Here is a 284,295-nt window from a genome sequence, read left to right on the forward strand (position 1 = left end):
TATCGGGTATTGTGTATAGATTGATGAAGAAACCGTTTTTAATACATTTTGGAATAAGGCTGTAACATAACAAATGTGGAAAAAGTCAAGGGGTATGAACACTTTCTGAAGGCACTGTATATCTGTTGATGTATATTTTTAAATCTCACAATAGACCCAGACTCTGCAAGACTGCACTGGTTGCCATAGTTATGGGAAGGCAGTGGAAAAAACACAGCTGAATGAAGAAATTATTAATAAATGAATAAGACAATGCTTCTGCACAGAGCGATTCCATGCACATGTTCTGCAGAGTATGCTAATAACATCCCTGCCTGTGTAAAGACAATAGACAATGGCTTCACAATTGCACAGCTCAATTTAATACAACAGTTGATTTGTTGTTCTGGATGCAGTCCATTTCATGCTTAATTGAAAGATCAGTGTGTTTTTGGATGCAGAGATGGTATATTTGCTGGAAAGGGAAGAACTCAAATTACCTCTTTTCTTCACTGAAACATTTTGACCATCGCATGACTACTCAACCAGTGTCAAACGCCTCTTTTATTCCAGGAGTTTGTTGAAAACCGATAACCATGCTGCATGAAAGAAAAGCACATTGTTTCCTTTGGAATCTGACAGAGAATTCAGCAACCCACTCCAAAATATATGAACCGCTGATCCTCTGGTTGACAGATGCAACACTGCCATTAAAAGGGAGAGGCAGCCATACAGAACAAACGGACATAGTATGAATGTAGACTTAAGCCCTAAGCCTTTGTTTATAACGTTTGTGTGGGTGTATGTGTGAATGTACAGATCTCTGTTACCATGTGTGAGAATGCAGGTTAATAAATTAGCAGGGTTTTTAACATGTTGGTTCACACTCCACAGTAAACAACCCAGATGAGGTGATTTTATTGTTTTACACTGTTCCATTGTGATCCATGAAGCCTGTTTATCGACACGTCTCCGTAGTCAATCTGTACCCACAGACACCTAAGGCACTAATGCTCAATGGCCTCCGTATAGTCAATTTGGCTGCTGTCTCAGTGTTTCTAATCAAGTGTTTGCAGCTGCCATAGAGCTCCCCAAAGTATCCATATTCCATGATGACATCCTCAGTTCATGAGAGCCCTTAAGTCAATCCAAATAATGAAGTGGCCACTAAAACAAGACCATAGATTAGGTCCTCATGAGGCCTGCAGAGATGATGGTGAGGATGATGATGATTGGGGGAACTTGACTACTGCCCTCCTGATCCCACTCCCCTTTATGTACACCACACAATCAGGAAATTCATCAACACTGCCCTGGCAACGGCTGACGTGTGTAAGGTCAGTAGTGCACGGTGGCGTGGGTCGGGAAATGCCGTGGTATGCTAGGTGGAGGGGATGATGATTATAATGGTCAGGTGGGGGTAGGGTGTGTAAAGGCTCTTCATCACTCTTCAGAGTGATTACTCAGTTTAGACCACACCATTACATAAGCCAGCTCTCAGGTCCTATAGCAGCCAGCCCTAGTCTGCAGTTCCAAATCAACATACCTGGGTAGAGGTAGAGTAGGATTACATTCTTGTAGATAATCTTGTTTTTATTGGCCAAGGGCATAATTGTAGGTTGCGGCTGAAGATTGTCTGTTGCACAAATACATATTTGCTCTTTACATAACTAATGTCAGCAAATAAGTTAGAGTAAATTGTTGTAAAAAAATATGTTTTTTCATTATGAGCAAACTGGGATAATTGCTTTTTAATTGCAACCATTAATACTCCCAATGCCAATCTGTAGTGATTGATGATTAGGGATTACACTGGACACTGATTTAATATACAAGTATTTGCCCCCTTTCTAATTTTCTCAACTTTTGCATATGTTTGATATTGAATGCTATTAGATAAAGATAACCTGAGTGAACAAATAACACAAAAATTACATACTTTTTCACACAGTGGCATTGGATGTTGCATAACTTTATGAAATAAATGAAATTAGTAATTGCCATTTACACTCAATAACTGGTTGTGCCGCCTTTACCTGCAATGACTCAAACCCAGCGCTGCTTGTACAGTGTTTGGTTTTCGACAGGCATGAGCATAATGGGACCCATGTCATCCAAAAAGTTATACTTTCGACTTATCAGTCCATCGAACATTCTTCTAAGAGTCTTGATGATCATCCAGGTGCTTTTAAGCAAACTTAAATCAACTTTTTGGATGAGATGGGTCCCATTATGTCTGGCGAAAACCAAACACTGCATTCCACAGCAAGAACCTGATAGAAAATGGTCAAGCATGGTGGTGGTAGTGTGATGGTTTGGGTATGCTTTGCTACTTCAGGTCCTGGGCGACTGGCCTTAATAGAAGAAACTGATTTATGCTCCGTATCAGAGAATTCTACAGGAGAATGTCAGCTCATCCATCTGTGAGCTGAAGCGCTGCTGGGTCATGCAGCAAGACAATAATCCAAAACACAATCAAATCTACATGAAAATGGTTAAAAAGCTACAAATTTGAAGTTTTGGAATGGCCTAGTCAAAGTGCAGACCTAATCCCAATTGAGATGTTGTGGCAGGACTTGAAACGAGCATTTCACGTTTGAAAACCCACAAATGTCACTGAGTTAAAGTTCTGCATGCAAGACTTTTCCCACACAGTTGGGTGTTGCATAACTTGGTTAATTAACTAAATAAAATAAGAATACATTTTGTTTTGTTATTTGCAAACTCAGGTTCCCTTTATCAAATATTAAGTTTTGGTTGAATATCTAACATTCTGTGTCAAAAATATGCAAAAATAGAGTATCAGAAAGGGGGCAAATATTTTTACAAGGCACTATACCTCCTACTGTATGTCAAGGTCCTATGATTAGGCAGGGAGTTGTGTATTCCTGTATTTATTTATTATTTGTGACCAACCTTTATTTAGTTCTGTCTTTTTTTCAGAGGGGGAGGTTACAGGTACAAAAACATTTTTGCCTGCCATCAGTAATCTTCTGATTATTGATTTAGAGATTCAAGGAGCTATAATCGTTAAGTAGCATAGTAGATGTAGTCCCGTATTTCTTCAAGGAAAACATGTCCTACTTAGGTGCTCCTCTCATTTCAATATTTATTTGGGACTCCCCTACATCAATTGCGCAACGTTGTTTCGAATATGGCAGTCCTGTTTTCTTATCCTCATCCAAAATCAAATCAAATTTATTGGTCACATACACATGGTTAGCAGATATTAATGCAAGTGTAGCGAAATGCTTGTGCTTCAAATGTAAGGGGGTGCGTACTGACGGCAGAGAAGTCAGATGCAGGAGAGCAAAAACTGTGTTTCCAAACGGCACAGTTTAACAACAAAAAAACTCACCGGGAAACAGAACAATCAAATAATGTGTACATAACCCGACGCACACCAGAACAGACGTGCACAAGTACTTACAACAAACTATCACCAACAAGGACATGAGGGGGAACAGAGGGTTAAATACACAACATGTAATGGATGGGATAGGATAGGAAGCAGGTGTGATGGAAGACAAGACAAAACCAAAGGAAAATGAAAAGAAGATCAGTGTGTCACGTTCTGACCTTAGTTCTTTTATTTAGGTCTTTGTTTTAGTATGGTCAGGGCGTGAGTTGGGTGGGTTGTCTATGTTCGTTTTTCTATGTTGGTTTTTGAGTTTGGCCTGGTATGGTTCTCAATCAGAGGCAGGTGTCGTTAGTTGTCTCTGATTGAGAATCATACTTTTCCACCTGTGTTTCATGGGTGTTTATTTTCTGTTCTGTGTTTTGTTGCACCGTTCAGGACTGTTCGTTTGTCGTGTTTTGTTTTTGTTTCAGTATTCATTCTTTATCAAATTACAATGAATACTTACCACGCTGCACCTTGGTCCTCTCTTTCTCCCGACGACAACCGTTACACAGTGATGGCTAGAAGGTCGGTGACTTCGATCTCCGAACGCCGCCCAAACAAGGAGAGGGACGGAAGTCGTGACATCTAGTTCTGACCATGCAGTAATATCTAACAAGTAATCAAATAATTTCACAACAACAAAGGAATGAATAAGAATATGTACATCTAAATATATGGATGAGCGATGGCCGAACGGCATAGGCAAGATGCAGTAGATGGTATAGAGTACAGTGTATATACATATGAGATGAGTAATGTAGGGTATGTAAACATTATTTAAAGTGGCATTGTTAAGTGACTAGTGATACATTTATTACATCTAACTTTTAATTATTAAAGCGGCTAGAGATTTGAGTCAGTACGTTGGCAGCAGCCACTCAATGTTAGTGATGGCTGTTTAACAGTCTGATTGAAGCTGTTTTTCAGTCTCTCGGTCCCAGCTTTGATGCACCTGTACTGACCTCGCCTTCTGGATGATAGCGGGGTGAGTGGGCAGTGGCTCGGGTGGTTGTTGTACTTGATGATCTTTTTGGCCTTCCTGTGACATTGGGTGGTGTAGGTGTTCTGGAGGGCAGGTAGTTTACCCCCGGTGATGCGTTGTACAGACCTCACTACCCTCTGGAGAGCCTTACGGTTGTGGGCGGAGAAGTTGCCGTACCAGGCGGTGATACAGCCTGACAGGATGCTCTCGATTGTGCGTCTGTAAAAGTTTGAGAGTTATTGGTGAAAAGCCAAATTTCTTCAGCCTCCTGAAGTTGAAGAGGTGCTGTTGCACCTTCTTCACCACGCTGTCTGTGTGGGTGGACCATTTCAGTTTGTCCGTGATGTGTACACAGAGGAACTTAAAATTTTCCACCTTCTCCACTACTGTCCCGTCGATGTGGATAGGGGGGTGCTCCCTCTGCTGTTTCCTGAAGTCCACGATCATCTCCTTTGTTTTGTTGATGTTGTGTGTGAGGTTATTTTCTTGACATCACACTCCGAGGGCCTTCACCTCCTCCCTGTAGGTCGTCTCGTCGTTGTTGGTAATCAAGCCCACCACTAGTGTCGTCTGCAAACTTGATGATTGAGTTGGAGGCGTGCATGGCCAAGCAGGCATGGGTGAACAGGGAGTACAGGAGAGGGATGAGAATGCTCCTTTGTGGGGCCCCAGTGTTGAGGTTCAGCGGGGCGGAGATGTTTCCTACCCTCACCACCTGGGGGCGTCCCGTCAAAGTCCAGGACCCAGTTGCACAGGTCGGGGTCGAGTGCCTTTTAATCTGCATATGTACTGTACTCAAGACTTCTCCCAATGGAACTCCTATACACATTTACACAAGATATTGATGGACCTAAAATATTGTTTGATGTGTTTTAACTTAATTTCAATTACCTTCCATATCAAAATCAAACGATTTGATTAGCACATTCTGACATTCTGCATAAATGCAAACACATATTTATTTGAAATGCAGCTGGGAATTGTGCCTTTGTGTTTCATATTTAGAGTTAGATCTAAAAATAGCCTTACAAATGTTCAGAGGACCAGTAATGTAGTCAGTTGCTTTCTGAACCTCAGCTTTTCCTGCAGCAGGCCGTTCCAATGCCAGGTCAGGGTGGCTTGTCCAGTTAGAGTATCCCCTCCACCTTATTCCCGGGAGGTACTCCCACTTCCCCATTAACATGAAACAATTCTACAGCTGCACCAATGAGAGCATCTTGACTGGTTGCATCACCGCTTGCTATGGCAGCTGCTCGTCGCTACAGACGGTAGTGCATACGGCCCAGTACATCACTGGGGCCGAGCTCCCTGCTGTCCAGGACCTCTAGACCAGGTGGTGTCTGAGGAAGGCCCTAAAAATAGTCAAAGACTCAAGTCATAGACTGTTCTCTCTGCTACCGCATGGCAAGTGGTACCGGAGCGCCATGTCTGGAACCAAAAGGCTCCTTAACAGCTGCTACCCCCAAGCCATTAGACTGCTGAACAGTTAATCAAATGGCTACCTGGACTATTTGCATTGACTCCCTTGTTTTTGTGCACTGACTCTCTTGTACTGGCTTTATGCACACTCACTGGACTCTACTCACACATATTATTACACTGACACTCCAACACACACACACTACATAGGCTCACCCACTCACACACACAAAACACACACACATGCATATTGATGCCACACACAGACACACTCACACAGACACACTTTCCCACACTTCACATACGCTGCTGCTACTCTGTTTATTATTTATCCTGATTGCCTAGTGACTTTTACCCCTAACTACATATTACCTTATTAACTACCTTGTACCCCTGCACATTGGCTCGGTACCGGTATACCTTGTATACCCGGTATACCTTATACCTCATTATTGTTATTTTCTAGTGTTGTTATTTCCTTTTTTTAATTGAGCAAAATTGGTCTTACTTTTTAAATCTGCATTGTTGGAAAGGGCTCGTTAGTAAGCATTTCCCTGTAAAGTCTACACCTGTTTTATTCGGCGCATGCGACAAATAAAATTTGATTTGAATGAGCTGAATAATTCATTTACGCAATTTTGCTCTGGGTAAGGAGCACTTTGGTGTTAGCTTCATCCTCAGGCCATACCCTATGACATTCCCATTCCCAGCTCTTAATGCTGATGAAAGGTGTTGCTGGGTGGGAATGATGGCTCCAACAGCGGAGGACCCAATGGGGACAGGGCATAGTACGTTACTGCACGAATAGGTTTGTGGAACTCACTTCCCATGCTCAAGACAACGGCGAAGCTATTAGAAAACATTGACTTGACATGTGTGATTTTCTTTTAATTTATCAGGAGCAATCCAAGATGCATCTCATTCTTGTTGGTCTTTTAATGTGTTTGTCTCCTTGACATTCAATTATTACTTTTCATGTACAATTTTCTGATATAACAGTGTGATAAGTAGATGCAATATGCTAGATTCATCAATCTCATACATCATGTGTAATCTTCATAACACAGCTGCAAGTCCTACTAGCAGTTGTTGTGTTTCAAACGTGAACCATGGGGAACCTGCTGTATCCTTGTAGTGCCTACAACTATTTAGTTGTTTTTCAATTTGTTCTACTTGTGCAAAATGCGCAAGTTGAACAAACATAACATAAGCCTACATAACATAAACATTTGAGAAAAAAAGGTGTGATTTTGCCTGGAGTTGAGATTGTCCAAGCACACACAATATATCCCTTCATGCTGAACCTAATCCATTATTCACAAAATGTATTCCTCACAGAAGCCAGAGCAGCAGCATTTTGATCTGGTTTTCGGGAGAAAATTCCTTCACACCAAGACAATCAAAATAGCTAGTGCTTCCTACAACTAGAAAACAAATGCCTATTTCCAAATGTAACTAAACTATGTTGCAATGTAGAAATAAAGACGTATATTGTATGTTGAACCAAATTCTTGCATCGCTTTTGGCAACCTACACATCCTCATTACAAAAACAGCAGTTACCTTGGCAACAAGCGCACCACAATAAGGGCATGTTGGGAGACAAACGGATCGTGCTGTGAGGTGGAGGCTGGATCCATGTAATAGATTTACGTAATCAAGGCCATTTTACTGTACAGCTACTTCTACTGAGATCTTGGGTGAAATCTCCACAGCAACACCCATGGAGACCATTCTGTCACATGGACATTGCAGTTCTTTCTTTCTCACACTTACTATCACTGAAGAGGAGGTGGGATTCTCACATGCAGCAGCCAAGTTGCTCAGTCCTGGTTTGAAACGGTGCCAGATGGCACTCTGGTACCTCACGAAGGAGGAAAACCTCAGTCCGTCTATACAGTATGTTTGGTGTATGCTTGATGAGTTGATGCCAAAATGGTTGGCAGGCAGTATCTCTCAACCTTATTGGATCTGAATTTCACCCAGCCACTGCTGCTGATAACATTTCACACACTTCAACTGCTTGGCCCATTTCAGTTAGGCACTGAACAAAGAATGATTCCTCTGGGGGAGGTTTTATATTGCTGCTGCTTGTAATGCTGAAGGCTCCAGAGGCATCTCATTATGTCACTTGACTGAATTATTGTTAGGAATAGATTCTGTCTAGATGTGACTTTTCCATGTGGGCCTTTTGCCAAGCAACACCAGGTAGCTCAGCTTCACACCTAGACTGCAGCTCATGGAATACCGGAGCATGGATGGCTTCATTAGGGCCCTGTCGTATGATGGGCCACCATGTGTGCTCATGCCCAAACACAGCCGCTAACAAGGAAGTCATGACAGTAGAATCGCACCAGAGCGACAGCCTTGGATAATTGTACTAAGACCTACATTCTGTTCGCCTGGAGGAACTGCACCCATCCAAAATTGAATTACCGCCTACCTTGCTATTCTGGCAAGGGAAATGTGGCAAACATGATTTGGTCTGCATACACACTCAATCACTGATGAAGTTCATCTGGAGCTCGATTATCATGTCCCTGCCCTGAGCAGGAGCCAGGGTTTGTTTGTTTGGTTGTTTTTACAGAAATAATGTTGATCTTCAGTTATGAAATGCAGAATTGTTGGAAGACATACCCATGATATGTTTTCTCAGCCATGAACTCAAGATCAGAAAAGTCAAAGTTACAACATTAAAAAGCCACTTCTGGAATAAGTAAGTAATTTATGTGGGACATTGTGCAAAAGAAGTGGTGTATTTAAATGAAAACAAGCAGGATTACACAGACAACATTGAATATATTGTAATACTGAATCAAATCTAATTTTATTTGTCACATGCGCTGAATATAACAGGTTTATACCTTACAGTGAAATGCTTATTTACCCAATTCAAACTGCTGCTACGTTTGAATTCAAAACTGTGGATTCGTACAATCATGCGCAATGTTCATGAGCAACATGGGACACAGCTTCAGTTCAAAGAAAAGATTGCTCATGAAGGAAGTTGGATTGCCTGTTTCCACACCAGTTTCAAGTCCTGTGACACACACATTGAATTTACAGGAATGATTTGAGGGATTCCGTTTTCTTATTTAGAAGACATTCTTGCTATTTCCTCATATTTGAGGATGATAAGCGGGCAATCAGCTGTCTACTTGCATGAATATTTGTAATGACCGGTATAAACCCACATTTCTGTTGTTGGGGTACACCCACACCATTCCAACACAGAAAAACTGCTTTTTAACATACTTAATAAAACATTTTGGGAAGGAAAACGATTTAATTTCGACTTTGGTCAAAATGTTTAAAATAATGTCTTTAAACTGTATAACTGATCGACGCACCATCATACCAGGTTATTTCATGCTTAAAAACAAAAATGAAATGGATGAATAAGATACCGTGTTTGGCTACAGAAGTGCCGTTTTTTTTTACCAATCTCTACAACTTCTGTCCAAAGACAAATCCTGTGGAATGACGTCAACGCATACTGAAGGAGTTACTGGCTAGCTACAAATGGCTAACTTAGCTAACAAACTAGCTACGTCATGGCGTGCATGGTCAGAATGACACATTGATGAACCATCAAATGCACATTTTGCTGTTGCTAATGACGTGTTAATATGCTATCCTCCCAAATATTCAACTTTAAAAATGTTAATTTAAATACATTCTTTATTTGATTTTATTGTATTTGACTATTTAAAATACATACAGAAGCCACACCAGGCAACCAATACATGTACCAAAACTGCCGAAGATTATACACACAAAAAGACAAAGACTTGTTTCCATTGTGGTCCTCTATTGGGGAGACGAATCGACTCCTGCTTGTTTTACGTTTGTACGCACAGGGCATGATGATGTCCACTCTTTAACGAAACAAATGCACTATCTTGAGTTCATATGCATGACACATTGATAAAATACTATGCATATTATGCATAAATCTGACTAAATTTTATCATCATGGGTATGGTGTATATGGGGTATTCCTTCAGTTTCCATGAAATTACCTCTTCCTAAATATTTGGTCACATGATAAAAAAAATTGTATGGTTTCCTAGAAGCAAGGGATGGCCCAACTAACCTTTTGGCTCAACTTACCCCACTCTTCCCTACTGCTGGAGTGTGTGAAATGTGAAGGAATGACCAAGAGAAAAAAAATATATATATATATTTAGTCAGCCACCAATTGTGCAAGTTCACCCACTTAAAAAGATGAGAGAGGCCTGTAATTTTCATCATATCACATGAGGGGAAAAAATCCAGAAAATCACATTGTAGGATTTTTTATGAATTTATTTGCAAATTATGGTGGAAAATAAGTATTTGGTCAATAACAAAAGTTTATCTAAATACTTTGTTATATACCCTTTGTTGGCAATGACAGAGGTAAAATGTTTTCTGTAAGTCTTCACAAGGTTTTCACACACTGTTGCTGGTATTTTGGCCCATTCCTCCATGCAGATCTCATCTAGAGCAGTGATGTTTTGGGGCTGTTGCTGGGCAACACAGACTTTCAACTCCCTCCAAAGATTTTGTTTGGGGTTGAGATCTGGAGACTGGCTAGGCCACTCCAGGACCTTGAAATGCTTCTTACGAAGCCACTCATTCTTTGTCCTCCAAACACGACGAGTTGAGTTTTTACCAAAAAGTTATATTTTGGTTTCATCTGACCATATGACATTCTCCCAATCTTCTTCTGGATCATCCAAATGCTCGCTAGCAAACTTCAGACGGGCCTGGACATGTACTGACATGTCATTTATGAACTTTTGAACATCTTGGCCATGTTCTATTATAATCTCCACCCGGCACCCTTAAAGAACATGCCCCACTTAACATGCCCCACTGTATGTCTCAGCCTCCAGTAGTTATGCTGCAGTAGTTTATGTGTTGGGGGGCTAGGGTCAGTTTGATATATCTGGAGTACTTCTCCTGTCCTATTCGGTGTCCTGTGTGAATTTCAGAGGGCTCTCTCTAATTCTCTCTTTCTCTCTTTCTTTCTCTCTCGGAGGACCTGAGTCCTAGGACCATGCCTCAGGACTACCTGACACGATGACTCCTTGCTGTCCCCAGTCCACCTGGCCGTGCTGCTGCTCCAGTTTCAACTGTTCTGCCTTATTATTATTTGACCATGCTGGTCATTTATGAACATTTGAACATCTTGGCCATGTTCTGTTATAATCTCCACCCGGCAAAGACAGAAGAGGACTGGCCACCCCACATAGCCTGGTTCCTCTCTAGGTTTCTTCCTAGGTTTTGGCCTTTCTAGGGAGTTTTTCCTAGCCATCGTGCTTCTTCACCTGCATTGCTTGCTGTTTGGGGTTTTAGGCTGGGTTTCTGTACAGCACTTTGAGATATCAGCTGATGTACGAAGGGCTATATAAATACATTTGATTTGATTTGATGTGATTTTTTGCCCCACTGTATGTCACAGATCCAAGTAGGCAAGATGAGTTGCACTAGAAGAGACAGAGTACCTTGTGAGTGATGTCAGGCCCCAGATGCCTGAGGGACAGCCCGGGACCCACTGGTCTTTGTACAGAGACAAATCCTGGGATGGTTACTATAGCTCCATGTGCTCTGATATGATAGGCAAGTCTCACTGTCCAAAACAGCCTTCAACACAATACTGGCCAACGCTTTCCATCTGTTCATCTTGGAAGGTTTTCAAAAGACCACATTGTCATCAGCATACCCAAATGTCACTGTTTTGATATAATTTCTTTACATAACAACATTGTGGTAAAACTCAACTGTGTTATATCTGAAACCAATTTATTGGAATAAGGTGCATTGGTCTGGAAATATCTGACATGAGAAACTGGTAGAGAATTATACATGATGTATGATTTCCTTGCATTGTTCATAGTCTCTCTAGTCTATAAGTATAATAGGAAATGTTGAAATATCCAATTATTCCAAATTTAAATAAAACAAATCCAAACATCCTCATTGTAATCTGATGCAAATACAACATTTAGCACCAGTTTGATGTTGTATAACACAATTCCTTATAATCTCCTTAACTCAGACATTTTCCTTCGCTAGTATCTTTTGTCACCCTTGAAATATATTGGCAGACACTTTATTTGCATTAATTAGTCAATTTGAGGAGAAAATAGTTCATTCTTTTCAGGTGAACATTATATTGTATGGTGTTTATTCAGGTGGTATCATGGCAATGCTTTTTTTGGTCAATAATGGCTCTCAAAAGCTCACAGATATCATAGAGAAAATATGACCAAACAATCTTTTTTGAGAATTATTTATCAATTCCATAACAGCTGCCTTCAGAAAGGCCTAATGACCGAGTCTCATTATACAGTATGTTCCATCCCAAATATTGCTTGCACTTAACCAAACAGAGGAAATGTATTATTTAAAATAATATCATAAACAAGCCATGGGTTCTATGGCATTTAATGGGTCAGCATTATTAAGACAAAAACAAAACTGTAAGATGTTTAAAATGTCACTTCAGAGTAGACTTTCACTTCCAGGAAGCATACTGTATTCTAGTACTATCTAACTCATGCCAAAAGCACACATATTTGCAGTGAACCAATATCTGTCAAAAATGTGTATAAGTCCCAGATAATCGCTTCACTTTGCTAATACAAAATGACTCCGCATTTTGTATTAGCAGCACAAATGCTCAACAACTATCGACACAACTCCACTTTACTCAGATCTGGGGCAGTGAAGGAAAAAAACAAATCTCAAATCCAGGAAAAGAAAAAGGGAAAATCTGGGATAGCAGTGAGTTGCTGAAGGCATGCCTGAGCTCCAATCGCTCTCTCCTTTTCCTGTGTGTGATTAGCAGGAGTCTGAGATGAGGTGAGAACATTTGGAGAGAGGTGTCACTGGGTCCAGAAATAGGGTAGAGTAAGAGAGGCTCATTAGAACAACAATGTAGCAAGACACCACCCAAGGGACAGAGAACCACTGGCATGATGTATCTTTCTCCATCTCTCAGATGATACTGCCTGGTTTTAATTGGCAGTCACATATTGGCAGTCACATACTTCACCACGCCATTGTGGTAATATGGTATTGATTATAATTCACAAGGTGTTTTGAACCCACCGTCAACCTATTACATGTCGTATAAATGAATTCTCAATCAAATAACAATTAAGTTGTGTCAAGGCAAGAGGGTAATGTCAGGTTACAATATGTGTGGCTTGTCTGGAAGAAACCCCATTATAATGTACAACTAACTGGAATGGCCAAACATGTCCTTATCGTGTACTCTCTTGCTGTATTTAACAAGCTGTATCTGTCAGTGGAATGTGACGCGTTCTCAGGACTGGGAGGCAATATTTCAACAAGTTATTATTCATTATAACATGATTGATCTTTTCTGAGGGGTTCGAATATTTACTGTAACAAAAGGGCAAGCTCCTCAATGTGCATACCCTGAGTATACTACTGATGAAATCACTGTGACACAATGCCCTACTATAACCTCAACCCACTGTGCTGGCATTTCCATAATTACAAAAAATCCAATCAAATATACTGTAACTGTAACCGTACAGCTTACTTACTGCACAAGCTCTTTCCCAATAATGCAGAGTTAAATAAGAAAATAAAAACACATGAGAAATAAACACACAAGAATGAATCTATATACAAGGAGTACCAATACCATATCAATGTGCAGGGTTGTGAGGTAGTTGAGGTAGATATTTCACGTAAACAGGGGTAAAGTGACTAGGCATCAAGATAGATAATGATAACAGTAAAAAAAAAGTTGCAGCAGCGTGTCTGTGTATGTAGGTGTGTGTCTGTGTGTGTGTGAGAGTGTCCGTGTAAGTGTGTGGCTAGAGACCTGTGAGTGTGCATAAAGTCAGTGCAGATTGTCCAGGCAGCCATTGACCAGCTATTTAACAGTCTTATTGCTTGCAGACAGAAGCTGTCATAGAGCCTGTTGGTCCGAGACCTGATGCTCCGGTATGACTTGTAGTACGATATCAGAAAGAACAGTCCGTATCTTGGGCAATTTTATGGGCCTTCCTCTGACACCACCTGGTATAAAGGTCCTGGATGACAGGGAGCTCAGCCTCTGTAATGTACTGGACCATACACAGTACCCTCTGAAGTTGTCATGCTATATTTGGCTTCTCTTATTGTTTCATTGACCACAGACAGCAATCAGAGAAAGGTCATACCATGTTTTTTGTTCGTAGGAAATTCTACTTGAGAACAAGAACATGAGATCGGTTGTTATCAAGAGCTGTGTCTGTAGCGTACATATTGCAACTGTAGCGTACATGAACGCCCATCTGCGGCCCGCTAACCGTTAGCTGTCTTACCGGCTGCTATCTATAGACAATCGGACAATTTATTTATTTTTATTATTATTATGTTTTCTTCTCGGGCCTCTATAACTATATCTATTGTTCTTATTTTTGTTGTTGTTGTGTGATTTGGATTAATCCCCTCTACCACACGGAACCCCACTAATCTACTGACCGAACGCAAGAGGTGGCTAACAACAGACCTCCATCCTATGCTAGCTTGCTACCGATGGCCTGGGTAGCTGTCTAAATCGCCGTGACCCTCAACCAACCTCTCCACTCACTGGACCCTTTTGATCACTTGACTAAGCATGCCTCTCCTTAATGTCAATATGTCTTGTCCATTGCTGTTCTGGTTAGTGTTTATTGGCTTATTTCACTGTAGAGCCTCTAGTCCTGCTCACTATACCTTATCCAACCTATTAGTTCCACCACCCACACATGCAATGACATCTCCTGGTTTCAATGATGTTTCTAGAGACAATATCTCTCTTTTCATCACTCAATACCTAGGTTTACCTCCACTGTATTCACATCCTACCTTACCTTTGTCTGTACATTGTACCTTGATGCTATTTTATCGCCCCCAGAAACCTCCTTTTACTCTCTGTTCCAGACGTTCTAGACGACCAATTCTTATTGCTTTTAGCCGCACCCTTATTCTACTCCTCCTATGTTCCTCTGGCGATGTAGAGGTGAATCCAGGCCCTGCAGTGCCTAGCTCCACTCCTATTCCCCAGGCGCTCTCTTTTGACGACTTCTGTAACCGTAATAGCCTTGGTTTCATGCATGTTAACATTAGAAGCCTCCTCCCTAAGTTTGTTCTATTCACTGCTTTAGCACACTCTGCCAACCCAGATGTTCTAGCTGTGTCTGAATCCTGGCTTAGGAAGACCACCAAAAATTCAGACATTTTAATTCCAAACTACAACATTTTCAGACAAGATAGAACTGCCAAAGGGGGCGGTGTTGCAATCTACTGCAAAGATAGCCTGCAGAGTTCTGTCCTACTATCCAGGTCTGTACCCAAACAATTTGAACTTCTACTTTTAAAAATCCACCTCTCTAAAAACAAGTCTCTCACCGTTGCCGCCTGCTATAGACCACCCTCTGCCCCCAGCTGTGCTCTGGACACCATATGTGAACTGATTGCCCCCCATCTATCTTCAGAGCTCGTGCTGCTAGGCGACCTAAACTGGAACATGCTTAACACCCCAGCCATCCTACAATCTAAACTTGATGCCCTCAATCTCACACAAATTATCAATGAACCTACCAGGTACCTCCCCAAAGCCTTAAACACGGGCACCCTCATAGATATCATCCTAACCAACTTCCCCTCTAAATACACCTCTGCTGTCTTCAACCAAGATCTCAGCGATCACTGCCTCATTGCCTGCATCCGTAATGGGTCAGCGGTCAAACGACCTCCTCTCATCACTGTAAAACGCTCCCTGAAACACTTCAGTGAGCAGGCCTTTCTAATCGACCTGGCCGGGGAATCCTGGAAGGATATTGACCTCATCCCGCCAGTAGAGGATGCCTGGATATTTTTAAAAAATGCCTTCCTAACCATCTTAAATAAACATGCCCCATTCAAGAAATTTAGAACCAGGAACAGATATAGCCCTTGGTTCTCCCCAGACCTGACTGCCCTTAACCAACACAAAAACATCCTATGGCGTTCTGCATTAGCATCGAACAGCCCCCTGATATGCAGCTGTTCAGGGAAGCTAGAAACCATTATACACAGGCAGTTAGAAAAGCCAAGGCTAGCTTTTTCAAGCAGAAATTTGCTTCTTGCAACACTAACTCAAAAAAGTTCTGGGACACTGTAAAGTCCATGGAGAATAAGAACACCTCCTCCCAGCTGCCCACTGCACTGAAGATAGGAAACACTGTCACCACTGATAAATCCACCATAATTGAAAATTTCAATAAGCATTTTTCTACTGCTGGCCATGCTTTCCACCTGGCTACTCCTACCCCTGTCAACAGCACTGCACCCCCAACAGCAACTCGCCCAAGCCTTCCCCATTTCTCCTTCTCCCAAATCCATTCAGCTGATGTTCTGAAAGAGCTGCAAAATCTGGACCCCTACAAATCAGCCGGGCTAGACAATCTGGACCCTTTCTTTCTAAAATTATCTGCCGAAATTGTTGCCACCCTTATTACTAGCCTGCTCAACCTCTCTTTCGTGTCGTCTGAGATTCCCAAAGATTGGAAAGCAGCTGCGGTCATCCCCCTCTTCAAAGGGGGGGACACTCTTGACCCAAACTGCTACAGACCTATATCTATCCTACCATGCCTTTCTAAGGTCTTCGAAAGCCAAGTCAACAAACAGATTACCGACCATTTCGAATCTCACCATAACTTCTCTGCTATGCAATCTGGTTTCAGAGCTGGTCATGGGTGCACCTCAGCCACGCTCAAGGTCCTAAACGATATCTTAACCGCCATCGATAAGAAACATTACTGTGCAGCCATATTCATTGATCTGGCCAAGGCTTTCGACTCTGTCAATCACCACATCCTCATCGGCAGACTCAACAGCCTTGGTTTCTCAAATGATTGCCTCGCCTGGTTCACCAACTACTTCTCTGATAGAGTTCAGTGTGTCAAATCAGTTCAGTCTGTTGTCCGGACCTCTGGCAGTCTCTATGGGGGTGCCACAGGGTTCAATTCTTGGACCGACTCTCTTCTCTGTATACATCAATGAGGTCGCTCTTGCTGCTGGTGAGTCTCTGATCCATCTCTACGCAGACGACACCATTCTGTATACTTTCGGCCCTTCTTTGGACACTGTGTTAACAACCCTCCAGGCAAGCTTCAATGCCATACAACTCTCCTTCCGTGGCCTCCAATTGCTCTTAAATACAAGTAAAACTAAATGCATGCTCTTCAACCGATCGCTACCTGCACCTACCCGCCTATCCAACATCACTACTCTGGACGGCTCTGACTTAGAATACGTGGACAACTACAAATACTTAGGTGTCTGGTTAGACTGTAAACTCTCCTTCCAGACCCATATCAAACATCTCCAATCCAAAGTTAAATCTAGAATTGGCTTCCTATTTCGCAACAAAGCATCCGTCACTTATGCTGCCAAACATACCCTTGTAAAACTGACCATCCTACCAATCCTCGACTTTGGCGATGTCATTTACAAAATAGCCTCCAATACCCTACTCAACAAATTGGATGCAGTCTATCACAGTGCAATCCGTTTTGTCACCAAAGCCCCATATACTTCCCACCATTGCGACCTGTACGCTCTCGTTGGCTGGCCCTCGCTTCATACTCGTCGCCAAACCCACTGGCTCCATGTCATCTACAAGACCCTGCTAGGTAAAGTCCCCCCTTATCTCAGCTCGCTGGTCACCATAGCATCTCCCACCTGTAGCACACGCTCCAGCAGGTATATCTCTCTAGTCACCCCCAAAAAAATTATTTATTTGGCCGCCTCTCTTTCCAGTTCTCTGCTGCCAATGACTGGAACAAACTACAAAAATCTCTGAAACTGGAAACACTTATCTCCCTCACTAGCATTAAGCACCAACTGTCAGAGCAGCTCACAGATTACTGCACCTGTACATAGCCCACCTATAATTTAGCCCAAACAACTACCTCTTTCCCAACTGTATTTAATTTATTTATTTATTTTGCTCCTTTGCACCCCATTATTTTTATTTCTACTTTGCACATTCTTCCATTGCAAAACTACCATTCCAGTGTTTTACTTGCTATATTGTATTTACCTTGCCACCATGGCCTTTTTTGCCTGTATATAGACTTGTTTATACTGTATTATTGACTGTATGTTTTGTTTTACTCCATGTGTAACTCTGTGTCATTGTATCTGTCGAACTGCTTTGCTTTATCTTGGCCAGGTCGCAATTGTAAATGAGAACTTGTTCTCAACTTGCCTACCTGGTTAAATAAAGGTAAATTAAATAAAAATAAATAAATATTGCAATGACCACCTTAGCTATTCCTATGTTATTGAATCATTGTGAATTCAGCTGGCAGGGGTGTGCTCTGCAGTCCTACCCCTGCTGTCATTTCAATGTTGTAATTAAGTATCATGTTAACTGCCATTGCTGGGGTTGTGGAGTTGCAGGTTTTCATTAGCTCCTGGGACAAGTACTTATTTCTTAAGGGGAGGAAGCCAAATCAAATCTAATCATTATTATGCGCTGAATACATGCGCTGAATACATGTGCTGAATCCTTACAGTGAAACGCTTACTTACAAGCCCCTAACCAAAAATGTAGTTTAAAAAAATATGAATAAGAACAAGAAATAAAATAAACAAGTAATTAAAGAGCAGCAGTAAAATAACAAAAGCAAGACTATATACAGGGGGTACCAATACAGAGTCAATGTGCAGGGGCACCGGTTAGTCGAGGTAATTGAGGTAATATGTATGTAACGGCAGATTTCCTCTTCGTCTGAAGAGGAGTAAGGGTCGGACCAAGATGCAGAGTGGTGAGAGTTCATGACGATTTATTAAAAACGAACTGAACACTGAAATACACAACAATAAACGATGTGATGAAAACGAAAACCGAAACAGTACCGTGTGGCGACAAACACTCACATGGAAACAAACACCCACAAACCAACAGTGAAACCCAGGCTACCTAAGTATGATTCTCAATCGGAGACAACTAACTATAGGGCAGGGTCTGGGTGGGCGTCTGTCCGCGGTGGCGGCTCTGGCGCGGGACGTGGACTCCACTTCACCATAGTTTTAGTGCGCCTCTTAGCCCGCCTTCGTGGCCTCTTTAGAGCGGCGACCCTCGCCGCCGACCTTGGACTAGGGACCCACACCACGGGTCCGGAATGGACGGGAGACTCCGGCAGCGCCGGACAGGCGGGAGACTTCAGCAGCGACGGACAGGCGGGAGACTCCGGCAGCGCAGGACAGGCGGGAGTGAAGGGCGATTCCGGCATCGCCGACGTGACAGGCGGCTCTGGCAGCTCCTGGCTGGCTGGCGGCTCTGGCAGCTCCTGGCTGGCTGACGGCTCTGGCAGCTCCTGGCTGGTTGACGGCTCTGGCAGCTCCTGGCTGGCTGACGGCTCTGGCAGCTCCTTGCTGACTGACGGCTCTGGCAGCTCCTGGCTGACTGACGGCTCTGGCAGCTCTTGGCTGACTGACGGCTCTGGCAGCTCCTGGCTGACTGGTGGCTCTAGCAGCTCAGGACAGACGGGAGACTCTAGCAGCTCAGGACAAACGGGAGACTCTAGCAGCTCAGGACAGACAGGAGACTCTAGCAACTCAGGACTGACGGGAGACTCTAGCAGCTCAGGACAGGGGGAAGGCTCTGGCAGCACTGGACAGGCGGGAGCACCTGTAGGCAGAAGACGGAGAGACAGCCTGGTGCAGGGGGCTGCCACTGGAGGGCTGGTGCGTGGAGGTGGCACTGGATAGACCGGACCGTGCAGGCACACTGGAGCTCTTGAGCATCGAGCCTGCCCAACCTTACCTGGTTGAATGCTCCCGGTAGCCAGGCCAGTGCGGCAAGGTGGAATAGCCCGCACTGGGCTGTGCTGGCGAACCGGGGACACCATGCGTAAGGCTGGTGCCATGTACGCCGTCCCGAGGAGACGCACTGGAGACCAGATGCGTAAAGCCGGCTTCATGGCACCTGGCTCGATGCCCACTCTAGCCCGGCCGATACGAGGAGCTGGAATGTACCGCACCGGGCTATGCACACGCACTGGGGAGACTGTGCGCTCCACCGCAAAACATGGTGCCTGCCCGGTCCCTCTCTCTCTCTCTCCGGTAAGCACGGGAAGTTAGCGCAGGTCTCCCACCTGGCTTCACCCCACTCCCCGTGTGCCACCCCCCCCCCAAGAAAATTTTGGGGCTGCTTCTCGGGCTTCCAGCCGCGCTGCCGTGCTGCCTCCTCATACCAGCGCCTCTCTGCCTTCGCTGCCTCCAGCTCTGCCTTGGGACGGCGATATTCCCCTGGCTGTGCCCAGGGTCCTTTACCGTCCATAATCTCCTCCCAAGTCCAGGAATCTTGTGTTCGCTGCTGCTGCTGCCCGTTACCACGCCGCTTGGTCTTTTTGTGGTGGATGTTTCTGTAATGGCAGATTTCCACTTCGTCTGAAGAGGAGCAAGGATGGGACCAAGATGCAGCGTGGTAAGTGTTCATGACGATTTAATAAAAACAAACTGAACACTGAAATACAAAATGGTGTAACTGAGTCAGGTTTGTAGGCCTCCTTGCTCGCACACGCTTTTTCAGTTCAGCCCAAAAATGTTCTATAGGATTGAGGTCAGGGCTTTGTGAAGTCAATACCTTGACTTTGTTGTCCTTAGGCCATTTTGCCACAACTTTGGAAGTATGCTTGGGGTCATTGTCCATTTGGAAGACCCATTTGTGACCAAGTTTTAACTTCCTGATTTGAGATGTCTTCAGATGTTGCTTCAATATATCCACATAATTTTCCTCTCATGATGCCCTCTATTTTGTATAGTGCACCAGTCCCTCCTGCAGCAAAGCATCCCCACAGCATGATGCTGCCACCCCCGTGCTTCACGGTTGGGATGGTGTTCTTCGGCTTGCAAGCCTTCCCCTTTTTCCTCCAAACATAACGATGGTCATTATGGCCAAACAGTTCTATTTTTGAGTTTCATCAGACCAGAGGACGTTTCTCCAAAAGGTACGATCTTTGTCCCCATGTGTAGTTGCAAACTGTAGTCTGGATTTTTTATGGCGGTTTTGTAGCAGTGGCTTCTTCCTTGCTGAGTGGCCTTTCAGGTTATATCGAGAGAGGACTCGTTTTACTGTGGATATAGATACTTTTGTACCTGTTTCCTCCTGCATCTTCACAAGGTCCTTTGCTGTTCTTCTGGGATTGATTTGCAATTTTCGCACCAAAGTACGTTCATCTCTAGGAGACTGAACGCGTCTCCTTCCTGAGCGGTATGACAGCTGCGTGGTCCCATGGTGTTTATACTTGCGTACTATTGTTTGTACAGATGAACGTGGTACCTTCAGGTGTTTGGAAATTGCTCGCAAGGATGAACCAGATTTGTGGATTTTTCTGAGGTCTTGGCTGATTTCTTTTGATTTTCCCATGATGTCAAGCAAAGAGGCACTGACTTTGAAGATAGGCCTTGAAATACATCCACAGGTACACCTCCAATTGACTCAAATTATGTCAATTAGCCTATCAGAAGCTTCTAAAGCCATGACATCATTTTCTGGAATTTTCCAAGCTGTTTAAAGACACAGTCAACTTAGTGTATGTAAACTTCTGACCCACTGGATTTGTGATTATAAATGAAATTATAAGTGAAATAATCTGTGAATAATAAGTGCAATAATCTGTCTGTTGTTGGAAAAATTCATTTGTAACATGCACAAAGTAGATGTCCTATCCAACTTGCCAAAACTATAGTTTGTTAACACGAAGTTTGTGGAGTGATTGAAAAAGGAGTTTTAATGACTCCAACCTAAGTGTATGTAAACTTTCGACAACTGTAATAACAGAGAGTAGCAGCGGCGTAAAATATGCGTTGGGGGGGGCAATGCAAATAGTCTGGGTAGCCCTTTTGTTAGATGTTCAAGAGTCTTATGGCTTGCTGGTAGAAGCTGTTTAGAAGCCTCTTGGACCTAGACTTGGCGCTCCGGTACCGCTTGCCTTGCAAAGGCAGAGAGAACGGTCTATGACTAGGGTGGCTGGAGTCTTTGACAATTGTTAGGGCCTTCCTCTGACACCGCCTGGTATAGAGGTCCTGGATGGCAGGAAGCTTGGCCCCAGTGATGTACTGGGCCGTATTCACTACCCTCTCTAGTGCCTTGCGGTCGGAGGCCGAGCAGTTTCCGTACCAGGCAGTGATGCAACTAGTCAGGATGCTCTCGATAGTGTAGCTGTAGAACCTTTTGAGGACCAATGCCAAATCTTTTCAGTCTCCTGAGGGGGAATAGGTTTTGTCGTGCCCTCGTCATGGGAGGACCATCTCTGTGTAACACTGGATCATAATTATACTCTGTTTTTTACAGGGACGTGGGAGGGCCATGGTTGCACCAGAAGTCAGATGAGACAGATTGGAGGTTTACATGTGCATACTATAATATGTGATCCAGATTCTTGTAACTATGTCCCCAGCTGTGGTTTCCATTGTCAATAGGAAATCATATACAGTATATCACATGTACAGTATATCACAAAGTACACCACTCACATTTTTGTAAATATTTGAGTATATCTTTTCATGTGACAACACTGAAGAAATGACATTTTGCTACAATGTAAAGTAGTGAGTGTACAGCTTTTATAACAGTGTACATTTGCTGTCCCGTCAAAATAACTCAACACACAGCCATTAATGTCTAAACCACTGGCAACAAAAGTGAGTACACCCCTAAGTGAAAATGTCCAAATTGGGCCCAATTAGCCATTTTCCCTCCCCGGTGTCATGTGACTCATTAGTGTTAAAAGGTCTCAGGTGTGAATGGGGAGCAGGTGTGTTAAATATACATAAATGTGAGGGGTGTACTCACTTTTGTGATATACTATATATATATAATGTTTTGGCAGCTCAACAGCAAGATACAATCCTATTTTTGAATAATAAAACCGACATTTCTACAAATGTTTCCGTTTGACTGGTCTGGCCCTGGTGAGAGCTATTAACCAGAGGTAACAACACATAGGGGCTTGCCTGCTTGTGTTCACTGGAGTCAGTGTGGCAGAGGGAGAATGGTAATTTGCCAGGTGTTGCTCCGGGACAGTTCGTAACCTCTGGGTGTGACTGTAGCATGCCCAGTGAACTTAGCATGGCATCGTACAGTACAGCAGGATTTCTGGAGCCAATGGCAACACAAGAACCACCAGAATATCTGACATGTTGTTGTCTAATTCTACCTCTGTCATTCTGTCATCTTTCAACCATCATTTGTCATCAGTGTCTTGCTATATCATTCTCTTTTTGTTTCTTCTCTTTCAAAGATGGAATCATACGCTGGCAAACATAATTGAGGAACAGCATTTTTTGTGAGGTTTTGTGTTTTGTGACTGTTTTAAAATCCCTGGGTATAAGTCAGCTTTAGGATAAAACATTTATTGAAGGCATATTTAGCCATTTATTTTTGTTTATGAAGTTGTTGACTTCTTAGATGCATATTTAATGGTTGTGAATATAAGTTATTCCAATAAAGGGCCATCCAAAGATTTGTATTCCCAGGTCAAATAGATTTACATATTATAATATGCAAATATACACACACACACGCAACTCTACTCAACTCTAACCCCAACACCAATCAAAACTTTAAAGCTATTACTGACACATCATCAAGATAACAACTGCAATTTAATAGGGAACACATCAAGAATGAACCTGGTTAACAATACTGTACACATTTTGAAGTAAACACATATAATTTTAAGGACTTGTAATAATAAAGGGAAAGAAGAGGACTGTTTGAATGCCTTATGTAACGGTCACCTAAATAGCTCTGACACTCCACAGATGTGTCAGGAGAGGTAGGCAGCCGTTCCAACACTATTTCAACGTAACAGCGGTAAGAGCTCTTATCCCTCTCTGCAAGCCCACACTCGGAAAGGGGCTGAGGCACTTGGCAAGCACGAGCAACAGCAAGACCAGATACCATAATTAAAAATGGATGTAATAGTTATAGTGTCCAGAAATTTTTTATTTTTTAGCGATTTGACTTATTTTTGATAAACTTACCCCAGCGTTGATTTTCTCATCCTCGTTCTTCAGTATGGGGGCTAAAATAAAAAATATACAAAAGCTCCAAAACATACAAATAAGTCATTTTAGAAATGGACAGTATAGTGACGTAGGTCTTTGGATGTTGTACACATGAAATTATATTCCAATTTCTTTCCTATACAGAGCTGTAAAAAAGTTTTTGTATATATATACATGTAACTCCCAATGTTTATTGACTTAATTATTCCTGTCATTCTTAGTTTAGCTAAATGGTATAGTCGTTGTAGAGCTCAACACCTGTTAAATATGTCCGGTGTCAGTAAACGTCGGCAAAAAAGCATAATTAAATTGTTGCCAGCAGCACAGTTACAGTCACCAACGCTTTGGATAACATGAAAACTGTCTAACCAGCTCTGCTAGAATGAGTAAAATGGTCAGAGTGGTCTCATTTGTGTCTGGAAGTAGCTAGCAAGCTAGCCAACGTTAGCGTTGGTGCTTGACTGCCGTTGTAAGGTCAGAAAGCTCAAATCAACCCTACTCCTCGGCCCGAGTGTCCAGTGTGCACTCCGAGAGCGAAACGCTCTGAATTTACAAACGGACAATCTGACAACGCGCTGAATTTACGAGCACACTCTGTTACTCCAGATTGAATTTAAGAACACACCCGAAGTCGTATAATATCTAACTAGTAATTTATGCTAACTAGCTAGCAAGAGGTTGCATAGCAACAGCATCAACTTCTGGTAGACAGGTGAAGAGCTAGTACACTCAACTGAAATTATAGTGTTTGTTTACAGTATACTAAAATTAGCTAATAGTATGTATTATAAATTGGGTGGTTTGAGCCCTGAATGCTTATTGGCTGACAACTGAGGTATATCAAGGGTATGTGTCACGGTTTTCTGTATGGGAAAGAGAATCGGACCAAAATGCTGCGTGGTAAGTGTCCATGGTAAATCTTTAATAAAGAAAGTACTGACACTGCATACAAAACAATAAACAAATGACGACCATGAAGCTACAAATTAGACCTGTGCTGACACAAGCCACTAACATAGACAATCACCCACAAACAAACAGTGCAACCCAGGCTACCTAAGTATGATTCTCAATCAGAGACAACTAATGACACCTGCCTCTGATTGAGAACCATACTAGGCCGAAACATAGAAATAGACAAACTAGACATGTAACATAGAATGCCCACCCAGCTCACACCCTGACCAACCAAAACATAGAAACATACAAAGCAAACTATGGTCAGGGTGTGACAGTATGACAAAACATTTATTTTTACTGCTGTAAATATATTGATAACCAGTTTATAATAGCAATAAAACACCTCAGGAGTTTGTGATATATAGCCAATATACCAAGGGCTGTGTCCAGGCACTCTGAGTTAAGAAGAGAACAGCCCTTAGCCGTGATATATTGGCCATATACCACACATCCTCGGGCCTTATTGCTTAAGTATATACTCATTAAGTGTGTAGTAAACAGTATGTTAGTATGGGTATTCGAACACAGCTATGGTCTCTTTGTATTTTTTTTTGAGTAAGGCAGCTTCAAAATGAAGGTGTTTTAGCCTAGCTCAGTGCTTTTTGTAGTCGTGGGGCAGACAGAGGAAAATACTGAGCGTAGGGTTTGGTAATGTTCTCTAATTGTGCCGTGATTGGCTCAGTGTCCTCACTCATGGGGATACTATGTCACCGCCAAATCTAAGGGTAGAGCTTGAAAATTCAAGCCCCTTGGATGCTGCCATGGAGTTACATTAGAAGTGACGATCCAAAAAGGCTCAAGGTCATTGGCCACAGATAAATTTACGTCAAATCATGTTATATCTACATTAGCTTTGATTGGACTGATCATGTCAACATCATACTTTCAACATCTTAACTAGCAGTCATCATCATGACTCAAGTCGACAATCTACTGCCAAATCCTTTTTAATCATTGTCATATGAAGAGAAATAATGAAGAACATTGGACATAAACATTTCTTAACAAGTTGGAAATCGCAAATTCAACAATGAGTGGTTTGGAAGGAATCAGTGGCTAACTGCAAGCATTGCAAAGCAATCACTAGCCCGCTATTCAGTGGAGTGGCTGTGTGGTCCCAAGTCTGGGTTTAACCCTTGAGTCGTCTTAATATTCTGTAAAAAATGACCCGCCTTCACTAAACCCTTAAAATAAAGCAGCTTAATTGAATTTTAAACCCCAAATCTATTTTGCATGAAGAAACAACCTGTCATTAATCACAAACTTTGTGAATATCTTGGTTTTCCCTCTTCACAATGCAGAAAGACGGCATTTAATCAGTGGACACCATTAATTTTTATTACAACACACCTGTCATCATTTTTTTTTTATAAAGTAGAGGTTTATTATTGTTTTTATTGCTAAAGGTACTACATAGGTGTAAACATACCTTTTTAGCAAGAGATAGCACTTGTATAGTCTAAGAAAGTAGCAGAAATGTGCAAAGTAGTTTTGAATGCATTTTATTGAGGGGAAACAATAACAGTCTTGACATTTTTGGGCAACATAGTGATATATTCTTATATACTGTACAATGAGGAATTCAACTACAAAATACACGTCTTCTCCCATGTTTTGAACCATTGCCCCCACCCACAAGGTTTATAAACAACAACAATAAATAAGAATAAAATAAGATACAAAAAATAGATACAAAACAAAAACGTGAAGAACATAAATCAATCAACTCTAATTAGCACCTATGGGACAGTATGCAAGTGTGTGTGCATGGACTTTGCAGATGTATTTCTCACATGTGCAGCACATAGTATTTGTTTTACAGTCCTTCTTTGGGGGGCAGAATTGGCATCGCCTCCTCTTACCTGCCCCAGCTGCAACCAAAGGTGGATCAGGACAACATTCAGCCCCCTGGACAGCTTTCACAAGCGCTGCAGAGGCTGCTGTGTAGGGGTGGCACTCCCTTCATTGAATGTGTTTGGTTACAAGAGCCTTTCCCAGCTGCTCCAGGAACACCCTCCTCTTGTTCCGCTTATCAGGCATCCAGGTAGGGTTGATCTTGTTCCATATCACAAAGGCTTCGTACGAGGACACATCAATGATGTTATGGAAGATGACCAGGGGCTAGCGGGCAGTCATCCTCCTGCGGCTGAAAGTTCCAATCACCTTTTCCAGGTTGTTCATGCCTCCTTTGTTGTGGTTGTAGTCCAGGATGATGGCTGGGTTCCTGTCCTCACGATCACTGATCTCAGCCATTTTGTGCAGTGTTCTCAGGAGGACCATTATTCTTGTTCCTCTTTGGGAGGTAAGAAACTAAAGTGGTGGTGAGGGTGAAGGCAAACTTTGATGAGAAGGCCTCTCTCCCCCTTGTTGTGAGGAGTGCAGGGGGAAGCTCAGGCTTGTTCTTTCTAACTGTGCCAACCATGGTGAACTTCCTCTTCCTGTGTGTGTGTGTGTTTGTGGTTTTTGTGGTGTGTAAATTATTTTATATCTGCCGGGTCAAAAAATGACCCTAAGACAATCTTTGTACCCTGGTGGTGTACAGCTTTCATTGAAATATGAACAAAGGCGATGTTTCACTTGTTCTAAGGTTGGAGACACTCTAGGAAAAGTCATCAAATTTCAAGTAGAAAAAATATAATTTAGGGGGTTTTCTCTGCTGTTAAACACATTTTTTTACCCTTAAAACAACACAAGGGTTAAGGGTCTCTATTCCAAGCTTAAAATTATAAACATTCAAAATTGGCCATGCTGTCAATCCAGCATGATTTCTGCCGCGCTTTAAACTGAGTTCAAGGCAACTGGGATGTTGGGAAAAAACGAGCTCCGTCTGGGAAATACGTTTTGAACGGTCATCAAACTCAGAATTGTACATCGGGAACTCATCATCACTGACGTCATCATGATTTGACCTTGTTTTTTTCCAGTTGTCTTGAAAGCACCATAAATCCAGAGAATTCCAGACTTTAATTACAAAGTTTGATGACAACATTTGCCCACAGAGGATCGCTTCCTGTTCAAGTGAGCACAGCACAACAAGGTGGATCCAAAAATGTCTTGTATGTGGCTGCATAAATGATGTAATATAACAGGGAGATATGTATACTGTAGCTAAGAAAGCAATACTAAGTGGATGTTGTGTTGTAAGCTGTTAGTAGCCCACGTGCCTCACCCTAATCATTTGGTCTATTTTCCACTCTTAATGTTGCCTACTGTTCTAACTTGGTGGTGCACATGTAGCCTATAACCTGTTTTAGAGAAATGTAATCATTGAATATTGTAAGAGCATTCATTGTCTGCTTATATGCCACCTTTATTTATCATACGGTTCTGATTTAGTGTACAGGGAGACCACTGTAAGAACAGCCCATGTTCTGAATTATGTCGCTGTACATTTCAAAAGTGCTGAACAAATAGTTATATTAACCACATTCGTCCTAGCTCGCTCATAAATGTCTGAATTGAAATTACGGATTGCCTCTTATGCGCTTTTCTTCCCCTTATGCCATAGTTTGTCTCAATTGTCAGTAGAAACCACATTGGTTTAAGCAAGTCAGCCATATCAGCTATGTTTAAAAAAAAAAAATGCAAGACAAGGCACTGCTGATAGCCAGGTGCAGCAGGGGTAGGGTGTTGGGACTGCTGTTGGGACAGCTTTATGTAGGCCCTAACATTTTGTGGGCACCGTTTGTCACCGTTATAGTGCAGTTACTGTATTGTTTAGTGTTGTGTAGTGGTTTTGCTGGCATGCATCCCCAAAATGTTTTTGTTTGACCCACCAAGATTTACATGCTTAAATCACCACTGTGTACAACATATAAAGACCTTCATCATTATACTGAGAGCATGTCCATTTCTAAAAGTATTATTATTCATTTTTTCATACTGCAGAATGAGGATAAGACATTCAATCGCTTGTTGGGATAAATTGCTCAAAAACAAGTGAAATCGCAAACACTTCTGTAGCATGCCATTTACATCCAAAATATAGATTTGGTTGTAAGAAAGTATACTTTCCTTTAAAGAGACAGTCCAGTCCCTTGGGAACATCCACATGATTGACGTTTTTTTTTATTCCATAATAAATGTCTCAACTTGAAATTATACAGTACTTCCAAAATCAATCCAGTCTATATATGGTTATAATGTCTCTCCTGTATTTTATGGTGCAATGTATGCCATTTTTTTGTATTTTACTAGGGATCCAAATTACCTAAGGCAGCAACTACTATTCCTGGGGTCCAAACACATTAAGGCACTTACATTACACATAAAACTAAATCTAAAACAGTACATCATATACAGTGGCTTGCGAAAGTATTCACCCACCTTGACGTTTTTCCTATTTTGTTGCCTTACAACCTGGAATTAAAATTGATTTTTGGGGATTTGTATTATTTGATTTACACAACATTATGACCACTTTGAAAATGCAAAGACTGTTTTACAAACAATAAATAATACAAAAAGACTGAACTTGAGCGTGCATAACTATTCAAACCCCCCCCCCCCCCCCCCCCCCCCCACCACCACCACCTTTTCAGACACCTTTTGCAGCAATTACAGCTGCAAGTCTCTTGGAGCATGTCTCTATAAGCTCGACACATCTAGTCAATGAGATTTTTGCGCCCATTCTTCTAGGCAAAACTGCTCCAGCTCCTTCAAGTTGGTTGAGTTCCACGTGTGTACAGCAATCTTTAAGTCATACCACAGATTCTCAATTGGATTGAGGTCTGGGCTTTGACTAGGCCATTCCAAGACATTTAAATGTTTCCCCTTAAACCACTCAAGTGTTTCTTTAGCAGCATGCTTAGGGTCAATGTCCTGCTGGAAGGTGAACATCCGCCCCAGTCTCAAATCTCTGAAAGACTGGAACAGGTTTCCCTCAAGAATTTCCCTCTATTTAGCGCCATCCATCATTCCTTCAATTCTGACCAGTTTCCCAGTCCCTGCCGATGAAAAACATCCCCGCAGCATGATACTGCCACCACCATGCTTGACTGTGGGGATGATATTTTCGGGGTGAGGTGAGGTGTTGGGTTTGCGCCAGACATAGCATTTTCCTTGATTGCCAAAAAGGTACCAGAGTACCTTCTTCCATATGTTTGGGGAGTCTCCCACATGCCTTTTGGCAAACACCAAACGTGTTCGCTTATTTTTTTCTGGCCACTCTTCCATAAAGTACAGCTCTGTGGAGTGTATGGCTTAAAGTGGTCCTATGGACAGATACTCCAATCTCTGCTGTGAGAGCTTTGCAGCTCCTTCAGGGTTATCATTGGTCTCTTTGTTGCCTCTCTGATTAACACCCTCCTTGCCTGGTCCTTGAGTTTTGGTGGGCGGCCCTCTCTTGGCAGGTTTGTGGTGGTGCCATATTCTTTACATTTTTTATGGATTTAATGGTGCTCTCTGGGATGTTCAAAGTTTCTGATATTTTTTTACAACCCAACCCTGATCTGACCTTTTCCACAACTTTGTCCCTGACCTGTTTGGAGAGTTCCTTGGTCTTCATGGTGCCGCTTGCATGGTGGTGCCCCTTGCTTGATGGTGTTGCAGACTCTGGGGCCTTTCAGAACAGGTACTGAGATCATGTGACAGATCATGTGACACTTAGATTGCACACAGGTGGATTTGATTTAACTAATTATGTGACTTCTGTAGGTAATTGGTTGCACCAGATGTAATTTACGGGCTTCATAGCAAAGGGTACATATGCACGCACCACTTTTCCGTTTTGAATTTTTTTGAATTTTTGGAAAAAAGTTATCACCAACTTGGACTATTTTGTGTATGTCCATTACATGAAATCCAAATAAAAATACATTTAAATTACAAGTTGTAATGCAACAAAATAGGAAAAACGCTAAGAGGGATAATACTTTTGCAAGGCACTGTAACACTGTCACACCACCACATATCCAAAACACAAAATGTGTGATACCACCACACAACAATATTACAATGTGTGTAAAGTGCATGTGCTAGTAGTTTAAACAAAAATCTCGGTACATTCAGTTTGTCAACACTTCTTACAAAAACAAGTAGTGATGCAGGAAATCTCTCCTCCACTTTGAGCCATGAGAGATTGACATGCATCTCATTAATGTTAGCTCTCCATGTACATTTAAGGACCAGCTGTGCTACCCTGTTCTGAGCCAATTGTAATTCTCCTAAATCACTCTATGAATTTGAAGGGAAAGGAACGTTCTGGCCTCGTCAAAGGGTGTACAGGAGAGAACAGTTTTTATTCAGCAGACTCTTTTGGTGTTTGTCTCTGTCTCTCTCTCTCTCTTACTCTGAAATGCCGACACACAAGTTCTTTTGATTACAGAAAAACATCTGAAACCTTGAGCAGTGCTGACTGGCTTTACTTTTCCACAGATATTTCCACAGGCGCAGGCCTCTAAAGGATAAAAAACAAGCCAGTGCCTCAAACAAATATACTCATACGCCTCTGAAACAATCAAGTCTTACTGGCTGAATACATTTGAATTCCATTCTTGCATTTTTCCCTGAGGTCATTCTGATTCACTGTAATAAGATGGAGGTTCATGCTAAGGCTGACTGTCTACATGCAATTTCTGTAACAAACCCTGACCTCCAGCACAGCAGATGAGTATCTGCTACTCAACATAATCCATTAGCAAATACTCTTGTTGGCACTGAGGTGATGTGAGGATAATGTGGATGTTGTTGCAAATCTGTTCGCCTACTGAAACCATTTCTTGTGAGATGGGGAGTGGTTGACTTATCACAGGAGAACCCTATCACATGCAGTACCGTGATAAAGTCTAATTTTGCACAGGTATTTTCAAAAACTGGATTGTAATTATAGGGCTTGTTCAGTAGCTGGTTTCAGCTGCCATTTTATTCAACTCTTATCATCCCTTGTGTGCACAAGTTTGCATATAAGAGCTTAGAATCCCTATGTGATAATTGTAGAACAAAATTATTGAAAGATAATCGGATGAGCACAGGGACAACATTTTTACACATGTTAGCTACATGTTTTCTGGCTCAGTTCGTGTGAAGCACAGGCAGTCTCACGGTGCTATTGCGAGATAATTTACTCTGGGGTGATTCAGTCCTGTTGTTGGACAAACAAACACCACCCTTTAGGTCACTGTGAAGCCAATGAGATGGTGAGTGACTAAGTGTTTGCCATTGTAAATCGTTCTTCCAGTTCCCCAAACAGTTACATGCTGAACTGCTCGCTTGGGGGTTTATTGTACTTTAGCATGGACGGTAAGCGGTGTCAGTAATTATTAATAAAACAGGCTTTTCATGACATAAAGAGCTGCACGGCCATATCATAAACAAGATACAGTGTACATTATAAAGATTGTATGGATTGGGACGAAGGGGCAGACTGAACAAGGTGGTCAGTTTGACCTGTCCTTGACTCCATTCGAACACATGTGTAGCAAGGTTATTATAGTAAACTGAAAATGAAAACTAATCATGATAAAAAAAAATGTAGTAAACTGAAATAAAATAATTAACAAACCTGTTTGAAAAACAAAAACTGCACTGAAACTATTATCTTTGAAAACTATTATCTCCAAAACAAACAAAAATATAATGAAAACCATCATGAATTATGTTCAGTTTTAGTTTTGGGGGGGCAAAATGTAATGGTGTTTTCAAGTATTTTTTTCTAATGGTGTTTTCAAGTATTTTTTTCTAATGGTGTTTTCAAGTATTTTTTTCTAATGGTGTTTTCAAGTATTTTTTTCTAATGGTGTTTTCAAGTATTTTTTTCTAATGGTGTTTTCAAGTATTTTTTTCTAATGGTGTTTTCAAGCTTTGAATCTGGCGGTGCACATTTACCTTTAAATGATCAAATAAATCTCGACTCAGCATGATGTTGCCACAAGCATCACCGCAGATATCGGGAGCATTTGAGTGGTAAGGCTAAAGCAACCGACTGTAGACAACAGTCGAGGAGTGAAGTCGGGGAAAGTGCATCAGCGACAGCCGAAAGTCTGTTTTCTAACAGCAAGGCTCAGATCAACATGGCAGTGTTGCCATTGTTTATAAACATATTTTTTACCCAGAGAAGAAGGAAGTAGGGGTGCGGGTATGTGGCAGCAGGGGGTGCTGCCGCATAACCGCACCCCTACTTCCTCCGCACACTCACTAGACTATATAGAGTATACACACCATATACACACTCACTCACACACACTAAATTGACACTCCCACACAAAATCCACACACATGAACATACACTAGATATGCATACACACAGTGCCTCCAGAAAGTATTCACACCTCTTTTTCCACATTTTGTGGTTTTACAGCCTGAATTTAAAATGGATACAATTTAGATTTTTTTGTTACTGGCTGTCACAACTTCCGCCGAAGTCGGTCGACAAATAAATGAGCTTAACAAGTCACATAATAAGTTGCATGGACTCACTCTGTGTACAATGATAGTGTAGGCATGATTTTTGCATCCTGATTGCGACAATGCACTAAGGTAATACTGCAAAAAAATGTGGCAATGCAATTAACTTCTTATCCTGAATACAAAGTGCTATGTAGGGCAAATCCAGTACAACACGTTACTTAGTGACACTCTCCATATTTTCAAGCATAGTGGAGGCCGCATCATGTTATGGGTGTGCTTGTAGATTAAAAAACATGAGCTGGCGCACACCCAGACACATTTGCTTGTGTGGAGGCGCTGACTAACGGTGAATAAACTATAAACTATCAAAATAAAGAAAGTCGCACACTCCATACCAGCAATTTAATGCGTATTTACCAACATCACTGTGCCTTCTTCAGGGTAATGTCATGATTACTTGAACCAGGTTATATAGACAAACAGTGCAATTAGTGCAACCAATGACAATGGTGAGGGGTGTGTCATAATGATTAAGTTAATTAAAATGAATTAGTGCAAATGTTAATTTACATTTTTTTTATGGCATATTAAATGTATTACGCTATTATCATTTAGAAACAATTGAATATTGTACAGTATTGTTTAATTCAATATCACATAATTGTTTCGTATTTCATTTCATATTTGTTACATGTAATCTTTTGGTTTAACCTTAATATACAATGAGCATTATCAACAGGGGGAACATATTAGATGTACGCTAATAAGCGTACAAGAATATATCAATTTCTAAGACTTGTTCATAAAAGAAAGATTTGTTCATAAGAAGGGCTGAGATCAAAGTCAATATTTAGACCACTAGGGGTCAATGTTTTTAGATAGGATCTCCAGTAAGCCTCCCTTTGTAGTAGTAGGATCTCGATGTTACCTCCTCTCCTTGGTAGAGCAATATGCTCAATGCCTGTGTATTTGAGGGAGGAGATTGGATGGTTAGCGTCAACAAAGTGAGCTGCTACTGGATAGTCAATGTTCTTACACGTGTTTGAGCTGCGGTGTTCAGCGATGCGTTGTTTTAATTGTCTTTTAGTTTGTCCTATGTAGGCTTTTCCACATGAACAGGTGATGAGATTGGTTACTCCCTTGGTCTTGCATGAGATGGTACCCCTAACAGGGATCTTTCGACCTGTATGCGGGTGTCTGAAGAAAGACGTTTTATAGTGCTGTTGCACTGTGCGCATGAGCCACATTTGTAGTTCCCATTTGGGATAGGTGTCAAGAGTGTCTGAGTGGGCTCAGGGGGCAGGTCAGATCTCACCAAGCTGTCTCCAATATTAAGACCACGCTTATAGACTACCAGTGAGGGTTGCTTGAAGAGGTGTGCAATATTTATTTATTTTTTTGTCTGATTGCAGTATATGCCAGTGCTTTATCAGGATTGCTTTCATTTTCTCCGAACCCTTGGTGTACTTAGTGCAAAGGACGGTTGCGTTGTTTTTATTCTTTGGTTGAGTTTTTAGTAATTCCTCTCTTGGTTTTTCAGATATGTTCATCATTGCAGCATCAAGAGTTTTGTCCTGCATAATTGGCTATATGGTAGACCATTCTTGAGGGGAAGGGGATGCATACTATCCTCACATAGCAAGGTGTTGAGATCTTTGGGCTTTGTATATAAGACTGTGTGTAATGCATCATTCTCTTTAATAATCCATAAATCCAGGTAGTTTTTTCTCTCATCAGTCTGCATGGTGAATTTCAGAGCTCTCGTTCAGTAGAGTTTGTAATTAATTTAGTTCCTGCTGACTTCCTTCCCAGAGCACAAAGACATCTATGTATCTCTTCCATAGGAGTATTTTAGAAAGTAAGGGGTGTGTCTCTGTTTTATGAAGGAATGCTTTTTCAAATTGTCCCACATACAGGTTTGCATAGTTGGGGGGGAAAGGGGGAGCCCATGGCTACACCCCAAATCTGAAGGAAAAAGTCTGACTCAAAGACAAAGTAGTTATTGGATAATACCAGTTCAGTCATTTGTACGATGCAAATCATTGGATGGAGCAAAGGAAGAATCTCTCTGCTGAAGGAAGTGTTGCAGCGCCTGCAAGCCTCCAGTGTGTGGGGTGTTAGTGTACAAGCTCTCCACATAAAAAGTGGCCAGCAAGGTATGCTTGTAATCATTAAGGATTGGAGAGAATTTTCACAATAAAAAATGAAAGGAATGGAGCTAAGCACAGGCGAAATCCTAGAGGAAAACCTGGTTGTCTGCTTTCCACCAGACACTGAGAAATTAATTCACCTTTCAGCAGGACAATAACCTAAAACACAAGCCCAAATCTACACTGGAGTTTCCTTCCAAGAGGACAGGGAATGTTCCTGAGTGGTCGAGTTAGTTTTGACATAAATCTGCTTGGTTGTACCAGAGCGGTACCGGAGCACCAAGTCTTCTATATATCGACATAACCTGAAAGGCCGCTCAGCAACGAAGAAGCCACAGCTCCAAAACCGCCAAAATAATTTTCCACCATAATTTGCAAATAAATTCAGTAAAAATCCTACAATGTGATTTTCTGGATTTTTTTTCTCATTTTGTCTGTCATAGTTGAAGTGTACCTATGATGAAAATTACAGGCCTCTCTCATCTTTTTAAGTGGGAGAACTTGCACAATTGGTGTCTGACTAAATACTTTTTTGCCCCACTGTAGATCTGGTACTGGTACTCCCTGTATATAGCTCCCTTCTTGTGTATTCTATTTTATTCCTCTAGTGTTACTATTTTAAACTCTGCATCATTGGAAAAGGCTCCTAAGCAAGCATTTCATGGTAAAGTCTACACCAGTTGTATTCACCACATATGACAAATAAGATTTGGTTTGGGATCATGACGCGCGCAGACAGCAGTGGACACATAAATCAATTCAGAATACAAGTGTGCCTAATGAAATTGCAGAATGTCATTACATTTTCAGTGTTCTAAGATGAATGGCAGATGCACAGTGCACTGTTTTAGATGCTGGGATCAATATAAAGGTGATTGAACGTGCGCAGGTAGCCTACTTTTTGAAGTGATTTGTTTGACAATCAGATAAAAACATCATGCCTCGTTTTGTTCATGCCAAAAGTGAATAGATTTTTTTTTACAGTTAAATGACGTCTTTACTATTATGCACAATGGAGGTCCCGCACCCCCTTTGAAAAAATCATGTTCTAACCCCCATATCACATACTCACAAACTGAAAGCATAATATAATATTGTGTACACATTGTACAATCAATTAGTGAGAGAACCTCATATCACATTCATTAGTATATATAAACTGTACACAAATCACAGCCAATTGGTTCCTGTTTCAGTCATGTCTTTGGTCACGTTCACGTGAGTCAAACAAAAACACCCTAATGATTGGTTGACAATAGAGCCTCCCACAATGCAGGTGATGGCAGCAGGATGAAGTTGGTGAAGAGCAACTGCAGAAACTTGCAGTCAAAACTTCATGAGCTTTGGTTGTATTTAAACCCTTCTCTTACAGTGAGTCAGACACTGCAGTGTTTTAAACACAAACCCATGTTCTTTCTTAAACACTACTACTTGAGGTGAGAATGGGCCTGAGGATTTACTGCTGTCCAGGGATAAAGTTTGCTAAAGACTGATGTCAGCAAGAAATCATTAGCCCTGCTCCTCCATCTTCGATTGGGACATACCATGAAGTCCCAGGCCAAGACCATTTGAGGGTTGAAAAGAGGAGGAAAATGCTAGACTCTGACTAGTATTGTTGGAGGACAGATGGGTCAGGACCACTGAGAGACCTTATGTTTAAGGAAAATATATGGTACTTCTTCAGAATGCATCAGACAAGTTGTATTACCATAATCAATCATTTACTTGGGAGAGACGGCATTAATCATTGATTTGTCTGTGCCTGCTTTTAGGATTCCAATTTCCTAATCCACTAACTGTAATGAGCAGGATTACAGAGGTAATCAATTTGGAAAATGAAAACTACTTTCAAAATCTGAGACAAAATATATTTTGGAACTATGCAAACACTAAGCAAACAGTGTCTTTCCATTCACCAAAACCATACAGTTTATGGGTTTTTCACCTGGAGTGCAGCATTTCAAAGACAATATGTATATTCCTAAAGCTCTAGGTGCCAAACAATATTGTATTACGCTATTATCATTTAGAAACAATTGAATATTGTACAGTATTGTTTAATTCAATATCACATAATTGTTTCGTATTTCATTTCATATTTGTTACATGTAATCTTTTGGTTTAACCTTAATATACAATGAGCATTATCAACAGGGGGAACATATTAGATGTACGCTAATAAGCGTACAAGAATATATCAATTTCTAAGACTTGTTCATAAAAGAAAGATTTGTTCATAAGAAGGGCTGAGATCAAAGTCAATATTTAGACCACTAGGGGTCAATGTTTTTAGATAGGATCTCCAGTAAGCCTCCCTTTGTAGTAGTAGGATCTCGATGTTACCTCCTCTCCTTGGTAGAGCAATATGCTCAATGCCTGTGTATTTGAGGGAGGAGATTGGATGGTTAGCGTCAACAAAGTGAGCTGCTACTGGATAGTCAATGTTCTTACACGTGTTTGAGCTGCGGTGTTCAGCGATGCGTTGTTTTAATTGTCTTTTAGTTTGTCCTATGTAGGCTTTTCCACATGAACAGGTGATGAGATTGGTTACTCCCTTGGTCTTGCATGAGATGGTACCCCTAACAGGGATCTTTCGACCTGTATGCGGGTGTCTGAAGAAAGACGTTTTATAGTGCTGTTGCACTGTGCGCATGAGCCACATTTGTAGTTCCCATTTGGGATAGGTGTCAAGAGTGTCTGAGTGGGCTCAGGGGGCAGGTCAGATCTCACCAAGCTGTCTCCAATATTAAGACCACGCTTATAGACTACCAGTGAGGGTTGCTTGAAGAGGTGTGCAATATTTATTTATTTTTTTGTCTGATTGCAGTATATGCCAGTGCTTTATCAGGATTGCTTTCATTTTCTCCGAACCCTTGGTGTACTTAGTGCAAAGGACGGTTGCGTTGTTTTTATTCTTTGGTTGAGTTTTTAGTAATTCCTCTCTTGGTTTTTCAGATATGTTCATCATTGCAGCATCAAGAGTTTTGTCCTGCATAATTGGCTATATGGTAGACCATTCTTGAGGGGAAGGGGATGCATACTATCCTCACATAGCAAGGTGTTGCGATCTTTGGGCTTTGTATATAAGACTGTGTGTAATGCATCATTCTCTTTAATAATCCATAAATCCAGGTAGTTTTTTCTCTCATCAGTCTGCATGGTGAATTTCAGAGCTCTCGTTCAGTAGAGTTTGTAATTAATTTAGTTCCTGCTGACTTCCTTCCCAGAGCACAAAGACATCTATGTATCTCTTCCATAGGAGTATTTTAGAAAGTAAGGGGTGTGTCTCTGTTTTATGAAGGAATGCTTTTTCAAATTGTCCCACATACAGGTTTGCATAGTTGGGGGGGAAAGGGGGAGCCCATGGCTACACCCCAAATCTGAAGGAAAAAGTCTGACTCAAAGACAAAGTAGTTATTGGATAATACCAGTTCAGTCATTTGTACGATGCAAATCATTGGATGGAGCAAAGGAAGAATCTCTCTGCTGAAGGAAGTGTTGCAGCGCCTGCAAGCCTCCAGTGTGTGGGGTGTTAGTGTACAAGCTCTCCACATAAAAAGTGGCCAGCAAGGTATGCTTGTAATCATTAAGGATTGGAGAGAATTTTCACAATAAAAAATGAAAGGAATGGAGCTAAGCACAGGCGAAATCCTAGAGGAAAACCTGGTTGTCTGCTTTCCACCAGACACTGAGAAATTAATTCACCTTTCAGCAGGACAATAACCTAAAACACAAGCCCAAATCTACACTGGAGTTTCCTTCCAAGAGGACAGGGAATGTTCCTGAGTGGTCGAGTTAGTTTTGACATAAATCTGCTTGGTTGTACCAGAGCGGTACCGGAGCACCAAGTCTTCTATATATCAACATAACCTGAAAGGCCGCTCAGCAACGAAGAAGCCACAGCTCCAAAACCGCCAAAATAATTTTCCACCATAATTTGCAAATAAATTCAGTAAAAATCCTACAATGTGATTTTCTGGATTTTTTTTCTCATTTTGTCTGTCATAGTTGAAGTGTACCTATGATGAAAATTACAGGCCTCTCTCATCTTTTTAAGTGGGAGAACTTGCACAATTGGTGTCTGACTAAATACTTTTTTGCCCCACTGTAGATCTGGTACTGGTACTCCCTGTATATAGCTCCCTTCTTGTGTATTCTATTTTATTCCTCTAGTGTTACTATTTTAAACTCTGCATCATTGGAAAAGGCTCCTAAGCAAGCATTTCATGGTAAAGTCTACACCAGTTGTATTCACCACATATGACAAATAAGATTTGGTTTGGGATCATGACGCGCGCAGACAGCAGTGGACACATAAATCAATTCAGAATACAAGTGTGCCTAATGAAATTGCAGAATGTCATTACATTTTCAGTGTTCTAAGATGAATGGCAGATGCACAGTGCACTGTTTTAGATGCTGGGATCAATATAAAGGTGATTGAACGTGCGCAGGTAGCCTACTTTTTGAAGTGATTTGTTTGACAATCAGATAAAAACATCATGCCTCGTTTTGTTCATGCCAAAAGTGAATAGATTTTTTTTTACAGTTAAATGACGTCTTTACTATTATGCACAATGGAGGTCCCGCACCCCCTTTGAAAAAATCATGTTCTAACCCCCATATCACATACTCACAAACTGAAAGCATAATATAATATTGTGTACACATTGTACAATCAATTAGTGAGAGAACCTCATATCACATTCATTAGTATATATAAACTGTACACAAATCACAGCCAATTGGTTCCTGTTTCAGTCATGTCTTTGGTCACGTTCACGTGAGTCAAACAAAAACACCCTAATGATTGGTTGACAATAGAGCCTCCCACAATGCAGGTGATGGCAGCAGGATGAAGTTGGTGAAGAGCAACTGCAGAAACTTGCAGTCAAAACTTCATGAGCTTTGGTTGTATTTAAACCCTTCTCTTACAGTGAGTCAGACACTGCAGTGTTTTAAACACAAACCCATGTTCTTTCTTAAACACTACTACTTGAGGTGAGAATGGGCCTGAGGATTTACTGCTGTCTAGGGATAAAGTTTGCTAAAGACTGATGTCAGCAAGAAATCATTAGCCCTGCTCCTCCATCTTCGATTGGGACATACCATGAAGTCCCAGGCCAAGACCATTTGAGGGTTGAAAAGAGGAGGAAAATGCTAGACTCTGACTAGTATTGTTGGAGGACAGATGGGTCAGGACCACTGAGAGACCTTATGTTTAAGGAAAATATATGGTACTTCTTCAGAATGCATCAGACAAGTTGTATTACCATAATCAATCATTTACTTGGGAGAGACGGCATTAATCATTGATTTGTCTGTGCCTGCTTTTAGGATTCCAATTTCCTAATCCACTAACTGTAATGAGCAGGATTACAGAGGTAATCAATTTGGAAAATGAAAACTACTTTCAAAATCTGAGACAAAATATATTTTGGAACTATGCAAACACTAAGCAAACAGTGTCTTTCCATTCACCAAAACCATACAGTTTATGGGTTTTTCACCTGGAGTGCAGCATTTCAAAGACAATATGTATATTCCTAAAGCTCTAGGTGCCAAACAATATTCCTAATCGGATTCTTTACACTTAATTGTTTTTACATCTCTTCTCTCTCAATCCATGCAAAGTGTTTCCAAATAAATTAACAATAAGATTTATTGACCTCTTGCTGCAAATAATTCAGACATGTTGCTGTGAAATCAATAGCTTTTAACATCACCATATTTCAAACCCATCTTCCCGGACCCTGGACCAATATCGGCTTGTCAGAATGAATCTCCTCTCTGCTGTCAACACGGTCTGGAGAGAAAAGGTTAGATTTTTTTGCTCCACTTTCAAAAAATGTGTAAATTATTCATGGCTTGTATTAAAGATGCAGACTGGATCTCTCTGGGGAGTAAAGACTTCTTCCAGATGAAGAACTGACGTAGTCCTAACAGTGTGCATTCTTCTCATCTGCTCTGTTGAGCTCAAGCCCCAATCAGCAGAACTAGGCAGGCTCTGTCAGAGGCCTATACACTACTGATGGACGGCTGGATCAACACTGTCAGTCACTCACCATACCTCTTACATTACTGAATTATATTCTGACACATTGCTTTGTGTCGCAAGAAAATAACCTTGTTTTACCAGCAACTGGCCAAACGCATTGATAATGTGGAATTATTGTTACAAAATCAGCTAGCCAGCCTTCTGAAATGTCTACTCTTGCTGTGTCTAGGGTTCTAGGCATAACTTACTGAACCTATCTGAATGTGTGCATTTAAAACGTTAAAGTAAGAGTCCGGGGACAGGGTGTTGGATGCATGTGTCTAGCCAACAGCTTACTCACCAGGGTCCAGGGACAGCTCTGTCCGGACTCCAACAGTCGGGAAACCCAAGCAGGTTATGTTCAGTTGGGTGACAATAAAACAATATTGGGCTTCCGAGTGGCGCTGCCGTCTAAGGCACTGCATCTCAGTGCTAGAGGCGCCACTACAGACCCTGGTTCGATTCCAGGCTGTATCACAACCGGCCATGATTGGGAGTCCCATAGGGCGGCTCCCACAATTAGCCCAGCATCGTCCGAGTTTTGTAATTGAGAATTTGTTCTTAACTGACTTGCCTAGTTAAATGAAGGTTAAATAAAATTAAAATTAAATAATGAACAAAAAGATGGCATTCTGACACTGAAGATATAAACAAAGCCAAAATCCAGATGCTACTCTTCAGCCTCACTGCTCTGCATTCACCTAACACTCCCAAATCACCCGCACGGTGCGTAATTATTCACTTATCACGGGTAGCTGCTGGCTGCTGACTCCTAGATGTGGGTTGTGGAAGGGTACCTTTTACCTGTGCACCTAAGCACTTACTTACCTCCATTCCTGACAGTGATTACACTGATTACACTAGCTTACGCTATAATCATACCGCAGTGCATGATACTATGTCTATGGCATTTGTTGAATCATTAAAGGTATTGTACAAACTATAGTTTCAGATGAGAATGCACTTGAATGAACATGTATTGAATGTGTTTTGCCTGTACATGGCGAGAAGAATCCCTCTATAATAAGAGACCCAACATTGAACCGACAGAGGTTCTTGGTCAGATAAAGATGAAAAGGAGAAGCATGCAGGTTGAGATGTGGGTTGCAACACACTGGCTCAGATTGTCGTGAAATAGACACATATTACTTATTTGTGACAGGCACAAGATTTTCTTCATAATGCATTCGTGTCCAGTGCACGATTTTCGTGTCCACCACACGATTTTCTTCATAACACATTCCATTTTTTTTATAGCTAACACGTTAGCTAAAGGCTAATGTTAGCTCGACCAGGGGGTTAAGGTTAGGGGTTAATGTTAGGGTAAGGGTTAGCTAACATGTAGTTGCAAAGTTGCTAAATAGCTAAAATCCTAAAGTTGTCGATCATGTGATTCAACGGTTGGATTACTACTTTAGATCTTAGCCTTTTACGCCCACCCATCCTCCCTGACCAACCTCCCTCCTATCGTTTCTGTCTTAAGTAACCTACTTCTTTAACCCTTCTCTTGTGTTCGTTTCATGTTAATTCATTCTGTGTTCCCGGTCCAAAATTACTGCCGTATTATAGCTGATTATAAATCCATAATAATACATATAATATCACCTAATGTTGTCTTAGATCTTTTTATCAACTTAAGTTCTTGTGAACATTACACGTTTTGAACTTCTATTTGCTATTTATGGCCTGTAGGCCACATTGACCTGAGCTCATACAACTCATTTTTGAGTAAAAAAAAGCAGAATGTATGAATTATTTTGACCATCCATCGATAAAAGACAGTACTGTGCAGCTGTCTTCATCGACCTGGCCAAGGCTTTCAACTCTGCCAATCAACGTATTCTTATCGGCAGACTCAATAGCCTTGGTTTCTCTAATGACTGCCTCGCCTGGTTCACCAACTACTTCGCAGACAGAGTTCAGTGTGTCAAATCGGAGGGCCTGTTGTCCGGACCTTTGGCAGTCTCTATGGGGGTACCACAGGGTTCAATTCTCGGGCCGACTCTTTTCTCTGTATATATCAACGATGTCGCTCTTGCTGCGTGATTCCCTGATCCACCTCTACGCAGACGACACCATTCTGTATACATCTGGCCCTTCTTTGGACACTGTGTTAACTAACCTCCAAATGAGCTTCAATGCCATACAACACTCCTTCTGTGGCCTCCAACTGCTCTTAAACGCTAGCAAAACCAAATGCATTCTTTTCAACCGTTCGCTTCCCGCACCCGCCCGCCCGACTAGCATCACTACTCTGGGGGTTCTGACCAAGAATACGTGGACAACTACAAATACCTATGTGTCTGGCTAGACTGTAAACTCTCCTTCCAGACTCATATCAAACATCTCCAATCCAAAATCAAATCTAGAATTGGCTTTCTATTTTGCAACAAAGCCTCCTTCACTCACGCCGCCAAACTTACCCTTGTAAAACTGACTATCCTACCGATCCTCGACTTTGGCGATGTCATCTACAAAATAGCTTCCAATACTCTACTCAGCAAATTGGATGCAGTCTATCACAGTGCCATCCGTTTTGTTACCAAAGCGCCTTATACCACCCACCACTGCGACCTGTATGCTCTAGTCGGCTGGCCCTCGCTACATATTCATCGCCAGAACCACTGGCTCCAGGTCATCTATAAGTCTATGCTAGGTAAAGCTCCGCCTTATCTCAGCTCACTGGTCACGATAACAACACCCACCCGTAGCACGCGCTCCAGCAGGTGTATCTCACTGGTCATCCGCAAAGCCAGCACCTCCTTTGGCTGCCTTTCCTGACAGTTTTCTGCTGCCAGTGACTGGAACGAATTGCAAAAATCGCTGAAGCTGGAGACTTACATTTCCCTCACTAACCTTAAACATCAGCTATCTGAGCAGCTAACCGATCGCTGCAGCTGTACATAGTCCATCTGTAAATAGCCACCCAATCTACCTACCTCATCCCTATATTGTTTTTATTTATTTTTGCTGCTCTTTTGCACACCAGTATCACTACTTACACACCATCATCTGCTCATCATCATCTGCTCATCTATCACTCCAGTGTTAATCGGCTAAATTGTAATTATTTGCTACTATGGCCTATTTATTGCCTTACCTATATATCATTGAAACAATGTTGCGATTGTTGGTAAGTGTGTGTGTGTGTGTGTGTGCGTGCGTGCGTGCGTGTGTGTGTGCTCAAACACACATGTATGTGGGGGTCTGGGAGAGGAAGTGTGTCCATCTGATGAATGGGCATGTGCCTGAATTCAATTGTATACATTAATTGTCGTCTCACCCATTCATTTCTAATGACCGGTCATTTTTGACCGGGAACACCACAGGTGTTAGTACAATAGTACAATAGTTAAGAAAACACCCAAAATGTAATGAAAATCATAATCATGTATTTTGTGTGTTCAGATGCCCTGTATGGACAAAGTTATGGAACCATATAACAATCAGATAAAAATAACAACATTTTTCAGAGCGAAAATTCAACTGGATTGCAGCATGTTTAGTTTAGTTTATTAGGATCCCCATTAGCTACTGCACATGCAGCAGCTACTCTTCCTTGGGTCCACATAAAATGTACAAATACATGACAAAGTACAGAACAGTTATAGGCAAGAACACCACAAGATATTAAATTAAATTAAAAATTAACAATAGACAGTTATATAGTGTAAAGACACCAAGAGACATCCAAAATACTTGTTACACACTATTCATGTATACATATTAATGTTCTTACACAGTGCTTTCAGAAAGTATTCAGACTCCACTTTGTTACGTTACAGCCTTATTCTAAAATGTATTAAATTGTTTTTTTCCCTCATCAATCTATACAATAAGCCATAATGACAAAGCTAACTTTTTTTTGTTGAAATTGTTGCTAGTTTATTAAAAATAAAAAACTTAAATATCACATTTACACAAGTATTCAGACCCTTTACTCAGTACTTTGTTGAAGGACCTTTGGCAGAGATTACAGCCTCGAGTCTCCTTGGGTATGACGCTACAAGCTTGACACACCTATATTTGGAATAGTCTCCCAGTCTCTGCCGCTGTAAAACATCCCCACAGCATGATGCCGTCACCACCATGCTTCACCGTAGGGATGAAGCATTCTGATGCTTGGCATTCTGGCCAAATAATTCAATCTTGGTTTCATCAGACCAGAGAACCTTGCTTATCATGGTCTGAAAGTCTTTAGGTGTCTTTTGGCAAACTCCAAGCGAGCTGTCATGTGCCTTTTACTGAGGATTGGCTTTCGTATGGCCACTACTAAGGCCTGATCGGTGGAGTGCTGCAAAGATGGTTGTCCTTCTGGAAGGTTCTCCCATCTCCACAGAGGAACTCTGGAGCTCTGTCAGAGTGACCATCGGGTTCTTGGTCACCTCCCTGACCAAGGCCCTTCTGCACCGATTTCTCAATTTGGCCAGCTGCCCAGGTCTAGGAAGGGTCTTGGTGGATCCAAACGTTTTCCATTTAAGAATGATTGAGGCCACTGTGTACATGCGGACCTTCAATGCGACAGAAACGTTTTGGTACCCTTCCCCAGATCTGTGCCTCAATACTACAGACAATTCCTTCAACCTCCTGGCTTGTTTCTTTTGTTGACATGTACTGTCAGCTGTTGGACCTTATATAGACAGGTGTGTGCCTTTCCAAATCATGTCCAATCAATTGAATTTACCACAGGTGGACTCTAATGAAGTTGTAGAAACTGTTTTTGGTTTGGGTACCATGAAGAAACCCATAGTGGCATGTCTGGTGGGGTATGTATGTCTGTTTGAAGTGTATGCAATTGGATTATACAAGTAGTTAGGCATTTTTAACACTCAAATGTTTCTTAACCTTTTACTGCAGTGGGCTAAATCAGGGTCACACAGAGTGATTAAACAAATCTACTTTGAAACAAAAGTATGCACCTCACACACATGGTTAACAAAAAGAAGACACCTGTTCTACGACAGAGTTTGCACCCCAATATTACACTTGATATACATCACAGAAGAAGAGAAATATAACAAAACCATTTGACATCAACACCAGATTGTTTTTGGGGGGGATAATCTGTATTAATTATGAAACTATGAAAAATATGAATAACATTCCACCCATGAGGCCATTGACTGCAGGAACGGGCTACAAAGACTATAAGATAAGTACATTTCTCCTCAACCATGAAAGACTATTATGCATGCTGTTGATGTTAGTTCTGTGTGTGCAGTTAAGGGCAAGGCGTGCTGTTTTGTTTTGAGCCAGCTGCAACATTGCTAGGTCTTTCTTTGCAGCACCTGACCATATTACTGGACTGTAATCGAGATTGGACAAGATCAAAGCCTGAATCAAAGTTGATCTTTGTGTCAAAAACACAGAACGTCTTTTTTATAACAGACATACCTCTCCCCATCTTCACTACAACTTTGGCCATATGACTTGACCATGATAACTGACCATCCAATATCACTCCTAGGATCCGATGTTCAATGGTTACACCCTTTACGCACAACTCAAGTTGAGGTTTAAGTCTAAGAGAATGCTTTGAATCAAATACAATGCTTTTGGTTTTAGATGTATTTAAGACCCATTTATTATTATTACCCATTCTGACACTGACTGTAACTCTTCGCACGCACGCACACAGGCAGGCAGGCAGGCAGTGCGGTGAGAGAAAGAGCAGGCTCTTCATCCCCTCCTTCTGTAAAACCCAGGGTTCTGCCCTCCCCGGTACCCAGACACATTTTTTGACGATGTGCGTTTCTCTCAGAACGAATCAAAGTCTCCGCCATCTGGGAATTCACTTTTGTTCTTTGGTAGCTTGGAAATAAAGAAAAACTTTATGTTTATTTCCCTCTGGTTTTATTTGTCTTTTATTATTTTTGTGTGCAAGAAGCAGGATTATTGTGACTTCTTTTTCAACTTTGCTGCTATTTTCCACAGAAAGTCAGCTCGTCTTTGGATGAGTGTTTTATGGTTGTTCTTCCCATTTATTCATTACAAAAACAACTCATGAGCTACTGACCACTGTGTGCAGTCTTAAAGATAGATAGATATGCAATTTGAGAGTAAGGAAAGGATGTTATGCATATGGAAAGTACACCAATACATGTTTTTCAATGAGATGTCTCCATTTTACTTTATGGTGTTCAGAACATGTGATTTACATATTAAAGTGCTGTGTTTTCACCATAGTTCTCCAGTGTTCTAGTAAAACACTGGCCTCTAGTGGAAGTCTTGCTCAATGACAGTACTGATGGACAACTCATGAGGGTTTGCCAGTGATGGTTTACACAAGTCTCATTTGTATCTGTTACTGTAAGTGTACAGTAACAATGGATGAAGCCACCACATGGGAAGAAGCTCATGTTAAAAAAGAAATACTACTTAAATGACAAATGAAGAATCTAGAATAAATATGGCAATTTATTACACTATCTAAAACACATTGTGCACGTGTAAAGGTGCAATTCAATTGTTACATTCCTGAATAAAATGGGTATTCCGCCACCTCCTGGTAGATTAGTGTGTTTACATTGTCTAATACACTCAGCGATAAAGGCATGGGATTCTGGTTAATCCACAGTAGATTTATGGATAATTTCTATGAGTGAGTTGAAAATGGAATGGTCCCGGGATAGAAATGTAATAAATTGACATTACATCATAAAATCCAGATTTTACATCGTACATTAGCAATTTATGTTATTAGTAACTACTATTGTTGGCTTCGCATTAAATAAACCACTCTATATTTGTTATTTGCGGAATCTCAGTTTTCAGAATTTAAGCAAGCTAAAATTCCCACTTTGACATTGGTAGCTAACTCGAAAATGCATCTTCTTTAGGAGTGATATTTATATCTTGTAGATTACTGACCATTCATCCATACTGTGTGTATCCCATCATTGCAGGTCACTCATGAGCATCAGCCAGTTTAATAGCCTGGTTTTGTTAGTTTAGGAAAAGATGTGGCACATTCTAGGTATATTATATTCCTTCACCACAAATGTGACAATTTGTTCAGGTTAAGTTTATATATTTTTGGATACTAAAATGGATGATAGTTTATTGTGATGTTGTAAATATGAGATTACACATGGAAACAATGTATTTATTTTATTATAGTTAGGAATTAGGAATTTTTAGAAATTGTTAAATCCACCATACGATCACAATGACTTTGATAGACATTTCAATTATTATTTTTTTTTTTGTATATTACACAGCAGATTTATGAAGAATTGCTGTGGGAGTTCTATTTATATCCCGTCGACTACTGACCATTCATCCATACTGTGTGTGTCACATCATTGCAGCTTTGGAAATAAATGAACTATCCATCCATTGCTCCTTCCTGTGTTGACTCACTGACTTGAGGGACGGGACCAGGAAGGTCACACATTAAATAAAAGTAACAATAACAGGTCACTGTTAAAACGTTAGGGTCCATTTTGTTTTGTAAAAGTATGATCCAAATGATACAGTATAATTACTTTATCTCAAAAACAATTAAGAGAAAACATATGGACATTACATCCACTCTTATAATACAAAAAACTTTGCCAGGTAGTATACTATAATGTGAATGGGGGAAGAACTTTCAAGTCCCTTAGACTTTGTGCATTGCAACTGCTTCCTATCGACACTATGTAGTAAAAGATAATCAACAATCTTTAGTTAGACTTTTTGAGGTCCTTGTGCTCATAGCACCAAACCATACTACATGTACCTGTCCTGGTGTGACATCAGGACACTGAGCGTGTGTCTTCAGTGTCTGAGGAATCACACTCGTCTGCGGACTCAGTGAGGGCGGGATAGGGGCGTGGCTGGTCCAGGTTGACATAGGTGACCTTGAGGTTGATGTAGTGCTCCCCCTCCAGGCCAGACAGGATGGTCAGGACAGCAGACACCAGCGTGGCAAAGCTGGGCCTCACTTCTGGGTCTGGGTCCCAACACTGCAGCATGATGGCATACCTGGAGAGAGTTACATACAGCACTTAAATCAAATCAAATGTAGTGCCTTGGACCGCACTTACAGTTTTACTCAATCGCGTACAAGCATTTTTGGATCTGTGTTGAAATGTAACTATACAACTGACATTAAATTGCTTGTTACTGGGTAAGTACTTAGTAAATATGTGTATATCCATTGCAACAACATTGTAATTACAGAGTTGGTTGTTAAAGATTGTTATATTGTAAGTACAATGCAACTAAAAGGGATTAAACTAATGTTCTCCTGTCCCTTTCTCCTAGTAATCTTATTGTCATTCTAACTACATAGTAATTATAAAGGTTATACCCTACTGGGTTTCACTTTACATTGTAAGTTGTTAGCTCCTGGGTTGGTACATGAAAATTACAAGTATATCTTATGTAACTACATTGTTCTTACATTTCACTTTATTCAGTATACCCTTTGAGCCGGGTATGTATTGTAAGTAAATACATGTATTATTAAGTAAATACATTTATATTTAAATATGTACATGTATTGATCTACTGGGATTTTAAAAAGAGAGACTAACTTTCTGTTTAGTCTGCTTGGACTCTAAATAAGTATGGTTGCGTTAATCTTTTTGTAGACAGTTTCTTTTGATTATACGAAAATTGTCACGTTCTGACCTCTATTTCCTTTGTTTTGTATTTATTTAGTATGGTCAGGGCGTGAGTTGGGTGGGCAGTCTATGTTTGTTTTTCTATGTTTTGGGGCAGTTCTATGTTTTCGGCCTAGTATGGTTCTCAATCAGAGGCAGGTGTCATTAGTTGTCTCTGATTGAGAATCATACTTAGGTAGCCTGGGTTTCACTGTGTGTTTGTGGGTGATTGTTCCTGTCTTTGTACCAGATAGGGCTGTTTTGAGTTCTCACGGTTCTTGTTTTCGTTAGTTTGTTCATGTATCGTGTCTTCATTAAAATACAATGAACAACCACCACGCTGCTTTTTGGTCCGCTTCTACTTCACAACAAGAGAACCGTTACAGAATCACCCACCACAACAGGACCAAGCGGTGTGGTAATGGGCAACGGAAAAAGCAGCAGCAGGAGCAGCGCGAGGAGGTATGGACATGGGAGGAGGAATTAGACGGAAGAGGACCCTGGGCCCAGCCAGGAGAATATCGCCGTCCCAAAGAAGAACTGGAGGCGGCGAAAGCGGAGAGGCGCTGGTATGAGGAGGCAGCGCGGCGTCGTGGATGGAAGCCCGGTAGTTAGCCCCAAAAATTTCTTGGGGGGGGGCTAACAGGGAGTATGGCTACGCCAGGTAGGAGACCTGAGCCAACTTCCTGTGGTTACCGGGGGGCTAGAGAGACCGGGCAGGCACCGTGTTATGCTGTGGAGCGCACGGTGTCCCCAGTGCGGGTGCACAGCCCGGTGCGGTACATTCCAGCTCCGCGTATCGGCCGGGCTAGAGTGGGCATCGAGCCAAGTGCCATGAAGCCGGCTCTACGCATCTGGTCTCCAGTGCGTCTCCTTGGGCCGGCTTACATGGCACCAGCCTTGCGCACAGTGTCCCCGGTTCGCCTGCATAGCCCAGTGCGGGCTATTCCACCTCGCCGCACTGGCAGGGCGACCGGGACCATTCAACCGGGTAAGGTTGGGCAGGCTCGGTGCTCAAGAGCTCCAGTGCGCCTGCACGGCCCGGTCTATCCGTCACCACCTCCACGCACCAGCCCTCCGGTGGCAGCTCCCCGTACCAGGCTGCCTCTCCGGCCCATCCTTGCAGGGGCTCCCTCCTCTCCAGCGCTGCCGGAGTCTCCCGCCTGTTCGGCGCTAGGAGAGCTACTCAGCCCAGCGTTGCCGGAGCTTCCCGTCTGCCCAGCGCCATCTGAGCTTCCCGTCTGCCCAGCGCCAGCGCCGCCCGTCTTCCCAACGCCGCCAGCGCCGCCCGTCTGCCCAGCGCCGCCAGCGCCGCCCGTCTGCCCAGCGCCGCCCGTCTGCCCAGCGCCGCCCGTCTGCCCAGCGCCGCCAGCGCCGCCCGTCTGCCCAGCGCCGCCAGCGCCGCCCGTCTGCCCAGCGCCGCCAGCGCCGCCCGTCTGCCCAGCGCCGCCAGCGCCGCCCGTCTGCCCAGCGCCGCCAGCGCCGCCCGTCTGCCCAGCGCCGCCAGTGCCGCCCGTCAGCCAGGGGCCGCCAGTGCCGCCCGTCAGCCAGGGGCCGCCAGTGCCGCCCGTCAGCCAGGGGCCGCCAGTGCCGCCCGTCAGCCAGGGGCCGCCAGTGCCGCCCGTCAGCCACGGGCCGCCAGTGCCGCCCGTCAGCCAGGGGCCGCCAGTGCCGCCAGTCAGCCAGGGGCCGCCAGTCAACCAGGGGCCGCCAGTGCTGCCAGTCAGCCCAGCGCCAGCGCCGCCAGTCAACCAGGGGCCGCCAGTGCCGCCAGTCAGCCAGGGGCCGCCAGTCAGCCAGGGGCCGCCAGTGCCGCCAGTCAGCCAGGGGCCGCTAGAGCCCCTCCGCCCGGAGCAGCTGCCCCTCCGCCCGGAGCAGCTGCCCCTCCGCCCGGAGCAGCGCTGCCCCTCCGCCCGGAGCAGCTGCCCCTCCGCCCGGAGCAGCTGCCCCTCCGTCCCGAGCAGCTGTCCCTCTGTCCCGAGCAGCTGTCCCTCTGTCCCAAGCAGCCCCTCTGTCCAGTGGGGTCATTGAGAGGGGTGGGCATGGTGAGTAAGCCACGGAGGCGGACAATAAGGCGGACTAAGACAATGGCGAAGTGGGGTCCGCGTCCCGCGCCAGAGCCGCCACCGCGGACAGACGCCCACCCAGACCCTCCCCTATAGGTCAGGTTTTGCGGCCGGAGTCCGCACCTTTGGGGGGGGGGTACTGTCACGTTCTGACCTCTATTTCCTTTGTTTTGTATTTATTTAGTATGGTCAGGGCGTGAGTTGGGTGGGCAGTCTATGTTTGTTTTTCTATGTTTTGGGGCAGTTCTATGTTTTCGGCCTAGTATGGTTCTCAATCAGAGGCAGGTGTCATTAGTTGTCTCTGATTGAGAATCATACTTAGGTAGCCTGGGTTTCACTGTGTTTGTGGGTGATTGTTCCTGTCTTTGTGTTTGCACCAGATAGGGCTGTTTTGAGTTCTCACGTTTCTTGTTTTCGTTAGTTTGTTCATGTATCGTGTCTTCATTAAAATACAATGAACAACCACCACGCTGCTTTTTGGTCCGCTTCTACTTCACAACAAGAGAACCGTTACAAAAATCAACAACATTGTCTTGAGAAAAACTGTTAGGTGGTGCTTTCTTATAGCAATAGGAGTATAATTCCTACAAAATGCTTAACTTAAATAAAATAGTATTGTACTAGCTATGTCCTCATTGAAATTTACAGACCGAAATGATTAAGCAAAAGCGATAGGGAGGTGATTTATGGCTTTTACATATTTGAGATATTGAGACCCATGTTTGTTCCCACATGGAAAAGTCAGCCATTATGTTGTGTTCTTCTTCTCTACAGTTTTTTTCTCAATCGTTAATCTGTCTTTCAACACTTCCTATTTATCACGGTGTGTGCACGTGCGCATGTGAGGATATCTTTGAAGTGAAGCATAGTGGTGATCATTAACTCTCAGACTACATTGCTTAACCATATTCGGATATGACTGTGGTGGACATTTACGAGTTTAACACTGCAGGTTGACCTTTCCAACATCCTTTAATTACTGGCTAGACTTTCCTGTTCCGCTTTGCTGCAACTGAAGAGGTGGGAAATTCATACTCCATAACTGTCTGATTTGTTTTAAGCCTCTCTGTTACAGTATAACAATATTTACTATAGACATATTTATTTACTTTGAACAGGGCATTTCTTCTTCTTTTGAGTTCTAATATGAGGAACAAAAAATTTTTTAAAAAAATTTAAATGAAATGTCACTAGACTATCATTACCACTACTTACAAAGGGTCAGGACAGAACTGTGGTTGGGGGAGTCTCCTGCCCTTCAGTAGATAATGTGTGATGTCATAGGGGTCCACCTCTGGGTAGGGGCTTGCTCCTCTCGTTAACATCTCCCACATCAACACCCCAAATGACCACTGCAGGGGTGGGCATGATGAGAAACTTAGCTTGGTGAGAAAGGATTTGGGGGTAATATAAAGTTGCTCTTATTACTATGTATGAACACTATAATTATTCAAGTAACAACATAGTCCGTTCTAATTCCACAAATGCTGCCTAATTCTTATTGTGTTATCAGAAAGTAATTCCTTCACTTACTACATCTGACTTGGCAGTGAATTTCTGTGTCTGGAGGCTCTCGATGGCCATCCACTTGACTGGTAACTTAGCCTTCCTGTGGTCCTGAATGCTGTAGTACTCCTTATCAAACACATCCCTGGCCATGCCGAAGTCTGCCACCTTCACGGTGTACGACTCATCCAGCCTGCACAAACAATAACAAGGGCAAACAGAAGGGCCCCAGATTGGTGATCTGTGAAAGCAAGCCTGCAACTATCATACAGCAGCATTACTAAGTAAAATATCATCTGTTTGCTTATGTCAGGTCTAATGTATAGTTTAAATTGGCGACTAGCCCCAGTTACAGAGAACTGAACTGATTGCTTAACCCTGACTTACATGCAGTTGCGTGCTGCAAGGTCCCTGTGCAAAAACTTCATGTGTGCTAAGTACTCCATCCCCTTGGCAACCTGAAGCCCAAAGCCAATCAGGTCCTTCACTGTGGGGTTCTACAGGAAGAATCAATACCACACAAGAATAATGTCTGTCACATAAGCCTTGAGACACACTGTATCATTGAGGTGTTAAGGGAATCCCTTGTATGCTGATGAAAGTGAACAGATGGTAGTTATTGTTTTGTCACTTCCTTACCCTTTTCTCACAGCGTATGAAGTGGCGGAGGTCCCCGTGTTTCATATAAGGTAGTACCACCAGGGGTAGCCCTTCCTGAGGCAACAGGATGCCCAGCAGAGAGAGAACGTTGGTGTGATGGAACCCCTTCATCAGGATGCCCTCCTTCAGAAACTGCTCTACCTCCTCTACATCTGTGATCCCTGATATGACACACACACACATGCATGTACGTACGCAGGGCATACACACATATATTAACGTAAAAACTGCTTATGAACAGCCAACATTTACAGATAAAGCCTAAAAACCCTAAACAAACCACATTTAACCGAGTTTGCATGTTCAATTATCCCCACACACTAGCAGGGTTGTTCCATATTTACCCAGTTGGTCACATGTACAGGTGACTAATACTCAGTCCACCTGGTTCAGCTCTAGAACATTGTGAAGGAGATACTCACTGTTCAATGACTTGACAGCACAATGGATTTCTCTGTTGTTGTGGTCTGTGAAGTAGCCATGATAAACTGTGCCAAAGTGACCTGAGGGAGATAAGAGAACATTATAATTGGAATGAGATGGGTTTAAGTCCCTATTATAAAAAATGGCCAATTTGATATATATGGTATAATAACAGAGACTAAAAGGTATGGGAGTAGTAGCCTATGTGCATTTGATTGTTGTCTAAAAACACGCAATTAAAAAGCATTCTATGTAGAGTGCTGTACACACTATAATGAGACTGACCCTTGCCAATGATCTGGCAATGCTGGACAATGAGCATGTCTGCTGGGATCAGCACATCCTTCACCTCTTCCAGGAGCTCTGGTCTGAAGCTGGAGATGGAGATCTTCTCAGGGGGTAGGAGGGGGGTGAGTGTGGGGTCCATTCTGCCTGCAGGGTAGGCCAGACTGGGGAACACCACTGGGCTTCCCAGAGCCGAACTTGGCCTCTGAGGCAGGACTACTAGAGTGGAAAAGGGCAAGGTCAGTAGATTTCCTTCAGTATGTGTCGATAATGCACATACATCAGTATGTGTCGATAATGCACATACATCAGTATGTGTAGATAATGCACATACATCAGTATGTGTAGATAATGCACATACATCAGTATGTGTAGATAAAGAATCAGTATGTGTAGACTTCAACCACTGTTGTTGAAACCTAAGAACAGAAACTGATCGAGACACAATATATATTAGCCAATTAGAGTCTCACCTCTTCTGTAGTCAGTTACAGATGACAGTTCCAGACTACTGCTGTTGGAGCGGTTGTGGTTTTGGGCCAAACGGGTCTCCACCTGAGAGTCTGGAAATGTCACCAGAGTTTTCAATCGTAAACCACGGGAGAAGGAAAATGCATCAAAAGTCAGCAAGACAATGCTAGCTACCACTGTCACTGTGCATGGCTGTAGATGTCCTACGTTAAACCAGTTGCATTAGACATCCTCATTACCAGTCATGGGGTTGTGTAAGATGGCCTGATCAAAGTCCAGACGGACAGGGAACCCCACCTTTCTTCTGCTTCCTCAGGTGCTTCATGACTACGAAGGCCAGCACAGCCCCCGCCACCAGGGCCCCCAGTATCCCCAGTACGATGCCCACCATGTAGTGATTACTGACCAGGACCACAGCCCCAACGTTGTGAACCTGCCCATTGATGGAGATCTGGGGAAGGAAAGACAGTGGGTGGGTCTTGATTGATTGATTTTACTTCCTAGTTTTAAAAAAACACATTCACATATAGATACAGACATATTTTTTTTGTCAGCTTTTGACATTCTTTTTAAACTAAGTTATGGTCGGCATGGTCACACACTACTGCCAGAGACTGCTGTCTTGTTTTCCTGTAATTTCACCACACATGTAGGGAAAACAACCAAGTACAGACCAATAGTAGGATGTTTATTGTTAACATATCCTAATGTTGAATGCACAACATAGTGTCCAGTAATCAACAAACCTTCACAGGCAGTCCTTCACTTATGGTTACGTTTCTGGGGATCCTGCAGGTGATTTCATTGTCCAGGACTTTCGCGTCACAATCCACTCCTCCCACTGTCATAGTGATTGTCATGCAGGAACTCACAAGGTTCAGTTTCTGGTGCTGTGATGGGGAAGAAAAAGAGACTTCTGAGTTTTCCTTCTTGAAAATGTTTAAACAATACATAAGCAATATAAAACTATATTCCTACTCCTTCTGACAGTAAGTAGCAGTCAAATAGACATTAATAAGGTGTGTTGTTATGGCACTGTTGCACTTACATGCAGTGACACTTCATCTTGCCCATGGTACAGCCTAAGTACATGGCCCTCAGTTTCAAAGGGTATGGGCTCGCCATAGGGGTGGTAGGAGAACTCTCCATTCCACAGTCCAACAGCTCCATCCATATCAAAGGAGAGCTCCCCTTCCTCTGTTTCTTCCCGGAGGAGAGCAGGAGTTATGCACTCCATCCGTGTAGGCAAAGACTTGCCTTTGCACACCTGGAGGGAATTATAAAAGAGTTGTATGCATCTGATTACATGAAAAAAAAATGTTTTATCTCTATCATGTATACAGTATGTGGTTGTATAATATTTTATTGGCCCGTACTCTGATGACAGGCTTCAGGTGTCCCTCGTTGGGCTTAAAGCGAATGATGGTCCTGTAAACAGAGTCCAAGTTCTTCCCTTCAATGATTATCTTTGACCCCCTGGAGTCGACAGAGAAAAACAATGGAGTGAAGCGAGTGACAATAACAGATTCTACTGAAACCCACCAGCAGGGCTTAGATCTATCCACCTTTTATTTTGGTAGAGATGGTGACAGATTGTAAAGGCTTGGCCTACCTGTCGAAACTGCAGTCTGGGAGGACAGCTGTGACCTCTGGGTTTTCTTTGTAGTAGAAGACTTTGGTGGTGAGGACAGGTGACTTGTCTATGAACACAGTGAGGGGGACGTCCCTCACCTCCGCGATGGGCTGAGACAGACAGATGATGGAGGACATGTTCCCTCTGGGCGCTGTGACACTGGAGGCAGGTGAAGTAGGGAGGAAGTCCAGGGTTAGTATACTCCTACAGGTAGGACTTATGGTCACCTCACTCCACATGTGGCTTTATGTGTTTATCACCCCACAACATGAAAATGACTACTTAGAAGATATGTATATTTTGAAAAGAAATAAAAGGATACACCACACTGAGTTAGTCATCACAACTACTAGTTTTTCATTCACTCCCTGTAATTGAACGGTACACAGTCAGATTGCGATCAGTTTGCGATTACTATACACACACACATGCTGGGACAAGCATGGGGCACACACAGGTAAATAGTCGATAGTAAATGATGTCATACAGGCAGGTATTTTAGAAGTACAGGTTAGAGGAAACAGGCTTTGGGTGAAAACATCACAGGAGAGCCATAATGACATAACCAGTAACTGGATCGTTCCACGAAATGAGTGCCTTTGCATCCTTTGATATTTTAATTAGACATTTTGCACCAAAATTGAAATTGAAATTAAAAGCCAGTTATATTCAACTAAGTGGCCTTTAACATAGACCACATGGAAAATTGAATAAATGTGTTTACTTTTAATAAAGACTTGATAACGGGCCAAAATCATAATTGTAAAGCCTTAGTTATTTTGTTTCTTTGACAAAGTCATTTCTGAAGATTATTATTTCTTTCATGTGATTAATGATTCATTTGATTAGGGATTCGTCCCATTTTTTAAGGTCAACCATGTTGACGTGAATTGAACTCTCGTTTTAATATGGTTAAACAATTCCATTTAAATATTATTTTCAAAAGAAACATTGAACATCTAATAGTCAAATCATAGTGTAAAAGCAGGTGAGCTGATCTGTCAATTTTCTGATGTTTTGTGATGGAAAACATAGTGGGCAAAGCATAACAAGTCAACCCTGTTACCCATAGTCATTTTGTTATTCAACCTCTTGAGATGGAAAAACTTGTTTTTTATTCAGTTGAACATGCGCTTTATGACAATGTCACATTTTTTTGAAATCAACAGTTTTTTTTCACCAAGTTACACATCTCAAAATGCACCGAATTGGTGGAATGACCCAACTTCATCCACCTGGTGATTGGGCAGGGATCTCCATTCAGAGTGACCCTCCTGTTCTTCCCAGCGTCCAGGTGAGGCCCAGTCACAGTAATCAGAGTTCCCCCAACACGAGGCCCGTAGTTGGGCTGGATGTCTGTGATGTTGGGAATCTGCCAAAGGGAGCAAAATGTCACCAATTTAATCCTAAAGCCATTCATAAAGTACCCCTGAAAGAGTGATGGTGACTTTGTATGTACAACAGAGGATACTTCAAAACTCACTTTGATATTTACAGTATGTCTCTGTTACATGCAATAATACATATTATTATTAACAGAGACATAATCAAATGAGTCACCCAACTGAAAATAGGTAGTGCAATCAATTGTAGATTCAAATTACCACAAAGGTAAATCCTGGCATTTCTGATTTTCCATCGATGGAGTAGCGACCCTCTATCTTCTCCTCATGCACCTCCACAGTGATGTTAACTGATTTGGACAGCTCAATGGGCCCAGAGTGGATCTTACACACCAGGCTAAGGAGCGGCACAACAACAGTGTCAAAGTAACATAAAAGGTAAAAAAATATGAAGCAGAAATCACCATGAGACGTTTCAGTTGAGTTAACATCTACAGTATGTTTCCTTAATGGCCCATACTAGTTGAGTAAAACCTACCCACTGTACATACAATAAACCTATATGTCAATATGACTAATATGATCCACTGTGCATCTCAAATCAAATAAAATCTTTCACATGCGCCGAACACAACAGGTGTAGACTTAACCGTGAAACGCTTACTTACAATCCCTTTCCCAACGATGCAGAGTTAAAAAGTAAGAAAAATGTGCACCAAATCAAAAGGAAATAGTAACACAATAAAATAACAATAGCAAGACTATATACAAGGTGCACCGGTACTGAGTCAATGTGCAGGGGTACGAGGGAGTTGAGGTAATATGTACATGTAGGTAGGGATAAAAGTCACTAGGCAATCTGGATAGATAATAAACAGAGTAGCAGCAGCGTATGTTAAGAGTGTGAAAGTGTGTCTATGTGTGAGTGTGTGTGTGGTGTCCATAAGCATGCATGTGTGTGTGTGTGTGTGTGTGTGTGTGTGTGTGTGTGTGTGTGTGTGTGTGTGTGTGTGTGTGTGTGTGTGTGTGTGTGTGTGTGTGTGTGTGTGTGCATGCGTCCGTGCGTGTGTGTTGGCGTCTCAGTGTTGTATGTGTGAGTGTGTGGTTAGAGTCCGGGGAGTGTGCATACAGCCGGTGCAAGAGTTAGTGCAAATAAAAAGGTAGTCAATGCAAATAGTCCGGGTAGCCATTTGATTAACCATTCAGCAGTCTTGGCACTCTGGTACCACTTGCCGTTGAGTAGCAGAGAGAACAGTCTAAAAAAAAAAAAAACTGCCTTCTGTAGCGCCTTACGGTCGGATGCCAAGCAGTTGCAATAGCAAGCGGAGATGCTCTCAATGGTGCAGCTGTATAAGTTTGAGAATCTGAGGGCCCATGCCAAATCTTTTCAGCCTCCTTAGGGGGGAAAAGTGTTGTCGTACCCTCTTCATGACTGTGTTGGTGTGTTTGGAACATGAGCGGTCCTTAGTGATGTGGACACCAAGGAACTTGAAGCTCTCGACCCGCTCTACCACAGCCCCATCGATGTGAATAGGGGCGTGCTCTGCCCTCCATTTCCTGTAGTCTACAATCAGCTCCTTTGTCTTGCTGACGTTAAGGAAGAGGTTGTTGTCCTGGCACCACACTGCCAGGTTTCTGACCTCCTCCCCATAGGCTGTCTTATCATCGTCTGTGATCAGCTAACTTAATGACAGTGTTGGAGATGTGCGCGGCCACGCAGTCGTGGGTGAACAGAGAGTATAGGAGGGGACTAAGCATGCACCCCTGAGGGGCCCCCGTGTTGAGGGTCAGCGTGGTGGATGTGTTGTTGCCGACCCTCTATCATTGTGAGTGGTACTCACTGTGTGTTGTTGCTCTTCAGTGGCAGCACGGCGCAGGCTGTCTGTCCCAGTCTCACCAGGTGGGTTCTGGAGCTGATGGCAGGCCTCAGGGGAGACTGAAACTCCCAGCCACACAGAGTCAGCTCTGATTGACCATCAGGGGGAGCTGTCTTAGGGAAGAACTAGGCCAAACAGGAACAAACAGATTCAGCATATGAACTTTCAATCACAACCTATCATTATCACAACATACAAATACTATACAAAGTTATGGTCACGTTATGGTTATGCCCAGGTAATCTGTGACTATGGACAATCTCAAACATATCTTTATGATAACCATAAAGATATGTTTGGCATTTCTTTGAATTCATCAACACATTATTACACATAGAACCTAGCCAGCAGTAAGATCCATTGTATGGTAGGGTAGCTAATTGCTGCAATCCAAACCTCCCTGCACTAAACAAACACATTCCTCTCCCCAGTTCTTCTCACCTCTGTAATACCAGGGGGGCAAGACTCGTTCCTCCAGTGGCCACTGCACTCCTCCTCCCAGGAACACTCTCCAGAGCACCAGCCACAGACCATAAACTCAGGGGCTGTCAGGCACATGGCACAGGTCATGAAGTGCTGGCAGCCTGGCCCCCTCTGAGGCACCTGGATCACCTGCCAGCCAAAGAGAGCTATTTGATTAACTTTGATTCAATCAAAGAGTCACTTTGATTGCTGTTTTTGCTAACTGTAACTGATTTTGAACTGGCTTTTCCAAACCTTGTCTCCAACCACAAACAGTAGAGATTCTGACGAGTACACAGCAGCAATTGGGGAGACCCTCTGGTTCTCTACCAAGGTGTAATTGGCAAAGATAATAGGGCTTGATCTTCTCAAAACAAGCTGCCAAAAAGACAGAGCAGATCGTTAATAATCTATCGAAGAAGAGAAGAACTATAGTATGTTCACATTTTTCATTTAACTCTATCTTGGATTAGATCATCTTGGATCAGGATCACACTCTGTTGTGAGCTGTCCCCCTCCATACCTGGAGGAGCCGTCCAGTGGAGGTGCCAATGTGTGCCACGGTCTTGTTCTCTATGGTGGTGACAAGCAGGGAGGTGAGCAGGATGTCATTCATCTGCCTGTTGAAGAGGTCCACTCTGTAATAGGGCTTAGACACCATGGTGGGGTGGTCCCTGCAGGTGGCGTTGTTCTCCATGCTCTGGTCACAGGGAGATGGGGCATAGTAAATAGGGAGATGTACGTTCTGAGTAGGGCCAGGAGTTTTTTCTGGTCACGAGCCTAGAGCGGGAAAATAATTGGGCCCTAGCTCCCAGAGTTTTTTCTGGTCAAGATGAATCAGAATAATTATGGGCTGCAAACCAAGGACTCATAGGGGCATGTGTTATTAAATCTACTTGTGCTATTCAAATAACATATTCAAAACTACTTACACAATACTTAGATAATACTTTTTCAGCTTTTGGTAATTTAGTGTTATCTTGATCCATGTACAATGTGTTCACATGTTGTAAAAAAAGAAATATTACAAAAGCTCTCTATCTACAACCTGTTAAAGTGCAATAGTAAATGTAGGGTATTATATCTGGTACTTGACATCAGGCCTTGAGGCACTAAAGCCTACTGCTGTTGTTTCGTGAACAGATGTTCTCGGAACAAGGAACTGGGTGAGCAGCTTACCTGATGCCAAGTGAAAAAGGAAGAAAAGGTTTTAAAGCAAATGCACCCTAGCTTGTGTAATGCTTTAGAAGGGAACACTTTGAGAACACACTGACCAATGAGTTCCTCCACAGCTCTGATAGTATTATATCAGCTATAGACTGTGCAACTGTATTGACTGGTTTTGCCCACCTTCCTCATGGGACCAGAAACTTTCCTGAATGAACCACAATGGCGTCTGACCTCAGATGACAAAGACCCATGGTGATTCATAGCTCTCGCTACTATATTATATTTATCATACTGACTTGGTGCAAAGAAACTCCATCTAAAGAGGTACAAATAACATGTTAAAAAAAACATAATCAATTGTCTCAGATCTCAAGTTCCAACTGTCATTGTCATGAATATGCACAAAAACTAGAAGAACAGGGATATAACCAAGGAACAGTATGTAATTATTAGTTCAGGTTCAACAGAACTGTTGGTGCTATTTGGGAATCAGAATTTGTACTACTGATACAGATGCCAAAATGGAATATGCCTTATCAGTGTATTTTTCTGACACTCTGTATGTATATGTTTTCTCCCACAATACTGTACTAGAAAAAGGTTGGCGAAGGAGGATTTGTTTCCATGGCTTCATAACATCTGGGCATGCTGGAGGTAGACAGTGTGGCAAAGACCAGACAACAATAAGCACTCAATGCCAGGAGCCAGTAAAAGTACACATAAATAGGCTTCAAATTATATAATAATTATATAGACAATGACACTCATGGGAGGTGTAGTTGTTCTTGTGAGAAGCAGGGTTATTGGTAGCAGCTGTGAGCTAACGTTGGAGAGGGAGGGACCCGGATTTCAGATTCCTGTAAATTCCAGCTGGCAGGCCACTCCTGTCCTGAATTGTGAAAACACAATGAAACAGCCAAGTACTGTGAAACTGCAGTTACGTTGGTCGTACTGGGGTACGGATGTAAAAATCCCTCAAAATCTGCTGTTGATTCAAATTAGCCCCCCTAAAGAATTTCAGAGCCAGAGATCTGTAGAGGTCGGGGAATATTTGGGGAGTCAAATGTGATCTCATAGTGGTAACACTCACTCACTGGCACGTTTTCAGCTATTTGCTGAGTAAATAAAAAAATGTAAAAAGAACAGTCAAAAATGTAAATGGTCATTATGGCAGACACGCAGTTCAATTTCACAGTATTAAAACATGTTCATTCCCAGATAAATGAGGCATACAATTCATTTGACTGACAATAAAACATTGCCAAAGGCACCGTTCCATGAGAGATTTATTCAAAGACGCATATCCGGAAACAAGTTTAAAAGCTAACTAACTCCCAAATACGTTGGCCTCTGTCCAAAATCATGTTCTTTTTCAGCTATTTGTGTTGCTATCTTGTGTTGGCTGTTGTCTTTTGTTGGCAAACTGTTGTGTCCTTTTTCCATGAAGCAGTTTTCCATCCCACAAAAAAAAGCTTCCAAACAAATGGATTGCTCTCTAGAGGAGTCAAGAGCCAGTGAATGCTATTGGTTGCTACACGAATCATGTTACAACTGTGTCATGGCCTTGTCTATCCTGAACCTGATAAAAAGGATAACAGCCTATTTAGATTTCAAAGACACTGTTTGGCTTACTGCTAAATATACATGTAAACTGACAACTAAAGAATTTTGATTAAGCCTAAATCACAGTTTCCTTTTTATGGATATGTCATCTGGATCATGTGAGACGTAGAGGATGTGTGCATAGTGGATCGACTACCCAAGGCAGAGAAGAAAAATAACTTGAACACACTATCAAGTCTCTGCTTTGGACTGGGCAATACAGAAACATTTTGTGGAGCAATTGCATTATGACCTCAATGGATTTCTCTCTGTGCCTAGATAGCTGTTTGCACATGAAAATAGAGATAAAGGATTTTTTGTTGTTGTGATTAGTGATCGCTGTCGGAATCAAAATAACTCCTTCCTTTCAACCCTCATCTGCTCCTGTGTAAACCAAATTTAGCAGGTTGAGACAACCTATTGCGTGATTAAATACAGAACATTAAACTCTGACATGCCTGCTTTTGTTTAACATCCTTGGCATGTCCATGCACTTACTGTAAGAGAAAACATCATCCTTTCCTTACCACCCACAAGAAATTCCATTGGCTCTTACTATACCTAGCCTACAGTGGCGGTCGGTGTCATTTAAGATGAGGGAGGACGATTATTTTTTGGGAGCATGGCCTTCTTTCTATTACAGCATACTGGATGACTGTCATTCAAACTCCATTCACCCAGTTCAATGTAACATTGATAAGTTTAGGCTACTACATGCTACTCAAATATTGCCTATACCCATCATGAGATTGTGACAAACGAGCCTAAGAATTAAAGTTTTCAGTGTAGGTGCACAGGTTGAGAGAAATTTGAGTAATCAAGGGGACAGACATTGACACATTCAATACTGCCTGGCACAATCCTGCCTGCATCTAGCTGATCTAGGATGTAATCATTAGTCCAACAGTTGCAAACAAGAGTTTCTATTGGACAAATTCACGTATGTTTATCCCCGTTTCATTCCGTTTGCTTCCGTTTAAGAAACTTTTTTTCCAACAGAATTGGCAGAGTGATCACACACAAACACAGTTCACTTTCATAGCAGCCACATACAAATAGCATGATTCCTTTTATAATTGGGATAATTCCTTCTCACATCTACACGCTCTCCTCCTCTCACCTATTCCCGTCGCTTGTGGACTTCAGTGCACAACACATCAGCTGTCTGTGACATGGCAAAAAAAACTTTCCAAGCCAAACCTTCCAAACCTCTAACCCCTACACACAGCCTACATCGTTGTCACCATATTAGCTAACATAGCTACTAGAACTAATGTGTTAGTAAAGCCGCTACATTCATATAGTACAGTGTACAGTTTGCAAGCAATTTAGCAGTTACAATACATCGGCGGGCCCCAGTGACAATACATTAAAGTTAAGCTTAACTTGACTTGGAAGAATTCCAGTGTTGGATAGCCATAGCCAGCTAGGTAGCATAGCATCCCTCTCTGTTTGAGCCAGGTGTTTGAGTAGGCTAAACAAGCTAGCTGCATTTGCTAGCTAAGAAAGTGAATATACAAAATACAGCTAGATCTCTCTCTCTCTCTCTCGCTTCTCCTTAATTTTTGAAGAAATTAATTTGTTCAAAACTGTTCAACTATTGTCTTTCTCTCTCTTTGAGTCAACTGCTCACAACATGTTATGCACTGCAGTGCTAGCTGGCTGTAGCTTATGTTTTCTGTACTATATTAATTATCTGATCCTTTCATGGGTGGGCAAGAGCTCTGATAGGTTTGATGACGTCCTCCGGAAGTTGTTATCACTACTGTGTAAGTTTATGGAAGGCGAAGAGAACCACGAGTCTCCTAGGTTTTGTATTGAAGCCAGTGTACACAGAGGAGGATGGAAACTAGCTGTCCTCTGGCTACACCATGGTGCTACCCTACAGAGTGCTATTGAGGCTACTGTATACCACCATTGCAAAACAGTGTGTTTTAATCAATTATATGGTGACATGAGTATATTTAGGATATCTAAAAAGGACATATTTTTTAATGTTTCACTAGTTTAATTGTCATGAAATTCACTGAGGAGCCTGGTCCTCCCATTCCTCCTCTGAGCAGCCTTCACTGATACACAGGAATGAGAGTCATTGAAATAATCTGTTTTTCTGCCGAAAGAGTAGTACAGGATGTTCCATTACTCCTCTGGAGAGTCCACTTCTTCCTGGTTGGAAAATAGCTCACACTTTTGTACAGTTGTTTTTTTTATTTTATCACTGGATCACCCACTCTCGCTGACTCCACAGACATCCAAGTCTCCATTTTACCAGTCCAGCCAGACATGTACGTAACGCATCTAGGCTCAGGGCCGGTCCGTCCTAGTCAAGACAAATAAATTGCCGTCCCTACTAGAATAGTCCCAGTAAGCAAAATGACGTTGAAAAGATATCTAAAATACATATTTTCCAGATATCAAAGTTGGGTTCACTTTAGGTTCTGAATGAATGTGAAAATATGTGTTTTCCAGATGTTGAAATCAGGTTCATTTTCAGTTCAGAATGAAAGTTGAAAAAATGTATTTTCCCTACATTGAAAATATGTATTTTCCGGGCATTGAGATCAGATTCAATGAAAGTTGAAAATACCTATTTTTCGGACATTGAAAATACGTATTTTCCGGATGTTGAAATCAGGTTCATTTTCGGTTCTCAATTAAAGCTGAAAATACGCTGTTTATAAACATTTATGTTTGGGCCAAATCAAGGCTGGTCCAGACGGACAAAATCTGAACGTCCGTGGACGTGGAAATCAAGGCCGGTCCGGACTGCACCAAAAAAGGATGTTCAAAAGTATTTTAGGAATGCCGATCTATGTGGTAAGCCTACCATATGTGACCGACCGTCTAGATTCGGTCTTATGTAGTGAACTTTTAAAGGGTGTTGACTGACTAAATAAAAGCAGGGCATCCTACTGGAGAATTTTAGAACTTGGACACTGTCTCATTGACCTAACGTTATATCCTAATTTGACTTTGATGCAGGTCATGTTGTTCTTCACATTACCTTCTATGGTAAACACACACTATATCAACTACAATCTAAGTGTATTTGTCACATGCACAGGACACAGAAGGTGTAAACGGTACAGTGAAATGGTTACTTGCATAGTGGAGTCTTTTGTTTAGACATGGAGCTAGCTAGCTAGCTTAACAATGAACCATAATCCCAACTCATAACATTACTACCCTGTATGAATCTACTGGTAGCTAAAGCTAACCAACTAGCTAGGTTGAACGTGAGCTAGCTAGCTAGCTAACATTAGGCTATAACTAGAAATGCAAATGTCTCTGAGATAAGAATAATATTAGTACACAGATCATACACGTAACATTAGCTAGCGAGCCAGCAAGCTAACATTAGCTAGCTAGCTAACAGTACGCTTTAACTAACAATGAAAACGACTTTCTGACTAAATTAGAAACATATAATATCTGATAATATAGCTTTTTTTTTACCCGTATACATGGATGAACACTTCTCCCTCTCTGTCATGGATGCTATGGTGGCCCTTAGTTTGAAGATGTCATCCGGAGACAGGTGTTTTATACAACAGCCTTCTTCTGTGTGTTCTCTTTTCGACTCCCTCCGCAAATTCATAGCGGCAGATATGAGACCCTTCTCTGTGGTAGAGAATGCGGGGTTCAGAAAAATGTTTAAAGTGGTCGAGCCACACTTCACTACTCCTTCCCGTACACATTTTGCCCAGACATTAATACCTGCCTTACACAAACAAACAAAAATGACAACTTGAGAGCGAGTTGTCAGAAACGTGGTCTGTTGCTCTAACCACAGACAGTTGGACATCTAGAGCTACCTTCCTGTAACGGCTAATTTCATTATGGCAGAGTGGGAGATAAAAAGCCATATCCTTCAAACAGGTCCCCTTAAGAGTAGTCACACCAGTGTAAACTTAGGGGAAGAGCTAAGGGAAGTAGTTGCAGTGTGGAAGTTGGAGAGGGATAATGTAATGATTCCTGTGACCACTGATAACACTAGAAATATTGTAAATGCAGTTGCGCTACCTGGATTAGGGCCACAGATAGGATGCTTTGCTCACGTTATTCATCTAGCATCTCAAAAAGCAATGTCAGTGAATCCAATCTCTCGCCTCTTAGCAAAGATCAGGAAGGTGGTATCCTTCTTTCATAAAACCACAACTGTTGCACATGTTTTCAAGACAAAACAGGAGATGCTGGAGCTGCCAAACCACAAACTAATCCAAGATGTCCCTACTAGATGGAATTCAAGCCATTACATGTTTGAGAGATACCTTGAGCAGAAAGTTGCGGTGTATTCTACACTGACTGATCAAGCTGTGAGGAACAATGTCAAAGATATTGTGACTTTGTCTGAAAATGACATAAGACTAGCAGAGGAAGTAATCAAAGTGTGCAAACCTCTCAAAACAGTGCATTCCATCAGTTTCCATGGTCCTGCCTATGAAAACAATGATCCTGAAATCAATGATGGCATCTGATAAAGATGAACCCGTAGTAAGGGATGTCAAGACTGCTATCAGAGTTAACCTGGAGCCTAGTATGCTGACCCTGGTGTCCAAGACTTCTGACACAAGAGCACCGCTTTGGACCCCCGGTACAAGTCCCTGCTGCACCTGGATGCTGCTGCTCGTCTGAGAGTCTACAATGAACTCACAGCAGGGATTGTGACCAATATACAACAGGTATTGTAATTATTTTGTTACATTTATTTTATTAATTAGTGTTTTAACAATTCATTATAAAGCAATAATTGTAATTGTCATAATAGCGTCTGATATATATATTTCTAACAACAAATCATATTTTTAAAGCCACTTCAGAGATTGTCATCTAATTTAATTCTGCCAGGTCAAGCCACAGATACCACAGGAGCCAATCCCTCTCCAGAGACGGCAGACGACAGGGGTTCTCCTCCAGAAAATAAGTCTGCCATAGCTGAGCGTTTTGGGGAGTTGCTCACGACCCAGGAGTAGGGAACCAAGTCAAAGGTCAAGGTCGTAGAGGAGGTGACCTCATACAGGGAAGTGGACCTTATTCCTCTGGATGCTGATCCACTTACATGGTGGAAGACCAAAGAGTTAATATACCCTCATGTTACCATGTTAGCAAGGCGCTACCTGGCTGTGTCTGGGACCTCTGTCCCTAGCGAGAGGGTATTCTCCACAGCTACCCGGCTGTGTCTGGGACCTCTGTCCCTAGCGAGAGGGTATTCTCCACAGCTACCCGGCTGTGTCTGGGACCTCTGTCCCTAGCGAGAGGGTATTCTCCACAGCTACCTGGCTGTGTCTGGGACCTCTGTCCCTAGCGAGAAGGTATTCTCCACAGCTACCCGGCTGTGTCTGGGACCTCTGTCCCTAGCGAGAGGGTATTCTCCACAGCTACCTGGCTGTGTCTGGGACCTCTGTCCCTAGCGAGAGGGTATTCTCCACAGCTACCTGGCTGTGTCTGGGACCTCTGTCCCTAGTGAGAGGGTATTCTCCACAGCTACCTGGCTGTGTCTGGGACCTCTGTCCCTAGTGAGAGGGTATTCTCCACAGCTACCTGGCTGTGTCTGGGACCTCTGTCCCTAGCGAGAGGGTATTCTCCACAGCGGCTGACATTGTCACAGTAAGCCGATCTGTGCTCACTATTGATAATGTGGATAGACTAATCTTCTGAAATAAAAACTAGAAAATCGGATTATTATTTTTTTATTTTTTATTTTTTAAGTAACCAATCTCAAGTGGTCCTATTTTGTTTAAAGCACTGCTATGTGACTTAATTTTGATATATGCTGCTGGACTAAACACTTGTTGAAGTTCTGTTTTAAATGACTATATTATTTCATGTTATAAGGCAGGCACTGCTGATTTTTGTTGTCCCTTTGTTTCCATATCCTCCTGAGAATTCAAGCTACCCATGTTTACTATTATAATAAATGGAAAATCTAAATACAAATGACATATTTCTGAGGCATTTATTTTGTCGATGTATCGAAACCGTACCGAACCGTGACACCACAGTACAGTATCGTACCGAACCATGAGTTTTGTGAATCGTTTCACCCCTATTTGGTAGCCAAACTAACTAACGTTTACCCAGTCTGTCACAAATATTACAGTGAAGTGAGGGAATAACTCTCATGCTATCTATGCATTGTGAAGACAACCTAAACAGACTGTGTACGCATAATGTATATAACACAATTTACCAACACCTCTCTGGATCAACCTGCGTGAGTGAGTGTTGAGTTGGTGGGCTCACCTCATGAGGACAGCTCTCGCAGGCCTGGAAGTGGCAAAGTCCCCGGGACAGCTGCTCTGGGCCAGACTTACAGCAGTCATCCACCCCATCATCAATGGCCTTGTTCACATTGTCCATTGGAAAGGCACAGAGGGCTGAGTCGTGCTCTGTGACCCTATTGTCATCTGTGACGGCGAACACTCCATACAGGATGTCATCCTCTTCCTCTGCTCCAAGTTCATCCGCCAGCTCACTGCCTGCCTTCCCAAAGTGGGCGGCCTGCACCATGTTGTACACCACATCCTTAAAGGCCTCACTCCCGCTTACCGTGTTTCTTCTCCTCCGTTTGGGTTCAAACCGGCACTCCAGAACCACCTCCCGGTACCTCCTCATCTCCCACTCATTCCTCGGCAGGCGGCCCAGCCGTGTCTGAAACGGGGAGAACTCTTGGTCAGGGCTCTCTCTCTGGACGGACAGGAAGTAGACAAACTCCTGGGTGAAGAAGCTGTAGACATACTCAATGTTGTAGGTCCTGCGCAGGCTAGGCAGAACGGTCAGTCCCCGCACGTCATTGTAAAAACCGTCTTCTGATGCCAATGGTCGGCGCACTGATATGGACTTCCTGTCATATCTCTGTGTCATGCTATCATTTACAGTGGAAGCCACAAAAAAGTATACAGTCTGTCCCTCCTCCACCATGGTGACTTTGGTGCCCAGCGGGCTGGCAAGGCAGTCAGGACAATAGGCAGCAGAGTTAGATTCTTTTCTGAATAAACATTTAGATGAATTCTTATTGGGTGGTTGTCCATCTGTCTTAAGTTGGTGGAAATGGCATACACCATATTGAGAACTCCCACAAGAGTATAAATACATAAAGAATGTATCCAACAATAATACCTCATTGTCAGTGTTCTCTAGGAAGTTGGGATCCTTGTCAACGTCACACAAATCACAAATCTTACACTCAGGGCCGCCCACTGGGCCTGTAGGAAGCTCCCACACCTTCTCCAAACTCATGTTCACAGCCTCGATCACATTCTGAGATGCCACATACACTTCCTGGTACATTGAGTTGGTCACTATGTTTTGGATGGGGCTCTTTGTTTGGAAGAAGGGCATGGTGTAGACCACAGAGAAGTTGACAGGGCTAGGGGTTGTGGAGGGGCAGGTGTCCAATGTGGAGGTCAAGACAGTCTGGAGCCAGACACATGTCAACCACTGTGTGGCCCAGTGGACCATCTCCACTCTCAGATGCAGAGAGAAGGGGGGGGGGGATGGGGGACGTCCTTGCGTTACCTCCAGGTCTGATTGTTGGACAATGTCATCCTTATTGAGACCAGCTGCAGATCTCTGAGGAAAATAAAACATGATAAATGATTAAAGTGGTCCTGACTGTCCACAAGATTGCAAATAATATGATTCCTAAGCTATAAACATAATGGGATTCTATCTAAAATAACGTAGAGTATAGTACTTTCTGGTCGAGACAAGTATGAGAGAGACAGTGATGAAGAAATGTGGTCATAAGGAAGCAATGTTAAAAGCTTCCGCTGTCTCATAGTAGACAACAGCCTAATAGGAAATGTTTAGATACCGGTAGCCAAAAAGAGCTGTGTTGGTATTACACAGTATGTGTAATGTGAAACCTCTTCCATCATGACATACAAAAGCCTTTTTTTAATTAACAATCTGAAGTATTTCAAAGTGCCTGAAAAGGTCATGCTCTGTCCTTTGAGCTTGAAAATGCCTTGCTAAAGCACAACCTAATAACGTAAAAAGCCCAGGTAGTGTCGAAGCATCTACCCCAAATTGTGCCATGTTCTCATACAAAGCAGGTAAAAGTCATTCCAACCCTCTGTCTTTCCAGTGCAATACAGATCAATTATCCAGACATCTTCTAATGCAAGAGAATAGCGATTTCCCTAGAAGCTTTAATTTCCCTAGAGGTCTTTACGTTCGAATGATGAATGGGTTAAACACATTCTAATTGCTAATCAATACTGAGCCATGACATGACATACATGTAGTTGACCAGAGCACTTCATTTTCCCGGGTAGTTGACCAGAGCACTCCATGTCCCGGACATTGCGCATTTGCATTGAGCCACATCCCCTGGGTTGATGATTAACCGGACATATCACAGCCAGGTCACAGGTAGCACTCAGGAACCTGGGCCTCTCTACTTTGCATTCCTGTCACAACCACTACATGCCTTTCTGGGAAAAAGATGCACACGGACTGATGGCCATACAATACGTGCCTCTTAAGTCCCACATGGAAAGCGGGAATTTCAACAACAGAAGCATTATAATGTGGTTATATAACAGTCTTCAAGATACAAAACAATACCTATTATAAAGTTATTAGCCTTTAGACTTGATGAAATGTTGGAAATCTTAATTTATATAAATATATATATACAGTATATCAATAATTCATAGAATAGCATTGGCATACATGTTACATTTTAACACCTTTAACTTCATGTGAAACAAACAGAGGTTTAGTGTTTAAAAGCAGCAGGGACATGGGTGTAAGGACTGAGTGACTTTCTTCATGCTCATGGTTAATAAACCAAAGGTTTGACATTTAGTTTCCATTCGTTGCCATTTACAGGTAGGCATGCAACGCATTGCAATCTGGTCTTGGTCATTGAAAAGTCACAAATAGCATTATCTTCATTCAGGTGCTTTCTGCAAAGGTCATTTGAAGAGTAGAGCATTTCAATATGTATCAATGAATAGAGTGGAGTTCAGTAGTTCTGAGAAACCCATGATTTGTCTCTGCAACTTGGTCTACTGTCTGAGCTTGTGAACATGTCCAATAGCGCTAATACATGTTTTAGCTATTCAACTCTACAGAGACGTGATTAATAGGTTTATAATTCCCACAGACACCCTGTTAAACATGGAATAACGCAATATGAGTTTATCTGGCTTGCAGGAAATGCCATGTGTATATCATATTGAAACAGTTATGATAAGGTACACAATTCCTCATAAATCCGGGTCGACACATACGGTCGTAATCAATACACTGATAATATATAATTTTGGGATTTCAGCAACTATCAATCAAATTCAAAGACTGACAAAAACAACAAACCGAATAAATGTTCTGTCATTCAAGTGGAGTAGATATAAACAGAATATAGAATACCATATAAACAGAAAGAATGGAGTTGACACGTTAGAAGCACCCCATGTAGGAAATGTTTCAGATTATTAAATCAATCAGTGTTCACAATATACATTTTAATTCACTATAAAGTTGAATATATTCGATAATGTTGTCTAAAAATCATAATATACATTTTTGGGTGAGAACCACAAAGAACGAATAAACTCAGAACTCTCTGCAAAATTATGTAACGCATGTTACTAAACCATAACTTTTCGCTACTTACCTGTTTGAGGTAATGCACGAACGTCACGAATCTCAGAGTTGTCCTCTTGACAGCATAACTGACAATTCCTTGACCACGCGCGGACTTCGAAAAGTTTTCCCTTCACCAATATTTATTTTCATGGAGAATGTGCTGTATGCGTAGCCTACGCTATTTTCAAACAATGAAAACAGTTTTTATTTCCAGGCGAAAGGTGAATCATAGACTGCAGTGCACCAGACGGTTTGCTGTACTCCTCAACTGAGCGCACGCATTCACCTCCTCTTCGCGCATAATACAGCGTGACAACTTCCAAGTGCATAAAATGACGGTGAGGTAGATAATGCAGCTTGCCACTTCACTTAAAACATTTATTTCCAATTTCATTATTCTAAAATAGTCATTGTCATTTTTGCCAGTTCCTGTTGGATATATTCGGACATTTTGGTTGAACATAAATGGTTATAAGCCTACTGTACTTTGTTTCGGTCTTGTTCTTGGAATAATGAAAATCTTACAAAAAAAGAAACAAAATCTATACGATCTCTTTTTATTTTACATAATAGTTTGTTACACTCCAGATACAAACGAACAACAATTTTCAGACACACAAAAAATGACTACATCTCATCTGGCCGGACACGCATGCTTACATGCGTTGGTGGTTGACATGGTGCCATGAGATCGCCTAGGGCTAGGCTGAGAGCTCTTGTAAAAAATAAAATTGTAAAACTTTCAAATCCATAATTTTTTCGTTGCTAAATCTCTTTTTTTGTAGAATATTAAAACATACAATCTACTTGCAGTGAAGACACTCAACATTTACATTACATTCAGTAATCTAAAAGACTCCCATCCAGTGCGACCCACAGAAGCATCCAGGGTCAACGTCCTGCTCAAGGGTACGTCGACAGATCTCCCACAAGATCAAAAACGAGGGCCGAACCAGCGACCTATCAGCCACAGGCCAAAGCTCCCAACCACCAGCCCCCCCCCCCCCTATCTGACAGACTGACTTGCTCCATGGCTCTAATGTTGGCTTACCATCGATGCACCCTCTGCTCAAGCCATACTGACTTTTCCAAACTGCCTCAACTCCATTCGTTTTCTATGTTTAATTCGTTGTTCATTGAGGGATGATGTAGTTTGTTAACAAGAGGACCACAATGGAAATACGTTTCAACACTTTTTTTGTGTTATATTCAATGTTTTTTACATACATTGTATCCACATGTGTGGTTGAAATGTGTCTTTATTTATGTTTCTAATAAATCAAATATATACACATACATATATCCTATACACCCCCGTCACTAGTGCCTGTATTATTGTTTGCCACCTGGCCTTAAATTGTACCAATTACTTTTCCTTGGGCACTCATGCTATTTCAATAATAAATCATTAGATTTTACATTGTGTCAATGATGGCGGATTGATTGACTTCCAAGTTTTTTGTAAAAGTTTTTTCAAGATGTGTGATGAGAAGAAAATTGTCCAGCCCATTGGGTATCTCACTACACCCCCATATGCCATGTCTTGAAATATGCATTGTAATACCACAGACAGAAGGGGTAACCCAGACGGGTCACATGGCTATAAAGCTGAACCATCCGTTTAGAACGTTTTCTCGTTATCCTGTGAGAGCTTTTGTTCCGAAGATACTACAGTGTTTTAGGTGCCATTCTTATGTTCATGTTGCAGCAGTGTGCAGGTGGGAGGTTACTAGATGTGAGAAATGTGCGGGAGGGCATGAGATTAAGGAACGTGTAGTATTGGTGGAGAAAGTTGTGTGTCTGTAAGCTGTGGGGGTACCCATGGGGCTGGAGATCAGAGGTGTCCGGTCAGGGAAAGGTAGGTTGAGGTTGCCAGGGTCAGAGTAATACAGAAAGTGTCATATGCTGAAACAGTGAAGAGAGTGGTAGAGGAAGATGGGTACAGGGTAAGGGATCCTGAGAATATTCCTGTGAGTAGTCAGAGACCAATAGAGAGGGATGGGAATAATATTTGCTTCGGTCAGGTGGGTTTCTTAGCATTCATAGCCATGATTGTCAACAGTACTGCAGAAATGGAACGTAGGTCACAGAAAATAGAGGTTGTGGTGGCAGCTACAGACAATTACTTGGGATTGCAAGGTTTTACTGCAGAAGATTTGTTGGGGGTGTTAAGTGGTAGTGTTCTGTACTTGCAGAACATTGGCCTGGAAGGCCTGGAATAGGATTAGATAGGGCTAAATAGTGGAATGGGGTCCAATCCCAAAGAAGAAGAAGAAACATTTTTTCTCACCATCAAATATGGTAGTGAGAGGAAGTCCAGTCCCAGGTAATGGGAGAGGATGGATTTTTGTGAAACTGGGACAACATTCTGCAAATCTTCTGATCAATGAAACATCTGATCTCAATAAATGTTTCTGCTTCCAAAACTAGAAACTGTTACAAACACAGTGCACTAAGTTTTATAGACTTGACTAAGTTTTATAGGCACAAACAAAAGTGAAACAAAAGTGTTGTTTAGAAGGAGTGCAAGGTTGAATTAAGTTTGTGCACATGCACACTTCACTGAGGAGGCATTCCCTAATGGAAATATGCAATTCATGCTACAACACGCCAATTGGATCTCAGAAGCTCGTGATTGGCTTTGCCCACCTCCTTGTTGTTCTGCTCACTATGCTTCTCCCACAGTAAATGACATAGGTGAACTATCTTAGGTTAGCGATAAATATCTTTGGTTATACTTCTGACAGCCAACGTCCTAGCTCCACCCACAACTTCCAGACTTTAGCATTCCCAGAAAGCTTGGATTATTGAGTCATTATTGGTTTTACACTTAAGACATTACTACTAGTGTGCTGTAGAATTTGTGAATGTTGTCTCTTGTATAATACATTCTATACATTAGTTTATACTGGATAACATGTTCCAACTTTCCCTCCATCATGTGCCAACAACAGTTCTTTTTAAGTCTTGGTTCTAATAGTTTATATATTTGTTCTAAGATATTGTCAGTTGGATATGCTCTCTGCAAGATTTTATATATCTTCCCTGTCATATGAACATCCTTTTCTGACTCAAATAAGATTTCAAAGACACTTTTGGCTTGCTGCCAAATATAAGGTGACAACTAAATAATTGTTGATGAATCCTAAATCATCCTTTTATGGATATGTAATCTGGATCATGTGAGATATAAATAAAAGTGTGCATATGGGATCAACTACCCCCAAGCAGATAAGAAAAAGAACTTGAACACACAATAATGTCTCTGCTTTGGACTGGGCAATACATGTATCACCAGGCCAGAAAAAATGTTGTGGAGCTTGCATTATGTGGTCAATGGATTTATCTGTCTAGATACCCGTTTGCACATGAAAACACAGTTAAAGGATATATTTAGTGATAAGTGATTATTGTATGTTGGAATCAAAATAAACCCTACTCTAGCTTCTGTGTAAACCAAATTGAGCAGCTTGAGACAAACCATTGCTTGATTAAATACAGACCCTTAAACTCTGACACCCTGGTTTTGTCTGACATCCTAGTCAAGTCCATACACTTACTGTAAGAGAAAACATAATCCTAGACTTACCACCACCATGAAATTCAACTGACTCTTAATATACCTAGCCTACTCCCTGAGTCAGCAAGGGAATGGATGACACCCAAAAACAGTTCAATTGCATGCCTTTCATGCACTTGAGTATGATGCCAATCTTGACCCATTTAATAGATCACACTGTACATCATGAAAAATACCATCTAAAAATCATCACATATAGAATATACATTATCTTATACTGTATCTTCATATACACAGGAATGAGAATCATTAAAATAATCTGCATTCCTGCCAAGAGTAGTACAGGAAGTCCCATTGCTCCTCTGGAGAGTCCCTCAAGGTTGCTCTGTTGTCCAAAATACTTCAAATCAAAATATTATGATATGTAACTTTTAAGTTGCGTGTACAATATTTGAAACTATTGGTCAGTCCAAAACGTATTTTTAATTCTGTCATGTTACCAAGTCATTTACGGATTCTATGCCTTTAGTCTTCAATGTGGACCAATGTATTGGGGAATTCTGAAAAGCTCTCCAAGGATTGCTCCATAAGGTTTTGTTTTCAGGGTGTTATATTGGCTCTTGAGAATACGTTTCATTTTCTTCCATGTTCTTATAGTGTTCTTCACTATGAAGTTGTTAATGTTCTTAGCTTTATCGTTTATCCACATAAAAAGACCCTGGAGATGAGCATGCGCATCTTCAATATGTACCCATTACTCCTCTTTAGTGCATTTAACTATATGTCGCAAGTAGAAGCCTTGGGTGGCAAGTTGATACCATTCCAAGTCTGGAAGGTTACAACCACTATCAGACTTAAGAAGATGTAAAACTTTACTTTTTATTAAAATAATTTTATTTGCCCATATGAAGTCTATATTGTCTCTTGTAAGTAGCCTATGTGGTTAAAGTGGCAACAGCAGATGAAACAATAAGTGTCCCCTGCCACTGCTTCGCTAAAAGCCTGAGGAGAGAAATGTAACCACTATCACATTTCTAGACAGAGCTATGGATACAAGGACTGACCATCCATGATATCAACATTATAGTTTTAACCATGTTTTGAAGCGATATAGTGTTTGTTTACATTTACTTTGTGTCACGCCCTGGTCTTAGTATTTTGTGTTTTCTTTATTATTTTGGTTAGGCCAGGGTGTGACATGGGTTTATTATGTGGTGTGTTTTGTCTTGGGGTTTTTGTAGGTATTGGGATTGTGGTATAGTGGGGTTGTCTAGAATAGTCTATGGCTGTCTGGAGTGGTTCTCAATCAGAGGCAGGTGTTTATCGTTGTCTCTGATTGGGAACCATATTTAGGCAGCCATATTCTTTGAGTGTGTTGTGGGTGATTGTTCCTGTCTCTGTGTTAGTTTGCACCAAAATAGGCTGTTTAGGTTTTCACGGTATGTTTATTGTTTTGTATTGTTCATGTTTATATTTTATTAAACATGTATCGAAATAACCACGCTGCATTTTGGTCCGCCTCTCCTTCGACAAAAGAAAACCTTAACACTTTGTTTAGAAACATTGGAGTAAAACAAGCTTATAGTTTGTGTTCAGATTGAATACGACAGTTGAACTAAGCTCATGGGGCATTTATAAATTAAATCCTTTAAGAATCAATGGGTACATATCATTCATATTACAAGTCCAAAAATGGATGTAGCTACTGCAGATTGCTAGCCTGACAACTCACACTAAAATCTTCCGCTGCTCTGTCGTTTGCTACATACTTTAGTCTGAGACTGCCATCATTGAAGTCGTTTGTGGTGACGAAGGGAGTTGTACAAAAAAAAATTATCAGCGATTGGATCGTCTCTAACCAATCAGAGTGTCAAAGCCAATGAAGAATTTTCAAACCAACACTTTACCCACGTGTGTTCTGGCTTTGGCCCAACCCATCAGTTTCTGGAGCAATCAGATGGCCCAGAACGTGTTCGCATTCGGTGAAGGGTTGGAGAGGTACTCAGATCCAGGCTCATTGCGTAGAAAAAAATAACGTCTCTGGGCGTAGCCTAGCGTTTGGCCGGAGCAAGGAGTCTGGGTAGCCAGGCAAGCAGATTGGTTTTTATTTAGTAACTATTTAAGCGGCAAAGGTCATATCTGATGCCAGTTGTCTTATGATAGCCTACAGACAAAATCCTCACACTGTGTTGTATTCAGATATTAACACTTGTCCAATGAACTTGTCCAAATGAAATCCTTTGCCTGCTTTTTAAAGCTACTTTTACTATTAATTTGCTTGATCTCCAAGGGAAGGCTATTCCACAGACATACCTGTATGGAAAAAAAATGCTCCTCGCAGTACTGTTTACTCTTGGGATTTTACAAGACAAAACACTAGGGCTGGTATTGTGACTGTGTTGGTTATAGACCATATCAATGTGGTTTTTCATGTAACCTGGGGCACAATCATTTAAGATGTCAAACATATGATTCAGTTTAAGTTGGTCCACTCTGGACTCCAAAGGCAACAAGTCCACCTCCCGGAACTCCTGCATCCCTATGTGGGTCCTAGGGGGGACATTCAGCATATACCTGATAACATTATTTTGCATGACCTGCATGCTCTCATTCAGCTTTAGCCCACTATACCACAAGATACTTTCCCAAGCAGATCACCTTTGACAGTGAAATCCTTCATCCAAAACCCAAGCAACAAATAAAGACACAAATAATAATTAAAATAACTCATCTGAGCAACACAACTGTAATCATGGGAGACTTTTCCCCTTGGAGTATGCAGATAAACAAAAGAGTGGAATTAATAGAAGTATGTGTTTAAAGTAGGTGCATATACAGTACTGTAAGTAGAGTGCATGGGGCTAACTGCATTACAGTCAGAAAGTGAGATTAATCTTTCTTGGTTTCATCAATTAATGGGCTAACCATTACGGACTCTTTTGACAATAGAAGGCATGTTTCCATTGACCCACGTGTATTTGACAAAAGCAAGTCGCAAAAAACAACAACATTAGGACGTGTAATGGAAACGGCAACTATAAGAGAACTGTTCTAAACAGCGTCATTTTTATCTGCTCAACGGGTGGATTCTTATTTTGTCTGGCTTTCTTAATTTGTCACGACTTCCGCTGAAGTTGGTGCCTCTCCTTGTTCGGGCGACGTTCGGTGGTTGTCGTCACCGGCTTTCTAGCTGCCACCGATCCATGTTTATTTTTCCATTTGTTATGTCTTGAGTGTACACACCTGGTTCCCATTAAGTTATTATTATTTCCCTATTTAACCCTCTGGTTCCCATTATATTTTATGCGTGACTATCCCTGCGTGGATTATGTTGGCTGATATATTTTACTTTTTTAAAGTACGTTATTTTACTCAATTCTGTGTCCTGCGCTTGACTCCGTCATCACCTCTGCACAACTGACATAATTGCAACAAATGATGGAAACTGTTTTTCGAATAAATTATGATTGCTGAATCATTTTGAAGGTACCCGGGCACGTTGTGATCACGTAACTATAGCTAAAGCTCCACTCCACATTTAAGTATAAATCCCTACTGCTTGCTTAATCTTTTTTCTCAACTATACACATTGTTTCTTCCAGGACAAGGATTGTCCTGACTTTCAATAATGCCTGAATTGCTTCACCTTGTTTTTCTGGTTGGCTGGCTCACCTGGATAAAACGTTCACTATGCAATTATTTCAAATCTACAGGAGCGCACGTTTTACCATGGCACGGACCGTGGCGATACGTTGGCAGGGCACATTATAATTATTAACATATGGCAAATTAACGACAGGTCTATTACAGTTTCAAATAATCATCATCTTATAGCAATTGGGACACCCATCACAGATTTCAGCATTGTTATTAATAGAAATGTCTACTGCATATCTCTCAATTCCCAATAAGTCAACCACCAATTAAAATCATGAAATTCCGTTTGATAAAACATAGCTTTACCCTCATTGTGATTACCTAATTTTACCCCCTGATGACCATAGACTGAAGAATCTGCAAAGAGCAAACAGACTGCATATGCACAAAAGTGATGCATGATGATTTGTTGGCATTACATCCATGACCTACAATAGTGTCCATCCGTCTTCAAGGTCACGAGGCAGCAGGTTTAGAGGGCCAGGGTTTCTTAGTGCTGTAGCTAGGTCAGCTGTGGGCTCAGTATGTCAGGGAACTGAGGACAAAGAGGCAGTCCTCCTCCCTCTTGATCCACTCCAGCAGCTTATTAACAGCGGCCACGGCCTTGGTTCCCAGGGGACTGAAACAGCGGTAGAGCTCAATGCCACTTGTCACCTGACGGAGAGGTAGGGTAATGGAAGAGGGTTTAGAGGAGAGATTAATAACCATGGTATTACAGATATCCCCTGAAGAGAGCCACATGGACAAACATCTTCCTTCTACACTACAAGACTGTGCATTTCAAGATCAGCTGCAATGGTATAAAACCAGTGTACTATGCTTACCCAGGCCAGCATGTTCTCAGTCTCTCCACAGCGGTAGATGGAGCGCAGGGGGCGTGTCGGGTGGTGCAAGTGGCTTTGGAGGTACTGGTACAATCCCATCAGCCTCTCCTGCTCCTCTACAGATTGGTATAGCAGGGGCAGCTCAGGGCTGGTGGAAGACACAGAAACAGAATGGGGGAAAAAATAGGTAAGACGGGTATCAAGGACTATAAACCGTATAAGCCGTGATGGTGTACACCAGTGGCTCCCAAACTGTGGTTCCCCAACCAGTGGCTTCCAAACTGTGGTTCCCCAAAAAATTATATTATTGTTTATTTTTTAAAGGAACTCAGTCCGGCTTTCAACTTACTCTTGAAAGTTTTCATAGTAGAATGCACAAGGAGCAATTTAAAAATTGAGTAGTGTTTTCCTCTTGTCATGTCAGTCATGCATACCATAGAGAGCTATTTATAACTTTTCAGAAATGTCCACATCAACTAGTCCATGTCAGCTAACATTTTCAGCTAGGTTGTTTAGCCCATAGAATTTGTTGTAATGTTTGAGTCACTTAAATATCACACATTAGACATGGCAAAATGTATAGAATTGCAAGAAAATTAGCTTTAAAACTGCTACATTTGCTCTGCACCCCATGACAAGATGTGTAGAATTGCAGGAAAGCTTTAAAGCTGAAAAATATATATTCAGCAACATGAGGGGTGTGAACAGTTTGTACCATGAAAAGTGCTTGTGCCAATAGAAATAGACATGGCATGCATGGGGGGGCGTGTGATGTTCCCCAATACTTGTAAGGAGGGCCTGAGTGAAAAACTTTGGGAACCCCTGTTGTACATTACATAAATCGTCCATACTCACCTTGTGTAGATTCCAGAGCTCTTGGACTTGTACAGAAAGTGCCTGAGCTCTGGGATGTCGACCTGGCTTGACAGAGTAGCTGGGGCACTTCAGCGCCTCCTTCAAGGCCTTGTAGGCAGTGCATTGGCTCAGCCGCTCCAGGAAGCGGTGCTTGCAATCAGAAAGGTAAAAAAATTCCTCCCGGTCGGCGGACACCAGGATGAAGCAAAGGTCAGAGGCCAGCTCCAGGTAAGAGATGTGGGTGTGGAAGAAGCCAGCAGTGCTGAACTTAGGGTGGCAGATGGGCGTCCAGCCTTCACCCTCGCGGAAATATGACGCCCACCAGGTTGAAGAGCAGGTGCAGGTTCATATGGTGCAGGTACTGGTCCTTCTTGCGTACCAGAGAGACCAGGCAGTCCCCAGCCAGGAGGATGGAGAAGACCAGGTTCTTGGTCTTGGCAGCCGGGAGGAGACCAAGTCGCTGGTGGAGCTGGCAAGGGGGAGGCAAGTGACAGTGCTGACGAGCAGGCCCGGGTCACGGTCCAACAGACGCAGCAGGTTGTCCGTGAGATGCTCGGAGCCTGTCAGTAGGCGGCCCAGGTCATAGTTCTGCTTGTGCTGGAAGATGTGGTTGAGCTGGGTGAGGTTGAGCAGGCTGACGATCTGGTAGTAGATGTACTGCAGCTCACGCGTCAGCTCTCTATCTGACTGACAGGTACGGGATACGCCCACTAGGACCAGAGGAGTTTCGCGAAGGAACACCACTTTGTAACTGTCTTGAACAGAAGATTTGAATGAGAGGGCAATGACACATCTACAGTACAGACAGATCGTTTTTTTGCAATATGGCATATCTTACTGACTGCGATTTGAATTGCATAGCCTACTTTATAGTTGTTCACTATGTTTCACTGACAAAAACTATGGCAAAGCTACTTTACCCTCTAACTCTAATTTTCCACTCCACAGAGATACTCCCCAAATCTTCTACTCACCTGTGTGAATGGAGCAAATGATACTGTTGTCTGCCTTCACGACGAAGACCAGGCACCATCATGACCCCCATGGTGTTGGAGAGGGCCTCCTTTGTGCCGTAGCGTGAGTAGATGGGCTTGCCTGCCTCGCTCAGTACAAACATGTTTCCTGTGGCTACGACAGGCTTCACTGCACACATCCTCTTCCTTAATCCTGCTTTCTGGGCACACCTCCTCCTCTACCTCCACCTTATGCTGCTGCTCCTTCTGGGTCTCCTCCTCAGCCCCCAGACACAGAGCCTCCTCCTTTACAGACGGTCTTGACTCCCAAAGCACAGAGTCTCTTTCAGTTTCGATCTCAGTAGTCACCTCACTGTCAGCAGTCAGGTCCTCAAAGGACTGTACATGAACAAACACTCTCCTGGCCAGCACCTGTGAAGATGAGATGTTTTTAATACAGTGAATCTTGACATAAACCCATTCTCGTAAAAAAAAAACGTGAATACAGGGGGAGCATATATGGCTTAACTAACAGCAAACCCTGGGTTAAATATTGATTGGTCTGTTATACTGTTGTGAAGGACAATTGTATGTCTGTGCTTTTCTAATAACCAATTTGACTGGGTTCATGCAAGTGACTGATTGATCGTGCCTGGGAGGAATCCTCACTATCAGTATCTGCAATTTGGCAGTACGCCCAGAACATTGTCTTGAGAACCAAAAGGGGTGTCTCAGTTTCAAGGTCTCAGCTTGGAGGGAAGAGGCCTCGTGAGGTATTGGTTGGTTACATGCATGAACCAAACGTTAACGATGAATCAATTATGAATAATGAATAAGCTAAAATCATGCAAATATAACTTGTCTGTGTAAGAAGTATATACTGTGAGATAACTAATGGGACTTCCTCGGCAGAGCTCACTTCAGACCTGCACTTTATGCATCTAAGTTTGACTATGACCTCTCCAGCTTGCTGATTACTTTAGGTGTCCCTGGTGGTAATTTCCACGACACTGTACTATTACTTACAAATGTCAATTGATGAAATAGTGAAATCTACAGGGGAACAAAGGAAATTAGTAAAAGTGTAATAAAGTATAAGTGAATTCAGTTTATGGATCTTGCTGGAAGGACAGAGAACTGAGCTGTTTCAACTGTGCTTTGACTGCGACACTGAAAACAGTCATTCCAGATAAAGATCATGAATGGTGTGTATTATGAATTTGTTTATTTTACCTTTATTTAGCCAGGTAAGCTAGTTGAGAACAAGTTCTCATTTACAACTGCGACCTGGCCAAGATAAAGCAAAACAGTGCGACACAAACAACAACACAGTTACACATGGAATAAACAAGCGTACAGTTAAAAACACAATAGAAAAAAAGAAAGTCTATATACAGTGTGCGCAAATGGCGTGAGGAGGTAGGCAATAAATAGCCAATAGGAGTGAAGTATTTACAATTTAGCAGATTAATACTGGAGTGATAAATGAGCAGATGATGATGTGCAAGTAGAGATACTGGTGTGCAAAAGAGCAGAAAAGTAAATAAAAACAATATGGGGATGAGGTAGGTAGATTGGGTGGGCTATTTACAGATGGACTGAGTATGATACACTGACAGTTTTTCTGTGTGACTATGTTGTTATCATGATAAAAAAAATAAAAGGGAAATATGACTGGTACAACACTCTTCAGTCAATGGCTATGGTCATAGAGATGGAAAGAGGCCTCATCATTGTACCTGTGCCATTGTGGTGTATGTCACAGCATGAGCAATGCCATTGAGCCTTTCTTCTTCACGATTGGCAGATCCCTCCTGGTGACCCTGTTGGAGTCATGTCCAACTGGGTCACCAGGAGGGATCAGCCAATGAAGTTGGAAATTACACACTGTTGACTACATTAAAATGGTGGAAGCGCTCAATGGAGCTGCGGTGCCAATGCTAAGACAGCTTTTCGGCCACTAGAGGCCTCTATCATTCTCTGGCAATAATGTAAAACCACAATGTTAACAACTTGAGCTGAACTTCTTTGAGCTGTTCCTGATCTGCTGAGACGGAAAACAGATAGAAATATCTGTCATTGTTCTCCAGATGTATAAATGTGAAGCATCCGATTGGCGTTTCCACTCACTACCAAATATGGTGGTGAGAGGAAGCCCAGTTGCCGGCAGTGGGAAATGATGGAACTTTGGCCTTGCTACATTCTTCAAATGTTCTCATTGATGAAACATGTGATCTCAATACAGTTTTGTTTCCAAAATTCAAATCTGTTACGAGCAGAGTGGACCCTTTTGTCGACTTTACTCAGTCAAAGTTTCCAAAAAGTGCTAGATTCCAATCTCGCTAGATCCTGCTAGGCTCTGCCCCTCTCCTTGCTTGTTCTGCCCACTATTACACATTTGTTCACATTGGAAACGACAGGCCGTGGTCTATCTTGAGTTAGTTATGAACATCATTTAGCTGCTAGATATGCAGCTAAATAGAATAGTTAAGAAGCTGAAAAAGTTTCCTGCGTGTAACGTTACACAAAATATTATTAAATCATAGCTACCTCTAATTTCTTCGAGTCGAGTTAAAATGCATATTGAATGTTGTAACGTTAACCGTTGACTGTCACTGTATAAAATAATACCACTCGCTTGGGCTGGCTAGCACATCATTTTCTGACAGAGAAGGTACAGGGGTGCAATCATTAGTACACAGTTTCGTTTTGCAACAGAAACGAGTTTATTTTCGACAAATTCAGGTATGTCCCTATTTTCTCCACATTTTCGCTCGTATTGGATACGTTCCCGAATGCTTATATTTTCACTTCACGATGGTTTGCATGGCCTTGATTGCCACAGATTCGTTCATATTTTCGGCGGGTTTAGCTCGCTATTTGTGTTGCGGTTAACACTATTTCAGGGTTGAAAGAATGCCACGGTTTATCTCAGAGTAATCTCTTTTACGGCAGAACTCAGACTGAAAGAAAGCAGACAGGAAGATATCTGAACGTACCATTTAGATGATTACGTACACGCAAGGGGCGGGGACTTTTACGTTCGAACTGCGCCGCGCGAGTGTTGTGCGTGCTAGCTAGGCGTAAACAGGATTTCATAGTTATTCGAACTGCAATGAATAATATACGTTAATGTAACAAATACTCGATAGCTTTAAGGTAAATACGGGCGAATGTATGCAACACAGCCTGCTGTATCGTAGGTGACAATGAGGGTTAACAGCTATCTAGTTGGCTAGCTAGGTTGCTAACTATTGGTTAGATAACTATTGGCAATAATAGCAAAGCTAGCTAGCTAGCAATTTAGCTACCGGTAGCTGATATCAACATTAGAACCAGCAAACATGACTATGTTGAACACAAACATGATAACTTGCTTTTTTCTTGACAGGGTGGTCTTCAAAAATGCCTATTCGTGCCTACTGTACCATCTGTTCAGATTTCTTCGATCACTCCAGAGATGTGGCTGCCATCCACTGTGGGCACACCTTCCACTATGAATGGTGAGTTACCAATGACTGTCAGATGAATCAGTCTCTACATTAAGGAAATAGTTTGACTAGCCAGTACTTGTGGCCTAGCTAGCCAGTACTTGTGGCCTAGCTACACTAGCCAGTACTTGTGGCCTAGTCTAGCTATTGTTAAATGTCAGTTGTGTGTAACTTTTCACTCTTTCCTCTGCTTACAGTCTTCTTCAGTGGTTTCAGACCGCCCCCAACAAGACATGTCCACAATGTAGAAAACAGGTAGGACTAACTTGCTATACTGCTGACACCCTTCTGAACACTGGTGTTTCATTCTGTACACGTTACATCAATCCCATTCATCTCAAAATAACCCTACAAATACTTTTTCTACATGTTCATCTTTGTCTGGACTCTCCCCTCAGGTTAGCACCAGACACATTATCAACAAGTTGTTCTTTGACATTGGTGGTGAAGGAGAGGGATCCTCTGCGGATCCAGAGTGTTTGCAGGTAGGCCTACACCAGGAGGACTACCATCTTGACTCACGTTGTGGCAACATTGAATAGAACATTGTCATGGTGTGTGAATTTGGGATATTATTGTATGATGTCGCTTATTCAGTGTTTCATTTTTTCTTCTGCAGAACGAGCTCGATAGAATGAAAGCTGTTTTAAGTACCAAAGGTAAGAGGCCAGTGAACATAACTGATGCTTGCTTTGATAGACCACGTGTCATTATGATGGTGTAACTGTTTTTGCCATTTGGACAGCTGAAACATTGACTTGTATTTCTATCCTCAGAGAGAGACTGGAGGGACAGACTGAAGATGGTAGAGGGCTTGAAGGAGACTGTGGACAGGCAGAAGAAAGACCTGGACATTGTTAGGAAGGAGATTGGCGAGAAAGATATGCTCTGCTCAGTTCTCAGGGTAGGATGTTAAGTTGTCAAACATAAAGCCAAATGTATTTACATGCTCCTTTCTACCTGACATCTCTCTAACATTCTGAGGGTTTTGGAACTTTCAGAAACAGATGAAATACCTGGAGAACCAGCAGAGTGAGACTCAGGCTGCTAAGGAGGAGGCCCGACGACTCAGGACCAAAATGAAAACATATGAGAGGTAGCCCACAGACTCGCACAATAACAATTTTCTGACTTTTGTGCCAACCCAAACCATACTGTGCTGGCTTGTATATTTTACGTGTGTGTGTGTGTGTGTCCTTGTCCTTCCCAGTCTGGATGTGGTGTTACAGGGTCAGAGGGCTGAGGTGGAATCCATGATCAGTGACATGGGTGTTGGCCAGGCTGCCATGGAGGAGCTCTCCATCTACTGCATCTCTCTCAAGAAGTAAGGAATGTCAAACATTTACATTATACACTGAGTATAGCAAACATTAGGAACGCCTTCCTAATATCAAGTTGCATCCCTCCCTTGCCCTCTGAACAGCCTCAATTCATCAGGGAATGGACTCTACAAGGTGTCAAGCGTTCCACAGGGATGCTGGCCCATGTTGACTCCAATGCTTCCCATAGTTGTGTCAAGTTAGCTGGATGTCCTTTGGGGGTGGACCATTCTTCATACACACAGGAAACTGTTGAGCATGAAAAACACAGCAGCGTTGCAGTTCTTGCGTCTGGCACCTGCTACCATACCCCGTTCAAAGGCACTTAAATGTTTTGTCTTGCCCATTCACCCTCTGAATGGCACACATACACAATCCATGCCTTAGTTGTCTCAAGGCTTAAAAACCCTTCTTTAACCTGATTTTAAGTGATATCAATAAGGGATCATAGCTTTCACCTGGTCAGTCTGTCATGGAAAGAGCATGTGTTCTTAATGTTTTGCATTCTCAGTTTACATTGTCAGGGCAACAGTGTTTTGTAAGGATATTTATCAAGTCATTCCTATTATCCTTTGCAGAGAATATGAGAACCTAAAAGGGAGCCTCAGATATTCAAATGAAATGTCTGAAAAGCTCAAAAGGGAGGTGTTTGCTTCAAACAACAAGGTAATACATGTAAAAATATATATATATTTTTTAGAAACACATTCATTGAATTGTTCTGTGATAATGTGGGATGTCTCATCTATTTCCAATCTGAGTCTGACACAGTTTCTCATATCTCTGTAGTTGCAGAAAGCCACAATGGAGATGAACAGGACCAATGATGACATGAAAGCTGTCCAAAATGACTTGACCAACGCAGACAAAGAGATCACTGTAAGGAGCCCTCAATTCTGTAAATTATGAGCACTATACAATTTGCAAAGCTATATTTGGGTAATTAAAAATACTAATGTATTTGAAAATCTGAGTTTACTATTCCACTACTTTTTAACACTGTTAGAGTCTGAAGAAAAAAGTTGAGATTCTTCAAAAGACCCTGAGCACACCAACCCGCACTAACGAAGCCTTGAGCCGACTAGTCTTTGAGAGGTTTGTCACTTCACAAATCGATTTTCTACACAGCGCGTGCTACTTAGTATATAGATACCTTCTTGGTAGATCTGGTGTTAGTCACTGATTGGGGTCTTTCCCCCTTGTCTTTCAGCCCTGCCCCAGTGCAGCTGCAACAGCCCCGTCTCCACCAGCCTGCCAACAGTGAGGACATTGACCTTAACATGACCTTTGACATCACCACCCCTGACCTGGTGGATAAGAGGGCGTCACAGGTCCCATCCAAAAAGATGCGTCTGGATCCAGCCACGTGAGTCTCCCTCTACAGTGTGTCATTGACGAGGGACACATGCTCCTGACACTTATTTGTTAAACGTTTCTGAAGTATTGATCATATTTATCTTTTGTTCTTTCTTTCTCAGGTTGTCGTCCTCGCCAACCAAACACCGTGACAGCGCCTCGTTTGGAAGCAAGGTATTTTACCACTTCCAAGGGTTCACTTAACACATGCACCACATGTACTGACTTTGTGATGACCACATTGCTTTGGATACATTTTAAAGCTAGACGTGTTGTACTTTAGTGTGCATGGCATGCCGTAAGCTTCTGTGTTTATGAATTCTCCCAGGCCAGAGAGGAGGAGGTGCCAATGGGTACATTCTTCCGTAACTCCATTCTGTTCAGGAAGAAGACCTTTGGCAGCATGCTGGACCCCCAGAGGAGTAAACTGGGAGCTGTAAGTAACCTGACTCTATTCTCTTTCCCTCACAACACTACAGTTACTGTATGATTGTTCTGGTGTTTTTCTTACTATGAGCCTGTTCCACATTTTCACACCCTCAATTACAGTGAAGTACAGTGCATTCCACCTAATGACTTCCAAAACATGACCCACAATTGCCCTTGCTTCCCTGTCTTGTTCCTGTCAATGAAATAACAAAATGTATGACTATCTCATATTCCAGGTCAGAAGTGGTTATGATGGACTTGGAGGGAGAACCAAATTCTTCCAACCTGTATCCTTTTCTTAAACCGTACAATTCAGGTTTTGAAGTACATATTGTGACTGTAGTATATCCCCTATGATGTCTATTGATAAATGTCTGTTATACATTACTGTAACTAATCTCATAGGAAACAATCAGGGAGAACAGGAAAATGCCATTTGTTATGGAATGCCATTTTCCTTAATTCGGCCACCCACATCAGTCTCCTTTGTCAGATATTCGCCCGCTCATGATGACGGCAAAGAGAAAAAAGGTTTCCCGACCAGCTCCTCCCAAGATCTCCACCTGTCTTACTCTGGACAGTTATCTGGAGTGACCTATGACCTGTCCATCCCTGACTAATACAGACATGTCAGATGTACCTCTGACACTAGGGGCCAGCCGGTCTGGAACAATCGAGAGAGGAGCAACCTGAATAGGTTTACCAGTCCAGTAAAAGGACTATGGTCTACTTTGGTTTGCACTTCTTACTTGAGGGCTTGTTCCAGGCTTTGGGCATGAATGGGCACAGCAGATGGTTTGGTGTAGAATATTTGTTTTGGTGTATTGAGACTTCTTTTGTCTCATCATGGAACTACGTAGTAATCTTGTTTTGAGGTGTTTCAGTTTCATCTAATTGTAATTAAGTGTGCGGTACAGAGTTATTCTGAGAACTTTCCTGTATTATGAGCATCTGTGAAATGTCAGCCATTTGACTGTTGCACATTACAAAAAAATCTCTTGCGCACTTGAACATTTATTGTTTTACTAACGCTGTCTGAATATTGTAATACAGCACTGTATTGAATATTTGTTTCCCACTTCCCCAGAACATCATCATCTTTTAGTGCTATTTATTTTAGATACATACTTTTACTTGTGATTATTGTGTAAGATCTCTTATGTTTGTGAAATAATAAACTATAGTTTCCTTAACTTGAGTGGGGTGTGTTAATGTATGTTATTTTTTTAGTTTCCACACTATGCATCTCACTATGATACTGTAGCAGAGACGTCCTCTCCACCGCATGGTCCAGTAATGTGTCCCACAGTCCTGTCTCCATGCTACAGAATGGTTAATTAAGTTTCTTTGCCAGCACGTTGCTGTTTTACTGTACATTTTTAATAAATCTCCAGCAGGGGGCAGTGTAATGATGATGGCAGCCTCACAATGGCTACAGTTACAGAAGTGCAATAGTACGAAGGTTGAATTATTGGGTTTTATCTATATTTTCGTTTTCACAGTATTTTTAAGTTAAAATTATTTTTTTAATTAAATACTTTGTTTCCTGAACTTGAGCATAATCCCAGCCAAGCCAAAAAAGAATCTTACTGCAAATAACTTAATGGAAACGGTGCCGCATCCACTGCATTGTGTTCTGACAAAATCAGAACGCAATACCGCTCGACACAGAGTGATTGCTACAATCATGCGATATGCAATGTAGGACTGCTTGGAGTGTGACCTGAACTGGGCTACCGTCATTTTGTGTACCATTACAGTGCCAAAGCATTCATTTTCAAATACGTTTACATAATTTAAATTATATAGTAATTTTATTTTAAGGGAAACTTGTAACATTACATACATTTTGAGAACACAAAAGAGTGATTTAATGGCACAATATTGAAGAACACAAGTGATCATTGATGCTAAAACCAGTGATATTATCAATGAACTCAAGTGTTACCATCAACTGTTCTCACAACCGCAACACCAGCAGCACTATAAAGAAATTAGGAACAATCTACGGAAATGCCATAAGTTGCTGTCTAGTGTCTACCATGTGTTGTTGTGATTCTAACAACAATTGTCTCAGAACACAATATCCTGTTCAGATCCACTGCTTCTCAATTTAGAAAGTAGCATCGTATAGAAGTTATTACTGCTAAAGCAAACTAAACCAAAGCATAACAGAAAATGTTATAATATTAAAATGGTACCTTACATGAGATCTGGCAGTATTGATGTCAGTAATCAGAATTCCCTACAGTTGTTTCTCTTTATCACTATGTCATTCAAGAACCCAACACTAGTTATTCCAGGATAAAGTGGTGCATAGAGAAGCTAGTTCCTTCCAGTGTAATCAGTAAAGTATAACCACGTGTCAAAGTTGTGACACCCATACAAACAGTACTGTGGAAACATTCGTATAATGTACACACAAACTCACAACCCATGCAGTGCTGATAAATCACGTAAACAACGAAGCTTGTTCTCAAAGGATCCTACTTTAGGTCTTCCAGTGAGGAAAAGGTTTAACATTTTATTCACTATTGATCCAACTAATTGTCCTGAGAGAAATTAAAGATAACTAATTCATTGCCATGGTCGCTTAGACATATCCTAATGTAAAAGGAGACTTTGTCCTGAAATCTAGCAAAGCTGTCCACAATGTTCATTGTGTTCTGTTCAGGATTCAGGATGATCCAGGATGATCCAATGCGTTCCATTTACAGTCAGGTCACAGCATCTGTGGCGAGTCAGTGAGTGTGTATTTCAAATTACAGAAAAGGTAGCATCTCCATTTTCCTTTATTTCCATTCCACCCATGAGACAATGTAGCCTTCACCACTGATCAAAAACTGGCTTTTATTCATTTATTTGAATTTTACTTAACCTTTATTTAACTAGGCAAGTCAGTTAAGAACAAATTCTTATTTACAATGACGGCCTACCCTGGCCAAACCCTAACCCGGACGACGCTAGGCCAATTGTGCGCCGCCCTATGGGACTCCCAATCACAGCCAGTTGTGATGCAGCCTGGAATCGAACCAGGGTCTGTAGTGATGCCTTAGACCGCTGCGCCACTCGGGAGCCCCCTCTCTGCATGTGAAGGAGTGCTTTGCCAAGGGAGACCATTATAAGCTGTCGTCTGTTAGGTGCCAGGTGTCGTATTCATCTCTGGTTTCCTGCTGGATTATCTAAAGTGATTGAAGAGAGAGACAATTACCAATTGTTTTAGTGAAAAATGAACACTAATCTGTTTCTATATCATTGTGAATACATAAGGTAGCACAGGTGAGGGATCAGTGGATACCGTCGCTGCTTTACTCACTGTGATCGGTCAGGCACTATGGCACTACTTTTGGACTCTCCGTTCTGCTTGTCGTCTTTCTGGGAGAGTTGTGAGGTCACTGTGGAAGCCACAGCCTTGGAGCTGCGCTTGCGTTTCTGTACGTTCTGCTCCGGTTGGAAGATGATGACATAGACCTTAGGGACGTACAACATGCCCAGGGACACAGTGGCACTCAGGCTCATGGACACCGTCAGGGTGGTGGTCTGGATGAACATCTAGAGCAGAGGGAAAGCAGGATGAAGGTTTATAATAAATACCTGAGTATACACCTAGACATTTTACAATAGGGTTTTGATTGCCTGGCTGAGTACTAAATGAATTGTTTGTATTGCGTTCACAATTCAAAAGACACCTTTTCCTATTTTTCCTTTCTATCCTATGCCTATCCTTCCATCTATTTATCTGATAATACCCTGAGAATGAGAATATAGTATTCTGATACTATTCTGAGAATACAGTAAAACTGTACATTCAATCAATATTAATAATAATGTATGGAGGTTGTCTTACATAACATTTCCATGGCAATCCCCATGACATACCTTTATTATACCTAATTATTGTATGAAGAATTGATCGACAGCAGGTCAAATAGGAGGTACACAGTATACAGACGTTGTTTCTTCATCTGAATGCTCAAGGAGACAGTTGTGTTTTTAGCCTGGGATGAATGATTTATATCCCAGTATAAGCACTGAGGAGTGGTGCTCTATTTATGGGCCTTCAACATGTCTATTCACGTGTTGTTCCTCTGTTGTCAGGCTGGCAACAACAATACTGAGAACAGACTTGTGATCCGAGTCCGATGCACTGACAATTCAAACGCAGTACATGTCATGAATAAATGAAGAAATACATGCCATAAAAAAAACGTATTAACAAAGACCCAAAGTGCATTTGGAAAGTATTCAGACCCCTTGACTTTTCCCTCATTTTGTTACGTTACAGCCTTATTCTACAATTGATTGAATTGTGTTTTTCCCCTCATCAGTCTACACACAATACCCCATAATGACAAAGCAAAAATAGGCTTTTAGAAATTTTTGCAAATCTATAAAAAAGTATCACACGTACAAAAGTATATAAACCCTTTACTCAGTACTTTGTTTAAGCACCTTTAGAGGCGATTACAGCCTCAAGTCTTCTTGGGTATGATGCTACAAGCTTGGCACACCTGTATTTGGGGAGTTTCTCCCGTTCTTCTCTGCAGATCCACTCAAGCTCTGCCAGGTTGGATGGGGAGCGTCGCTGCACAGGTTTTTTCAGGTCTCGCCAGAGATGTTCGATCGTGTTAAAGTCCGAGCTCTGGCTGGGCCACTCAAAGATATTCAAAGACTTGCCAAGAAGCCACTCTTGCGTCGTCTTGGCTGTGCGCTTAAGGCCGTTGTCCTGTTGGAAGGTGAACCTTCACCCCAGTCTGAGGTCCTGAGAACTCTGGATAAGGTTTTCATCACCATTCATGACCATTCATCTTTCCCTCAAACCTGACTAGTCTCCCAGTCCCTGCCGCTGAAAAAAATCCTCACAGCATGATGCTGCTACCATCATGCTACAATGTAAGGATGGTGCCAAGTTTCCTCCAGACTTGAGGCTTGGCATTCAGGACAAAGAGTTAAATCTTGGTTTCATCAGACCAGAGAATCTTCTTTCATGGTCTGAGAGTCTTTAGGTGCCTTTTGGCAAACTCCAAGTGGGCTGTCATGTGCCTTTTACTGAGAAGTGGCTTACATCTGGCCACTCTAACATAAAGGCCTGATTGGTGGAATGCTGCAGAGATGGTTGCCCTTCTGGAAGGTTCTCCCATCTCCACAGAGGAACTCTGTAGTTCTGTCAGAGTGACCATCGGGTTCTTGGTTACCTCCCTGACCAAGGCCCTTCTCCCCCGATTGCTCATTTAAGAATGATGGAGGCCGCTGTGTTTTTGGGGACCTTCAATCCTGCAGAAATGTTTTGGTACCCTTCCTCAGACACAATCCTGTCTAGGATTGGGGCAAGACTGTAACTACCAATTGGATATCATGAAATTTGGAAGAAAAAGGGGGTAAAGTTAAAAAGCAAACATATATACAGTATATATATATAAAATAATAATTCACACATTGAGGGAAGTCAGTAGAAAAATGTAAGAAAAAATAGCCAACCCCCTAAGTTTGCCAACACCTTACATTCACACTTCCCTATTGATCAACTTGCAATTCTTTACACTTTTCTGAGTACCTCTCAAAGTCTAATGCATCAATAACCTTGCATCCAATCTAAGAACACTCCTTCCCTGTTACTGTAATGTTTTAATACTGTCTGGTCAAAAATGTCAACTAATGCGATCTGAGAACTAAATGTTATTGATGCTATATTTAGATGTTCTAAGCTGTAAATGTGTAATTGAATAGCACGTAGTGGATATTTATTTGTCTCTCAGAGACCCATTTTATCACTGAGCTTATCTGACCTCTTTTTTGACCTCTTTGATTCATTTCATTTCGATTTGCAGAAGTGAAAAGACTTTAAAGACTTCATTTAGGCTGACTGATTTAACAACATACTCTACTAAACTGAACAGACACTACATTGCCAAAAGTAAGTGGACACATGCTCGTAGACTCTCTCATTCCAAAATCAAGGACATTAATATGGAGTTGGTCCCCCCTTTGCTGCTTTAACAGCCTCCACTAATATGGGAAGGCTTTCCACTAGATGTTGGAATATTGCTGCGGGGACTTGCTTCCATTCATCCACAAGAATATTAGTGAGGTCGGGCTCTAATGTTGGGAAATTAGGCCTGGCTTGCAGTTGGTGTTCCAATTCATCCCAAAGGTTTACGATGGGGTTGAGATCTGAGATCTCTGTGCAGGCCAGTCAAGTTCTGCCACAATGATCTCAACAAACCACTTCTGTATGGACCTCACTTTGTGCACGGGGGCATTGTCATGCTGAAACAGGGAAGGGCCTTCCCCAAACTGTTGGCACAATGTTGGAAGCACAGAATCATCTAGAATGTCATTGTATGCTGTAGTGTTGAGATTTCCCTTCACTGGAATTAAGGGACCTAGCCAGACCATGAAAAACAGCCCCAGACCATTATTCCCCCTCCACCGAACTTTACAGTGGGCACTATGCATTCGGGCAGGTAGCGTTCTCCTCCATTTTCACTGCTCCAGAGACCAATGGTGGAGAGCTTTACACCACTCCAGGTGACGCTTGGCATTGCACATGGTGATCTTAGGCTTGTGTGTGGCTGCTCGGCCATGGAAACCCATTTCATGAAGCTCCCGACGAACAATTATTGTGCTGACTGTCACGCCCTGACCGTAGAGCGTTTTATGTCTCTATTTTGGTTTTGTCAGGGTGTGATTTGGCTGGGCAGTCTATGTTCTATGATTTTCTATTTCTGTGTGTTTGGCCGGGTGTGGTTCTCAATCAGAGGCAGCTGTCTATCATTGTCTCTGATTGAGAACCATACTTAGGTACCCTTTTCCCCCACCTGTTTTGTGGGAAGTTAACTTTGTCTTTGTTCAGAGCCCAAAGCTTCACGGTTTGGTTTTTGGTCTTCGTTTTGTCGGCGTCATTTTTGAATAAAGAAAAAATGTACGCTTACCATGCTGCACCTTGGTCCAGTCCTTCAACCAGCCATGACACTGACGTTGCTTCCTTAGGCAGTTTGAAACTCGGTAGTGAGTGTTGCAACTGAGGTCAGACGATTTTTACCTGCTTACACGCTTCAGGACTCGGTGGTTCCCTTCTGTGAGCTTGTGTTGACTACCACTTTGCGTCTGAGCCGTTGTTGCTCCTAGACGTTTCCACTTCACAATAACAGCACTTACAGTTGACCGGGGCAGCTCTAGCAGGGCAGAAATGTTACAAACTAACTTGTTTGAAAGATGACATCCTGTGATCGTGCCACGTTGAAAGTCACTGAGCTCTTCAGTAAGGCCATTCTACTGCCAATGTTTGTCTATGGAGATTGCATGGCTGTGTGCTCGATTTTACAGACCTGTCAGAAAAGGGTGTGGCTGAAATAGCCGAATCCACTCATTTGAAGGGGCGTCCACATACTTTTGTATTTATAGTGTACTTCCTTCTTTTAAATCCTGACTATTGTTCCGCTGTAAGTCAATGAAGAGGATGCTGAACATACTGTGAGTGCCTCATGGAAAAAAATCTGATATTAAAGGTAACAAACAAGCATTTGATAACAGTCTAGAACCTATTCTAGAAAACATACTGATAGTTCTAGGGTTGCTTTTTTAAGTATATAAAAAATGGTCTTTCTCTGCCAATGGATAAATACCAGCAAATATAGAAATGTGATTGATTTTCAAACCTTCTCAGTAGACTGTGCTGTACCAAAGAAGATGGGCACAAAGGCCAGCCAGATGATACAGGTGGTGTACATGGTGAAGCCAATGGGCTTGGCCTCGTTGAAGGTCTCTGGCACCCCTCTGCTCTTGATGGCATACACAGTGCAGGTCACCATCAGCACGATACTGTAGCTCAAGCAGAGGACCAGGGCCAGGTCGGACATGTCACATTTCAGGACCCCACGTGCAAACTCTGGGTTGGGCGGCCGCTGCTCCTCATAGTCTATGATGGTGTGTGGGGGCACCACTCCGAACCAGATGAAAATGCCAAGTAACTGTGGAGATACAGAGAATGATCCCAAGATTGATGTGGCCCATGATTCAGCAGATCAATCTAATTCTCCTGTATACCATTCCAGATACCATTTCCTGTGTCTTTAACAAGCACTGTTGTATTACTGCCTTGTTTTCATCAAATGCAATAGGAGAGAGGCAGCAACTCACTCACCTGCACTCCAATGAGTATAAAGGTGATGATCAGCTGAGAAGCAGGGCTGATGAATGGAGGTGGCGTGACTGCTTTCTTGCCCTGCTCAAAAATACGGTAAATGCGGTTGGTCTTGGTGAGCATAGCTGAGTAGGTAATACACATGCCCAGGCCCAGCAGCAGCCTGCGGAATGCACACACTGGGGCGCTGGGCTCTGCGATCATGAGGAAGGTGATCAGGTAGATGAGGAAGATGCCTGTCAGGAGAACGTAGCTGAGCTCCCGACCGGAGGCTCGGACGATGGGGGTGTCGTTAAAGCGGATGAAGGTGATGATGCATCCGGAGGTGGCCAGGATGCCCAGGACAGCCAGGAACACAGGGATGATGGCCCAGGGGGAGCTCCACTCCAGTTTGATGATGGGTGTGGACCGGCAGCCCGTTCGGTTTGGCATGGGACGCATATCGAAGGGACACATGTCACAGTTTAGCTCATCCAGCTGGTATTGATATCCGTCGCACAGTTCGCAGTGCCAGCAACAGGGTACACCCTTCACCATCTTCTTCCTCTCTCCTAGCTCACAGGGGAAACTGCACACCGAGTCAGGGACTGCACGGTCCCCACCCGACCACTGCATCTCCTCAGCCTTTAAACAGAGACAGAGACAATGTTGAAGAACATCAAGTGAACTCCTGAAGTAGTCACATCATGTCATTACTGGGGGAAAGAGAATGAATGACTAAATGGAGCTAAATAAAAGTGCATGAATAACTGGAATGAGTTTGGTTAAATTGAAAGGTTGTCAACTCAAAACACAAACAGTACATTCCTCAATGCAATAGCAACACTGATAAAGTGAACATCGTCATTGAAAAATAAAATAGACCAAAACAAATGTTTACATTGAGTCGCAGATTGTTTGTCCACTGGCCAATACACCGGTAGCCAGGGTTGGTGGTGTTGGAAAGTTGGAACTGGAAGATGTCATAGCGACCAGGAGCATCTCCATTCTCATTGAACATGACCCCAGTCCCTGCACTGCCTGTTGGATAGAGGAGCAAGGATTTGTAACAGGGCTACCCGCTAGTGGGCCGTGCAATGCTTTTACCTTTGAACAAAGAAAAATGAAACCTACGGTGAACCTAAAGCTCATGTCTTATGCAACCAGTGCAAAGCTGAGCATAAGATTCTTCCTGCTGAGGGTTCCTTTCCATACATGCCGCTATTTCGGTACTCTCTGTTCCCTTCAAGCATTCAATCAGAGGGCTTCCACACAAGCAAAGGTCATCCACAAACAGGGAAAAGGAAATAGCTTTGCTTTTCATAGAAAGCTCCTTGGACTCCAAGAAAAATATTTGTTGTGAAAGATGGAGATGAAAAGAGGAGTGTTTCTTGTGTATGAAGAAAGAAGAGAGGCTGCCCTGTGGAAGAATAGTGCATTGAAGAGGTTAACACAGAGTGCAGTGATGTCTTCAGACTGACTTCCATCCACACTTTTTTGGAGTGACTGACCTCTCAGACTAACCTCTCTGATGGGATGTGATGGGAACCAGTAGTGGAAAATGCTTCATGAAACCAGGACATTTCCTCTGTTTGGGCTTTAATTATAAAAATATATCATTTCAATTATCAAGAGTATTATCTGACTTGACAGCCACAACAAAAAGAAAGGTCAGGATAGAAGATACAATTTCAAACTCGATCCAAACAAAGTTCATTGAACGTTCCCAGACCTGATTAACTACTGCTCCAACGAAATTTCTCAAGACCCTTTTTAACAATCCCTGGTCTGTACATTTCCAACTCACCATTAAAGTTGACTGAGCGAATGTAATGGAGCAGCTGACTCCCTTCCACTGGGTCCATCTTCTCACAGATGCCCATGGAGCCCGGACAGAGGTCCAGGTGCATGCTGTGTAAGGCATGGGCCATGGCATACACCGCGTCTATCACAAACTGTACTTTCCCTTCCTGCTCGTACTGAGATTCCTGTGCAATTCTCTCTTCCCCTGAAGAAGGGAGGAAGGGTGGCATACAATGGATAAAACCTGTGTAGCCTGTAAGTAAATCTGCTTATTTGAGATAAACCTTTGAAATATGTCAGAAATAACCTATTTTCCTACCTGTACATTTTCTTCTACCAAGGTCGTACTTGATACCTGGTCGAGTGAGTTTACATTTGAAGTCGTCCTCCCAGTATTCTGCAAACCAGATGTTCCTTCTGTTGTTTTTCAGAGATCTCGAGGTGAAGTAGTTGTCGAACCCTGGGCAAAGGACCAACAGAGCATCACTATCACCTTATGTTTAAGACTTTCCCAGACTTTCCCATCCCCCACTAAAGTTAAATTCATATTGAACACCAAAAGACAATGTATCTCTGCAATATCTTTTTCATGTGTTTGCCTTACCATCGATGGAGGCCCTCTTGGGGAGGATGGTGACAGCCCCCTCAGCCACATCCTCCTGGTCCAGGATGGGGGAGCTCTTGGCCCCCCAGCTGTCAGAGCCCACAAACAGGAAGTGACCCGTCAGGTTAGCCCTCTTTGCTGCCTCCAAGACACGTCTGTGATAAGTGGTGATCATGGATTAGCACACTGGACCTTCATTAGCTTTGAGTCTATAGGAACTTGGTACTGTGGTGCTTAGAGAACAAGTAGCATGGTAGTTATGTGACAGCAGTCCTAGGGAAAGGAACTAGTTTGCCACTAACCTGATGTCGTCCTCATTGGCAAAGATGATGACCCCACGAGCATTAGAGGTCTCCATTAGTCTCTTGATGATCTTATCAAATCCACCTGGTTTCGGCTCTCGAGGGATTTTGATGGATTGGCCGATGCATAAACCTCCTGAATGAAGGGAGAAGAAAGACAAGACCCAAACCAAGGCTGCTTCTCCATTGGACGTCATGTCCTCCCCATATAGTACCATCAGTTTCAACACCATGTTGGCCATGGTTAGGCCACACCAGAACATTTGAATTCCCCACTAAATTCGGTACAAACCTGCCTCTCGAGAAATCTGGAGGAAGGCATCGACGCCGCTCTCACCGTAGTTTCCTTCTGAGGCCAGTGTAGATACATAGTTCCACCCCATAGCCTTGACGATGTCCACCATGGCCTGGGCCTGGTAGGAGTCAGGAGGGACCACGCGGGAGAAGAACTCATAACGACTTTTGTCACTCAGCTCTGGAGCCGTGGACGCATAACTAATCTGGGGGATCTGAAAGATACATACGTTACATGATGTTAACGGCTGCATGGTTTTAAGAAGAGACCTGAGACAGTCATTAGATTCAAAAGGAGCGTTAATGGACGTTGGACAGCTACTGAACCAGACACCATGTGTTATTATCAAATCAATCTTCGTCGGGATAAATCAGACACAGTTGGTAAACTAACCACTTAATACCTTATGATGACACGTTGCCAGTAATTGAGAGTACTGAATAGTTCTCACATGTCCAGCCAATGTAATCCACTAGGACATGGCGACAATCATCCACTGTAATATTTCTAGAGCTTTACTACTGGTCTGTGTCGGCCATAAAAACCAACGTCATGGTGAAATACAGATGGTAAATTTCACTGCTGTAAAAGCATTTGTTTGAAAAAAATTAATGGATTAGAGGATTAATTTACTGGTGTGCTACTTCCTTAATGACATAGTTTATGTGAGTGGGCTTGACTCTGATCCCACTAATGCCCGCCCATGGCTTGATGAGAGGTTCTTTAGAGGGAGTAGAGAAAGGTAGACATACAAAGGGTTGTGAAGGGAGAAGAAGAGAAGAGGGAGAGAACCATTTCACAGATTATCTGGAAGGATTATATGGGTTTTAGTCTAATTACATTGAACACAGAGGGACAGAGACAGAGATCAAGAGACAAGGTTACCATATCTCAGCTGTAAGCCATACAATATATTTAATTCTGATGGTCACGTGCAACTTACATTTGCTGCTTTACTTGAACTCTTTCTCTCTAGAACATTCATCTATTACTGTGATAGGTATGGCTCCTACTAGTTTATAATCTTCTGTCTGGGAGGGTGAAATTCGATACACCAAACATTGATGTGATCAATGATAACATCATTTTCAAATATTTACATTCCGTCACTAATTCCTAAAGAAACATGAAGCCTCCTTTAATCCAAAATACAAGGATGGCATAATTTATCTTCAAAATCAAGTAATTATGGCTGTCAGACAGTCCATTAAAAAAAATACATCTGTAGACTGTTATGCTATGTTGCAACCCTAACTGGTTCTTTGGCCCTACCATGTACATTTCAGTGCCATGCGTGTTGAGTTCCATGACATATCCAAGGATCTCTGACCTCAACCCCATAGACAAACCTAACCTTTTTCTGACAGGAACATTTAGAGCATAATTATCTAGATTTCCATTCAAATGTTGTTGTAATCCTTATCATTGGCATAAAACATTCATAACTTAACTGACCTAGAGTAGCTGACATGTTATTTCAAGGTGTTATGACACATTCCTCTTCTGTGCAAACCATTTTCATTCAGAATATACTGAAATTACTGATGGCAATAGCATGGTATTGTTTCGTAAGTGCGCTAGCACTCTCCATTTATAGAATCCTATAGAAGCTCTTACAATTCAATCTCAATGTTTGTGTAGTCACAATTCAAATGTCTGTGCTGAAATTCAATAAAATACCACAAAGAACATTTAGTTCAGATGTCATGTTAAAATATTATGTAATGTGATTAAAGAGAACAATCATTCAAATATCTGATATGGGCAGAAAGCTTAAATTCTTTTTAATCTAACTGCACTGTCCAATTTACAGTAGCTATTACAGTGAAAGAATACCATGCTATTATTTGAGGAGAGTGCACAATTATGAACTTGAAAATGTATATAATAAACCAATTAGGCACAGTTGGGCAGACTTGATGCAACATTTTGAACAGATATGCAATGGTTCATTGGATCAGTCTAAACTGCTGCCATCTAGTGGCCAAATTCTAAATTGCCTGGGCCTTTCTCTTGCATTTCAAAGATGATAGTGCAAAAAAGGATGTTTATTTCTTTGTATTATCTTTTACCAGATCGAATGTGTTATATTCTTCTACATTAATTTCCACACACTTCAAAGTGTTTCCTTTCAAATGGTATCATGAATATGCATATCTTTGCTTCAGGTCCTGAGCTACAGGCAGTTAGATTTGGGTATGTCATTTTAGACAAACTTGAAAAAAAGGGTCAGATCTTAACTGAGTAACTGTGCATACTCTAAAAAAGTGCCTACTGGGAAATGCCAAAATAAAGGAATCACTTGAGTAAATGAGGGATAGAAAGTATATCGAAAACACAGGTGTTTCCACACAAGTGTGGTTTCTGAGTTAATTCAGTAATGAATTCCATCATGTTTAGGGTAATGTAAAATAATAGAGTCAGCTATAACTCTGAGTTGGACTGGGACAGACTGTATAGAGCACCGAGATGGACAGTATAGCAAGCAACTGGACGGACCCGCTAGGAGGAACCCTCAAATGGATGTTGAACTGGATGCAGTTCAACAATTGAAACAATTGTTATTGTTTCAAACATTTGTTTTGGTTGTAGCAGTTGGGCTAGCTAGCATGCTAGCTAACAATCATACTGGTTTGGTTAGCTAGTTAGCTAATACACACTAGCTATCTAGCTAGCACAATAGAGCACTAGCTAGTTGGGTTTGGCTAGCTAGCTAGTACACATTAGCTAGCTAGCACAATGCAACACTAGCTATTTGGTTTTGTCTAGCTAGCACAATACAACACTTGATATATAGCTAGTACAACACTCGCTAGTACACATATGTGCTTGAGCCAGACCCTACTGAACCCAACTCTTGATTGGCACTACTTGGTGGGCACGGTGTGTAGTTGATCGTCACTACACATTGCGACCCCCAATACTTATTTTCCACCATAATTTGCAAATAAATTCATTAAAAATCCTACAATATGATTTTCTGGATTTATTTTCTCATTTTGTCGGTCATAGTTGAAGTGTAACTATGATGAAAATTACAGGCCTCTCTCATCTTTTTAAGTGGGAGAACTTGCACAATTGGTGGCTGACTAAATACTTTTTTGCCCCACTGTATGTCCTAAATGTTGAGGATTTTATTTCACAACATGTTTTTCTTCATACACAGTACCAGTCAAAAGTTTGGACACACCTGCTCATTCAAGGGTTTTTCATTATTTTTCCTGTTTTCAACATTGCAGATTAATTGTGAAGACAAAACCATGAAATAACACATATGGAATCATGTAGTAACCAAAAAAAGTGTTAAGTAAGTCAATATATATTTTAGATTCTTCAAAGTAGCCACCCTTTGCTTTGATGACAGCTTTGCACACTCTTGGCATTCTCTCAACCAGCTTAAAGGAGTTCCCACATATGCTGAGCACTTGTTGGCTGCTTTTCCTTCACTTTGCGGTCCAACTCATCCCTAACCATATTAATTGGATTGAGGTCAGGTGATTGTGGAGGCCAGGTCATCTGATGCAGCACTCCATCGCTCTCCTTATTGGTCAAATAGCCCTTACACAGCCTGGAGGTGTGTTTTGGTCATTGTCCTGTTGAAAAACAAATGACAGTCCCACTAAGAGCAAACTAGATGGGATGGCATATCGCTGCAGAATTCTGTGGTAGCCATGCTGGTTAAGTGTGCCTTGAATTCTAAATAAATCACAACAGTGTCACCAGCAAAAACACCCCCACACAATCAAACCTCCTCCTCCATGCTTCACGGTGGGAACCACACATGCAGAGATCATCTGTTCACCTACTCTGTGTTTCACAAAGACATGGCTGTTGGAACAAAAAATATCAAATTTGGAGACCAAAGGACAGATTTCCACCAGTTCATTGCTTGTGTTTCTTGGCCCAAGCAAGTCTCCTCTTTTATTGGTGTCCTTTCATTTTTTGCAGCAGCAGCAGCAGCAGCAGCAACGAAGGCCTGATTCACGCAGTCTCCTCTGAACAGTTGAAGTTGAGATGTGTCTGTTACTTGAACTCTGTGAAGTATTTCTTTGCAATTTCTGAGGCTGGTAACTCTAATGAACTTATCCTCTGCAGCAAAGGTCTTCCTTTCCTGTGTCGGTCCTCATGAGAGTCAGCTTCATCATAGTGCTTGATGGTTTTTGCGACTGCACTTGAAGAAACTTTCAAAGTTCTTGACATTTTCCATATTGACTGACCTTCATGTCTTAAAGTAATGGACTGTGGTTTCTCTTTGCTTATTTGAGTTGTTCTTGCCATAATATGGACATGGTCTTTTACCAAATAGGGCTACTGTATCTTCTGTATACCAACCCTACCTTGTCACAACACAACTGATTGGCTCAAACCCATTAAGGAAGAAAGAAATCCCACAAATTAACTTTTAACAAGGCACCCCTGTGAATTGAAATGCATTCCAGTTGACTACCTCATGAAGCTGATTGACAGAATGCCAAGAGTGTGTAAATCTGTCATCAAGGCAAAGGGTGGCTACTTTGAAGAATCTAAAATATACAGTATAATGACTTATTTAACCGTTTTTTGGTTACTACATGATTACATATTGTAATGACTCTCGTGGGTTGAAGAAGGAGACCAAGGTGCAGCGTTGTAGGCGTTCATGATTTTTTATAAACTGAACACCGCAACAAAATAACAAAGCAGAGAAACGAAAGCGAACAGTTCTGTCAGGCAACAAAACATCTAAACAGAAAATAACTCTCCACAAAACCCAAACGGAAAATCACAACTTATATATGATCCCCAATCAGAGACAACGATAAACAGCTGCCTCTGATTGGGAACCACACTAGGCAAAAACAACAAAGAAATAGAAAACATAGATTCTCCCACCCGAGTCACACCCTGACCTAACCAAATATGTGTTATTTCATGGTTGTGATGTCTTCACAATTATTCTACAATGTAGAAAATAGTAAAAAATAAAGAAAAACCCTTGAATGAGTAGGTGTGTCCAAACTTTTGACTGGTACTGTAGATGTTAAGTTCACACAACAATCACCCCAGACTTTTTTTAACACCTTTCTATCAAGTATTTTAGCTACTTCTCAGATACATTTTATACCTACATTTCACTGTTTTGCTCTTGTCCCTAACCCAGACATTTGAGCTTCTACTATGTTTTTCTATGAGAAGACATTAATAATTACACATTATATAATGTTATTTACTATAGAAAGAGTCAATGGCATAAAATCTACATCAAAATGTACTTTGAGTATGCCCTTTATATATTTTTTCACACAAAATATACCTGTCCTTTGGTAGTGGTGTCATTTCTACCACTGAGGACAAATAACTAATTGATAAACTTTTTTCAAGAGAATGTTATAATGGAAACTTAATGTGACACTGAAGCACATGGCTGCAGCGGACATTTGTTCCAGATGTGATGTCCAGAAGCTTGCTTGTGTAGAGAATATTATTTTTGTCAGACATTTCCAAACAGGCTATAATTTCTTTAATTTGTGGTAGAATTTTGTATATTTGATGTATTTATTGTAAACTATATGCTAGTTGTAATACTAGCCAAAGCATGTCAAACTGCCTGTCATTTTTCTCTAAAAACTGTAGTAAGCATAATTTCCACCACAGTCATTTCCGTTACAAACTTAACTGTGGTGGAAATGACAGAACGTGGTGGAAATGATCCATTCTGTTTTTTTTACTTTAGGTTTATTTAATCATGTTTTAAATTAATTAGAAGATGCCACATAAAACAGCACAGACATAGAAATAAAACTAAAAAAGGATCCTATACAATACCAGGAACATCTGCAAACAGACAGGGAGAGATACTGGAAGAAAAAAGAGAAGGGAGAAGTGAAATCTATGTCTGAACTTACAAAGCGAGAACAAAGAAGCAAGCGAAGAAAAAGGAAATGCAACCAACGGAATAGAAGACAGGCTTTAAAGATAAAAGTTGCAATGGAGACCTTACCTATCAGGCAACACACCACCTCAGTCACCAGATGACTTGCAGCCAGAGGTCAACATAACTGCCCCTAACTTACCTACCCCGACGCATGCCCTGATACCCCTTCCTCATTGTCTGCAAGAGGAATGAAAAGTCGAATACTCGCAGGAAGGAAAAAGGTTGGGAGAGGTCGCTCAAAAACATACAGAGATCTTTGCATGACAAATGTCAAACTTCATAATGCTTTACGCAAAGCTGAGAAATACAAAAAAGGTATTCCCCAAAGACAAAGACAAAACAGCAAATGAAGGGAACTCTGAATAACTTGAGAAGGATTTTACTGTTTCAAGATTCCATCATTGCAGAGTTAAAGCAAAAAGTATCAAAACATGTTCAGTGCCAAAAGGACAAACAAGTGGCTTCAAAAATGCTCAGAGGCCACATCCTGAGAAAGTATGGCCTGGTCAAAGCCACAAATAGAGAGGGAATATTCAGAGATTAAAATGTCCTACTATGAATTCTTCAAAAGAAGAATTTGGGTTGTCAAGCCAACAGTCCAGGATAGGGACACATGCCTCTGCAAAATCCACGTCAACCTCCAGTTCATGGTGGACAAACGACAGTATCACAATGTGATCAGCTGCAACAACATTGAGAACCTTAGTGAGTCTTTCTGCTGTGAGGACCTAAAGAAAGAGTGCATGTACACAGAGTGCTCCCTTTGCCAAGCAAAAGAGCTTAAACATCTGACTTTGATGCTGGTGAGCAGACATGCTGGTTTAGGTGGAAAAACAAAGCTGAAGAGACAGAGAGAAGACAAACAAAGAGGGAAACATGGAGAAGTTCACGGTACATTTGACACTAAAATAAAATGTGTGCGGCACACTACAGACTCTACTGGAGGACTTCTCCAAAGGAATGAAAGAGAACTTTGGGAAACACGTGTACAATATTCGACACCAATAAAGAGGAGATCATTGTGCATATTGACTTTGCAGAGAACCACTTCTGTAAATACACCAGTGAAATCCAGGCAGTTCACGTTGGTGATTCTCACAAGCAGGTGACCCTCCACACCTGTGTTGGATATACCACAAACTATACAGTTTCACTTTGCTCACTGAGCTCTTCTATGCATCATGACCCCTCAGCTATCTGGGCCCATCACTCAGAAACACTGACCTACTTCCTTGAGCTCTGCCCATCGGCTACTTTTGGAATCTTACTTTGTCTTATATTAATTAAATGTTTAACAATGGTTGTTGTTCAAAATGTTTTCAATAAAATATTGTTTTCATACGTTTTGTTTTAACATACTGTAGATGTAATTGCCAAAACACCCATATTTTCTGGGTAAGTTACACATACAGTGGGGCAAAAAAGTATTTAGTCAGCCACCAATTGTGCAAGTTCTCCCACTTAAAAAGATGAGAGAGGCCGGTAATTTTCATCATAGGTGCACTTCAACTATAACAGACAAAATGAGAAAAAAAATCCAGAAAATCACATTGTAGGATTTTTAAGGAATTTATTTGCTAATTATGGTGGAAAATAAGTATTTGGTCACCTACAAACAAGCAAGATTTCTGGCTCTCACAGACCTGTAACTTCTTCTTTAAGAGGCTCCTCTGTCCTCCACTCGTTACCTGTATTAATGGCACCTGTTTGAACGTGTTATCAGTATAAAAGACACCTGTCCACAACCTCAAACAGTCACACTCCAAGCTCCACTATGGCCAAGACCAAAGAGCTGTCAAAGGACACCAGAAACAAAATTGTAGACCTGCACCAGGCTGGGAAGACTGAATATGCAATAGGTAAGCAGCTTGGTTTGAAGAAATCAACTGTGGGAGCAATTATTAGGAAATGGAAGACATACAAGACCACTGATAATCTACCTCGATCTGGGGCTCCACGCAAGATCTCACCCCGTGGGGTCAAAATGATCACAGGAACGGTGAGCAAAAATTCCAGAACCACACGGGGGGACCTTGTGAATGACCTGCAGATAGCTGGGACCAAAGTAACAAAGTAACATCAGTAACACACTACGCCGCCAGGGACTCAAATTTAATTTAATTTAATTTGCAAATAAATTCATTAGAAATCCTACAATGTGATTTTCTGGATTTTTTTTCTCATTTTGTCTGTTATAGTTGAAGTGTACCTATGATGAAAATTACAGGCCTCTCTCATATTTTTAAGTGGGAGAACTTGCACAATTGGTGGCTGACTAAATACTTTTTTGCCCCACTGTATGTGTAATTTACATTGATTGGTTTGTTTTAGATAGGTGGTTGATATCATAATCTCACAAAAAGGTTGGGTGGAAATATTTTATTTTTCAGGATAAATAAACCTTTTCAGCTGTCACAAAGGCAGGTTTATTTAATTATTAGTATTAGGAAAAAATTAAACATCACTTAAAATAATATGCAATACAAGTTCATGTGCAAATGTATAAGAAATGTGTTCTAAATAAATTGTATGATATTTCATTTTCAACTAAAATGGATTTTTAATGACGTAATGGAATTGACATTTGTTCATGGCTGTCAGGGGAAAATGATAAAAATATATAAATTCCTGAATAGTACGATCACAGCCATTATCAGATATTGTTTCTAGACAAATCAAAGACAATTATAATACTGGTAAAATGGTGTTTCAATAAGTTTTAATTTCTGAAATCTTGCAGGGCCAAAGTGCCCGAAGTTGCAGAATCACCCAGTTACCATGTTGATCATTTTACATTTGTCTAACTACTGTTGCCAACTTTTAGGTAGACCCACAACTTTTGTTTAGTCTGGAAAATATAATAACCTCCTACCTATAGGCTGTCTCATCGTTGTTGGTGATCAAGCCTACTACTGTTGTGTCGTCTGCAAACTTGATGATCGAGTTGAATGGCCACGCAGTCACAGGTGAACAGGGAGTACAGGAGGGGTCTGAGAACGCACCCATGTGGGGTCCCAGTGTTGGATCAGCGAAGTGGAGATGTTGTTTCCTACCTTCCCCACTTGGGGGCGGCCCATCAGGAAGTCCAGGACCAAATCGCACAGGGCGGGGTTGGGACCCAGGGCCCCAAGATTAATGATGACCTTGGAGGGTACTATAGTGTTGAATGCTGAGCTGTAGTCAATGAACAGCATTCTTACATAGATATTCCTCTTGTCCAGATGGGATAGGGTAGTGTGCAGTGTGATGGCGATTGCATCGTCTGTGGACCTGTTGGGGTGGTATGCAAATTGCAGTGGGTCTAGGGTGACAGGTAAGGTGGAGGTGATATGATCCTTGAATAGTCTCTCAAGGCACTTCATGATGAGTCCAGTTACCTTTGCCTTCTTGGGTACATGAACAATGGTGGCCATCTTGAAGCATATGGGGACAGCAGACTGGGATAGGGAGAGATTGAATATGTCCATAAACACACCAGCGAGCTGATCTGCGCATTCTCTGAGGACGAGGTTAGGAATGCCATCTGGGCCGCAGCCTTGCGAGGGTTAACACATTTAAATGTCTTACTCACGTTGGCCATGGAGAAGGAGAGGGGGAGGGCACAGTCCATGGTAGCGGGCAGCGTCAGTGGCATTGTATTATCCTCAAGGCGGGCAAAGAAAGTGTTTAGTTTCGCTGGAAGCAAGATGACGGTGTCCGTGACGTGGCGGTTTTCTTTTTGCAGTCCGTGATTGCCTGTAGACCCTGCCACATAGGTCTCGTGTCTGAGTCGTTGAATTGCGACTCCACTTTGTCCCTATTCTGACTTTTCGCTTGTTTGATTGCCTTGTGGAGGAATTAACTATACTGTTTGTATTCGGCAATATTCCCGGTCATCTTTCTATGGTTTAACGTGGTTGGACACGCTTTCAGTTTTGCGCGAATGCCGCCATCTAGCCACGGTTTCTGGATAGGGTAGGTTTTAATAGTCACAGAGGAAACGACATCTCCTATGCACTTCCTTATAATCTCCCTCACTGAATCAGCGTATAAACCTATATTATTTTCTGAGGCTATCTGGAACATGTCCCAGTCTGCGTGATCAAAACAATCTTGAAGTGTGGATTTCGATTGGTCAGAACAGTGTTGAATGGTCCTAGTCACGGGTACATCCTGTTTGAGTTTCTGCCTATAGGAGGCGAGAAGCAAAATGGAGTCGTGGTCGGATTTGGCGCACGGAGGGCAAGGGAGGGCCTTGCATGCATCGTGGAAGTTAGAGTAGCAGTGATCCAGTGTTTTGCCAGCCCGGGTACTACAATCGATATGCTGATAGAATTTAGGTAAGCTTGTTCTCAAATTTGCTTTGTTAAAATCCCCAGCTACAATAAAAGCAGCCTCCGGATATATGGTTTCCAGTTTGCATAGAGTCCAGTTGAGTTCCTTGAGGGCCGTCGTGGTGTCTGCTTGGGAGGGGATATACACCGCAGTGACAATAACCGATGAGAATTCTCTTGGGAGATAATACGGACGGCATTTGGTTGTGAGGAATTCTAGGTCCAGTAAACAGAACGACTTGAGTTCCTGTACTGTTTGTTGTTACAATTACACCATGAGTTGTTAATCATAAAACACACACCCCCCACCCCCGATGTTTATTCCTCTCGTCGCGACGCACAAAGAATCCCGGTGGCTGTACCGATTCCGACAGCATGTCCCCAAAGAGCCATGTTTCCATGAAACCGAGTATGTTACAGTCCCGGATGTCTCTCTGGAAAGCAACCCTAGCCCTAATTTCGTCTACCTTGTTATCAAGAATCTGGACATTAGGGAGTTAGATACTCAGAAGCGGTAGGTGGTGTGCGCACCTCCGAAGTCTGACCAGAAGGCCGCTCCGTCTACCTCTCCTGCGGCGACGTTGTTTTGGGTCAGCCTCTGGAAACATTTTGAATGCCTTAGGTGGTTTGAACAAAAGATTTGCTTCAGGAAAGTCATATTGCTGGTCGTAGTGCTGGTAAATTGATGTCGCTCTGATATCCAATAGTTCTTCCCTGCTGTATGTAATAATACTTCAGATTTTCTGGGCTAACAATGCAATAAATAATAAATAAAAAAACAAAATATTGCAGAGTTTCCTAAGGACTTGAAGTGAGGTGACCCTCTCTGTCGGCGCCATCTTGCTAAGAAGAAGAGATTTGCTTGGTCCAAGAAAAACGAGCTATGGACATTAGACTGGTGGAAATGTGAGATTTTTGATTCCAACCGCTGTGTGTTTGTGAGACGCAGAGTTGATGAATGGATGATCTCCGCATGTGTGGTTCCCGCCATGAAGCATGGAGGGGGAGGTGTGGTGGTGCTGGAGTGCTTTGCTGGTGACACTGTCAGTGATTTATTTAGAATTCAAGGCCCACTTAACCAGCATGGATCCCACAGCATTCTGCAGTGATACGCCATCCCATCTGGTTTGCGCTTAGTGAGACTATCATTGGTTTTTCAACAGGACAATGACCCAAAACACACCTACAGGCTGTGTAAGGGCTATTTGACAAATAAGGATAGTGATGGAGTGCGCATCAGATGACCTGGCCTCCAAAATCCCCCGACCTCAACCCAATTGAGATGGTTTGGGATGAGTTAGACCGCAGAGTGAAGGAAAAGTAACCAACGAGTGCAAAGCATATTTGGGAACTCCTTCAAGACTGTTGGAAAAGCATTCCAGGTGAAGCTGGTTGAGAGAATGCCAAGAGTGTGCAAAGCTTTCATCAAGGCAAAGGGTGGCTACTTTGAAGAATCTAAAATTCTTCAAATTCTTCAAAGTACAGGGAGTACAGGAGGGACTGAGCATGCACCCCTGAGGGGCCCCAGTGTTAAGGATCAGCATGGCGGATGTGAATTTACCTACCCTTACCACCTGGGGGCAGCCCGTCAGGAAGTCCAGGATCCAGTTGCAGAGGGAGGTGGTTAGTCCCAGGGTCTTTAGCTTAGGGATAGCTTTGAGGGCACTATGGTGCTGAATGCTGAGCTGTAGTCAATGAATAGCATTCTCACATAGGTGTTCCTTTTGTCCAGGTGTGAAAGGGCAGTGTGGAGTGTGGTGGTGTGCAAATTGGAGTGAGTTTAGGGTTTCTGGGATAATGGTGTTGATTTGAGCCATGACCAGCCTTTCATAGCACTTCATGGCTACAGATGTGAGTGCTACGGGTCGGGAGTCATTTAGGCAGGTTACTTTAGTATTCTTGGGCACAGCGACTATGGTGGTCTGCTTGAAACATGTTGGTATTACCGACTCAGACAGGGAAAGGTTGAAAATGTCAGTGAAGACACGTTCCAGTTGGTCAGTGCATGCTCATAGTACACGTCCTGGTAATTCGTCTGGCCCTGCGGCCTTGTGAATGTAGACCTGTTTAAAGGTCTCACTCACATCGGCTGTGGAGAGAGTGATCAGACAGTCGTCCAGAACAGCTGGTGCTCTCATGCATGTTTCAGCGTTACTTGCCTCGAAGCGATCATAAAAGTAATTTAGCTCGTCTGGTAGGCTCCTGTCACTGGGCAGTGCTTCTGTGCTTCCCTTTGTAGTCTGTAATTGTTTGTAAACCCTGAAACATCTGACGAGTATCGGAGCCGGTGTAGTATGACAGTGCCGACTGAGATGGCCTTGTAAGCATTCCGGAAGTTTGAATAGCAATGGTCGAGAGTCTTTTTTTTCTTCTTTTTTTTGAATTTTACCCCTTTTTCTCCCCAATTTCGTGGTATCCAATTGTTGTAGTAGCTACTATCTTGTCTCATTGCTACAACTCCCGTACAGGCTCAGGAGAGACGAAGGCTGAATGTCATGCGTCATGCGTCCTCCGATACACAACCCAAACAGCCGTACTGCTTCTTAACACAGCGCGCATCCAACCCGGAAGCCAGCCGCACCAATGTGTCGGAGGCTACACCGTGCACCTGGCACCTTACAACCACATGCTAATCATATTAGCCTACATTAGCTCAACCGTCCCGTGGAAGGGACACCAATCCAGAAGATTTATTAACCCTTGCAAGGCTGCCGGCCCTGACAGTATCCCTAGCCGCGTCCTCAGAGCATGAGCAGACCAGCTGGTTAGTGTGTTTACGGGCATATTCAATCTCTCCCTATCCCAATCTGTTGTCCCCACATGCTTCAATATGGCCACCATTGTTCCTGTGCCCAAGAAGGCAAAGGTAAATTAACTTAATGACTATCCCCCCGTAGCACTCACCTCTGTCATCATGAAGTGCTTTGACAGACTAGTCAAGGATCATATCACCTCTACTTTACCTGCCACCCTAGACTCACTTCAATTTGCTTACTGCCCCAATAGATCCACAGACTATCCAATCGCCATCACTCTGCACACTGCCCTATCCCACCTGGACAAGAGGAATACCTGCGTAAGAATGATGTTTATTGACTATAGCTCAGCGTTCAACACCATAGTACCCTCCAAGCTCATCATTAAGAGGCCCTGTGTCTGAACCCCATCCTGTGCAAGAGGGTCCTGGAGTTCCTGAAGGGCCACCGACAGGTGGTGAAGGTAGGAAACATCACCTCCACTCCGCTGATCCTCAACACTGGGGCCCCACAAGGGTGCGTGCTTAGCCCCCTCCTGTTCACCCATGACTGTGTGGCCAAGCACGCCTCCACCTCAATCATCAAGTCTGCAGACGACACAACAGTAGTAGGCTTGATTACCAACAATGACAAGACAGCCTACAGGGAGGAGGTGAGGGCTCTGGGAGTGTGGTGCCTGGAAAACACCCTCTCACTCAATGTCAACAAAACAAAGGAGATGATAGTGGACTTCGGGAAACAGCAGAGGGTGCCCCCCCCTATCTATATCTATGGGACCGCAGTGGAGAAGGTGGAAAGCTTCAGGTTCCTTGGCGTACACATCACTGACAAACTGAAATTGACCACCCACACAGACAGTGGCGAGGTCAGTACAGGTGCATCAAAGCTGGGACCGAGATACTGAAAAACAAGGGCATAGACTAGGAATCACTGGCCACTTTAAGGAATGGAACACTAGTCACTTTAATAATGTTTACATATGTTGCATTACTCATCTCATATGTATACACTGTATTCTATATTATTCTACAATATCTTAGTCACTTAATACCGTTTACATATCTTGCATTACTCATCTCATCTCATTACTCATCTCATGTATATACTGCTGTTTTCTATACTATTCTACTGTATCTTAGTCTATTCCGCTCTGACATCGCTCATCCATATGTATATAGTCTGAATTCATTCCTACTTAGATTTATGTGAATTGAGTATATGTTGTGTAATTTGTTAGATATTACTTGTTAGATATTACTGCACTGTCGGAGCTAGAAGCACAAGCATTTCGCTACACCCACAATAACATCTGCTAATCACGTGTATGTGACCAATAAAATGTTATTTGATGATTCGATCTTAGTCCTGTTGTCACGCCCTGACCTGATGTGCTCCTCAATGCCATTGGAAGAATCCCGGAACATATTCTAGTCTGTGCTAGCAAAACAGTCCTGTAGCTTAGCATCTGCTTTATCTGACCCCTTTTTCATTGACCGAGTCACTGGTGCTTCCTGCTTTAATTTTAGCTTGTAAGCAGGAGTCAGGAGAATATAATTATGGTCAGATTTGCCAAATGGAGGGCGAGGGAGAGCTTTGTACGCGTCTCTGTGTGTGGAGTAAAGGTGGTCTAGAGTTTTTTTTCCTTCAGGTTGCACATTTAACATGCTGATAGAAATGAGGTAAAACAGATTAAAGTTTCCCTGCATTAAAGTCCCCAGCCACTAGGAACGCTGCCTCTGGATGAGTATTTTCCTGTTTGGTTATAGTGGTATACAGCTCATTGAGTGCGGTCTTAGTGAAAGCTTCGGTCTGTGGTGGTGGTATGTAGACAGCAACGAAAAATACAGATAGTGTGGTCTACAGCTTATCATGAGATACTCTACCTCAGGCGAGCAAAACCTTGAGACTTCCTTAGATATCGTGCACCAGCTGTTGTTTACAAATATACATAGACCACACCCCTTGTCTTACCAGAGGCTGCTGTTCTATCCTGCCAATGCAGTGTGTAACCTACCAGCTGTATGTTAATCATGTCGTTGTTCAGCCATGACTTGGTGAAACATAAGATATTGCAGTTTTTTATGACCCGTTGGTAGGATATATGTGCTTTTAGCTCGTCTAATTTAGTATCCAGCGATTGTGCGTTGGCCAGTAGTACGGATGGCAAGGGCAGATTAGCCACTCGTTGGCGAATCCGCACAAGGCACCCCGATCTCTTTCTGCAATATCTTTTCCGTCTCTTTCTCCTGTGAATAACGGGGATGAGGGTCTGTTCGAGTGTCTGGAGTAAATACCTCTCGTTCGACTCATTAAAAATAAATTATTTGTCCAGTTCAAAGTGAGAAATCGCTGATTTCTGATTTCCAGAAGCTCTTTTTGGTCATAGACGGTAGCAGCAACATTATGTACAAAATAAGTTACCATTTTTTTTTTTTAAACTGACAAAATTGCACGGTTGGTTAAGAGCCCATGAAACGGCAGCCATCCTCTCCGGCTCCATCTTACTTGCGCCAATTGTGTACAGATCCTTGCAACATGATACATTATCATGCTGAAACATGAGGTGATGGCGGCACGACAATGGGTCTCAGGATCTCGTCACAGTATCTCTGTGCATTCAAATTGTCATCGATAAAATGCAATTGTGTTTGTTGTCTGTAGCTTATGCCTGCCCATACCACAACCCAATCCACCACCATGGGGCACTCTGTTGACAACGTTGACATCAGCAAACCTCTCGCCCACACTACACCACACATTCTGTCAGCCATCTGCCCAGTACAGTTGAAACCGGGATTCATCCGAGAAGAGCCTACTTCTCCAGTGTGCCAGTGGGCATCGAAGGTGAGCATTTGCCCACTGAAGTTGGTTATGATATCGAACTTCAGTCAGGTCAATACCCTGGTGACAATGACAAGCACGCAGATGAGCTTTCCTGAGACGGTTTCTGACAGTTTGTTGTGCAAACCCACAGTTTCTTCAGCTGTCCAGGTGGCTCGTCTCAGATGATCCCGCAAGTGAAGAAGCTGAATGTGGAGATCCTGGGCTGGCATAGTTACACGTGGTCTGCTGTTGTGAGACCGGTTGGACGTACTGCCAAATTCTCTAAAATGACTTTGGAGGTGGCTTATGATAGAGAAATGAACATGCAATTATCTGGCAACAGCTATTGTTGACAGTCAGTATGCCAATTGCACGCTCCCTCAAAACTTGAGACATCTGTGGCATTGTGTTGTGTGACACAATTGCACATAAGTGCACATAAGTGCATAGAGTGGCTTTCATTGTCCCCAGCTCAAGGTGCACCTGTGTAATGATCATGCTTCAGCTTCTTGACATGCCATACCTGCCAGGTGGATGGATTATCTTGGTAAACGAGAAATGCTCACTAACAGGGATGTAAACAAATTTGTGTACAACATTTTAAAGAAATTAGCTTTTTGTGTGTATGAAAAATGTCTGGGTTCTTTTATTTCAGATCATGAAACACGGGACCAACACTTTACATGTTGCCTTTATATTTTTGTTCAGTGTATGTGAAAATATGTGAAAATATTTGCTATTGGACTGAATGTAAATATATACTTTTACATAATCTATACAGCTAAAAACAACAATGGCATTGACATTGAGGTTAAGAACGTGTACTATATCAATTTACCTAATTTTGCTAACCATTACTTTGGACAAAAACATCAGTATTGTTTAATGCTTTAAATATAAAAACTACATCTTAAAATTACAGCACAATGAGCAAACTCTGAAATTTCAATTAATCTTAATTTATCACAGCAAATCCTACGATTAACTTGATTGCATGTGAAAATCCATGTGGAACTTCACATGTCCTAAAACCACATGTCTGACTCGTGTGAAAGATATACAAATATATTGTGTTTTTTTTACGTGTCATTTGTCACTTGTGTCCGAAAGCCACATATTATTTTTTTTCCACAATATTGTTTTAGCACATTTGGTTCTTTGGAAGTTATGGGAACATATGTTTTTGGTTTCACATTGGTTGGGGGAACAAAATCATACGTTTCCTGCAAACACATTTCTTTTTTATTGTGAAACAGCATAACTGAGATTCACACCTATAATCTTCTGGTCTCTATCTGTGGAATTAGACCACTGCACCACCAGAATAGAGCTACCATGCCATGTTTTCTTAAGTATGCAAAGCTGTTTATTTTAGTTGATTCAAATTAGAGGATAGACAGAGTTTTGTTGATGCTGATAAAGGAATGTATACGTTTTTATATAACATTCTTAGAACGTTCTCTGAACGTAATTAAAGTTTTATTGTGTTTTTTTGTGGATAGTTTTCTTAACGTTCTCTGAACAATTTGAGAACATGACTTTAAAATAGAACAATGAAGAAACCTGTAGGGAATGTTATGCTGAAGTACTGAAATTCCCACAGAAGAACATTATTTCTTAACATTCTTGGAACAATGAGAACATGACTTTAAATAGAATCATGAGGAAACGTTATGCTGAAGTACTGAAATTCTGAAGTACTAGTGTTTCTTAATGTTTCTTAATGTTCTTAATGTTTTTTCTTAATGTTCTCTAAACTACAGGACCAGTCAAAAGTTTGGACACCCCTACTCATTCAAGTGTTTTTTTTGTTTGTTTTTTACTATATTCTACATTGTTGAATAATAGTAAAGACATAAAAACTATGAAATAACACATATGGAATCATGTAGTATCCAAAAAAGGTTTAAACAATTAAAAATATATTTTATAGTAGCCACCCTTTGCCATGATGACAGCATTGAGGTGCAGTTAATTGCCGATTTCTGAGGCTGGTAAATCTAATGAACTCTGCAGCAGAGGTAACTCTGGGTCTTCCTTTCCTGTGTTCGGTCCTCATGAGTGGCAGTTTTATCATTGCGCTTGATGGTTTTTGCGACTCCAATTGAAGAAACTTTCAAAGTTCTTGAAATTTTCCAGATTGACTGACATTCATGCCTTAAAGCAGGGGTGGGCAATTCCAGTCCTCAAGGGCCTGAATGGTGTCACAGTTTTGCCCCAGACCCAGCTAACACACCTGACTTCAATAATCACCTAATCATGATCATCAGTTTAGAATGCAATTTGATTAATCAGCTGTGGGGGATGGAGAAAAAGTGTGACACCAATCAGGCCCTCGAGAACTGGAGTTGCAAAAGCCTGCATTAAAGTAATGATGGACTGTCGTGTCTCTTTGCTTATTTGAGCTGTTTTTGCCATAATACGGACATGGTCTTTTACCAAATATGTCTATCTTCTGTATACTACCCCTACCTTGTCACAGCACAACTGATTGGTTCAAATGCATGAAGGAAAGAAATTCCACAAATAAACGTTAAACAAGTGACACCTGTTAATTGAAATTCATTACAGGTAGCTGGTTGAGAGAATGCTAAGAGTGTGCAAAGCTGTCTTCAAGGCACTTTGAAGAAACTAAAATCTAAAATATATTTTCATTTGTTTAACACTTTTTTGGTTACTACATGATTCCTTATGTGTTATTTCATAGTTTTGATGTCTTCACTATTATCCTACAATGTAGAAAATAGTAAAAATAAAGAAAAACCCTTGAATGAGTAGGCGTGTGCAAACTTTTGACTGGTACTGTAGGTCTATAACCTCTCATATAGTTTTAATATTAACTCATGCAAAAATCAGTAGCTGTGCATTGGTAAAATCACTGTGGAAGTCAAGCCCCCCCCCCAAAAAAAAACAACAACATATTACAACTTACATGTTGTGATAATTGCGTTGTTTGCATTAAAGGGATGAGACACACTGTCATTGCACTCTGAAAACTCTCATAGGGAAACGCTGTCGTAATACCTTTCATGGCAGGCCTCTGGAAGAATCACAATACCATAGTAACAATGGTGAACTTTTAACTTTTAAGGCACACCTGTTAATTGAAATGCATTCCAGGTTCTACCTCATGAAGTTGGTTGAGAGTGTGCAAAGCTGTCATCAAGGAAAAGGGTGGCTACTTTGAAAAATCTGAAATATATTTTGATATTCTGTTTAACACTTTTTTTGGTTACGACATAGTTTTGATGTCTTCACTACTATTTTACAGTGTAAAAAATAGTACAAATTAAGAAAAACCCTTGAATAAGTATGTGTGTCCAAACTTTTGACTGGTACTGTATATTAACTCTGATGAAGAAAATGTGTGTGAGGATGAGAATTCAGCATGTGATTATAGTATAGGGAGGGCTAAAAATGCACAACACAGGAAGGAGTCTCACCGCAAAGAGTCTCAGCACGTTGGCCACCATGATGGACACAGAGCTGCCTGATGCCCCGATTACTCCCACCACCCTCTCTGGTTTGCGAATAATGGGTGGCTCATTGTTGGAGCAACGCACATCTGAGTTATCCTTCTGGATGAGGGCCTGGACGAAGGTGAGTGACTGCTCCAGAGCGTAGGTGTCTCTGGAGCAGGTGTCCAGGACCATGGCCCCCAGGGTGATGTTAGGAAGGAGGTCAGGGTCACTGTTGATCTGATCCAGCGCATACAGCATGGCCTCCATTCGGTGGATCCCCTTCTCCCTCTTGATCTCCCCACAGGGCACACCGGCTGGCCCACGGGAGTGCACTGGAAACAGGCCACCCAGGGTGATGTCCCCCTTGATCTTGATGGAGTGTGGTTGTGTGCCCTGCTGAGCCCATGACTCTGGACTTAGACCCAGAAACAGCATCCACAGTAACCTGAGCAATGTAGTTACATGGCATCCAAACAGTGGACCAAATTGACAGCAGAACTGTGATGTGTGGCACTGTGATATCATGATTCTGGCCACCAAAGGTTCCTGTATCCAGTGTTAAAGTACCAGGCTTCTCCCTCTACATGTGATACCTGTGAACAGTAATGAGGACATGTTGGTCTTTGGTTTAAGTTCAGTTATAGCTTTTGTTACATCAATTTTAGACTAACACTGAGTGAATAAAATAACTGTTAATCATACAAATGGATCTGCAAACGCTCTTACCATGACATCAGAAATGACTATACAGTATTTCTTGGCATCAATGGCATATTACCAAACATTGTCATTCAATCGGACAATATAGGACATGCCACTTCAGTTCTTTCCCACAATCTCAAAATGGGAATAAAAATATGTGTCTGTGTAAGAGAAGATCTACTGCTTCTAGACTTAAACATAGTCACACTTAAACCCCACAGCAAAGAGTCTTCTAAGTAAAGGGTATCTGCATGGTTGGACAAGTAAAACACAGCCAAGAGAGCAGCAAAGAGCATAGTGACACATCTCATAAATATTGCACAAAAGCTAACATGGACAGATATGTGTTTTATGAATGTTTTTCATGTTCTTTAATACTATTTAGGTTTAATGAAACATTAGGGAAACATTGGGGTGAGAAATAGAATTAACGGGCATGATCAAGATACAAATATGTGTTACGCAAAGATCAAGTCTTATCCTAATTAATTTAATCCTGATATGAAGCTAAGAATATAAATATATACTGAAATATTTATAGCTCAGTTTGACTGCCTATCCAGCTTACTTTCCTTCCAATTTCACTGTGTCATCCAATTAAGTTATAACAGTATTGAAAAATGGCATATGATGTAAAAGATTTGGTTTAAGACAAATCCGACTAAAGATATTGAAATTACAAATATGATGTTCCACCGAGTAAGTTTAATTAAAGTTGTATCTGTTCACGTTTTTTTGCAAAACAGAGTTTAATCTTAGTTGTATGATTAGCATCAAACCAAACATTATATTCTATCATTTGATGCAACATATCAATATTGTGCAAACAATGAAAAAAATGCGTTGGATACTGGCATGAAGTTTACACAAATGATGCAATGCATTGAAATAGAGATATGCCTCCCAGAGATTAAATGTTCAATACAGTATGGGTAGCAAGCTTAACATGTATATGACACATATAATAAAAGAGTCAAATGTGACCTAGGTACTTGAAATCTGAAAAGAGGTTTATGGGTGTAATAAATATAAGAATTGACTGCTTACCTGAACATTTCATTTGGACCAGTCTTGATTTCATCCATCACTCCAACACTCCCAAACAGGTCTATTCCCATATTCAATATGTGATGATGTTCAGTGCCAGATTCGTCATTGTTTTAGCAAAAAGTAAATCCATTAACATCTCAGATATTATATGTATTTTCTAAAAAATAACTGGAATGGACTCAAAACCTTCAATAACATAAAAATTTTTTTAGTTAGCAAAAAAGGATCGAACATTTTGGCTTTCAAGGCTTTAGTGTGTAGCATTGTCTGAATCACGGAAAAGTAGAAAAAACACCATATTACGCCACTGAGATTCTACAAATCACTGCCAAATCCCTTTAAAGTTCTCTCCTACTTGCTCTCTGTTTATGTCACTGCCTCGCTCTCTCTGTTGAACCCTCTTCTCTCCCACTTGCTCTCTGTTTATGTCACTGCCTCGCTCTCTCTGTTGAACCCTCTTCTCTCTCAGTGCACTAATGGGCACAGATTGAGATTATCATGCGGCCGTCTGTGAAGAAATCCCTAGGTGGACTAGCCTTTATATGTGTATGCAGCTGTACTATATGTAGTACCCTCCCCCTTTTATGATGGAACTCCGTCACTTTGCAGGGGAGATTAGAAAGGCAGCGACATGAGAACACATTCTCATACACACCTGTAGAATATCATGTTCTAACTACTGAAACATGTTCAACTAAAACAATAGTGATTCACACAATCACATGGAAATGATAAAGATGCATCTGTTTCTCTGCTGTATAGACAAAATCATTTTCTATAGCATCCCCAGGATCAGTCACATTAAATAGTACTGTTAATCCACTGCTTGAGTTGATATTTTAGTGATCTGTTCGATACCCATTGGATTTGATCAAATCAACGATTTTGGTGCAACAGACCTTTCTCACAGAATCTTTAATAACTAAATGGAGACCTGATACAGATTCATAACAAAACATAAATCATTATTTACAGGTGCTAGATATGGTGTGAGATTTTAGTCCGTTTTCTGTCTGCCTGTAGCGGAAAGAATGATGATGGGGCCACTTTGCAAGCTGCTTTTCAGTTGTTTGATTGGAATCTCTAAAAAGGCACACTACTGCCACCTAGTGTATTAGATCCATGTTTGACATCACACTACCGTAATCCGGCAGCGGTAAAACTGACAGCACTAAACAGCACTGTCAAGACCTGACATTTTAACAATTTGCATAGCTAGATAGCATTGTGACAAAGTCAAAACACACAGAAATACTTTTCAAAGACATATCGGTTTACTTTAGATAAATTATACAGGGAAAGAAATGCTTACCACAGTAAGTTACAGTATGTCATAACTCACATGTAAGGCAGTGCTTAAAATTGAAACAAACAAAAAAATACATTACAAAGAGAGTTACAGTGTTTTAAAACAAGAGGTTCAATGTTTGGCTAGTACCCTAAGAACACAGACTTCTCCAAGCCGTCCTCTGCTTTGGTGTACTCCAGGTGGGATCTGTAGTACTGGCTGTTGTAGTGAGGGCTGTTACGGACGTACTCCAGATAGTCAGGGGTTCCTGGACAGATTACATTGTCTGCCAGCAGCACTGTGCCTTTCTGTATGAGACCACACTCCTAGAGAGAGAGGGATATAGGAAGAGATATAGTTGGGGGAATGGGAGAAAGAGAGGGAGATGGGAAGACATATAGTTAGGGGAATGGGAGAAAGAGGTAGAAAAGAGAGAATGACGTGTTTTGTTTATTCATATCGGGGTTAGAGTGTAGGACTATCAATGCTTCACTATCATCACAGGATGATCAGACTAGTTATCTTACTTACCTCCAGCAGTTTTGTGTCAGGAAGGTAGCGCTCTTTCCAGTGGTCCAGGAAAACTAAGTCAAACGCCTGGACCCCGAAATGCTCCTTCATCCAAGGGATCCAGTCTCCTGAGGCTCCCTCCACTAGCTGCACCTGGACAACAGTAATGAGATCTCATCTAAGCTTCTGAGTTACAACTGACCCGTATCTTTTAACATCTACTACCCACCCATATTTACATGAATGTACATCACGTTCATCATCAGATGTAATTATATTCATCTATCCTAATCTCCTTTTACCTTATCTTCCAGTCCTGACCATTTGATGACTTGACGAGCAATGGCAGCATAATCTGGGTTGAACTCCAAGGTAATGACACAGGCTCCAGGGGGTAATAGGCGGGCTATGCGTACTGTTGAGTAGCCACAGTAAGTGCCTAACTCCAAGACAGTGACTGGACTCACTTCATTGACCACCGAGTCCAGAATGGAGCCTGTAATGAAGTCACAATATATAGACACACACACGAAGATGTGGACACAGTCAAGACCAGGCAGACATGTGGCCTGGGGTGGTCTAGAGGTCTAAGAACACATCCTGTATATACGGCTGCAACAAGGGTTAATTCAATCTGACTGCTCTTTCAGCACTCTCTCCTACCTTTCACCTCTATCTATCCAATAAACATACAATATATTTACTACATACTGTGTTTGTGTATATATATATATATATATATATATATATTATATAGGTTTTAAATACCAGGCAGACTGATGATAGGATAAAGATCAATTAAATACTTTTATTCTCATTTAGCTGGTTATCTGAGGCCACCTGATTATAAAATGTAGGCACACATGACTAAGTCGCTTTTGGATAAAAGCGTCTGCTAAATGGCATTTGTTATTATTATTAATAACCCATTCAAAGCACATGTAGAGTACCTTTCTCATCCCCCACATTCATGGCCCATTCTCTATGTCTGCAGAAGTGGTCGATGGCTGTGATCACACTCTGGGGGTCTCCCACAGTGGCTTTCGTCTGCACTGCCTTCAGAATACGCTAGATATTTCAGAGGGAAAAATTACGGATGGTATTGTACCTACGATGATGCCTACATTACATTTAGTATTTACTATTTTATTAGGATCCAAATTAGCTGCTGCCAAGGCAGCTGCTTCTCTTCCTGGTGTCCAAACAAGAATAAAACGACACATCACAACAAAACAATAGTCTACTCTACATCATAAATAAAACAACATATCACACAATACATTGTGCACTATACACATTTACACTGGTCCACCATAACAAATGTACAATATAACATGTACAACATTACAACAATACAATATCACAAATACAATGTGTGTGTGTGTACGTGCATGCGTGGCAATGGGTGTGTGTGCGTGTCTCTTCACAGTCCACTATTGTCACGCTCTGACCTTAGATATCTCTGTTTTCTTTATATTTTGGTTAGGTCAGGGTGTGACGAGGGTGGGTATGCTAGTTTTTGTATTGTCTAGGGTTTTTGTATGTCTAGGGGTTTTGTAGGTCTAGGTAATATGTATGTCTATGGTGGCCTGATATGGTTCCCAATCAGAGGCAGCTGTTTATCGCTGTCTCTGATTGGGGATCATATTTAGGTAGCCATTTTCCCTTTTGTGTTCGTGGGTTCTTGTCTATGTGTAGTTGCCTCTCAGCACTCATTCGTGTCGTTTTGTTATTTTGGCTAGTTTGTTCAGTGTTCATTCTTATAATAATAAAGAATGTACGCATACCACGCTGCGCCTTGGTCCTATCCTTACAACGATCGTGAAAGAAGAACCCACCACAAAAGGACCAAGCAGCGTGTTAATGAGGAGCGGACATCATGGGCCCGGGAGAAAGATGAGTGGAGGACATCCTGGACCTGGGAGGAGGTAATGGCAGGGGACAAGACCCTGCCATGGAAGCAGGTGGAGATAGCGCAGGAGGAAAGGCGACGATACGAGGGGACACGGTTAGCACGGAAGCCCGAGAGGCAGCCCCAATATATTTTTGGGGGGGAGGCACACGAGGAGATTGGCTGAGTCAGGTTGGAGACTTGAGCCAACTCCTCGTGCTTACCGTGGGTAGCGTGTGACTGGTCAGGCACCGTGTTATGCAGAGATGCGCACGGTGTCTCCGGTTCGCATTCATAGCCCGGTGCGCTCTATTCCAGGTCCTCGCATTTGCCGGGCTAGAATGGGCATCCAGCCAGGACGGATGGTGCCGGCTCTGCGTACTGTGTCTCCGGTGCGTCTGCACAGCCCAGTGCGTCCTGTGCTGGCGCCCCGCACTTGCCGGGCTCAAGTGAGCATCCAGCCAGGACGCATTGTGCCAGCTCTACGCTCCAGATCTCCAGTGCGCCTCCACAGTCCAGTACGCTCCCCGCACTCGCCCTGAGGTGCGTGTCATCAGCCCGGTACCACTAGTACTGGTCACACGTATCAGGCCTCCAGTGCGCCAACAAACGTCCAGAGCTTCCGGCGACGTTTCACAGTCCGGAACCTCCAACGACGGGCCACAGTCCGGAACCTCCAACGACGGGCCACAGTCCGGAACCTCCAACGACGGGCCACAGTCCGGAACCTCTAACGACGGGCCACAGTCCGGAACCTCCAACGACGGTCCACAGTCCGGAGCCTCCAGCGACGATCCCCAGCCCGGGGTTTCCAGCGACGGTCCCCAGCCCAGGGTTTCCAGCGACGGTCCCCAGCCCGGGGTTTCCAGCGACGGTCCCCAGCCCGGGGTCTCCAGCGACGGTCCCCAGCCCGGGACCTCTGGCGATGATCCGCAGCCCAGAGCCTCCGGCGATGATCCACGGTCTAGTTCTACAAAGGCGGCGGGATCAGTGTAAAGAGGGGGGGCGGCGTCCAGAACCAGAGCCGCCACCAAGGGTAGATGCCCACCCGGACCCTCCCCTATAGGTTCAGATTCCCACCTTTAGGGTGGGGTACTGTCATGCTCTGACCTTAGATATCTCTGTTTTCTTCATATTTTGGTCAGGTCAGGGTGTGACGAGGGTGGGTATGCTAGTTTTTGTATTGTTTAGGGTTTTTGTATGTCTAGGGGTTTTGTAGGTCTAGGTAATATTTATGTCTATGGTGGCCTGATATGGTTCCCAATCAGAGGCAGCTGTTTATCGTCGTCTCTGATTGGGGATCACATTTAGGTAGCCATTTTCCCTTTTGTGTTCGTGGATTCTTGTCTATGTGTAGTTGCCTGTCAGCACACATTTGTATAGCTTCACGTGTTGTTTTGTTATTTTGATTAGTTTGTTCAGTGTTCATTCTTATAATAATAAACAATGTATAAATACCAAGCTGTGCCTTGGTCCTATCCTTATAACGATCGTGACAGCTATGTTTTATCATTTTTTTTAAATCTGAATTTACTGCTAGCTTCAGTAACCTGATGTGGAAGAGAGTGCCATGTAATTATGGCTGTATAGTACAGTAAGTTTCCCAGCCTCTGTTCTGGACTTAGGGACTGTGAAGAGACCCAGGTGGCATGTCTTATGGGGCATGTATGGGTGTCTGAGCTGTTTGTTAGATGTTTGAACAGACAGTTGGGTGCTTTCCACAAGTCAATACTTCTGACAAAGACAAGTAGTGATGCAGTCAATTTCTCCTCTACTTTGAGCCAGGAGAGATTGACATGCATGTTCTTGATATCAGCCCTCCGTGTACATTTAAGGGCCAGCTGTGCTGCTCTGTTCTGGGCCAACTGTAATTTGCCTATGTCCTTCTTTGCGACACTTGACCATATATATATATATATATATAAATATACAGTACCAGTCAAAAATGTGGATACACCTGCTTATTCAAGGGTTTTTCTTTATTTTTACTATTATCTACATTGTAGAATAATAGTGAAGACATCGAAACGATGAAATAACACATGGAATCATGTGTTAGTAACCAAAAAAGTGTTAAACAAATGAAAATGTATTTTAGATTTTAGTTTCTTCAAAGTAGCCACCCTTTGCCTTGAAGACAGCTTTGCACACTCATTGGCATGCTAGTTAAGTGTTCCTTGAATTCTAAATAAATCACAACAGTGATTCCTTATGTGTTATTTCATAGTTTTGGTGTCTTCACTATTATTCTACAATGTGTAAAATAGTCAAAATAAAGAAAACCGATTGAATGACAAGGCGTGTGCAAACTTTTGACTGGTGCTGTAGGTCTATAACCTCTCATAGTTTTAATATTAACTCATGCAAAAATCAGTAGCTGTGCATTAGTAAAATCACTGTGGAAGCCAAGCCCCCCCCCCCCCCCCCCCCCAAAAAAAAAAGATAATTGCGTTGTTTGCATTAAAGGGATGACACACACATTGTCATTTCACTCTGAAAACTCTCAAAGGGAAACGCTGTCGTTATACCTTTTCATGACAGGTCTCTGGAAGAACCACAATACCATAGTAACAATGGTGAACACCAAAGACTGAACTATACATCTGTTTAGAGAGCTCACTTGAGGACGTGAAGTCCGGGTCAAGGTGTCCAGTGCACGCTCCACGATGACATCATGCCACAGTAGTGCCAGTCCTCCATGATACTGCACAGCCATGGGGATCACCCAGCGGTAAAGAACAAAGAGGACAGCCGCTCCCATGATCAAACCAGAAAGAAGGCTCAGCAACATCCTGGGACACACAAAGATGGCTGTCATAAAAATGAATTCACTGTAATATAAACGATTTCTAATTTAGTTATGAAGACAGATAAACAGATAAATAACCATAGACACACTGTGTCCATTTTAAAAGATTTTGCAATACAGTATGTCCTCTTATAAACAACAAGAAATCTGTGTGATCATAATGAAATGAATACTTATGGAAATCAATGCCCACGTCCATCAGATCTTGTATCTCTCCTTTCATTCCTCCTTTTGTACTAGGCTAATGAAATGGGTATTTACTATGCAGCAGATGACACTCAAACATGTCCTCCTCTCATTATCATTCAACCACTGTTGTCATATCCACTCATTACTCTCCATCACTCTCACCATCACTCGTCAAGGGGAAATGTATTTCATGATTGGCACTTTATATTCTTATTTTTAACAAATACATTCATGTGTCCATGTGTTTCAAAATAATACTAACTAAATCACACTGGACTATGACAAAGTAACAACAAATACAACAAGTGTCAATTCGTGAAGAAAAGTCAACAACCTAGCGCTCATATTGAAAATCAAAAACACCTCTGAAACATGGTGGTTGAGTTGAGAAAAGTGCAAAAAGGGATAAGAACAAAGCCTAAATCCAATACAAAACAAATGGTTTGCACGTATGGAGGCCGGGGGGGGGGGGGGTGGTGGACTATTGAACCTTTCATAGAGAATGCAACTCATGTCTATAAGCCCAGGAGAGGCTGAGCGGAGGTAATGCCTCGAGATGGGCTTTGCGTTGCATAGCAACGGGCAGAACAGGTCAAGCTGTGAGACAAAACCCATGGCACTTGGGCTGAGACCATCTTTACTTAGCCTTTCTTACACGTTTGTGTACTGTAGCTACACACGTAAAAGCTTCTGGAAATGTAGTCAGGCGCTTTGAGAGAGTGCCTTAATTAGATGGCAAATATACAGCAAATTGTTTGATGAAGCGGATTAACTGTACCATATTCCAGTGGGCCTTGCACCCTCAAGGTGCTTGAGATGTATAAAATGTATAAAGACAAAATATTAACATCCGCTTATACTAAATAAGTATAAACTGCAGTGTACAGAGAGAGAGCTCAATAAAACAACTCTGAAGATCGTTCCAGGAGATCATGAGGTGAAGAGGGGCATGCGAATCAGATGATAGAAAACACATGCCACACATATTTAACCCAATCCCCTCTGATGTAATTATGGAATCTAAACAGTTCCAATGAAATCTACACAATTCAGTCAGTCAAACATCAGAATGCTCCGCAACATCTTAAGCTTTTTAAAAAGGTAGAAGACAATTTACTGCACTGTTATCATGAAACCACAGTTTAAACCAACAATGTAAGCATGCAAAAAGTAGCAGCTATTTCCTATACTATTTCAGCATGCAAAGGTAGATTAAAGACATGTCAATGGCATAATAACATAGCTATACTTACATCTGAAGCTTGTCAGTCTCCAATCAGGATGGAGATATTCTTCCTTTTCTTCACTTACACTTATCCTTCTTGATGGCACCTCTCTCGCCATAAAACTGTTCCACACCTTCCAGCACAGTTCGTCTCACACACCAGCGCACGCACATTTTCACGAGACTAACCCCTCCCCACTTGCCAACCCTCCCCCTCACTTTCCGCTACTGAATAATAGCTAACCCTTAGTGTGAACAGAGAGGAATCCCACTGGGCACGGACGTCAATTTAACATCTGGTCCACGTTGGATCGACATAACTTCGTTGAAATGTGGAAACAACAACGTTGAATCGACCAGTGCGTGCCCAGTGGGATGTGGAGGTCTCACTAGAGAAAGCCCGCTTTCAGTCATCAACACACTCACAGCCTACCTCACGCATAAGTTGGATCAGAAGGGACAACACAGAAGGAAGCAACGAAAAGAGAGGAGGTATGGCTTACCTTGCATGGACTGGGTGACCGGGCTGCAGTTTTGAACCCTACTCATCAGTATCCTAATCCCCTTTGAAGCAACTCCTCCTCTGCCATTCCACGAGATCTCATCACAGGAGTCAGGTGAATCAGAGTATTATGAATTCATGCATGAATTGGCTAAATTAACACAACGTCTAATTCTAACCCGATTTCTATTAATTGTTTTAAGAAACGTGGTAGATAATGAAAGCCTTGTATAAACAAATAGCATTTATTCAATAAAAGACAACAACAAAAGTAATGTTCCCAGTGTCCTTTTGAAAAGGCAGTATTCCAGTAAGTCTTGCCTTCTTTATGATTTTGGTCATTGATGTGCTCCAATTTGAATAATCTGAACACAGGCCATCACATCAGAAATAATCTGGAATATCAAATTAATATCTAAAGAGAGCTGTAAAATTAAACAGTGACAGTTTTACATTGTTTCTCATGTCATCTCTCCATATCAAAAGTTATTTTCTCCACACCAAACGCTTCAAATCACCCGACAAAATATAGTGATAATTGATTGCTCTGGCAGAGCAAACAGAAAAATAGCACATGCAGAAAATCAGCTGAAAAAAATAACACTTGCTGAATTTCATACGTGACCCACAAAACCCCTTCCCCCACTTTAATGGCAATTCTGCCACTTTTCAACCTCATAATTATCACCAGCACCAAACCAGTGTCTACATACGGTATGTGAAAACAGCACGTTTCTATGATCTGTGGTTAAACAGATAAGGTCCTAAAAAAGACTTCTCTGTGACATAGGATTAGGATTAAAAGTAAGAGAAACTGATTTTCTAAACCTGCAAAAAGTTTCTAGTCAGAGGGAGGGTATTTTCTTGCTCCCCACGTTGCCGCGTATCTCAGTGTTAGAAAATCACATTTTTTAAAAATGTTTCAACTTTTGATGATGTCATCGCGTTTAACTTTTTTTATTTATATTTTGTTCTACAAAAAGTAGAAATATGCTAATTTCATATTTAGACACTGGTATTGTGCTTGAGATAATGACATGAGGTTTAAAATGGGTGGAATTGCCCTTGAAATCATCATCATATTATGGGACTTCACCTCTGTAACCTCTGTAGCCTCGGTGAGACGGCTGTGTCTATGATGTAATCCGGGGTGGTTCAGACACTGGGCAGTGGTGGCGACTCTGTGTCCATGAGGGGATCCAGAGGGGTTCAGACACTAGGTAACAGTATGATGTCTATGAGGAGATCCAGGGATGTTTTAAACACTGGGCAGCGGTGGCTCTCTTCTCTGGGAGGGGCTCCAGCATGGTGAGGAGGAAGGCACTGAACTGGACTGCCTGATCCCGTGGCCACTCGTATTTATCCAGCAGGATCTCACACAAACTCCACGGCTTCAGCCTTGAGATGCGCCTCAGATGCCCTGTTAGCAAACAAGGGAAAGAGTCTTAGTATTGACTGAACAGAATATGTCAAATCAATTTGATAGTCATTGTGTGGGTGAAATTAAAACAAGGGTGATTCACATAAATATGAATCAGATGCTACAAGAAACCCTTTGTGGAAACAACAGTTCACAAGTCATTGTGAATAGATATACCTTTGTGATTGAAATATCGCCTGGAGTTTCTCCCTGAGAGGGCAAACTGGGATGGAAGGGGTCCCAGCAACTCAATTATGTGAGCAATGTGATCTGAAAGGAGACATTGGACTATGCTGGTGAAATAAATATAATAGCATTTTATTTTCTTTACTTTTTTATGAGCAAGACCAATCACCAGGAAAAACACAGGACAGAGAGGAGAAAGAACAAGGCTTTACCTTCCTCTCGAGAGAAGTTGTCCCCTGAATGGGGTTCAAACAGATATTCCCCAGTGGCCAGCTCAAATGCCTGTATGGAAATGTTGAGAGTTCTTAGTATTAGATATTATGGACAGTCATTAGGGTGGATGTGGTGCTCCTGGGTTCTCACCATGCAGGCTGTGCTCCAGATGTCTGCAGGAGTGCCATAGCCAGCCCCAATCAGGACCTCCACAGAACGGTACTGACAGGTCTGGATGTCCTCTGTGAAGTGTTTGTACTGGAGAGCAGACGTGAAGAATTAGCCCTCCATACTATGAGCAATTACTTGATATTAGCCTGTTGAATGTTATATTAATGTACAGTGCCTTGCGAAAGTATTCGGCCCCCTTGAACTTTGCGACCTTTTGCCACATTTCAGGCTTCAAACATAAAGCTATAAAACTGTATTTTTTTGTGAATAATCAACAACAAGTGGGACACAATCATGAAGTGGAACGACATTTATTGGATATTTCAAACTGTTTTAACAAATCAAAAACTGAAAAATTGGGCATGCAAAATTATTCAGCCCCTTTACTTTCAGTGCAGCAAACTCTCTCCAGAAGTTCAGTGAGGATCTCTGAATGATCCAATGTTGACCTAAATGACTAATGATGATAAATACAATCCACCTGTGTGTAATCAAGTCTCCGTATAAATGCACCTGCACTGTGATAGTCTCAGAGGTCCGTTAAAAGCGCAGAGAGCATCATGAAGAACAAGGAACACACCAGGCAGGTCCGAGATACTGTTGTGAAGAAGTTTAAAGCCGGATTTGGATACAAAAATATTTCTCAAGCTTTAAACATCCCAAGGAGCACTGTGCAAGCAATAATATTGAAATGGAAGGAGTATCAGACCACTGCAAATCTACCAAGACCTGGCCGTCCCTTTAAACTTTCAGCTCATACAAGGAGAAGACTGATCAGAGATGCAGCCAAGAGACCCATGATCACTCTGAATGAACTGCAGAGATCTACAGCTGAGGTGGGAGACTCTGTCCATAGGACAACAATCAGTCGTATATTGCACAAATCTGGCCTTCATGGAAGAGTGGCAAGAAGAAAGCAATTTCTTAAAGATATCCATAAAAAGTGTTGTTTAAAGTTTGCCACAAGCCACCTGGGAGACACACCAAACATGTGGAAGAAGGTGCTCTGGTCAGATGAAACCAAAATGGAACTTTTTGGCAGCAATGCAAAACGTTATGTTTGGCGTAAAAGCAACACAGCTCATCACCCTGAACACACCATACCCACTGTCAAACATGGTGGTGGCAGCATCATGGTTTGGGTCTGCTTTTCTTCAGCAGGGACAGGGAAGATGGTTCAAATTGATGGGAAGATGGATGGAGCCAAATACAGGATCATTCTGGAAGAAAACCTGATGGAGTCTGCAAAAGACCTGAGACTGGGATGGAGATTTGTCTTCCAACAAGACAATGATCCAAAACATAAAGCAAAATCTACAATGGAATGGTTAAAAAATAAACATATCCAGGTGTTAGAATGGCCAAGTCAAAGTCCAGACCTGAATCCAATCGAGAATCTGTGGAAAGAACTGAAAACTGCTGTTCACAAATGCTCTCCATCCAACCTCACTGAGCTCGAGCTGTTTTGCAAGGAGGAATGGGAAAAAAATTCAGTCTCTCGATGTGCAAACCTGATAGAGACATACCCCAAGCGACTTACAGCTGTAATCGCAGCAAAAGGTGGCGCTACAAAGTATTAACTTAAGGGGGCTGAATAATTTTGCACGCCCAATTTTTCAGTTTTTGATTTGTTAAAAAAGTTTGAAATATCCAATAAATGTTGTTCCACTTCATGATTGTGTCCCACTTGTTGTTGATTCTTCACAAAAAAATACAGTTTTATATCTTTATGTTTGAAGCCTGAAATGTGGCAAAAGGTCGCAAAGTTCAAGGGGGCCGAATACTTTCGCAAGGCACTGTATTTTGTCATCTAAGGTACCATATCTAATACCTATACAGTACCAATCCAAAGTTTGGACACACCTTCTCATTACAGGGTTTTTCTTAATTTTCACTATTTTCTACATTGTAGAATAAAAGTGAAGACATCAAAACAATGAAATAACACATGGAATCATGTAGTAACCAAAAAAAGTGTTAAACAAATATATTTTATATTTGAGAATATTCAAAGTAGCCACCCTTTGCCTTGATGACAGCTTTGCACACTCTTGGCATTCTGTCAAACAGCTTCATGAGGTAGTCACCTGGAATGCATGTCAATGAACAGGTGTGCCTTAAAAGTTAAAAGTTCATTTGTGGAATTTCTTTCCTTCTTAATGCGTTTGAGCCAATCAAGGGTGTTGTGACAGGGTAGGGTTGGTATATAGAAGATAGCCCTATTTGGTGAAAGACCAAGTCCATTTTATGGCAAGAACAGCTCAAATAAGCAAAGAGAAATGACGGTCCATCATTACTTTAAGGCATGAAGGTCAGTCAATTTGGAAAACGTCAAGAACTTTGAAAGTTTCTTCAAGTGCAGTCACAAAAACCATCAAGCGCTATGATGAAACTGGCTCTCATGAAGACCTCCACAAGAAAGGAAGACCCAAAGTTACCTCTACTGCAGAGGATAAGTTCATTAGATTTAGAGTTACCAGCTTCAGGAATTGCAGCCCACATAAATGCTTCACAGAGTTCAAGTAACAGACACATCTCAACATCAACTGTTCAGAGGAGACTGCGTGAATCAGGCCTTCGTGGTCGAATTGCTGCAAAGAAACGACTAGTAAAGCACACCAATAACAATAAGAGACTTGCTTGGGCCAAGAAAAAATGAGCAACGGACATTAGACCAGTGGAAATCTGTCCTTTGGTCTGATGAGTCCAAATTGGAGATTTTTGGTTCTAGTCTTTGTGAGACACAGTCTAGGTGAACGGATTATCTCCGCATGTGTGGTTCCCACCGTGAAGCATGGAGGAGGAGGTGTTATGGTGTGGGGGTGCTTTGCTGGTGACACTGTCTGTGATTTATTTTGAATTCAAGGCACACTTAAACAGACCTGGCCTCCACAATCAACCTACCTCAACCCAATTAAGATGGATTGGGATGAGTTGGACCGCAGAGTGAAGGAAAAGCAGCCAACAAGTGCTCAGCATATGTGGGAACTCCTTCGAGACTGTTGGAAAAGCATTCCAGGTGAAGCTGGTTGAGATAATGCTAAGAGTGTGCAAAGCTGTCATCAAGGCAAAGGGTGGCTACTTTGAAGAATCTCAAATATAAAATATATTTAGATTTTGAATTATTGAATACCTTTTTGGTTAATACATGATTCCATCTGTTATTTCATTGTTTTGATGTCTTCACTATTATTCTACAATGTAGAAAATAGTCTAAGAAATTAAGAAAAACCCTGGAATGAGTAGGTGTCCAAACTTTTGACTGGTACTGTATTCATTCATAAACATAATGTCTGTCAGATAGTAACTCACCACCCAGCAGGCGTTGCCCAGATCTGCAATCTTGATGCTGATTTCATCAGCATTCTGTGGCTTCAGAAGATTCACCAACATATCTGTTTCACTGAACCCTGAAACAAAATACAAGACAGATGGTGCTGATAGATATTATGGTAGATGGATGTGCCGTGAGTGCTCTGGTGTAAAATGGATGCTATTTATGATGTATTACAACATAAATATCATTCATATACACTGAGCATACAAAACATTAGGAACACCTGCTCTTTCCATGACATAGATATGAAATGAAAGCTATGATCCCATATTAATGTAATTTGTGAAATCTACTTCAATCCGTGTAGATGAAGGGGAGGAGAGAGGTTAAATTAAAGAAGGATTTATAATCCTTGAGACAATTGAGACATGGATTGTGTTTGTGTGCCATTCGGTGGGTGAATGGGAAAAAACACGCTCAAGTTTCCCTGTGTATCAAGAATGGTCCACCACCCAAAGGACAGCTAGCCAATTTGACACAACTGTGGGAAGCATTGGAGTCAACATGGGCCAGCATCCCTGTGGAATGCTTGACACCTCGTAGAGTCCATGCCCCAACAAATTAAGGCTGTTATGAGGGCAAAAGCTGTTGCTACTCAATATTCGGAAGGTGTTCCTAATGTTTTGTACACTTAGTGTAACTTAATCATCAGCATATGCATGAAATACTGTAATGCAAATCATGAAAGTTCAATTGAAACACTGGACAGGTATTCTGACATATACTACACGGAAATATGCTGTGACAATATACTCTATACAGGGGGCTCCAGATCAAGACTGACCATGTGATGGTGATGAGGGCTGGTTGTCTCTCTGGGTAGAAGGATGCAGCACTGTAGATTGTCTAGAGCAGTGAGACATTGTAGTCAATGATGGTGCATCTTCTATCGGTGACGAGACTGACTCCTTGCTGTCAGAGCCCATTGCTTCTTCATGCAGCAGGTTCCGTCTCCATGTAGTACGCACAGGACCTGAAGGCTTAGGGGGAGAGGTGGAACTGGGAGTGCTACAGGGAGTGGTGATATTGGAGAATGACACATGAGCTTTTGCCCTCTTCTGACGGTCAACTAAAGTGTCCTCGTCCTGCTGCGGCTGTTGATGTTTGTTCCCCTTTCTCGACAACCTGGCCCTCGGGATCCTGGAAACCTTCCCGGTCTATGAGCACAGTCACAGGACTTTGATGGGAAACTTAAAATGAGACGTCTTTCATTTTGCAGCATGTTAAATATATTTTAAACCAATCTCTGCAAATAAGGTACATTTCTTTAAATATTAGTACCACAAATCCCTTTTGCATGCAGTGCATGCTAATTTTCAATGAATTGATCAAGGTGAACAATTTCACTACAAACACAAAGGTATTTTTGGTAGCTACAAAGGTAGTTATACATACATACTGAATGAATACAAATAGCAATTAGTCAACTGTGCATCTTCATTCAGAAATGCTGTTCATGTGCAAGTTAATGATTAATACATGTTTGTTATAGCACACACACACCACTGCTGTTGTAATGGTTGAATGAGTAGAACACCTGAAACAGTACTGTAACTATTGACAACAGTCAGATTCACAGATCAATGCTTTTCTCCAGAAGAACCTTAATAGGGCCAAGATGCAGTGAATCAGCACACACTCACAATGCCAAGTCCATCTTACCCAAACCCCAAGAGTCTGGAAAGCCACAGTCAACTTCCCCAACAAGTTTGACACAATCTAATACCAAAATTATGATAGGAGGGGTCAGAGAGACATAGGTGAAATATGAGGTCATCAAAAGATTACCAGAAACTATGTTTCATCCTTTGTAGCAATATGGTTGGTTCATGATTTGAAACAAGACAAAGAGTTGATTGCCATACCTGCTTCTCTCTTAGACTGGTATTTTCTGGCATCAGTAGTAGATGAAGAGATCAGCAAGGCATAAGAGAGCATGAAATCAAATCATAGAGAACAAAAATAATAACATTAGGTAATATTAAACTTTGACTCATAATATTCAACATTGTTATTGCATCTCCATCTATCTGTAACAAATATTTTCCATTTCCCTCCATCTAAAAACTAAATTAAGTTTAAAAAAGACAAGGTGGAATTGTACTTAATGACACATGTATGCCAACTTGGAATAGAGAGCAATCCTAACCTGAACAGCTTGTGGGAGCAGGAGAAACTGGCAGCTCCTGTAGGTTGGTGTCGGCTGCCAGCTCCTGGACGTAAACATCATCCACTCTCAAAAGGATGTTCTCTGGCTTGATGTCTGTGTGGATAATCTTGCATTTAGTGTGCAAGTAATCTAAGCCCTGGAGAACCTGTGATATGAGACAACAATGGTGATATACTGTTGCTACATGACACCAGGGAACACACAAAGGAGATCATCCTTTCACAGAAGCTGCTCTGGATGATAAAACGGTAGAGACAGGATGTGGAGATCACAGGGGAAAGACACCACCTGTCTGAGGATGCTCTTAACGCAGGGCAGGGGAAGGCCAGTGTAGTTGGATTTGATGATCCACTTCAGCAGTTGGTGACCCAGCACTTCAAGAACCATGCATACATCTGACACATAGCTGAATTAAGGAGAAACCATTTCACTCAGATGTGCAAGTTAACATACAACACATACTGTATGAGAAATAGATCACGGGTAAAATGATAACACGTGGATGACTTTTAAAAGGATACGCTCCCCATTGACTCCAGAGACCTTGAAGTCATCGATAAGTTGCACAACAGTGTCTCGTTTAGGGTCAGATGGGTCACTGTCCCTTACCTAAATGCAATTGATAACAGGACATAACTGGGGAGTAAACATGTGACGTTTCATTATCACCATTGTGCAACTAATAAAAGGCAATATTTCCTAATAAGCTTGGCTCTGGTTGATGAACAAGCAAGGTATTAGACTGATTAAGCCTATGTAGCAGAGAATAAAAGGTTGAACATGGGTATACAATACTAACACATTTCAGAAGCTTGATCTCATCCAAACCAGTCTCTGTGAAGGTTGGAGCACTCTTTACCACCTTCAGAGCCACAAAACGCCTCTTCCTGCTCATACAAATAAAAAATGTGAATCACTTGCTTTAACTGTCATAATCACAATATGAAACCGAAGGTCAAACAATAACAAAAACAATGTTATCAGTATACTGTAACTATTATACTTACTCAATGTCCCAGCCTAGCCACACAGTGGAGAAGTGGCCCCATCCCAACTTCTTCACCACCTGGTAACGGTCAATGAATATTGCTCCAATTTCCACTGGGTAGTATCCACCTACAATGAACATTGACGCCTCTTTCCGATCAGCAATAAACTGTATAAAAACTCCTACCACACAATATTGTATTGTTGTTTGGTGATATTTGGCACACTGGTGAAGTACCTATACAGTAATCAGATGGATTCTCCTGTTCCTCATCATCTGATCCAAAAATCTCAGGTGAAGGGGGATATGATGGTAGTTTGATGGTAAGGGGTGGTTTGGGGGTAGGGTCAACTAGTGGTTTAGGGGTCAGGGATTTGGGGGTAAGGGATGATTTGGGGGTAAGCGGTGGGTTGGGGTTAACAGCAGGTAAACTGAGGGAAAGGGCTGATATTGCAGCAGCATATCTAGATGAAGGCACATTGGACATTGTGACAAGGGACACACAATAGAACAGGGAGCCGACGCCTTCTAAGCCTAGACAGCACAGGTCATGCAAGTGTGGGGTTGAAGAAAATGGAGATGAAGATGGTACACGCAGAAGGCCTACGGCAAAAAGAAAAACAGACAAACTGTTCATTAAACACTTTCACACTATTATAAATTGACATCCTAATCATTCATACATAGGATATATGAGGTTAAATCAGGCAACACAACGTGGCCAATGTACAGGTAACTGCCAAAATAAAGGAAACACCAACATAAAGTGTCTTAGTAGGGTGTTTGGCCACCACAAACCCCTCTTTTAAAGTCGTGAGATCTCTTCTAGCCATGGTAGTCAAAACAATGGGCATTTTCATACATGACCCTAAGCCACTGATGCAGACCTTTGGACAATCTACATTTTAAAAAGTCTAATAAAATCCATGTAATATAGCCTACACCTTCACAATAAATCCATTATTTATTTTAGACAGGTCTAAAGAAACATGATATGAAGAAAATGTAGCCTATTTCAGAACAATGAATAGCATACTCTGAGTTGTCCTTAATTAGTTCCTGATCTGGCTATGCCAAATGGCTGTGGGCTACACTAGTTCATTTAACAGACAAGACTTGCTTAGAATTCCGAGGCATTATTTAATATTATTTTGTAGTATGAAGAATACAATTGAACAAAGCTGAATAAAATAGACAGGATATTTTCTCCAACCGAGAATTCTGTTATTCTGTTATTCTGTTGAGCGGTTAACAACGAAATATGTACTCCTATATGCTTATTTATAGTTATTAATGTAACTTTAGTTGTTCTACAAACGCTTCTACAAATATGTTTGGATTTTTTTAATACATTGTAAGGCTGAATGATGCGACTCTAATGATGATTTTTTTAAAGTTGCTTGAAAGACATGAGCTCTGCTTTGTTTTTTTGCGCAGTCTGTACACTCTTTGTCAGTCTCTAAATTACAAATTGAGAAGCACTTGATTATGCCTCGAATTTCCCGGCGGCCTCCCCTTTGTGTGGCGATAATGCACCCTAAAATCAGAAGCACTGGGGACGCAACTTTGCGCGTCCGAATCCAAATCCGAGGTGCATATTGAAGATATATATAGCCAACAAGATGAATAGGCTTAACGAACTGCAAAAGCACTAGCCTATGTCAATTTACTATCCCCCATAGTACAAATTCTACTCTGTGGGATAAATACATATTCCAAACATATTCTGGGACAGTTGTAAAATGCGATAGATCCCAAATTAATATAACCACTAGCATCCAAAAAAATATTTTTTATGCAATGAGGCTGACGCAACAGATCAGAACATTTAGCTAAAAATGTTGATAAACTATTCGGCTATATCTTCCCATTATAAGTACAGTAATGCACACACAGCAGTAGGTTATAAGCGCAAATGTTCCATTAGCGGGAAAACACCATTATCAAAAGTGACCATGAATGCGATTATGCATATAATGCTTTTATTATAAAGGTGCATTTTTATGGTGAAAATTATCTTCCCCAAACTTGAAATTCACGCGCTGCATACAGTATGTATGCCCGTTAGGCTCTGCACCCCTTGTAAAGAGGATTACTATGCTTCATTTTAAGAAGTTTTTTGGCCACTTTAGTTGTGATTACAAACCTTATCAAAACATATAGGCCTATGGGTTAGGCTACATGAGGTGTCCGACTCTGATTCGAAACAGTCACACAAAAATCTTGTCTTGACATATAATAAATAATATATGTGTGAAATTCGCTTTGATTTAGAATGGCACTGTTATTGGAGAAGCCCAATAACAGTGACTGAAAGGTCACGTGGAATTTGACGGCCTTCATGACTGGTGGCACACGGTGTGGCGGTAATATGGTCACCACAAAAGCCCTAGGTGTGAATACTTATGTAAATTAGGTATTTACTTTTGATTTTCAATAAATCTGCAAAACATGTTTTCACTTTGTAATTACGAGGTATTGTGTAAGGGTGAGATTTTTATTTTATTCATTTTGAATTCAGGCTGTATGTAACAACACACTTTGGAGTAGGTCAAGGGGTATGAATACTTTCTGAAGGCACTGTACTTCGTATTCCTCATTTACTGAAGTATTTTCCTTTATTTTGGAACTTACCTGTATCTACAAAAGAGTAAAGCCTATTCAAATTCTACATTTAGTAAATCTTATCATTCTAGATACTGTCTGCAATTACATTTTCAGGGTCCAGTGAATGTGCAAGAGACAGTTTATTTTTAGCTGGGTTTCGATGAATGGCTTGTCAACTTAAATAGCTCTTCAAAGCTGGCCTGTAACTATTGACTGGGTGCATGCTCTCTAGCAGAGTCCTTCTTGTAAACATGTCACAACTATAGCTAGATAGGGCCGTCTGTCAAGTCATTCTCTCAGTCAAGTCATGAAGGTGTCAAACACAACCTCCAGTTTGAGTTGTTTGGTAAGACTTCAGCACTGCCAAGTGCAGCAAACCTGTCCTCTAAATACACTTTTTTTTGTTTTATGTAACAGATGATTTACATTTGTGTAACTGATTTATAAAAGTAACTATCTAAGGCAAAACAGAAATTAACGTGCTAATAATAGTCGTTAGGTAGCCTGAGTCTGTTCTCGACAAAAGTTGTTTATATGTTGCAGTTTGTCATTGTTTTGAAGCTGATATCAGCGAACAACTTCAAGTTCATGCAGTTATTACAAGGTGACATATTAAATAACAATTGGTTCTAAACTTTATTACACTCTGTAACTGTGAATTTATTTTAAAAATATTTACCCAAATACTTACATATAATAGTGAAAAACGGTGTCCTCCGATTTCTTTGGCAGCTGAGGGACCGTTCTTCCCTCGTCAATGTTTGCTCTGCGTGCCTGCCTGCTTGCCCATAAGCACAGCATATGTTCTGAAAATGACGTGAGCTGAGCTGTGCTGGTGGCTGGCTGGCAGGACACTGGTTTCCACTTTCCACTAGAATCAGTGGTATTTAACTGGGTCTCCGCGGCCCGCTGTAGGGGGTTTCAATGTTTTTATGAATATTGCTAGAAACAACAGAATACGTTCATTTGGAATTTCAAACCTACAAGTGTATGTGCCGCTGCCTGCTGGTAAGGTTTCTTAACTTGGACATACATTTTTGCCAACACATGGCTAACCTTTGTTTAACCAGCTAAACAGCTGCTCTTAGTGAAAATGTGTTTGGGAGTTATCTTTCTAGCTAATAGGCTATGTTAGAGTGTACAACTCCGGTTCCAATCATAATGTGGGGTGGTTAAAATAATGAAAAACGGTCTACCAAATCTATTCATTTTAAAATGTTGATTACTTCTCCGTCCCATTATCATTCACCTGATGAGAAAACATATGATTGGGTCTCTGGTTTGCCTGGGAGGTGGTCCCTGGGCAATCATTTTTTTAAAGACCCCTGCACTAGATAACACAGGCAAAGTTATATTGGCTATATTATAAAGATTCATGCTTTTTGGTCTAAATTTAAGGTTAGGGTTAGGCATAAGGTTAGCACTGTGTTAAAAGTTAGGGTTTAAGGTTAGGTTTAAGAGTATTTGCAATGAGTTACTTTGCACCTCTGTAAAAAAGTAATCTGTCAAATTGTGTCATTCTTCAAGCAAAGCCAAAGCCATTAGAATTAGGCTAATAAGGATGAACTGATGAAATGTCCTATGATACATATTTTATTTAACTGAGGCACTCACAGTCATTACATTGTAAATACATGAAAATCAATATACTGTCGTTTTCTTTTTGAATGATTCCATTTCAACATGTTTAATTAACCATGATTACACTTTATTAAAAAAAGATCAATGAATGCACCCCATCCTCCTCCCACAGAAAATGTACAGTATGTCTCACCCCTTTGAAATATGATCACCGTGTCATGGGATGAAAAAAACATGTCTCAACTCATTCCAGTCAATCAATATAACTCATTTGTGGCATTACTCTAAAAATCGAAAAACGAATACATTTGTAAATGTCAATTAACACCACACTTATCTTGCTGGTGCTGAGAATTGTATGGGCTTTATGACAGAAGTGTATTTCACAAAAAGATACAAAATATTATAAGTTCATAAATATACAATATATATTCTGGATAAATTTGCTTTGAGCTGAGTGTATATTCATTTATGTTTTACAGACATAAGTTACATCATCGGAAAAATACATTTACGACCCCCAATGCACAGCAGTTTGGTCATCAGTTTCAGGTTTAGACTAGCTGGAAGAATTTCACATACCAACTACTGAATGGGAAAAGAGCAACATTTAAAACCATATAACATTCCACTAAAGGTACTTGAGAAGAAAGGAACATTTTCAGCTGTAAAACATGCCAATAGATGAAAAGCCATGGCATTCATGAGTCTATTATCCTCAGTAAAAATGAAAGATCATTATTAGCTACGTACATACTTATTTTTGTTTTCAGATGACAGTTTGCACCATAATGATCAATGAAGAAATACACTTACACTTTCAATATTATTCCAGAGGTATTCCTTTCCTACCATTAATTTAGGTAATGATGCACTTTTATAATGGTATAATCATGAACCTATGATACACAAGAACAGACAAGCAGATACACTATAAATACAAAAGTATGTGGACACCCCTTCAAATTAGCGGATTCTGTTATTTCAGCCACAACCATTACGGACAGGTGTATAAAATCGAGCACACAGTAATGCAATCTCCATTGACAAACATTGGCAGTAGAATGGCCTTACTGAAGAGCTCAGTGACTTTTAATGAGGCACCGTCATAGGATGCCACCTTTCCAACAAGTCAGTTAATCACATTTCTGCCCTGCTAGAGCTGCCCCGGTCAACTGTAAGTGCTGTTATTGTGAAGTGGAAACGTCTAGGAGCAACAACGGCTCAGCAGCTAAGTGGTAGGCCACACAAGCTCACAGAACGGGACCGCTGAGTGCTAAAGCGCATAGTGCATAAAAATCGTCTGTTCTTGGTTGCAACACTCACTACCGTGTTCCAAACTGCCTCTGGAAGCAAAGTCAGCACAATAAGTGTTAGTCTGGAGCTTCATTAAATGGGTTTCCATGGCTGAGCAGCCGCAGACAAGCCTAAGATCACCACGCGCAATGCCAAGCTTCGGCTAGGGTGGTGTAAAGCTCGCCATCATTGGACTCTGGAGCAGTGGAAACGTGTTCTCTGGAGTGATGAATCACGCTTCACCATCTGGCAGTCCGACGGACAAATCTGGGTTTTAGAGGATGCCAGGAGAATGCTACCTGCCCCAATGCATAGTGCCAACTGTAAAGTTGGTGGAGGAGGAATAATGGTCTGGGGCTGTTTTTCACGGTTTGGGCTAGGCCCCTTAGTTCCAGTGAAGGGAAGTCTTAACGCTACAGCATACAATTACATTCTAGATGATTCTGTGCATCCGATTTTGTGACAACAGTTTGGGGAAGGCCCTTTTCTGTTTCAGCATGACAATTCCCTTGTGCACAAGGCGAGGTCCATACAGAAGTGGTTGGTCGAGATTGGTGTGGAAGAACTTCACTGGCCTGCACAGAGGCCTGACCTCAACCCCATCGATCACCTTTGGGATGAATTGGAACGCTGACTGCGAGCCAGGTCTAATCGCCCAACATCAGTGCCCGACCTCACTAATGCACTTGTGGCTGAATGGGAGAAAGTCCCAGTAGCAATGTTCCAACATCTATTGGAAGGGCTTCCCAGAAGAGTGGAGGCTGTTGTAGCAACAAAGGGGGGACCAACTCCATATTAATGCCCATGATTTTGGAATGAGACGTTCGATTAGCAGGTGTCCACATAGTTTTGGTCACATAGCACATCATGGGAAGCTTATAAAAGGGTCATTCTTGAATTGTGGTGGCATTAATGACTTAAAATATTTGTATCGTTATGATAACATTGTGCCAACACTAGGAGTAGCGTATGACAACATGATACATTGGAAATGGAATCTCCTACTAGCACAGTTCTGACATAAGGCCTGCTCATGCCATCATTCAGCAGTGCCATCCCTAGCCCTATTCTTGTTAGATCCTTTTAAAAGGAATTTATTGTCAAATCTTTCTTATTATCATGATATATACAGATCCAAATATGTGGTTTATTGTTGATCTTGAATGTCCAATTGGGCCACACATTTTCTTATTTGCTCAAACTTGATACCCTGTCAACCATTTTCTGGTTTTCAAGTGTTCTCTCTTGGGGAAAATGTCCCATCCCACTGTTCTACTTGCTTTTGAGGGGTTAAGGCTTTTGACATTCATAAAGTGCTCTGAAGGAAAACATGCTACGCAACTGAATGAATAAAAATGACTAGAAAGTTCATTAAACGACTGTCCTAGACCAGTAAAAGCCCTCTGAACTTTACTATTACGATATTTCAGCAGCTGGAAAATGCAGAAAAATTAGATTGCATGAAACAACTCAATTTGGCAAAAACAGGCATTACTTTCATTTGTTGATTGAAGACCAAGCTTTGAAAGGATTAGCGTTAGCATTGCAGATTATTAGAAAGCACTAACATTTTTACAAAAGGTAGGGTTCTGTTTTAAACACAGAGCCACAGCTCCTGTTCCTCAGTCTACGATATTGCAATGTAAGTCCCCATTCGTTTAACAAAAATGAGAAATAGCAAGCCAATGCATGTTTGATGGACAGATGAAAAGATAAGACAGATGTAATATATTCATCTTTACAAACATGTACATTTACACATTCACTGGTGTCTAAATACTTTTTAGATCATATGAGTTCATTACATATGTTTGTAAATCACAAGACTAAATGAGCAATAAATGACCTGTTCTATATCTATTCTTTATACCTCATAAGATACAAAATAGTTATTTAGAATACATATACTATATTCTGTAAAAAAATTATATCTTGGGAGATTTGTTAGGTTAAACAAGGAGGATGTTTGTTACATGTGGCTTGGGTCTGACCAACGATAGAATACAATACAGTATACGGTAGCTACAGAATAACAGGGCATTCAGAACGGCTTTACAGTCTTTTTCTGCTGGGGTTGTAATGTGTTTTTTTTAGCTTGTGAGGTCACCTTATATCAGCTCCTTTTACATTGTCTGGATCTCTGTGTGTGTATATGTGTGTGTGTGTGTGTGTGTGTGTGTGTGTGTGTGTGTGTGTGTGTGTGTGTGCGTGTGCGTGTGTGCGTGTGTGTGTGTGTGTGTGTGTGTGTGTGTGTGTGTGTGTGTGTGTGTGCGTGTGTGTGTGTGTACGTGTGTGTGTGTGCAAGTATGTGTTTAAAAAATGATTCAGCTACATTAGACCAACGTGCCAGGGTCAGCGCTGGGCTCCTTCAGAGTCATGTCTTGCATCTGAGGATGGACGGGCTCTTGATAGAGTGAGAACTCCATTGACCTGCCATAGAGAGAGCACAAATCATCACAGCACTCAAAAGTACCGGAATCTGCACCTGTGTGAATGTTACCAACAATCATTACAAAGTACAGAAATACTCACCTTCCATGCAGTGGGTGGCCATGGAAGCTGGCTGACTGAGACATCTGGGACCTATGGAGTGGATCACCTTGTATAGACTGAGCCTGGTGCACCAAAGGGTGGGGGTGTGAGAGGCGGGAAACCCCTGAATCATGCCCCTTTGACGTGGTAGTAGGGTAGCCAAGGGCGTTCCTCAGGTACCAGTCTCTGAGACCCTCCAGCGCCAGAGCTTTATGTAGACTCCTCGTCGAGTCCTCCGGGGTTGGGCGAGAGAACTGGGGAGGCCTGTGATTGAATGAGGGGCCGGACAGCTCAGTCTGGTAGGGGTGCAGGTTGGGAATGGAGGAGGTAGTGGAGCTTGGGGCAGGGTGGGGAGACTCATAGGCAGAGAGCAGGATGGTGTCATGCTGCAGGGGGATGAAGGGTCCACAGGACTTGGTCCGCGTGACTTTGACTCTGTGAGGCTCAGCCTGGGAGCCACGGATCACCATGGGGCTGTAGGGTGGGGCAGCACTGGGTAGATGCACCTGGGATAGGGAGAAGCCGTTGGCTTGAGGAGGCACTGCAGCAGTGGACGATCGAGGGGAGGAAATGTCCTGCCAGATTCTACCTGTTGATTGGTACAGCTGGTGTTGCACTTGAATCCTCTGTTGCTTCCCCCAGATGTAATCCATTAGGAGCTCGTTGTAACCCCCTCCCCCTGCTTCTCCTCTCCCACCCATGGACAGCCGCATGTTGCCCTGCTCCACAGAGCCGTCCAAGTGTCTCTCAGGACTGCCCAGGTGGATGTGCCTCAGCTTGCCATCAGTGAGGGTCTCAGAGCTTTTGTAAGGCCCTCCTTTGGCGGGCATCCCGTTCCTGGGGCCTGGGTCCTCGGGGAGACTGGAGCGGTCAAGCAAGGCCTCAGAACTGTTGCTCCGCCGGGCACGGGAGCTGTACGGGCAGCCTCTGCGCTCCGAGGAGGAGCCTTCCTGGGTTAAGGGCACCATATGAGGTACATCCAGGCTGCCAGACCACTGCTTTAGTGCAATCCCACCAGAGCCATCCGATCTGAAGGAGAGAAAGAGAGCAAGGAGCTTATTGTAGGTTAGTCCTAATTGTAGGTTAGTCCTAATGTAAACACAGTATCTTTACATTTCATATTCCATTGATTGAATGTGTGATATCAAAGGGAGCATGACATAAGTATCTATGGCACTAAGCATCTGACTTCTCACAAAATAAATCATCTTGAGAGCTTTGATGATAAAATGTTGATGCAAATGTTGATGCAATGTTTACCATGGCTGGCATGTTCTGTAGTCTAATTACCTGCTGCACTCATCTGTTATTCTGTCAGCCTCTCTGTCATCATAGTGGGTGGGTAGCAGTGGATGTGCTGCATTAAGCAGAAGCACTGGACCAGAGGAGGAATATTACCTGACATGAACACTGATTGGGGCAGTCCGGGCGATGAGGGGGGTAGCAGGAACACTTCTGCCTTCAACATTAGATGTACTCCTTGGTAGAGAATGACTAGGGCTAGGAAAAAAAACATGAGTTCATAGCTTTAGACACAAGAAGAAGGAGAGCGTTACACGTGTACACACACACACACACACTGACAATACCTGATGGAGCTGGTCACAGAGTTACGGCGCGTCCTCATTTCATAGTATATCTCCACTGGGGACAGTTTCCTACAGACCTGGTGGTCTGGGCTGCCCAGGGACAGACGGGGCTGGGACATGGAGCGGTGGTCTGCTGCCACACTGGGAGAGGACTCCTCTAAGGGAGTGAGAAGATGAGGTTTGGTCAACTTGAGTCACCCTAACTCACAATCGACACGCAAATACAGTAAACAGAACATTCTCTTTCATGAACATAATCAGACAGCAGCCGTGTAATTCTGAATTTAAGGAAGAAAAATGTAAGTCTTCGCTCTTCTCATTTAACGATAGGTACTGAAATGTGATCTGTCATCTAGTAACTGATTATAAACTGAGTATGCACAGTACCAATCATCCAATCTCTCTTTTTATGTAGCCTCACCGAATAATGCAATGAAAACAAACTCTGTCTAGACGTTTGGATAATATTTTGCAAGACTTCAGTGTTTGGGTGAAACAGACAAAGATAACTGCTCAATGATTTTTACCCACGAGCATTAACAGATTTGGTTGTTATGATTGTTTTTGCAGCTCTGGCTAGCTCACCGTTGTCATGAGATGTTGAATCTGACATGGAGCTAGTGCTCTCTGACATCACCGTGTCCTCTGCAAGAAAAACAAACACAACCTCTTTGTATCACAGGGAGTAGAGACCAAATACACATACTGTACCATCACATCATTGGAGGGGACAGGAGAGGAAACTGGCTCATATCAAAGTGAACTTCTGTGAGGTTAACCTTTCACTGCAGTGGGCTAAATCAGGGTCACACAGAGAGTTTCTTGGTAGTCTTAAACAAATACACCTGACACACATGGTTATAGGCTTTAAAACAAGAAGACACCTGTACCATGTCGGATATAGAGTTGAAATGTATTACATTTTGAGTTTGCATCCCAATATTACACTTTATATACATCACAGAAGATTGAAATATAACAAAGAATTGACATAGAATCACCGGATTTCCAGCAGTAAATGTGTATTTATTTGATTAATTATCAAATGATGAAAAATATTAATAACATTCCACCAATGAAGCCACTAGGTAATGTGACTGCAGGAAAGGGCTACCCAGTACCCAGTTGTTTGGCCTAGATAGATATCATGGAAACATTTATCAAGATATGTATGTATAGCTGTGAACACGTCTTTGAACTCTGCTGTACACAGCACTGCCTTACCTGTGTGGCATCCCCGGTGAACGGTCCTCCTGCTGTTGGGGACATTCCTGTCTGACTCTGAGTGCCTGTACAGAGCACCACTGAAGATTGTTTTCATCTGCCTTCGCTGACCTGTCTCATCCTGCACAAAGCAATAGCTTAGTCAGTGATGTGTTGATAACCAGTATTAACAGACATTCAGGACCTCTGTGACCAGTGTCATAGTATTTGAGAAAGTCCTCTGACCTCTCCCCTGGTGTTGTTATGTGGGAGGCCAGCCCTGCGCTGTACAACGGGAGCTCTCTCTCCTGTCTCCAGGGGGAAAACATGTGGGACCTTCCCGGTCAGCTCCTGCAGACAAAATAAAATGCCACAGAATTAGCCTAGTTAGATTAAAAAGTGAACACTGTTTTCATACAGCCAATGCCAAGTCAAATGTCATACTGTCTGTTATATAATATAGTTATATAATTGAGCAATAGAAACAAATGTAATAAACACACATACATATCCTGTTAGCCTCCAGTCTTTGTATCTTAAAATAGTTGACTGTTGCGCTTGAATACATGTGCTAGAACTAATGTGGTAATAGTCCAATGAAGATTAAACTATGTTGTTCAAGAATAGTATCATTTGAATGGTGGTACATCCGACCACCAAATCAAAAGTACTGTATATAGAGAGTATATAGAGAGCGTTTCCCATGCATTAATAATCTTATTCTAGAGAGAAGCTGAGACACATCTGTGTTCAATTTCAAACCAAAAGCAGGGGGATGTGTGAAACAGCTGTGAGTGAAAAGCTGGAGCTGCTGCCTGGTATGTCTGGCTCTGCCTCTGGAGAAAATCAGGCTAACATTGATACGCTGTCGCTACATATTCTTGATTCATGCAGCTCTGGAAGGGGAAAGCTTTAAACTTTGCTACGTAACAAAAGTTGCCAAATGTTGTTCTTTCATCTGTAGCCAAACTCAGTGAGCCTGATTTACAATTTCAGGTGTTTGAGGTTTACAGGGGTTTAGAGCTGCTCCGTACTGAGTCAGATACAGAAAACAAACCCAAAGTTGGTTTATGCTTTTCAATAATCTGATGAAGAACACGTCTCTATATCATGGCTTGGGTGAATGGAGCCATTCCCTCTAACCTGACCTGAGACCTACAATGGTTAAAAGGTAGGAAAGAGGAACTGACCTGAGACCTACAATGCTTAAAAGGTAGGAAAGAGGAACTGACCTGAGACCTACAATGGTTAAAAGGTAGGAAAGAGGAACTGACCTGAGACCTACAATGGTTAAAAGGTAGGAAAGAGGAACTGACCGCCTCCAGCAGACACACTTTTCTCAGCTCTCCCACTCGGCTGCTGAGGAGGTCCTCCAGGAGTTGCTTTCTCTCCTGCAGTGCGGAGATGCGTTCAGCTTGCAGCTTGCTGTCCTGATCTGCACACCAACACACACATCAACACATGCAGCTGAGACAACAACCATTTATACAATTACTTTGTTGCAACAATGGTGTTACTAGGTAATTACAGTATTACTGAGCACTTAAAATATTGTGTAATTGCATCAGATTATCAATTAAATTCTGGGGGCAGATGTGTTAGAAAAGATACTAGAACGAGGAGTGGAAGCAGGTTATTTCCACCCCCCTGTCTCTGCAAGTTCCAGGCAAGTCTATGGGCCAAATGTCTCCTCCCCGAAAGATGTGAACACCTGCGAAATTGGGATTTGTCTGAAGGATCAGTGACGGAAAAATCTGTGCACCGGAACAAAGTTAGTTGTTAGTCGTTACATCCCACAGGCTGTTGACCGATGCTACGATACCATCTTATGTTACATGCGTCTGTCCACAAGAAATGAGTAAGTAACCCCAAATCTCTCTGTGGAGGTGTAAAACTCACCTGGAGCCCCCACACTCATGGATGTGATGAGGCGCCCTTTGACCTCCATGTGGTCTGATTTGTGAGGTCGTGCTTCTCAAACCTCAGCCAATCAAAACCTCACCTGTTGAGAGAGAGCACTGTGATTACCTAGTAGAAATGGAACAAATAATGTGGGCCTAGAGCACAGGTTGGTTTAAATACATTCATCTTACCTAGCAACTTCAAGCATGTGTTCTCCAGTAGTTTGGTTAGCCATCTATTTTTGTTAAACCAGTAAGAATGTGTCTTCCACTAGTCAAAAACAATAAAGTGATCCCAGCCACCGCCAGTGGGGGGAGCCTCTGTGACTCTTTTCAGGTGTCTAATGCTAAATCCTGTAACAGAGAGGCAGAGTTTCAATTTTTGGTAATGTGACTAAAAACGAATAGGCCTACAGTTAATATAGAATAAGAACCGTGTGTGTTGTTTCAATGATAGACTATCAGGCCTAGCCTGTCTATGTCCATCGTATGTGCATTATATAAAATGTATGCTTAGTGGCATAGGATGGCTTCATGCTAACAGGATAATTCAAAAGTGTGCTTAATAGAGTGATTCAAAAATTAAATAACATAAGTATTTAACATGATAGTGTAGACTGTGCCAACATAATAAATAATATTAAAGCATTTGTACGAGGGCATGGCCTGCCTGCCTGCCTGCCTGCCTGCCTACCTGCCTGCCTGCCTGCCTGCCTGCATCTCTTAGCTCTGACAATCATGTCTTCGAAGAGGAGTGAGAGTGAAACATAATTAATAACGTATGGAGAAGAACAGATGGAGAGAAACCTAAACTGTGTTTCATGTCTCAATTTCCAAAGGTAACCAACACAAAATAAAATAATGTACCAAAAGTAACAGCAATAACTTTTCACTGAAAGTAAGACACAACCTGCTCTGTTTATGCCCAGTTGCACACATTCAGTGAAGACAACTTGCACCAGCATTCCCCAAGTGAGGATGGCTTTCACTTCAGCAGTAATAAATTCATGAACTAAATTCATGAACGTTTTTTGAGGAAAAGATCATGATCATTAGAAAGCAAATTACGGACTCCTCTTTAAATCTGTGTATTCCTCCAAAGCTCAGTTGTCCTGAGTCTGCACAACTCTGCCAGGACCTAGGATCAAGAGAGACACTCAAGTGTTTTAGTACTATATCTCTTGACACAATGATGAAAATAATCATGGCCTCTAAAACTTCAAGCTGCATACTGGACCCTATTCCAACTAAACTACTGAAAGAGCTGCTTCCTGTGCTTGGCCCTCCTATGTTGAACATAATAAACGGCTCTCTATCCACCGGATGTGTACCAAACTCACAAAAACAGTGGCAGTAATAAAGCCTCTCTTGAAAAAGCCAAACCTTGACCCAGAAAATATAAAAAAATATCGTCCTATATCGAATCTTCCATTCCTCTCAAAAATTGTAGAAAAAGCTGTTGCGCAGCAACTCACTGCCTTCCCAAAGACAAACAATGTACACAAAATGCTTCAGTCTGGTTTTAGACCCAATTATAGCACTGAGACTGCACTTGTGAAGGTGGTAAATGACCTTTTAATGGCGTCAGACCGAGGCTTGGCATCTGTCCTCGTGCTCCTAGACCTTAGTGCTGCTTTTGATAACATCGATCACCACATTCTTTTGGAGAGATTGGAAACCCAAATTGGTCTACACGGACAAGTTCTGGCCTGGTTTATATCTTATCTGTCAGAACGATATCAGTTTGTCTCTGTGAAAGGTTTGTCCTCTGACAAATCAAATGTAAATTTCGGTGTTCCTCAAGGTTCCGTTTTACTATATATTTTACCTCTTGGGGATGTCATTAGAAAACATAATGTTAACTTTCACTGCTATGCGGATGACACACAGCTGTACATTTGAAACATGGTGAAGCCCCAAAATTGCCCTCGCTAGAAGTCTGTGTTTCAGACATAAGGAAGTGGATGGCTGCAAACGTTCTACTTTTAAACTGAGACAAAACAGAGAGGCTTGTTTTAGGTCCCAAGAAACAAAGAGATCCTCTGTTGAATCTGACAATTAATCTTGATGGTTGTACAGTCGTCTCAAATAAAACTGTGAAGGACCTCTGTGTTACTCTGGACCCTGATCTCTCTTTTGATCAACATATCAAGACGGTTTCAAGGACAGCTTTTTTCCATCTACGTAACATTGCAAAAATCAGAAACTTTCTGTCCAAAAATGATGCAGAAAAATTAATCCATGCTTTTGTTAGGTTAGACTACAGCAATGTTTTACTTTCCGGCTACCCGGATAAAGCACGAAATAAACTTCAGCTAGTGCTAAATACGGCTGCTAGAATCCTGACTAGATCCAAACAATTTAATCATATTACTCCAGTGCTAGCCTCCCTACACTGGCTTCCTGTTAAGGCAAGGGCTGATGTCAAGGTTTTACTGCTAACCTACAAAGCATTACATGGGCTTGCTCCTACCTATCTTTCTGATTTGGTCCTGCCGTACATACCTACACGTACGCTACGGTCACAAGACACAGGCCTCCTAATTGTCCCTAGAATTTCTAAGCAAACAGCTGGAGGCAGGGCTTTCTCCTATAGAGCTCCATTTTTATGGAATGGTCTGCCTACCCATGTGAGAGACGCAGACTCGGTCTCAACCTTTAAGTCTTTGCTGAAGACTCATCTCTTCAGTGGGTCATATGATTGAGTGTAGTCTGGCCTAGGAGTGTGAAGGTGAACGGAAAGGCTCTGGAGCAACGAACCACCCTTGCTGTTTCTGCCTGGCCGGTTCCCCTCTCTCCCCTGGGATTCTCTGCCTCTAACCCCATTACAGGGGCTGAGTCACTGGCTTACTGGTGCTCTTTCATGCCGTCCCTAGGAGGGGTGCATCACTTGAGTGGGTTGAGTCACTGACGTGATCTGCACTTTGAGATATCAGCTGATGTAAGAAGGGCTATATAAATAGATTTGATTTGATACCCAACAGTTTATTTCAAGTGACAGCATTCTCCACACGTTCTCTAAAACAGTGGCTCCCAAACTTGTTTGTTGTGAGCTTAACCTTCAGGATTTTCTTGTGACTCACCTAATAAACCAAAAACAAAATGTATAGTCAGAAACCCAGGAACACATCCCACAAGTGGGTCCTGATTCATCATTTTGGAAACATTGCTTCAAGATATTTAGCTGACATCTCAACAGAACCTTCAAAGGCAGTCTAGCACCTATTTCTCAATGCCAGAAACACATATAACAGTAATTTAGAGCACCCCAATAAAACGTTCTCAAACGACAAACTCTTAAATGAATTGTTATAATATTGTAATGTTGTTCCAGAAGGTGGGTTTGAGGTTTTCTCTAAATCAAACTTCAGAAACAATCCCACAACGCTCTGCAGTCAGCGTCACTCGGTGAATGAAAAACTTCTAAAAAGTGGGATAAATGTGTGAATGTTAGGCGGGGAATTGGGCGTCTACTCGTCAATCTGCGGGCACATTTCATCCGAGTACTTCCATGGCAATCAACAATGGATGGAGGGCTTCAGCAAAAATGTGCTTCTCAAAGTGGATGCTGCACCTACCATTAATGTTGCTTCTTAAGCATCTCAGACAGCTAGCAACAACAGCAGAGACCGCAAGTATGATCACTGGCATGGAAGTGAACCAGGTAATTGAAAGAGCAAGCTAGCTAGCTGTAGAGCTACCGCATTTAGCTGACGTCTTATTGACTGTACGTTTGTTTATCCCATATGTAACTCTGTGTTGTTTGTGTCACACTGCTTAGCTCTATCTTGGCCAGGTCGAAGTTGTAAACAAGAATTTTTTTCTCAACTAGCGTACCTGGTTAAAGGTGAAATAAAAAATAAAATGCCACTCTAAAATGTGCAATTTTGACACACAACACAATGCCACAGATGTCTCAAGTTTTGAGGGAGCATGCAATTGGCATGTTGACTGCAGGAATGTCCACTAGAGCTGTTGCCATAGAATTTAATGTTCATTTTTTACCATAATCTGCTTCCAAAACAGTTTTAGAGAATTTGGCAGTACGTCCAACCGGCCTCACAACCGCAGACCACGTGTAACCACGCCAGCCCAAGACCTCCACATCCGGCTTCTTCCCCTGCGGGATAATCTGAGACCAGCCACCCGGACAGCTGATGAAACCGAGGAGTATTTCTGTCTGTAATAAAGCCCTTTTGTGTGGAAAAACTGGCTCCCAAGTGGGCGGGCCTATACCTTCCCAAGCCCACCCATGGCTGTGCCCCTGCCCAATCATGTGAAATCCATAGATTTGGGTCTAATGCATTTATTTCAATTGATTGATTTCCTTGTATGAACTGTAACTGTAAAAAATGTTGCATGTTGCATTTATATTTTTGTTCTGTATATATGAGTGGAGACCATCCTACTCAGTGAAAAATAAAAATAGTAAAACATTAAAAGGTATCCTTTTTAGATAAGACTCTACTAAATATATTCACGTCACCAAATAATTAAAACACACTGTTTTGCAATGAAGATCTACAGTAGCCTCGGCCGCACTCTGTAGGGTAGCACCACGTTGTAGCCAGAGGACAGCTAGTTTCCTTCCTCCTCTGGATACATTGACTTCAATTCAATACCTAGGAGTCTCATGGTTCTCACCCCCTTCCATAGACTTACACAGTAATTATGACAACTTCCAGAGGACATCCTCCAACCTATCACAGCTCTTGCAGAATGAATTGACATGTTGTCCACCTTATCAAAGGATCAGATAATTAATCTAGTACTGAAAGCATAAGATACGGCTAGCTAGCACTCTAGTGCATAAAATGTGGTGCGTAATTGACTCAAGGAGAGAGAAAGACAATAGTTGAAAAGTTTTGAACAAATTAAGGAGAAGCAAGAGAGAGAGAGCTAGCTATATTTCATAGTATATATTTTTTTTAAACGTTCACTTACTTAGCTAGCTAGTTTAGCCTACACAAATACCTGGCTCAAACAGAGATGGGTGACATGTTAGTTAGCTGGATATGGCTATCCAACACTGGAACTCTTCCAAGTCAAGGTAAGCTTTTTTTTTTTAATTTATTGCCACTGGGGCCTGCCGGTGTAACTGCTTAACTGCTTGCTGCTGACTGTACACAGTACTTCATGTTTGTAGCGGGTTTAGTAACGCGTTAGTTCTAGTAGCTATGTTGACTATGACGTGACAACGATGTAGGCTGTGTAGCAGTTAGTGGCCATGATATGAAGGTTTGGCTTGGAAAAGTTGTTTCACCAGGTCACAGACAGCTGATGTGTTGGGCACTGAAGTCCACAAGCGAAGGGAAAAGGTGAGAGGAGGATAGCGAGTAAATCGATGCGAGAAGGAATGATATACAGTGGGGCAAAAAAGTATTTAGTCAGCCACCAATTGTGCAAGTTCTCCCACTTAAAAAGATGAGAGGCCTGTAATTTTCATCATAGGTACACTTCAACTATGACAAACAAAATGAGGAAAAAAATCCAGAAAATCACATTGTAGGATTTTTAATGAATTTATTTGCAAATGATGGTGGAAAATAAGAATTCCATGCAAGCTTGTTCCAAATCAGGCCTTATTCCCTTATGCTGCATAGAGAACAAACAATAGTGATTCTCTTCAGTGCCAGAGCATCTCTCACTCCAGAATCTTAATCATAGAGAACAGGCAGCTCCTTGCAGTCTACTAAATAACCAAATCCTTCTTTCCTAAGCAAAACACCATCAACAACACAGAATGCCTCAAGAGCTAAGAGTAAGGTTGGAACATTTTTAAGATGTGTACAGAGAACGGCACCATATTATCATCATAAAAAACAACATGTATCTACCACCTCAGTCATACCATATGGGAGATTCATGCTTCAAATACCTCACACATTTAACATGGGGTCCAGTCCTGGAGTTGAGACGGTCCAGTTTGCGCGTACTAGTGTGAAATTCCCCTTGTGTGACTTCCCATTGATAGACACCGTTTCTTAAACGGAAGCAAACGGATTCAGTTGTTTGTCTTAAACAAACAACTGACACGGCAATGATTCACTGTCCATTGACACTGATAGTCTGACCCAACCCATCGCATGAATCCACTCCAGTCCTAGTCAATCGATTATTCTTCATTTAACTTAATGTGCACTGAAGAGGACATCATGTTATTGACCAGAGGGAGGTGGTGTACCAAACTTTGACCAAAATTATTAATAAATGTGCCATTCAACAGTCTAAAAACATGGGGGGAAAGGGGCAAGACTGAGAGATTGATAGGGAAAATGGCGAGACAGACAGGAACAGTTGGGTGTCCACTTGGACGGAAGTGTGGTGAGTTGATGCCTGGAGCCATAAGGCCGGGACGTCATCTAGGAAGGTTTTCTTCCACACAAACCAAGTAATACACACAGCACAGAAAGGCAGTGTGAGCAGCTAGATCTCTACTTTCCACAATCAGTTTAGAAAGTTCATAAATAATGAAGGTACGTTCATAAATAATCAAGGGAAACATGGCATGAGAGGGATGAGGAGCGGGGGAGCTGGTAAAATACAACAGGACTCCTATCTTACTGTTCTGGATTTACTGCCTTTTGAACCTAGAACCAAATAAAGCACACCTGAAAGGACTGCTGATCCCATGGTGTGAGTCAGAGGTAACTACCGTACTGGCACATCTGGAGGGCAGATGTGTTCAGAGACACAGGTACAATAACTCAGCACTAAACTCACATTCCTGAGTGAATCCTACGGGAAAGAAAGAAGGTTTAGAGGAAAATCACCAGTCAGGCCAAATGAGGTAAGAGACAGTGAGATGAGTGGGATGATCAGAGAAACAAGGTGGAGTGACTATTGACAGTATAAGAACGAGATGGACACTTGGGAGACCCAGCCAGAATATGCTAGGAGTGAGACGATGGTTATCGTGATACAGATGAGCTGTGGAGAGAAACACGCTGATTAAAACATGAGCTTTGAGCGCAGGCAGGCAGCCCGTATGCAGCTCGCATCACACGCATGCAAAATGCAAATCAGCCAGGAGTTTAATATTCAAGTCCAGGGGGGCCACATAGTCAATGCTGCAGGGCAGGCCTCTCTTTCTCTTCTACTATGTCCACACATCTTTACAAGCTTAGCCTATTATATGATAATATTCACAGGCCGTATAGCCCCACCACTGCAGGGCAGGCAAAAATCCATCACAGCTCAGTAAACAATGCGTCATTCCAGCCCATTTAAAGATACTAAAATGGTTTTCTTCTGTAGCACGGATAGTCCAAATACGTACTAATTTGCATATTTTTGTGCATACTACTTTGAATACTGTGATGTAGGCTATTTTATCTTTGCCAAATGGAAATTGTTTCTTATTTATAGGTACCCAATGCTTTGATACCATTATGATGTTGATGCTACTAGCAGAGACGCAAAGAAGAGCAGCTGAAATGTGTCCTCGGCTCCAGTGCAGATAGACCATCGGTGATGCTACAGTGACACACTCAATCCTGGTGGTGGCTACAACCATTGTTTACACAGCTGCTGCCTGCTCCTGTCATGAATTGTCAAATGACACACAAACTCACCTCAACAGACATACTATAAATATATATACTCAGCATCAGAATTTAATAATAACTAACCAATATTTATTTTTTTAAAGGACAAGCATTCTTTTAAAACATTTTTTAGAAGAGATCTCTCTCATAAGTAAGCATTGCTGTATCAAACAGATGTATTGCATTTACCTGCTCTCTTCTGTAGCTCTGGCACATTCTCTCTATGTTCAGTTGTGTAACTTTCCTGACTTGACTTCAGATAATAATAATAGTATAGTAAGTATGCAGTATTCCTGGAGGACAGTTATGGAGACGAAACCTTTAGCATAAGACAGGGGGTGGGGGATAGAAAGTTACAGTGCCTTGCGAAAATATTCGGCCCCCTTGAACTTTGCGACCTTTTGTCACATTTCAGGCTTCAAACATAAAGGCTTCCAATTCATCCCATATTTTTTGTGAAGAATCAACAACAAGTGGGACACAATCATGAAGTGGAACGACATTTATTGGATATTTCAAACTTTTTTAACAAATCAAAAACTGAAAAATTGGGCGTGCAAAATTATTCAGCCCCTTTACTTTCAGTGCAGCAAACTCTCTCCAGAAGTTCAGTGAGGATCTCTGAATGATCCAATGTTGACCTAAATGACTAATGATGATAAATACAATCCACCTGTGTGTAATCAAGTCTCCGTATAAATGCACCTGCACTGTGATAGTCTCAGAGGTCCGTTAAAAGCGCAGAGAGCATCATGAAGAACAAGGAACACACCAGGCAGGTCCGAGATACTGTTGTGAAGAAGTTTAAAGCCGGATTTGGATACAAAAAGATTTCCCAAGCTTTAAACATCCCAAGGAGCACTGTGCAAGCGATAATATTGAAATGGAAGGAGTATCAGACCACTGCAAATCTACCAAGACCTGGCCGTCCCTCTAAACTTTCAGCTCATACAAGGAGAAGACTGATCAGAGATGCAGCCAAGAGGCCCATGATCACTCTGGATGAACTGCAGAGATCTACAGCTGAGGTGGGAGACTCTGTCCATAGGACAACAATCAGTCGTGTATTGCACAAATCTGGCCTTTATGGAAGAGTGGCAAGAAGAAAGCCATTTCTTAAAGATATCCATAAAAAGTGTCGTTTAAAGTTTGCCACAAGCCACCTGGGAGACACACCAAACATGTGGAAGAAGGTGCTCTGGTCAGATGAAACCAAAATTGAACTTTTTGGCAACAATGCAAAACGTTATGTTTGGCGTAAAAGCAACACAGCTGAACACACCATCCCCACTGTCAAACATGGTGGTGGCAGCATCATGGTTTGGGCCTGCTTTTCTTCAGCAGGGACAGGGAAGATGGTTAAAATTGATGAGAAGATGGATGGAGCCAAATACAGGACCATTCTGGAAGAAAACCTGATGGAGTCTGCAAAAGACCCGAGACGGGGACGGAGATTTGTCTTCCAACAAGACAATGATCCAAAACATAAAGCAAAATCTACAATGGAATGGTTCAAAAATAAACATATCCAGGTGTTAGAATGGCCAAGTCAAAGTCCAGACCTGAATCCAATCGAGAATCTGTGGAAAGAACTGAAAACTGCTGTTCACAAATGCTCTCCATCCAACCTCACTGAGCTCGAGCTGTTTTGCAAGGAGGAATGGGAAAACATTTCGGTCTCTCGATGTGCAAAACTGATAGAGACATACCCCAAGCGACTTACAGCTGTAATCGCAGCAAAAGGTGGCGCTACAAAGTATTAACTTAAGGGGGCTGAATAATTTTCCACGCCCAATTTTTCAGTTTTTGATTTGTTAAAAAAGTTTGAAATATCCAATAAATGTCGTTCCACTTCATGATTGTGTCCCACTTGTTGTTGATTCTTCACAAAAAAATACAGTTTTATATCTTTATGTTTGAAGCCTGAAATGTGGCAAAAGGTCGCAAAGTTCAAGAGGGCCGAATACTTTCGCAAGGCACTGTAACAATATAACAGAGGAAATGTCCACACCTGGGAAGGAACTTCAATTGAAAATGCAGAGTTTGAAATGCATATCTTACCATATGCATTTTGGCCGAAAATATGTTTTCCGTTTAGTTAATTTTGTCATTTTCATTTGTGTACCCCTCTAAAGGTCCCTCCCTGACTCCTGTTGCTTTTGCAAGAGATACACTACATGACCAAAAGTATGTGGACGCCTGCTTGTCGAACATCTCATTCCAAAATCATGGGCATTAATTTGGAGTTGGTACCCCCTCTACTGCCATAACAGCCTACACTCTTCTGGGAAGGCTTTCCACTAGATGTTGGAACATTGCTGCGGGGACTTGCTTCCAATCAGCCACGAGCATTAGTGAGGTCGGGCATTGATGTTTGGCGTTTAGGCCTGTCTTGCAGTCAGTGTTCCAATTCATCCCAAAGGTGTTCGATAGGGTTGAAGTCAGGCCTCTGTGCAGGCCAGTTCTTCCACACCGATCTCGACAAACCATTTCTGTATTGACTTCGCTTTATGCAAGAGGGCATTGGCATGCTGAAACAGGTAGGGGCCTTCCCGAAACTGTTGCCACAAAGTTGGGAGCACAGAATCGTCTAGAAAGTCACTGTATGCTGTAGCGTTAAGATTTCCCTTCACTGGAACTAAGGGGCCTAGCCCAAACCATGAATAACAGCCCCGGGACATTATTCCTCCACCGCCAAACTTTACAGTTGGCACTATGCATTGGGGCAGGTAGAGTTTTCCTGGCATCTGCCAAACCAGATTAGTCCGTCGGATTGCCAGATGTTAAAGCATCCCTCCAGAGAACGCGTTTCCACTGCTCGAGAGTCCAATGGTGGCAAGCTTTACACCATTCCAGCCAACGCTTGGTATTGCGCATGGTGATCTTAGGCTTGTGTGCGGCTGCTTGGCCATGGAAACCCATTTCATGACGCTCCTGAGGAACAGTTATTGTGCTAACATTGCTTCCGGAGGCAGTTTGGAACTCAGGAGTGAGTGTTGCAACTGAGGACAGACAATGTTTATACGCTATGTGCTTCAGCACTCGCCAGTCCCATTCTGTGAGCTTGTGTGGCCAACCACTTTGCGTCTGAGCCATTGTTGCTCCTAGACATTTCCACTTTACAATAACAGCACTTACAGTTGACCAGGCAGCTCTAGCAGGGCAGACATTTGTTGGAAAGATGGAATCCTATGAAGGTGCCACGTTGAAAGTCACTGAGATCTTCAGTAAGGCCATTCTAATGACAATGTTTGTTTATTTAAGGAGATTGCATGGCTGTGTGCTACATTGGTGCACTAAAACTTGTAATGTTTTAAGTACACTCTTAGAAAAAAGGTTTCCAAAGGGGTTCTTCAGCTGTCCCCATGGCATAGGATAATCCTTTTTGGTCCCAGGTAGAACCATTTTTGGTTCCAGGTAGAACCATTTTAGGTTCTAGATGGCACTTTTTTTTAAGAGTGTGCAGTCGTGGCCAAAAGTTTTGAGAATGACACAAATATTAATTTTCACAAAGTCTGCTGCCTCAGTTTGTATGATGGCAATTTGCATATACTCCAGAATGTTATGAAGAGTGATCAGATGAATTGCAATTAATTGCAAAGTCCCTATTTGCCATGCAAATGAACTGAAACCCCGCAAAACATTTCCACTGCATTTCAGCCCTGCCACAAACGGACCAGCTGACATCATGTCAGTGATTCTCTCGTTAACACAGGTGTGAGTGTTGACGAGGACAAGGCTGGAGATCACTCTGTCATGCTGATTGAGTTTGAATAACAGACTGGAAGCTTAAAAAGGAGGGTGGTGCTTGGAATCATTGTTCTTCCTCTGTCAACCATGGTTACCTGCAAGGAAACACGTGCAGTCATCATTGCTTTGCACAAAAAGAACTTCACAGGCAAGGATATTGCTGCCAGTAAGATTGCACCTAAATCAACCATTTATCGGATCATCAAGAACTTCAAGGAGAGCGATTCAATTGTTGTGAAGGCGGCTTCAGGGTGCCCAAGAAAGTCCAGCAAGTGCCAGGATCGTCTCCTAAAGTTGATTCAGCTGCAGGATCGTGGCACCACCAGTACAGAGCTTGCTCAGGAATGGCAGCAGGCAGGTGTGAGTGCATCTGCACGCACAGTGAGGCAAAGACTTTTGGAGGATGGCCTGGTGTCAAGAAGGGCAGCAAAGAAGCCACTTCTCTCCAGGAAAAACATCAGGGACAGACTGATATTCTGCAAAAGGTACAGGGATTGGACTGCTGAGGACTGGGGTAAAGTCAACTCTGATGAATCCCCTTTCCGATTGTTTGGGGCATCTGGAAAAAAGCTTGTCTGGAGAAGACAAGGTGAGCGCTACCATCAGTCCTGTGTCATGCAAACAGTAAAGCATCCTGAGACCATTCATGTGTGGGGTTGCTTCTCAGCCAAGGGAGTGGGCTCACTCACAGTTTTGCCTAAGAACACAGCCATGAATAAAGAATGGTACCAACACATCCTCCGAGAGCAACTTCTCCCAACCCTCCAGGTACAGTTTGTTGGCGAACAATGCCATTACAAAAAGTCATTACAAAAATGACAGACAAACAACATGAAAAACTACAAGTAATCTAGTAAAAACCACAGAATTCACAAGAGTATAACCAAATCAAAAACAGCAAATTAACAACATTGACGGGTCAGTGAATCAGTCTCAAGATCATTCATCAGTGATTTAAAAATACCAATCGGGACAAGTTCTTCCAGTTTAAAAGTATTTTGTAAGGCAATAATTATGCCATCAATCAGGATGTGGCCCAAAAGTTAATTGACAGTATGCCAGGGCGCATTGCAGAGGTCTTGAAAAAGAAGGGTCAACACTGCAAATATTGACTCTTTGCATCAACTTCATGTAATTTCAATAAAAGCCTTTGACACTTATGACATGCTTGTAATTACACTTCAGCATTCCATAGTAACATCTGACAAAAATACCTAAAGACACTGAAGCAGCAGACTTTGTGGAAATTAATATTTGTGTCATTCTCAAAACTTTTGGCCATGACTGTAGGCAGAGGGAGGGAAGCCATTTCGTTGGTGGGTGAGTGAGGCTTCGATTTAAAAAAATATATTGTAAATACAGTCTTCAGGATTTATTACAGTCATTCTGTCTCTCATTCAACAAGCTGCACCTGAACAGCCAGCCACCAGCTGGACCCTGTGGAGAGATTATGGAGGGTCAGGTGACCTTCCAATATGATATCGTCTCACTCTCTGTGCCTCCCTGAACTACTGATTATAACATGCTTATCAGCAAGACCCAGAGCAGCTTTGCACATGGTGGCCAATCCTATGGCTAGCGCAGTATTCCCATTTTGAAATCCTACTCCCTCCCCTCTGCCCTTGATGGCTCGCTACCCTACGCAGATCTGAAACAACAGTATAGGTGAAAGCAATCTGGTGAGTCCTCCTACTACTAGATTTCTGGTAGGTTCAAGGTAGAACAGAATGTAATAAAAAATGGAATGTGGCCCTATGTCAATAGAGATTATTACTATACTGTTTTCCCACATGAAGGGATCTCTGTATCTATTCCAAATCCTTGCAGTGAAAATGTTTTGTCCTAATCCCCAAGCCCTTTATACTGGTTCAAATCCTCGCTGTTGGATGACACAGAGTCTCATTGACACATCACAATGTGTACGATACAAGGTAACACTTTCGGCACTTTCACCTATCCAGCTGAGTCTGGGTCAGTGTGTGGGTGGGATCCAAAAATGTTATTGTATAGGCTACTTTAGACAGAGTGTACAAAACATTAAGGACACCTGCTCCTTCCATGACATAGACTGACCAGTTGAATCCAGGTGAAAGCTATGATCCCTTATTGATGTCACTTGTTAAATCCACTTCAATCAGTGTAGATAAAGGGGAGGAGACAGGTTAAAATAAAGATTGTTAAGCCTTTAGACTATTGAGACATGGATTGTGTACCGTGCCTTCAGAAAGTATTCTGAAAGAATAAAAACATGTACTCAGCCATCTACACACAATACCCCATAATGACAAATGCTCTGGATTGACGTGTACAACAGCGTGTTCAGGTTGACGCCAATATCCAGCAGCTTCGCACAGCCATTGAAGAGTGTGAAAACATTCCACAGAACACAATCAGCATCCTGATCAACTCTATGCAAAGGAGATGTGTCAGGCTGCATGGCAAAAATGGTGGTCATGATCTACGGCCCATTTTCTTTAAGGTACAGTGCATTCATTCAGAAAGTATTCGGACTCCTAGACCTTTCCACACTGTTACATTACAGCCTTATTCTAAACTGGATTAAATAAATGTTTCCTCAATCCACACACACACACTAGCCCATCATGACAAAGTTAAAACGTGTTTAGAAATGTTTGCACATTTATACAAAATAATTCAGAAATACCTTATTTACGTAAGTATTCAGACCCTTTGCTATGAGACTCGAAATTGAGCTCAGGTGCATCCTGTTTCCATTGATCATTCTTGAGATGTTTCTACAACTTGATTGGAGTCCACCTGGGGTAAATTCAATTGATTGGACATGATTTGGAAAGGCACACACCTGTCTATATAAGGTTCCACGGTGCATTTCAGAGCAAAAACAAGCCATCAGGTGAAAGGAATTATAAGTAGAGCTCCGAGACAGGATTGTGTCGAGACACATTTCAGGGGGAAGGGTACCAAAAAATATCTCCAGCATTGAAGGTCACTAAGAACACAGTGGCCTCAATCATTCTTAAATGGAAGAAGTTTGAAACCACCAAGACTCTTCCCACAGCTGGCCGCACGGCCAAACTGAGCAATCGGGGGAGAAGGGCCTTGGTCAGGGAGGTGACAAAGAACCTGATGGTCACTTTGACAGAGCTCTAGAGTTCCTCTGTGGAGATGGGAGAACCTTCAAGAAGGACAACCATCTCTGCAGCACTCCACTAATCAGGTCTTTATGGTAGAGTGGCCAGACAGAAGCCAATCCTCAGTAAAAGGCACATAACAGCCCGCTTGGTGTTTGCCAAAAGGCACCTATAGACTCTCAGACCATGAGAAAAAAGATTCTTTGGTCTGATGAAACCAAGATTGAACTCTGGCCAGAATGCCAAGCGTCACGGAAAACTGGCACCACCCCTACAGTTTAGCATGATGGTAGCAGCATCATGCTGTGAGGATTTTTTTCAGCGGCAGGGACAAATAGCCCACTTGGTAACTTAGTGTGTGCCGGTGCTCGACCAGTCGGCGAGCCAACATCACCCACGACAGAGAACGGTTGATTGTCAAGGGCAATGAATTCCATTATCTTGGCGTTAATGGATTTTGCCTTTTGAGTTGTCTCGCTGAAATGTTCTTACTCATTCAAATGACTGCTCAACTTGTTGACTGCTCGATCCACACAGCAGACATTGTTGGCTATGTTAGGAATGCGGTGTTGCATGTGTAGCACTAAATCTTATGTGGCGTCATTACGTCATGTATCTACGTTATATAGGTATGCACGTCAGCTTTGACATCGGTTTTGCACATCGCCGTTAAACTAGATATCGGGCCGATGTCGATGTTGGCATTTTAAGCTAATATCGGCCAACTCTGATATCTTCACCAATATATTGTGCATCCCTATTAGGAAGGTGTCCTTCGTGTTTTGTACACTCAGTGTATATCTGGTAGCTGATAACTACATTCATGGAACATCAAGCCAGCTTCTCAAATCCTGTCAGTCCGTTCCAGTTCAACATCCAATAAATGGCATGGACATGGTGTCTCCTTGGCGCAACAGCCAATTATAATGTTTGTGTTCACCTGAGTCTGAAAACTGTACACAAGGTCAGAGCATGCTTTATAGAAAAGTAGAATAATAATTATACTTGATTATACTTGATTTATATGAAACAATGACATGATGAGGGGAAGAAGGCCAAACCAACCTGCAGCTCTAGTTAACTTTGGCTACAAGAAAACAGTGTGCACAAACGATACTCCTAGACAAGCGTTCAAAAAGGTTTACTGTCTGCCGCCCACTGATTTCCAGACCATTCTTTAACTTCTTGGATGTACTGTGACCATCCTCTAATGGCCGTGCTAAATGAACTCAAAGACCATGTGAAAAGGATCACTTCTAAAGTGATCAGTGCCAAGCATCACTGCATTTGCAACAATATGGAAAATCCTTTTCTGAGAACACTGCAGTGTTTCCCAGACAGACCAAAGCGGCAGCAGCAGTGAATTACCCCGAGGCGCTGTCCGGGTGAACAGATTTGGACAAGTACCTCAGATCCTGGCTACTCTGGATATCCTTGTTCGTGAATGTTTCTATAATAGTGTTAATATCAGTGCCGGTCAATGAGTGTGGGAACATGCACAACCTACAGACCTCGTCTCTAACAACTCCACTGTTAAAGCTGAAATGATAAATATAAGTAACATAATATAACCATCTTAAAGGTTGAGAAAATATCAAAAATATTTATCCTAAATATATATAACATAATTAACCATCTTAAAGGCTGAGAAAATAAAGAAATATTTCATTATGTTGGATAGTCAGACAATAACAGGGACAGATTACATGAAAATTGCTTTTGAGAACAACAAGTAAAGGCTCTAGGTAGTAACTGTATAAACTATTGATGGGCCCAGTGTGTGTATGTATGTATGTATGTATGTTCCATATCATCATCATATGCAGCAACAGCTCGAGGACATTAAAGCCCCCCCCCATCATACATGTGCCTCAGTAAATCCTACAAACATAGAGTTTCGTAGTATTCAGAATAAAATCTTGATATATTTTTTGAAATGTAGTATGTGTCCAACATGATATGGGAATTCATCAATGTGTCATGATGAAATGTCAAAATGTAAGGTACAACCAGAAGAAATCACAACCAAAAATAGGCAGATGTTTTGGTTTTTCATGTGACAGGAACACAGTGGAAAGGCTACACAAATATTACCATAGCAGTGGTGAGGTTGTTGAATAGAAGATATATAATTATAAAAATTATATTTAAAAAAGAGCATGCCACCTCCCCATTCAATTAAGCCCATCTTAATAGGCTAAAGAGCAGGAGCCTACCCTACATCTGCATAGATGCTGCAGATGGACACATTAGACTGGTACTAATCAAAAACAGCTGTGGGTTGATGAAGGCATCTCATATTGCATTTCTTAATTGCATTGCGTCAGGAAAGACTGAATGCACGTTTTTGTTGTAAAGTAATTCTACAAAATGATATTGCAGAAGGTTTTACTTGCCTGAAAGGGAACCCCGTGATGACGAATATTTCAATCTCAAATGAATTAAGACGTGCCATGAACTCATGGCTTGAGTATATTATTGGCTATAGGCTAATATTTTCCATGATGTACACTTGCCTATACTGTTACAACGAAGAGGACATATTAGAGCCTATAGAATCCCCATCACTGGGTGTATGACCGGTGTGTGCGGAGGTCTCCATGGTGCTGTTCAATGTGGTAATACCACGGGAGACGGCCCGATCAAAGCGCTCGAGGTTATGTTCTTTGACTAAAATGTTAGTGTAGCAATCAATGGACCATTCGCTACAATTTCACGATATTCTTCTTCTGCTTATCCAATGTGGCTCCATATTCCAATTGAAAAGCATCGGCTGCCCCTTTCTCGCGCGTCTAAAACCCCCATTCTCCCTTGCGTCGACGCCTTCCGCATCTCAAACGTGAAATCTGTCTTCACGGAAAAGGTTGTCCTACCTAGTGCAACGGACAAGATATAGAACGTTTTGAATAGCAGGTTTCCTATCACACAGACCTATTAGTATAATTTCACTATCAGTCATGTTTCAGAATTAAATAAATACCTGCGTTTTGCCTACATTTCCAATCCGTGGCGCGCTCCGTGTCGTCCTACATTATAGCCTATACTGTTTGCTAAATTCACAAACCATGGTCACCACACCTTGTATGTAAATTAGTAGCGTGCTCAATCCTTGATAAAGAAGCAAATAGGCTTGTAGCTAGAATAGCATGTTTTTGTTTTCATACGGTCCTTCACTGCCTAACTGACATTTTACAATGAATCGTATCCTGATAAAAAAAAAATGTATTTGCTCTAAATACTATATACATTCGTATAATGAATCACAGCCACAAAACTAATGGCCAAAATACTTATTTTTTCATCATAAACCACCACTTTTATTTTTTTAATTGGCTTTATTATATCACCAGAATTTCCCACTTTACAGATGCAGATTTCTCCACGATACCAACAGTTACAAAGAAACCATATGGAATAACTGAAGTAGAAAAGAAAAAAAAACACTGACCAGCCCCATAGGAATATAATTCACATGCTTCAAACAAGGGAGGGATTTTTTTCAATCATGATAGAATAATTTCGGAGTTAATTTTTTAAATACAAATATTACTTATATAAAATAAAATAGCTGTACAGAAAACGAAATAGTGCTTAAATCTGTATTTTTCAGATGTATATCTGAAGAGTACATCAACAGAGAGAGACCTGACTGTAGTTATGTAGCAACGTTTCCATGAGCACTGTCAAAGATACAGCATAACATGCTTAATTCAAATCAAGCAAGCCATTTGGTTGTGGTTCTCTTCAGATGATGATTGACAGTGGCAATAGGACGATAATGCTTGAGAATTATCACACTGTCTGTCACCCTCTAGAAGAGGTTCTGGAAGCCCTTCTCTCAAAACAACATTGTGTTAAATGGTTGACAATGTGATAATCCCATCACAGGAGGTTGGTGGTACCTTAATTGGAGGATGGGCTTGTGCTAATGGCTGGAGGGGATTCAGGGAAATGGTACCAAATACAGGTTTTTGATGCCATTCCATTTGCTCCATTCCAGTCATTATTATGCACCGTCCTCCCCTCTGCAGCCTCCTGTGAATCCCATCCATGTAGGTCTTCATTTAGGGCATTGGTTTCACATATTGATTTGCAAATCAATGATCTAATCAAACAATACTCATGTGCTAATGGTCAATAACTTGTTTGAAGGTTTCTTACTTTCCCAAGATAATCAGTGGTTTATCTACACGAGGAAATGTGGACACACCGACCTTCCACCTTGAGCACTAAACAGAAGAAAAATAAACAGGACACACGGCTCACATTGGATGTCAGAGAGCAGCTGAAAGCTATATCTATATGTTGTACTAGTTCTCCAATCAACCTGAACACCTATTGGAAAAAAGCAGGCTTTAAACCCTCATGATTTGTACATTTATTTGTAAGACAGACTAACAAAACGGGCTATAAAAAAAACACTTTCCTCAATTTCTTAAATATAATTGCAAAGTCTAGTGGTAAAAGCGTAAAATACTACAGTCCTGGTTGTCCATTGCCAGCAGACTTGAAATGTTCTTTAAGGGCAGAGCTGTGATGCCCTGTACTGTGACACTGCTAAGTGCTGGTGACTCGTAACCCTGCGGCACCAAATGTTTTTAAGGCCAGGCACCACAGGCTGAAATGACATCACAGCATCTACCTATCAATTTTTAGATTTGTTGGTATTTTGGTCCATTAACATTAGTATTTTCAAAAAGTCAACAAAAATGACAATCTTGATAGTGCATATTTTCATTAGTTTATCATACTAGTCATCAAAATGTCATTAATTTTAACCACTTTAAAATGGACAAACATCCATAATTTCAAAGCCCACTACATTGGATTACACAATTTATAAGCCCATTTCATTGAAAATGTAAAAAACTGAACTATATGTAGTAACTTACTTTGAAGAGATGGTGATTGGGTCTAAATAGGTGTTTGTTAGTCTAAATTTAGTGTACTTGTCTAACTGCCAATTCCGAAAAGTCAAGACTCTTCCCACACGCCAACTCATTTCCCCCAGCTTCAGAAGCAAATAGTGAACCTTAGATATACTCATACTTGCCCCAATATTCTAAATATGTTTTTTAATGTGCCAAAATGCATTTTACTTTCATGTCTTTAGTATTTTACAGATTAAAAATATTTTTTAAGTATTTGTCCACAATGCACTGAGTAAGTCCGGTCCTGGAGTGTCTTAACAATATGAAACCAAAAATATTTAGGCTGACTTAATCCAGTGTCCAGACTTTTTGTGTGTGTGGGATATGCAAATATTTAATTGAGATGTCACCTAGTTTGTATATTTTTTAATTTTTTTAAATCTGAAATTGTACCACAAAAAAATATTATTTGTGTCTACATTCAACTGTAGAAAGTTGATTGTGATATGATTAAGGGGGGGAATCTCTATTACGGTGTGGTGTCCTGGCCTTAATAGCTGCAGGATAAGGCCTTACACCTCACACAGTGCTCGGTTTCTTTAAGTACCAGAAAGTCACAGGTTGATGCCCGCTCAATGATAATTGGAGCCTGGCTGAATGGCTGTTCCTTGGTCGGGACCCCCTGGCACACGTTGTACTTCTCCAGATCCAGGAGCAGGTTCGCCACCTGGGGCACAGATGTCAAGCAGGATGGGTGAGCTTCATACAGCGGGTGGGTGAGGAGCAGCGGCTGGCCCTGTACACAGATCTGATAGTAGAAGCTCGGGTCAATCTGCACGGTTGTGTCCACCATGTGGGAGAGCTTAGAGCACTGCAGTAGCTGTAGTGTCGGGCCCTCCACCATTATGGCAAACCAGAGTGTGGGGAGTGCAGAGCTGTGAATGGACTTCAGTAGCTTTAACAGCTCATGTTCTTGGTCGATCCCACTTGTGCCTGCACTGTCAGCAAGACTGAAGATCTGAGTGATCTACACAGAACATAATAGGGGTAACAAAATACAGTTGGAATCAATTCCACTCCAACTCGAGTCAATTACAGATTTACTTTCTATCTCCTATAGAATATTTTAAAATCCAAGCAATCCAATGTAATCCCTAACTTCCTGTAGTTTGAAATTGAAAGGTAATTATTGGCCTTAAATATCAGTTACAATGTTGTAAAGTGTACTTATGCACCAAAGCAGGAAGTGGTCACTTACCATAGGTGTGACCTCCTCCACTTCTGGCTCCACAGACGGCGTTTCTACATCCATGTCCACACTTGGCCTTCCTCCATTCATTCCACTCTGTCTGTCCGGAGCTGCTGAGGACGTATTCTCAACTGGGGGTCCAACATATTTCACCGCGGGGTCTGCCGGTTTGAACAGTGTGCAATACTGGGCAATAAGAAAGAAATACACCATTACACCATACTTCAGTCTAAATATTAAAAAAGGTGAACACTGAAGAGCACACGAGTCATGGGATTTTATTATACTGTAAAACATTACATGATTAAGAGAATTTCAATAAGGTAGAGAAGGGTGACTCACTGCTGGAGAACTTATAAGGTTGAGAATATCTGGGACATGCTCCAGAAGTGAATTATTATTGACAATTTCCACAGTCTCTTTGTGAGCCTGTAAAATATGAAACATCTGTTGAAAATATTGTGCATTTGAAAGATAAGAGCATTTTTAACCAATATAAAATGCCAAAAGACAAATGCCACAAAAGTAAACCTAAACAGAAGCTTAAAAGGGAAAAACCATTGCATTTTGTACCATCATGATGTGGCCAGTGACACTTCTAGATCTTGAAAACCTGACTGCTGACATGCAAACACATTTTTTGGGATTAACAGTGGACTAATGAATATATATATTTTTTTAAAAGACCAAAAGATAGGTTTGAGTTGATGTTCTCTTTAAGTTTGAATCCAAATTGATTCCAACCTGGACTGTCGGTATGAGGTTTCTGAAATTCTCATCCCGGCGTTTGCTGGGAAGCATAGGGCGCCAATGTGCCTACAACAATAACAGACACAATTAATGCACATATCAGTATTTGCATGGAATCCTGTACTCAAGATAATGTGACATTAAGATGGGACAACAATAAACATTGCCTTTCCCTATTGTGCCATCTCCACATAGCAGTACTCACTGTTTCCATGTAGCGATAATCCTCTTCTTCCTGCAGTGGCTCGTCGTCATCATCAGTGAACTCCATGTCCACTTGCAGATGCGGTGTTTTTCTTTTCTTTGAGGTTGTCTTGCGACTGTATGTAAAGTGAGGCCTAGGCCTGCCAAGCTGCACCCACCCCTCTTGGGACCCAAAATCAGTCTGGCCCAACTGAAAGGGCAACAAGTGTCTCTGTCAAACACATACATACACATAAGAGCACCATTGAAAGCGTTGTTAGGAGTCCATTCATGGCATAACAATGAGTACGGCCATTGCTTAATTCCAAACAAGGACCAATTTAAAACGGTACTTTCAAAAAATATGGTCACCCTCAAAATGCTCATACAACTGACAATTATTTCAACATAGGTGAGTAATCAACCCTTACCATGGCCTGTCTCTGGCACTGCCGTAGACGACACTTCTGTCTCTTCTTATTGCTGCCTCCAAACTTGGGTTTGTCTATGCAGAAATCACAAGTGCCACAGTCTGTCCTACTATTACAGGCTTCACACTTCCCACAGGAGCGCCGCTTACGTTTCCTCACCCAAGCCTGAAAGGCGGAATGATAATTTAAATGTTTGAAAAAAATACAAATCATTATTTGTACTACTATCGTTGAATGTAAATTAAAAATCCAACAAGTACATGTCACTGTCTAGATATTCAGTGGACCGATATAAGGTAGCTTGTTGGCCCAAACTGTGACCAAATTCAGATGGAGACCTCACTAGGAAGAGCAGGGTTTTAATGTGGGAGAGGTTGTAATTGGCCAGCAGAGGGCACTCCTCGATAGAAGTGGGGTAAGATATCTTGAAGCAGAGCTCACCTCATAGTCAGCATCATCACCATCAAACTCTTCATCGTCATCTTCTATATCGACATTCACAGAGAAGTCCTCAGGGTCACTGTATTGAGAAGTGGAGTTCTGTGGGAATAATGAGATTTATCTATTCTGCCCTTTCCTCTTTTTTCAATACCAAATCTAATTTTATTTGTCACATGTGCCAAATACAACAGGTACAACCTTACTGTGAAATGCTTATATACAAGCCCTTAACCAACAATGCAGTTAAAGAAAGAGTTAGTAAATATTTTCTTAAATAAAATAAAAAATAAAACAAAAAGTAAAAATAACGAGGCTATATACAGGGGGTGCCAGTACCGAGTCAATGTGCGGGGGTACAGGTTAGTCAAGTTAATTTGACTATGTAGGTAGGGTTAAAGTGACAATGCATAGATAATAAACAGCGAGTAGCAGCAGAGTAAAAACAAAAGGGTAGCTGTGCTACCAGAGATTCTGGGTGCGAGTCCAGGCTCTGTCACAGCCGGCAGCGAACGGGAAACCCATGGGGGGGCTCACAATTGACCGAGCGTCGTCCGGGTTAGGGGAGGATTTGGCCGGCAGGTATGTTCTTGTCCCATTGCGCACTAGCGACCCCTGTGGCATGCTGGGCGCAGTGCATGCTGACACGGTCGCCAGGTGTACAGTGTTTCCTCCAACACATTGGTGAGGCTGGCTTCCGGGTTAAGTGGGTATTGTGTCAAGAAGCAGTGCGTCTTGGTTGGGTTGTGTATCGGAAGATGCACAGCTCTCAACGTTTGCCACTCCCGAGTCCGTATGGAAGTTGCAGCGATGAGACAAGACTAACTTCCAACTGGATACCACGAAATTGAGGGAGAGGTTGTCACATTGAGGGAGAGGTTGTTGTCCTGGCACCACACTTGCCAGGTCTCTGACTTCCTCCCTATTGGCTGTCTCATCGTTGTCGGTGATCAGGCCTACCACTGTTGTGTCAACAAACTTAATGATGGTGTTGTGCTTGGCCACGCAGATGTGGGTGAACAGGGAGTACAGGAGGGGACTAAGCACGCACCCATGAGGGTCCTAGTGTTGAGGATCAGTGTGGCAGATGTGTTGTTGCCTACCCTTACCACCTAGGGGCAGCCCGTCAGGAAGTACAGAATCCAGTTACAGAGGGAGGTGGTTAGTCCGAGGGTCATTAGCTTAGTCATGCGCTTTGTGGGCACTATGGTGTTGAACGCTGAGCTGTAGTCAATAAACAGCATTCTCACATAGGTGTTCCTTTTGTCCAGGTGGGAGAGGGCAGTGTGGAGTGCAATTGAGATTGCAAATCTGTTGGGGCAGTATGCGAATTGAAGTGGGTCTAGTGTTTCCGGGATGATGGTGTTGATGTGAGCCATGACCAGCCTTTCAATGCACTTCATGGCTACCAACGTGAGTGCTACGGGGCAGTAGTTATTTAGGCAGGTTACCTTAGCTCTCTTGGGAACCAACCGAGACTATGGTGGTCTGCTTGAAACATGTAGGTATTACAGACTCGGTCAGGGAGAGGTTGAAAATGTCAGTGAAGACACTTGGCAGGGGGTCCCGCACATGCTCCGAGTTCACATCCTGGTAATCTGTCTGGCCCCGCGGCCTTGTGAATGTTGACCTGTTTAAAGGTCTTGCTCACATCGACTACGGAGAGCGTGATCACAGTCATCCGGAAGAGCTGGTTCTCTCATGCATGCTTCAGTCTTGCTTGCCTCGACGCAAGCATAGAAAGCATTTAGCTCGTCTGGTAGGCTTGCGTCACTGGACAGCTCCCAGCTGGGTTTCCCTTTGTAGTCCGTAATAGTTTGCAAGCCCTGACACATCCGACGAGCGTCAGAGCCGGTGTAGTAGGATTCAATCTTTGTCCTGTATTGAAGCTATGCCCGTTTGATGGTTTGTGAGGGCATAGCGTGATTTCTTATAAGCGTCTGGATTAGTGTCCCGCTCCTTGAAAGCAGCAGCTCTAGCCTTTAGCTCAGTGCAGATGTTGTCTGTAATCCATGGCTTCTGGTTGGGATATGTACGTACGGTCGCTGTGCGGACGACGCCGTCAATGCACTTATTGATGAAGCCGCTGACTGCGGTGATATACTCCTCAATACCATTGAATGAATCCCGGAACATATCTGTGCTAGCAAAACAGTCCTGTAGCCTAGCATCCGCGTCATCTCACCACATCCGTATGAAGCGAGTCACTGGAACTTCCTGCTTTAGTTTTTGCTTGTAAGCAGGAATCAGGAGGATAGAATTATGGTCAGATTTGCCAAATGGAGGGCGAGGGAGAGCTTTGTATGCGTCTCTGTGTGTGGAGTACAGGTGGTCTCGAGTTTCCCTCTGGTTGCACATGTAACATGCTGGTAGAAATGAGGTAAAACGGATTTAAGTTTGCCTGCATTAAAGTCCCCGGCCACTAGGAGTGCAGCATTTTCTTGTTTACTTATGGCCTGATACATCTCGTTGAGTGCGGTAATAGTGCCAGCATCGGTTTGTGGTCGTAAATAGTTGGCTACGAATAATATAGATAAACTATATCTTGGTAGATAGTATGGTCTACAGCTTATCATTAAGTACTCTACTTCTGGCGAGTAATACCTCAAGACTTCCTGAATATTAAACATTGCACACCAGCTATTATTGACAAATAGATACAATCGTACCCCTCATCTTACCAGAGGTAGCTACTCTTGTCCTGCCTATGCATGAAAAACCCAGCCAGCTCTATATGGTCCGTGTCGTCGTTCAGCCACGACTCGGTGAAACATAAGATATTACAATTAACTTATGGCTGGGGGCATTATTGAGTAGCTTGAATGAATAAGGTGCCCAGAGTAAACTGCCTGCTACTCAGGCCCAGAAGCTAAAACATGCATATTATTAGTAGATTTGGATAGAAAACACTGAAGTTTCTAAAACTGTTTGAATGATGTCTGTGAGTATAATAGAACTCAACAACCTGAGGAAAAATCCAACCAGGAAGTGGGAAATCTGAGGTTTGTAGGTTTTCAAGTCTGCCTATCCAATATACAGTGTCATATTGCACTTCCTGAGGCTTCTACTAGATGTCAATAGTCTTTAGAACCTTGTTTCAGGCTTCTACTGCGAAGTGGGAGACAATAAGAGCTGTTTGACTATGGGGTCTGGCAAAAGCCCATGAGCTCAGTCAGTAATTTTCTCTCTATTTCTGCTTTTTGTAACTCCTCTCTTTGGCTGGAAAAATGGCTGTGTTTTTCTGTGACTAGGTGCTGACCTAACAATTGCATGGTATGCTTTCGTCGTAAAGCCTTTTTGAAATCGGACACTGTGGTGGGATTAACAACAAGTGTATCTTTAAAATGGTGTATAATACTTGTATGTTTAAGGAATTTTAATTATCAGATTTCTATTGTTTGAATTTGGCACCCTGCACTTCCACTGGCTATTGTCAAGTCGATCTCAGCCATAAGAAGTTAATGTCCCATTGGTAGGATAGTCTCGATCATAGATCATCCAGTTTACTTTCCAATTATTGCACGTTTGCCAATAGAACGGATGGTAGAGGCGGTTTACCCACTCGCCGATGAATTCTAGCATGGCATCCCATCCTCGGCTCCCTGTATTTCCGTCTTCACGCGAATGACGGGGATTTGGGCCTGGTCTCGTGTAAGCAGTATATCCTTCGCGTCGGACTCATTAAAGAAGCTCTTTTCGGTCATGAGACGGTAGCAGCAACATTATGTACAATATAAGTTAAAAAACAACGCGAAAGAAAAAGCCCCATTATTATTAAATTACATTCATAGTTTCCTTTGCATATTAAATGATTACTAAGATAAGGATTAGAGGAGTATTATTAGAGAGGGCTGGGTATTGTTACCTGCAATTCTCTGCTGTCAATCTGCAAAACAAATGCTTTACATTCAGTTATGGGAGCTTTTCATGGAGAGGTGAAGAATATTCCAAATTCACTGCCAATGTTCATATGTGGACTTGTGGGACATACTGCTCTATATTGAGTAAGCATAATAGATATGAATAGACAGGGCCTTCTGTAGTTGTCATATACATGCAAACTAAGATATCCTAGGTAATGGGGTTCTAGAAAATTACCTGAAAATTCGTCATGGGATAGGGATCCAACATTTGGGGACCATCGGGTTTATACTGAAATACACATACAATCAAAATAAATCACCACTTGGATTTCTTCAATCTCTGTCTGTTCTTTGGTCAGTCTGTACCTTGAGGATAGGACATTTGCATTTGCGTTTCCGACAGCGGACAAGTTTTCTGGTGTCAGGGTTCAGTGTTTTTTTGCAGTTGGCACAACTCCCACAATCTTCTGTGGTAAGGCAAGCCCTACAGTGACCACAAGGAATCCACTAAAACAGACAACAAGAATTCTGGAGTTAGAGTATTCCTATCCATTTAGACCTATGTTGATAAATCCTTATTTAACTACGTAAAACTTAAATAATTAAAGAGTCAAAAATACAAAACGGGAAGTCGAGGAGCATGCACGCTTGCTAAAAACAGAAATGGGAGTAGTAGACTCGTTAGTTGAGGAACACCTGTTTACCTTTCTGAATCTTTGATGAAGTTGAATCTTGGCTATAGTTGGATTGTTGGCTAAAAGCAAAGAGGGATACTGTTAACACAATATTAAACGTATACTTCATAAAACAGTAAAAACAAGCACATTTACAATGTTTTTAAACTTAAAAATTGACACTAAAGAGTTGACATACCCCTGCATATGGTGCAACAGGGACTCTTCATCTGCCTTTCACACTCTAAGCCTGTATATGAATTACCACAAATGGCACAGATGCTGAAATAAAGAGTATCGAAGCAAGTTACCAAGTGCATAATATCACAATCATCCTCAAGATATTAACATCAACCCCTTCAATCACTCCCATGTATTCTTTGCTTATTTTACATTTAAGAAAGCTGTATCTCAGGGGAAAACACTCAAGCAGACATGCAAAAAAACATTTCCAATTCACACATGCATATAATAGGGCAAATATAAGCAAATTAACAAATATGTACTGAACAAAAATATTAACGCAACATGCAACAATTTCAATGATTTTACTGAGATACAGTAAATCTGTCAATTTAAATAAATTAATTAGTTCCTAATCTATGGATTTCACATGACTGGGCAGGGGCGCAGCAATGGGTGGGCCTCGGGGGCCATGGGGGGGGGGGGGGGGGGAACAGCCAATCAGAATTATTTTTTCCCCAAAGGTGCTTTTTTTACACACAGAAACACTCCTCAGTTTCATCAGCTGTCCAGGTGGCTGGTCTCAGACGATCCTGCAGGTGAAGAAATCAGATGTGGAGGTCCTGGGCTGGCGTGGTTACATGTGGTCTGTGGTTTTGAGGCTAGTTGGACGTACTGCCAAATTCTCTAAAATGACGTTGGCGGCGGCTTCAGGTAGACAAAATTAACATTAAATTCTCTGGCAACAGCTCTGGTGGACATTTCTGCAGTCCACATGCCAATTTCACACTACCTCAAAACTTGAGACATCTGTAGCATTGTATTGCGAGACAAAACTGCACATTTTAGAGTGGCCTTTCATTGTCCCTTGTGCATCATGCTGTTTAATCAGCTTCTTGATATACAACACCTGTCAGGTGAATGGATTATCTTAGCCAAAGAAGAAATGCTCACTAACTGGGATATAAACAAATTTGTGCGCAAACTTTGAAAGAAGCTTTTTGTGCTTATGGAAAAATGTCTGGTTTCAGCTCATGAAACATGGGACCAACACGTTACATGTTGCGTTTATATTTTTGTTCAGTGTATATATAGCCTAAACCATGATTATGTATGAGGAATTTGTAAACTTAAATTCTCAGAGATAAAATTATAGGATAACATAGAAGCATTTGACTCACCCAAAGAAGGGCTCTGAACCAGCCTTCCCATTGATGGAGACTGAAAGTGATGATGCAGGGCTCACGGGCAGTTTAGTTGCATTTTGCTTCACATCTTCCACATCATGAGCGACAGAAGCTGAACTAATCTTCGCGAGAGACGAGTTCGGTCTTGGGGGAGTGGTATGTTGGAGATCTTTGCTTGGCGTGCCCATAGAGCTGCGACTCAGAGGGGTCAGTCTGTGATGGGAGTCAGGACTGTCTGCCCGGTCCCCTCTGTCCTTCAAGCTGGACTCTGAGGAAAATCCACAGTCCACTAAGGGAGGAGGATCCTTCTGTATGTTCTAACAGACCATGGGTTAGAATAGACAAGATGATAGTTGTTAGAAAATACATTGAAATTAGTGAAGTGAAAGAAAAGGTATAATTTCAAGTAAATACTAGGAGCTTTTTATTTTATTATTACCGTCTTTCTCGCACGCAAGGGCTTGGGTTGTCCAGCACCCCTGAACACCCCTGCTTTGTAATCAAACATGGTCATGTCCAGAGTATCTGCCAGGACTTTGGAAAGCTCAACCCTACTTCTCACACGCTCATTACTCGGACTTCAGGTTCACAGAGAAGGGAATAAAGATAGTGTGATCCATTAGTGGCATAAATGATTTATAAAAAGTTACCTTAATATAATACTGACAATGAAATGAATGCGCTGTGGGACTCTGTATTATTAAGAAATTGGTTTTACCGCGTTTTTATTTCAAACCAACGGCTTATTCAAACACGTACAGCAAGTGAGCTCTCGTAAATAACAATGAACCTCATGTCATGAGACAATACCAATGGTTAAAAATCTAGACTGACCCATGGTTTAAAAATTGAGTTTTGCCAGAATGTTTTTACCTCATGTAATAAACGTCACTCTGGCCAACACTAGAACCTGAACGACGAACAACCGCTTTGCGCTTCCACCCCTTTCCAAGTGCCGGCCAGTCCTCCCAGCCCTCTTCAACTGTTACTTTTTTCTTCCGTCTATAAACAGAAAACCTGGCATAAAATAAAAACACATGTCAGCAAAGTATATCAGCATAAGAGCATAAAACATAACAGCAGAGCATATCGACTGGCTAGTCTGTATAGTTTGACTGTCTACATATTTGCTACAAGAAAGAACATTTGGGGCCCATTACAGCAGGTTGACGTTAATTGTGATGAATCTTGCCCCGGAGGCAGAACTGAGCAATTTCTGCTTGATAGGCCAGCTGCGAAGATAAAATTGTCTATATTGCAAAAAATATCAAAATAAAGTTTTGCTTTAGGTCTTAATTTAATGTTAAAATTTGATTGGATGACTTTGTGCCTGCGCCAGCTAACCTCCAGGACAAGATTCATGACAACAAAAAAAAAAACTCAACTGCCCCAATTCACTGCCCCAGATAAATCCTTCTTTAGAAAAGTTGGGTACTTTTATGTTGGGGAGTAAATTAGCCAACTTCTGTATTGATTTATGGGCCCTAGAAACCCTGACATGTTTTAATAACATTGATACAACAGCAGCCAAAGCTTGTCAAATCAAGTGTCACATCTCACTCAACATACAGGTTGTTGCTGTTGATTTTCTTCTCAAGGCCTGCCACGCTACCGCTCCTTTCGCTCCCTGCGACACTCTCCTCTTCGGCATCCCCTTTGCCATTCACACGTCGCTCCCCCATCGCAAGGCCCAAGTTCCAACCCTGTGTGTCATCTTCATAATTGTCATCCTCCAGGGGCTCAAACCAGTCTACAGGTTGTTCCTCAGCAACTCCCCCTGGGATCTTCTCTGTCTGCTCATGGCCTGTCATCACAGGAACAGAGGTGGCATGGTCCTGAATGTCAAGGCTGTCCGAGGGAGCCAGGGCCTCCAGTGGCGATAGGACCTGAGAGGTCCTCTCCAGCCCATTGTCCCCAACGTCAGTCCTCTCCTCCCTTTCTATAAGTAGATCATTTGTAGGTTTTAGTACCTCTCCGTTTATCTCCATGTCTTCCTCCCCTGGCCCTCTCCCGGAACCTCGGTTATCCACCAGCCCTTCATTCATTTCTGTGGCTCTATACACTCATGAAGCCACAGGTCTAAATGTTCTCCAAAATGTTCTTGAACAACGACTTCCAAGGTTCACACATCCAAGACCTTGCATAACAATACAGAGGAGTGCTCACATCCAGTGGGGTCCTAGAGTAACTCAAGCATAAACTTTGCTTCTCTGTATATGTGCTTGCATCCCCGCAGGGCTTCCCAAAACCTTCAGTCTTCCCATTGATGTATAGGACCTGAAAAGATAAAGTTGAGAAATAACAGCATTGGCTTTACGCAGGCTGTAAGCAGAATTTCACATGGGTATACCCTGAATCAATGCATCCACATCACACCATCCCAATACAGTCAGCTGAGCTGTTCAAGAAGTTTCAGCCTAATCAAACCAGTCTGCTATTGCCAGAGACTGCTACTCATAATATATTTCTAACTTGACAGTCAGCTGTCCGGTAGTTGAAAGTAGGTAAGTTTTGTTAACAATTAGAAACATCACGTATATAGGAAAATAATAGGTACTTAGTTGTATTAGTAGTTTTTATTAGTTGTATTGCTTTTAGTAGTTATACAACTTTATTTTGTTGTTAATGTTTTTTTAAATTATTATTATTTGACAGTATTTGCCATATTATTGTATCTACTTCTTTTTTTTTTTACACTTGAAACGAGATGGAGCATCATTCAAGACATTGCATCCTCCACAATGTCAAATATATTCAGACATGTCAATTCCTATCTACTGTAACGTTAGCTACAATAATCAAACCAACGTTAATCAATAACTCTAACAATGTAACAGTTAGTTAATGCTCCTCTCCTATGTACTGATTATTTTAGTGACTGCGTTAACAGGTATTTGGTAAGAACGACATAAGTGGACATAGTAGCATCATACAGATAAGCTAGTTAACGTTAGCTAGCTAATGCTACCATACTTCGTCGCCTTTTGATTGTTAACTAACGTTAGCTAGATAGCTAGCTTGTTAACATAGCAGCTAACGTTAACAAGCAAACGACAATTCACGACCACCATGGCAAAAAAAACTAAAGTCATTTCAAACACAATCACATATTTAAACCAAAACCGCTACCGAGATACCACAGACAAATATATGAAACATATTAGGGCTAACGTTAGATAGATAACGTTACCTATTCATATAATCAGTGTAAGCGGAAGTATAGCTAGATCAGTTAGCCACATTAGCTAGCAAAAACGTCGTTGACTGTTTATTGGACAGAGCTAACGAGCACACCCACCACTTACGAGGAGAAACATACATGTGAAAAATGGACGCAGCTCCAAAACAAAACAGCATAAATATTTTCAAAACAGCATCAAATATCGAAAACTTACCATCGACGGTTCAGAACCGGATATTATATGCAACATAACAGGAAACACAAATTAAACGCAAAAATGGATACTTGGGTCGTCCATACCCCTTACTATTTCTACTGCTACGTTAGTTTACCCCAAAATGTACCTTAACCTTAGACAGTGTATATTACATTGACAAGACATTCGCGTGACCGCTATTACAATGGAAATTCATGTCCTCAAAGATGGAAGGCAGGCGGGAGAAGGTGAAATCAGGTGGGACCATTCTAGCCAATAAGAGGGCAAATACTTGTGTGACCAACATGCCGTAGAGATATGTTAATACAACATGTATTTATTTTATTAACACTTTATTAACAACAATGAACACTATATATAGACATAATATGACATTTGAAATGTCTTTATTCTTTTGAAAATTGCGTGAGTTTAATATTTACTGCTCACTTTTTGATCATTCCACTTTTGTTGATCCATTTCACTTGTTTTGGCAATGTAAACATGTTTCCCATGCCAATAAAACCACGTGAATTGAATAAAGGACTCATCTTTGTATCTGTGACATTACAGCATCTTTTACAGAAGGGGCAGTGCCAGAGACAATCTCAATTTTAACGTAGTCAATTTTCTTCTCCATTAGCTGATTGCTTGAAAATCATAGGAATAGCCACTTAGTTGACTACTTTGAAATGGTGGAACCCCTCAATGGCAATTGTCCATGCTAAATCAAGTTATGTCCATGATGACTCAGTCCTCTGTCTCCATGACAACAGGCATAACTCCAAAATAAAGTATTTTTTTCAAAGTTGCCGAAATGCCACGTGCATCCACTCATAACTTAGCCATTACAAAACATCTATTCAATCAAATAAGCCTCACGTAAAAAAAATAGTAATTCAATGTATTTTTGACCAAATTAGACACTCTGACCTCCATACAAAAATTCTTCACTTCGTGGACTTATTTTCGTTGCCAGATTTTGGGCGGAGTAAAACCTCTCGCTTCACTTAACCGAACTTTAGTGGAGTGACGTCAGAGTTGGGACGTCCCAATGATACTGTTTAGACGTATCCTTTCTCGCTCACGTGAAATGCCTGCTTTTAGTAGCTAGCGCGCGACTCTTTTTTTGTTTGTATACTGGTGTTGTAAAGTATGACTGTATATTTTATATTTCTTAATAAAAAAGTATCTAGCTAACGACTACTAAACTAACTTGTGGTGTGAATGTGTGGAATATTCCATCTCATGACAACTTAACAGTTGACTGTGGTATAGTGCAGCTAAAGGGGTTTGAAACCACTGGTGTACCTGTTTCTTAGTGGGTGCGATAACAGAATGACATTACACATGGTGAGACAATCATCAAACAAAGATACAAAGCAAAATACTCAACACAAATATAAATGCAACTGAAAATGATCAACTTCTTGTGTTGTACACATATCCTTTATTTTCTTGACTAGAGAGATACCAGCAGTGACAGTGCAGCAATAGTACTGGAAACAAGGACAAATATATTAATTTACCATTCAAATATTTCAGTTAATCAATTTCAGCACAAAAGTCATAAAATCCTTAATAAAAATAGCCGAAGTCTCTACAAAAAGATGGAAAGGATTATATTCTAAGATATACTATAAATCTGACAAATGTACAAAAATGCCACTCAGAAATAACATGAAGATGCAGATGTGGCTGTCTATCTGTCCTTGTTGCAACGGAGATCCGTTGTCAGTGGGTCGTGCTGAATGGTTTGGTGCAGCATGAGAGCAAGTAGACCTGCCCTGTTGGTCATAGCAGTCCTCATGTTGCGCTCCTGCTCAAAGAGCTCGTCTAGTTTGTACCACTGTTCACAAATACATTTTGGGAGAAAAGCAAGGTGTAATGATTAATATACTAAAATCATTTTTGAAAACTGTCTTTGAAATCAAAATGTTTAAAATTCACTTTCACGATCATATCAACTACTACTTATGAAGGTCAATTATATGTTTGTTATAACCAGGGTCTTAGTCAATTCCAATTCAAGTTAGCTAGAAATCAAAAGATGAACTGGAATCCTGGGATCTTTCTGATTCTAATCTAAAGGAATTCTAATGGAATTGACCCCAACCTGGATGAAGTGGCCTAAAATAAGAGATTGATGTGGTGCATTCCACTACTAACCACTCGGACACGCTCCAGGTCCACCTCGGCTCTTCTGAGCTTCTCCCAGTTGTAGTGCTTATTACATTTGCGCTTAGAAACCCTGCAGTGCTCTCCCGTCACCTCAAACACATTACGGACCAGAGGACAGCCGCACACCTCATCCCCTGGGACCTACCCACAAAACATGAGAAGGGCAAGAGAAGCCAAGGTACAAATCATAAGTCAAACAGCAGGACAATTAGTGTGCTTTATGACAAAGTTCTTTGGGATTTGACTTGCCAATCATCACCGACCTTTGGGTCCCTGGAATGCTCTGGGCACAAGACCTGAAGCCTCTTGCAGTAGGTCTTGCTCTGGGGATTGTACAAATCACAGAACAGTCTTGTTGCTCTGAGAAAACAAAAAGCACATAGAATACCTTGGTGAAACAAAGTCCACTTCTAGCAAACCCATTCAAAGTGCTTGACTCTCTTACCCTTCGATCTTAGTTGGGTACATGGAACCAAAAGAAGTCTGGCTCTCATACTGTCAATGCAAAAGAGCGAAATACAGAATGTTATCAGTTTATACAGTAAATAGTACACATTTCCTTGGTCCTTTTGGTAGGAGTGCATATTTGCAACTTATATATTCATATTGTTAGTACTCTATATTAAGTGTTCATTCTGTACGTTTCATCTTCTCCCCATATAGGATGTTGCAGCAACTGCAAGCAAACACTCATCAGGCAAGTGCACTGCAATCTGGATGTATACCACAAACTGTCAGAACCAAGATCAGAGAAACTAAACAGGAAGTCTCTGTCTGAAGCCTGTAGCATGTTTCCCAGTCAAAAACGTTAGCGCATATATTATGATGATCTACAGACTCACCTTAGCATAACATCTCTCCATGTGTCGCAATGCCACTTTTGGGTTGATAGGGTGACTGCAGGACACACAGAAAATCAGCAGATCTGTTTCTTCATTATCCCCTTCATTCGCCTGAAACAGGAACCAAAAGATTAACAAAAGAAAGATTTGAACCCAAACGGGAAAAACATTACTCTAGCTGAGGAGCTTTGACCTCACTGGATAAATACTGGAGTGGGCAACAACAAAAGTTCTTATACTGAAGGGGCTCACCTCCTCATCCTGCTGGACCACCTGCTGCTTGGCCTTTGCAATGATGCCCTCCAGCTCATGGAAGCGTTTCTCCATGTCGGTGAGGCGTATGCGGGCGTTCTGCTGATCCCTCCGGATCCGCTCCAGTTGCTTCTTGCCCTGCTCCTCAGCGACACAGGGGCTCTGCTGCCACTGCTGGATACGCTGAGGGAGAATCTCAAAGATCCGGCTGCAGACAGAAATAGAAAGTATTTTACTGTCGACACATTTTCTTACTGTTGCATTGTGTCAGTGTTGTAATTTGTGTTCTTACTTGGCAGCCAGCTTTATGCCACATTCCTCTGAGCAGTATTTGGAGTTGGCGCGTGCTGCCTCAACACAGCTGGGCCCGAGGCACTGCCGCTGCCCTCCTCCATCTCTGGCATCGCCCTTATTGTTGTGCCGAAGTTTGTCCTTGTGCTTCTGCTTCGGTTTGTGCCGCCGTGACTCTTTCTGATGTAAATTCACAAAAACAAATCCCATTGTACACATATTATATTGTCAGGTAAAATCATTCCACTTCTATGTATTTTGTCACGACAGTAATATTCCCATGATGCAATAAAAAACAAAAGCTGAAATATTCAAATATTTGGTAGACGTGGACGGCAACCGCATGGATACAAGTAACAATAATCTTTGTGTGTTTGCTAGATCTAAAAAATAAAATGTGCTTACTTTCTTGTCAAATTTATTTTCGCGTCTCTTCACATGCTTGACCTTAACAGCTTTCTTTCGCAGGACAGGGCTGAAGGGAGGGCCGTCCTCCTCATTACTGAGCCATGGCTGGGTTAAAAAAAAACGATAGATGAACCCACATTCAAAATACTTGAAAGTGCTGCCCAAGCTAAAGATGATCTGTGTGTATTTTGAATGCATTTCAATTTGTTGTTGTTGTTAGATACATGAGAAACTAGGCTGAAAATTATATTGTAATACCATGTTTTCGTCGTATCCTGCCGCCTTGTACTTTTCGTAGAGTTCTGCCTCACTATCGTAGTCATCTGAATATCGTCTTTGCCGGTGGTAGGAATTATCCCTCCTTTCACGCAAATTAAACTCTTCATCCTTCACACGCAACATTTTCTGCAGAGAATTAGAGACATTATGTCACATAGTTTGCAAGACTACAACTGTTTTTTGACCAGTTGAAAATAAGTTAGGAGGAAAAATAAGATTGATGGCATAGTCTCATCATTAGGAAACGGACCCTGGCTCGGACATCACACTGCCTAAATCGACACTTCTGTCTTATTTTGTTGGGACCACCAAATTTCTTCATATCCTTGCAGAAGTCGCATGTGGCACAGTCCTCAGTCCTCAAGCAGGGCTCGCACTCCCCACACATACGAGCGGAGCGCTTAACCTGAGAAACACAAAAGAGACAAAGATACAGTGCCTTCAGAAAATATTCACACCCCTTGACTTTTTCCACATTTTGTTGTTAGACTGAATTTAAAATTGATTAAGATTTGTGTCACTGGCATACACATAATACCCCATAATGTCAAAGTGGAATTATGTTTTTCTAAATTTTAACAAAAATAATGAAAAGCTGAAATGTCTTGAGTCAATAAGTATTCAATCCCTTTGTTAAGGCAAGCCTAAATAAATTCAGGAATTAATATTTGCTTAAAAAGTCACATAAGTTGCATGGACTCACTCTGTGTGAAATAAAAGTGTCCAACAATAATAGTGTTATCCCTTTGAGCATGATGAAGTTATTCACTAAACTTTGGATGGTGTATCAATACACCCAGTCGCAACAAAGATACAGGCATCCTTCCTAACTTTGTTGCCGGAGAGGAAGGAAACTGCTCAGAGATTTCACCATGAGGCCAATGGTGACTTTAAAACAGAGTTTAATGGCTGTGATAGGAGAAACCCGAGGATGGATCAACAACATTGTAGTTACTCCACAATACTAACCTAAATGACAGAGTGAAAAGGAAGCCTGTACAGAATAAAAATATTCCAAAAAATGCATCCTGTTTGCAACAAGGATCTGAAGTAATACTGCAAAAAATGTGGCAAAGCTTTTTGTCCTGAATACAAAGTGTTATGTTTGGGGCAAATCCAATTCAATACATTACTGAGAACCACTCTCCATATTTTGAAGAAGAGTGGTGGCTGCATCATGTTATGGGTAAGCTTGTTATAATTAAGGACTGGGGAGTTTTTCAGGATAAAACATAAATGGAATGGAGCTAAGCACAATCAAAATCCTAGAGGAAAACCTGGTTGTCTGCTTTCCACCAGACTCTAGGAGAGGAATTCACCTTTCAGCAGGACAATTACCCCAAACACAACACCAAATCTACACTGGAGTTGCTTACAAAGAAGACAGTGAATGTTCCTGAGTAGATGAGTTACAGTTACAGACTTAAAACTACTTGAAAATCTATGGCAAGACCTGAAAATGTTGGTCTAGCAATGATCAACAACCAACTTGACAGAGCTGGAAAAAATGTTTTAATTAATAAATGGGAAAATGTTGCACAATCCAGCTGTGGGAAGCTATTAGAGACTTACCAAGAAAGATCAAAGGAGTGTGAAAACTTATGTAGATTAGATAACTGTATTTAATTTTCAATAAATGTGCGCAAATGTCTAAAAACATGTTTTCACTTCGTCATTATGGGATATTGTGTGTAGATGGGTGAGATAAACATTTTATTTGATCCATTTTGAATTCGGGCTCTAACACAACAAAATGTGGAATAAGTCAAGGGGTATGAATACTTTCTGAAAGCACTGTATGTTTGCCAATAGAGTAGCTCCAAAGACACATTGAAAGAAAGTGGGGACATAACGTTAAGATGTAAAATAACTAACATTTGATCCACAGCGCTTTTCAGATTTATAATCTGGAGTGCTGTTCTGTCTTTCAAAATTTCTCTCTGACTCTCTCTGGCTCTCTGCCTCCTTTTCACGGCTCTTCTTTGGACGGTATTTTATCTCCAATGATGGGTTGTCGTCTAATCAAAAGCAACAGACATTGTGTAAGGTTTGAAAGCACATGTGAGTACCCAATGTAAATGATAGTGAATGGTAAACCATTAAAATCTCACCTTGGCATCGCAGGCAGTACCACTGCCTGATAGCTTTGGCCATCTTCTCTGTGAGATTGATGCAGTTACCATGAAACCACTCATTGCAATTGTCACAACCACTACAAGGAAAACAGATGTGAGCCCTATGAAACCAAGGTTAATGTTTCAAAGTAATTTCATGTTTACTTCTATGATCATCTGAATAAACTCACATCATGAAGCAATTGATGTCAGGTTTTCGACAAATGCAGTACACCGGTGCCTTCTCCCCCTCCATAGTGCTCACAAGCCCCGGTGCAGGCTCGAAGTCTGACACTTCACTGTCCTGGAAGAGATAAACATCAGAAGATCATAATCATCTTGCCAATCAGATCAAACCTCATAGCTAAACTAGCCCATTCAATAGACGGTAATATTTAAACCTCTTACTTAAGGATTGGACCCCTTTTTTCAATTTTCGCCTAAAATGACATACCCAAATCTAACTGCCTGTAGCTCAGGTCCTGAAGTAAGGATATGCATATTCTTGAAACCATTTGAAAGCAAATACTTAGAAATGTGTGGAAATGTGAAATTAATGTAGGAGCATAAAACACATTAGACCTGGAAAAAGATAATACAAAGAAAAGCATGCATTTTGTTCTCGTTTTTGTACCATCATCTTTGAAATGCAAGAGAAAGGTCCAAATGTAATATTCCAGTTTAGGTGCAATTTAGATTTTGGCCACTAGATGGCAGCAGTGTATGTGCACAGTTTAAGACTGATTCAATGAACCATTGCATTTCTGTTCAAAATGTTGTATCAAGACTGCCCAAATGTGCCTAATTGGTTAATGAATACATTTAAGTTCATAACTGTGCACTCTCTTCAAACAATAGCATGGTATTCTTTCACGGTAATAGCTACTGTAAATTGGACAGTGCAGTTAGATAAATTATTGTTCAAGCTTTCTGCCCATATCAGATATGTCTATATCCTCTGAAATTGTCTTGTTACTTACAACCTCATGCTAATCACATTAGCTTACGTTAGCTCAACCGTCCCGTGGGGGGGACACCGATCCTGTTTAAATCCTACACTGTTCATTCAATTTCAGTTTGCGAGAAAACAAGCACTGAATAGTGTAGGGCAGGGGTGTCAAACTCAATCCATGGAGGGCCTTGTGTCTGCGGGTGTTTGCTTTTTCCTTTCAATTAAGACCTAGACAACTAGGTGTGGGGAGTTCTTTACTAATTAGTGACCTTAATTGATCAATCAAGTACAAGGGAGGAGTGAAAACTCACAGACACTCGGCCCTCTATGGAATAAGTTTGACAGGTGGTGTAGGGAACCATTGTACCATCTAAATCGCTGTGAAATATATAACAATAAAATAAAATAAAATGTACAGCTGTTTGAAGCTGATGGACCAAGGCTAAAAAGTTACTGTCGGTTTTGGTCCACCAGCTTCAAACAGCGGTTTTGGTCCACCAGCTTCAAACAGCGGTTTTGGTCCACCAGCTTCAAACAGTGGTTTTGGTCCACCAGCTTCAAACAGTGGTTTTGGTCCACCAGCTTCAAACAGCGGTTTTGGTCCACCAGCTTCAAACAGCGGTTTTGGACCACCAGCTTCAAACAGCGGTTTTGGTCCACCAGCTTCAAACAGCGGTTTTGGTCCACCAGCTTCAAACAGCGGTTTTGGTCCACCAGCTTCAAACAGCGGTTTTGGTCCACCAGCAAAAGATACACTTACAGTAAGCAGTTTAGGAAAGTTGCACCCAGCTGTATTTTGAGAAACACTGTAAATGGGGAATGGAATAGTCCAACTGTAATGCGAGCGCAAGGTGAGAGGATGCGTCTTAGCCGAGGCAGTGTGTGAAACAGCCGGGTGCAACTTTGCTAAACTGAGCACAGAAAGTGTATATTTTGTATTTGAAAGACGATCTCGTTTTTATGAAAAAGTTAGGTTCCAAAAGGTTAACAAAACCGTATCGCAAGTGAGGTGTATTTGTGATTAGACAGAGCGTTGGGATTAAATAGCACGTCCGAATTGTGGTTCACATGGAGCCAGCTGTGGTCCGTACTATCAGCTGAGAACCCAGCTGGGTAAACCCCCTTGAGTATGAGAACTACAGCTAAAGTAGCTTGTTCTGGAGGTCGACCCGATGGGCCTTTGAAAGCAAATAGTTTTTCCCTCATCATTCTACACACAATACTGCTAATTTATAATAAAATAAAACACTGATATCACATTTACAGAAGTATTCAGACCCTTTACTCAGTAAGTACTTTGTTGAAGAACCTTTGGCAGCGACTACAGCCTCAAGTCTACTTGGGTATGATGCTACAAGCTTGGCACACCTGTATTTGGAGAGTTTCTCCCCTTCTTCTCTGCAGATCCTCTCAAGCTCGGGCAGGTTGGATGGAGAGCGTTGCTGCACAGCTATTTTCAGGTCTCTCCAGAGATGTTTCGATTGGGTTCAAGTCCGGGCTCTAGCTGGGCCACTCAAGGACATTCAGAGACTTTTCCTGAAGCCACTTGTGCGTTGTCTTGGCTGTGTGCTTAGGGTCATAGTCCTGCTGAAAGGTGAACCTTTGCCTCCAGTCTGAGGTCCTGAGCGCTTTGGAGCAGGTTTTAAATCAATGATTTCTGTACTTTGCTCTGTTCATCTTTGCCTCAAGCCTGACTAGTCTCCCAGTCCCTGCCGCTGAAAAACATCCTCACAGCATGATGCTGCCACCACCACCATGCTTCACCATAGGGATGGTGCCAGGTCTCTTCCAGGCGTGACACTTGGCATTCAGGCCAATCTTGGTTTCATCAGACCAGAGAATCTTGTTTCTCATGGTCTGAGTCGTTAGGTGCCTTTGGGCAAACTCCAAACAGGCTGTCATGTGTCTTTTACTGAGGAGTGGCTTCCGTCTGGCCACTACCATAAAGGCCTGATTGGTGGACTGCTGCAGAGAATGTTGTGCTTCTGCAAGGTTCTTCCATCTCCACAGAGGAACTCTAGAGCTCGGAAAAATCTAAGAATATAAATGGAAACAGGATGCACCTGAGCTCAATTTCGAGTCTCATAGCAAAGGGTCGGACTACTTACGTAAAATATAAACGCAACATGCAACAATTTAAAAGATTTTACTGAGTTAGTTCACATAAGGAAATCAGTCAATTGAAATATTCATTAGGCCCCAATCTATGCATTTCACATGACTTGGATTACAGATAGCTTTTTTTTTTAAAGGGCGTGGATCATAAAATCAGTCAGTATCTGGTGTGACCATCATTTGTCTCATGCAACGCAACATCTCCTTCACATAGAGTTAATCCAGCTGTTGATTGTGGCCTGTGGAATGTTGTCCCACTCCTAATGGCGGTGCTAAGTGGAATGCGCTGTCATATGTAATGGAGGTGAAACGGCTAGGAAGTGTGTACAGATCCTTGCGACATGGAGCCGTGCATTTTCATGCTGGAACAGGAGGTGATGGCGGCAGATTAATGGTACGACAATGAGCCTGAGGGTCTTATCACGGTATCTTTGTGCATTCAAAATACCATCAATAAAGTGCAATTGTGTTTGTTGTCCGTACCTTATACCTGCCCATACCATAACCCCACCACCATGGGGTACTTTTACTGAGTTCAAACGTTGACATAAGAAAACAGCAAGCCCACACGACACCATACACGTGGTCTGCGGTTGTGAAGCTGGTTGGACGTACTGACAAATTCTCTAAAACAACGTTAGACGCAGATTATGGTAGAGCAATGAACATTAAATGTTCTGGCAACAGCTCTGGTGGACATTCCTGCAGTCAGCATGCCAATTGCATGCTCCCCCAAAACTTTTGACATCTGTGGCATTGTGTTGTTTGACAAAACTGCACATTTTAGAGCAGCCTGTTATTGTGCCCAGCACAAGGTGCACCGATGTAATGATCATGTTGTTTGCAGCTTCTTGATATGCCACATCTGTCAGGTGGATGGATTATCTTGGCAAATGAGAAACTCTCACTAAGAGCTTTGTAAACAAATTTCAGCACAAAATTTGAGAGAAGTAAGCTTTTTGTGAGTATGGAACATTTCTGGGATCTTTTATTTCAGCTCATGAAAAATGGGACCAACACTTTACATGTTGCATTTATATTTTTGTTCAGTATGTGTGTAAAGATGTGTGTTGAGTGTCATTTAAAATATTGCATCAAGAAGATGGAGGGGTGTGTGGCAAAGATATGCATGCATTCTGGAGAGACACACCATATGTAGGAAAGTGACACTTACACACATACACCACTAATAAATTGAGCTTCTCAGTCATTTTCTCTTCACCTCACACAAGTAAATAGTATTTTTTAACATCCATTGAGAATGATAGTTCCTCAGTATTTGAAAAATCTTTCCAACACTGCCGGCCTCGATAAATCAAACAAGCCTCGGTGTGAAAGAGAAAAATATCATGATCTGACGATCCCACATATGCAGTGGCTGTCCCGAGCTCACTGGCACATCAAACTCTGAGGGCCCTGAATAGGCTAGTTAATACAATGTTGCAATTTAGCTAGCAACAGGCCCAACCCAGTGATAATTTGATATGTTGCACTTCACTAGCAATAGCTCAAATCAAGACAGATTGAAAGAGAGGCAGACATGCGTAGTAGAGATGAATGTAATTGAAGGAATTTTCACCAGGATATTTTCTACTGTTTTTTATTTTGTCGACTTTAGGTCCATGTATTTCAATTAGTTGATGACGCAACCTACTGCTGCATTTGCCATAGGCTATCTCTGAGTTCCTTACTCTCATTTCTTTAACCTCTAATTGATCACAGTGAATACCAAGTTTTAGCACAGATACTGGGGCAAAGTTTTCAGCCATTAAATTCACCCACATTTGGCTCCATGTACACTACAATTACGACACTAGGTTTTTACTTATTTTTAATTGGTCCGTGGGCCATTTGCCCATCCCTGGGCCTGGATTAGACCAAGCATCTGGGCTCTTAACAAAACATCCCGGGTCAGAATATTCTATCGTTGGGTAGGGCAAAACTATCTATCTATACCGCTGGAGTTTCGGTCTGATCGGCTAATTATAATTTTAAAAAACAACTACCCTGATGGCAAACACAACATAAACATTTTAAATTGTGTCATATCTACTATTTTACTTACACTCTACATCGAGTCGTACTGGTCTGCGCAATGAGACATTTGTTTACAAACGAATTCTGCCGCGTTCCAGATGGCAAATTCGCTAGTAATATGGATCTTGATGATACCACAGACGAAAAAGGAAGCGAGACAACCCACTCACTGTTTTTTTCTGGTTCATTATTGCATTGGTGCCTATGGGAGACACACCCAGTTAAGTAGACCGGAACTTACCTTTTTTTCAATGGTAAACGGCCAGGGTGAACTATATTCCTTTATCCACCATCTTTGCTTAATACCCAAAATTACTGGCTAATTTACCTACCTTAGCCAGGGACTAGCACGAATCTACCTCAATGCTAGGCAACTAACCGTGAAATTCACATACAATAAAACGCCTCTCTTTATTAATTTAGTTAACCAACATTACCATTTGTGATGTCTTTGCAATCCTCGATCAAATATCAACGATAGTAAACAACTGGGTCAAAATCTGGTTCGACGACGCCGGAAATCATCGGCTGAACTCGGATGGATTCGGTATATAGCTGGCCAACCATTGGTTGGGTCTTCTTCTTCTATGATGTCATTGCGGTGGCGGTTCGCAAACAAACGTTGAATGTGCATGCCCCGCCTACTGTGCTGGAGTGTGCGATCAATCATGGCTTGCCTAATTCTGTACTACTAAGAAAATAAAATGTGAAAAACAGATAAATCCCTACTAATGTATACCCCCCCCCCCCCCCCCCCAAACAAAAAAACTCCCAAGCCCCCAACCATTGGACTTAATATTATGCTGAAACAATCCCCCCTAAGGATTATTCAGCATGTCAACAACCATTTCGGCAGTAGCATCTGTTACCCTGAATAACTATTTTGCCTTATCCACAATAACCTTCCATAACCTTCCATCCTTCCATTTCTGCTCTGAGGCGTGTTGATAAAATTAAATGAAAGCTATGAAGTTAACTTTCTTTCACTATCAAAGTGTCCTTTGACACAGCACATTCATGAGCACAAGATTTCTGAACAAGTCTCGAAACCATGCCAGGCCCAGCAGAAGCACCAGCTACCACATTAGGTCCACTTAGTACAGGAGCAGTCATGGAAGCTCCATCAGCCTGCACTGTAGTTCCACCATTCTGTCTTACAGCCTTTGCATATGATACATCATGACTGATTCCATATCGCTGAGCCGCTCTAGATTCTCTCTGCACCGGACATCAACCAAATTCTGCACTATGCCCCCCTACTCCACTGCTTTCTGTATCATGATCTCTTTTCTTTGTATGTCTTTCCACTACCGGCAGTTCCGGTCCTCAACCCTCATCCTCCCACTCCATACCAGCAGAACTGACACCCATATTGTTCACAATCCAGCACAGCTCTTTGTTCTCCAACCTTTTCTCCATTTCCTCCATTTCGTCCACACTACTCGCCTCCATTTTCAACCAACTTCATCAAACCAACAATCACGCTTCCTTTTTTCCTCCAGCCATTAGTTGGTTCTTCTTCTTCTTTGAGGTCTATTGGCAGACTACAAACGATACGGTCTATTGCCGGCACCTACTGTATGGTGTAGTAAACTATAGAAAACAATTATTTGCACAAAAGGAAAAGAGGGGGGGGGGGGGGGTGGAGACATCATGCAAAATAGAAAAATAGACACATTAAAAAAAATCATCCCTCTCCTTCAGTCACAGTTCAACTCGAATCACATCCCAACAGGCTCGGGGACCTGTGAGGGTGGAACATTCTTCAACAGGATTCCTTGCAAGGCCTCAGTTGTAAAACATTTAGTCCTAAAAAACATTCAGCTGATACCAATTTTCTCTGATTTCTTCTCTGTTTACACTGATCATTTTATGACCATTGCAATAAATGACACAAAGTCCACCTTTTTAACATGGATTATATTAGCATCCCTCAGATGCCTAGAAACATTCACTGGTGTAGGCTCTACTACCATTGCATCCTCAACATTACTCACTCCTCAACTCTTTTCTTCGCTTCCAGATAGGAGACACACTGGCCAGCCCTTACTCTTGTGACATCTTTCTACTTCAGCCTAACAGGGCAATCAGGAAATTCGGGTGCATGTTTGTCACCACAATTGCAACATACAGTATAACCTCCGCTGGCACTCAATACTCTTCCCGTATGCATGCACTTGCCACATTACCAAATCTTTTGCACTTATGACACTGAAAGGGTTTATGCACAAAAGCTCTTAAAAAGCCAACGACTACACATGTGCTTTTCTGTTGCTCATCAGAAAAATGAAATTTCAGTCTTGGATGTGTGTTTCCTGACCGATTCTGCATTTGGTTAATGATGTTTGTTTCCCATGAGACACTAGATGCAGAAGCCTATTTCCCTTCTTTAAAATCCTTAGAATTAATCTAAGGTAATTCAAGAAATCTGTAAAAAAAAAAAATTTTTTACCTTTATTTAACTAGGCAAGTCAGTTAAGAACAAATTCTTATTTTCAATGACGGCCTAGGAACAGTGGGTTAACTGCCTGTTCAGGGGCAGAACGACCTTGTCAGCTCGGGGGGTTTGAACTTGCAACCTTTACTAGTCCAACTCTCTAACCACTAGGCTACCCTGCCGCCCTGCTACCCTGCAATTAATGTTGAAGTTTTTGCCAAGAATGTTTTAGTTGCACAATTTTGCATGTAATTAAGGTGTTTGGTGCAGTATTTCTCAAGTAAAAAAAAAAAATGCAATGTGTTGTCTTAATTAAGTAAACAAAGTCAGAGCTTCTGGGCAGGTCTGTCTCACTATCTATGCATAGAGAGCAATCAGCGCAGCTGTTCACCTCATGTTGGTGGTCAAATGGACATCGTCAAGTCAAAACCAAACCTTCATTTACCCGTTTTGACACACGGATGTTCCAAAAGTCGTTTTAGATGATACTGACTCTAGAATAACTGTTTCTGACTTATATTGATGCCACATTGTCACGCTCGCTATCCTCAAACTCCCTGTCATAAATCGACCAAGGCGCATCGTGTATGTAGTTCCATCTTTTAATGAAAGTGAAACAACCAAAAAACAAACAGGTAAACAGCAAAGAATGTGACGCAACCGAAGCGCACGCGCACACACATGCACACAGGTGGGAAAAGGCTACCTAAGTATGGTTCTCAATCAGAGACAACGATTGACAGCTGCCTCTGATTGGGAACCATACCAGGCCAAACACATAGAAGAACAAAACCTAGAATGCAAAACATAGACTGTCCACCCCAACTCACGCCCTGACCAAACCAAAATAGAGACATAAAAAAGGAACTAAGGTCAGGACTTGACACACATAGGCCGTTTTCAAAGGGATTCGTTGCTTTTAAAGGCAGTCACTCTTTCAGGGTATCTCATAACCCCTATTTTTAAATGAGATGGGAGACTCTTCATCAAAGAACAAAAGTATGGATGAAGTGAATTTATTCAGTCCATCCACCATATGGGTCAAATGACGGATCACCTACTTCCTCATGTATTTAATCTGCATGCATTTCATGCGCTAACCCCCTTGATAGGCACACTGCTCCCAGATAACACTTGTTTAGAACCCTCACTCTGACTAAAAACACATCTAGACTAGGCTTGGATTTCCTCATTTCCAGCACAACTTTACTTCTCTTGTTTACTTTATTTTTCGCCACTGTAGCCCACCCATTCTCATTCTTTGTAAGAATCTTCAACCGACATGCTGTCAGTTTCAAACAGAACAATCTCCTACGGTGATTCATCAATGTGTCACTTAATCAGGTGCATTCAAATGTAAAACATTTTACCTTGTTTGGCTGGGTAACATTCAAGATAGCAGCATTACACCCCATATATTGTTTCTGAATCCAGTATCTAGAAATATTAGTCTCTAATCCCACTTTATGTTATTTCATCTCATCAGTCACTTCTCTCTCTCGCACACAAGTGCGCACACACACACACACACACACACACACACACACACACACACATACAAACAAACACCAGGGAGAGAAGCATGGGAGGGAGGGGAGAGGTAGTCCTCAGTGTTGTTTAGGTTGTTAGTACAGTAGGCTGTATCCACTTTCAACTACAATGCCAGAGAGCTTCTATCCATGCCAAGGCTTCTAATGTAGGTACATTTCGTTATTTCAGAATATGTAATTACAGTGGTTGCATTGCAAAGTTTTTATTAATCTATTAGTAAAATTCATTGCCGTGTGTGATACTGCTGTCCCGTACAAAAAAAAAAATCTCAATCTATTTAGAAATAGATTCACAATAAGTAAAATATATTTGCTATGCATTTGATAAAACCAATATGCTTTTAAATATTTCATTTAGTGTACTTTGGGATTATGTCTTTAAAAAGATGAAAATAGAATTGCTTCTGAATGTGATGTGGATTCTACTCTATCGTTCACTGTAGTCAAATCAAATTTATTTTGCTTTGACTACAATGAATACATGTTTTTTATTTATTTTATTTATCAATGACATGCACAGATTAAGTTTGCTGGCTGATCGGGCCATATATGGGGCCTGGTGGTCAAGACTCGTACCTCAAAAGAGACTCTTGGCCAGGGAAGGGGGTTGTGCTGATGTGACGGTCAATTCTTACACTTACAGAACTCTCAAACCCTTGCTGATTACTAGCAAAGGCAAATTGTGTGCTCTTATACTTTCATTGGGATGTCAGCATTTCCTCATCCTGGCCAGTATCCAGAAGTCTTTTTCAAAATGTAGATTAATAATATATTAACTATGCTATTTGCTGCATATCTGTGCATTTCCACCAGGTCCTGATTGTAAAATTAAAGTACCTGAAACTGCTGCCTCCAACCAATTTAGTGAATACCTGAAATGTCCTTTGTCTCTTTCATGCCTTTTAGATTTCAAATTGATTGAGCTGCTTTAGAGACAGCAAATGTTTCATGACTGATGGCATGGATGGGAACCTTGAGTCTGGAGATGTGAATAAAAAGAGATCAGAGATGTGCTATGTAATAGACGACCCGAGTGCACAACATGCTCCTAATGGATTGGACCACACAGGTACTTCATGTGCTTCATGTGTACAGATTGCTAGACTTTCAAAGTGAATGTTCAGTGTTTCTGGGTATATTGTAATTTCATAGTTATGTGTTATGTTCCCCTCACCCAGGAAACAAATATTGCATGTTGTATGTGGTCCTTTCTTCCCAATCAAAGAATCTTTGACTTTGTCAGACCAGACGCACAATGACAGTCAACTATCTTTGACTGAAGTCTCTGCCAATGAGAGCTCCTGCCTGCTACCTATTTATTCTGTATCACCAACAAAAAGATTAGGTATCACTTTGAATGAAGATTGAAACAATCTGTACATTGCATTAGCTGAAAACGTAACAGACCACCACTTATGTCTTGATCTCATTTTATATCAGGTCTGTCACATTCAGAAACTCCTATTGGTGAGAATTCTGAATTTCATCACCAGAACATCCATATAACCTTACCAACAGACGACATGAGTGACGCACAACAATGGTCGGTGGCAAAATACCAACCACAGCTTACTTCCCCACAGTTGACCCCCACAAAGCATTGCCCACCATGCCAAATGAGACAGCCATCCACTTCAATCAGCAAGAGCAGCCACAAAACTTCTGCTGCACAGATCCAACAAGTGGAAGGAGATGGTGAGAGCCTATTCTGAATGTGATGCAATTAATTGCTTATAGATTTAGATAGTATAAATCTAGTTTTTTATTTATAGTGTTGTACTTTCCAAATGCCTCAGCCCTTCCAATCCATGTTTTCCTGCTTCCTGTCTTATCACACCTTTAGGCCTGTGTGCCTCCATCCTCTTGGCATGTCTGTTCTGCCAGCCTTGGGACTGTTTACTGGCCACGGGGAAAGGATGCCATGTCTGTGCCTCGTCCCTGTGCTCTTCCCTATGCTCCACAGTGTGCTGCTGTGAGCCGGATTCCCTGGAGCCTCTGTTGGACACGTCCCATCACTGTGGCTGCGGTGGGTGTCTGGATGCCCACTGTTGCCTGTGTGGAGGTCCAGGATTTGAGTGCTGTGTCTGTGCTACATGCATACATGCCACAGAGTGTCTGGATCTAGGCATGGAGATCTCACAAATGCTCTTCCACTAACCAGATCAGTGTCAAACGAATGTGAACACTGTGAAGAGTCGGATATTGAAGAGATTGTGTGAGCCAAACTCAAAGGACAATAATGAATCGGCTAAATCATCTAACAAATGTAGGTGTTGTACAGTGGAGGCTCACAATAATGTCCGGAACGGCGCTAATGGAATGGCACCAAACACCTGGAAACCATGTGTTTGATACCATTCCACTGATTTCGTTCCAATCTCCAATCATTGCCACGAGCCCGTTCTCCCCAATGAAGTTGTCACCAACCTCCTGTGGTGTTGCATCTAGATCTTGGGGTAACTGACAACGTCTACTTGGTTCTTTGTATTTCTAAGTCTGCACTGGCAACCGGATTTTCTAACCAACGACTCAAGGTGACCCACAATGTAAAAGAGAGCTCACTGTAACCACATACAGACAACTCTGTGATCATTTTATTGCTGTTTATAAGCTGTCTTGATATTGGCAGCAGAGAGAAAGGATAGGAAGTGAGAGTGACTATTGAGAGGGTACCACTGCACTTTAAATGTATTGAGATTAGTGATGAGCTAAATCATAAATCTGCTCATATACAAATGTACATTTAATTCAGAGCAAAGTGGCCCTAAGTGGTGAGTGAGGTGGGGGTGGGGTGGGGTAAATGATCTGGAATTCTTAACTGCAAGGAAGGCATCAGCATTTAGAAAGACAACTGAGAATGAAAAGTTAACAACAGCATGGTAATATTATTATGGACAATAAAGAGTATGAATTCTACAAATGTAATATATTGGTAGTATAGGGCACATTGTCAGCATGGCTTGATATTCAGAAGTTTCTTAGCTACACTGTATACATTTATAGAAAATTAGTGTTGATATTCTTAGTATTCAAGAACAAATATTTATAATGGAATTAAAGTTATTAAAATGAACCCACTTACACAGAAACAGTATCTCTAGACAATTGCACTCATGTATTGAATATCTGTATTTTTGGAGATTGCACTAAGTATACTCTCCATCTTGACACAATAACTTCCGACACTTCAGCAATTTAATTACAGTAGCTTGGGAAAATAAAGCTGTAAACCTCCTTGCTCTCATGCAATCTGTGAAAATTCTGTATAATTTCCTGCAAAGTTAAGGGGATCCACAACACTACTATATTGAATACATTCCAAATCCATGTGCCAGTTGATGCCTAAGTATGTACTGATACGTGTGTATGTTTGTGACTGGTAGACGCTCCTGGTGTGAATGTGGTGTAGGGGAATGGCGGTGAAAACCCTTAAGTTCAAACTTTAGAGGGAGGAAACTACGTAGCTTCAGCGGGAGCCAAGGACCATAGTTGAAACTCCCATGTGATTCTGGTTCATTTGACTGAGCAGTAGGACCTTGTTCAAAAGCCCAGCACAATACCTCATACAACCATTATGGGTGGTAACTGTAACACGTTACACTAAACCACAGCTAAAGCCCGTTAAAGGTGATAGACTGTAACAAGGCTCAAGATAGAGGGCTGCAGCCACAACAGAGATCATTGCAGTGCGGTCAGCATATTTCATGCTGCTGTTGGGATGTCCAGCAGATTATTTAGAAACGGCTTTGTATGCATTAGCCTACCAATTGTATTAAGAACACATCTTTGTCACATTATTCACTCTCTCAGAATTTGCTGCTTCAAGTGAAGTAGCCTACCTCTCCTAGTTTGGCATGCAAGATCAAATGTGCCTAGTACACTGAGTGTACAAAACATTAAGAACACCTGCACTTTCATTGACAGGTGAAAGTAATGATCCCTTATTGATGTTAAATCCACTTTAATCAGTGTAGATGAAGGTGAGGAGACAGGTTAAAGAAGGATTTTTAAGCCTTGAGAAATGGAGTGTATGTGTGCCATTCAGAGGGTGAATGGCCAAGACAAAATATTTAAGTGCATTTGAATGGGGTATGGTGCTAGGTGCCAGGCACACTGGTTTGTGTCAAGAACTGCAACACTGCTGGGTTTTTCACACTCAACAGTTTCCTGTGTGTATTAAGAATAGTCCTCCATCCAAAGGACATCCAGCCAACTTGATAAAACATTGGGAGTCAACATGGGCCAACATCCCTATGGAAAGCTTTCGACACCTTGTAGTCCATGCCCGCAACAAACTTAGGCTGTTCTGAGGGCAAAAATGATATTGATCACCCATATTTGTCTCCATCTGGAAATTGTCCCACTCCTAAAAAGGTTGGCTATTAAACATGGCTCAAGAGAGAATGCAAGTCTCTCCAACTCGGCTCTCTTTAAACTACGTCTAGCTTATTTGTCGATATAGACCAGTACTGATAGCCTAATATAATGGGCCACATGAGAATGTCTGGTAATTTAACCTACACTGAGTGTACAAAACATTAGGAAAACCTGCTCTTTCCACAACATAAACCAGGGGTATTCAACTCTTACCCTAAGAGGTCTAGAGCCTGCTGGTTTTCTGTTCTACCTGATAATTCATTGCACCCACCTGATGTGCTTGATTAGAGGGGAACAATGAAAACAAGCAGTGGAACAGGCTTCGAGGTCCAGAGTGGCGTTTGAGGGACATAGACTGACCTGGTGAAAGCTATATTCCCTTATTGATGTCACTTGTTAAATCCACTTCAATCGGTGTAGTTCACATGTCAAACTCATTCCAGAGGGCTGAGCGTCTGCAGGTTATCGCTCCACCCTTGTTCTTGATTAATGAATTAAGGTCGCTAATTAGTAAGGAACTCCCGTCACCTGGTTGTCTGGGTCTTAATTGAAAGGAAAAAACAAAAACCCGCAGACACTAGGCCCTCCGGGGAATGAGTTTGACACCACTGCAATGGCAACCCGTCATTCAGGGTAGGTAGGCCAGCGGAAAATACTGAGCGTAGGGTTTGGTAATCTTCTCTAGTTGGGCCGTGACTCGGTCAGTCATGGGGACACTACATCGCCACAAAATCTACGGGGAGAGCTCAAGTATTCATGCCCCTTGGGCGCTGCCATAGTGTTACATTAGAAGTGCCCATCCAAGAAGGCTCAAGGTCATTGGCCACAGATAAAATGACGTCGCATCACGTTATATCTACTGTAGCTTTGATTGGACTGATCAAGTCAACATCATACTTTCAAAAATCTTAGCTATCAAGCAGTCATCGTCATGAACCACGTCGACAATCTACTGGCAAATGTTTTCCAATCCTTGTCATATGAAGAGAAATTAAAAATAGAACATATCGGTGCTCATCAGTCATTGGACATAAACATTACACAACAAGTTGGAAATCGCAAATTCAACAATGAGTGGTTTGGAAGGAATCTGTGGCTATTTAAAAAAAAATGTTTTTGCCAATAGCTGGCAAGTGAGCTGCGTCATCACATATGCCTAAAATAACATTGGTGGACTGTGGTTGGGTTCTGGACCAGTTGCGGTAGGAGATGGGAGTTGGACAGAAAGCCAGCTGGTGTGGCCTACCGAGTGGATCAGCGGTCTAAGGCACTGCATCGCATGCAGTGCTAGAGGCGTTACTATAGACCAGATTTATTTCCAACCAGCCGTGGCCGGGAGTCCCATAGGATGGCACACAATTGGCCTAGCGTCGTCCGGGGAGGGTTTGGTCGGTGGTGCTTTGCTTGGCTCATCACGCTCTCGCGACTCCTTGTGGCGGGCTGGGTGACTGCGGGCTTACCCCGGTTGCCAGTTGTGTGTTTCCTCCGACACATTGGTACGGCAGGCTTCTGGGTTAAGCTGGTGGGTGTTAAGGAGCGCGTTTAGGCGGGTCATGTTTCGGAGGATGCATGACTCCACCTTCACCTCCCCCGAGCCAGTTGGGGAGTTGCAGCGATGAGACAAGATTTGTTTTAAATGGGGAGAAAAAGGGGGTATATTTTTCCCTTCAAAATAAACAAAAAAGAATGCCAGCGGTGTTGTATGAAAAGCTGCTGGTGTAGGCGGGTGCTGGATGAATAAATCAGTCGCATGCAGACATCTAGCTCAATATTCAATGCGGATTATTTAATGCTCTTTAATGTTTCTTTTTACCTAATGAAACCCATAGCGGGTGGTAATTGTAACAAAAGCCCTTCAGGTTTAAGAGATTACATGTTACCCTGGCCAAATTAGGAGAGGATGTCAAGTCAGTATTATTCTTTGTTTGCCATTATAGTTAAGATCAAATGATGGTTATTGGCGAGAGTGGAGATGGGCTCTATCCGAGGGATCAGGACAGGGGAGCTTTGAGGTCATCAGACACTTCCCTGAAGTATGTGTGGTGCCTCCACTCATCTCATTTCGGTCTCTCGGTGGACCCACTCTCCCCAAATAGAGCCCCACCTGCCACTATACTTTAATTCACAAGGTATTACAAACTGACCACTGTATTTAAGTGGCAGTCTTTCTTCAATGTATTTACAATGACATAAACCACAGATTCTTGGTACATTAGAGGAGGAGTAGGATCTTTAAAGTCCCAAGTCCTAAAAAGGCATAGCCCATCAAAGAACAAAGAAGTACCTCCTTTCTGTTTTTTTGTGTGTTCTCTGTTAAATGTTTACTCAGCCTACATATTCACATGTTTTATATATGTAATGTATGCAATATGTATTCATACTCTGACTCTTCCATATCCATGTGATGTCCACCGCCCTCATGTGACGTCTGCTAAAATGTTTTATCTGGTCCTACCATAACAGACGGAACAGTAAATGTTAACTTTGATTCTATTCTATACAAGTCAATAAAATCCACCTTATTATATGGAATGTGCACAGGCTTCATGATGGCAAAAAAGCATGGTTCTTTAACATTTAAAGAGATTGTCAGCAGATGCGGTTTTCCTGCAAGAGCTACAAATGTATGTCTCTATGTCTACAAATGTAGACATAGAGAACAGAGAATAGCTGACCTCTGACATCATTTGGGATGTTTTTAAGGCGTACATTAGAGGAATGAATATATAATACTCAGCTAAAGTTAAATCTGAGTTTAACATGAAAAAGAAATCACGATCTTGGAAAAAGCCCATCAAAATCTTTACAGGGTAAAGATGATAATACAATTTCTGAACTTAGGCAGGAATATGGCATTTTACTTTTGAAGAGAGCCAACAACTACAGGTTAAACTCAAATAAAGCATACTATTTAATGGCAAATAAACCTTGCAAATCCTTTCACAGTCCTCACAAAACGAATACACACCAAACCAGTTATAATTTTAAAAGATAAGGATACAAATGCTTTACTTTAAAATGTTAAATATTCTATGAAAATCTATATAAACCATAATTGGACTGATCTTACAGCCTTCTTCGACTCAATAACCCTGAAGCAGATAAAAATCTTAATCACTAAACACGGAAATCACTCAAAAATAAATATTAGACACTGTTAAAACAATTGTGTGGAGAAAAGCATCATGGATGGTCAGCTTTCCCATAGAATTGTATTTAATATTCTGTATCTCCCCTATTTACTCAACTGACAACGCACATCACTCAATTCAGTGCTTCCAAGTCCCATGTATCTAACAGTTATTTCAGTTATATTAAAACCAGGAAAATCTAGAGAATCCCCTTGAAATTACAGACCCATACATTTAATAAATTGCAACAATAAAATAGTAACAAAACTCATAAGCAACAGAATGGCAAAAGTCTTGATAGGACTTTTTAAAATTTCATTTTGATCCCCTTTTTATCCCCAATTTCCTGAATACGATCTTATCTCATTGCTGCAAATTCTCCAACAGGCTCGGAAGAATCCTCCGAAACATGACCCGCCAAACCGTGCTTCTTAACACACGCTCACTTAACCCAGTCGCCAGCTGCACCAATGTGTCAGAGGAAACACCGTTCAACTGATGACTGAAGTCAACATGCAGACAACCGGCCCGCCACAAGGAGTCGCTAGAGCGCGATGAGCCAAGTAAAGGTCCCCCGGACAAACCCTTTCCTAACCCGGACGAAGCTGGGCCAATTGTGCGCCTTTGCTATGGCCTTTTCTATTCAAAACTTTGGAAGCATTCAAGTTTCCAGCTGAAATAATACATTTCATAGAAATATTATATAAACATCCGAAAGGAAAAATATACACAAATAATACATTATTTGATTACATTGCTTCAGAAAGGGGCACAAGACGGGGATGTCCTCTCTCCCCCCTGCTGTTTGCACTGACAATTGAACCTCTTGTAGAAAGAGTTAGACAGGACCCAAACGTAACGGGTATCAGTATTGATAAACATGTATACAAACTAAACCTATTTGCTGACGATCTCCTGACATACCTGACTAATATTGAAAACTCAATGCACCCCCTTGTTAAAAACATTATCAAGGAAAGGAAAGGGGTAAAAGGTTTCATTTCCTACATGTACTCTGGTCTTCAAGATCTGTTGGGGAATGATGAACCTCTGAAAGCTTGCATGAAGTGGCATGATGACCGTGGTCTCATTTTTGAGGATTAGAAATGTGGAAAGCTCTTTTTAGATGCTCAGCGTCTTTCATTTAACACAAGGCACAAGTTGATGCAATTCAACATTTTACATAGGGTCTACTTTACACCAGAGAGACTGTATAAGATCAATTCTAAATATTCAACATTTTGCCCAAGGTGTAAAACAGGAGTGGGCACACTTATGCATTTGTTTTTGTCCTGCCCTGAACTAAGCAGTTATTGGAAAGACATTATTCAGATCTTATCACAGGTCGTTAATATGACGGCACTACTAGATCCTTCCCTTATACTTCTTGGAGATGATTCTGTTCTACCAGTTAATATTTGTAGCAAAATCAGATTCATTAAATTGGCAGTCATTGCAGCCAATAAATGCACAGCTATTATATGGAAGAGGGACACTCCGCCAAGCAAGCAGATGTGGCTAAAATAACTATCTTCCTATATTCCATCTGAAAGAATAACATACAATTTACGTAATAAACCCTTTGAATTTACTGATGTCTGGGGGGACTTTCAGCAGTTTCTAGAGAAGTCACCTTAGCTGCCTCATTACTAACTTCTTCATTAATATATTATTATTATTTGTTTTTGTGTTGAATCATTTATTTTCTAGCATGGAATGTGAAGATCATTTTGTTTCTTTTTCTGTTGATAATAAGTGAAGCTAATACCGGTAGAGGGGAGGTAGGGGGGTGTTCATGTGTTGGGGAGGGAAGGGTTTTGCACGATGTGCCACCATGTAGCATGGTGTTTTGTGTAGGTGGAAGGAATAACGGGGCATTATCTGTGTCATATTTTGATTATTGTTAAATTGTTTTAAAAGATATATAAAAAATGCTAATAAATTTATTGTACAAAAAAAAATATTATCAAAATACTCAGGATTTATTTTATATATTTATATTTTATATTCAGGATATAAAAGTTACGTGAAAAAAAACTGAAATACTTGCAATAAGAAAAATTAAATAACTCTTTGGAAGTATGCTTGGGGTCATTGTCTATTTGGATGACCCATTTGCGACCAAGCTTTAATAACCACATCATTTTCCTCCCTCATGATGCCATCTATTTTGTGAAGTGCACCACAGTCCCTCCTGCAGCAAAGCACCCCCACAACATGATGCTGCCACCCCCGTGCTTCACGGTTGGGATGGTGTTCTTCGGCTTGCAAGCCTCCCCCTTTTTCCTCCTAACATAACGATGGTCATTATGGCCTAACAGTTCTATTTTTGTTTCATCAGACCAGAGGACATTTCTCCAAAAAGTACGATATTTGTCCTCATGTGCAGTTGCAAAACATAGTCTGGCTTTTTTATGGCGGTTTTGGAGCAGTGGCTTCTTCCTTGCAGAGCGGCCTTTCAGGTTATGTTGATATAGGACTCGTTTTACTGTGTATATAGATACTTTTGTACCGGTTTCCTTTCCCCATGATGTTAAGCAAAGAGGCACTGACTTTGAAGGTAGGCCTTGAAATACATCCACAGGTACACCTCCAATTGACTCAAATTATGTCAATTAGCCTATCAGAAGCTTCTAAAGCCATGACATACATTTCTGGAATTTTCCAAGCTGTTTAAAGGCACAGTCAACTTAGTATATGTAAACGTCTGACCCACTGGAAATGTGATACAGTGAATTATAAGTGAAATAATCGGTCTGTAAACAATTGTTAGAAAAACACCCAAAGTGATACGGAACCGCTATTATTTGTCAGTTTTAGACCTTATAGCAAGAACCACAGCCATCAGAAGCTAACCAGCTAATTTAGCTACAAGCTATTTAGTCATTGTTAGCCACTGCTAGCGGCCTTTACCTTCACAGGTACCAGCCCTTTTTTTTTTTTTTTTGCCTGGATAATACTCACCAGCCTACCAGTAACGGACTGTCTTTCCACTACAACGCCGGATTCCTGCCGTAATCCCTGGACCATTCTCCTGATCTTCACAGCTAGCTAGCACCCACCGAGTTACCCAGTACCGAAGCTATCCCTGAGGCCCACCTCCCGGCCTACTCAGTTGTTCACCCGGACTCCACCCAAACACGGCTAGAACACACTACTCCACCGGATCTTTGCCGTAAGCTCTGGACCTTGGCACTGGATCACCACTGCTACCAAGTGGCTATAGTGGCTAATGCCTCTGCCCCGAAGCTAGCACCAGTTAGCCGTGAGCCAGGCGCATCTCCCGGATAGAAAACTAAATTACTACAACTACAATACCTCTTTCGCCACCTGGCATGGATCCTTAGTCGACACGGCGCCCTGCTGCACCACCACGACAGGTCTGCCGACGAATACTCCATCCGCTGTGCCTTCAACAGGCCTCCGTTGGAGCAGACGCTTCTACTAGCCCCGGGCTACTAACTTTAAACGCTGCGTCGCCCGCGTGCTAGCGTAGTAACTACTACTCTGCGGTTCCCCTGTTCCTTCTATTGCTGCCCCCTGGACCCTATGATCACTTGGCTACATAGCTGATGCCCGCTGGACTGTCCATTAATCACGGTACTCCATTCTGTTTATATATTTATTTATTAATTATTTTGTTTATCTGCCGGCCTCAGCCGTGAACTCAGGCTCTGTGTGTAGTTAACCGACCCTCTGCCCATTTATCGCCATTTTACCTGTTGTTGTTTTAGGTGATTAGCTGTTGTTTTGGTCTTAGCCAGCTCTCCAAATCAACACATGATTACTTTATGCCTTGCTGTATGTCAATATGCCTTGTATACTGTTGTTTAGGATAGTTTTCATTGTTTTAGTTGACAATGGAGCCCCTAGTTCCGCTCATTATACCTCTGATACCTCAGTTGTCCCACCTCCCAAACATGCGGTGACCTCACCCATTATAACCAGCTTATCCAGAGATACAACCTCTCTTATCATCTCTCAGTGCCTGGGCTTACCCCCGCTGTACCCGCACCCCACCATACCCCTGTCTGCACATTATGCCCTGAATCTATTCTACCACGCCCAGAAATCTTCTTCTTTTATTCTTTGTCCCCAACCCTCTAAGCGACCAGTTTTGATAGCCTTTAGCCGTACCCTCATCCTACTCCTCCTCTGTTCCTCGGGTGATATGGAGGTAAACTCAGGCACCCTCATTTGTTGACTTCTGTGATCAAAAAAACATTGGTTTCATGCATGTCAACATCAGAAGCCTCCTCCATAAGCTTGTTTTACTCACTGCTTTAGCACACTCCGCCAACACCGATGTCCTTGCCGTGTCTGAATCCTGGCTTAGGTAGGCCACCAACAATTCTGAGATTTCCATACCCAGCTACAACATTTTCCGTCAAGATAGAACTGCCAAAGGGGGAGGAGTTGCAATCTACTGCAGAGAGAGCCTGCAAAGTTCTTTCATACTTTCCAGGTCTATACCCAAACAGTTTGAACTTCTAATTGTAAAAATTAACCTCTCCAGAAATAAGTCTCTCACTGTTGCCGTCTGCTATCGACCCCCCTCCGCTCCCAGATGTGCCCTGGACACCATTTGTGAATTGATCCCCATCTAGCTTCAGAGTTCGTTCTATTAGGTGACCTAAACTGGGATATGCGTAACACCCCGTCAGTCCTACAATCTAACCTAGATAACCTCAATCTCACACAAATCATCAAGGAACCCACCAGGTACAACCCTAAATTCGGAAACATGGGCACCCTCATAGACATTATCCTGACCAACTTGCCCTCCAAATACACCTCCGCTGTTTTCAATCAGGATCTCAGCGATCACTTCCTCATTGCCTGTATCCGCTATGGTTCCGCAGTCAAATGACCACCCCTCATCACTGTCAAACGCTCCCTAAAACACTTCTGCAAGCAGGCCTTTCTAATCGACCTGGCCCGGGTATCCTGGAAGGATATTGACCTCATCCCATCAGTCGAGGATGCCTGGTCATTCATTAAAAGTAATTTCCTCACCATCTTAGATAAGCATGCCCCGTTCAAAAAATGTAGAACTAAGAACAGATATAGCCCTTGGTTCACTCCAGACCTGACTGCCCTTGACTGAGGCTAGGTAACACTGATAAAACCATGATAATCAAACATTTCAATAAGCATTTCTCCAAGGCTGGTCATGCCTTCCTCCTGGCTACTCCTACCCCGGGCAACACCCCCCCTAGAATCGTCTTTCTATTTCGCAACAAAGTCTCCTTCACTCACGCCGCCAAACTTACCCTAGTAAAGCTGACTATCCTACCGATCCTCGACTTTGGCGATGTCATCTACAAAATAGCTTCCATCACTCTACTCAGCAAACTGGATGCAGTCTATCACAGTGCCATCCATTTTGTTACCAAATCACCTTATACCACCCACCACTGCGACCTGTATGCTCTAGTCGGCTGGCCCTTGCTACATATTCGTCGCCAGACCCACTGGCTCCAGGTCATCTATAAGTCCATGCTAGGTAAAGCTCCGCCTTATCTCAGTTCACTGGTCACGATAACAACACCCACCCGTAGCACACGTTCCAGCAGGTATATCTCATGGATCATCCCCAAAGCCAACACCACATTTGGCCGCCTTTCCTTCCAAGTCTCTGCTGCCAGTGACTGGAACGAATTGCAAAAATCACTGAAGTTGGAGACTTTTATTTCCCTCACCAACTTTAAACATCAACTATCTGAGCAGCTAACCCGATCATTGCAGCTGTACAAAGTGCATCTGTAAATAGCCCATCCAATCTACCTACCTCATCCCCATACTGTTTTTATTTTATTTACTTTTCTGCTCTTTTGCACACCAGTATCTCTACTTGCACATCATAATCTGCTCATTTATCACTCCAATGTTAATCTGTGAAATTGTAATTATTCGCTCCTATGGCCTATTTATTGCCTACCTCCTCATGCCTTTTGCACACACGGTATATAGACTTTATTTTCTCTACTGTGCAAGGAAAGGGTGTTTGGAACAATTAAGCCCAACCATTGAGACACATTGCACTCTGAAAACCCTTTACTTTGTCCATTGTGAAATATCATGATCAACAAGACAAAGCATGGAATTGAAATTTGAAGGTTTTCTAAATTTTTATTTTGGTTAAAATAAAACATACCAGAAAACAGTAAAGAGTGAAAGATTGCTTAATATTGCTGAGTATAGAAAAAGCAAGTAATTCAATACACTTTCAAATATAATTAAAAGTGGCCAACAATATATTCCCTTTAAAGCTGTTAAAGGTTTCTGTTCCAGTAAACGCAGAACCATAAGTGAAAATCAGAACAGCAATATATATTTTTCGAAATGATTCAAAATAGAGGATCTCATATCAAACCACAGCCGCAGTTCAAGTAACACTAAACTGCATTTTTTTTAAAAACATTCAGATAATCAAACATATTGCATTGTTTTTTGAGTTCACGTGTCAAACATTTCTCTTTTTGTGTTTTTTAAAATAAAAGCCTGTTAGGAGAGTAGACTCTGCATCCATCTTCCTTGACATGGAGGAAAGGCACAAATGTTTCAACAGCATCTGGGAAGCATCAATTGACAATACATAGAAAAACAGAGTTCCAGACGTGTAAACAGACCCCTAACATATACTGCTAATGAACGTACTTTTCTTTGAAAAGCTTGTCAATACAAATGAAAGAAAGACTGAGACTGAGACCTAGAGGAGTAATACACACTAACCATGCACAGATGTCAGTCTCTTGGAAAAACATGTGGAATGTTACACATTTTCAGATTAGATGACTCAGAAAAAGGTAACTGTATGTCTAGAGCTAGAAGTCTATGTGACAAGGCCTTGGAAAATCGCTATAGAAATCTTAGTCAACATAATCATATTAGTATTATCATCACAAATTACCATATGATCATCTAAGAAATATACTGCATAGCCCAGTACGTTTCTGCAACACACACAACACGCAGTGTTTCAGAGATTAGTGCCAAACGTTAAAGCTATACTTCCATTGACTATAATATATATATATATATATATATATATATAATGCACCCGTATAAAGACTTAAATCTATGATCATTCTGTGAAAGGTGGCCTGCGTTGTCTGACTAGCTGCAGCAGCTTTTGCTTTTCTTGTATATTTATTTTGTTCATTGTAAGTTCAGTTACATACCGGCTGTATAGCCATTCAACAGACAAAAGCTTTTAAAAAATGCATAGACAACAGGAAAAGGTGCAACAAACATGTTTTGAAAGTCCACAAATATTTTAGAAATGTAAGATACAGTAAATATATATTTTTTGGTTTTTAGAGGTTATCAAATCATTTTTTTACATCACAAACTATGTGCCTTATATATTTAATAAAATATCCCTTTGGTACATTTTTGTTAGACAAACATGAGATCTGTAAAATGCATTCACTTGTGTACTTTAAGCTATAGAAATCCTGATTTTCAACTCTGTTAAAAAAATACCTAAATTCAATAAAGCACCTGTTATGTAGTTCATGCCAATTTCACTAAATAGACAAGAACCTTCCCACAAAAGTTAAAGTGCACAAAGTATATACTCTACAATGAAGCAATAATATACTGTACTTAACTAAACCACCACTCTATTTCCTCTTTAATGTCTGTGCAGGGAAATCTTGGTTGAGTTGAGGCTTGCAAGAAAAAGTTTAAAAAAGATCAAATGTCCATAACCTAATTTTACTATGTTCCATTTGAAAATGATTGCATTTATCATTGATGGTGTGCTGAAAAAAGGGGGGGGGGGGGTTCTAAATTCAGGGACCAATATTAACTTGGTAAGGGAGGAAAGGATAGCCATTTACTTTGGACTAATGCATGATTCAGATCAAAGTCATTTTTTGTGAAACCGTTGGCTGTTTGTTTTAAAGCAGAGTCCAGTGCCATATGCAGTGTTCTAGCTCTTATTTTCCAGTGCTCCTCCTCCTTTCCCCAACCCTCTCATTACCCAACTCCCTGGTCTCGCTCTACCAGTTTGACCCCAGTATGTCCCTGCTACACGTCCTCCTCCATACTGAAGCTGCTCCCACGACTGCTGGTCTTTGAGGCACCTGGTGACACGAAAAACAGTGGGTCCACCCTCTCTGGGGACAGTGTGTACCCCTCGTCCATGATGATGTCCCCCAGCCCCACGTCTAGGTACAGCCCAGCATTAGAGGGGTCATCCAGCTCAGTGAAGCTTACACTGCCCAGGTCCAGGGGGCTGCTTATGGTCACAACCACAGGGGAGTCAGAGGAAGGTGGGGAGGATGTAAGGACAGGCTGTGCCATGGCTGCTGCCCCCAGGCTGAGAAAGGTTTGGGAGCAGGCCTCTCCAGCGCTGGGCCCCAGTTTATGGTCTCCCTGCTGAAGGTGCTGCTGCTGAAGGAGGGAGGGGTCTGAACTCAGGCCATGGGACATCGGACTGGAGAGGCCATGGAGCTGAGCCTGCATCTCCAACTCCTTCACATAAGAACAACAAATAATAATCTCTAAATATATTGTATGATAACATTTCTAGATTTATTTCTTCTTATATTCATGATAACTATAGTAACTTCAGAAAGTATTCACACCCCTTTTGACTTTTTCCATATTTTGTTGTTACAAAGTTGGATTTAATTCAATTATTTTGCCAACGATCTACAAAATACTCTGTCAAAGTGGAAGAAACATTTTTACATGTGTAAAAATTAAAATATTATAAATAAAATATATAAACTCAGTGACCAGTTTATTAGGTACACCCATCTAGTACCAAGTTGGACCCTTTGCCTCCAGAACAGCCTGAATTCTTCAGGGCATGACATTCAATCAAGGGACCTGAAGTGTGCCAGAAAAACATTCCCCACACCAGTACACCACCACCACAAGCCTGTCCAGTTGACCCCAGGCAGGATGGGTCCATGGACTCATACTGTTGAGGCCAAATCCTGACTATCAGCATGACGCAACACGAACCGGGATTTGTCGGACCAGAAAATGTTTTCCACTCCTCAATTGTCCAGTGTTGGTGATCGCATGCCCACTGGAGCAGCTTGTTGTTTTTAGCTGATAGGAGTGAAACCCGGTGTGGTCGTCTGCTGCAATAGCCCATCCGTGACAACGATCAACGAGTTGTGCGTTCCAAGATGCGTTCTGCACACCACTGTTATACTGCACCGTTATTTTGTCTGTTTGTGGCACACCTGTTGGCTTGCATGATTCTTGTCATTGTTCTCCAACCTCTCACATCAACAATGTTTTCTCCCACAGGACTGCCGCTGACTGGATGTTTTTTTGTTTGTCGCACCATTCTTGGTTACCACGCTCAAAGTCGCTTAGATCACTAGTTTTGCCCATTCTAACAATCAATCGAACAGCAACTGAATGCTTGATGCCTGTCTGCCTGCTTTATATGGCAAGCCAAGGCCACTTGACTCACAGTCTGTAGGAGAGATCCATTTTTGTGTATGGTGTGGATTGAAAAAAGTGTGATTAAAATATTTTTTTAAAGAATCACCTTTGGCAGTGATTACAGATGTGAGTCTTTCTGGGTAAGTCTAAGAGCTTTGCACAACTGGATTGCGCAATATTTGCCAATTATCCTTTTTAAAATTCTTTAAGCTCTGTCAAGTTGGTTGTTGATCATTGCTGCTTAACAGCTATTTTCAAGTCATGCCATAGATTTTCAAGCCGCTTTTAGTCAAAACTGTAAATAGGCCACTCAGGAACATTCAATGTTGTCTTGGTAAGCAACTCCAGTGTAGATTTGGTGAATGTCTCCCAGTGTCTGTTGGAAAGCAGACTGAACCAGGTTTTCCTCTAGGATTTTGCCTGTGCTTAGCTTTATTCCATTTCTTCTTATTCTAACAAACTTCCTTGCCGATGACAAGCATACCCATAACACGATGCTGCCACCACCATGCTTGAAAATATGAAGAGTGGTTCTACGTGATTTATTGTGTTGGATTTGCCCCAAACATAACGCTTTATATTCAGGACATAGTTAATTTATTTTAGAGCCTTAATGCAAACAGGATGCTTGTTTTGGAATATTTTTATTCTGTACATTTTTAATCTTCTTTTCACTCTGTCAATTAGGTTAGTATTGTGGAGTAACAACGTTGTTGATCCATCCTCAGTTCTATCACAGCCATTAAACTCTGTAATGGTTTTAAAGTCACCATTGGCTTCATGGTGAAAATCCTGAGCGATTTCCTCCCTCTCCAGCAACTGAGTTAGGAAGGACATCTGTATCTTTGTAGTGACTGGGTGTAGTGATACACCATCCAAAGTGTAATTAATAACTTCACCATGCTAAAAGGGATAATCAATGTCTGCTTTTTTATTTTTACCCATCCACCAATAGGTGCCCTACTTGAGGCATTGGAAAACCTCCCTGGTCTTTGTGTTTGAAATACATTGCTCGACTGAGGGACCTTACAGATAATTGTATGTGTAGGGTACAGAGATGAGGTAGTCATTCAGAAATCATGTCAAACACTATTATTGCACAGAGTGAGTCCATGCAACTTATTATGTGACTTGTTTAGCTAATTTGTTGCCATAACAAAGGGGTTGAATAATTATTGACTCAAGACATTTCAGCTTTTCATTTTTAATTAATTAGTTAATTTTGAAAAACATAATTTCACTTTGACATTATGGGGTATTGTGTGTAGGCCAGTGACAAACAAAATCTAAATGTAATCCATTTAAAATTCAGGCTGTAACAACAAAATGTGTAAAAAGTCAAGAGGTGTGAATACTTTCTGAAGGCACTGTATGTCCAATAACTGACCTGGATGCGCAGCATCAAGCTGTGGTTAGCATGTTCCAGCTTCTTCTGACGCATCTCTACCTCCTTGGCTCTCTGCTGCTCCTTCTGCAGCTTCCTGATGTAGTCCACCGAGGCCTTCAGAATGGTGCCCTTATTCCAGCGCATCTCCCTACAGCCATGAGAAAAAGAGAGAGGGTTGTTAGAGAGGAATATCAAATCTGATACAAATTGAATATTGCTTTTCAGTGGTCTCCCGGGTGGCACAGTGGTCTAAGGCACAGTGCTAGCTGTGCCACCAGAGACTCTGGGTTCGAGCCCAGGCTCTGTCGCCGCGGGCTGCGACTGGGAGGTCCATGGGGCGACGCACAATTGGCCCAGCGTCGTCCGGGTTAGGGAGGGTTTGGCCGGTTTATCCTTGTCTCATCGCGCACTAGCGACTCCTGTGGCAGACCGGGCGCAGTGCACGCTGACCAGGTCGCCAGGTGTACAGTGTTTCCTCCGACACATTGGTGCGGCTGGCTTCCGGGTTGGATATGCATTGCATCAATCATTTTTTTATATTGCTTTTCATTCCCAAAATGTAAAATTTGATTGAGATTTATTTGTGTCAATACCACCACTGATCAAGTCATCCAAAGTAAATGTCCTGAATAAGAGAACAATAACGACAAACTCACGGATCACTTGACTTGGGTATTATGGCCCCAAGCTCCGTTATGCGGTCATTGATGTTAAACCTCCGCCTCCTCTCAACTGTCAAGAGAAACAATGGGGAAAGAGATTAAGAAATGAAACTCACTGCCACTCCAAGAGGAACAAGAGCTGTCTAGCATCATAGAGGGTAAAGAACAATACAGAAGTGAGTAAAAATAAAAAAGGTATGACTCACTGAGGTTATGGTTGTCCTTCTTCTGTCTCTCTTTCACCAGCGCTTTGGTATCTGCATATTGAACATAACATATACTTTAGAGGTGCTGCTGTGCAATCTAAAAAATCCATTCTAACAATTTACAATTTAACAAAATGGAAAGTTACATAGGACATAACATAAGAAGTTTATAATCCCCCCAAAAAACATTCTTATCTCCAGAGCTATATAAAATATGGAGGAACTGGACAGTGAGGATCATGGACCTAGTACAGGGAAAGGAACAAGGCCATACCAGGGTATTCCCTTTTAATATTGGTCAGATCCGCAGGGCAGGAGTTGCTGACAGTGAGGGTAGGTGCTGCCATTCCAGGACTATGGTATACATCCAGGAGGTTCCCAGGGAGCTGTAAGAGGCAAGGGAAACCACTGCATTAACATCAAAGCAAACAAAGTTTAACACTGACAACCTGGACAAGCTTCCAGGAGAAACTAATGAAACATAAAAATTAAACTCAATATATTTTCTATTGTCATACGTTTTCTTGTTCTACATGTATCAGAATACTCATTTAACTGTCATAACTTTCAAAACAGGCTGTGTCATAGCCGTCGGCGATCAGGCCCACCACCATTGTGTCGTCTGCAAACTTTATGATGGTGTTGGAGTCGTGCGTGGCCACACAGTCGAGTACAGGGAGTACAGGAGCAGGCTCCGAGACTGCTGAACATTTAACTCTAGTGGTCTCCCTACAGAGACCTGCATCTTAGAAACTATTTGCACTGACTACCCACACAAACACACACAAGCACACACTCAACGCTGCCGTTCTATTGTTACATTTTAGACAATTAGCAGATGCTCTTAACCATAATTGCTCCTGTAAGTTGCTCTGGGTAACTGCCTTGCACAGACAGATTTTTCCCTTAGTCAGCTTGGAAATCCAAACCAGCGACCTTTCGGTCACTGGACCAACACTCTTCACCGCTAGGCTACCTATATACTATTTATTCCACTGTGTGATCCAAGTCACTACCCACTTTATATTTGTAAATGCAGTGTAATACAGTCCATTATTACTATGCATACTATCTCTCTTATTACTTGTCATTTTTGACTTGACCCTTTGTTATTATTGTTATTGTTATCCTATATTTCCAATAACTCAAATTTGTATATCTATCCTGGTAGAAGTAGAACATTTTTAAGATAAGCTACATTGTAGTACTGTATTATATTTGACCTTCAATGATTGTACACAAGGATACTAAATTACCATACGACAGGTTGGCTGGTTTATATGGAATATAATTTCAAGCAAGTCATCGCAATTTATTATAAGCCTAATACCTTGTTGAACCTTCAATTAATGGAAAAGTTATCCAAAAGCATTAGCGCATTTGAAACAAATCTGACATGTGTTGCGGTAGGCTATAAATCCTTATAAATTTGAGAAATATTGCTAAATGTCTATTCCCCCCCCCCTTTTTTTTTGTTCACCTAAAATGGCATAGCTAAATCTAACTGCCTGTAGCGCTGGCCATGAAGCAAGGATATGCATATTCTAGGTACCATTTGAAAGGAAACACTTTGAAGTTTGTGGAAATGTGAAAGGAATGTAGGAGAATATGCACATTAGATCTGGTAAAAGATAATACAAAAAAAAAAAAAAAAAGATGTATTATTCCAGCACAGGTGCAATTTATATTTTGGCCACTAGATGGCAGCAGTGCATGTGCAAACTATTAGACTGATCCAAGGAACCATTGCATTTCTCTTTAAAATGGTGTATCAAGACTGCCCAAATGTGCCTAATTTGTTTATTAACCAGTTGAGTCTATGGGGGCGCTATTTCATTATTGGATAAAAAACGTTCCCGTTTTAAGCGCAATATTTTGTCACGAAAAGATGCTCGACTATGCATATTATTGACAGTTTTGGAAAGAAAACACTCTGAAGTTTCAGAATCTGCAAAAATATTGTCTGTGAGTGCCCCAGAACTCATTCTACAGGCGAAACCAAGATGAAACGTCAAACAGGAAATGAGCAGAATTTCTGAAGCTCTGTTTTCTAATGTCTCCTTATATGGCTGTGAATGCGACAGGAATAAGCTTAGACCTTCTGTCGTTCCCCCAAGATGTCGGCAGCATTGTGACGTATTTGTAGGCATATCATTGGAAGATTGACCATAAGAGACTACATTTTCCAAGTGTCCGCCTGGTGTCCTGCGTCGAAATTGGTGCGCAACGCCAGGTGCAAGTATTTTTCCATTTGATAGAGAGGAGAAACCAGGAAACCACGTATGATATATCATCAAAGAGATATGTGAAAAACACCTTGAGGATTGATTCTAAACAACGTTTGCCATGTTTTCAGTCGATATTATGGAGTTAATTTGGAAAAAAGTTCACGTTTTGAGGACTGAATTTTCGGGTTTTTTTGGTAGCCAAATGTGATGTACAAAACGGAGCTATTTCTAATACACAAAGAATCTTTTTGGAAAAACTGAGCATTTGCTATCTAACTGAGAGTCTCCTCATTGAAAACATCCGAAGTTCTTCAAAGGTAAATTATTTTATTTGAAGGCTTTTCTTGTTTTTTGTTGAAATGTTGCCTGCTGGATGCTAACGCTAATGCTAACGCTAAATGCTACGCTAGCTAGCTACTGTTACACAAATGATTGTTTTCCTATGGTTGAGAAGCATATTTTGAAAATCTGAGATGACAGTGTTGTTTACAAAAGGCTAAGCTTGAGAGATGGCATATTTATTTCATTTCATTTGCGATTTTCATGAATAGTTAACATTGCGTTATGGTAATGAGCTTGAGTCTGTATTCACGCTCCCGGATCCGGGATGGCTAAGTGCTAGAGGTTAATAACTTTTCATGTTCAAAACAGTGCACTCTCCTAAAACAATAGCATTGTATTATTTCACTGTAATAGCTACTGTAAATTGCACAGTGCCGTTAGATTAACAAGAAGTTAAGCTTTCTGCCAATATCAGATATGTCTATGTCCTGGGAAATGTTCTTGTTACTTACAACCAACCGCATGCTAATTGCTTTAGCCTAGCTCAACCGTTCTACAGGGGACCAACTAATCCTGAAGAAGTTTTAACAAGGCCACTCTGCCATGTGCTGCAAACAACCCGATTGATTTACCTCAATGTTCTTTCTTTTCATGCTCCTGGAGCAAAACCCAAATCCCAATTTTCTGATGCGGGAAGTAATCTCTTCAATCTCTTTCCATCTAACAACTCAATTCAACTCAACGTATTTTGAGCACCCTCTGAATTGTCCACCATTCCAACTTCACATACTGCCATGCCCTGCATGATTTGTCCTCCTCTCCCGTTTCCCCTGGTTGCTACCCCACCCAGACAACACTGGCCTGACGAGTCTTAGTTAAGTGCCAGAAGAGTATGTTTACTCCTACAGCACCACTGAATTCCAGTTTGAGAAATTCAACCAAGACAAAACAGATATAGCAAGATAATTCCAAAAATGATAGGCTAGTTGTTAATTGAATTTCACTGCATAATTGTCACTAATTTGACAGATCCACACATTTGTCCATACTTGTGTTTTCATATTAGCCCAATTGCAATTGACAAATACACATTTCCACATACTGTACTAGGCAGCTGTAGACCCAAGTCAATTAACGTCATGAAGTCATCATTGAAACTTGATTCAAGGCTGATGATGTCGTCAATTACGCCATCTATCTGGAAAGACACACAGACATAATAGAACAGCTAATAAAATATATATTTTTTAATGTGGAAAGTTAAAGGACAGCTTGAATTTAACTGTATTACATTACTTACTTGAAATGTGTAAATATATATATATATATATACACACACACACACACACACACACACAGTGGGGCAAAAAAGCATTTGGTCAGCCACCAATTGTGCAAGTTCTCCCACTTAAAAGGATGAGAGAGGCCTGTAATTTTCATCATAGGTACACTTCAACTATGACAGACAAAATGAGAAAAAAAATCCAGAAAATCACATCGTAGGATTTTTTATGAATTTATTGCAAATTATGGTGGAAAATAAGTATTTGGTCAATAACAAAAGTTTATCTCAATACTTTGTTATATACCCTTTGTTGGCAATGACAGAGGTCAAACGTTTTCTGTAAGTCTTCACAAGGTTTTCACACACTGTTGCTGGTATTTTGGCCCATTCCTCCATGCAGATCTCCTCTAGAGCAGTGATGTTTTGGGGCTGTTGCTGGGCAACACAGACTTTCAACTCCCTCCAAAGATTTTCTATGGGGTTGAGATCTGGAGACTGGCTAGGCCACTCCAGGACCTTGAAATGCTTCTTACGAAGCCACTCCTTCGTTGCCCGGGCGGTGTGTTTGGGATCATTGTCATGCTGAAAGACCAAGCCACGTTTCATCTTCAATGCCCTTGCTGATGGAAGGAGGTTTTCACTCAAAATCTCACGATACATGGCCCCATTCATTATTTTCTTTACACGGATCAGTCGTCCTGGTCCCTTTGCAGAAAAACAGCCCCAAAGCATGATGCTTCCACCCCCATGCTTCACAGTAGGTATGGTGTTCTTTGGATGTAACTCAGCATTCTTTGTCCTCCAAACACAACGAGTTTAGTTTTTACCAAAAAGTTATATTTTGGTGTCATCTGACCATATGACATTCTCCCAATCTTCTTCTGGATCATCCAAATGCTCTCTAGCAAACTTCAGACGGGCCTGGACATGTACTGGCTTAAGCAGGGGGACACGCCTGGCACTGCAGGATTTGAGTCCCTGGCGGTGTAGTGTGTTACTGATGGTAGGCTTTGTTACTTTGGTCCCAGCTCTCTGCAGGTCATTCACTAGGTGAATGTGGTTCTGGGATTTTTGCTCACCGTTCTTGTGATCATTTTGACCCCACGGGGTGAGATGGAGTTGCGTGGAGCCCCAGATCGAGGGAGATTATCAGTGGTCTTGTATGTCTTCCGTTTCCTAATAATTGCTCCCACAGTTGATTTCTTCAAACCAAGCTGCTTACCTATTGCAGATTCAGTCTTCCCAGCCAGGTGCAGGTCTACAATTTTGTTTCTGGTGTCCTTTGACAGCTCTTTGGTCTTGGCCATAGTGGAGTTTGGAGTGTGACTGTTTGAGGTTGTGGACAGGTGTCTTTTATACTGATAACAAGTTCAAACAGGTGCCATTAATACAGGTAACGAGTGGAGGACAGAGGAGCCTCTTAAAGAAGGTCTGTGAGAGCCAGAAATCTTGCTTGTTTGTAGGTGACCAAATACTTATTTTCCACCATAATTTGCAAATAAATTCATAAAAAATCCTACAATGTGATTTTCTGGATTTCTTTTTCTCATTTTGTCTGTCATAGTTGAAGTGTACCTATGATGAAAATTACAGGCCTCGCTCATCTTTTTAAGTGGGAGAACATGCACTGGCTGACTAAATACTTTTTTTGCCCCACTGTATGGAAGGTACAATGACACAAAGTAAGTAATTATCTTGCCCTAATGAAGAATGATTTCAAAAGAAAAGGCATGTGTCTATGAGAGATGCAGATATCATTAAGCTGCCAGTGTAGTATTTAACAGCAGACTGTGCAACTAAGCCAACAATGGCAACATGACAAGAGGCATTACAACACAAACAAAAAAAGTAATTACGTGATCAGTAGGTTAGGCCTTCAACACAAACTTTCATTGAAAATATGTCTGAGACAATGAGAAGCCGTTCAATTGTGAGCTTTATCCATGGACTTCGCATAGCTTTATTCCACTTAGACTAAACAAAACGTCTATAAATTGTGGGAGTTCAGATTTGTAACTAATTTGATGCCTGCCGCAAAAGGCAGTAGGTCCATACAAACAGTAGCATGATACCATCCCACTTAAGACATCAAGCCAATGTGAGTGGTGTATTGCAGTGTAATGCGGTCTTCAGTCATACCACATACCTCCTCTTTCTTGGATCCCAGATTGAGTAAAGCCATTGGGCTGTTTGGAGCACTGAGGGCTGTGGGAGTCATCTCAGGGGCAGAGCTAGACAGTGGCAAGGGAGATACACCTAGGATTTGAGGTGCCACCTTATTGCCGAGGGTGGTGGAGAGATACTCCTTCACCTGCTGCCTCTGAGACTGCTGGATGTGATACTTGGTGGGGTTCTCCAGATGGCTCTGCACCTAACAGATAAAAAAAAACATGTCAGTCAAACAGCCAACTAAGAAGGCAACTTGTAACATGCCAATTTAATATGGAGGTTATAAGCTACCATTTCATGATGTGGCATGCCATGCATGTGTAGTTCCCTGGAGAGAACCCATTTGAAGTGGAGTCTCACCTTCAACACCTCCACGGGCACCTGTGCGGGTGGCTGGCGAGCAGCCATTGGGGGCAGAGTGACATAGATGGCAGGGGTGGAGTCAGTTGCCCTGAGCTGAGCCACAGAGTTCTGCTGCTGGGCCTCCCGTCTCTCTTGTTCCTGGGCTTGTTCCCGCATCAGCTGCTGCCGAAGCAGCACACGCGACGACATGGCTCAGTTGAGTTGTATGCCTCCATTCAAACAGGAGAGGGAAGAGAGAGGTAAGAATATATACATGTACAATTTGCTCTGGCTTTTATATGGCTTGGCTGTATAGGTCTACCTCATCCTCAGATAGCAAGCTCTGGAAGTCAGACTACTGAACAAGATTATATTTCCAACACCCAGATGAACCAGCAGAATAAATTGAAATGGGATTTTGTTCAACATTCTCACTTGCTGGGCTCCTTTCATTTATCCTGCTTTGTGGTATTACTACCCCTCTGTGTAGGTAATGCAGTCATTGGTGCAGGGTCTCATATGGTTAGTTCGCTTACTCTAGTTCTTCCTGACCAATGACTTAACCTATGGGCCTTACTTCCGTCAACCTCTTTTGGCTGCAGATACATGTCCCCAGAGCCATGGTATTCAAACTTGTTCAGTGGGGACCCCCTTTTTTTTCCAGTCAGTGTTTCTGGGGACAGCATTTTTTCCACCCCAAATCTAATGACACATCAACAAATAACCTTAAATTCATTACATGTTCATCAAAGAAACCAATAAATACATTTACTCAATAACATTTTATTTTTCAAATTATCTTTCTCAAAAACGTTTGTATATTGTCCCGTTAAATAATCTGTACTCTTAATTTTGTTAAAAAATATATATATATTTTACGTCCCCTCTGAAGTTCCCCGCGACCACGACTTTGAATACCACTGCCCCAGAAGCAAAAGGTCAAAACAGCCATGCCAATAACTTAAAGAGTATGGATATACTGACAAGATACACGTCTCTCCATCCTAACAACGGGAGACGTTGTCCACACAGCTGCGCGGTGGATACATCTCATTGTAATACTTTAAAAATATATATATTCGATGAGGGTTGTTGGCGTCAACCGCCTGTATTCAAGGGCGAGAGAAGACACTATGCTACTATCCTCATGACATCAATATGCCTCGCCATCTGCGAAAAACGTTTTTTCCTCAAAGTTGCTTATATCAGCACACTCGTAACAACTTAAACATTAAATAACTTTTATTCGATCAAATAAACCTCACGTAGCAAATAAGCCATTTATTTTGTGTTGACCAAATTCGACACTCATTGACCTCCATACAAAAACAACTTCCTTGGTTGGCGACAGGAGGGAGACCGATTTTTCGACGAGTTGGGCCTCTCGCTTCCCCTCTGCTGTTTACCAACATGTTGAGTCCAGTTCAAGAATTTAACGATCTGTATTGGAAAGTTCTTGCATTGACTGAATTTAAATGGAATTCACCCAAACTGTTAATCAGATTAAAGCCTGTACATTTCAGTTTGCTTACTCCTTTTCTATTAAAGGCAGTGGATAGCTAGACCATAACGACGTTGGCTGGCTAGCTAGCTAAAGTTACACAATAATGACGACTTACGTAAAGATGTGTGGACATATTAGCTAGTTAGCTAGCTGCTAACGTTACGGAGAAAACAGCTACGCTTCCAAAGTGTTGGACAACAAACAATACAAGTTGGTCAGTGTGGCCACTATAATACAACAGTGTTACCACTTCAACACTTTTATAAACAAGACAAAAACATACCTTTACTTCAGTTCAAATAATTCAGAATGAGGCACCTGTGTGTGAGCAGCATTTGCCAACGTTAGCAGGGAGGTTTTTTTGGAGGGGGGGCAGGAAGTTGTCAAACTTGACAATTAGTTTGTCAAAATAACAACTGGAGAATTCGTGTTCCCTGTCATGTCTGCATTTAGCGTGGAATTTCGAATTCTGTCGAGCTAGATACTTTATCTAACTAATAATGTGCCAATTGCGGAAAATGCCAGCAACGAGTCGTGGTGGGGTGTCGCTTCAAAAACAATCGATTCCTCGAGTCCTCTTCCCATTTCCCGGTGTCAAGCTTCAATCGACTCCTACGATTCAGTACTTTTGCAACGACTAAACTATTTTCCGTAATCTCCTTCGAAAACACAAGCTCTCGCATCTTTCACAGCAAATAAAGAGAGATGGGAGGGGCACAGCCTGGGATGTCGGACACTAATAAAAATAGAATTGATCACATACAAGTTATTGGCAGATGTTATTGCGGGTGTAGTGACATGCTTATGCTTCTAGCTCCGACAATACCTAACAAATTACACGACATATGCCCAATACACACAAATGTAAGTAGGAATTAATTAAGACTATATACACATAAGGACAAGCTATATCAGAGCAGAACAGACTAAAATACCATAGAATAGTATAGAATACAGTATGTGCATATGAGATGAGTAATACCAGATATGTAAACGTTATTAAAGTGACTAGTGTTCCATTCCTTAAAGTGATCAGTGATTCTTAGTCTATGCCTATAGGCAGCAGCCTCTAATGTGCTAGTGATGGCTAGGTAGACGTCAGAACTGTGCATCAGTAATCAACAGATGGAAGCTATATAGCAATGCTGCATTTAGCTATTTCTTGGCCTACAATGTCTTGAGCAAGTTCACTAAAGTAAAGTAGGGGTTATCAATGAGTAGGCTGAGCTATTCGACAAACACACACTGGCGTTTTTTATAGCGAGGGATCAGAACCGTGCGCATAGGCTATATCAATTCAACTAAAGTATAATAGGTTATCAATAACTACGGTTAAGCTATTCTTCATAGTGCCAGTGAATTGTAGTTGAACATTGCCAAATGCATCAGTTTAATATAGTGTAGGATGCCACCCTTCCAACAAGTCAGTTCGTGAAATTTCTGCCCTGCTAGAACTGCTCTAGTCAACTGTAAGTGCTGTTATTGTGAAGTGGAAATGTCTAGGAGCAACAACAGCTCAGCCATGAAGCGGTAGGCCACACAATACATAATACCTGTTAGGAACTTATTGAAATGGGTTTCCATGGCCGAGCAGCCGCAGAGAAGCCTAAGATCAACATGCGCAAGGGCAACCATCGACTGGAGTGTGGACTCTACCTGCCCCAATGCATAGTACCAACTGAAAAGTTTGGTGGAGGAAGTGAATACTGGAACAACATTTCTAACATAATGTGGGATATGGTCAATGGGGAACTAAATAATAATAATAATGTAATATTGGTTTTCATATTGTGATGTCATTAAACACTGTATGGATGAAATACTGTAACTTGGAAAGTATATCCCCTTTATCAAGTTTCCATCCAATACGTTCTGCATATGAAAAATTATGAAAGTATTTTTGTTCAAATCAGATGTGATTATAGGAGGTATAAGAGAAACTCTTTCATATAAAAACTGTAGCCACGGCCCGAGTGAGGTCGGAGAGCGTGTCAGGCGAACGGAGCCGTCCCCTTTGGCCAGATTGCATAAAAAGCCTTGATAACGAAAATAACATTACACCAGGAAACGAGGCATTAGCTACATGTTTGAAATGGTTGAAACTTTGAACCTCAACACAAGGTGAAGAAATAAACTCACATTCCTTTAGACCAGAGAGACGACGAGCTTCAGCTCATGTCAATAGTGGTCTGAATCCTTAACCCTGAATAATCAATGAGGGAGAAAGGACAAACTCCCCTTTCAGACAATCACTGGTACAGCTGGTTAGCTGTCCTGAGTCAAATATCTTGAACTCTTCAAACCATCCCATCCTACTACGAGTCTCAAATCAACCCACTGGAACCATCGGCACTGCTGGCTTATCTTCAAATAATTAGCTTCAGAAGGGAATGGAAGAGTGAACTCTCTAGTTCTGTTTAGGACAAAGACACCCATACGTAAATACAGTTGAAGTCGGAAGTTTACATATACATTAGCCAAATACATTTAAACTTAGTTTTTCACAATTCCTGACATTTAAATCTAGTACAAATTCCTTATCTTACGTCAGTTAGGATCACCACTTTATTTTAAGAATGTGAAATGTCAATATAATAGCAGAGATAATTATTTATTTCAGCTTTTATTTCTTTCATCACATTCGAAGTGGGTCAGAAGTTTACATACACTCAATCAGTACTTGGTAGCATTGCCTTTAAATTGATTAACTGGGTCAAACGTTTTGGGTAGCCTTCCACAAGCTTCCCACAATAAGTTGGGTGAATTTTGGCCCATTCCTCCTGACAGAGCTGGTGTAACTGAGTCAGGTTTGTAGGCCTCCTTGCCTGCACATGCTTTTTCAGTTCTGCCCACACATTTTCTATAGGATTGAGGTCAGGACTTTGTGATGGCCACTCCAAACCTTGACTTTGTTGTCCTTTTTGCCACAACTTTAGAAGTATGCTTGGGGTCATTGTCCACATTGAAGACCCATTTGCGACCAAGCTTTAACTTCCTGACTGATGTCTTGAGATGTTGCTTCAATATATCCACATAATTTTCCTCCCTCATGATGCCATCTATTTTGTGAAGTGCACCAGTCCCTCCTGCAGCAAAGCACCCCCACAACATGATGCTGCCACCCCTGTGCTTCACGGTTGGGATGGTGTTCTTCGGCTTGTAAGCCTCCCCCTTTTTCTTCCAAACATAACAATGGTCATTATGACCTAACAGTTCTATTTTTGTTTCATCAGACCAGAGGACATTTCTCAAAAAAGTACCATATTTGTCCCCATGAGCAGTTGCAAACCATAGTCTGGCTTTTCTATGGCGGTTTTGGAGTAGTGGCTTCTTCCTTACTGAACGGCCTTCCAGGTTATGTCGATGTAGGACTAGTTTTACTGTGTATATAGATACTTTTGTACCTGTTTCCTCCAGCATCTTCACAAGGTCCTTTGCTGTTGTTCTTGGATTGATTTGCACTTTTCGGTCCCATGGTGTTCATACTTGCATACTAATGTTTGTACAGATGAATGTGGTACCTTCAGGCGTTTGGAAATTGCTCCCAAGGATGAATCAGACTTGTGGAGGTCTACAAATGTTTTTCTGAGGTCTTGGCTGATTTCTTTTGATTTCCCCATGATGTTAAGCAAAGAGGCACTGACTTTGAAGGTAGACCTTGAAATACATCCACAGGCACACCTGAAATTGACTCAAATGATGTCAATTAGCCCATCAGAAGCTTCTAAAGCCATGACATAATGTTCTGGAGTTTTCAAGCTGTTTAAAGGTACAGTCAACTTAGTGTATGTAAATATCTGACCCACTGGAACAGTGAATTATAAGTGAAATAAGCTGCCTGTAAACAATTGTTGGAAAAATGACTTATGTCATGCACAAAGTAGATGTCCTAACCGACTTACCAAAACTATAGTTTCTTAATTAACATGAAATTAGTGGTTGTGGTTGAAAAACTAGTTTTAATGACTCCAACCTAAGTGTATGTAAACTTCCGACTTCAACTGTACATTCATTTTTTCTTATTCCAAACGGGTGGCAGAATAGTTATAGAATGTGTCCAAGTTAAGTGTCCCCTTTACTCTGTCTCTCTTTTTTTTCCCCTCTCAATCTCGGGGGAGCAAGACATACAGTGGGGCAAAAAAGTATTTAGTCAGCCACCAATTGTGCAAGTTCTCCCACTTAAAAAGATCAGAGAGGCCTGTAATTTTCATCATAGGTACACTTCAACTATGACAGACAAAATGAGAAAAAAAATCCAGAAAATCACATTGTAGGCCTCTCTCATCTTTTTAAGTGGGAGAACTTGCACAATTGGTGGCTGACTAAATACTGTTTTGCCCCACAGTATCTTGTCAGGAAAATTAGGGACCTTTGTCTCATGTAAAGGGTGTATGTTTTTCTGTGTTATTATTTAGTTAGCTAGTAAATAAATAATTAAACCAATTGGTGTAGTACTGAATCATGAGCAAGGCTGGGGTTTTTGCAGATCCAAGAAGGTTACGACTGGTCAGAATGATGATATGATAAGAGATAATGATTAATAAGATTACTGTTTATTGATTAAATAGATATATACACGTTATGGTGTTTAATTCGGGAGATGTTAACTCTAAACAACCTCTTCCTTGGTGCCCCAAATCCTAATGAGTACATTTTTACATTATTCATTTAAACAAGGTAACAATTAAACATAGTTAGTGGATTAAGTAAATAGTCATCAGATTAATGAAAGTCACGACACTTGTTTCTCACAATTAACCTTTAATTTACCTGATCTGTGTAATCGGAATGACTTGATAAACTATTTACACCAAGGTATTCCATACATCTTCCTGGATATTTACCCTCATGTAGGTCTGCTCATTGAGAGTGAAAACCATCAGGAGATTAATACTGTTCAGAAAATAAATCTAAAACCATTCCAAAAGTACAATAATGACATGGTAGACAATTTTTTTGGTCTGATATGTTTTCTCACACAAGTTAGTTTTCCAAAGACTTCCCTTATTTACTTTTGGTTGTTGGCCCCTTTGTTTCACCAACATTTGAGTCCTCTGTAGGTTCAGTACTAACCGCAGGCCACAAAGACTGACAACAATAGGGAAAGCTCTGGTCCTTCATAGCTCTGAGGTTTGCTAACTGCATCCTGTGGCAACTCCTCGAAGGTGTGGTGGCACATCAAGGAGTCTTTTTATGTATTGGTAAACTGCTCACGCACCAATATTTAACAGGTGGTCACTCAAGCTTGTTCTACTGTAATCATTGGGTGCACAAAATGAATCACTCACATTGACATTTGTAAATAAATCAATGGAACTGGGACCACGATGACAAGACAAAATGTGGGCACTCTTCCTGATTTGGCATTGGAGAAATATAAGATTAATGCATAGGCCTCTCTCTCTGTCCAGTCTTAGCCTGTAATTTCTGTAGTTATCCGAGTTCCACCTGTAAGAAACAGTTTGTTTGACACAGGTTCCTTCCAAATCGAGAGTGAATTAAGTATCGCCAAGTAAAGGTTGGTCAAAAATATTAGGATCATATATTCCGTATGCACGACCTCAGACACACGCTTTAGATATGCCGGTGAGGTTCAAGTTCACATGGCTACTAATGTCATTTCTGCCTTTGATATACCAACAAGTCTTTATCTGTACTAAAGTTTTGAATTGTAAAATGTTGACTGAATTGCATGTCATGCTACCACTAGGGGATGTTGTGAAAATGGTATAACAATATCGACTGAACAGATATCATTATTATTATATATTTTTTTAAACACTCTGTCTTAGATTATCTTTTATTTTTCATCCATCTGAAAATGCAAAGTTCATTGCTGTCGTCAGGCTGTCAGAGTTCGGTAGCAATTTTGTCTGAAAAAAAATGGTGAGAAATGGGAAATTGGATAAACTCACAGATCAACCTATCAATTACAGTACTAACGGTAGAATAACAAACAAAAAAGCGAACTTCAAAGTAACAAAATAGGATTGTCATGTGATCTACAAACCACGAATTTACCCAACAAAATGTTAGAACATAAGACATACCAGCTCTTTTCTGCTGTTTTTTCCTTTTCTTCCCAGCAACCATGAGTGCTTGGCCCTGCTGAATTGTTTTATTTATTTTATTTAACCTTTATTCAACCATTAGGCTACTCGAGAACAAGTTCTCATTTGTAACTGTGACCTGGCCAAGATAAAGCAAAGCAGTTTGACACATACAACAACACAGAGTTACACATGGAATAAACAAACATACAATCAATAATACAGTAGAAAAAAATCTATATACCGCATGTGCAAATGAGGTAGGATAAGAGAGGTAAGGCAAAATATAACATTCAAAATATCCTTTAAATCCACGGCCCTTTAAATCCACGGCCAGTTATGATAGAATCCTGGAGGTTTTTATTATAGTCTTGAAGATACAGTATTTCAACATGTACAGGTGATAACTCGAGCTTGGTTCCCAAGTTTCTAAACCATACCAAACCATCTTTGGTCTAGTGTCGCCATAATATTTGAATTGAGGAAGTGTGATCATAATCATTAGTATATTTTAGTGATCTGCAGTGCGTCCTTAAATGCCCTCCAATCTTCAGATGATAAACATTGCACTTGAGACACGTTAAGTCTATGGATGAGAAAGTACATTTATAATTTCCATTATTTCAGTTGTATGTGGATTGCAATCTATTAACAGCAAGGGTTGCATTAAATATGCTCAATATTTTTTACTGATGCATTTGGCAATATTCAAGTCATATGCAGAAAACATATACACAAAAGCATTCACTTTAATAGTTGACTGTCACAACTTCCGCCGAAGTTGGCTCCCCTGCCTGTTCGGGTGGTGCTCGGCGGTTGTCGTCACCGTCCTACTAGCCGCCACCGATCCCTTTTTCGTTTGTCTGTTTGTTTTGTCTTATTAGTTTCACCTGTGTTTCTGTTGTTTGGTTTAATGAGCTTCCCTATATTTAGTAGGTAGACCCGCCCTTGTTTTGTGCGGGATTGTCTTTATGTTACATGTGTGCATTTTAGGTAGAGGTGGATTTATTTTCTGAACTTGACACCCTGTGTTTTTTTGGGTTGTCACGTTGTATGTCCGCACCCTGTATTGTTGGGCTTATCATTTTGTGTGCCGAGCACTTTACCCCAGTGGAACTCTTTGCGTCTGATTCCTTCACCTACCTAGTCCCGCGTGACAGAATCCCGCACCAAACATATGGAATCAGCAGGAGCAGCCGCACCTCCTCTCCCATCAATGGAAAGGGTCCTCCATCATGCCAGTGTTCTAGACAGGATTGACTCTGCAATGGATCAAATGATGTAGAGGATGGATCAATGGGAGAGGAGTGGCCTTCCCACCTCATCTCCAGCACCCCCTCTTCCAGCACCTCCTGTTCCTGCTACCGCATCCGGCTCCGGGGCTCTTCGGCTGGCGCTCCCACGGGAGTATGAAGGAATGGCGGCGGGGTGTCAGGGTTTCCTCCTACAACTGGAACTTTACCTGGCGACCGTTCGTCCTACTCCCTCTGGAGAGGAGAAGGTGAGCGCCCTTGTCTCCTGTCTGACTGGACGAGACCTAGAGTGGGCCAAAGCAGTGTGGAATGGTCCAGACTCGGCGAGGGATCATTACCCTGAGTTCACCTGCAGATTCCGAGCTGTATTTGACCACCCACCAGAGGGTCGTGTGGCGGGTGAATGGCTGTTCCACCTGCGTCAGGAGACGAGGAGCGCGCAGGACTTTGCCCTGGATATCAGGACCTTGGCCGCAGGAGCATGGTGGAACGACAGGGCCTTGATAGACCATTTCCGATGCAGCCTCAGGGAGGACGTCCGCAGGGAGCTAGCGTGGGACCGGCCTGGTGAGTGGGCGAGGTATGTTCCTTGGGCTGAGCTCACTCAGAACTCCCTCCGCCACTCCTCAACGAACATGTCCCCTTTTGAGTGTGTGTTGGGTTACCAGCCGGTCCTGGCCCCACTACCTCGCATCGCTACGGCGGTGGAATCATTTCACGGGGCGCGCTTCTTCACAAAACTGGACCTGAGGAGTGAGTATAATCTGGTGCGTATCCGGGGAGGAGATGAGTGGAAAAACGCATTTAGTACTACATCTGGCCATTATGAGTACCGCGTCATTCCATATGGGTTGAAAAATGCTCCAGCCGTCTTCCAATTACCAGCCGGTCCTGGCCCCATGGCATCAGAGCCAGACAGAGGCTCCTGCGGTAGAGGAATGGGTACAGCGCTCCAAGGACACCTGGAAAGCCGTCCAGGAATCGCTAAGGTTAGCAGGAGAACGGCAGAAGAGGAGCGCTGACCAGCACCGCAGTGAGGCCCCCGTATTCGCACCGGGGGACAGGGTCTGGCTCTCGACCCGAAACCTGCCCCACCGCCTGCCCTTTCAGAAGCTGGGGCCGCAGTGTGTGGGGCCATTTAAAGTCCTGAGGAGAATAAACGAGGTGTGTTACAGGTTACAACTTCCTAGGTATTACAGTATTAACCCCTCGTTTCATATGTCTCTCCTCAGGCCGGTGGTGGCTGGTCCCCTGCAGGAAGGTGAGGTGCCTGAGGTCGCTCCACCCCCTCTGGACATCGAGGGGTCCCCGGCGTACACAGTACGGGGCATTCGGTACGGTCCAGAGGAGAGATGCTGGGTTCCGGTGGGGGACATTTTGGATCCTTCTCTCCTGAGAGACTTCCACCGCCTCGACCCGGATCTCCGGCGCCTCGCCCTCTGGGTCGTCCTCGAGGCAGGTGGCAGCGCGCTGCAGGAGCCGCGCGTCGGGGGGGTGGGGGTACTGTCACGACTTCCGCCGAAGTTGGCTCCCCTGCCTGTTCGGGCGGTGCTCGGCGGTTGTCGTCACCGTCCTACTAGCCGTCACGATCCCTTTTTCATTTGTCTGTTTGTTTAGTCTTATTAGTTTCACCTGTGTTTCTGTTGTTTGGTTTTATGAGCTTCCCTATATTTAGTAGGTAGACCCGCCCTTGTTTTGTGCGGGATTGTCTTTATGTTACATGTGTGCATTTTAGGTAGAGGTGGATTTATTTTCTGAACTTGGCACCCTGTGTTTTTTGGGTTTGTCACGTTGTATGTCCGCACCCTGTATTGTTGGGCTTATCATTTTGTGTGCCGTAGTAAAGAGCACTTGACCCCAGTGGAACTCTCTGTGTCTGATTCCTTCACCCACCTAGTGACATTGACAGGCTACATGTCGGCCATTCATGTAGCTTACGTCCAGCGAATCACCTGTCAAACTCGTTCCCTCAAAACACAGGGATGTCGATTCACAGTATTATCAGAGGACGGGACTAAAATTACAGATGTGAGCTTTTGTGCTCGTGTACATAATTGCATTACCCGACCTGACCCAGTAAAACTAATCCCATCTGAAAAGGGTACAATAGGGCCTGACCTAAAGCGTATCATAATTACATCAACAAACTGGTTATAGCCAACTCTAAACACTTAACAGCATATTAACAGCACGTAACACATATAGTGTCCAGGGCACAGCTGGGGGCTGAGGGGGGTCTATAACAAGCGGTAACGGTGAGAGACTTGTTCCTGGGAAGGTGGATTTTTAAAAGTAGAAACTAAAAAAATTTGGGCACAGACCTGGATAATATGAGAGAACTCTGCAGGATGTCTCTGCAGTAGATTGCAACTCTGCCCTCTTTGGCAGTTCTATCTTGTCGGAAAATGTTGTAGTTGGGGGTGGAAATTTCAGGATTTTTGGTCACCTTCCTAAGCCAGGATTCAGACACGGCTGGGACATCTGGGTTGACGGAGTGTGCTAAAGCAGTGAATAAAACAAACTTAGGGAGGAGGCTTCTAATGTCAACATCATGAAACTAAGGCTTTCACGGTTACTGAAGTCAACAAATGAGAGCGCCTGGGGAGGGGAGTGGTGCTGGAGGCTGCAGTGCCTGGGCAAACCTCTACATCACTAGAGGAACAGAGGAGGAGTAAGATAAGGGTACGGCTAAAGGCTATAAGAACTGGCTGTCTAGTGCGTTCGGAACAGAGAGTAAAAGGAGCAGATTTCTGGGCGCGGAAGAATAGATTCAAGGCATAATGTACAGACAAGGGTATGGTAGGATGTGTTTCAGTATGATATGTTGGATAATGGAATAAAGACGGACACCAATGTCAAGTTCAATAGCCTTGTTTGTGCATTGTACAAATCCCTACATATGGAGTCCGAGGAACAGTCCGGCTAGTCTAATATCTATCAACTATAGTCCGTAACAGGACATGAGTACAGTGGGGGTAAACCTAGGCATTGAGTGACGATGAGAGATGTTTTGTCTCTAGAGGCACTATTTAAGCCAGGTGAGTTCACCGCATGTGTGGGGGGTGGAACAAAAGGGATAGCTAAGGCATATTGAGCAGAGCTGGAGGCTCTACAGTGAAATAAGGTAATAATCACTAACCAAAACAGCAATAGACAATGCATATTGACGTTAGGGAGAGGCATGTGTGATATATGAGTGATCATATGGTCCAGTGAGTAGCTAGGGAGCTGGAGACACGGCGATTCAGACAGCTAGCAGGCCGGGGCTAGCAGGCTAGAGGATGGGCCTCAGGGGGACGTCGCAACGGAAGAGCCTGTTGAAACCCCCTCGAACGGTTTCGTCGGCAGACCAGTCGTGATGGATCGGCAGGGCTCCGTATCAGCAGCAAAGGGTCCAGGCCAATTGGCAAAAGAGGTATTGAAGCCCAGGAATTGTCTGATGGATCTCTTCGGCTAGCCGGGAGATTGGCCTAGCCCCAGGCTAGCTCCAGGCTAACTGGTGCTTGCTTCGGGACAGAGACGTTAGACATGAGTAGCCACTCGGATAGCAGCAAGCTAACTGCGATGATCCGGTGTAAAGGTTCAGAGCTTGAGGTAGGAATCCGGAGATGTGGTAGAGAAAAAGCAGTCCGATATGCTCTGGGTTGATATCGCGCTGTGCAGACTGGCAGGAATTGACCGTGCTGAGGCTGGCTGATGTCCGAGTTAACGGTGATGACCACTAGCAGTGGCTAACTGACTACTAGCTAGTAGCTAGTTAGCTGGCTAGCTTCTGTTGGGGGTTCCGGTTCTAAATTATAAAAAATAGCAGATCCATACCACATTGGGTGAGGAGGGTTGCAGGAGATTATGTTGAAATTGAGATTAAAAATGTAAAAAATATAGGGTCTCCCGGGTGGAGCAGTGGTTAAGGGCGCTGTACTGCAGCGCCAGCTGTGCCTCCAGAGACTCTGTCGTAACCGGGAGGTCCGTGGAGGTCCGTGGGGCGACGCACAATTGGCCCAGCGTCGTCCGGGTTAGGGAGGGTTTGGCCGGTAGGGATGTCCTTGTCTCATCGCGTACCAGCGACTCCTGTGGCGGGCCGGGCACAGTGCGCACTAACCAAGGTTGCCAGGTGCACTGTGTTTCCCCCGACACATTGGTGCGGCTGGCTTCCGGGTTGGATGCGCGCTGTGTTAAGAAGCAGTGCGGCTTGGTTGTGTATTGGAGGACGCATGACTTTCAACCTTCGTCTCTCCCGAGCCCGTACGTTGTAACGATGTTGTAACGATGAGACAAGATAGTAGCTACTAAACAATTGGATACCACGAAATTGGGGTAAAAAAAAAATTAATTTTTTTTTTATCTTACAAATATATACACGAAAAAAACTATGTACACCTGGGACGGGACAAGACGTCTGACTGATACTTGTGTCCTCCATCTGAGTATGGTTTAATACTGTACTTTTTTATTACAGTCTTTATTTAATCATTGTAGCCCTTTGTAGAGCAGTGGCCCCGGTGCAGTCGACCATACAAAGAAAAGGACTATTAAAGGCCCAGTGCACTACTTTTGTGAAAAACATTTATTTTCTTTTTTATCCAGGGTTTTCAGGGGAGTGCCTCAACTCAGCCCCTCTACTTCCCGCGGCTAATGATGTGGGGACTGTAGATGGTCCAGGTCTTGCAGCTGTTGAGGAGAGTTAGGATGATCACTGCCTGGTAAACAGACCAGACCATTTTTTGTCAAAATCTTGAGGGCACACGTGTCCGAAAAGGGAATGACTAATGACTTTTCAGATCAAGCATACTTGCATAAGGTGTGACTTAACCGGCCAGTACGGGTCACCTTTCCATCCACTTTAGTTTCTAAGGTCAAGATTACGGCCACTTCAATTGGTATGACCAATCCTGTCATGTACTGTCATGTTGTGTCTTGTTTCTGTCCTTTCCCTTCACCCTGTCTCCCTCTGCTGGTCGTTGTTAGGTTACCTTATCTCCCCCTCTTTTCCCCAGCTGTGCCTTGTCTCCTCCTAACTACCTCGTCACCCCTTTTCCCACCTGTTCCCTTTTTCCCTCTGATTAGGTCTCTATATCTCTCTCTGTTCCTGCTCCTGTCCTTGTCGGATTCTTGTTTGTGTTGTTCATGCCTGAACCAGACTATCGTCATGTTTGCTGCAACCTTGTCCTGTCCTGTCGGAACCTGCCGGTCCATCTGAGCCTACGTTTTGTTTTGTTATTAAAGAAGCTCTGTTTACGTTAATTCGCTTTTGGGTCCTCATTCACGCACCGTAACAGAAGAATCCGACCAAGAATGGACCCAGCGACTTCGGATCCTCTCCACTCAGCCGTCGAGATCCAGGGAGCGATGCTAGGCAGACACAAGCAGGAATTGTCTGCTGCTCGGCATGCCGTTGAGACCCTGGCCACCCAAGTCTCCAACCTCACAGAACAGGTTCACCATCTCCGCCTCGATCCACCGGCCACTTCCAGGGCTTTCGAATCTCCGGAGCCCAGAATCAATAACCCGCCGTGTTACTCTGGGGAGCCCACTGAATGCCGCTCGTTCCTCACCCAGTGTGATATTGTGTTTTCTCTCCAGCCCAACACTTACTCCAGGAGCACTGCTCGTGTCGCCTACGTCATATCTCTCCTTACTGGACGGGCTCGTGAGTGGGGCACGGCAATCTGGGAGGCAAGGGCTGAGTGTACTAACCAGTATCAGGACTTTAAGGAGGAGATGATACGGGTTTTTGATCGATCTGTTTTTGGGGAGGAGGCTTCCAGGGCCCTGTCTTCCCTATGTCAGGGTAATCGATCCATAACAGACTACTCTATTGAGTTTCGCACTCTTGCTGCCTCCAGTGGCTGGAACGAGCCGGCTTTGCTCGCTCGTTTTCTGGAGGGTCTCCGCGCAGAGGTAAAGGATGAGATTCTCTCCCGGGAGGTTCCTTCCAGCGTGGATTCCTTGATTGAACTCGCTATTCGCATTGAGCGACGGGTTGATCTTCGTCACCGAGCTCGTGGAAAGGAGCTCGCGTTCTCCGTTGCCCCCCTCTCCGCATCACTACCATCTTCCTCTGCCGGCTCGGGTGCTGAGCCTATGCAGCTGGGAGGTATCCGCATCTCGACTAAGGAGAGGGAACGGAGAATCACCAACCGCCTCTGTCTCTATTGCGGTTCTGCTGGTCATTTTGTCACTTCATGTCCAGTAAAAGCCAGAGCTCATCAGTAAGCGGAGGGCTACTGGTGAGCGCTACTACTCCTGTCTCTCCTTCAAGATCCTGCACTACCTTGTCGGTCCATCTACGCTGGACCGGTTCGTCAGCTTCCTGCAGTGCCTTAATAGACTCTGGGGCGGAGGGCTGTTTTATGGACGAGACCTGGGCTCGGGAACATGACATTCCTCTCAGACAGTTAAGGGAGTCCACGGCCTTGTTCGCCCTGGATGGTAGTCCTCTCCCCAGGATTCAGCGTGAGACGCTACCTTTAACCCTCACTGTTTCTGGTAATCATAGCGAAACCATTTCTTTTTTAATTTTTCGTTCACCTTTTACACCTGTTGTTTTGGGCCATCCCTGGCTAGTTTGTCATAATCCTTCCATTAATTGGTCTAGTAATTCTATCCTCTCCTGGAACGTCTCTTGTCATGTGAAATGTTTAATGTCTGCTATCCCTCCTGTTTCCTCTGTCTCTTCTTCACAGGAGGAGCCTGGTGATTTGACAGGGGTGCCGGAGGAATATCACGATCTGCGCATGGTGTTCAGTCGGTCCAGGGCCACCTCTCTTCCTCCACACCGGTCGTATGATTGTAGTATTGATCTCCTTCCGGGAACCACTCCCCCCCGGGGTAGACTATACTCTCTGTCGGCTCCCGAACGTAAGGCTCTCGAAGATTATTTGTCTGTAGCTCTTGACGCCGGTACCATAGTCCCCTCCTCCTCTCCCGCCGGAGCGGGGTTTTTTTTTGTTAAGAAGAAGGACGGGTCCCTGCGCCCCTGCATAGATTATCGAGGGCTGAATGACATAACAGTGAAGAATCGTTATCCGCTTCCTCTTATGTCTTCAGCCTTCGAGATCCTGCAGGGAGCCAGGTTTTTCACTAAGTTGGACCTTCGTAACGCTTACCATCTCGTGCGCATCAGGGAGGGGGACGAGTGGAAGACGGCGTTTAACACTCCGTTAGGGCACTTTGAATACCGGGTTCTTCCTTTCGGCCTCGCTAACGCTCCAGCTGTCTTTCAGGCATTAGTCAATGATGTCCTGAGAGACATGCTGAACATCTTTGTTTTCGTTTACCTTGACGATATCCTGATTTTTTCACCGTCACTCCAGATTCATGTTCAGCACGTTCGACGTGTCCTCCAGCGCCTTTTAGAGAATTGTCTTTTTGTGAAGGCTGAGAAGTGCTCTTTTCATGCCTCCTCCGTCACATTTCTCGGTTCTGTTATTTCCGCTGAAGGCATTAAGATGGATCCCGCTAAGGTCCAAGCTGTCATTGATTGGCCCGTCCCTAAGTCACGCGTCGAGTTGCAGCGCTTTCTCGGCTTCGCGAACTTCTATCGTCGTTTCATCCGTAATTTCGGTCAGGTGGCAGCCCCTCTCACAGCCCTTACTTCTGTCAAGACGTGCTTTAAGTGGTCCGTTTCCGCCCAGGGAGCTTTTGATCTCCTCAAGAATCGTTTTACATCCGCACCTATCCTTGTTACACCTGACGTCTCTAGACAGTTCATTGTCGAGGTTGACGCGTCAGAGGTGGGCGTGGGAGCCATTCTTTCTCAGCGCTCCTTCTCTGACGACAAGGTCCATCCTTGCGCGTATTTTTCTCATCGCCTGTCGCCGTCGGAACGTAACTATGATGTGGGAAACCGCGAACTGCTCGCCATCCGCTTAGCCCTAGGCGAATGGCGACAGTGGTTGGAGGGGGCGACCGTTCCTTTTGTCGTTTGGACTGACCATAGGAACCTTGAGTACATCCGTTCTGCCAAACGACTTAATGCGCGTCAGGCGCGCTGGGCGCTGTTTTTCGCTCGTTTCGAGTTCGTGATTTCTTATCGTCCGGGCACTAAGAACACCAAGCCTGATGCTTTATCTCGTCTCTTCAGTTCTTCAGTAGCCTCCACTGACCCCGAGGGGATTCTCCCTGAGGGGCGTGTTGTCGGGTTGACTGTCTGGGGAATTGAGAGGCAGGTAAAGCAAGCACTCACTCAAACTCCGTCGCCGCGCGCTTGTCCCAGGAACCTTCTTTTCGTTCCCGTTCCTACTCGTCTGGCCGTTCTTCAGTGGGCTCACTCTGCCAAGTTAGCCGGCCACCCTGGCGTTCGGGGTACGCTTGCTTCCATTCGCCAGCGCTTTTGGTGGCCCACCCGGGAGCATGACACGCGTCGCTTCGTGGCTGCTTGTTCGGTCTGCGCGCAGACTAAGTCCGGTAACTCTCCTCCTGCCGGCCGTCTCAGGCCGCTTCCCATTCCCTCTCGACCGTGGTCTCACATCGCCTTAGATTTTGTCACCGGACTGCCTTCGTCAGCGGGGAAGACTGTTATTCTTACGGTTGTCGACAGGTTCTCTAAGGCGGCTCATTTTATTCCCCTTGCTAAGCTTCCTTCTGCTAAAGAGACGGCACAAATCATCATCGAGAATGTTTTCAGAATTCATGGCCTTCCGTCAGACGTCGTTTCGGACAGAGGTCCGCAATTCACGTCTCAATTTTGGAGGGAGTTTTGCCGTTTGATTGGGGCTTCCGTCAGTCTCTCTTCCGGCTTTCACCCCCAGTCTAACGGTCAAGCAGAACGGGCCAATCAGACTATTGGTCGCATCTTACGCAGTCTTTCTTTTCGCAACCCTGCGTCTTGGTCAGAACAGCTCCCCTGGGCAGAATACGCCCACAACTCGCTTCCTTCGTCTGCGACCGGGCTATCTCCTTTTCAGAGTAGCCTCGGGTACCAGCCTCCGCTGTTCTCATCCCAGTTCGCCGAGTCCAGCGTCCCCTCCGCTCAGGCTTTTGTCCAACGTTGCGAGCGCACCTGGAAGAGGGTCAGGTCTGCACTTTGCCGTTATAGGGCGCAGACTGTGAGGGCTGCTAATAAGCGTAGAACTAAGAGTCCTAGATATTGTCGCGGTCAGAGAGTTTGGCTCTCCACTCAGAACCTTCCCCTTAAGACCACTTCTCGCAAGTTGACCCCGCGGTTCATTGGTCCGTTCCGTATTTCTCAGGTCATTAATCCTGTCGCAGTTCGACTTCTTCTTCCGCGATACCTTCGTCGCGTCCACCCGGTCTTCCATGTCTCCTGTATCAAGCCCGTTCTTCGCGCCCCCGCTCGTCTTCCCCCCCCCCCCCCCATCCTTGTCGAGGGCGCACCCATCTACAGGGTCCGTAGGATTTTGGACATGCGTCCTCGGGGCCGTGGTCATCAGTACCTAGTAGATTGGGAGGGGTACGGTCCTGAGGAGAGGAGTTGGGTTCCCTCTCGGGACATGCTGGACCGTGCGCTGATCGATGATTTCCTCCGTTGCCGCCAGGTTTCCTCCTCGAGTGCGCCAGGAGGCGCTCGGTGAGTGGGGGGGTACTGTCATGTACTGTCATGTTGTGTCTTGTTTCTGTCCTTTCCCTTCACCCTGTCTCCCTCTGCTGGTCGTTGTTAGGTTACCTTTTCTCCCCCTCTTTTCCCCAGCTGTGCCTTGTCTCCTCCTAACTACCTCGTCACCCCTTTTCCCACCTGTTCCCTTTTTCCCTCTGATTAGGTCTCTATATCTCTCTCTGTTCCTGCTCCTGTCCTTGTCGGATTCTTGTTTGTGTTGTTCATGCCTGAACCAGACTATCGTCATGTTTGCTGCAACCTTGTCCTGTCCTGTCGGAACCTGCCGGTCCATCTGAGCCTACGTTTTGTTTTGTTATTAAAGAAGCTCTGTTTACGTTAATTCGCTTTTGGGTCCTCATTCACGCACCGTAACAAATCCAATGTTGCTGTATAATCCTTTACATTTACAGACTCCATACCAAATCAGTTATTTAGAAATCACGCATTCACTTTCAATTCTAACTCATCTTGTACCAAGTCAGTGTTGATATTGAATTGAAAAATGAAGTGGGCTTGTTTGTGAGATTTGAAATTATCATAATTGTACCAGAGTCCGTCTCTCGTTCACATTTATGTTTTTAATGTAAATAAAATCCTATATACTGTATGCTGCATATATGATATAGTTTCCAGGGGCTTACAATGAGAAGGTAGCAGATGGGGGTTATCATTGGTTATCGTATTGTAATATAAATGACATGAAACAAAATTGTCATTTCCAGTTTGCTGCATATTTTATTTTCATCATAAAACAGTAAAATGAAAACATGACATACAAATATATATTTTTTATAAATGTTGTGTATTTGCAAGTCTGTCTAAAATTGAAGGTTTGCTTCATGGCAGAAATTTTATGAATGATCAAACAAATGTATGCATGCTCAATTCTCAGTGTGGTATAAATAACCTTCAAATTAATATGTACAATTCTCCCCAGATCAACATTGATTCTAAGGATGTTTTGAGCCTGTACTAGCTTTTGGAAATAGATTAAACACATGGCAGCAAAACATACATACAAGTTCAATGTAGAGAACTTCCTTTTTGTTTCCTTTCCTACATGTCTGCTTCCAGATCAGTTTGATGAATAGGGAAAGTTTATGTGGGTGCAACAGAGGAAACCTCTGTTCTGGATGTAGACACTTCAGTGCCATCATCTTCTGCCTTGCCGAAGAGTTGCATGATGCAAGTACGGAACTGGAGAGAGAGAGGGATAATTAAACATAAGAAGACTTTGAAATGGAATGTCTATCTACAAAGTGAGCGAACACATCGTCATCTGATGCTTTTTCAAATAAAATAAATGTACACAAGAAAGGCATTTGTGAAACATTTAGAAAAATGTGTGTTGTTAGAGCTTTGACTCCAGGACCCTCATTGCCTCCGAAGACATCAGGTCCACATGAAGTCTTCAGGCCATGAGGCCAGTACCTGGTGAAGGGAGAGAGAGAGATAGAGAAATTGGTTAAATAATTACATGTTTTGAACTTGAATCATCTGTGCAATAAGAAGAGAAATCCCCACCTGCTCCAGCCAAAGATGGGGGGAGAACACCAGAAAGCAGCCCAGACCTAGGAGAAGATAATGCCTCCCATGGCCCATTTGGCATCAAACTGGACACTTCCAAAGGGCTTACACACCACCACCCATCTCCCCAAGGAGATGACAGCCAGACCATAGATCAGCAATACCTGTATAAGATGTACATATACATTAGACAAAAGAGACATTCTGATTATTGTTATGGTGCTCTAGCAACTGCCAAATATTATTTCTCAGCACTATGTAGAAATGTAGAATTTCCTTGTTAAATATTAGATCAAATTGTTGTCCATGTAAAACTGCATTTTACCACAAGTGGAGACAGTGAATCCCTCAAAGACACACATTGGGTGTCCCAGAATGAAGTAGCCAAAAACCTGGTTGATAACGCTGATGGTGCTAGCCAAAAGTGTCTCCCCAATGTCAGCAATAGCAAGGTTGACCAAGATCCAGTTGAGAGGGTGTTGGAGCTTCTTGAATTTTGCAGTGGCCACCAGTACCAGGCCATTGGTGAAGACTGAGAGGATGACCACTATGATCATCCAAAGTGTTGAAACATTGTACACCCATCTTGGAGCAATGTGATAGTTGGGGCCCTCAAAGGGATCTGAGAGAAAAAAATTGAAAATTATTTTGTCAGAAGAAGAAAATGACAGGTGCAAGTGCCTGGTTAGATGAGCTACATGCTTTTAAATGATCAGTGAAGAAAAAAGCAATGCAAATTACAACAATAATATTAATTCATTAAAATTATTATGTATGAGGCACAAGTTCCCTTATGCATCCATGTTGTACATAACTTCAATACATACAGGAAACATAACCTCATGATTTAAATAAAAAAGGACGATTCTCTTGTCTCTTCATTATGTCGCCTGGCTACATAAGCTGCATTTCCCCAACCCTCTGCCATATCTGAGAAGGAATCTAAAGAATATGCAAATCAAGAAGACAATATATTATATCCCTTTCAGTCATGAAATTGTTCTAAAATTTTCACCTTGCCAGTTGTTTGTTGCCACAGTTGTGTTTTTGGCCTTTAACTGTTGCCAGCTTTTTCTGTCTTCTGGTTTGCTTCTCTTGCTCTTCACATGTTGTGGTGTTAGCAACCAACAAAATGGTGTACCCCAATCTGTGGGGTTTTATACCAGCTACGTCCTCATCGAGATTAAGATCTAAATCAGAAATGGTTTCGCACACACAAAGTTCAATTACTGTATGCTGACCCGGAAGAACTGAAGACCAAGGTTTGAATTTAAGGTTAATCCTTCTTGGATAAGAAGTGCTTTTGGTGTCGCGTTCCTCAGCATTCAGGCGAAATTGCTTATCCTTTTCATGCAAGAAAATAGTTGACTTAACAATTATTCTTAGAGAAAATGTATTTTGACAATACAGTAATACAATTCCATGCTCAAGCTTTTCATGCTGTAAATACAAACCAATAATGAGGAAAGTGGATCACTTTGGGTCTTTAGGCTGATTGGAGAGATAATCTCTATCCTATCCGCTTTACAAGAGAGTTCATATGAGTTTGGTCTTTAAACAATCATTCATAACAGGTAGCAGTGAATAAACATTGAATAAACAGTTGAAAAACATAGAAAGTGAGACCAGAAGGTATTTTCATTTTGCTGCATGCATGACGTTTATTTTAAGCAGAAAAAAAACATTGTTAAATACATATCTATTTACATGTATTATTTTTTTGTTTGTTTTTGCAAGAGGGCTACAAAATGTTTACCTCACAAGTTACTTTGAAAGTGAGAGGTTTTGAAACCATACATTTTCACATAGTTTTGAAATGATCAGATTTCCAATGGCAGTTCATTTCAGTTCTCCTTAGCAGTGATGCTGTCTAGTTTAGCCACTGAAGAGTGAAGGGAATGCCTTCCAAGATGGCAACTTTTTATTTGCCACATGAAGAGACATTGATAGTAATACTATATATACACATATTCCCATAATTTACCACTACAACAGCTAAAAAAAACTCCAAGGGGTGGTCCATATCAATTTAGGTTTTGTGGGTAAGGTTTTTTACACACATTGCACATGAGTTAAAGCTTAATAATCTCCTAAAAAGTTGTGGGAAATGATTTGTTTAAGAAACACAAGAGGATGTACTGTACATTTGTTTCCAAGAGGTAGCCTGGGGTTCATGCAGGTGCCACAGAGGAAATCTCTGTTTTAATGTAGACACTTCAGAGCCATCATCTTCTGCCTTGCCAAAGAGCTGCATGGTGCAAGTACGGAACTGGAGAGAGAGGAATAATTAAACATAAGAAGACTTTGAAATTGAATGTCTATTTACAAAGTGAGCGAACACATCGTCATCTGATGCTTTTTCAAATAAAATAAATGTACACAAGAAAGGCATTTGTGAAACATTTAGAAAAATGTGTACTGTTAGAGCTTTGTAACATGAAATCGGTAAGAAAAAAAGAAGACATATATATATATATATATATATATATATATATATATATATATATATATATATATATATATACCTGGATTGTAGATGGTGGTGCTCTTGGCAAAGTAGGCATGGATTGTGGCAGCCAGAGGGTGGAAAGCATACCCAGGGTTAGCCGCAGCAAAGCAGGTATAAGGTCCCCAGCATACACAGAAAGTGATAATCATGACAACAACCATCCTGACACTTCATTTTTCATTTTCAGCCTTTCTGCTGTGCGGTAACCTGTGGCCATTCAGAAGGAATAGCAAATGGTTAGATTTATCCCTGTAATATGCATTTCCAAAAGGTACACTTGACCATTACTGTATTCAACAACATGGTTGCTTGCTACAGTATAGTATATTTTAAATATCACAGATGGACAGCCACACAAAAATGTAGCAGAAAATGACCACGGCCAGGAGGAGGAAGCAGCATGTAATCATGAGAGTAATCATGTAGGACTTGTCTCCAGGCTGAGGCAATGACCACGAAGATCATTCAAAGTCTTGAAATATTATACAACAAAATGTATTGTGCGTAACTGTGCCAGTGCCAGTTACAAATGGCAGGTCTGCTGTTTGTGAAATAACTTATACAAGACTACACTGCAACAAAAGACCTTTAGCAACATCAATTTAGTTTAAAACCATTACCAGAGGTGTGGACTCGAGTCACATGACTTGGACTCGAGTCAGACTCGAGTCACAAATATGATGACTCGCAACTCGACTTTGACTTTAACGCCAATGACTCGTGACTTAACTTGGACTTGAGCCTTTTGACTTGAACTGACTTGATACCCTCCCCAAGGCCAAATATAAACAATTCTGCTATTCAAAAAAGTGTGCAGCGCATCAACTCTTCATTTAAGGGATTACAGTTTGAATTGGGCAGCAGCCAATCACATTGTGCCAGCTGAGAAAAAGTTGCGTGTGGCAATGCAGAGGAACGTCGGTGGGTGAATTCAGATGGAGCCCTTGGAAAGATACCCAATATTATTATTTTCAGATATAAAGACTACAACTTGACTGCAAAACTGCAACTTGCAAAACATGCGTGAAGAAAATTAGACGGAGGCGCAACAATTTCCAACTTTGTTCGACATTTAAAGCTGCACAAAGAACGGTAAGTCGTGGCTAATATAGCAGACAGGGTCTTTCTCATGGCTACCCATGTATTTCCATGGAAATATAGAGTTTATTTGGAAAGTAATAAATATATATATATATATATATATATATATTAAAAGCATTCATGATTTGCATGAATATACAGTGCCTTGCGAAAGTATTCGGCCCCCTTGAACTTTGCGACCTTTTGCCACATTTCAGGCTTCAAACATAAAGATATAAAACTGTATTTTTTTGTGAAGAATCAACAACAAGTGGGACACAATCATGAAGTGGAACGACATTTATTGGATATTTCAAACTATTTTAACAAATCAAAAACTGAAAAATTGGGCGTGCAAAATTATTCAGCCCCCTTAAGTCGCTTGGGGTATGTCTCTATCAGTTTTGCACATCGAGAGACTGACATTTTTTCCCATTCCTCCTTGCAAAACAGCTCGAGCTCAGTGAGGTTGGATGGAGAGCATTTGTGAACAGCAGTTTTCAGTTCTTTCCACAGATTTTCGATTGGATTCAGGTCTGGACATTGACTTGGCCATTCTAACACCTGGATATGTTTATTTTTGAACCATTCCATTGTAGATTTTGCTTTATGTTTTGGATCATTGTCTTGTTGGAAGACAAATCTCCGTCCCAGTCTCAGGTCTTTTGCAGACTCCATCAGGTTTTCTTCCAGAATGGTCCTGTATTTGGCTCCATCCATCTTCCCATCAATTTTAACCATCTTCCCTGTCCCTGCTGAAGAAAAGCAGGCCCAAACCATGATGCTGCCACCACCATGTTTGACAGTGGGGATGGTGTGTTCAGCTGTGTTGCTTTTACGCCAAACATAACGTTTTGCATTGTTGCCAAAAAGTTCAATTTTGGTTTCATTTGACCAGAGCACCTTCTTCCACATGTTTGGTGTGTCTCCCAGGTGGCTTGTGGCAAACTTTAAACAACACTTTTTATGGATATCTTTAAGAAATGGCTTTCTTCTTGCCACTCTTCCATAAAGGCCAGATTTGTGCAATATACGACTGATTGTTGTCCTATGGACAGAGTCTCCCACCTCAGCTGTAGATCTCTGCAGTTCATCCAGAGTGATCATGGGCCTCTTGGCTGCATCTCTGATCAGTTTTCTCCTTGTATGAGCTGAAAGTTTAGAGGGGCGGCCAGGTCTTGGTAGATTTGCAGTGGTCTGATACTCCTTCCATTTCAATATTTCGCTTGCACAGTGCTCCTTGGGATGTTTAAAGCTTGGGAAATCTTTTTGTATCCAAATCCGGCTTTAAACTTCTTCACAACAGTATCTCGGACCTGCCTGGTGTGTTCCTTGTTCTTCATGATGCTCTCTGCGCGTTTAACGGACCTCTGAGACTATCACAGTGCAGGTGCATTTATACGGAGACTTGATTACACACAGGTGGATTGTATTTATCATCATTAGTCATTTAGGTCAACATTGGATCATTCAGAGATCCTCACTGAACTTCTGGAGAGTTTGCTGCACTGAAAGTAAAGGGGCTGAAAAATTTTGCACGCCCAATTTTTCAGTTTTTGATTTGTTAAAAAAGTTTGAAATATCCAATAAATGTCGTTCCACTTCATGACTGTGTCCCACTTGTTGTTGATTCTTCACAAAAAAATACAGTTTTATATCTTTATGTTTGAAGCCTGAAATGTGGCAAAAGGTAGCAAAGTTCAAGGGGGCCGAATACTTTCGCAAGGCACTGTATACTATATTTGCGTGAATATATAATATATTAACTATTACTCTTGTTAAAAATATCCTTCCTGGACTGGTTAACAGGAGTTCCTGAAGTTGACTGCTGAAGTCCTATCCATTCTTCTCAACTACCCTAGGGCTTATATACCATCCTTTGGGTCTTTTGAAAGGATTATGGCATTGGAGGAATTAGGGCAGAGTTGGCACAGGGGCCATGTAATAATTTGTGCAATGGAATGGACTTGATTGCCTTTTCTTAACATTTTCCACTTGCTATGTCAGTCACTAAATTAGCTCATGTCAGCAATTTTTTTTTGTTGATTGCTTGGTAAGGTAGTCTAGCCAGCTATCTAAATCTTGTCATTAGCAAATTACCAACCGGGCATGCAGGGCATGTGCTCAGGGGACCTGACCTCCAGGAGGCCCCCATTGATTTTGTTAGTCACTCTCACATAGATATCATATGAACACAGTGGGCAACAGTCATTCAGAGTCGCTGGTGCAGAGCCCCACGTTTTTAGCAAATGGGCTTGCATGTTTTGCATGTTATTTTGCCGTTAACACGTGTCACATATCAGTTTGTAAACAGGGGTAAAACAATATATATATCATTGAGTTAATAAAGCTGCATACAAACATGGTCTCTTTTTTGTTTTCTTGAGTAAGGGAGCTCCAAAATGCAGGTGTTTCAGCCTAGCTCAGTGCTTTCTGTGGTGGTGGGGCAAGCCAGCAGAAAATACGAAGCATTGCACTGTGATTGGCTCAGTGTTCTGTCATTCATGGGGACACTACGTCACCTCCAAGTCTAAGGGTAAAGCTTGAAAATTCAAGCCCCTTGGATGCTGCCATAGATTTACATTATAAGTGCCCATTCAAGAAGGCTCAAGGTCATTGGCCACAGATAAAATGACATCAAATCATCTTATATCTACAGTAGCTTGGATTGGACTGATCATGTCAACATCATACTTTCAAAATCTTAGCTAGCAGTCATCATCATGAATCATGTAGACAATCTACTGGCAAATCATTTTTAATCCTTATCATATGAAGATAAATAATGAAGGGAAATTACAGATATCGGTGCTCATCGGCCATTGGACATAAACATTACACAACAAGTTTGAAATCGCAAATTCAACAATGAGTGGTTTGGAAGGAATCAGTGGCTAACTGCAAGTATTGCAAGCAATCATTAGCCTGCTATTCGCACAATAAGGTGAGTCCAAAAATGTCTTGTATGCTGCTGCATAAATTATGTAATATGCCAGGGGGATATGTATACTGCAGCTAAGAAAGTAATATTAAGTTTATGTTGTGTAGTAAGCTGTTAGTAGCCCATGTGCCTCACCCTAATAATTTTGTATATTTTCACCTCTTAATTTCACCTACTGTTCTGACTTGGTGGTGCACATGTAGCCTATAACCTGTTTTTGAGAAATGTAATCATTGAATATTGTAAGAGCTTTCATTGTCTGCTTATATGCCCCCTTTATTTATCCTACAGTTCTGACTTGGTGTACACTGTAAGAACGGCTGTTCTGAATTCTGTCGCTGTACATTTTAAAAGTGCTGAACAAATAGTTATATTGGCTACGTCGGTCCTAGCTCACTCATTAATGTCTTAATCTCAATTACGGATTGCCTCTTATTCGCTTGTCTTCCCCTTATGCCGTAGTTTGTACATCTCAATTGTCAGTAGAAACCACATTTGTTTCAGCAAGTCGGCCATATCAGCTATGTTTTTTTAAAAGGCTGTAAATGAGGCTGAATGAACTGTTTCGCTGCCAGACAAGGTTCCAGTGATAGCCATGTGTAGCTGTGGTAAGGTGTTGGGACTGCTGTTGGGACTCTCCTGTTGGGACAGCTTTATGTAGGCTCTAACAGTTTGTGGGCACCGTTTGTCACCGTTATAGAGCAATTCATTTATTTTTTATTGTTGTGTTGTATAGTGGCAGTGCTGGCATGCATCACACTTTTTTTTCAGCACCAAGACTTACACGCTAAAATCGCCACTGTATGAACATGGTACAAGCCATGGCAAAATGTCTAGAATGGCAGGAAATTCGCTTTTAAACTACCAAAGTTTCTTGCATGGCAGTGTCTGAGAAAAGCCAGCAAAACTGCAAAGGACTCTCTTCTCCTGTCCAAAGGACTCCTGCCACCCGAACCATGGACTGTTCTCTCTTCTCCTGTCCAGCAGGCTCCGAAAGAGCTTATTTCCCCAGGCCATAAGACCGTTGAAGAGTATAAAACTGTTGAATAGCTAACTACCCATGTCCTCCCTCTGTCCCACAGACTATCTGCACGTACCCTATGTCCATCCTCAGGTCTCTACCACTCAACCACACACACCTACATTGACACTCTTTACATTCAATCATTTTTACACACTCACTACTGACACCTTACATGTACACCAGTGGTGGACATTGCCGTTTATGATGAGGGAGTACAATTTCATTCTTCATGAGCATGGCCTTATTTCTATTACAGCATGTTGGATGACTGTCATTCATATCCCGTTCACCCAGTTCAATGTAACATCGATAGGTTTAGGATACTACATGATACTCAAATGTTCCCTATACCCATCATGGGGTTGCTACAACCTCGCCTATGAATGAAGTTCACAACGTAGGTGCAGACAGGTCGAGACAAAAATTTGAGATGACAGACAGTGACACATGGACAGACATTGACACATTCAATAACGCATTGCGCGCTCTTGTATGCATCTAGCTTATCTAGGGTGTAACCATTAGTCCAACAGTTGCAAACGAGAGTTTCCATTGGACAAATTCAGGTATTGTTATCCCCGTTTCGTTTTCTTCCGTTTAAGAAGCAGTTTTCAAACAGAATTGGCGGAATGGAAACACTCATAATCACGCATAAACACAGTTCACTTTCATAGCAGCCATGTTTTATTCCTTCCCGGTTCTATGCACTCTCCTCTCACCTTTTCCCTTTGTTTATGGACTTCAAGGAACAACACATCAGCTGTATGTGACCAGGTGAAGAAAAACTTTCCAAGCCAAACCTTGTCATGACCGCTACACACAGACTACATCGTTATCCCCATATTAGCTAAAGTAACGTCCTAGTCAACATAGCTAATACAACTAATGCGTTAGTAAACCCGCTATAATCTTACAGTAACGTTACAGTGTATAGTCAGTAAGCAGTTACACTGGCTGGCCCCAGTGGCAATAAATTAATAAAACCAAAAGCTTACCTTGACTTGGAAGAGTTCCAGTGTTGTGTTGGATAGTCATAGCCAGCTAGCTAACATAGCATCCCTCTGTTTGAGCCGTGTGTTTAAGTAACTAGCCAGCTGCATTTCCTAGCTAAGAAAGTGAAACTGCAAGTGAAAAAAAGAAGACGAAATCTTTCTCTCTCTGTCTCTTACTCGATTCTTCTTCATTTTTGAAGAAACGACTTTGTTGAAAACTGTTCAACTATTGTCTTTCTCTCTCTTTGAGTCAACTACTTACCACATTTTATGCACTGCAGTGCTAGCTAGCTGTAGGTTATGCTTTCAGTACAATATTAATTCTCTGATCGGGTTGACAACTTGTCAGTTCATGCTGCGAGAGCTCTGATAGGTTGAAGGACGTCCTCCGGAAGTTGTCATAATTACTGTGCAAGTCTATGGAAGTGGGTGAAAACCAAGAGCCTCCTAGGTTTTGTACTGAAGTCAATGTACCAAGAGGAGGATGGAAGCTAGCTGTCCTCCGGCTACACCATGGTGCTACCCTACAGAGTGCTGTTGAGGCTACTGTAGAACTTCATTGCATTTTAATCCATTATTTGCTGATGTGAATATCTTTAGTTTAGTTTTCGATAAAAAGTAGAACTTTTTCAATGTTTTACTATTTTTATTTTTATGAAATTCACTGAGGAGGATGATCCTCCTATTCCTCCTCTGAGGAGCCTCCATTGATATAAACTCACACTCACTCATTACCATGCACACACCACATACCCTACTGCCAAAATAAATGTATTTATTAAAGTGATTAATATTACCATTCATTGCTACTTTATTGTTTATTACGATTATTATTATCATTGGTATTTATCCTGCTACCAGACACATTTACCCCTGTTTACATGTACTGTTACCACTGTTTACATGTACAATCTCTCCAGTACCCCTGCACATTGGAATAACAGTGCTGGCACTGTACTGAGCTGTACAAGACCTGCAAAACTGAAATGACACATTTACATAAGTATTCAGACCCTTTAAATCAGTACTTTGTTGAGGACCTTTGGCAGCGATTACAGCCTCGAGTCTTCTTGGGTATGACGCTACAAGCTTGGCACACCTGTATTTGAGGAGTTTCTCCCATTCTACTTTGCAGATCCTCTCAAGCTCTGTCAGGTTGGATGGGGAGCGTTGCTGCACAGCTATTTTCAGGTCTCTCCAAGAGATATTAGATCGGGTTCAAGTCCGGGCTCTGGCTGGGCAACTAAAATACATTCAGAGACTTGTCCCGAAGCCACTCCTGCATCGTTTTGGCTGTGTGCTTAGGGTCGTTGTCCTGTTGGAAAGTGAACCGTTGCCCCAGTCTGAGGTAATGAGCACTCTGGAGCAGGTTTTCATCAAGGATCTCTCTGTACTTTGCTCTGTCCATCTTTCCCTCCATCCTGACTAATCTCCCAGTCCCTGCCGCTGAAAAACATCCACACAGCATGATGCTGCCACCACCATGCTTCACAGTAGGGATGGTGCCAGGTTTCCTCCAGACGTGATTCTTGGTGATTCCAAACTTCTTCCATTTATGAATGACGAAGGTCACTGTGTTCTTGGGTTCTTCAATACTGCAGACATTTTTGGTACCCTTCCCCAGATTCGTGCCTCGACACAATCCTGTCTCGAAGCTCTACGGACAATTCCTTCAACCTCATGGCTTGGTTGTTGCTCTGACATGCACTGTCAACTGTGGGACCTTATATAGACAGTTGTGGTTACAGTCTGAATAAAAAAATGATTAAATATAGTTTTTTGCACCCATACACACACACAATACCCCATAATGACAAAATGGAAACATGTTTTTAGAAAGGTGTTCTAATTTAACGAAAATTAAATTCAGAAATATCTCATTTACATACACTACGAGTCAAAGGTTTTTGAACACTTACACATTCATGTGTTTTTCTTTATTTTTACTATTTTCTACATTGTATTTTATATTTGAGATTCTTCAAATAGCCACCCTTTGCCTTGATGACAGCTTTGCACACTCTCTCAACCAGCTTCACCTGGAGTGCTTTTCCAACAGTCTTGAAGGAGTTCCCACATATGCTGAGCACTTAAGGGCTACTTTTCCTTCACTCTGCAGTCCGACTCATCCCAAACCATCTCAATTTGGTTGAGGTCGGGGGATTGTGGAGGCCAGGTCTGATGCACCACTCCATCACTCTCCTTCTTTGTCAAATAGACCTTACACAGCCTGGAGGTGTGTTGAGTCATTGTCCTGTTGAAAAAAAATGATACCATCCCATCTCGATTAGGCTTAGTGGGACTGTATCGCTGAAGAATGCTGTGGTAGCCATGCTGTTTAAGTGTGAATCCTTGAATTCTAAATACAGCACAGACAGTGTCACCAGTAAAGCACCCCCACACCATAACACCTCCTCCTCCATGCTTTACGGTGGGAAATACACATGCGGAGGTCATCCGCAAGAAACGGCGGTAGGAATCAAAAATCTCAAATTTGGACTCCAGACCAAATGACACATTTCCACCGGTCTAATGTCCATTGCTTGTGTTTCTTGGCCCAAGCAAGTCTCTTCTTATTGGTGTCCTTTAGTAGTGGTTTCTTTGCAGTAATTCGACAATGAAGGCCTGATTCACACATTCTCCTCTGAACAGTTGATGTTGAGATGTGTCTGTTACTTGAACTCTGAGAAGCATTTCTTTGGGCTGCAATTTCTGAGGCTATTAACTCTAATGAACGTATCCTCTACAGCAGAGGTAACTCTGGGTCTTCCATTTCTGTGGCGATCCTCATGAGAACTAGTTTCATCATAGTGCTTGACGATTTTTGAGACTGTACTTGAAGAAACTTTCAAAGTTCTTGACATTTTCCGCATTGACTGACCCCCATGTCTTAAAGTAATGATGGACTGTCATTTCTCTTTGCTTATTTCAGCTTTTCTTGACATAATATGGACTTGGTATTTTACCAAATAGGGCTTTCTTCTGTATACCACCCCTATCTTGTCACAACACAACTGATTGGCTCAATGCATAAAGAAGGAAAGAAATATCACAAATGTACTTTTAAGAAGGCACACCTGTTAATTGAAATGCATTCCAGGTGACTACCACATGAAGCTGGTTGAGAGAATGCCAAGAGTGTGCAAAGCTGTCATCAAGTCAAAGGGTATTTGAAGAATCTGAAATATAAAATATATTTTGATTTGTCACTGTTATTCTGCAATGTAAAAATAGTACAAATAAGAAAAACCCTTGAATGAGTAGGTGTTCTAAAACTTTGACCGGTAGTTTAAGTATTCACACATCTGAGTCGATACTTTGTAGAAACACCTTTGGCAGCGATTACAGCTTTGACTCGTCTTGGGTAGGTACAGTATGTCCAGTGGTGAAAATGTCCCCAATTGTGATACTTAAAGTATTGATACCTTAACAGAAAGTTACTCAAGTAAAAGTTAAAGTCACCCAGTAAAATACTACTGTAAGTATTTGGTTCTAAATATACTTAAGTTTCAACAATAAATGTAATTGCTGAAATACACTTAAGTATCAAAAGTGAAAGTATAAATCACTTCCAATTCCTTATGTTAAGCAAAGCAGACCACACCATTTTATTATTTAAAAAATGTATTGCTAGCCCCGGGCACACTCCAACACTCAGAGTGAGTCCGCCAGATCAGAGGCAGTAGGGATGACCATGTGCTCTCTTGATGAGTATGTGAATTGAACCAATTTCCTGTCCTGCTAAGCATTCAAAATGTAACGAGTACTTTTGGGTGTCAGTGAAAATGTATGGAGAAAAATGTAAAGTAGTCAAAAAAATGTATAGCTAAGTACAGATGCCCCCCAAAAATGACTTAATACTTGAAAGTATTTTTACTTAAGTAGTTTGCACTACTGAGTATGTCTGTATCAGCTTTACACATCTGGATTTGGGCACTTTCTCCCATTTTTCCTCTGCAGATTTTTTTCTGGGAAAACTAGATGGGGAGCAGCTGTGAACAGCAATATTCAAGTACTTCCACATATTTTCAATAGGATTCAATTAATGGCTTTGAATGGGCCACTCAAGTACTTTCGCATTCTTGTTATGAAGCCATTCCAGAGTTGCTTTGGCTGTATGCTTGGGGTCATTGTCCTGTTGGAACGGAAATCTTTACCTCGGTCTAAGGTCGTTTGCACCCTGAAACAGGTTCTCATCAAGGATTTGCCTATATTTGGCTCCATTCATTGTTCCCTCTACCAGTCTCCCAGTCCCTCCCGCTGAAAAAGACAGGTGATGAGCTGTGCCTTTGCAAACTCCAGGCGTGCTTTCGTTTGCCTTTTTCTCAGGAGTGGCTTCTGTCTGGCCACTCTTCCATAAAGCCCAGATTAGTGAAGTGCTGTAGAGACCATTGTCCTTCTGGCAGGTTCTCCCATCTCAGCCAAGGAACTCTGTAGTTCTATCAGAGTGGTAATTGGGTTCTTGGTCACCTACCTGGCCAAGGTCCTTCTTGCCCAGTTGTTCAGTTTGGTCGGACAGCCAGCTCTAGGCAGAGTCTGGGTAGTTCTATATTTTTACAGTTTCCCAACGATGGAGACCACTGTACTTTTGGATACTTTCAACAATCTCGACATTGTTTTATACCCTTCCCCAGAGACCCCTTCCCCATATGCCTCATCACAATTATATCTCAGAGATCTATGGAGAGTTTCTTGTACTTCATGGTATAGTTTAATTTGGAATGTCATAGCTTAAGGTGTGTGAATACTTATGCAAATGAGATTCTGTTCATTTCATTTTCAACCAATTAGCAACAAGTTCTAAAAACATGTTTTCACTTTGTTATTATGGGGTATTGTGTGTAGATGGGTGAGATAAAAAAATGTTTTAATCAATTTTGAATTCAGGCTGTAACAACAAAATGTGAAAAAAGTCCAGAGGTATGAATACTTTCTGAAGGCACTGTATGTGGGTTAGACAGATGTAAGCATGGAGGGATTTGTCTACAGACTAAAGCAGCTTATTTGGACAAATGGGGTTCTGCAGGATTTAGCCTACCAATAAAAGTCTAATTAGTATTGACAGGAGTCCAGTCAGAAACGTCTTAATCTCTCCTGATTGATGATTCATTTTGTCGAGGCGGGGTTTATCCAAAACCCAGAATGGAGACAGATTTAGTCCCTGGCGGTAGAACACACGCATGGTTAAGAGTTTTATTTAACTCCTGGTATCGTTTTCCGTTTCCTAGAGTTGTTAAATGAGACGTTTAACTAACAGACTTCAGAAGACCTCCAAGAATGGGAGAGGATGGAAGCAGCAAACACGATGACGCGCAAGAACAGTCTGTTAAAGTGTTACCTCTGTGTTTTCTTTTGTCCTACTTTCACTATTCTTAGCTGTTTGACTGTGTTACGATTGACAAACGCTCCTTTATCCTGTTACGCAATTGTTTTTTGGGGGGGAGGGGGGGCTATAGCACAACTAAACCATTAAATTGAAGGAACGTCTTGTAAAGCCTACCTGCCTACCTACCTATCTCCTCATCGAGCTCCTCCGTAAGATGCTGCATCGCTTCGAGGGTAAGTCTGGAATTCCGCTAGTTCTGAACTATTCGTGATTGGTAAAAGTTCACTACTAGCAGAACTCGGATTTGCCCCCGACTTTCTTCAAGAAATCTGACCAGAGGCGAAAATAACGCTCTTGTGTAAATTGGGATTTTGGTATTGTCTTTGTTGTTTATGAAAGACTAATGTAGGTCTACAGATATATATTGGGATGGAATGGACTTTTAATCATGTAAACGTGGTGTGATCTGAACATGGGTTGCAAATTGTATTTGTGTGGCCTTGTGTTCGTTTTACATCATTTCATGATTTCATTTCAATCATATTACTTCGTTATTTTTATTATAATAATAATAGTAACAATACTACCACATTATGTTTTAAATTATTATTATTAGCCTACTATTGGTGGTATTACTAATTTGTTAGTATTGTTTTATTTAGCATATTACTTTATTAATAATGTGTGAATACTTATTGATAATAATTGTGTTGTTGTTTTTGCTGTTGTTCTGGAAGAATTGTGTTGTTCTGGAAGAAATATCCTCCATTACAATCAATATTTTTCCAGGCTAAATTCTTTGACAGATTTTGCAGTAGCCTACAGTACATGGGGAAAACCAGGTAGGTTTTTTAAATGTTTTATTTCATCATAATATAATTTAAATATCCTTATTTATTAGCCAATTTTATCACAACAATGTATACCTTATAAAGGATCAATGATTCTATGTTTTAAATACTGTAGTCTTTGAGGGGGCACAAAGTACTGAGGATGGCTGGGGGATGACCCGAAAGGGGGCTAGGCCCCCGACCATAAATTGAAGAACTTAGTGTTTTTGAAACACCTGAAAAAACATTTTTCCTGCTATATGGGGCCATAATTATTATGATTAATTCTATGTAAAAAAAAAATGCATATTTTTCTGCTGATGTAAGCATATGTAAGCTGTCTGTATCCTCCTGACTGTTGGTTATTTTTTTTAAAGAAACTAAATATTCTTCGCTGCATCTCTGCTAAAATCTGGGTAAACGATTGAAAGGAATTTAAGCCTTGTTCAGTACATTTAGTTATTGCTTGCTTTTCCAGCAGGAATGCCAGCTAAAAGAGATAGACAAAGCTAGTTACTAACTTGATTGATAGCCGGAAATGGCTTCTTCATAGCTAGTTATGAGGTTGGGAGATTGGGAACCTATCTGTGCTAGCTGAAGCCAAATTAATAAAATTCCTAGGTGGCTAGTAGCATTACAGAGAAACAACAACTAGATAGATATACATTATATGACCAAAAGTATGTGTACACCTGCACGTCGAACATCTCATTCCAAAATCATGGACATTAATATGGAGTTGGTCCCCCTTTGCTGCTATAACAGCCTCCACTCTTCAGGAAAGGCTTTCCACTAGATGTTGGAACATTGCTGCAGGGATTTGCTGTCATTCAGCCACAAGAGCATTAGTGAGGTCGGACACTGATGTTGGGTGATTAGGCCTGGCTCGCAGCCGGCGTTCCAATTCATCCCAAATGTGGTCAATGGAGTTGAGGTCAGAGCTCTGTGCAGGCCAGTCATGTTCTTCCACACCTGTCCCAACAAACCATTTCTGTATGAACCTCGCTTTGTGCATCTGCCAAACCCAGATTCGTCTGTCAGACTGTCAGATAGTGAAGCATGATTCATCACTCCAGAGAATGCATTTCCACTGCTCCTGAATCCAATGGAGGCGAGCTATACACCACTCCAGCCGACTCTTGGCATTGCGCATGGTGATCTTAGGCGCTTGTGTGCGGCTGCTTGGCCATGGAAACCAATTTCATGAATCTCCCGACAAACAGTTATTGTGCTGACGTTGCTTCTAGATGCAGTTTGGAACTCGGTAGTGATTGTTGCAACCAAGGACAGACGTGCTACGCACTTCCACACTTAGCGGTCCCGTTCTGTGAGCTTGTGTGGCTTACCACTTCGTGGCTGAGACATTTCTATTGCTCCTAGACATTTCCACTTCAAAATAACAACATTTACAGTTGACCGGGCCAGCTCTAGCAGGGTATTTGATGAACTGACTTGTTGGGACATGACACCATCACAGTGAAAGTCACTGAGCTCTACAGTGAGGCCATTTTACTGTCAATGTTTGTCTATGGAGACTGCGTGGCTGTGTGCTTTATTTTATTCACCGGTCAGCAATGGGGTGGTTGAAATAGCGGAATCCACTAATTTGAAGGGATGTCCACATACTTTTGTATTTACACTGTACTTTTGTATATATACTGTATTTTTTAAACAGGATAAATCTGAGGGGGCACGCGTCTGTACGCACCTGCGGCTGCATAGTTGAATTAAGGATAGAGCTGTTACGGACTAATTAAGTAATTAAGGACTAAGTGTAATTACGGTGCAGACTTTGCCAATTGCTTATTACTGTAAAGGAGGCATGAAGATAATGCTTTAACCTGTTAAGCCTTTTGATTTCAATACTTATTGAAGTAAATCGCTTTTCTTTCAGAAGGTGGGAACAAAAGCATTTTAATGAAGGAAAAACATTACCACAATGACCTCAGGCTGTCTTTTTTTAAGATTAAGAGATTAAGATCACTATATTCGTCAGTTGTATACTGAAGGTCCAACCAAAATGTTACTTTCACTTCATCCTAAACGCTCCGAAAGACATACATGCAGGTCGGAGAGGTTGGAGCAGTGGGCTGCCACACTGGGTGCATGTGGAGCAGTTGTTGTGAGGGGTTTAGTGCTTTGCTCAATGGCTCACCGACAGGCAATGTCATCTAGGATTTGATACCAGCAACCCTCCCGTTGCCAGCTAAATTCTCATCAGATTTTTTTCAGTCAGACCTGGGATTCAAACTGGCAACCCTAAGGTTGCTGGCTTGTCTCTCTAACCGCAAGGCTACCTGCCGTCCAGGAGAGTGAAATTCCACTTTTGTAATTTGTCTTGTTTTATAAGAATAGACAATGATATGAGAAAGCGGGGAGACATAAACTGTCTGTGCTGCTGCTCCAGTTTCAACTGTTCTGCCTTATTATTATTCGACCATGCTGATCATTTATGAACATTTGAACATCTTGACCATGTTTTGTAATAATCTCCACCCGGCACAGCCAGAAGAGGACTGGCCACCCCACATAGCCTGGTTCCTCTCTAGGTTTCTTCCTAGGTTTTGGCCTTTCTAGGGAGTTTTTCCTAGCCACCGTGCTTCTTCACCTGCATTGCTTGCTGTTTGGGGTTTTAGGCTGGGTTTCTGTACAGCACTTTGAGATATCAGCTGATGTACGAAGGGCTATATAAAATAAATTTGATTGATATGAGAGGGGACAGAGTGGGAGAGTTTCCAAGTTATCTGATGTCACCTAAACTATATAACTACCACTACTCCCCCTATCATTAGCTGGTTGAATTAACTCTGTAAAAATGAATACCCTTCCGAAAATCTCCTACTTTTTTTCAATGTATAAAAAAGCTTGATGGGATTATCTCAGGGTTCCCTTGGAATAAACAAAATTCAAGGATCCGCAAGGTGTACTTGTAGCCAAAGGGCCGGTAAATGGTGAAATTGAGTCATTTTATTTTTCAATCGAAAGGGAATGCATGGAGCCATCTATACACTCGCAGTCCCCCGTGGACCCGTTCGTACATAAAACATTCTCCATTTAGGCTGCAAAGGTGTCAAATTCCTCCTTACCTTGATTTAATGGTGAGGAGGCGGGGGGAGGGGGGGAATATGAATACTTTCTTTATAAAACACCATACTATGGTGGCTACTGCTACTTCCTAACATTGCGTACAGTGTTCAACCAAGGGTAAACAACAGACTGCTGCAACATGATTGGCTGAAGTACAGTTGAAGTCGGAAGTTTACATACAGTTAGGTTGGAGTCATTAAAACTCATTTTTCAACCACTCCACAAATTTCTTGTTAACAAACTATAGTTTTGGCAAGTCTGTTAGGACATCTACTTGGTGCATGACACAAGTAATTTTTCCAACAATTGTTTACAAACATATTATTTCACTGTATCACAATTCCAGTGTGTAAGAAGCTTACATACACTACATTGACTGTGCCTTTAAACAGCTTGGAAAATTCCAGAAAATGATGTCATGGCTTTAGAAGCTTCTAATAGGCTAATTGACATCATTTGAGTCAATTGGAGGTGTACCTGTGGATGTATTTCAAGGCCAATCTTCAAACTCATTGCCTCTTTGCCTGACATCATGGGAAAATCAAGAGAAATTAGCCAAGACCTCAATATAAATTGTAGACCTCCACAAGTCTGGTTCATCCTAGGGAGCAATTTCCAAATGCCTGAAGGTACCACATTCATCTGTACAAACAATAGTACGCAAATATAAACACCATGGGACCACACAGCCATCATACCGCTCAGAAAGGAGATGCGTTCTGTCTCCTAAAGATGAACGTACTTTGGTGTGAAAAGTGCAAATCAATCCCAGAACAACAGCAAAGGACCTTGTGAAAATGCTGGAGGAAACAGGTACAAAGGTATCTATATCCACAGTAAAACGAGTCCTATATCAACATAACCTGAAAGGCCGCTCAGCAAGGAAGAAGCCACTGCTCCAAAACTGCCATATAAAAGCCAGACTACGGTTTGCAACTGCACATGGGGACAAATATTTTCCTTTTGGAGAAATGTCCTCTGGTCTGATGAAACAAAAATAGAACTGTTTGGCCATAATGACCATCGTTATGTTAGGAGGAAAAAGGGGGAGGCTTGCAAGCCGAAGGACACCATCCCAACCGTGAAGCACAGGGGTGGCAGCATCATGCTGTCGGGGTGCTTTGCTGCAGGAGGGACTGGTGCACTTCACAAAATAGATGGCTTCATGAGGAAGGAAAATTATGTGGATATATTGAAGCAACATCTCAAGATCAGTCAGGAAGTTAACGCTTGGTCACAAATGGGTCTTCCAAATGGACAATGACCCAAGCATACTTCCAAAGTTGTGGCAAAATTGCTTAAGGACAACAAAGTCAAGGTATTGGAGTGGCAATCACAAAGCCCTGACCTCAATCCCATAGATAATTTGTGGGCAGAACTAAAAAGTGTGATCCAAGCAAGGAGGCCTACAAATCTGACTCAGTTACACCGCTCTGTCAGGAGGAATGGGCCAAAATTCACCCAACTTATTGTGGGAAGCTTGTGGAAGGCTACCCAAAACATTTGACCCAAGTTAAACAATTTAAAGGCAATGCTATCACATACTAATTGAGTGTATGTAAACTTCTGACCCACTGGGAATGTGATAAAATAAATAAAAAGCAGAAATAAATCATTCTCTTTACTATTATTCTGACATTTCACATTCTTAAAATAAAGTGGTGATCCTAACTGACCTAAGACAGGGAATTTTTACTATGATTAATTGTCGGGAATTGTGAAACTGAGTTTAAATGTATTTGGCTAAGGTGTATGTAAACTTCCGACTTCAACTGTAGATGCTTCCTCCTGTGTGCCAATCCTCACTGGTGGCTTTGGCCACTCCTCTATTAACTCTGCTACTTCAGGTTATAACCGAGCCAAAAACATTTAAGTAAAAACCACCCTCAAGAGCTGGAACCAGTTTAGATGTAAAACTTTGGATTACAAACCTCTTCATTAAGGGCCCCTCTACTCAGAAATCACATTTTCCGTGGTAGATGGAGCCTTCTCCATGTGGTTTAACCTTTACAAATCATTGAATGATTTGATGCATTGTGACGGCACATTTGCATCGTTCCAACAACTCTCAGCAAAATTTCACCTTCCAAATAGTCATTTATTTATTTACAGGTGAGCAGCTTTGTCCGTGACATGACCTCTCAATTCCCCAGTCTTCCTGTGGGCCCTTCCACTGATGCATTTTTAACACGATCCCCAAATATAAAAAGGTATTATTTCTTATAACTATGATAAAACCTACTCTCTTCACAATCGTTCATTAACATCCATTCAAACTTTATTGGAAAAAATATCTAGTTGATGAGTTTACTAATGACACATGGATAGGTTTTCTGTACTGTGTTCACTCCTGTTCTATTTACAGATGTAAAATCATCCACCACACTCACTGGACTAAACACAGACTACCCTACGTACAGGGTTCCTTTGACAAATTCTGCCGAATGTGGCAGCCGTTTTTTTCCCTCTACTCCACTTTACTGCTTTGTGGGTGTTTAATACCAGCCTGACTTATTATTATAATTGTTCTATTAATTTTGTTGTTATGAATATATTTTCTGTCTTGAAATTATTATTTATATTTAATATTTTTGTAAAGGTATATACACTGAGTGTACAAAAACATTAAGAACACCTACTCTTTCCATGACATGGACTGACCAGATGAATCCAGGTGAAAACTCTGATCCCTTATTGATGTCACTTGTTAAATCCACTTCAATCACTGTAGATGAAAGGAAAGAGACTGGTAAAATACTTTTTTTAATTTCACCTTTATTTAACCAGATAGGCCAGTTGAGAACAAGTTCTCATTTACAACTGCGACCTGGCCAAGATAAAGCAAAGCAGTGCGACAAAAACAACACAGAGTTACGCATAAACAAACATACAGTCAATAACAATAGAAACATATGTACAGTGTGTGCAAATGTAGAAGAGTAGGGAGGTATGGCAATAAATAGGCCATAGAGGCAAAATAATGACAATTAAGCATTAACACTGGAGTGATAGATGTGCAGACGATGATGTGCAAGTAGAGATACTGGGGTGCAAAAGAGCAAGAAGATAAATAACAATATGGGGTTGAGGTAGTTGGGTGTGCTATTTACAGATTGGCTGTGTACAGGTATAGTGATCGGTAAGCTGCTCTGACAGCTGATGCTTAAAGTTTGAGAGGGAGAAATAAGTCTCCAGCTTCAGTGATTTTTGCAATTCGTTCCAGTCATTGGCAGCAGAAAACTGGAAGGACAGGCGTCCAAAGTAGGTGTTGGCTTTGGGGAGGACCACTGAAATATAACTGCAGGAGCGCGTGCTACAGATGGGTGTTGCTATGAGGAACAGTGAGCTGAGATAAGGCGGGGCTTTACCTAGCAAAGACTTATAGATGACCTGGAGCCAGTGGGTTTGGCGACGAATATGTAGTGAGGGCCAGCCAACGAGAGCATACAGGTCGCAGTGGCGGGTAGTATATTTGGTGACAAAATGGATGGCACTGTGATAGATTACATCCAGTTGGCTGAGTAGAGTGTTGGAGGCTATTTTGTAAATGGCATCGCCAAAGTCAAGAATCGGTAGGATAGTCAGTTTTATGAGGGTATGTTTGGCAGCATGAGTGAAGGAGGCTTTGTTGTGAAATAGGAAGCCGATTCTAGATTTAATTTTGGATTGGAGATGCTTAATGTGAGTCTGGAAGGAGAGTTTACAGTCTAACTAGACACCTAGGTATTTGTAGTTGTCCACATATTCTAAGTCAGAACTGTCCAGAGTAGTGATGCTGGGCGGGCTGGCGGGTGGGGGCAGCAATCGGTTGAAGAGCAAGCATTTAGTTTCACTAGCATTTAAATGCACTTGGAGGCCACAGAAGGAGTGTTGTATGGCATTGAAGCTCGTTTGGAGGTTTGTTCACAGTGTCCAAAGAAGGGCCAGATGTATACAGAATGGTGTTGTCTGCGTAGAGGTGGATCAGAGAATCACCAGCAGCAAGAGCGACATCATTGATATATGACAGAGAAATGAGTTGGCCCGAGAATTGAACCCTGTGTCACCCCCATAGAGACTGCCAGAGGTCCGGACAACGGACACACTGAACTCTGTCTGCGAAGTAGTTGGTGAACCAAGGCTGTTGAGTCTGCCGATAAGAATACGGTGATTGACAGAGTCGAAAGCCTTTGCCAGGTCGATGAAGACGGCTCCACAGTACTGTCTTTTATCGATGCCGGTTATAATATCGTTTAGGACATTGAGGGGCAACCATGACCAGCTCGTAAACCAGATTGCATAGTGGAGAAGGTACGGTGGGATTCGAAATAGTCGGTGATCTGTTTGTTAACTTGGCTTTCAAAGATTTTAGAAAGGCAGGGCAGGATGGATATAGGTCTATAACAGTTTAGATCAGAGTGTCTCCACCTTTGAAGAGATGGATGACTGCGGCCAATCTTTGGGGATCTTAGAAGATACAAAATAGGTTGAACAGGCTAGTAATAGGGGTTACAACAATTTCGGGGGATAATTTTAGAAAGAGAGGGTCCAGATTGTCTATCCCAGCTGATTTTTAGCGATCCAGATTTTGCAGCCTTTTCAGAGCATTAGCTGTCTGGATTTGGGTGAAGGAGAAGTGAGGGGGGCTTGGGCAAGTTGCTGCAGGGGGTGCAGAGCTGTTGGCCGGGGTAGGGGTAGCCAGGTGGAAAGCATGGCCAGCCGTAGAAAAATGCTTATTAAAATTCTAGATTCATGTAGATTTACCGGTGGTGACAGTGTTTAATAGCCTCAGTGAAGTGGGCAGCTGGGAGGAGGTGCTCTTATTCTCCATGGACTTTACAGTGTCCCAAAACTTTTTGGGATTAGTGCTACAAGATGCACATTTCTGTTTGAAAAAGCTAGCCTTTGCTTTCCTAACTGACTGTGTAATGTATATTGGTTCCTAACTTCCCTGAAAAGTCACATATCGTGGGGGCTATTCGATGCTACTGCAGAACGCCACAGGATGTTTTTGTGCTGGTCAAAGGCAGTCAAGTCTGGGGTGAACCAATTGCTATATCTGTTCTTAATTCTACATTTTTTGAATGGGGCATGCTTATTTTAGATGGTGTGGAAAGCACTTTTAAAGAGCAACCAGGCATCCTGTACTGACGGGATGAGGTCAATATCCTTCCAGGATACCCGGGCCAGGTCGATTAGAAAGGCCTGCTCGCTCTAGTGTTTTAGGGAGGGTTTGATAGTGATGAGGGGTGGTCATTTGTCCATGGACTGCTTAAGCATGCAGGCAATGAGGCAGTGATCGCTGAGATCCTGGTTGAAGACAGCAGAGGTATATTTAGAGGGCAAGTTGGTCAGGATGATATCTAAGAGGGTGCCCATGGTTACAGATTTATTGTTGTACTTCAAATCAAATTTTATTTGTCACATCAAATCAAAAATCAAATTTTATTTGTCACATACACATGGTTAGCAGATGTTAATGCGAGTGTAGCGAAATGCTTGTGCTTCTAGTTCCGACAATGCAGTAATAACCAACAAGTAATCTAACTAACAATTCCAAAACTACTGTCTTGTACACAGTGTAAGGGGATAAAGAATATGTACATAAGGATATATGAATGAGTGATGGTACAGAGCAGCATAGGCAAGATACATTAGATGGTATCGAGTACAGTATATACATATGAGATGAGTATGTAAACAAAGTGGCATAGTTAAAGTGGCTAGTGATACATGTATTACATAAGGATACAGTCGATGATATAGAGTACAGTATATACGTATGCATATGAGATGAATAATGTAGGGTAAGTAACATTATATAAGGTAGCATTGTTTAAAGTGGCTAGTGATATATTTACATCATTTCCCATCAATTCCCATTATTAAAGTGGCTGGAGTTGAGTCAGTGTCAGTGTGTTGGCAGCAGCCACTCAATGTTAGTGGTGGCTGTTTAACAGTCTGATGGCCTTGAGATAGAAGCTGTTTTTCAGTCTCTCGGTCCCAGCTTTGATGCACCTGTACTGACCTCGCCTTCTGGATGATAGCGGGGTGAACAGACAGTGGCTCGGGTGGTTGATGTCCTTGATGATCTTTATGGCCTTCCTGTGACATCGGGTGGTGTAGGTGTCCTGGAGGGCAGGTAGTTTGCCCCCGGTGATGCGTTGTGCAGACCTCACTACCCTCTGGAGAGCCTTACGGTTGAGGGCGGAGCAGTTGCCGTACCAGGCGGTGATACAGCCCGCCAGGATGCTCTCGATTGTGCATCTGTAGAAGTTTGTGAGTGCTTTTGGTGACAAGCCGAATTTCTTCAGCCTCCTGAGGTTGAAGAGGCGCTGCTGCGCCTTCTTCACAATGCTGTCTGTGTGAGTGGACCAATTCTGTTTGTCTGTGATGTGTATGCCGAGGAACTTAAAACTTCCTACCCTCTCCACTACTGTTCCATCGATGTGGATAGGGGGGTGTTCCCTCTGCTGTTTCCTGAAGTCCACAATCATCTCCTTAGTTTTGTTGACGTTGAGTGTGAGGTTATTTTCCTGACACCACACTCCGAGGGCCCTCACCTCCTCCCTGTAGGCCGTCTCGTCGTTGTTGGTAATCAAGCCTACCACTGTCGTGTCGTCCGCAAACTTGATGATTGAGTTGGAGGCGTGCGTGGCCACGCAGTCGTGGGTGAACAGGGAGTACAGGAGAGGGCTCAGAACGCACCCTTGTGGGGCCCCAGTGTTGAGGATCAGCGGGGTGGAGATGTTGTTATCTACCCTCACCACCTGGGGGCGGCCCGTCAGGAAGTCCAGTACCCAGTTGCACAGGGCGGGGTCGAGACCCAGGGTCTCGAGCTTGATGACGAGCTTGGAGGGTACTATGGTGTTGAATGCCGAGCTGTAGTCGATGAACAGCATTCTCACATAGGTATTCCTCTTGTCCAGATGGGTTAGGGCAGTGTGCAATGTGGTTGAGATTGCATCGTCTGTGGACCTATTTGGGCGGTAAGCAAATTGGAGTGGGTCTAGGGTGTCAGGTAGGGTGGAGGTGATATGGTCCTTGACTAGTCTCTCAAAGCACTTCATGATGACGGAAGTGAGTGCTACGGGGCGGTAGTCGTTTAGCTCAGTTACCTTAGCTTTCTTGGGAACAGGAACAATGGTGGCCCTCTTGAAGCATGTGGGAACAGCAGACTGGTATAGGGATTGATTGAATATGTCCGTAAACACACCGGCCAGCTGGTCTGCGCATGCTCTGAGGGCGCGGCTGGGGATGCTGTCTGGGCCTGCAGCCTTGCGAGGGTTAACACGTTTAAATGTCTTACTCACCTCGGCTGCAGTGAAGGAGAGACCACATGTTTTCGTTGCAGGCCGTGTCAGTGGCACTGTATTGTCCTCAAAGCGGGCAAAAAAGTTATTTAGTCTGCCTGGGAGCAGGACATCCTGGTCCGTGACTGGGCTAGATTTCTTCCTGTAGTCCGTGATTGACTGTAGACCCTGCCACATGCCTCTTGTGTCTGAGCCGTTGAATTGAGATTCTACTTTGTCTCTGTACTGACGCTTAGCTTGTTTGATAGCCTTGCGGAGGGAATAGCTGCACTGTTTGTATTCGGTCATGTTAACAGACACCTTGCCCTGATTAAAAGCAGTGGTTCGCGCTTTCAGTTTCACGCGAATGCTGCCATCAATCCACGGTTTCTGGTTAGGGAATGTTTTAATCGTTGCTATGGGAACGACATCTTCAACGCGCGTTCTAATGAACTCGCACACCGAATCAGCGTATTCGTCAATGTTGTTGTCTGACGCAATACGAAACATGTCCCAGTCCATACACATGGTTAGCAGATGTTAATGTGAGTGTAGCGAAATGCTTGTGCTTCTAGTTCCGACAATGCAGTAATAACAAGAACACACCCTTGTGGGGCCCCAGTGTTGAGGATCAGCAAGGTGGAGATGTTGTTACCTACCCTCACCACCTGGGGGCGGCCCGTCAGGAAGTCCAGTACCCAGTTGCACAGGGCGGGGTCGGGACCCAGGGTATCGAGCTTGATAACGAGTTTGGAGGGTACTATGATGTTAAATGCTGAGCTGTAGTCGATGAACAGCATTCTCACATAGGTATTCCTCTTGTCCAGATGGGTTAGGGCAGTGTGGTTGCGATTGTGTCGTCTGTGGACCTATTGGGGCGGTAAGCAAATTGGAGTGGGTCTAGGGTGTCAGGAAGGGTGGAGGGTATATGGTCCTTGACTAGTCTCTCAAAGCATTTCATGATGACGGAAGTGAGTGCTACGGGGCGGTAGTCGTTTAGCTCAGATTTTTGGTTCCAACTGCTGTGTCTTTGTCAAACAAAATAAAAATAAAATAAAATGTTATTGGTCACACACATATTTAGCAGATGTTATTGCGGGTGTAGCGAAATGCTTGTGTTCCTAGCAGTGCAGTAATATCTAACAATTCACACAAAGTGTTAAAGAATGGAGTTAAGAAATATATAAATATTAGGACAAGCACTGCCGGAGTGGCATTGACTAAAATACAGTAGAATAGAATACAGTATATACATATGAAATTAGTAAAGCAGTATGTAAACATTATTAAAGTGACTAGTGTTCCATTATTAAAGTGACCAGTGAATCCATGTCTATGTATATAGGTTAGCAGCCTTGAGTAACCGGGTGGTAGCCGACTAGTGATGGCTTTTTAATTAACAGTCTGATGGCCTTGAGATAGAAGCTGTTTTTCAGTCTCTCCGTCCCAGCTTGAAGCACCTGTACTGACCTCGCCTTCTGGATGGTAGTGGGATGAACCGGCTGTGGCTCGGGTGGTTGACATCCTGGATGATCTATTTGGCTTTCCTGTGACATCGGATGCTGAAGGGGTCTTGGAGGGAAGGCAGTGTGCCCTCGTGATGCGTTTGGCAGACTGCACCACCCTTTGGAGAGCCCTGCGGTTGTGGGCAGTGCAGTTGCTGTACCAAAAAAGCTGGTAACTGGTAGCCTAGCTAGCTAACTGTTATGAATTTTATGAATAATGACTAAACAATGTATACATTTAACCTGAACTATAACTAATTAAACTCTACCCTGTTTTACTATATCTGGTTAATAATGTTAGTTCATAGGGCGGAGCTAGCATGTTGGAGTGAACGGCTGTGCGTGAGAGGCTCCTGCAACTTTTTTGCGAAATAATCTAATTTAACCTACTTTATGGCACTTTTTACAACAAACGTTTCTTTCTAGTACAAGATTGTAACTTTTTATATGAAAATGCCGAGTAATAAGCGACCAAAGGACAATAAATCCACAGCGGAGGCCTACTCCCCACTAAACAACGAGACAGACATGGCGGGAGGCACATGCAACAACGTGACACTCACAGAATTTACCCGGGCTTTGGGGGAGCTACGTGTTGCTATAGCTGAGGATCTTAAGGCCACTATTGCTGAACTGGACACCAAAATCGAGAGCATCATTCGAACGGTCGCTTCGTATGGCCAGAGTATTGTGGACCTTGAGAAAGCTTCTGAATTCAACGCTGGTAGGATCGACGAGTTAGAGAAGCTATGCACGTCATTGCAGGATACTGTGCAGAGGCTTTCTGTGAAAGTGGTGGACCTGGAGGGCCGATCCAGACGTAATAACCTTCGCATTGTTGGTCTGGCAGAGGGGGTAGAGGCGGGCTCTCGCCCCACCGACTTCTTCGCCAAGCTATTGAAGGATGCAATGGGATCGGATGTTTTGGATTCGGATCCCCAGCTGGACCGCGCACATCGCTCCCTTGTCCCAGTGCCTGGACCGGGCAAACGTCCTCGCCCAGTAATCATCTGTTGTCACAGTTTCAAGACCAAGGATCTTATCCTGCGTGAAGCTCGAATGAGGGGCAACCTGTCGCATAAAGGGCATCCATTCCGTATCGCGCCGACTACAGAGATGTCATGACCAAACTCTACAAACTCCATCTTCGCCCAGCCTTACTCTTCCCTGCAAGATTAAGAATTACCCCGCCTTCCGGTGAGAAGATTTGGCTCTCCTCGGTTTTGGACGCAGAGAAGTTTATCCGGGGATATACACCAATCCCCCGTACAGGTTAGAGTGCCTTGTTATTGCGTGTTAGGGTCTGCTCATGGACTCGAATCCATACTATACCATATTGGGTGAAAACGTATTAAACGGGCTCAACAAGGGCTACCGAACATGTAAGACGCTGAGCAGACCAATGGATGACGGTCAGAGCTCTCAATTAACGTTACATTCACTTTCATCCCGGCTGTGCTCAGCGATGCATATTTTTTACTTCCAGGTTTGATCACTGACACCTTCGGACGGATATACTTATATTCCCCCACTTTTGTTTTGTTTCGTTATTTATTTTACAATCCTTACATTATTCTTACTACCATACCATTTATTTATTGCTTGCAGGGGACTGGGGGTGATGGTTGGGAGGGGGCAGACACCTGGTTAGCAGGTTGATGTTTTGTGCCGTTCTGCCTTTCTGGCCGTGGGCCTCTCTCCCGACTAGAGTCCCACCAGCCCTCTGTAGTGCTTATGTCTGTGTAGGTGTGCGTACATATAATTACTATTTGTACTTTATTACTATTTTCTCTTAGCATTTTAGTATTATGTATGTGTATATTTTAAATCAGTGTAGATTGTTATTCTGGGGTATGAATGTTTGTATGTGTATATGTGCATGTGGATGTATATACATATTCTTTAAATCTATATTTTTATATATGATTTTTTTGTGTGGGTATGTATACATACATGTATATGTATGTATATGTGTGTGTGTATGTATATATAGGTATGTGTATCTATATGTGTGTGTATATGTGTGTGTATGTATGTATATATGTATGTATGTATGTATTTATGTATGTATGTATGTATATATATATACATATATATATATATATATGTATGTATGTATGTATGTATGTATGTATGTATGTATGTATATATATATACATATATATATATATATATATATATATATATATATATATATATATATATATATATATATATATATATATGTGTGTGTGTGTGTTAATATTTTTATTTATTTTTTATTAAACATTTTTTGTTTATGGGGGGAACGTTTAATTTAACAAATCCTTGTTCCGATCTCCTGACCCACAGTATGTAAAGGTACGGCTGACTATGTCGGTTGTGGATGGTTTATTTTTTGACCGGCAGTGCTTAGCAATATAATCTTGAGGCTATATCTTGCTTATCTCTGGGATTGACCCAGGATGACGCTTAAATGCGCAATATGTTTAAGTTGCAACTTATTCTGTTTAGGTTTATTAGATGTTAACTGAACACTTAACTCGCGGGAGCCTCCTCAGTTCATATGTTAGTAGAAGTTCTAGGATAGTGAGAGGTGAACGTATAGTTGGGATTTTATTTTTGTTTTACCTCTTGTTCGAGGTCGCGCCGTGCTTTTTTGGCATCGGCCAGACAATGTGTTTATTATTTTTATTTCTCCTTTTTTTTCTCTCCTGTTTGTACATGCCTGTTAAATGTGGGTTGTTGGGGGGGGGTAAGTGTTGGGGAAATTAGGGGAACAGGGTGGGAAGTAAAGGTGCTTGCAGGGGGGGAGGGGTGGGTTGGATACTGCTCGGGTGTAGGTGCTACATATGCTGATCGTGATGGTTTGGTGCGCTTTCTTACCTTTTTATCAAGTTACATGGTATGCAGGCCACCATAGGAACTACAAACGAGAGGAGGGCGGGGCTTACATTCACTTCCTGGAATGTCAAGGGTTTAAACGAACCAATTAAGAGGGGCAAGGTCCTAGCCCACTTGAAAGCACTCTCGTCTGATATTATATTTTTGCAAGAAACCCATCTGAAGAATAACTCTCATAGCAGACTTAAGTGTAGGTGGGTGGGGCAAGTGTATGACTCTAACTTCTCTGCCAAAACGAGAGGCACAGCGATTCTGGTACGGAAAGGAATTCCCTTTCTACATCAAACCACTATTGCGGATAAAGAGGGTCGGTATGTGATCGCAATAGGAGAAATCCACTCTACCTCAGTAACTCTACTAAATATCTATGGGCCAAACATTGACAACCCCTCTTTTTTCAAAAGAGTCCTTGCCCTGATTCCAGATATCTCCCATACTAACCTGGTCATTGGAGGGGACCTTAACTGTGTGATAGACCAATATTTGGATAGATCCTCTACCCGGCGAACCCCTACCTCCTATTCAAGCGAATTCTTGAATACCTACATAAAAAATTCTAACTTATTTGATATATGGAGGATCGCTAACCCTACGGGTAGGGAATACTCCTTTTACTCTCATGTTCACAAGGTTTACACTCGAATGGACAAATTTTTGTTGGATGCTAGACTACTCCCCTATACCTGTAATGTGAGGTATCATGATATTATAATCTCGGACCACAGTCCACTCACCTTCTCCCTGAGATTGGGTGACATTGTACCAAACGAGAGGGTCTGGAGGTTGAATCCTCAGCTCCTCACAGAACCAACATTCTGTGAATATCTTAAAGACCAAATTACATTTTTCTTTGATACCAACGACAGCACAGAGACCTCCCCAGCATTATTGTGGGAAACACTGAAGGCTTATCTGAGAGGCTGTATCATCTCCTTTCAGGCTGCCAGGAGTAGGCAAAACAGAGGAAAACTGGAAGAACTGGAGGGACAAATTCACTTACCGGATAGGGAGAATGCTAGCCACCCATCTATGGAGAAACATAAAATAAAATTTGAATATAATCAGATTCTCTCAGCTAAAATTGCTAAATCTTTTCTCTATGCCAAGCAAAAATATTTTGAGTTTGGTGACAAACCACACAAATTACTCGCCAGACAACTTCGAAAAAATGTGAGTGACCGAATGATTCACAGGGTTAAATCTGCAGCTGGGGAATTACTCTCTTCCCCCAAAGACATCAATGACAGATTCCGGCAGTTTTATGAGACTCTAAATACATCTAAAGCGGATCCTAACCCCTTAATTATGCAAACATTTTTGGAGGACTGTAGTCTTCCTGCCCTGAACCAGGAAGATTCTAACTTCCTGAATAAGGAAATATCTCTTGATGAAATTCGAGAAACAATTAAATCTCTAAAGAGTGGCAAGACCCCGGGCCCAGATGGATACCCGGGTGAATTCTATAAAACATTCAGCAACATGCTCTCTCCCTATCTGCACAAAATGTTGGTTCAGGCCAATGAGGATGGAGCTCTCCCTTCTACTTTGGACGAAGCGTTCATTACAGTTATACATAAGAAGGGTAAAGATCCAGAAGAGGTAGGGTCATACAGACCAATATCTCTCCTTAATACAGACCAAAAGATTTTAGCAAAAACTCTGGCTAACAGGCTTAGCACTTTAATTGGCAAATTGGTCCATTCGGATCAGACCGGCTTTATCCCTAACAGAAACTCATTCTTCAATCTCAGGCGCCTCTTCAATATTATGTATTCTCAGGGGTTACCCAACGTGGACCTTGCCGTCATATCTCTTGATGCCGAAAAGGCCTTTGACCAAGTTGAGTGGCCCTATCTATTCAAGGTCCTACAGAAATTTAATATTGGAGATAGGTTCATAAATTGGATCCAGCTTTTATATAGGAACCCCTGTGCCAGAATACTCACTAACCAATCATTGTCGCCCCGATTTAACCTCAACAGGGGGACAAGGCAGGATTGTGCGCTGTCGCCTATGCTCTTCGCCCTAATTATCGAACCGCTCGCTCAGACGATTAGATCTCATGCAATACACGGCTATAATACTAAAGATACTCTAAATAAGATCTCCCTATACGCAGATGATATCCTCCTCTATGTAACAGAACCCCAGGCTAGTATCCCAGCTATTCTTGATGTGATCAATTTGTTTGGTACCTTCTCGGGATACAGAATAAATTGGAACAAGAGTGAATTAATGCCCATACGGTCGCAAAATACCTCCTGGCTAGAACATCTCCCATTTAAGTTATCTTCAGAAAAATGTACCTACCTAGGAATTGTAGTTACCAAACAATACTCCTTACTATTTAAAGAGAATTTCCCCTCTCTGATACAAAAACTCAAAGCAAACATACTATTTTGGAGAACTCTCCCAATTTCTCTGCTCGGAAGAATTAATGCCATTAAAATGGTCTTCCTCCCACAACTGCTCTACCTATATCAGAACATCCCAGTATTCATACCTAAATCCTTTCATAAACAACTGGACTCAATTATCAATCCTTTCATCTGGGATTATAAAACACACAGGATAGGTAAAAAAAACACCTCTGTAAATCCAAGATGGAAGGAGGATTGTCTCTCCCAAATTTTATATTTTATTACTGGGCCGCTAACCTCCGCATTGTTACGTTTCTGCTGGATGACGTACTTCCGGCATCCAGCTGGCTTGGTATGGAGCGTGAGGAGTGTCACCCCTTCTCTATTGGCGCTGTGATTTTGTCGCCAGGAATCCCTCCTTTGCCCCTTCTAACCTTGATAACACCTTTGAGCGATGGGGAGAGTTGGGGATAAGTACCATAGGGGATTTATACATAGAAGGGACCTTTGCTTCCTTTGAGTTGCTAAGGGAAACTTATAACCTTCCCAGAAGTAATTTTTTCAGATACCTACAAATTAGAGACTACGTTAGAAAACACCTCCCAACATTTGGGAATGCTAAACCTTCCATGTTTGACGGATGCATAAAAATATGCCCCACCTCCGATAAACTGATATCGCGTCTATATGATGCTTTTCAATCTGTTAGCACACCTTCCACTGATGCCATCAAGGCAAAATGGGAGGAAGAACTAGGGACTGACATCTCGGTGGCAGACTGGGAAGAGAGCTTGGAGTATATCTACACATGCTCCATTAATTCCAGACATCGTCTCATACAATTCAAGGTATTACACAGATTACACTATTCCAAAACTAAACTGCATAGGATATTTCCTGACACATCCCCTACATGTGATAAATGTCAGGCTACGGAGGGTACACTACTCCACTGCTTTGCCCTATGCTCTAGCTTGCATGGTTATTGAAGTGGAATTTTTGGGATCCTCTCTGAAGTTTTGGAGACTTCAATAGATCCAGACCCGCTTCTGATAATCCTGGGAGTATCTGAGTCCCTAAACGGATTAACCAACCCCCAAAAACAACTAATCTCGTACGGTCTCATCTCGGCAAAAAAACTAATATTGTTGTTTTGGAAGAGGAGGGAAGCGCCCTCTACCAGATTATGGCTCAGTGAATTGGCAAACACTGTACACTTAGAAAGAATTAGATATATTCTGAACAATAAATTATCAACATTTGATCAAATCTGGCAGCCTTTCCTCTCCTACTTGGACGAGTCGGCGCTGTGAATTTGTACTTATTAACGCACTCTCAATTGTAATATTTTAATCTACCTTTGGGCAGCATGTGATGGCCCTGCCACCCGAGCAGTTGGGAGGGGGGGGGGGGGGGGGGGGGGGAAGCTGGGGGAATAAGGGGGGGGGGGGGTAGGGGGGGACATCTTCCCTCTTTCTTTCTACGTGTCCTTGTTTTGTATGTCGTGTTTTGTATTATTTGTTCTGCACCCAGAACTCTGGGTCTTGTTGTTCTTGTATGCTCTTTTATGTTTAGATAAGAATTGTATACCTGTCTTGTATACCTACCTATACACCATTCTTGTGTGTGTTTAATAAAAATATTTGAAACAAAATGATGTTAGTTCATAAGAAAGAGGTTATGTAGCATGGACAAGGGCTAATTGGAAATGATAACCATTGTGGAAGAAGGAATGTATGTGTGTGCCTAACAAAAACAAAGAGGTTAAGGATCCTATGTTTGAACCGACCTAGCTATAACTCTGTGGGTATAAAATAAGACAGCGAGAGCCCCTCCAGGTTTTCCGTATCTGGGAGGGACTGGAACTGTCAGCTAAGTGGTAATAAACTGTGGTGAGACTTCAGGAGATAATCCAGATATAGAGTGATGGAGCGCAGCATCAGATGACTTAGCCTCCATAATCACCTGACCTCAACCCAATTGAGATGGTTTGGGATAAGTTGGACAGCAGAGTGAAGGAAAAGCAGCAAACAAGTGCTCAGCATATGTGTTAACTCCTTCAAGACTGTTGGACAAGCAATCCAGGTGAAGCTGGTTGAGAGAATGCCAAGAGTGTGTTAAGCTCTCATCAAGGCAAAGGGTGGCTACTTTGAAGAATTTCAAATATATTTGTATTTGTTTTACACTTTTTTGGTTACTACATGATTACATACATGTTATTTCATAGTTTTGATGTCAACACTATTATTCTACAATGTAAAAAAAGAAAGAAAAACCCTTGAATGAGTAGGTGTCGACTTCTGACTGGTACTTTCAGATATTTATCATATACCTGATCATTACCTGATCATGTATGGATCCGTATTTCTCCCAAAAGTCATAATTTAAAAAAATATCCTTACATGATATATAATATACATCCTCATATGTCTGATTGAAAATGGACTAAAGCTGACTCATGATCAATGTCCAGCGCCCAATTAAATTTACCTGTTCAGGTGCCAAAAATCATTGTGTTTCTTCACATGAAGGTGACATACCTGAGCATACACTTGCACCATATTCAGTCGTAGACTACAAGGCATTTACATTTATTTTATTTAACAGAAAATACAAGCTGCACACAGTTGTTATGGATGTGATGGGTGCAGATTGGGTCGTCAGCGGCGGTCCCTCATAGTCCAGACCCAAGGTGGTGGTAGTGTTGGTCTGTGATCCACTCCAAACTGTTAATGCATAAATCAAAATTGTGTCAAATGGCAAGAAAATGTCATTTCACATAACCATACCGAAAAGGTAGCTACTCTACCTGTTTCATTCATGATGAGAAAACAAACTGAAACAAGCTAGCTAGCTAGCTAGACAAGTTGCTAGTTTGCTAGCTAGCTTATTTTAACCAGTAATACAAAATACACTAAAACATTTTAAAAATGTTAGCTGTCACCTAGAGGATTAATAGGGTGTAAAAAAAAAAAAAAATCCTTGAAGGGAAGTAAATGTTATTTGTTAGTGTTAGATTAATTTAGCTCTTATGTGTTCATTAACCATTTCAATTTAAAACACTGTCTGTTTTATAAGAATTTGTAAGCTTCTTATTTGCATAAAATAGACAGACCAGTCAATCAAAATTCGCCAATAGCGTTTATTCTCGAGAGCGCTCTACTTAAAATACCATGTACAGTGCCTTGCGAAAGTATTCGGCCCCCTTGAACTTTGCGACCTTTTGCCACATTTCAGGCTTCAAACATAAAGATATAAAACTGTATTTTTTTGTGAAGAATCAACAACAAGTGGGACACAATCATGAAGTGGAACAACATTTATTGGATATTTCAAACTTTTTTAACAAATCAAAAACTGAAAAATTGGGCGTGCAAAATTATTCAGCCCCTTTACTTTCAGTGCAGCAAACTCTCTCCAGAAGTTCAGTGAGGATCTCTGAATGATCCAATGTTGACCTAAATGACTAATGATGATAAATACAATCCACCTGTGTGTAATCAAGTCTCCGTATCAATGCACCTGCACTGTGATAGTCTCAGAGGTCCGTTAAAAGCTCAGAGAGCATCATGAAGAACAAGGAACACACCAGGCAGGTCCGAGATACTGTTGTGAAGAAGTTTAAAGCCGGATTTGGATACAAAAAGATTTCCCAAGCTTTAAACATCCCAAGGAGCACTGTGCAAGCGATAATATTGAAATGGAAGGAGTCTCAGACCATTGCAAATCTACCAAGACCTGGCCGTCCCTCTAAACTTTCAGCTCATACAAGGAGAAGACTGATCAGAGATGCAGCCAAGAGGCCCATGATCACTCTGGATGAACTGCAGAGATCTACAGCTGAGGTGGGAGACTCTGTCCATAGGACAACAATCAGTCATATATTGCACAAATCTGGCCTTTATGGAAGAGTGGCAAGAAGAAAGCCATTTCTTAAAGATATCCATAAAAAGTGTTGTTTAAAGTTTGCCACAAGCCACATGGGAGACACACCAAACATGTGGAAGAAGGTGCTCTGGTCAGATGAAACCAAAATTGAACTTTTTGGCAACAATGCAAAACGTTATGTTTGGCGTAAAAGCAACACAGCTGAACACACCATCCCCACTGTCAAACATGGTGGTGGCAGCATCATGGTTTGGGCCTGCTTTTCTTCAGCAGGGACAGGGCAGATGGTTAAAATTGATGGGAAGATGGATAGAGCCAAATACAGGACCATTCTGGAAGAAAACCTGATGGAGTCTGCAAAAGACCTGAGACTGGGACGGAGATTTGTCTTCCAACAAGACAATGATCCAAAACATAAAGCAAAATCTACAATGGAATGGTTCAAAAATTAACATATCCAGGTGTTAGAATGGCCAAGTCAAAGTCCAGACCTGAATCCAATCGAGAATCTGTGGAAAGAACTGAAAATTGCTGTTCACAAATGCTCTCCATCCAACCTCACTGAGCTCGAGCTGTTTTGCAAGGAGGAATGGGAAAAAATGTCAGTCTCTCGATGTGCAAAACTGATAGAGACATACCCCAAGCGACTTACAGCTGTAATCGCAGCAAAAGGTGGCGCTACAAAGTATTAACTTAAGGGGGCTGAATAATTTTGCACGCCCAATTTTTCAGTTTTTGATTTGTTAAAAAAGTTTGAAATATCCAATAAATGTCGTTCCACTTCATGATTGCGTCCCACTTGTTGTTGATTCTTCACAAAAAAATACAGTTTTATATCTTTATGTTTGAAGCCTGAAATGTGGCAAAAGGTCGCAAAGTTCAAGGGGGCCGAATACTTTCGCAAGGCACTGTATAACGTCATCGCGTTTTTAGATGTCCCTCCTCTTCTTCGACAAAGACAAAGCAGAATCAAAAGTCCATTCCAACCCACTACAATACACACTATATCTAGATTATCTCCTGAAGTCTCACCACAGTTTATTACCACTTAGCTGACAGTTCCAGTCCCCCCCAGATACGGAAAACCTGGAGGGGCTCTCGCTGTCTTATTTTATACCCACAGAGTTATAGCTGGGTCTGTTCAAACATAGGATCCTTAACCTCTTTGTTTTTGTTAGGCACACACATACATTCCTTCTTCCACAATGGTTATCATTTCCAATTAGCCCTTGTCCATGCTACATAACCTCTTTCTTATGAACTAACATTATTAACCAGATATAGTAAAACAGGGTAGAGTTTAATTAGTTATAGTTCAGGTTAAATGTATACATTGTTTAGTCATTATTCATAAAATTCATAACAGTTAGCTAGCTAGGCTACCAGTTAGCTTTTACTCCCCTATCAAGCCTAGCTAGCTAGCCCTACTGATTGCTGGCCAAATTAGCTAACGTTCTTGATTCTAGTTACTAAGATAAATAAAACATCTAAAATTAGCTACTCTAATTTATTTGAAGTATTTTCTGAACAGCTTCTCACTTCTTTGTTTCTTCAGTTGTCAAGTCGACCACATACCGCTTACAAACTCATAAGTCAATAGCCGGCCATACCATGAATGATATCCGGAGGAATTTCATATTTGACAAATTATTGCTTTAAACTCAGAAATAATCTTTATTTTCAGCATATCAAGATCCGGATATGGACCTCAGCCAAGAGAAGCAAATCTGGAATCAATATACTTTGTTATCTTGGAATGTGTTGGGAAAACACATATGCGATGCATACAGTCGGTATTTGCTAACATGAAGAGAGAAAATAGGATATCACATACACTACATGACCAAAAGCATGCTCGTCAAACATTTAATTTCAAAGTAATGGGCATTAATATGGAGATGGGTCCCCCCTTTGCTGCTGGAATTACCTCCACTCTTCTGGGAAGGCTTTCCACTTGATGTTGGAAAATTGCGTTGGGGACAAGGGCATTAGTGAGGTCAGGCACTTATGTTGGGAGATTAGGCCTGGCTTGTAATAGGCGTTCCAATTCATCCCAATGGGGTTGAGGTGAGGGCTCTGTGCAGGCCAGTCAAGTTCTTATAAACCGATCTCGATAAAACATTTCTGTATGACCTTGCTTTGTGCACGGGGGCATTGTCAAGCTGAAACAGGAAAGGGTCTTGCCAAACTGTTGCCACAAAGTTGGAAGCACGGAATCATCTAGAATGTATTTTTATGCTGTAACGTTAGTTCCAGTGAAGGGAAATCCTAAGGGGCCTAGCCAAACCCATGAAAAACAATCCCAAAGCATTGTTCCAAAGTTTACAGTTAGCACTATGCATTGGGGCAGGTAGCGTTCTCCTGGCATCCGTTAAACCCAGATGTCTGTCGGACTACCAGATGGTGAAGTGTGATTCATCACTCCAGAGAATGCGTTTCCAGTGCTCCAGTGTCCAATGGCGACGAGCTTTACACCACTCCAGCCGACGCTGGGCATGGTGATCATTGGGCATGGTGATCTTAGGCTTGTGTGCGGCTGCTCGGCCATGGAAACTCACTTCATGAAGCTACTGACAAACAATTATTGTGCTGACGTTGCTTCCAAAGGCCGTTTGGAACTCGGTAGTGAGTGTTGCAACCAAGGACAGATGATTTTTATGCTCTATGTGCTTCTCCACTCGCCGATCCCATTCTGTGAGGTTGTGTGGCCTAACACTTTGCGGCTGAACCGTTGATGCTCCTAGACGTTTCCAAATCACAATAACAGCACTTACAGTTGACGGGGGAAAGCTCTAGCAGGGCAGAGATTTGACTAACTGAATTGTTGGAAAGGTGGCATCCTATGACCGTGTCACGTTGAAAGTCACTGAGCTCTTCAGTGAGGCCATTCTTCTGCCGATGTTTGTCTATGGAGAATGCATGTCTGTGTGCTCAATTCTATACACCTGTCAGCAATGGGTGTGGCTGAACTAGCAGAACACACCCATTTGTCAGGATATGGTATAAATCCACAAAACATTAATTGGAAATTGTCTGTATTCTCTAGAATATCAAAAACATGTCATGTGAAGATATCCCCTGATATGGACCCTTTTCGCCTAGTGCCTCATTGATTGAGACAGTAGTTGCAGTCAGTAGTTGTGTGGTTGTGGTCTGTAGTTGTGGGCAGTATAGGGTGACCAGACGTCCCCGTTTACCGGGGACAGTCCTCGTTTTTGGTGGCCTGTCCCCTGCTGGAGCTGTCCCTGGAAATGTCCCCGGTTTGGTCACCCTCAGTCAGTAGTTTTGTGGTTGTGGTCAGTAGTTGTGGTTAGTAGTTGTGATTCAAGTTGTGTTGTCAGTAGTTGTGGTCAGAAGTTGTGTGGTTGTGATCCGTAGTTGTGTGGTCAGCAGTTGTGGTTAGTAGTTGTGTGATTGTGGTCAGTAGTAGCCAGTAGTTGGGGTCAGTAGTTGTATGGTTGTGGCCTGTAGTTGTGTGGTCAGTAGTTGTGTGGTTGGGGTGAGTTGTTGTGGTCATTAGTGGTCAGTAGTTGTGGTCCATAGTTGTGTGGTTGCAGTCAGTAGTTGTGGTTGGTAGTTGTGTGGTCGGCGTTATGCAGTGTAATGTTAGTCAAATGCAAAAGTAGGGCAGTGCTGTTTTCCTTCATTCATTTTCTACATCCTGTTTCTGCTTGTTAAGGTCCATCAAAAATTGCAGTCCGTGTTGAAATCTGAGAAAACAAATGATGGTTCTGAGAATGAGTATCCATAGCAACGGACATGAGCGCTGTTAGCTGACGTTAACTAGTTACTTTCCATCACTCAAAACTCTGATACATTTTTTTTTTTTTTACTTTTTATTGGTAAAAGCAAATTTTGTTCCAAATTTTTTAATTTAAATAGCAGAGAAGTGGACAAAGATTTCATATACTCTATGTTTTAGTCTAACTTGTTGGGGGAGTGGTCAAACGGCAGTTGTTTCTAAGAGTTCACAGAAAATGTTATTGATGCGGTTATTAAAACAGCTGTAACTTTGATCTATAAGAGATATTTTTGTTCAGACGACAGATTTGAATAGCAGATAAGTAGGCATATGTCATGCCCAATAACTTGTCTACCCTGTTGGGAAAGTGGTCAAAATATCAGCGGTTTATAAAAAAAAGTAAGAGGAAATGTCTGACTCGGTTATCTAAACAGCTGTATCGTTTGATCGGTATAAGATATTTTTGTTCCGAGTTCAGATTTGATAAGCAGAGAAAGATTTCATACACTAACTTTTTGTCTCAGTTGTTGGCAAAGTGGTCAACGCAACTGATATGTTTCAAAAGTTGTATGGTTGCCTTTACAGTAAATGGAAGTGATAATGTCACACTTGGGAGATTTAGAATGTTGAAAAGTCCTATGAAAGTGAAGATGGACAAAAAGGACAAAGTTGTATACAAGCAACTCAATCCAGACCCGGAAAACACAATGTAAAGTTTGAGTGGCTTTTTTGGTTTACGAGGAATTAGGTGCTAAAGCAAAACTAGAAGAAAAATAAGAAATAGTATGTTAAATATTTAAGTGGGGACTTTTGCTTCGCAAGCACCATTAATAAATTGCATGAATTCCTGCACAATGCGATCAGTTAACAGTTCTAAACATGTATTTTTATTCTATGCGCTTTCCGGAGCCGCTGAGCTGGGGGAACGAGGTATTAATCCTGCTGTAGGATTCATTGCAGCCAGTATGTCAAACAAACTACTAAAATGAACGAGTCACTCTGAAAAATGAATCATGACTCTCAAGTCAGTAAAAACAGTCGTTCAAAAAGAATGAATCGTTCTCAAACGGCACATCACTACTCTGAACCACAAAAAAAGTAATTTACTTGATTCAAGATAGTGTAGTTAGACAAAGCAAGGAAAGTACATTTCTAAATGGGATGTCGTTTTTGAGGGGGATTTGCTGCTGTTGTTGGTAAGTAATGCATCTTGCTAGCTTCTA

General features: G+C 42.0%; 10 protein-coding genes and 2 pseudogenes across 39 annotated transcripts; 2 read left to right on the forward strand and 10 right to left on the reverse strand.

Moving 5' to 3' along the window:
• Positions 1 to 44,826: 44,826 nt before the first annotated feature.
• LOC110527888 (macrophage-stimulating protein receptor) lies at positions 44,827 to 73,660 on the reverse strand. 2 transcript variants are annotated; one of them, XM_090240992.1, is made up of 21 exons: positions 73,053 to 73,660; positions 69,668 to 70,996; positions 61,176 to 61,352; positions 60,908 to 61,030; positions 60,632 to 60,802; positions 60,155 to 60,315; positions 58,575 to 58,710; positions 58,206 to 58,342; positions 56,950 to 57,129; positions 56,714 to 56,813; positions 56,386 to 56,604; positions 56,084 to 56,227; positions 55,635 to 55,788; positions 55,340 to 55,429; positions 54,867 to 55,082; positions 54,581 to 54,661; positions 54,138 to 54,319; positions 53,886 to 53,995; positions 53,526 to 53,691; positions 53,208 to 53,344; positions 44,827 to 49,303 (listed from the first exon to the last, which is right to left on the reverse strand). In XM_090240992.1, exons 2-21 carry the CDS (start codon positions 70,883 to 70,885, stop codon positions 49,075 to 49,077), a joined length of 4,131 nt encoding a protein of 1,376 aa, XP_090097118.1. In that variant the 5' UTR covers positions 70,886 to 70,996; positions 73,053 to 73,660; the 3' UTR covers positions 44,827 to 49,074. The 2 variants fall into 2 exon arrangements, with proteins under 2 accessions (XP_090097118.1, XP_036839265.1); XM_036983370.2 differs by having other exon boundaries at positions 54,867 to 55,085.
• Positions 73,661 to 81,790: 8,130 nt separating this feature from the next.
• On the reverse strand, positions 81,791 to 82,722 carry LOC110527117 (protein SAND pseudogene; annotated as a pseudogene).
• A 2,439-nt stretch (positions 82,723 to 85,161) lies between these two features.
• Positions 85,162 to 90,621, forward strand: traip (TRAF-interacting protein). 2 transcript variants are annotated; one of them, XM_021609480.3, is made up of 16 exons: positions 85,162 to 85,578; positions 86,225 to 86,336; positions 86,522 to 86,579; positions 86,723 to 86,809; positions 86,944 to 86,983; positions 87,101 to 87,228; positions 87,326 to 87,420; positions 87,535 to 87,648; positions 88,222 to 88,309; positions 88,433 to 88,522; positions 88,650 to 88,738; positions 88,854 to 89,009; positions 89,122 to 89,173; positions 89,328 to 89,435; positions 89,665 to 89,715; positions 89,909 to 90,621. In XM_021609480.3, exons 2-16 carry the CDS (start codon positions 86,239 to 86,241, stop codon positions 90,020 to 90,022), a joined length of 1,368 nt encoding a protein of 455 aa, XP_021465155.1. In that variant the 5' UTR covers positions 85,162 to 85,578; positions 86,225 to 86,238; the 3' UTR covers positions 90,023 to 90,621. The 2 variants fall into 2 exon arrangements, with proteins under 2 accessions (XP_021465155.1, XP_021465154.1); XM_021609479.3 differs by having other exon boundaries at positions 85,238 to 85,992.
• Positions 90,622 to 91,223: 602 nt separating this feature from the next.
• LOC110527890 (metabotropic glutamate receptor 6) lies at positions 91,224 to 122,110 on the reverse strand. Of its 3 annotated transcripts, XM_021609481.3 has the most exons (12): positions 121,571 to 122,110; positions 119,804 to 120,414; positions 100,552 to 100,768; positions 100,260 to 100,395; positions 99,958 to 100,112; positions 99,673 to 99,813; positions 99,358 to 99,558; positions 98,452 to 98,591; positions 97,572 to 98,195; positions 97,087 to 97,398; positions 92,745 to 92,980; positions 91,224 to 92,610 (listed from the first exon to the last, which is right to left on the reverse strand). In XM_021609481.3, exons 2-12 carry the CDS (start codon positions 120,344 to 120,346, stop codon positions 92,607 to 92,609), a joined length of 2,709 nt encoding a protein of 902 aa, XP_021465156.1. In that variant the 5' UTR covers positions 120,347 to 120,414; positions 121,571 to 122,110; the 3' UTR covers positions 91,224 to 92,606. The 3 variants fall into 3 exon arrangements, with proteins under 3 accessions (XP_021465156.1, XP_090097125.1, XP_090097124.1); XM_090240998.1 differs by lacking the exon at positions 91,224 to 92,610 and having other exon boundaries at positions 92,741 to 92,980; XM_090240999.1 differs by lacking the exons at positions 100,552 to 100,768; positions 119,804 to 120,414; positions 121,571 to 122,110 and having other exon boundaries at positions 100,260 to 100,537.
• Positions 122,111 to 122,825: 715 nt separating this feature from the next.
• Positions 122,826 to 130,112, reverse strand: LOC110527893 (catechol-O-methyltransferase b). Of its 2 annotated transcripts, none has more exons than XM_021609485.3 (6): positions 129,989 to 130,112; positions 127,883 to 128,054; positions 124,322 to 124,439; positions 123,674 to 123,867; positions 123,393 to 123,524; positions 122,826 to 123,187 (listed from the first exon to the last, which is right to left on the reverse strand). In XM_021609485.3, exons 2-6 carry the CDS (start codon positions 128,051 to 128,053, stop codon positions 123,005 to 123,007), a joined length of 798 nt encoding a protein of 265 aa, XP_021465160.3. In that variant the 5' UTR covers position 128,054; positions 129,989 to 130,112; the 3' UTR covers positions 122,826 to 123,004. The 2 variants fall into 2 exon arrangements, with proteins under 2 accessions (XP_021465160.3, XP_021465159.3); XM_021609484.3 differs by lacking the exon at positions 129,989 to 130,112 and adding an exon at positions 129,514 to 129,864.
• A 106-nt stretch (positions 130,113 to 130,218) lies between these two features.
• Positions 130,219 to 141,929, reverse strand: LOC110527892 (SRSF protein kinase 3). Of its 3 annotated transcripts, XM_036983372.2 has the most exons (15): positions 141,771 to 141,929; positions 138,710 to 139,075; positions 138,492 to 138,600; positions 138,284 to 138,371; positions 138,006 to 138,093; positions 137,773 to 137,879; positions 137,464 to 137,629; positions 137,180 to 137,205; positions 136,977 to 137,033; positions 136,099 to 136,471; positions 135,290 to 135,387; positions 131,957 to 132,064; positions 131,806 to 131,875; positions 131,585 to 131,677; positions 130,219 to 131,407 (listed from the first exon to the last, which is right to left on the reverse strand). In XM_036983372.2, exons 2-15 carry the CDS (start codon positions 138,957 to 138,959, stop codon positions 131,223 to 131,225), a joined length of 1,818 nt encoding a protein of 605 aa, XP_036839267.2. In that variant the 5' UTR covers positions 138,960 to 139,075; positions 141,771 to 141,929; the 3' UTR covers positions 130,219 to 131,222. The 3 variants fall into 3 exon arrangements, with proteins under 3 accessions (XP_036839267.2, XP_090097126.1, XP_090097127.1); XM_090241000.1 differs by lacking the exon at positions 136,977 to 137,033 and having other exon boundaries at positions 141,771 to 141,902; XM_090241001.1 differs by lacking the exon at positions 141,771 to 141,929 and having other exon boundaries at positions 138,492 to 138,550; positions 138,710 to 138,818.
• An 836-nt stretch (positions 141,930 to 142,765) lies between these two features.
• Positions 142,766 to 168,802, reverse strand: LOC110527894 (coiled-coil domain-containing protein 120-like). 2 transcript variants are annotated; one of them, XM_021609487.3, is made up of 11 exons: positions 168,572 to 168,787; positions 151,374 to 151,535; positions 151,180 to 151,282; positions 150,597 to 150,715; positions 149,527 to 149,631; positions 149,302 to 149,422; positions 148,663 to 148,722; positions 148,078 to 148,234; positions 147,887 to 147,988; positions 146,489 to 147,517; positions 142,766 to 146,386 (listed from the first exon to the last, which is right to left on the reverse strand). In XM_021609487.3, exons 3-11 carry the CDS (start codon positions 151,226 to 151,228, stop codon positions 146,290 to 146,292), a joined length of 1,839 nt encoding a protein of 612 aa, XP_021465162.2. In that variant the 5' UTR covers positions 151,229 to 151,282; positions 151,374 to 151,535; positions 168,572 to 168,787; the 3' UTR covers positions 142,766 to 146,289. The 2 variants fall into 2 exon arrangements, with proteins under 2 accessions (XP_021465162.2, XP_021465163.2); XM_021609488.3 differs by lacking the exon at positions 151,374 to 151,535 and having other exon boundaries at positions 168,572 to 168,802.
• Positions 168,803 to 168,906: 104 nt separating this feature from the next.
• Positions 168,907 to 183,069, reverse strand: LOC110527895 (uncharacterized). Of its 11 annotated transcripts, none has more exons than XM_021609490.3 (17): positions 182,816 to 183,069; positions 180,990 to 181,697; positions 180,294 to 180,437; positions 179,860 to 179,998; positions 179,415 to 179,737; positions 178,250 to 178,332; positions 178,081 to 178,130; positions 177,743 to 177,883; positions 177,612 to 177,665; positions 177,379 to 177,399; positions 173,517 to 173,615; positions 173,076 to 173,240; positions 172,667 to 172,855; positions 172,456 to 172,527; positions 172,054 to 172,140; positions 171,721 to 171,897; positions 168,907 to 171,489 (listed from the first exon to the last, which is right to left on the reverse strand). In XM_021609490.3, exons 2-17 carry the CDS (start codon positions 181,463 to 181,465, stop codon positions 171,013 to 171,015), a joined length of 2,697 nt encoding a protein of 898 aa, XP_021465165.3. In that variant the 5' UTR covers positions 181,466 to 181,697; positions 182,816 to 183,069; the 3' UTR covers positions 168,907 to 171,012. The 11 variants fall into 11 exon arrangements, with proteins under 11 accessions (XP_021465165.3, XP_021465164.3, XP_036839268.2 ...); XM_021609489.3 differs by having other exon boundaries at positions 172,667 to 172,876; XM_036983373.2 differs by having other exon boundaries at positions 172,667 to 172,876; positions 182,726 to 182,827.
• Positions 183,070 to 184,227: 1,158 nt separating this feature from the next.
• LOC110527896 (CXXC-type zinc finger protein 1) lies at positions 184,228 to 195,734 on the reverse strand. Of its 11 annotated transcripts, none has more exons than XM_021609492.3 (14): positions 194,706 to 195,734; positions 189,356 to 189,468; positions 189,162 to 189,262; positions 188,926 to 189,068; positions 187,301 to 187,456; positions 187,030 to 187,176; positions 186,769 to 186,876; positions 186,365 to 186,543; positions 186,073 to 186,280; positions 185,821 to 185,931; positions 185,424 to 185,473; positions 185,242 to 185,338; positions 184,967 to 185,119; positions 184,228 to 184,646 (listed from the first exon to the last, which is right to left on the reverse strand). In XM_021609492.3, the coding sequence occupies exons 1-14, from the start codon at positions 194,706 to 194,708 to the stop codon at positions 184,500 to 184,502; spliced, it is 1,716 nt and encodes a 571-aa protein (XP_021465167.3). In that variant the 5' UTR covers positions 194,709 to 195,734; the 3' UTR covers positions 184,228 to 184,499. The 11 variants fall into 11 exon arrangements, 7 of the variants coding, with proteins under 7 accessions (XP_021465167.3, XP_021465169.3, XP_021465168.3 ...); XM_021609494.3 differs by having other exon boundaries at positions 189,162 to 189,209; positions 194,706 to 194,840; XM_021609493.3 differs by lacking the exon at positions 194,706 to 195,734 and adding an exon at positions 194,297 to 194,474.
• Positions 195,735 to 199,215: 3,481 nt separating this feature from the next.
• LOC149982542 (myoD family inhibitor domain-containing protein 2-like) lies at positions 199,216 to 201,495 on the forward strand. Its single transcript, XM_090242213.1, has 2 exons — positions 199,216 to 199,324; positions 200,099 to 201,495. Exons 1-2 carry the CDS (start codon positions 199,216 to 199,218, stop codon positions 200,410 to 200,412), a joined length of 423 nt encoding a protein of 140 aa, XP_090098339.1. The 3' UTR covers positions 200,413 to 201,495.
• A 10,380-nt stretch (positions 201,496 to 211,875) lies between these two features.
• LOC110527898 (transcription factor E3) lies at positions 211,876 to 225,942 on the reverse strand. 2 transcript variants are annotated; one of them, XM_021609496.3, is made up of 9 exons: positions 225,529 to 225,942; positions 223,760 to 223,971; positions 223,377 to 223,601; positions 221,048 to 221,143; positions 217,710 to 217,821; positions 217,436 to 217,486; positions 217,224 to 217,299; positions 216,568 to 216,715; positions 211,876 to 214,247 (listed from the first exon to the last, which is right to left on the reverse strand). In XM_021609496.3, the coding sequence occupies exons 2-9, from the start codon at positions 223,949 to 223,951 to the stop codon at positions 213,801 to 213,803; spliced, it is 1,347 nt and encodes a 448-aa protein (XP_021465171.2). In that variant the 5' UTR covers positions 223,952 to 223,971; positions 225,529 to 225,942; the 3' UTR covers positions 211,876 to 213,800. The 2 variants fall into 2 exon arrangements, with proteins under 2 accessions (XP_021465171.2, XP_021465172.2); XM_021609497.3 differs by lacking the exon at positions 225,529 to 225,942 and adding an exon at positions 224,319 to 224,445.
• Positions 225,943 to 243,205: 17,263 nt separating this feature from the next.
• Positions 243,206 to 244,562, reverse strand: LOC110527118 (red-sensitive opsin-2-like; annotated as a pseudogene).
• Positions 244,563 to 284,295: the final 39,733 nt, after the last annotated feature.

The sequence above is a fragment of the Oncorhynchus mykiss genome, chromosome 7 (genome assembly GCF_057628025.1).
Source record: "Oncorhynchus mykiss isolate SJ-2025 chromosome 7, ASM5762802v1, whole genome shotgun sequence".
In the NCBI taxonomy this organism is placed as follows: Eukaryota; Metazoa; Chordata; class Actinopteri; order Salmoniformes; family Salmonidae; genus Oncorhynchus; species Oncorhynchus mykiss.

Excerpts from the sequence above, each read along its gene's own strand:
- traip (XM_021609480.3), top strand. The coding sequence starts at position 86,239 with ATGCCTATTCGTGCCTACTGTACCATCTGTTCAGATTTCTTCGATCAC. Across the intron at positions 86,580-86,722 it reads GTCCACAATGTAGAAAACAG|GTTAGCACCAGACACATTAT; the intron begins GTAGGACTAACT and ends CTCTCCCCTCAG. Across the intron at positions 87,649-88,221 it reads TACTGCATCTCTCTCAAGAA|AGAATATGAGAACCTAAAAG; the intron begins GTAAGGAATGTC and ends TATCCTTTGCAG.
- LOC110527895 (XM_021609489.3), bottom strand. The coding sequence starts at position 181,465 with ATGAATGAAGGGCTGGTGGATAACCGAGGTTCCGGGAGAGGGCCAGGG. Across the intron at positions 177,400-177,611 it reads ATCCCATGACGAATTTTCAG|ATTGACAGCAGAGAATTGCA; the intron begins GTAATTTTCTAG and ends TTTGTTTTGCAG. Across the intron at positions 173,616-177,378 it reads TTGACAGCAGAGAATTGCAG|AACTCCACTTCTCAATACAG; the intron begins GTAACAATACCC and ends TTATTCCCACAG.
- LOC110527892 (XM_036983372.2), bottom strand. The coding sequence starts at position 138,959 with ATGTCCAATGTGCCTTCATCTAGATATGCTGCTGCAATATCAGCCCTT. Across the intron at positions 137,630-137,772 it reads TTAAGAGCATCCTCAGACAG|GTTCTCCAGGGCTTAGATTA; the intron begins GTGGTGTCTTTC and ends CTCATATCACAG. Across the intron at positions 135,388-136,098 it reads GCCCTCATCACCATCACATG|GGTTCAGTGAAACAGATATG; the intron begins GTCAGTCTTGAT and ends ATTTTGTTTCAG.
- LOC149982542 (XM_090242213.1), top strand. The coding sequence starts at position 199,216 with ATGGATGGGAACCTTGAGTCTGGAGATGTGAATAAAAAGAGATCAGAG. Across the intron at positions 199,325-200,098 it reads TAATGGATTGGACCACACAG|GCCTGTGTGCCTCCATCCTC; the intron begins GTACTTCATGTG and ends TCACACCTTTAG.
- LOC110527894 (XM_021609488.3), bottom strand. The coding sequence starts at position 151,228 with ATGGAGGTCAAAGGGCGCCTCATCACATCCATGAGTGTGGGGGCTCCA. Across the intron at positions 150,716-151,179 it reads CATGAGTGTGGGGGCTCCAG|ATCAGGACAGCAAGCTGCAA; the intron begins GTGAGTTTTACA and ends GTTGGTGTGCAG. Across the intron at positions 148,723-149,301 it reads TCACCGGGGATGCCACACAG|AGGACACGGTGATGTCAGAG; the intron begins GTAAGGCAGTGC and ends TTTTTCTTGCAG.
- LOC110527888 (XM_036983370.2), bottom strand. The coding sequence starts at position 70,885 with ATGGTCCACTGGGCCACACAGTGGTTGACATGTGTCTGGCTCCAGACT. Across the intron at positions 60,803-60,907 it reads TGTTTGTGGTTGGAGACAAG|GTGATCCAGGTGCCTCAGAG; the intron begins GTTTGGAAAAGC and ends TTTGGCTGGCAG. Across the intron at positions 53,996-54,137 it reads TCATACGCTGTGAGAAAAGG|AACCCCACAGTGAAGGACCT; the intron begins GTAAGGAAGTGA and ends TTCTTCCTGTAG.
- LOC110527898 (XM_021609496.3), bottom strand. The coding sequence starts at position 223,951 with ATGTCGTCGCGTGTGCTGCTTCGGCAGCAGCTGATGCGGGAACAAGCC. Across the intron at positions 216,716-217,223 it reads ATACCCAAGTCAAGTGATCC|GGAGATGCGCTGGAATAAGG; the intron begins GTGAGTTTGTCG and ends TCATGGCTGTAG. Across the intron at positions 214,248-216,567 it reads GCTTGATGCTGCGCATCCAG|GAGTTGGAGATGCAGGCTCA; the intron begins GTCAGTTATTGG and ends TCTTATGTGAAG.
- LOC110527893 (XM_021609484.3), bottom strand. Across the intron at positions 124,440-127,882 it reads CCCGGACTTCACGTCCTCAA|CGTATTCTGAAGGCAGTGCA; the intron begins GTGAGCTCTCTA and ends TGAAATATCTAG. Across the intron at positions 123,188-123,392 it reads CTGACACAAAACTGCTGGAG|GAGTGTGGTCTCATACAGAA; the intron begins GTAAGTAAGATA and ends CTCTCTCTCTAG.
- LOC110527890 (XM_021609481.3), bottom strand. The coding sequence starts at position 120,346 with ATGATATCACAGTGCCACACATCACAGTTCTGCTGTCAATTTGGTCCA. Across the intron at positions 98,196-98,451 it reads CAAACAATCTGCGACTCAAT|GCTGAGGAGATGCAGTGGTC; the intron begins GTAAACATTTGT and ends CTCTGTTTAAAG. Across the intron at positions 92,981-97,086 it reads CAGCACAGTCTACTGAGAAG|ATGTTCATCCAGACCACCAC; the intron begins GTTTGAAAATCA and ends CCTCTGCTCTAG.
- LOC110527896 (XM_021609492.3), bottom strand. Across the intron at positions 189,263-189,355 it reads GACATCAATTGCTTCATGAT|TGGTTGTGACAATTGCAATG; the intron begins GTGAGTTTATTC and ends TTTTCCTTGTAG. Across the intron at positions 186,544-186,768 it reads AAAATAAATTTGACAAGAAA|AAAGAGTCACGGCGGCACAA; the intron begins GTAAGCACATTT and ends AATTTACATCAG.